At 38.3% G+C, this 217,794-nt stretch overlaps 1 protein-coding gene across 7 annotated transcripts; it reads left to right on the top strand.

The window, feature by feature from the left end:
- Positions 1–10,860: 10,860 nt before the first annotated feature.
- Positions 10,861–205,640, top strand: TJP1 (tight junction protein 1). 7 transcript variants are annotated; one of them, XM_059824097.1, is made up of 30 exons: positions 10,861–11,203; positions 14,125–14,275; positions 50,003–50,135; positions 160,677–160,733; positions 166,949–167,073; positions 167,291–167,393; positions 168,849–169,128; positions 169,715–169,818; positions 170,561–170,729; positions 171,092–171,236; positions 177,442–177,578; positions 179,996–180,101; positions 180,941–181,091; positions 181,634–181,742; positions 182,394–182,613; positions 183,035–183,219; positions 183,355–183,450; positions 183,895–183,977; positions 185,011–185,221; positions 185,764–185,864; positions 187,041–187,394; positions 187,815–188,066; positions 189,347–190,246; positions 190,586–190,680; positions 191,190–191,414; positions 196,576–196,748; positions 197,476–197,917; positions 199,100–199,317; positions 200,655–200,798; positions 204,050–205,640. In XM_059824097.1, exons 1-30 carry the CDS (start codon positions 10,861–10,863, stop codon positions 204,142–204,144), a joined length of 5,907 nt encoding a protein of 1,968 aa, XP_059680080.1. In that variant the 3' UTR covers positions 204,145–205,640. The 7 variants fall into 7 exon arrangements, with proteins under 7 accessions (XP_059680080.1, XP_059680083.1, XP_059680084.1 ...); XM_059824100.1 differs by lacking the exons at positions 10,861–11,203; positions 14,125–14,275 and adding exons at positions 41,615–41,661; positions 42,402–42,473; XM_059824101.1 differs by lacking the exons at positions 10,861–11,203; positions 14,125–14,275 and adding an exon at positions 42,307–42,473 and having other exon boundaries at positions 200,655–200,738.
- Positions 205,641–217,794: the final 12,154 nt, after the last annotated feature.

Raw genomic sequence — 217,794 nt, 5'->3', positions numbered from 1 at the left:
AAAATCAGGATCCAGACTGGAAGGTTCTGCAAGTTATCTTAAACAACTTGGTGTCTTACAAGGAAAGAAGAATTATTATGGCTAAGGCTAAAGAGGAGGCAGAATGAGTGCATGTTCAAGCCGCGCAAGCAGGATGGATAGAGGATCATTTTCCTGACAACCACCCTAATTGGGATCCCAACATCTGTGCTCAAAGTTTGTTATTAACTGAATACCAACGATTGATTTTGTATGGTATTCGGAATGCTATTCCAAAGTCAGAGAATTGGTCTAAATTGGATCAGGTCATCCAAGGAAAAAGTGAGGATCCCTGTTCTTTCTTTGAAAGACTAAGGGAGGCTGCAAGAAAATATACTGATTTGAATCCAGAAGATGAAACAGATGCTGTCTCGTTGGTCCACATTTTTATGGGACAATGTAGTGCAGACATAAAACGGGAACTACAGAAGTTAGAGGGGACAGATGCCCGCTCGTTGGATAAAATGTTAGAAAATGCCTGGAAAGGATGTAACAATAGAGAAAAGGTGGAAGAAGAAAAACAGAGAAAAGAGAAGCTTAAAGATAGAAAGATACTGGCAGCAGCCATCGCCCAGGAAACTGGTAGGGTCAGAGGGCAGGCCTATCAGGGCCTGAAGGAAAGAACGTTTCCCGGTGGAGCACAAAGGGCCGGAATACCATTGGAGAAAGACCAGTGTGCTTTCTGCAAGCAGAAAGGACGCTGGAAAAGGGAGTGTCCACAATTCAGCCGGCAGGGCCTTGAGGAAATGCCGAGGCAGGCTGTTAACGTGATGATGTTAGATTCAGATTGAAGGGGACCGGGGAAGAATCAGAACCCTCCACAACAGAACCTCTGGTTATAGTAAGGTTGGGGAATGAGAAAGTAAAATTTTTAGTAGGTATGGAGGCTACTTATTCAGTATTGAATACATGCAAAGGTAATTTGAGTAATCAAAGCACGTCAATTATTGGTGCCACAGGGCAGAAAGAAAATCGGCCATTTTTCCAGCCTTTGAAGTTTGGAATTGGGAAAAGGCTGTTAACGCATCAATTTCTCTATATACCAAATTGCCCTATGCCGCTATTAGGATGGGATATATTAAGTAATTTGAATGCATAAATTACTTTTGAAAAAGGGAAAATCCAAATCCATATTCTTGAAAATAAAGCTTTGGATGCCCAAGTTTTTATGTTACAGAAGGAAGACGAGTTACAGGAGATACCAGAAGAAGTTGAAAACACTGTAATACCTCTTGTATGGGCTTCAGGAACACCAGGATGATCCCAAGCGGCAGAACTGGTAATCATCCAGTTGAAACCAGACACCAGACCGGTAAGACAGAAGCAGTACCCAATTAAACTAGAAGCAAGAAAAAGATTAGAACCATTAATAGAACAATTAACAAATTTTGGGTTATGAAAAGAATGCCAATCAGAATACAACAACCCGATCTTGCCAGTTAAAAAGCTGCATTCAGAAGAATATAGATTGGTTCAGGACTTAAGGGATATAAATCAAATCATGCAGGACATCCACCTGGTAGTGACGAACTCGTATACTCTCTTGACCACCCTGAAGGAAACAGACAAATGCTTTACTGTATTGGATCTGAAAGATGCGTTCTTTTGTCTTCCACTAGCAGCTGAGAGTCAGGAACTTTTCGCTTTTGAATGGGAAAGCCTAAGACCGGTAGAAAAACTCAATTGTGCTGGACAGTATTACCACAAGGATTTAAGAATAGCCGTACAATCTTTGGATATCAAGTAGCGCAAGAATTAGAAGACTGGCAAAAGATGCATAAAAATATCACCTTGCTGCAGTGCATAGATGACATACTGCTAGCAGCAAGTAACAAGGAGGATTCCATACAAATGACAATAGACCTAAACTTTTGGGGGCTGGTGGAGTACAAGGTGTGCCAGAAAAAGGCACAGATCACCCAGCAGGAAGTAACATATTTGGGGTTCACAATTTCCCAGGGCCAGCATAATCTTGGAACTGAAAGGAAAGAGGCTATTTGTCAAATCCCAGAACCCAAATCGAAACGAGCTCAGAGCATGTCTCGGAATGGCCGCATGGTGTTGTCTATGGATAATGAATTTTGGACTCGCTGCCAAACCCCTGTATGAAGCTGTACAAGGGGAAGGAAACCTCCTTGTTCAGACGCAGGAGTGCAGTGATGTGTTTACAAAATTGAAACAGGCCTTAATGAGCGCTCCAGCTCTAGGCCTCTCAAATTTGGAAAAGCCATTTGAACTATTTGTATATGAAAGATTACATATTGCCTTAGGGGTATTGGTCCAGAGACTGGGATCATGGAAAAGACCCATGGGGTACTTTTCAAAACAATTAGACGTTGTTAGCAAAGGATGGCCAGCATGCCTCTGAGCAGTGGCAGCTACAGTACTACTGATCCAAGAGGCCTGAATATTGATGCTTGGCCAAAAGCTAACTGTATTTGTGCCCCGTGCATTTACAGCAGTTCTAGAACAAAAAGGAGGACACTGGTTGTCACCAAGCCGGATGCCGAAATATCAAGCCGTTCTTTTGGAACAAGACAATGTGGAGCTGAAAGTAACTACAATCCTGAATCCGGCGACCTTTCTAACTATTGATCCTGGTGGAGAAGAATTAACTCATGGCTGTTTGCAAATGATAAAACAGGTGTACTCCAGCAGAGCAGACCTGAAAGACGTGCCAATGGAAAATGCGGACTGGGACCTGTTCGTAGATGGTAGCAGCTTTATTCAGAACAGAACACGGAAAGCACGTTATGCAGTGGTAACCATTAAGGAAGTAATTGAGGCCAAAGCTCTGTCATCCAACACTTCGGGCCAGAAAGCAGAGCTCATAGCCTTGCTAAGAGCACTAGAACTTTCAAAAGGCAATACTATTAATATATGGACAAATACAAAATTTGCCTTTGGAGTGGTCCATGCTTATGGAGCCATTTGGAAAGAAAGGGGACTCCTAACATCTCAAGGACCCCCAGTCAAATATGGGCCAACGATCCAACAATTATTACAAGCAATTAATCTACCTCAACTAGTGGCAATTATGCATTGCAAGGCGCAACAATTTGGAAATAGCCTGGTGCATATACGAAACCATATGGCAGATAAAGCTGCAAAAGAAGCAGCTGAACGTCAAATATTGCTAGTTTGGCTGGAAAAGGTCCAGAGGTTGGGACCTAAGAGTCCACAGTATACACCAGAAGACAACCAATTTGGCTAATCTACTAAAGGCAAAGAAAAGCCAAGAAGGGTGGTGGGTGACTCCGTCACATCAAGTAATAGTTACACAGGAAATCATGTGTGAATTGGCTAATAGACAATACCAAGAAACTCACTGGGGAATTGAGACAGTGGTGGAAGCATTGAAAACACAAGTGCTAAGTGTATGAATGACTGGAATAGCCAAAAGCATAGTGAAGAAATGTGAATTATCCCTGAAGAACAATCCTCACTTACCCTGAGGACCTTTACCAGGGGTGACAAAGAGAGGAAACAGTCCAGGAGACTATTGGCAAATAGACTTTTCTGAAATACCGTGGCAAAATGGATACCAGTATCTTTTTGTAACGATAGGTACTTTTTCAGGCTGGCCGGAAGCTTTCCCTTGTTGCACCAACAAGGCAAAAGAAGTAACAAAAGTGTTACTTAAGGAAATAATACCGAGATTTGGGGTACCCATAGGACTATCTTCGGATAGGGGTCCACACTTCATAGCAGAATCCGTTCAAAGTTTAGCTGAAGCGTTAGGGGTAAAGTGGGATCTCTATACCCTATGGAGACATCAATCAAGTGGGAAAGTGGAAAGAATGAATCAAAGCCTAAAAAGACAGATAAGTAAAATTTGCCAAGAGGCTCAGATAAAGTGGCCGGATGCTTTACCCTTAGCTTTGCTACGAATACACATCCAGCCTAGAACCAAATAAAAGGTTAGTCCTTTTGAAATCATATACGGTAAACCTTATCAGGTGATAGAAACAGGAGTCAATTCTGAAATAGTAGGAAAACATTACCTGAAAGAGTATGTTATCTCTCTAGGAAAGGTTCTGTCCTCTCTCCACAGGTGTGTCTCTGTGAGTGCACCGCTATCCCAGGACGTGCCTGTGCATCAACACCAAACCGGAGACTGGGTGTATCTGAGGACGCGGTCAGACAAACTGTTGAAGGGGAAGTGGAAAGGACCTTTCCAGATTTTACACGCCACCTACACAGCTGTCAAGGTCGAAGGAGTCACTCTGTGCATACATCACAGCAGGATCAAGCCAGCCACATCACCAGAATGGACTGTCAAACAAGAAAGACCTTTACGCTTAAAATTAGCTCAGGAATCATGAAATTCTGCATTCTGTCTCTTGCAGTGATATCAGGAAGTGTAGAAGTCAATACAGACGGAAAGGCCAACGCAGACTTAGATGAAAACTTAATTCTAACTTTAATACAAGGGTTTGGTAAAATGTGGAATCTTACCAGTGTTACAGCATGTATCCCCATTCCTCATTCGGCTGGCCAGCCTATTCCCTGGGGCATCATACCGGTCAATATATCCTTACTTAGGGAATGGGAAAATATCACTGAGGCACTTAAAACGGCAGGTCTTACATATTACCTAGATTCTGAGGGCAATTGTAGGAAGAGGGAAGCTTCAGAACTCCCCACTGGAGGGGTCATTAGTTGGCATTTCAATTTTACGGAATGTAATAATAATGAGATAAGACTCCCGACTGGTGAGAAGTTATGTTGGGATTATAACCCAACAGCACAGATTATTACCACAAATACTACTAAAAATGTGACTACTGCCCCTGCATGTTTAGATCTTAAGAAAAAATTTAAAACTTGGACCAGACCTTTGGAAGGGTATTGGAATTATATAGGAAATATAGATTGGTGCTTTAATTGGGGCACAAAGCCTATTTATAACATTAGCAGAGCCAGTTGGAGGTGCCCCAATGTCTTAAGTCATAGTGAAATATCGATCCTAAATTCTACTTTTATGATAATGGAATATTGTAAAAAACAAAATTTTTCAAATGAAGATTGTAGACAAGAAATCCCGTCCCCAGGTTACACGACATGGGTCACGTCAGATGGATATTGGACTACCCGATTACAGCTTAGTACAGTAACTAGACAAGTAACTTTAGGATTATTGACCCTATGTCCTACATAGAAAAAGAGTCCAATTGAAGCCCGATATTGGGGACAAATTAAAAGAGATACTGAAACAGAAAAAGACCCTGATACTTGGATAGGGTCTTCCGCAGCAGTACAACTTGATTGGGGATTCCAAAGTTTCCTATTATCAGGACTAAGGACTTTAGAAAATCGAGTATTGATAGAAAATCTGAGTTGGCAAGGAGAAACTTTGTCAAGAGCCACTCAAAAAGGATTCCAGATTATTAATAAAAATGGGTCCAAGCTAATACTAAAATGACTTTACAAAATTGGCTAGTCTTAGACTTATTATTAGTTAAAGAACAAGGGTTGCGTGGATATCTTAAGTTAGACAAAGAGCACTGCTGTATCCACATCCCAAATATCACTGATAACCTGAAAGAACAATTAGATAAAGTGAGAAAAGTAGCAGAAGACAGCAGAGCAATCAGGGAGGCAGTGGAAAATAATTGGCTCAACAAAATCCTGTAAGGATTAGGTGGATGGTCTCTAAAAGGATGGTTAGCCACGTTGTTGGAGGGAATAATTTAGGTAGTTATAATTGTAGTTATTATAGGAATCTGCATAGGTTGTACTAAGAGAACCATTGAGAACAATATACGGAAGTAGTAAGAAAATCCAGCTACTTCCAAAGGGGGGATTGATACCAAAGACTTAAACAATTTAGTTAGTATACAAAGAACAGACCCCTTTGTACAGACAAATTAAGCAAGTTTGCGTGCCAAGAACAATATGCGTGCCAAGAAAGCAGGATGTTTCTCAGTATCAGTACTGTATATCCTGGCTCTGCTGACTAAGTTAATAAAGCGGAAGTTGCCAAACCATAAGTTGTGACCATAGGTGGGCAGACTGCGTTAAGGGCTATACCTCCAAACGACCACCAGAGACCCTTCCCCAATTCAGCACGCCTGTGCAGAGGCAGTTTCACAATGTATTAGTATATGTATTAGATTTCCTGGAAGTAGGCGAGCGCTTCTGGGAAATTGTATGACTATTCATTTTTTAATGTATATAATGAGCGTGCCTTTGTCCCTCGGTGTGCATGCTAGGAGGAGAAATGCCCCATGCACCTGGCGCTGCAATAAACCAGTGTCAGCTTTCTAAACTATCATTTGGTTTGGAGAGTTTTCTTGGTTATGATTTTCGGTAACACAATGATGAATTGCATCACTCATTCTCAAAATCCTGATCATGCTGTTTTGTGGAGAGCTTGGCAGGCACAAGTAGTTTGTAACAGGGAGGAGAAAAAACACATCAAGTTTGCTTTATGTTCCCAAGTATCCAATTTAGCATCTGTGGAGCTTGTTGGCTATTAAAACCACAGAAAAGCAACACTTAAACAATACCATTTACATAAATACGTGCTTTCAAATGACCTACGTGTAACATCACCAATGTCTTGGTCCTTCAAAGGATTATGCAAACAAAAAAGGAGGATAATAACCAGGTGCCTTAGAAAGACAGAGACATTGTCAGAGTATGGAAAATATGGACGGCACCCACTTGAATGCAGCCCCACAGCCTGTTCATTAGCATAGACTTCAGGTGGTCCACCCTACATACTGCTGAGGCACAGCTCTAAGGTCTTGTCAGCCCTAACACTCACCTATGGCTGGTTTATTGTACTTTCTCTCTGATCACTGTCCATTAAACACATCCACCTGTGAGAGTTGCCTGCAGCCACACTTTCTCCAAAAACCAGCTTGGATCCAGGCATTACAGTGGGAGTTGAGGTCTGCAGACAAGAGAGGAACATGGGAAAGACGAATAAAGAGTGGCAAAAGCAAGCTGGGCAGAGGAATTGAAACCAAAATACTGTCACATAAGCAATATTTCATACAGCGTGTGCCTTGCCGCCCCTATAACAGATCTCCCTCCAGCCCAAGCTATCCTTCCCTGCCACTTATGCACCTCCTGGTACACCTCCACCTCTGCAGGTTCACATAATCGGGTTCACCTTTTTTTCATAGTTTCCCCTAGGGCAATAGGATTACATGAACAAAGGCGGCATTTTTCTTGCCCTTCTGTAAGATCCATTGCACACACTTTAAAATAAGGAGTTTTAACATCCTGGTGTTGAGTCAAAGAACTGTCAGGGAGCCACAAGGGCCAGCTGCATCCTACAGGACAGAGAGCCCAATGCCATAGCAAGGCTGGCAGGACAGGGGCTGGCCAGCCAGGGCCCAGTCTCACAGTACTCAAACAAGGCAGGCAGGGCTGGGGATAGCAGTCAGGACCAACCAGGAGTCCAGACTGCCAGAAAAGTTCATGGTGATGAGGCAGGTCTAAGGTCAAGCCAGGAAAGCAATCCACAGGTCATGTCCCAGGATGGTAACTGGGGCCAGATACAGTGATTACCAGTCAGGTCCATGGTGATGTGGCAAAGTCAAACCAGGAAGCCAGCCCACAGGTCACAGTCCAGAGCAACAGGAGCCAGGGACAAGCACATCTCTGACGGCACTCAAGCAGGGAGTGATGGTCCAGGGCTGAGCTTAAATGGAATGCAGTTAAATCCCTCAGTTCCTTGACCGTGGGAAAACAATAGTTCTCCAGCACAAATCCTTTATTTCCACTGTGTATTTCCATGTATCCTTTTGTCTCAAATACTTCTTTGTCATCTTCAATTTCTCTAGTTTCCTCCCTTCATTGTACTTTACACCCACTTCTCTGTATTCAGTTTCTCAACACACACTTTCAAATTTTTGCCTTTACCCAATACTCAGATTTCGAAGGTGTGGATTTTCATTAGAATTCTGGCAATTACCAAATCAGAATTTTAGCATTTTATTCTCCAGTTTACACAGTTGGAAATAACTACACGGTATGTGAGAAAGTAGAGAGTCAAGTTTAGTATTTGTCCACAATTTGATACAACTCCTATGATATCACCCATTTTTCTTTGTGGTTTTAAGATTTTCTAAAAACATATTTGAGATTAAAAGGATATATTCTTTTGCCAACAAAAATAATGAGGATGTTTCTGGCTCAAAACATTGTACTCCTTTAGAAAAAAAACTGTAAATTATTCAGTGCATGGAACCCAAAGACACTCCTATACTGTATACTCACAAATTTCAAGCTGTCATTTATGTCTCCGATTACTGTGGCTGACTGCTGCGTGTAGTACAATTCACTGTCTATATTAACCAGTTCATATCATACCAACCTTTCTTTGCATTTTCCTTGCAGAGTACTCTTTTCTCTCCCGTGAATGCCCAGAATTTTCTAACAAACAGCTTTGTAGTTAATTCTTCTAGCCATTCTGCCCCAGCTAAACTTTTTAATGCTTTTTTAAAAACTAGTTTTGTTATTTAAGGTATATTGAGAATATCCCTCAGCAAACTGGTGCTTATGTACATTTTTGATTTGCACCAATTCTTCCTCAATTTTCTGAAGAGATGCGACTTGCCAACATCAATGTCTATCATTTATTATAGCAAGGTCACTCTTCTTCGAGGAGGGACTGTCATGGGCAGAACTGCCATGGACATGTATAAAAATAGGACATACTCTATAGCTTCCTTTAAAAATTCACTTCATTATTAATCTGACAGGTTACCTGTTCTTTTAACTTCTAAATTCACTACTGTGCAGAATTTATTACTTCATTTAGGATACTGATGAAAATAAACACAGATTTAGTGTTGAGGTTAAACTCTGAGAAATGTATTCAATTACATCCTTTGTATCTCATCTTTGGGCACTGTCTTATAAACACAAAACCTGTAACTTTGGGCTTGCTCTAGCATTTATTGAAGTAATGGAAAAACTTACTACCAGAAGTTGTAGTGGCTGAGAAGGCTGATTCATAAGATGCTGTCTAACATGTGGAGCGCCAGGCTTTATCAGGACCTTCTGGCTGCTGAGATATTGCGGTATTAAGTAGAACTTCTGAGAGAGAAACAACTTGGAGAGAAAAAAAGGCATGAGGTTTCATTGAGGATATGGAAAGAAGGGGGGGGGGCCAGTATTTGTACTACCCCTATGGAGGTTCAAAAATCAAAGGGAATCTTAAGAATTAGGCTTATAAAAGAGCCCTTACTTTTAGAGGTTGCTTAGAAGATGTGCCAGGCCTTTCAGATAGGTTGGCTACTTTCTCTGCCTACTGTGTATTACCCTTGTTTAGCTGTACTAGCTGACTAATAGGATAGCAGATGCCTTTCACCACGTATCTTCCCCCAAGTGGGTCATCTTTCATGTGGCGTGTGATGCCATGCAATGCATAGGTAGCTCTACCTGAGTAGATTCAATATTATTACAGAAGAAGCGTGAGAATCTTACTGCCATGGTCCATGGACCATTAATATGGCTTAATATGGCTTAAAATAACACATAATTCCACTTGTCCTTACTCCAGATAATGTGTCACATGTGAGGCTTGTTGTATCTACAAACAACCACAAGGTGACAGGCAATGCTTCCAAACAATTCTGTGAAGCCTGGCTAGTTAATTTTTTGGATTGTGATATACACAATAAAGTTCCTGGATTATTATATGGTCAGTGGTCAACTTTAATGCTGACTGATTAATACTTTAAATTTCAGAAACAGAAGCCTGACAGGAGAATACAGTGGTTGCATCTTAAGATCATTAAGGACTGAAAATATTATAAAACTTGTTTTCTTAAAAGCTTGGCAAAATATTTTTGTTTGCTGCACAATAGGTAAAGCACCCTTAAGAAAACTGCAGATAAGGCCACATGAATGAGGCCATGGATGCGTTATCAGTTGGAAGTAATGGAAATAGAAAAAATAGACTAAGAAACAGGAGGAGGAGGAGGCAGGGAGTACTCATAGCTTTTCTATACAGGGAATTTATGTTGACAGAGAGTATGAAAACAAGACCATAAAGTCCATGTATTAAGCAGCATTTGCATAAGGAAGGTTATGTAATGTGTGATCCTCAATGAATGATAATCAGTGGCAGAACACCTCCGCCAGGATTGCAGTAATCTCCACTGCTAAACCTGGTTCATGAAATGGATGGTATATGGCGTTTTATTTTGCTTGGGCACAACTTAAAGATCTAAACACGTAGAAATGTTGTTATTCTTGACAGTGACATATTTACCTTCACAAAAAAGTTTGTATTCTGAAACCTTTTTTTTTACCTTTTGCATATAGGATTACAATATATTTACAGAAACATGCTTTCTAAATGTATAATTCCATTGCATTGTAAAGCTAATATTTTATGAAAGAATTAGAAGTAGCGGGCATTTATACTGTTATTTGGGTACGGCCTCTGAGGAATACAAAATTAAAGTGTACAGAAGACACTTTCTGTCCTGTACCAGCTTGTACAGATTATTTCAGTTTTATCAGCTGCCTTCTTGAATAAATTATTTTTTGCAAAGTGTTACCTTTGAAGATCAGTTACTGAATTAAAAAGTAACAGTAACTAAGCAATTCTCAGTCTCATCATTACGGTTCAGAAGCTGTTAACAGTTGTAAAGGGCTAATTAGTGTAATGTAATCCTCTTAGGAAGCTGCAGGCACTGAGCTAGATTTCTTTATAATTTGTATGTAGGCCTTCTTTATTGCATTAGACTTACAATAATTACAGACAGCAGTATGTATTTGCATTCTATCCATCCACATTATGTTTACTTTGCATACTGAATACTGCACAATAATGCAGAAGTAGAATTTTCTGTTTTCCATTTAAATATCAAAATGCTTGGAAGAACAACCAAATCTTGGTTTTATAACTGTACAAAACCTACCAAAAGAGAAAATGAAAACAGGAATAAGTGGCTTTCTGAAATCCCAAGCAATCAGAGAGAGAAAATACTGGAAGAGCTGGACGTGAACAAAGTGCTGTCATATTTGGTTTACAAGAGAGTCTTTTCCTTGGAGGAATACAAAGACATTTGGTCCCAGGAGAGCTACAAGAAGAGAACTGAATATTTTTTAGCTAAACTCTCTTTAAAAGGCCCAAGTGCTTTCTCTGCTTTTTGTTCCATTTTGGAGGAGGTCTGTCCTAACTTGCTGACATGCTTTCTCCTTGGCTATGAAGGTAAGGTCACTGTCTGCTCTGAAATGCTTAAGTGTATATTGGTAAGGTCTTGGAATCCTTTGACACTAATAGTTATTTGCTATAATTAGTGTGTGTACTTTCTCTCTTGCACTAAACAAGAGAGAGTATTTGCTGTCTTTATGGTTCTTTGTTATAAAAGAGAAAATAACAGGAAGGAAAATTTATTAAACAAATATATGTTGTTGTTATACTTTGAACATTTTAATTGGTAGCAAAATACTGTATATTAATATTGTCGTTACTAATGAATAAGAGTCAGGATAGGGAAAAGGATTCCTAAGTACTACTGATAATGTTTAGCTCAGAAATGTAACACTGATCTTTTACTTTCCTTCCCATTTCTGAAATATTTAAAAATAGATTGAGAAGTTCTGTAGGCATAGTTCCTGAGTAATTGATCCCTTTCACATTTTTCTTGTAAGTCACATCATTTACTATACCTATCTGTAAACAACTGCATGAAAAAGATTGCATGACTAAGTATCAACAATACAATTGAAGTTAATCAAAATGTTATTTGGACATCAGGCACTATTCATACCTATTTGAGAAACAATGTTTTAATAGATGTTAGCAAAGATAATGTGAAAAAATATGTGCAGAGTGTTTACAATTATATCCTAGTGACCTATTTTTATTTTTTGTGTCTGTTATATTCCAAATTTGAGTCTTTCAAGTCAGCTAGAGTTTTTTTAGCAATGACTGCAGGGTTGTGCTCAAAGGTTATACACAGAATGTCCTTTTAGAATTTAATTAAAATAGTCATGTCTTTCACCAATCCGGTCAGTAACAGGTTTAAACACCTTAGTATTACAACTGTTTATAAATAAAACCCAGTACGTCTGAGTACTGGAAGAATTTTAATAAATTAAATAAGAAAAATTAAAATCTAAAACCATTTTGACCTTTAAAATAGCTGTAGTCTGTGTCCTCTCTTGAAAACCTGATTACTTTTAAAATTGACAGTTCCAATTACTTGAGAAGGCAACAGATATTTTAGAATAACCTATTTATGAACGGATGCCCATTTAGTATATCTTTTCAAGATCAATTTACAGTACAGTTTTATGGCAGTTAAAAGAAAAAGGGAGGAAGTTCACAAATGTTGTTGTGGATTTTAATATATGTAGAATGTACTTCATGGACAACCACATTATGAAAAGGCTACTTGGGGCCTCTTTATAATTTTTTTAAAAAAGCATACAAATAGAAATACAATGGCTTATAAATACATTATAAAGCCAGGTCTTTTGGAATATGCATTTTGGAATGAAGTTTGGGCTTCCTCTGAATTAACTGCAGAGGCAGTGCAAGGAGATTTTTATTCTATACCACCTAAACATTTCATGCAGGGGCCTGTCACAGAAGAGACTTAAATCTTCCAGTGGGTACAAGGTTTGGGGGGTAGTACTGTTATAAAGGGTGATGGCCTCAGCAGTTGGGTGCAAGTCAAGGACTCTGTCTCCCTGACAACATCATAGTAGATACTGAGAAAAAACCAGAAAGCCAATGCTGCACATTTCCAAAAGAGTAAAAGATACTGTTGGAACAGCGTCCCCAATCCATTCTGTCTGTCTGTGCCTTGTGTAGGCAGAAAAATGCCTCGGGCTGCCTTAGCTCATCCACTATTACACTCTTTCCTCCTTCCCCTCCCCCAGTAGCATACATCAAATATGCAAAGCTAGTTTTAGAATCTGTTATTGCTAACAATAATCTACTGGATAGCAGGAAAAGAAAAGCACATGCTACATATTCACATTAATTCATACACATAATCTGTTTAAATTCATGCATGCATTTGTTGCAGATTCAGTTAAATGGATTATGCATTATGGATTTTCATGCATTATGAATTTTTATAGATAGATTTCAATAAACCCTGTTACAAAGCACACAGAAAGGTATGATGAAAAAGAGCATTGTTTATTATTTCCATTAAAATAATTTTCTTCTCCACCCTGATCAAAAGCTGATTGATAGGACAAAGGAATCAAAATGGAAGAAATACTGTCTACATGCATGATGAGAAGTTGCTATGCCGGTGCTATGTGGCTTCAACACCCCAGCTAACATAGCAGTTGTGTGCCATCCTGTCCACTGTACTTGTTAAAGACACTCTTTATGGCAGGCTGACTGAGCACACAGAATAGAATCAATGCCCGTTATTGATCAACTGCATGTAGAGCAGGGGCCAATTTCTGTTTTCTGGACTTGCCTATGTTGGCAGATATGGGTATTGTGTTTCCATTGTCTTCATGCCCTACAGAAAGAACCATTTGACAGGTGCTGGAAATGTGGCATGGTTCCAAGAGGTCACTCAGTCTCTGGACTGATGTAGTTCACTACAAAAACTGTAAACTCTGCTAGTGAAATGTGGCCAGTGAATGATGTACTGTTGCTTGCACACAGTTGATTCAACACCACTTTGAGTTCTTTCGTCTCATTATTTCAAATAATTGTACCCACAGTAATTTAAGGGGTGTTATAGCAGTATTTATTCTTCAAGACACAAGTGACTTGATTCTTCTACTCTTCTCTTATAAAATACTCATTATAGTATAAAGCAAAGCTCCTAGTGACTCCATGGGGAGAAACATTTGGTTGTTACTTGTCCATATGATACAGTAGGAAATCAATTCTTCATTGGCCAAGCAGGAGTTTATATGGAGTAAGAATTTCAGGTTTATTTCCAAAATCCCTATAAATTGCCTGACCTGTACCTTTCAAGTCTATTGGAAATACAAACATGGAAACAACTTTATAAAAGGTCAAAAGAAATTATGTTTACCTAAACCAGCCACTTACCCAAATGCAACATCACAAACAGAATTACATCAAACTGTAGGTATTATTTTGAACTATGTATCAGCTATTAGAGAAATTTCTTTATTGTTATCCAGACCGTATGCATAGACGTTTCCCAGCGTTATCAGAGCAGACAAAACTGAGGGCTGTATCAGAGATGGAGCTGCATGAAACCTATCAGATGAGTGACCAAGAAGGAAGCCCTTCTGCTGAGGAACAACTGAATCAATCATTCAACAAATACAGGTTAAATTATCAGTGTCATGATGTCTTTAATGGTCACAATATTTCCTGTCACTTAGTTTCCATGTAAGTGAAGTACACCACTGATGCTTTCAAGAAGTTTTTCATTTGCATCTGATTTTACTTGGCATTTGTAAACTATGATTCTATTTTGTATAATGAACATCTTTTGATGCTGATGAATGCTGGGGGTCACCTCTGGTCTTTACTACAGGTATTCAGTAGTGATGTAATGCATCGATGACACTGCTAGTTTTCTGTGTTCAAGGACTAAGCACATATGTAGAAGTACATTTTACTCATAAACTTCCTTGGAATGTGAGAGACATCCTAAGTTAATATCACGGTTCCTGTTACTTTTATTTATTTTAAGAGGAATAGAAACTGAGGAAGACCTATGTAAGAACAGCATGTAACTTGATACATGCTCGGATACTGGAATTTAAATCCCTTCTTCAGAGACCTGAACATAAAAGAGGACACAAAGAAAACTTTGGAAAGTCCTAAAATGCTGCATTTTATGTAGATAGTATTCAGTTCAGGCATTTGCAGTTGTGTGTTTGGAATCATGTTTTGCTTAATTCAATAAGGAATCCAGCTGAGACTCGACTAGAGCTCTCAATAGCTCATTTACATATGTCCAGCTAAGACAGAAACTTATGTTCTGAGAAAAATGCTTGAAAAGTAGTTAAAAGCTGTACTGCTGTTTTGATGTGTGAGTAGCATATAAACAGTAAATTATGAAGCCTTAATATCTTTGCATGTCTAGGTCAGTTTTGTTAAGCTTCAGCTAGGGACTGAACTACACTAGCTTGTAGAAGTGTAGTAAAACTTAATGACTGTAAAGTTATTGAAAAAATTGTGGTCATACGAGGTTAAATTCATCTTGAGTTGCAGTGAAACATGAAATCGTAGTAGAATATAAAGACACGTGATGCAATAGAGTATGGGCCCAAATTGTACAGTATGGGCTGATCTATACCCACAGCTAATGAAATCCCAGTCAGAACTCCTTTCTCCATATACATTCACAAGAGTTCCAGGAGAGTTGCAGTCATTCATAATCTGAATATGTGCCATTTGGCTTTAAATAGATTAATTCTGTAGCACTGGTCCTGTAACATCACAAGACAATTCACTTACAAAACCAAACCAATTAAGAAGTGCCTGCAGCTAAAGAATCACATCAGGGAAATAGTAGACAAATATGAAAGCTTTCCTGAAGCTAGTCTATGCTGGAAATACTTGATAGCTCTAAAAGAATCAAACAGATATCATAAAACATGACAGTATCAGTATTTGGGGAGTCAGGTATTCTCACTATAAGAACGTTACATGATTCCACCTGATAAGCAAGCATATGGTGTATCAGCCCTGCATATACCCTGGAAGAAGAAAAAAAGATGCTGGGGCTATACTCTCCCCACAGTGTATCAGTGTTAAGTGTGGAAGTTGATGTAGCCCCAGAAGTCACACAGCAAGAAGGGAATAATTGCCTCTCTTGGAAACAGAGAACTCAATGAGAAGACAAACTGGTGTGCAACAGCACACAATTTACTTCAACATCAGTGTCCTGGGAAAAAAAAATATACCTTAACACTAGGTTAAAAAAGCACCAATCTTTCCATACCACCTATTGTATGCCAACACTCCTGTCCTCCATCCAAGAGAAAAATATAATAGGTAACTGGCTTAAGCTAGTGTCTTCTTAAGTGCCACACTTGTGTCAAACACCAGAAAGAAAATTTTACACAATCAACACGGTATTTGTGGAGAAGAGAGTCTCAAGTGCTTGTAACAATTTGTGAAAATGACAACCCCACTTTTGAAAAAAACAATATAGCTGGAAGCAAAGCAAATGTGCTACCCACACGTATCTTGCATAAATTCACACATGACAAACCACAGTTACAGGGACCCTATCAACAAGGCAACCAATCAGAGACAGAAAGTACCATCCATAAATACAGCAGTGCACAACTACAGGATGCATAAAGACAACTACAAATATGTAGCAGTAGTTAGAAAAGAAGAGATGAGCATAAAGAGAAAATGAAAAATAGCTTCACTGTCCTTTTCCCAATATTTGTAAATATACTCAACCATAGAGTATTTTTTCCAATGATGGAAAAATGTCAGACACATAGACACTCTAAGGACAAGGACTTCCTGTCTCTGAAGTAAATGACAAAATTCCAGACGATGTTAGTGGGAGCATCATGGTGAGCTAGAGTACTTTGATAATACAGATAATAATAGATGTTACACAATTACATAGCAATTGTAAAACTATGTTTTTGTATTAATGTTTATACAAGTTATCAGAGTCTTATCACTGCAGAATAGATGGTACATATGGTTACTTCACATGTCTGGGAAGAGCAAAATCACCTCAGTTCTAAACACTGAGATGATCCTGTTAGTTAAGAGTCAACCAGCTATAGTCATTACACAGTTCAGTCAGTAAAGCACCTTGGGCAAAAAGAAAACAAAATTAAAGATGCAATAGGTGTGTGGATTCGCACTCAATTTTTCATTTAAAGGTGAGATCCCTAATAAGGATAGCCTGCTCTACTTTCACAGTTTCCCCTCTTGAGACAGCTCCAGCATTTCTGATGAATACAATAAAAATGTGATCTTTAACACAAGTGACACATTTTTTCAAGCATCTTCTGTCCTCCCCGATCAAAATCACAGTATTCAAAAAGCCATGTCTGAGAAGCAGCTGGGTGCACAAGCCAGGGCATTGTTGTATTTAGATTTGCAAGGTTATCTATCAAGTTACATATTTATTAAAAGTAGAAGGATGCTTTCTACACCATAATAATAATAAACTCAAGCAGAAACTATGCAGCATTTGGCAGTTAATACTGAAAAATTAAGGTACCTGTCTCTGACCTGTTCAATTTGGCCACTAGATGGTACTCTATCACAGTTGTTAAAAAATTCTTTGCCTACCTATTTGAAATTATTGCTGTGAATGATTATTTAGAATTGTAACAGTATCATAACATTTAGTAGGGATGATTCATTTGCCCAGTTTTCCTGGACATGATACACACACATGCACACACAAATATAGAGGATACATATAAGAGGTTTAGAAGTATTTCTTGGTTTGATGCACTAATATCATTTAATGAGTCTATGTTCCTTACCAAAAAGTACAATTGTAACTATGATGTTTCAAAGGCATAGTGACAAATACTGCCTTTCCTTCATTGCATGTGGTAAACAAAATACTTTCTTGGAGTCTGTGCTCCCCAGATACGAACAAACAACATCCAAACACAACCCAGTGAAGAGTACAAGCACAAATTCAGAAATACGACAATTTTCACACTTCAGGAATTTGGAAATGATTCCTTGCTGACTTGGAAACATTCATACCCACTTTCCCATATGCGACCAACAAAATTAAGTGCACTGTAGTGTTAAATCAAGCTCATGAAGTCCAAACCAAATAAAAAACAATAGCCATTTAAATGTTCAGTTTTTATCTGTTTTACTAACTGCTGCTGGTCTACTCCCTCACTTCCAACAGTTTATATATGGTTCCTTTTTTTGCATGCGTGTATCAAACCAAAACATATTTCCATACACTTTCTACTCCTCTTTTACATAGTTTCCTCACTAAACTGCTGTATTGGGTCCTATCTTATTGGGCCAGGAGGCTGTGTACTGTTAAACTTCCTTTGCTCTGAACCACTTTTTTTATGCCCTGATGCATTCATTTGGCAAAGACTATTAGCGTCCTACCTACTACTAGAAGTTAGACTTCTGAAGTTTATTCTTTCTTACATGTGAGACTTTATGTATCTGATCACATGAAGTGGGATATGTAACATGGGGGTCAAATCACATGACAGGCAAAGGCCGTAGGGCTGGACTGCATATAGAAAAAATCCCTTTCAAGAGGACTTCAGTGCACGCAGAATCTTGGCACAAAACGCACAGTCCTCCACTGCTGGGAAATGCTAAATAATCCCCTCACTTCCTCACCAGTGTGTCAGGCACGGATGAACCAGAAGTCACAGGTCAGGTTGCTTAGCTCTAGCTGGTATGCAGGATCCCATTGCAAGAGGCAGAGCACAGTACAGTATTGCAAATTATTCTTATGCATGAAGTCTGAGCTAAGGGACCACACAGGTCTGTAACACCCTGTAGACCGGTCCCGAATACCACATTCCCCAGCACCAAAATCGTGCCCCCTCCCAAACCTTCGACCATGTGAGCATAGTGGTAGTACAGAGGGAAGTCACCAGTGGAATTCCACAGGGGACTGATTCTTAACAAACTCAAAAATTGTTTGGAAAAAGGTCTTAGGAGTGAGGTGGAAAAGTTTGCTGAGGATACATATTTACTCAATGTAGGAAGTGAGGGCTGGCTGAATGCATAGAACTGTAGATGGGCCTCAAGTCTAAGTGACAGGGTAACAAAATGGCAGAGGAAATTTAGCGTAGATAAATGTGAAATTATGTATGTGGGCAAAAGTATTCTTGGCTTTATGAATAAAGTGATGAGCTCTGAGCTGCCTGTTACCACTCAGAAGTGAAAGTTTGGGATTGTGACAGATAGATAGTTTCATAAAAACATCAACTCAGTGCATGGCAGCAGTCCAAAAATGCAAATGGAAGTGTAAGGAAAGGAAAAAAGAACAAAACAGAAAATATAATTATGCCAGTCTATAATGCCACAGTTTGCTCACACCTGGAATACTGTGTGCTGTTCTGGTTCTTGCACCTTGAAAATGTTACATTAGATATGGAAAAAGTTCAGAGAAAGGCAACGATGATCAAATGCATGAGACGGAATGGTTTCTATAGGAAAAATAATTGAGCAGGCTGGAACTCTTTGTTACAGAAAAGAAACAGCTTATGGAAGGAGATAAACGAAAAAAGAGAATTAAAGGATCAGATATGCAGTATGGGAAACTGGGCTGAAGTAGGGTACACTGAACATGACAGCACACATTGCTTCTATAAGGTGTCCAAGGAGCTGTTAGGTCCTGCCTAGTTGTGCTTTGTTCAGCGACTTAACAGGATAAGGAAACAGAAAATGGCTTCACAGTGAATTGGATCCCCCTTGTCAAGCTTTCCCCTCTTCCTGGTGTGGTGAAAAGCCAGGCCAGGCTGGCAGTGGCAGTAGGACATTGACAAGGAGGTCTTCCAAATTAGAGGGTCCTGAGATGCGCCACTGTTCATTCATTTTTTGTTAGTGAGTAATTTGCAAGGTGAATGAAATCAACCAACGACTGAGCAGGCAGTTCAGAGTAACTAGATGCTCCATCCAAAGACAAGAAATCAGGGCCACTGTACTTTTACAACATGTATCATGCAGCAGCTAGCACTTTACAGAAACCGCACTTCTAAATCCTAATAAATACAGTAAGTCCATGCTGTATCAGTGAGGATTATCACGTTGCTGTGATTCATTAACTTTTTAATCTTTAAACAAATGTGTAGGGAGTCTGAAATATACCAATTTCTAATGAGATGCTCTGAACAGGAAGCATCACCACTGAAATCTGTCTTCAGACATAATTGTAATTTTTTGCCTGTAAGCATCTTTATTCTACTGATGTAGTAACTCTCATGTAGAAATGTAAGTTCCAGTCAACCCTCAGTGTTGCCAATGCCATGCAGTGTTTTTAAAAAGCAGGATTGATTTTACCCCGTATTCTGTACACAACAATTCTGTATGTGCAAATTCATTCCCTTTATTCTGAAAGTAGGCTCACAGGCTTAAATGATACTACTCTCCCTCCTTCCCCCTCCCAAACTCCTATGTTTTGTCTGTGGGTGGATAGGTGTTTCTGTAAAATAGCAACTAGAAAGGAAAAAGAGGAGCCTAGTGCTCTCGTTTATTCTGCCTCACATTTTCCTTCTTCCAAGGATTATTTAGAGAAGTAGTTAGTCCTCAAAAGAGCTTCTAAGGACGTGCTGCATATGGAAACACAGAGCTCCTTCATGAATGGTCATGTTTTTCTCCACAACTGAATGTTTCAGAGTGGCATTGGAAGTAGAAAACAAATCCTACTCTCCTGATGAAATTTACGTGGGAAGAATCTATAAGAGAAAATTGTCATGGATTATGACCTCCTCATAAAGAGTATTCTATCCAAGAGAGGATGTATTGAGCCAATGCAATCAAGGATCAAGAAAAGCAGGAACAGCCATTTTTTGCCAGCAATTACTGAGACAAAACCTTGACTGGTTTCCTCCAAACATCTGCTACTTGGCATGCCCCAGTCATTGCCAGTATTACTGCTGTGAGGGTGCCATCCCTCATTTTGCATGTATTTTTAGTGCAAACATGTTTTGTAAATTGGGAGCTAATACAGCAGGTAATATGCATTTGGAAAAGGTTTTATTCACATGATGTCTTATCCCAAATGTTTATTGAGGTTCAAGAAGATTAGATTTTGATGAACCAATGGACTGCACTGTTGTGCTTCTTTATCACCTGATAGTTTTATGACATGCATCAACAATAAAAATTAGCATTGACATACCTAAGAATTGTTACCAGTTAGCTTGTGGCTTTTGGTATCACAGCAGTCATGTCAAGGTCAATTCATCCAGTAGCATTGGCTTATTTGACAGGAAGCTGCTCATCTCAGTTTGGAACCTGGAACAGATAAACCATGGCTATAGTCAGCAGTAGAAAGAAATGTAAAAGAGAAATGAAGGATGAGAAGAGAAAAGCAAGTAAAAATTTCACAAGATTTCACAAGTCATTTCGGAGATTTCCATTTTAGAAATGCCGTAAAAAGTACTTCTTAGGCTGTTATTGGAATTTCTTGCAACTGTCAGCACATTAAAAGTTATCAGATACTGTGGTTAATTGTACTGTAAGAACAGTACATCGTAATAAAGACAAAACTGTTTCTTTAGTAGCCTGCTCAGCTCAGGGTAATAACCTGCATTTTCATCTATATAAATTGTCACTTCTGTAAAAAAATGTAAAATATGACAAGTTCTAAGATATTATAAATAACTAAAAGGCACTTCTGACTAAAATAGCAGTTGCTTATGTAAGCTAACTACACTTATACAGAATTTTAATTTTTTTTCCACAAAACATACCAACTGCGGTAACCATTACCATAGCAATGCATTATGCATGCTTCTGGACACACTAACTTATGTCTCAAAATATCCAGAACCCAGTTATCCTCCCTGGATTCTGCTTGCAACAAAACCAGAAAAAGGATGAAGGTAGCTTTTGGCCTTGAAAACATTTTTTCTGATCTTTGAATTTCCCTAATTTCTGGCTTCTACAGTTAATTAGTGAAGTCTTAGACTACTCTTATTTTTTTGGCTAGGAATGCCTAAAAGGTTGTTCTTTGCATGAGAAAGAGTTGGAGTACAGCAGTAATCCAGCTAAATACCATACTCTGGGAGCTGTGGTGGGGCTACTATATGTGTATTAAGCTACCTCTTCACTATCCCGAGAGCCTTATTGCATTACATAGGCTTCCCAGGTACACTTTGCATTGTTATAGTAGCCCAAATACAGACAAGGCGATCGGGCCTTACAACTGCCTGTCCAACCATCCAGCCATCCAGCTAATATTCTCCTCTTAAGATGATTCTTCCCTTCTATAATAGTTTATTCTTATAAAAGTGAGGGGGTTTTGGTAAAGATTAATAAAATAGAAGTGTCAGTTTTGAGAAAGCATATGTGTGAGAGGAGGTGGACTTAGTAGTATACATACCTACTGTTACTGTGCTGGTCAGTCACTTGAAATATGCATATATTCTTGCCCTACCTTAATTTACATTTAAACCAGTCCTTGAGTAAAAGATCGTAACAAAATGACTGCATCTTAGTGAAAACTTTTCACAGAAGCATTCTGTCTGAAGACTTGGCTGTACTTAGAAAGATTACCTCTCTGTAAATTTACATTTTCTTTGCTACAGCTCCACCCCAACAGCACTGAATCATAAAATTGCCAGAAAAATATTTCTTCTAAGAGTGCTGTTGACATATACTCTGTTTGCACACTGAGGAAAAAAATTTATTAAACTGTATGTAATAACACCATTTAGACCTTTCTGTCATAGCAATACGTCCATAAAGACACACTTAGATTGTAAACACTTCTGGGTTGGAATACACATTTGTTAATCTCACCTGGGAACTCTGTGCACTGAAGTCATACAAATAACGCTAGTAACAATATTACCAAGAAACAGATACTCAGTTTATGAAAAAAAAAAAAATCATTGTTGTTGCTTTTGGTATCATTCACAGTGTATATTGTACAGTGTTTTGGAAACTTTTGTGTTGGATATTGCATGAATAGTCAACGTGAATATCTGCAAATCTGGGAATAAAGCAAAGCATTAAACTTAGAATATATACAAATATATTGACTCTGATGCCCATTCTTCACTAGACTTTTAAATCTAAGTGGAATGTTGAACACACATATACAAAATTACAGTACAGGCACTGCAATCTTCAGGATGTTTTACAAAGCCAAAAGAAAACTGACAAATGCAGACACAAGATTATGAATTGATATTAGAAGGGATCAAATAATTTGTAACCACTGTCCAATCCCAAGATTAATTTAATTATTTTTTCAGAAAGCTATACATTAGTCTACATTGGCGATGCAACACTTGTACAGAAACGGCCCAGATAAATTTTCATTAATAGATCAAAGAGATTATTGTCTTCTACTTACACATTCTTCTTTATGGTGCATATGTCACACCCATATAAATTATCTTAAATGCTTAGATTCAAGACAGTTTCTGAATAAAGTCTGCCCCATAGCTTAAGTTTTAATGGCAAATATGGATGAAGATTTTCACCTCCTGTCTAATCTCATTTATTGATATAAGTAAGGATTTGGGAAAAAAGTCCTAGGGTAATAACATTCAAGTTTTGGTGTTTTATTAAAGAATTTAGCATCAAAAGTACTGCTTGTATTTTAAAAGTCTTACTTTACTGGAGTAGCAACCATGATGGTTTTATTCATTGGCTTATTTGTTCATTTATGGACACCGTTATAACTGAGATGAATGGAATTGCCTGCAAGTTAATTTGGATATAGTTACCATGGGAGGAAAAAAAAAAGCACTTGCCAGTAATACAGAAAGTTCCGTAAGAACTGATGATTGGTGGTCTATAGCAGCCAAAGGAGCAAACAAAATATTAGGATGCAGAAAGAATCTATTGGAAAACTCTCCTCTGTAATACTGTTCCCTGTTCTTTTACTCTATCCCAGAAAAGAAGAAATAAAATATCAATAAGAATAAAACTAAAATTATTAGGCAATATATATTATTAGTCTAATAAGCAAAGATATCTTTCTGAGTTTGAAAAAAGGGACTGTTTGATTTAGACTAGAGAGTAGGAAAAGGCAAAATGTAAGTAGTAGAGGATATGAATTGAACTTCTAGAGAAGTTATATCAAGAATCCCTTTTTTCTTTTCGTCCTGAGACAAGAAAAAATGGAGTTTGAAAGAACAGAGAACAGCGCAATTAAATATTGTTTTTAATTCTTTTATCAAAATCATAAGTAATCTGTAGAATTCATTGCCACCAGACATGATCAAAATCATTAATTTAATGGGATTCAGAACTGGATTTTATTTTTGCATGGATAACATAGACTTCTATAATCTCACTAACAGGAATTTCCCTGCCATATCGTAAACCCACATCTAACAGAAGAGTGTTTAGAAGAAACGTTTCCTAGAAAGAATTTACTCTAAAATCCAAAGATAAGGCAGCTGTGGTAACACAGGGAGTACACCCTACAGGGTCTATAGGGCTGGTGTAGGAAAATAAAATCTACTCTGTGCCATCTGCATTGCTTTATAAGAAGACTAAAACCAAACAAAAAAGTAGATAAAAAATGACGGCATATGAATGACCATAGCCTACACCAGATTTGCCAAAATAACCCTGCAGCATCACCTGAAGAATTTCAGAATGCAGTGAATCCTCATCTACTGGTTCTGCCTTCTATCAAGATTTATGTTCCACTGTGCCAACTAGTCCCATGGCTTTCATAAGATACAATCAATCAGCTGTTCCAGGAACAGTTTGGTCCTTTACGTGCACTGGTTCCTATCTCTTATTTTCTTCTCAAGGCTACTTTCTCAACTCTAAATAAAAGGAGTAAAATAAAAATACTGATTGGAAGTTTCAGTAAGTTTCTTAAACTTATAATGTCCCTAGAAACGACTGATGTGATTTTGCATAGAAAATAAAAATACTTTGACTTTTTACCACATTATATTTTTAAATAATATAATAAGGTTTAAATTAGTTATTTAATGTTAAAAATTAATCACTTTTTGTCCTAGCATTACTGAATAATATTTTTTTATGATTTAAATACCACAGAGTATCTTAAATATGTTTTCTGATAGATCTGGGGCAGCAAATCCCTTCTGGACATTTATCTCTGAAATTACATTGAGAGGAATAAACAGCTGTCGGGAATATAAATGCTAACTCATCAGAATGCTGACTCAGTGCTGTAGAAATCAAAATATGTTCATACACTGCAGAGGTAACATGTCATGCACCAACTAGTCATATTTTATGTTGGACAACCATAAAACCAGTTGAACTAAAATGCTGGAACAATACTAGGGAATAGAAATCAAATTCTAAATAGGGAAAATGTCAAGGTCCTTGTAAAGACCTGCCATATGACTGAAAAATAGTAATCATCAAAGTCGGGATTTGTTAATCTGTCACCTTCAGTGGTAACAAACCTACTCTTTAACAAGGATTATCTCTTGAATCATCATGCGATTAAAAGCCCGCTTCTGCTTTCCTTGCAATTAACAGAATTTATTAATTTTGTGGAAGCAGGATTTAGCAATGAATGAACCGGACAATCATCCTGCAAGGCCATATTTATGCTAAGTGTCCTATTAGCGACATTGGTCCAATTTTGCCACGGAGTTGAATGCTAGTGACTTTTTGTACTAAGATTTCTTGAGGGTAGAAGTTTGTTGCAGGGAAAATTATTGTATTTTTCTAAAATACCTGATGTTCTGCCAAGAGATGTGAAAAGATTTTTTTTTTCAAGTAAGTTTTATTCTGGTAATAAATTCTCTTAGGAAAATAACTGCTATCTAGGCATTATTTCAGGACTTTTTATCCAGACTAAATTTGTCTTTGATACCTTGGGTCAACTATTTTGACTTCAGTTGAAGCTCTCGGCACTCTGTGAAAAAGATTTTGGTTCAGTCTGGAGTTTTGTCCAAGCAAGTAATGACCTGGACTAATAGCTCACTGTATGTTTTCTGGTGGAACAAATTACCTTACATTTAATGCATTTCTTGCTTAATATTCCAAAATTGTATATACATGTGAATGTATGTGTATATATTCCTAAAACCATTTCTACAGTTGCTGATTTTCCCTTTCATATTTCTTTACTGATCTGCATCTAACTCTTGTGCCAGACACATCCCCTGCAGAATTCAACCTATATCTTACAAAAGGACAAGTACCTAGTCCTCTGGATATATGCCCTGCCATAGGTCCTGCAGCAATATTGCTTTTCAAAAGTGTGACCCTGAGCATTACTCAGCAATGATGGCTGTCAAAGGGAAAGAGCAAAAGACAGCAAGAAAATTTCTTTTGAAATATGACATTAAATCTAAATATTCTTTCCAATGAAAAAAACCCCACCCCTCTGCCAAAAGAGAATCTAAAAGCAGAAAATCTTAAGCACTTCATAGAAGGAAATCTTTCTAAAGAGAAACAATTCTTCAAGAAGTCAAAATATTCATAAAGACACACTAAAGCATAGAAGCATACACTTCCATTTTTAATTTTGTAACCTCGAGCTTAATTCCTTTATTCTTTTCAACTCTTCAAGCAATCAGGAGTTCTCAAGCCAGAATCTTTCCAGGCAGCAGAATTTCTCTGCTGGGCTCCCTGATCCTGTGGCATCTTTGTCATGACTAAATTATCACGCAGTTTCACAAAGGAGCCCCAGGTTCTGCAAAATACAATCTAGAGGCATTGTTTTATTGCCCTAGGTAAAGTAGTCTCATTTTGTAAACTGAATGAAATTTGCCCTGTACTGGCATGTTAGGCCTTCTGGTTCCAAATCATCCAGCTGTTACTAATTTGTTATGTAGCTAGTATCATTTTGTGCTGTATGATCTATGAGCAGCCAACCTTTCCGTGTATTTTTATACATCAACATGCTTAATAATCTATAATATTATAAAATACTCATGCAGATATTATAGAACAAAACTGCAACTTGGATCTACTTAAGGCTTACCATAGCTTATTGCTTTTGGTTTGAGAAATTACTTAGTAGAGCATATTTCTGTATTTAGTCCTTGGACATATTTTGTTAAAAATCTGTGAAGCAACTTGTAGTTACTTTAAAATAACTACCATAATTTAAACTTTTGACTTTTGCTCAACATCTTTTGTCTCTTCATTTAAAAAAAAAAAGAAAGCTGTATCTCCCTCCACATTTTTTTTTCTTGCAATAATCTTACACAAGAAGAATAAAAGGAATTTTTTCTTATTATACTCCTAGATACAATACGTGTGATCTTGCCTCCTAAACCTCCTGGCTTATGAAAGATTTGGTGGTTTGGAAAGATGGTTATCTCACCCAGACTTTCACATCTGGCACCAAGATCAGCACAGATAGAAAGAATCTGAAGCAATTTAACCTCTTGCTCTAATTCCAACTTCTGTGAATAGCCTTTCTTCAGCTGTTCTGCTTCCAAATTAGCTTAGGATTTCTTACGTCGTGGTAGTTCTAATCCTTCTAGTTAGGGACACGTTATCCAGTGGCAGCCCCAGGACAAGATTTTCACCTTAGCTGCATACATTCTTTCTGCAGAATTCAGAGAAAATGATGGGTTTATGTTTATTTTGTATTAGCAACTTCATTTTCATTGATGTTGTAACTATAGATAGGATAGTGGATTATTTCTGAAATGGGATTTTTACCTTGAGTAGTCCTGCCAAATAAAACTTCATTTATCCAGACTTGGCCCATGGCTTCTGATTCTGTGGTTTAGCTTTCTTGTTTGTATTAACAGTAAGCTTTGGATTTGCTACTGATCTCGGCGGGACTTTGAAAGGCTCTTCTTCTCAGAACTCTGACTGGATTATGAAATTCTCTTCTATTTTTCCTCCTGACTTTCTCCTGCTCCTTTAGTCTTCATCTCTTGCAGTCATGAAACTATAGGAGTTCCATAAATTTTCCAGATGTCCTAAACTTTCTGTTGTGAACAATCTGTCCTGAATTTCACATTCTCTGTATCAAGTTTATTCCCTATCCCTTTGGTAATCTAGTCTCTCCTGGGAACATAGACCTTGGGGAATTTTACCCTGCACAAAAGCAGTTAATGACAGTGTCTAGTCTCAGCTTCTGGCACTTCTCTTTGGGACTCTGGAGTACGCAGTAATGAAGCCTGACTAAGTATGGTTAGAGCTATGTGATATTTCTGTATGATAAAAATAAAGATTGAGCATCGTTATTTGGGATCAGCTCCTCAAACAAATCTGGTGCCTTAGATCATTCCTTCTTTAAAAGTGACTTGTCTTTAAATCCAGTGAGTCTTTTAAAAAGAAAATGGGGTTGATTCTCACCTAAGGCCTGACACTAAATTTTTTGTGATAGCTCTCTTTATATCCAGCAAACAAAACTCCATTTTAGATCAATGTAAACTCTCTGAGTAATAGGAATTTTAAGAGTGCCAGTGCCGCAGGATAATAAAAACCTGGCACAGAGACATTGCTGTCATGGAGAAACGTTAGGTTGTTGCATTAACTAATAACAATAGATGAATTAATCAGTTTGCTTGTTTTTCTTTGCTGCCAGCCTGGTAGACTGTGATTAAGTTCTCTATCGCTGGCCAGGTTGAGGGGTTTATTTGTGTCTTATTTGCTTATATGCTTATTTTGCCAATACAATCCTCATTCTATTCTTAGGTCTCCATAGACATCTCCCTATAAGTGTTACACTTGTTATAAAGAACAGTGTCAGAACAGCCACAGTCTCCCTTGGGAGGCATTTGCTCATTCTTTTTATCTGGATCACTTAAAATCTTCAAAGACCAGCTGTACCTGGGTATTAATGCTCTTTCAGAACCTTATGTTTCCTTTCTGCATAAAACCCATATAAGGGGGATGCTTACATAAAAATCTTGCTGCAAATTATTTCCGCGTGCTCCTTCCGTGTGGGATAAAGGATAAGGAACAAGCAGGAACACATGATTTTAATCAACCTATAGAAGACATAAGAAATCCTATAGGATATTTAAACATGGGTAGATCTTTCCCTTGCCTTCCTCCAACCCTCCCCCAAAGTAATGGTAAATACTGCCTGCAAATAACTCCTGTCGATTCATCTACGTAGAAATACAGGCAGCTCTTTTAGAACAGGCGCAGCTGGTTTTTGTTTGACGTGTTCCTCAGTTACAGAATGTATATGTTATATATTATGCTATCGGTTGCTACACACAGCATACAGAAACATGATGATTACCTGATAAAGGAAAATAAGATTACATACACACCTATCCCACCCTGTGGCATTTTGAAACATACTCTACATACAACTTTTGCCCATTGGCTTGCTCTACTTTACACATGCAAATATGCCATCATTATTAGTAAAGACATAGAAAAATAAAAGCAACATGCAGCAGGCAGGTGAAAGAGGATAATTTAAATTCAATTTCAAAGTTGTCCGATTGCCTGGATTTGTTCATCCCTTTAATATTGTTCTCCTATTCTTTATGTGAATGTCCTTATACCTTTACCAACAGTTATTACTGAAACATAGGTGAAAGGATGTGTATTCCTTCTACAAACAAATGTGAAAAAAGGAACAATTAGCTTTATAAACCACCTGTAAACCTTGTTTGTATAAACAGAGCTCAATTATGTGTGTTGCCATTAATTATTCATAAGACTAAGGAAAATTGGCATGTGTAAGCCAGATGATGGAACTCCTCATTTCTCTGGGTTGACAAGGGTACATAAAAATAATTATATGTACCACAGTAACTAGCAGTGTCTGGTAAATACAATGAAATTATAAAATGAAGGAATAATATCTGGGGAGGGGTGAGTTTGTTTCTTCTGGTGCTTGGCTGTATGTCAAATGCACAGCACAATTTATGAGTAACTTCAGCGCTGCTGCTAAACAAATGGAAGACAGCATTGTCACTGTGTAGGTGATAGAAGATTAATTTAGTTGTTTCTAGAACAGTTCCAACAGACTGCAAAGAAAAAATTAGCTTATGATATTGGAGGGGGAAGTATCAGAAAAGGAAGCACATAAAAAGCTAGCAACAAACTCTATGAAAACGTCTCAAGATGTTTCAATGTTGAGCCTGCAGAAGAAGCTAAGATGAAATCTACAGGGCTTTTATATGGGTCATTTCCTCACTAGCCTTTTTCTATTTAATGTTAGTCAGAAAATATGTGAAGAACAAGAACGTGTGTTCAAGGTGTCTTGAAAAAAAATGGCATAAAATACTCTCTTCTTGTTCCATCTAGTGATGGCCAATTGAGTTCAAAGGGCAAATAGATGGTTGCTAGTATAATGCATGCTAATGAGATTCAGAGAAACACAGACTGAGACAAAAGGTGATAAGAGTATGTACTGTAGGTTAGAAGAAGTAGAATAATTTTTAAATAATTTTATATACCAGAGCAGAAATGTTTGTCATTGGTGCATGTTAGGTGTGTTAACAGATAAACGTTATTTGTAGAGTAGCATGACAATGCATTTGTAAAGAGAAAAGCAGTGTCTCTCAAACCGATGTTCTTTGTACTGTAAAAGACCTATGGCAAAGAAAATGCAAATTAAATCTTAAGATTTTATGAAGGTTCAGATAATTCTTGTAGCCAACTCCCCCAGAAATTCATCAGTCTCAAGGTTGGTGTTATTCACCATTACATTCCTTCAGAGAGGCTCGTATAAATTTGAAGATGACAGAAACGGGAATGAGATTCTATACATTATATTTAATTTAATCATATTCACTTGGATTCTTAGCTATGACCTTGAATTTGATTGTATTTGTAATAAAATTCACCAGTGAGAAGCTGAGCTTCTGGAGCATCAGATTTGTCACATGTCTGCATCAAGTAGGATGAAGAGTAACTGAGAAATGACATTGGAACTATCCTGATTTTAAATCCATCAAAAGAATAAAATTCCTTGCAGCCAGAATAGTATCGGGATGCTTATATAGAACTTTTCTTCCTTGCTACTGGACAACTCTATCCTGCTTCTATGCTGGGTGATTTTTCTTAGTGTGCTTTCCACCCATTGGGAATTGTTGGGATCAAAGCTGCGTAAACCAGTTGAAAGTTTTATTCTAGTAGAATAGACTACATTGTCAAAAATTACAGAAGTCAGTGGGAACTGAAGGTATTTAGTACATCACATGATCAGATAAAAGTGCAGCACAATGCTAAGACAGATATGCTTTCAGAAGTTGCAGTAGAAGATACCATTTAAAAATGACACAGATTACTTAGAAATGTGTTCACATGAAAATACAGGAAGGCAAGAGCAGAGACTATTTCTGTTCCATTCACAGTGTAGATACCACAGCAGTAACATTTCATAAATGCCCAAGACAGATGGTATGTATGTTCTTTGCACAATAAGATAACCAGAAACTTATCTATTGAAAGGAATGAATCCAATACAATGTGACCCACCTTAGTCTTAGGCTTCAGGTTCACAGGAAACCTTCCCTCTAAACAGCTGCAGAGCTTGTGATTTATTGCTGCTGTCACAAGGATGTGCACAGATCATCAGACTGAAAGTGTTTTGCAGTGACTACTTGCAAGTGTTGGTATTTTTGCTTTGTTCCTACAAACACTATGTCTTCTGTCTTCTACAGAGATCCGTGCATTTTCTTTTACTGTCAGCGTACTCCGGTACACATTCAAACTGACAGCACTGCAAAAGGGTATCTCCAGCCACTGCGAGGTCACTCACAATAAGTGGAACATCGTCACTTTTGGCTACTTGAGCAGATATGAATCTTGAGTTCATTATTTCCATTTGAGTATTCACTGCTATTTATTTGTTCTGGTGTTTGGTCACCGCTTTATTAATTTTGTTTGTCGCTAAGGTCCAGGCGAAGTTTTGGAGGAGGAGTATCACACTAGATTTGTGTGAGAAATCAGCTGATGTTCTTCAGAGAAATGCAGTGAGCTTCTGTAGGAGTTGTATCTTTCACTTGGGAGTAAGACCGATGAGTATGTGCTCTAGCTGCTTGGACAGTTGGCTTGAAGATAAGTGCAGTGGGTTTGTTAGTGCCCTTGCTCATTATCCATTAAGCAATGCTCTTTTTTGTGTGTTCTGGTTTTCAAATCTCAGTAGAGGTGCAGATGGTTCTGAGGAAGAGTTTGCACTACTGCAATAAAATGAACAGATTTGCAGAGATGTTTAGGGTGCCAGGAGAGATCTCTGTTTATGGCTGTTTTGGTTAATCTTCAAAATTTGTCCTTTGTACTTTATTGAGAAATTTTCACAGAACCAAGAAGTAGGGTTCTTTAACTAAAACAATAAAAAAACAGCTTTATTTTAATTTTTGTTGCATCCTCTCTTGCTGCTCCAAAGATTGGACAGCGAATGAATAGCTCCCAAAAAACCACAGTGCTGAGTAAGAACCAGACAGTTTTATAACTTCTTGGGTGCTCTTTGCACGCATATGGTAGGTAAATTGCTTGGTTGGCAAGAGAGCAAGTGAGCTCTCAAACCTGCTAGTGTGTAATGAGAAAAAAAGGTTGTAGGTTATACTGAGAAGAGTAATTACACTGTAACTGTTAACGTGGTGTATGCTGGCATCACAGCAGTGCAGATCACAGCATGACAGATCTCAGGACAGATACTATCCAGGCCAGCTCCAGGAAAACGGTCGTTAGAAATATTGCTTCCAAGACTCACCAAAATGCATGGACTAAACTGCACTACCAGACCCTCACATGGTATAAAATGATGACTTCAGTGTGACCTTGGTTTTTTATGCTAGCTGAGTACACCTGACCCTAACAGGGTCTTGCTTTTTCTTTGGATGCTCCAAGCAAAAATGTTAAATAATACGAGGCAAAAAAAGGGCAAGGACAGAGAGCGTATTAAAATATAACTTCATTTCCTGTCTTCTGCTGATTCATTTTTGGAACATGTTAGGAAGTAGAAATATGTCAGTATTAGAGAGTACTAATGCGATGACCAATTTTATGTTAGAGAAATAAAATATTGTACAACAGTATTGTACATACTTCTGTCACTTTAATGCCTAAAAACAAGCAAGAGAAGCTGAACTGAGCAGAAAAATGCTATATAAATGGCCATAACAGCAAAAGGTGATTGAAGTCTATTTACCTTACCAGGCAAAATCTTAGTAGTGCATTATTTACTTTACCTTATTCTTTTGCTTAAAACCAACCAGCCAACCAAAACACACCACATTCCACAACCCAAACTCAAAACTTTGTGTTAAGGGAAGAATTGCTAGGTTGTTTAATCCTCCCCTTTTTCCCTTTTGCTATTCATGTGTTTTCTCTGGGATGTAAGGCCTTACGCAATTTGATAGTGTAACATCAGGAATGCCAGAATGGCAGTTTTATTTTTATACTGGGGCAATTAAAAAAAAATTGGTCTACTCACAGCAAATTTGGAGCCAGATCATCTATGCCAAAAGTAGCAATAACTGCAGTGTATAAGAAAAGCTAGAACTGATTGTGTCTTCTCTGAAGCAGAGGACAGAAAATTGCTTATTTGTTACAAAAAATCTGGTTTGTAGCAAGATCGTTGATTTGCACATGAATTTTTATTGTTTATAAATAACTTACTGGAGTCTGGAAAAGTCTTGACACCCGTTAGTAAAAGAAGACAGAGGACTGTAAATTCCTTATGTAGTCAATGAAGTAAAAAAATACGTTTGCTATTCAAAAATACCTGTATCTGGAATGAACAGATCTGTTCTTTATTTTGTATTAGACGGTCTTGAAGGAAACTAAAGAGAAAAAATGTTTTATATACTTAATTTCCATATTCCTGAAAGAATGTGATCCAGTTGCTGGTTATTTTAATAACATATTTAAAGTTGTTTTATTAAAAATATTTTATATTCATTTGGACCAATATTTTCAAAGTTGAACAAGAATATGGGATACCCAGTCAGACATATAATGTATTGTCGGAAGTTCGGCACTCAGAAATTGAAACATTTTTTAAACTTTGACTCAAGAGTTCGTTTAAGCTGATTTTTCTCTCTCTCTCTCTCTCTCTTTTTGGTTTGTTGTTTTTTTGTTTTTTTTTTTTAATATACCCTCACACACACTTAATGGGAGGGCTTTATCTCCCTGGAATATAACAAATACTACTACCTCTGCTGTTTTCTTAAAATTAAAAATTCAGTGACTAAAAGACTGGATCTTGCAGACTCTTAACAGCATGAATAGATTCTGCTCTTGGAAAGAGTCATACTGCATTTTTGAAAATTTTGTACATGCAAACTATAACCCAGTACCATATTTTGAATCTAACCAAATGTCTCCAATAGGATAGGATACCATGTCACTAGGGTATGGCATGAGCAAATGAGTGATGAAAGCAAAAGCGATCATAGGAACCAGTCCTTCAACATGTTGTGTTCAAGATGATTCTTTCACCATGTGTAGTCCCAGATACTCACAAAAATAGTTCCCTGCAGCATCAAAGCTTTTGTTACTAGGTTTAGCTATCATCTTTGGTTAGCTTTTCATTTTTCAATTCCTACCTGCTAGGCTTACTGTGTGTATCTTAAGTTTTATGATCTATCAGAATGTTACAAGAGACAATTAGATAATAACTGTATAATCACTTGGGAAACAGATCTGCAATCTGCAGATGTAAGTTTCCCTACACTGGAATTACAGGAACATTTGATATATATTAGTATTGATAAATATTGAGTATTTATAGGCTTAAAACCATAAATTCAAATTTGATTCCTTCATCCACGTTGTAAAAGTCTTGTTTATCACTACTTTATCATTTATACTCTTTGTTTTCATTTTATCCTTTATTCAGACAGGACAATGAAATGAATAGCTTGTAGTCCTTTATTTTTTTTCTGTTTGTATTTAGTTCCATTTCTCTCTGTCCCAGACAAGAGTAATACTTCACTATTACTAGCCCTTCTTTGTTGAATTGTTTGATTAAAGTTCTGCAAAAAAAAACCCTGATTAAAATCAGGCTTAGTGTGATTTTTAAAACTTTGAATAATTAGCATAAACAATATCCCTGTAATGAGCTCCACTAACATTTTTGTGTTCTTTTCATAGCAGATTACTGTATACTTGCCTCTAATTATAGTAAATCCTATTACATTAATATTCATTGTACTGGTAATCTGATTAAAATAGTATAGCGTTTAACAGTCATATACATTGTAATGACAACAGCTTTCTTCCTGAAGGTGAAAAATGGTTTTCGTATTTGTAGTAAGTGTGCAAATATACAACTAGACATATAAAACAGTCTTCAGCTAGGATTCTGAACTATTTCAGTACATTCATGAAACATCCTGCTAGCCTTCAGGCTTTGTATCTCATGGATGTGGAAACGTCCCTATCAGGATTTAATCAAAGATATTAATGAAGGTAAATAAGCATCTGAATTACTACTAATTTATAAAATGAGGCATGCAGGAGAAACTCCTTAAATTTTAGTAATTCTCTCATTTTGATCTATTTATCCTGATGTGTACAGCTACCATGCACAGAACTCACTATTCAACTTAAAAAAAAATGTAAAGGAAATGTAAGGAAGTATTCTTTCTAGACAGTTGAGTACAGTCTTATGAATTGGTCCTCATTCCCAATTTTTCACAGTGGTTCTATAACACGTCTACCATAACAGTTCAGATATACATTTTTTTTCTCAGCCTCCAATATTCGATTTTTTTTTTTTTTCCAGAATTCCACACCCTTGCTTCAGGGAACCTTCATTATCCCCCGCTTTTCACAATCTTCCCTTCTCTTTTAAATATTGCGTGCTTGGAGGCTTCCCCACCAGGCATAACATCTAAAAATGAAAGCTATTAGCGACTCCACATCCCAGAATGATAGCAAGGTCTGATCACACCTCAGCTCAGAGTTACATACTCTCACAGTTCTAACAATACACAGTTAGCAAGACTAATTAATTAGATCTTTGTGTACTGAGATTGTGATGTGTGCAGATGGCAATTTATTTCTTAGAATCTTTTCTGGGAAGTGATGTTACTTACGCTTTTTTCTTTTGCATCTCACATTGAAATTGTATGCTTGGTGATTTCTTCCCTCCAGTAGTTTTCTACATGAATAAGCTGTATCAGAGAGCACTAATGGAATTCATGCATATGCTTTTTTTTTTTTCTACATTAAGCTTATTTTATCCTGTGAGAGGGTTATTCTTGTCAGGCATAACGTGACATTTGGATAATTCTGACTTAAGGTGTTTTTTCTTCTTTTTTTTTTTAGAGTAAAATCTTAGAATTAATTACAAGTTTGCAAGAAATGGGTAAATGTAGAATACTGGATAATGGCAGTACAGGTCCACTTTGTTCTAGCCCGAATTCTTCACTTTAATAGTATTTTTATTTTTGCAGTAACCTAAAATTTGACAGTAATTGTATAAAGCAGCTCCACACCAGACCTGGTGGAACAGCACTAACACTATTTGTACAGGAAGCCATTACTAAATGTCCCTGTTTCACTACAGTCAGGGCTATTTGCTTGCTTGCAAGTTTCTTGTAAATACTTCAATTGCTTAATCTAGCAAACCATTTCTTCTTGATAACCCATATTCAAATAAAAGTTATTTATTCTGTGAAGATCATCTTCTTCTGAGAAAACACGGTGAAAATTCTTTCCTTCCAAAGCAGAATTATTTACCTCTTTTTATTTCAGCACCTCAAATGAATGACCAGGATAAACCGTTTCAGAAAACGCAAGTTAGTTCTAAATGACTGTGTCAGTTTATTACTGTACCCACTTAGACCCATAGTTTTCTGTCACCAGTCAAGCTAGCCTGTCACGAAGACACGTCAAAGAAATGTGAAAACTTCCCTTTTTGTAGATGGCACACTAAAGCATGATGGGAAAATTCCTCCAAGTGTTTTTGTTTGGTTTTTATGATGGTACAGTACGCATCTTTGTAGATCTTCACATAACATGGAGTTTATGGAAGAAACAGTAACAGACCAGAAAAAGGCTCTGCATTATAGACAATAAATACATTAATGTGGGTATAGAAAAGCCCTAGCAGATCAGAAGACGACACAGAATTATGCATTGTAAATGCATAGATAGGAAACACATGAACACACACACACACTTTTTTCTTACTTTTGAGGACAGAGAAAATAACCCCTGGAGTCACTGCATCTGACATACTTGTAGATTCTAAGGAACTCTTTTGCCTTTGACAGGTATGATCCCTTTCTTTTTCTTTCTGGAAAGAAAATGGGAGCTGTATGAAGCTTACACATGACAGATTGAAATGGCAAGAAAGTCTGTCTCAGTAGTTTTCTTGACTGAAGGATCTGCATTTATGCTCTTAGTTAACATAAATCTTTATTAATATTATGATTACAATTGACTAACTGTACAAATTAGCAGAATAAAATATTACTAACAACTACTGCAGAAAAAGAACCCTCTAATAAACAGGAAGATTTAGATTAAATTAGAGTAGAGATGGAGATCAGTCATCTAATGTCACGTTTTAATGTCAGTGTTGTATTGCATCAGTCTCTGGAATGTTGCCACTTTACCAACTGAACTGTGTAATAAAAAGTTCTCAAATCATATTAAATACCACAGAAGCATAGAATGTGTATCAAGATTATTTTTTTTTACCAATCAGCAGAGTAAAAGTTAGCAAGGGGAACAGGTATATCCTAGGAATAAACAAAATGTTCATTCTTCAGCATACACAGTAGCACAGTATTGAGAACTCTACGGAGTGGACAAATGTAATGTTATGAAAAGTCCCTGTTATACACAGACTAAAGCTAAAGTTAAGACTATTCTATAATGCAAATAAAAGATGCTATTTAATATGACATAAAAAAGCAACAAGTTTATTTAATGTTTACTTTAGTTCTAATACAATTTTGACAACCTAAAACTGAATGCAATCGAAGGCTTAAAATGTGTCATTTAGGCCTAATCTGCCCTCAAAAGTTGCTGATGTGGCCATTACAGTACTAATAAAGATGCCATTTATTCTGGTAAGATCCTTTTTTTCTTTTTGCCAGACAGTTTAGTTTATACAGGTTTGCTGAACAAAATAATCTACGTCAGCAAAAAAGAGTATCTTTGCTTGTTCACCAGCACAGCTATGCCAGTTAGAGGTATGGTTTCCTTTTCCTCACATTATTGCAGAAAAACTACATTACCTGAATTAACTTAAGACTAGCCAAGACTTTTAAAAATCTATTTCTGTAACGCCCCCAAAGAATCTTTTGGGTCAGACCTAAATTTCTCCTCCTCCTGTGAGCTCAGTCAAGACTGATTGACGCAGGTGAGAGTTTGAAAAGGATAGCACCTAGTGACAACTGGCACTACAGGGATGTGTGATGGACTAATGATAAAGGAAAGCAAGATAAGGTTCTGCAATCCCTGTTCTAGCAACCGTCTTACTGAAATCAAACTGAAAATCAGCAGAAGTAGATAATGCTGTAAAATCTTGCTTTGCACGACCTGGAATCTCATATATATGCTAACGATATTAAGGCTGAAAAAAATAGAGGCACAACTTAGGATGAAAATAGCTTTACAGCACAATTACACTCCCTTATTCTTAGCTGTTGATGGGAGCTTCCAATGTACAAATGCCTCAGTGGCACCCTCTAAATTGCAGCCAGTCAGGCTCCCATTGCTGACAACAGCTTACTCTCCACCTAAAAACACCAAGGCATGGGCCAAGATCAGATCACACACACTGGCATTAAACTCCACCTTCTCAGGGTCCATCCATCTATCTTCTAGATACATCACTGTCCTAGTACAAACATACTATCATGAGTGGAGTTTGTGCCAACCACATGTCCATTCAAGTGCAGCAGTCATACATAGTATTGTAATTTGTAACTGAAAGAGCAGTCTGTTCTTCTGAGCCAGGAAGTGTATTGGAAGGTCATTGTGGGGACAGGCTTCAGAAGAGGCAGGGACATCGGGGACTGTAAGCAATAGATAGATTATAAAGTTTGTTCTGAGGTAAAGTCTGCAGTTAAGTTACCTAAGCAAATAAAATTAAGAAATTAGTATGGTTCTGCTTGGTTTCGTACTGAAAAAAACTATGAAACAACTGTATTAACCTGAAGTAATCTAACAGGTATTAAATTGTTTTTAAAATGCATGCTAGGTTCAAAAAAATATAAGCAGCTTTCAGCTTTCTGTAGTGAAGGAGAGTGTATCTTGTCAGACAGAATGAGTTTGCATGGAGAACAGCAAATATGATCAGACTGCCTCTCTCGCAGGGCTATCTACTGTATAAATTTTGGACTTAGCTCAGTTAATGGGTCGACACAGGCCTCAGAGCTAACAGTGGGATGTCCAGATGCTTACCCTAATCTCTAAGCTGCTGATTGACTCCTGTTAGAAATAGGCTGTTCATCTAAAAGGCAAGAAAGAGAGGATCTTTTTTAGTCTTTCAGCTACATAAAACATAGGTGCTTAAAGTAAGATGTTCTGAAAGGCAATATATAATGGAGCAGCACTAATAAGGAACAGGTATGAGAGAAACAGAAATAATACCAATTAAAATTAGAGCATAAAATTTCTTCATTAATATCCATTTTTTGCCTCTAATGCACATCAAGAAGTATGGAAGATGATACATAAAATGTACAAACCAAGTTAATTTGTTAGTACCAGATCGATAGAGTATAATAATTGAAAACTATAGAGCTAAATCTGGAATAACTGTAATTATTTTGTAAATTTAAATAGATTTAGGAATTCCTATTGAATTAAGAATAGGAATCACATTACAGACTATTGAAGAAGTTGAATAAAGATTTGAATATACAGCCAGGCTCCATCATAAGTCTTCATGCAAGGTATTGATGGCGCATTTCTTAACTCTTTAGTGTATAGATACTTAAAATAAATTTATGACCCAAACGTGCTACTGTAAAAATGAAAAGCAATGTTTTGGGACTCTCTAATACAGGGTCCTTTCACAAGGTAAAGAACTCTGAAAGCTTACCTGCTTTTTCCAGGTTTATCAGCTTTCAAATAAACTTTGCTTCCCTTGTATCCTAAGATTGTCTTATCTACGAAATTTCTACCACTACAACCAGATTAAGACTAGATTTTTCTTTCAGGAATTTTTATATAAGATAAGAATAACATGTATTTTTCTAACTGACAGGTGTAGCATTCAAATTGAAACATTCAAACTAATACAGTCTCATCACGCTTTTAGTCAGCATTTCCTACCATTTCAAGGTGTAAATGATTTTCCTAAGAGGACTGCACAAGTGTAAATGAATATTTCAATTACAATGTAGCTAGCATTCTACTAATGACGGTGAGAATAAAATCCAGCCCACGCTTACTCTCTAACTTGTGTGGGCAACAACTGTTTCTTCAGTCGGCTAATGATGACTAGATACACAGAAGGAGAAAGCAATGTGTTGGTGTTATGGTTTTTGTTCTTAAGGTAAAGTAAGACCTCCACAGTTTTTCAAACTGATTTGATGTTCTGTCTACAGAAGATATAGACCTTCCATTTAGTATACTGCTAGCGTTGTTTAAGTACAAAAATTAATTCCTCCTCCTTAACCTTCCTAATAATTTCAAGTTAACCATCCCTCATTGCTTTTAATGCTTGATCTCTCCAAGGCCAAAGAACCCATTAACAGCATCTTGAGAGCTGTAGATGTGCAGGCTCATATTGGGCATTGAGTTGGCATTTGAATTTTTAAATCATTTGTGACAGACTTCCAGGACATTCGTATACATCTCAGATTTCTTGGCTGAAAATGCAAAACCATCCATCTCATTAACTACAGTAATATGACTATTATGTTTCTAATTAAAATCTGTTGTGCTTATAAGTAATATATTTATCTTCTCTGCTTCCTGTGTAATGAACAGGCCTAAGTAGAATGTAGCCTACCACAGTCTTGAGGTATATATTACATACAAAAAGAAGAAAAAAACCAATCACTGAAATGCTCATCTCTGAGCCATAAAGCGACAGTGCTGTTCACAATATTTTCCCTAGCTGATAGTACCACCTGAGGACCTCAACTCTGGGTAAGTATTACAATTCATACTATTGACATTACAGCATCTTAATGAAAGGTTGTCACTGCAGCATGGATTTGTTCCTATCTGCGTTCTGAAAAATATCTACATACCTAAACAGGATTATCTCTAGCCAAAGTATTTCCTACCACTATCGATCAACATGTCAGCTAAGCGCTGCCCTTCACCCAGGGATGTTTGTGCTGAGGAGGGTTTTTGATCATATTGTACCACGTTTTAGAATCAGTTCCAAAAGCACCTGTCAAACGCCACAGCCTTCTGCCGCTCTCAGTGCGGAGCTTGAGGAGGAAGACACAGAACAGGTTGACGTTGTAATTACAATCGTGTCACACCTAAGGCTGCTCCACAGTTACGTGTTCAGCTACTTTTGCTAAAGTATCCAGAATGCGGGCACCCCTCTAAAAACATTTAATACTTTTAGCCTGACTTAATCACCATCTGATTTTCAAGCACGCTTTAGTTGCCTTCCTCAAATGGGGGAAAAAAATAAAAGGCGGGGGGGGGGGGGGGGGGAGTTGTCTTCTCTTCCCTGTGGCCTCACGCGGCTTTTTAGAGGCGACTCCCCGCGCCCGCGCTCGGGGTGGTGCAGGGGAGCGGGCAGTGCCGCGGCGGGAGCTGCTCTCCAGCCGCCCCGCGCGCCGCCCGTCCTGAGGGAGGCTTGGCGGGAGGCGCTGCGCCTGCTGCAGCGCTGTCCCGCCGGCTCGCCCGCCTCCGCACCCTCGCCTCGCCGTTGCTTTCACCTTCACCCTCAGCTCACCCTCACCTCACCTCACCTCACCCTCCTCCTGACCCTCCTGCTCACCGTCGCCCTCACCGCCTCCACAGGGCCGCCCCGGCAGGTGGTGAGGCGTTTGCCTCCGCAGCTTGGTTACCGCGGACCACAACCAACGTTGTTAGCTGGGGGGGGGGGGGAGATGATTAAAATAACGCGGGGATATTGTAGGCGCTAATGGAATTAGAGGCGAGGCCAGCGAGGTGGCGGGGAGAGGGCACGGCTGCGCGACAGCCGGGCTGCGGCATGGCGCCCCTCTGATGGCGGGAGGGCCGAGCAGCAGCTGCGCCACATGGGCGGGGGCGGGATACCCCAGGTAATTGGGGAGGGGAGCGGGACGGGAGCGCCCCGGGAGCGGGCAGAGATGACGGGGAACGGCCGCTTGCCCCGGGGGGAAGGGGAGGGGTGTGCCGGCCCGGCCTGTGGGGCGAGGGGGCAGAGGGGGAGGCCGAGGCCCCACCGAGGGCCTAGCGAGGGGAGGAGGCGGGCGCCAGGAGATAGCTCAGGTGAGGAGGAGGCAGAACGCGGGGCGAGCGGCCTGGGCAGGGGCAGGTGCGGGGAGCGCGGCAGGGTGCGGAGGAGGGGGAGCCCCGCAGCACGGTGGGGGCGAGGGAAGGCGCGGCAGCAGCTCGGGGGGAAGAGCGTGAGGTGCGGGGGGCTGAGAGAAAGGGAGTGCGACAGCGGGAGGAGGAGGAGAGGAGCGTGGGCCCGGGGGAGGGCAGAACGCGGCGGGAGGCGGAGGAGAGCGTCAGCTGGAGCAGGGATAGCGGGAGCACGGCGGGAGGCGGAGGAGGAGAGCGTCAGCTGGGGGCAGAGATAGAGGGAGTGCGGCAGGAGGAGGAGGAGAGCGTGAGCCGGGGGGGCAGAGAGAGAGGGAGCGCGGCAGGAGGAGGAGGGGAAGAAGCGCGACGCAGGGACGGCAGATGCCTGGAAATAAAAATTTGATGATTGCATGCAGCGGCTGGAGAGACTCTGTCGGTGGCGGCGGCGGGGACGAGGCAGGGACAGGGGGGGCGACGGCAAAATGAAGTATCAGAAATACCTGACTGTCTTGCAGATGGCCATAGGGGTGACCGCCTCCAACAGGGGCAGTCTGATGCCCTTAAAGAGGAAGCTGTGGTGAGTAGGCACAAACGGGGCCGGCGGCACTGCGGGCCGGGCCGGGCCGGGCCGGGCCGGGCGGGGGGCGCTGCGCCTGGCCGAGCGCGGGCCGCGGCGGGACGGGCGGGCGGGCGCGCGGCGGGGCTTCCCCTCAGACATGACGGCCGCGTGAGGGGCGCCGTGCCGAGACCCGGTCGGGGCCGGGGCGCCGGACGACAGCGGGCTCGCGGCTCCCGGCGGGCATCTCCGGGGCGCAAAGTTCCCGGCGAATTCACCGCCAGTCGAGTGGAAGCCGCCCGGAGGCGGCGGTGGTGCCGGAGGAGCTGTCCGCGCCGCGCCGCGCCTCGCTCGCCCGCCCTCGGCCCCGCCGGAGGACAGCCGGCTCGGCGCTTTCCGCGGCTGGAAGCATGGTTCCCGCTCGTAATGACTCACGGGTGCTATCGGAGGCTTTCAGGGAGACCCGCTGTCGGGCGCTTGCCAGAGCACGGCGACGGCAGCTTCAGCTGTGGGGCGGGGGAGTAGCTGAAGCGGGGTCTGCCGCCTGCGTGACGGCCGAAGTGTTGCCTCCGACCGTAGCGCATTCTCCTCCCCGCCCCGGGCTGTGCAGAAAGCCGGGGTCTGAACTTCCCAGCCCCTGCTGCTGCTGACAGGTGTGTTTAAAAACCGGGAGAAGGGCGATACAAGTCTAATAGGTTAGCCAGCGACAGAGGTACTACTGTTCGTAAATGGTCAGTTTTATTTAAATCCTGCTTTTCCTCTGACTTGCTTCCACTGTTTTTGCACTTGCTGATTGTGTGCTGAACTGATTTTTCTGGATGAATCAACAATATGTTATGAAAAATGTATTAAAGTATAATGGTGTAATGTGGGTGAGTAGGGCACGAACAAGCATATGGCACTGCAATACCCAGTCGCTCATGGACTTGTAAGAGCCCACTGTTAGCTTGATTGAAGCAGTGGGATGGATATGTGTCATCACCATCGGGAGAAATTATAATGGTAAAATCTGTGAACTTGTGAAGTCAGATTTTCTGGGAGGAAAATATCAAAACCGAGTTTGTACACTGAGAATTTCTTATCTAGAAAAGACCGAGAGTGATATTTAGGTGGTAATGGTCATACAGTTTTCTTTCACTGTACTTACATGTTCCTAGTGAAGGAAAGTAAAGTGTCACAGAAGGCATGACAGGTAATTTTATTTAAAAATAGGTAGTTCACAAATAGAAATATTTTCATGTCAGCAGCTGTAACAAAAATGGTCCTTACATGAATTGTAGAATGTGGGTTTTTTCTTTTTTCTTTTTTTTCCACATGTCAGCTAGTGTAGGCAGTGTCAATGAAATACATAATTTGAAGAAATATAACGTGGAACTAGTAAGCTTTCTGTCGTTAATTCCATATCTTGCTCTTCCTTGCAGATAAGAACACAATTTGGCAAATCTATTCATCCTAACTGTAATGTACAAAATCAAATGTAGTCTTAGATAAAAATATGTTGTCATACAGATAAGTTTTTATTACATTTAATCAAAGGTTTTTATAGTGTATTCAGTGGTTTGATTTTGATTATGTAAGTTACATGAAGTGTAACATACCTATTTTATTCTTCCCAAATGCCACTCTTGTCTGTGTGTAGCATTGTATGTATTGGTGTGTTACTTCTTTTAAGAAGTTTAATTATAGGTAATATATTGATAACAGTTGTTCTATTTCATATTTCCTGTGTCTTGGAAATGTTTTCTTTGCTGGCATGTTAAAGTGAAGCTATTTATATTTGCATACTTTAAAAGGAAGTCTGAAAGGACCCAATTCAACTCCTACTTTATGTCTTCAGTTGGCGTTAGATCAGCTCTGTATTGCCTGGTTTCCTGGTGAGATTCAGTGCTTTTTGAGATATAGCAAAACAACATAGTGGATCCCCACTAATACGTACTATTAGCATTGCATTTCATAACATTTGTAACTTGACATGATGTTGCTGCAATGCTGTGTGAAGATTGAGTTGACTAAGAGTGTTAAGGAAAAATAAGGTAACTTTTTTTTTTATTTTAGAAAGATGCATGAATTACTTTAGCATTTGAAAGCACGTCTCTGGGATATTATTAATAGGCTACATGATACTATGTACTCCCGTTTCCTTTGAAAACTTTAATAGCATTAGGCATTATCTGTATGGATGGAATTTATGCTTATGGATGAAATACCATTTTCTGATGCAGTTAGAGAAATGCTTAAGGATACTTTGTCATGTTGATTTTTTCTTATTTGTGCGTAGTCTATATCAAATAATGCATTAAGAAAATCTGAATATTAGAGAGAAGAGTATGTTGCTGTTAGTGAAATCAATGAAATATTAGTATATATTTCCAATACATAAAACAAAAGTGTTTTTCCAGTATTGTATCGCTGGAAATCTCAAAAATACGTAAAGAAAATGTATAAATCAAGTCAGTCTATAATCAGAGGATGCTTTTTCATCTCTCTTTATTTACTTATTTTTAAAAGCTTGTAACATTGTGTTTAGCCAATCAGATTTATAAATTCTTTAATGTATTAATACATATTGTAAGTGGAAGCAAAGACATAATTTAATAAAAAAGGGTTAAAATACTCATCTTTTTTGTTGGTGGAGATAATCCACCTGAATCCTGCTGAAAGAAAATGAAAAAGGTAACAGCAATGTTTTATTTTATAGAGCATCTGGCACTCCAATTTTCTCCCACTTCCCCCAAAATCTAAGTCCTATTCTGTGAGGCATGAAAGCAGAGATACAAATGAAAACAAAAAAGATGGACACCAATGTCTCATGACGGGTTAAAAATAAATTGGTATAAACTAGCTGGGAATAAAACAGACAACTGAACAAACAGAAGGAAGCTATGCCACAGGCTTCCAGTGGGAAGTGGTAGAGCCAGAAACTTGCTTGTGTTTAATGTGGAGGTTGATCATTTTATGATGAGGTTTACTTCGGGCAGTAGAGTTCCGGGCTCAGTGATGGAGGAAGTTGCTGGAGTCCTGAACTGCTGATTCAGACCCTTTCCTGTATTTGTGCAGTGTTGTACTCTAATATGTAGGAACCTAAATGAGATGAGTAGGATGTTTTTAATCATTTTGCTGGGGGGACAGTATTTGGATACAAAACCCCCCATCATAATGCTGCTAGTACAGGTAGGGTGCAGCAGGGACTGACATTTGCCAAGGTACTCAGGAAAAACTAACTCCTGACCTGGGAGTACCTTAAAACAGTAAATTGACATAAATATTTACTGAAATCCCAATATGTGCAACCTGAATGCTTTTACAATAGGGAAATGCTAAATCACATAATTAAAGTGAACTACACAAGTAGACCATAATTTCTTGTCACACTGAATATCATGTTTCTCTGCTGCAAGGAGAAGGAGCAGGCAAAAAAAAAAAAAAAAGGAACAGGATATTCTAGCAATTCTAATAATTCTTCTCACTAATATTCCCTTCTGTTTCTTACAGCATTTGTCTCTGCTGTGAAAGACTTTCCTCTGCATCTTTTTAAGAACAATCGGTAGTTGTCTGAGGCAATTTAGGTTACTGAAAAGAATGCAGATGCAATCACTACAGAATTTGAATTTTGACAGGATCCAATTCCGCTGTTTGGTGCTATTGTTAAAAGCATGTGTGCTATAGAAGTCTGGATGTTAAATGATAGCTTTTTCTTGTAAGATATGGCACAGGCACATTCATTTTCAAGCATAGGAGAAAACTTATTTGAAATCAGTGAGGAGTAACCAGCACGTCTGGAATTAAGTACCAATCTAGAAGCTTTGTTGACTCAGAGTCTTTGTGTTCAGGCTGGGGCTTGGATGTAGAAGTCCAGGCTTATAATGAAGGATGCCTGTTTTATCATTAGAACCATCCCTAGGGAGAAAAGTGCCATTGTTTGTTTATGTTCTAAGTAGAGTCATATTTAGAATAATCAAATAATGGAAAATGTCACTTTAGTATAGGAGAAAGAAAGCATCAATGATTGAACCTCTTGGGTGTCTCTACAGATTGCCAGAATGGATGTTTTCCATTTCTGATTACTGTTTACCGTTAATATTTGTTTGAAATGGGGATAACAACTTCAGTTTAGCCCATTGTTAAGGATTTATTCATGTTGAAATTAATTAATACCTTTTTTTTCTGATGAAGGCACGATACTGTGGTTAGAACTGAAGATACTTGCAGAGGTGCACAAGAATTCAGCATAGCAGCTGACTGCTCAGTGTTACTAGTCAAATTGTTTCAAATTTACCTTTTATTTTTTTTCCAAACAAATATTAATATTGATCAACTATAACTGTTAGGTCTTCCAGTCTGATGATTGGGAATAAGTTTCAGCTTTTCCACGCTTATGTTTGAGCCAGAAGGCATACTGAGCACATTCAGCTGAGTCCAGCTGATGTCCTCACTTTCTGTAGTATTGAGGAAGCTTGTCTTCTAATGGGAGGACATATAATTATGGAAAGTTTATACATCTCTCAACTGAGATCTGTGTGACTACTAGAGGTGGGAGCTTCTGAGAAGTTTGACTTACATGTTGTGAAACCATTTATAATAATAATTTGCTACAAGTACCTAAATGCTTTTTTAATAACATAGGCAGACAACTTGCGGTATGTGAAAAGTGTAATAATTATGTCACCATTATAAGTGGTGTTGAGGCTATATAGTTGTCAAAAACTTGTCCTCTCTGCATTAACTCTAGCATTAATACTACACTCGGAAAACAAATACAGAAAATGTGTCATTTCAAGACTTATTTTTTAAATATTCTGATGTTGTCTTTTATCAAATTGTTCAGAACTCTAATCGCTAAACAAGAAGAGAATTTTTTAGGTTCTTAAAAGATGTTCAATCTAACTGGTCTGTCTAGAAAATAACATGATATTAGTAATTTCAGACAAAATTTAACTACAAAAAACATGGTAGGTAGTATTGAAGGTTGTTCTAAATAGTAATTATGTGCAAGTAGAATATAAATACCTTTTTTATTAGTAAAAAACTGTTATGTTATATACATTCCATCTAATTATGTTATGATGCGTATTAAGTCGTTAGCCCTTGATATGATGCTGCACCTTGAAGTCACTGTTGTACGGTACTTTATTAGGCTAGCATGTTTGTCAGTGGGATACAGATACTGAAAGTTTAAGGTTTTTGCTTATTTTACAAACTAGAGAAATAATTTAGTCACGCTTATGTAATGTGATACATGATCAGGAACCAGTCAAGGTCAATGAAACTGTTGTAAGACTTGTGGATAATAAATAAGGGCCTTGGGCTCCAGGTGGGATTTACAAAATGGTTCAATTTTACTTGACTAAAATTTCCGAAAGTTAATGAATTGGGATGCCTTAGTTTAGGGTGTCTGTGATGAGCTCCATTAGAAAGGTGTTATGTTTCCAGAATATTAAATGCATTCTTTTAACAGAAGCCGCACATTTCAAACAAGGCATCTGGAATTGTTTACCCCCTTCAAAGATCTTGATGCTATACTCTACTTTTTAAAGCTCTAGACTGCCTTGAACATGTAATTCTTAGGCTTTGATTGAAGAGTACTTTGCCTTGAAGTAGTTGATGAGCTGCAGGCATTTTAAAAGGGCTCTTACAAATCTTTCTGCTTTAACTTGTGATAATTCCTCTATACCCCTGATGCGTGTACTACAGCCAGTGACTTAGCAAGTCATTTATTAATTTTATATTAAATAAGCAATACAAATAAAAGATGAAAGGAGATAATCAGATGTAGTAAATTTCATGAATAATGCATTTTTTTAAACTTAAGGTTCAGATCCCAGAACCATGGAATATTGCATTATAGTTTAAGTATTTATTTAAAAGGAATAAACTGTTTCTCTGATTACAATGAACATTTTGAGAGCACAAAGCAAGATTCAAAAGTGAGAAGGATTTTAAAAAGCTGTTTTTCAGATTTTTGAATAATTTAGTTTCAAGTCAACTCAAATGCTTTGGACCTTGTCTCATGAGTTTGGACTCACTGAAGCTGACACTCGTGTTTATCTTGCAACTTTATAGTCTTAACTTTTGAGTTGTATTCCTTGTGGAAATTTCTAGTACTTGAAAGAGTTCCTGTTGCAGTACTGCACGAGTGTTACTGGAAATGGATTCTTCAGAGTTTCATTGCTGCATCCAGCATTCTGAGAAGACGGGGTGAAATAGATCCAAGTCTGTCTCAGGTCTGTTATTGCTTCTCTTTGCTAAAACTGTAGGAGTAGCAGAGGCACTGGAGAAGCTGATATTTAATTTCTTTGCACTTGTCCCAAAGTTTCCTCATCAGCCATAGAGTCAAAACCCATGATACTGTAAATATGGATATCTTGCCTTGTATCCTTCCTTTGGTGTGCAATACAGTGCAAAGCTTCCAGATTCCCAGTAATGATAATTGATTGGATTTTTCTTTGGTTGGTTAAATAATACTTTATTTTCTTGTAAAGACACCTAGAAATTAATGATTTTATAAAGGATTGAAGAGAAGCTTTCAGTTATGGTACTTCTTCCCATAAAATTATATTTTGAAAGTTAAATGTGATTTTTAAAAGCATTTTTCTGAATCCCAGAAGCTAACAAGTAATAACCATAATTTATTCTTCAGCAGAATGAAATGAAGGTTGGAGGCAGCAAGTTCATTTTTTTTCAAGTGGCTTTATGAAGAGTAGAGCTCCCACACGGAAGGGCCTTCCAAACTTACCATTAGTTTAGTTCTTTGTTAAAACTACATAACTTTGATTAGCCCATTATTTTTACTCCTTCTTATTTCACATAAGGTTTTTCTTACTTTATTTTATTTTTTTATTAAGGCTTCTTGGTATCAGAAAACATTAAAAGACTTGAAACTTAAAGAAATGCACATTTATAGGTAAGACCCTAGAATAAGTGGTTTGAAATATAGTTCAAAATTAAAAGAAGCCCAATGCAGCTTACAGTTGTTTAAAAAATTTTCTATTAAGTATAAGGAGGAAGTCTAATGTACCAAGCATTTAACTCGCCAGAGGTGCCCGTGAAGATTTATTGACCAAAGTGATAAGTAATGATGTAGGCATCCCTCAAAGATTTTCTGGAGAGAGAATAAATACAGACTTTTGACTGCATTGAAACAATGGATCTGTCTGTGGGCTCCAACGGTTGCGTTTGACATGGGCTCAGGATATGTATGGTTACATACATTTGGATTAACTTTATCGGAGATGTTTGGAGAGCTCCGTAACAGAAGATACATTCATACAATAGAATTTTTTTTCCCGATACTTCTCACTTTTGTACAAAAATGCTGACTACAATATGTTTTTGACTAAATCTGCGAGCAGTGGTGGACTTGATGTGGGATAGATTTCTACATACTTTTGTGGTCTTATTTTGGCACTTACTGATTGAAAACTAAAGCGTGGAATGCCATTCCTTCTTTGTGTAGCATGGCAGTGTTTTTTCCTTTGTAAATTTTTTACTTGAAGCAAATGTATTCAATAAAAACATATTTTTTTGTCTCATATGTGGCTCTTGTTTTGCAGGGTAACTCCATCTTCAGAAAATCCCAATGGTGCTACCTGTAGTGTAAGTCAGGGAAAGCCGTCTTTAAGAAGAATAAAAGGGAGAATACACAGAAGCAAAAGTCTTGATAGCATTGATTTCTGTGAATTCACTGTAAGTACCATATCTTTTACATTTATTCTATACGAAGTTATGAGAATCCTGCTAATAAAGCAGTTGTCCCTGTTGCATTGGGTTTATTTCTTTGTTCAGAATTAGAAAAGGAACTGTACTTAATGACGTTGTAATTGCAGTTCTGTGCTGCCAAATGTTAAGAACAGTGATGTTGCTTGTATAATTAGTAATGCGTAACTGTGTTTCTGTTTTTCAGCAACCATTAGATATAAATTTTGATGTCAGGTTTTAATACTGCCGCCTGCATAAGATGAAGAAATTAACTGGAAGTGGAGTAAATATGAAAAATGAAATATGTTTTCAAATTCTGTTTTTATATTTAGGTTTTGGAAGTTGCATTTGAAGTAAGATGGATGATTTTTTTACAACCCCCCACAAAATTATTTTAGTTGTATATGGCTATAATAGAGTCCTAGAAAAAGAAATAAGTGTTCCTAAAAGATGTGTGTGCTTATAGCACTTAAAAGCTAGTATCACAGATAATATCTTACTTAAGCAGTACTGGTATATACTTATTTTCTTCTCTTTGGTTAGGGTGTAGATATGTTTGTTTTATAGCTTCAGAAAATTCAATGTGATCATGGTCTCAAAGAATTTGTATGGGTGATGCTTTCGAGATTTTGCTGTATTGAAAGACAAAACTGGAATAGCTTTTTACACAAATTTTCATTCAGGAGGAGTTGTTTATGTTCAAATAATGGAAGAAAAGAAATTGTTAATATGAAGGAGTATGGGAGATGGGGGTAGATTTCCTGCTATTTATACTGTTTATGAAATATTAGAATTAGTCCTAAACACAGTATGTTTTCAAAAATTCTTTACTGAAAAAATGTTAAAAGCTACACCTCTCAATTAACTGGGGGGAATTTGGCCAAAACAAATTATATTCTGATAAATTAATATGATGTAGTTTTGAAACACTGAAATAATGTCACAGAATATGTTAAATTATAAACCTGTTATTAAATACGAAGATGAAAGAGGTAGATAAGAAATAGCGTCCTGTCTTTAAAATGTATAAATCAATAATGATGTGGAGATATTGTCTGGCATTACATGGTAATATGAACAATATAACTAAAATGTTCAGATGCAATTTAGGGAAACATCTTTATCTAAAGCAAAACAATGGTTTGAGTATGTTGCGTCATTCGATGTGTTTTTTTACAGATGACGCCAATAGCATAATTGGTATTTTTTTTCTCAGGACAGTTTTGTTTCTAACTACAAAGTCTTGTAGTGCTATCTTTGGGACAAAGAGCTTGTTTGCTGTTTAAGGAAGTAATGAAATTAGTAGCAAGGATTTGTGATTTAGTGTATTGTATGGTGTCCAGATACTTCTAGTAGTGTAGGTACTGCAAAGCCGGGTCCCATAGCTGGGGGAGCGTGTGCAGTGAGCCTGTGCTCAGGTCCATGCTGTCAGTAACTGGCACTGCCTAATTCAAAGCTAGCTTTGGTGTGTCTGTGCAAACTGTTGTCACAGCAGTGATATTGGTGTAATCATTACCTTACTGAAGGTTAAAAATTCCCTTAGGGAATGAAATTACTGAAACAATAATTTTAGCTTGTGCTATATGGGTCTTCATCTGTGTGGTCCTATTAAGTAGTTCTATCTAAATCTATCTCTACTCTTGGGGCCTTCAAAGAAAAAGAGATTATAGCCAACGGTAAAAAGAATATCTTGCATGCCATAGAACCTTTGCAAAGAGATTTGATTCAGATAATAATGGGGCATATCTGTAGCATACAAATGTGTAGAGTATGTACATGTATATGTGTAAATTAATACATTAATAGCTAAGTATTGATAATTAGGATCAGGAAAGGAAGTTCACTTTTTATTCTGAGGTCTCATGTTGAAGGATGATACAAGTTTAAATAGCTAAGCACACAAATCAGAGTTATAAATGTGGATTTTCTTGCTGCTACATAATTTAGAATCACACTGAAATATTTCTTGATATTGTATAATGGTACTTTTACTGTTTTAAAACTGTGATTAAAAATAGATATAAAGAAATAGTTGAGGAAATTGGTATGCCTAAATCTTTCCAGAGTGCTCTCAGAACTGAATGTTTTTCACGTTAAGCATCTTTTTCTAGTAAGAAAGCTCAGGCACTGGCAGATAGAATAAAATTGAAAATAAAAGATTTAGTAGAGAGAAGTTCTTCTATGCAATGAGGGGAAAGAGCTTTTTAAAACTTTCTCTTTACAACTGTTTTATGCTGCAGTATATCCATTTTATGTACAACAAAGGTGAAAAGTTTCATATTAAAATATGTGGATAACTTAGATGCTGACAAACTCAAAGTAATTTGAGCATCCAGTGAACTGTTAGTTTTCTTCATCATGTAATGAGATTGAGATCCATTAATAATGCTGAATGTTACTGGATTTCACTTTAAAGTAGGTAATGCCTATGTGCATCCCAAACTGATTGTTTTTGTAAACCTTTTGTTCCCTATCGCTAAGCAAATTCTTACTGAGGACAAATCCTAACAGCAGAAAGACATAAAAAATAACTTATGCTTTCATTTCTCCAAGTGTAAAGAAATGTGTCCCCAGTGGGAAAGTTCTGGATTTCCATGCAGTATGCACATACAAAAATTCAGTACATGAAAATACTAGCTTTACTACTTCACTGTGATTTCAGCTATGGCAGGGGATAAGTTGCAGGAACCACATTAAGCTGGGAAGCTCATTAAAAAAACAGGGTTTTTTTATTCCTTGCAAGGGAGGGGATAACCAGCGAAGAGCCTGTCACATGTGTAAAATTTCAGCAGATGCCAAAGAGTGACTTGGAGGGAATACCACAGGCGCCATCAGAGGGCTGGCTGAGACGAGGTGATGCTGCCAAGTTTTTTGTTTACCACAGTTAATAAAATCTGAAGTTTGTGTTATTAATGGCTTTTAGTTATATCTGTGGCTCTTAATATGGATGATATACCTAAGAATGCTAGAGAGGTCTTTGCGTGTAAAACCTCATTATTGGATGGCTTGCTGCTGCAATGACTTACTGCGAGCCTCGGGGATTTGTGAGAGACTGTCAAATTGCACAACTCCTGGTTGGTGCATTGCATACCTGTGTTACCATCCCATAGCTGGCTCACACCATAGTATCCTTAACATCCTTTTAGGAGGTATAAATTCTCCTGGATTACAAGTGGTGGGAGTCTGCAGGGTTGCTGACAAAATCAGAGTTTTATTTCTTAGTGATACCTCTGCTGTCTTAAGTGGATGATACTGGGGTTTGTAATAGTGATGCCTCTCATTACCATTTTGCTAAGACAGCAAGTGAGAAGATAAAGTGGTGAAATAACATGAAGCCACATGGCGATAGTACATCAGCTCCCTTAAAACATGTATCCGTCTTCAACTTCTTTCATCCTTTTTCTTTTCTTTATCCTCTGCATGTATTAGTGCTACCGCTTAGTCAGATTAGAACCTGTTCCCACAAACTAAATAAAACCTGTTTTATTGCCCTTCAGTTCTTCTTTAAGGAGCATCATCATGCTATACTGACCCAGATATCAGCCCTTGAAATACTCAGCTTTAGTGGTATGTATAAAAAAAATAAATAATTTGTATTTGTTGCTGAATATTGGTAAATGGTTATCTGCAACCCAGAAATGTTGCAGAACTCCTACTCTACATTGCAGAAAACATGGGAGGAAAGAGAAAGAATAGGATTATCAGCTCTCAGAGAAAGATGTGGAATACATACTACCTTGTAGAATGAGCTTGTTGTACTGATGTTGATTACATCCATATTTTAACGTTCGTTACACTGCAAACTCTGGCTTTGCATAAGCTACCCTATATAGCAGAAGCACTTCTGAGACAATTCATCAGCAGGGATTTTGTTGTACTAGGCGTTGTGCAAACACAAAGTGTTTACTCTCAAGGACCTTACAATCTATTTATAACAATAGGTAAGATGTGACTAACCTTTGATTCTTTAGCTGCATATGGCTCTCAAGCTGTTCAAGTGCTGCACCACTGCTAGGGCTTCTGAAGGTCACTTTGCGATGCAGATGCATTTTGGGACTGCCCTACGTGATAGAGCACCGGGGCTGCTGGGGAGTGGTTGTCCTCATTGTGTGTAAACTGCCTTGGGAGTCTATATGTCAGCTCTGAGGTGTATGTGGTTGCTGACCATGTGACAGATCTTGTATGTGGCTCAGCATTCATTGACCACCCCTACAATGCATAGATGCAGAGAAATTGTTCCCTTCTTTCCCTGCAAGACAGTGATGATGTTTTGTGGGAGTGACAGAAAGGCAGACTTAGTTGAAAGTATTTATAAGGAGCTCATCTCATGAACTTTAACAGAGCTGGAATGTCAAAGATATCTTCTTTTTCATTTTTAGTATTGTAACTCTTTGATTGGACTTTTGAAATTACTAAAATCAGCTTCTCAAACTATATATTTAAAGGAATATGGACATAACACTTTCCAGTAAAATTAGCCCTTGTGGACGAAGGAGCTCTCCTTGGAAATCAGAGTACTACATTTATTTACAGTATGAACAGGTCCAGTGCTGCATATTTTCTGGAGGCAGCTGGTGCTAGCCTGCTCTCAATAAACAGGCACACAGCAAGTTTTTGGTTAACCTACGGTCATAGTGAAGCAGATAATTTCCAGTGTACTTCCACTTGCATTGGGGTAGAATTCCAAGGAATAATTTTGCAAAATGTTATAGAAATGCCGAGTCCTTTTTTTTTTTTTTCCCCCCACTTGTCCATTTTTTTCTAGTCTTACCTTTTCAGATGCATTGTATTGTCTCTTCTCACCATGTACCCACTGTGGGTACGAATTTGGCTAGAATTGCTGTGTACTACTGCTTTAGAGGTCAGTGGATGTCAGCATGCAAAATACAAAAGTAACACAGTAGGGTAGGAGATTATCCAAAAGAGGAGAAAAGAGAGACAACTAAGTACAAAGGGCAGTCTGAATAAAGCACTGTGGAATGCACGACAAGATGGAAGAGGCAACAAAAGAAGAGATAATCAGAAAGTGAGAATTAGCTAACGCATGATTGCTTTTTTTAGATAGGGGATGCACATGTTCACCTATAACATTAATTTTTAGTTCACTGTAGTAAGTATTATGCCATTGAATGGGTATGATATCTCGTATGCTTTCTTGCAGAGGAAATTTAGAAACCCTGTATTTCTCTCTGTGCTTGCCTGCTCTCATTAGCAGGATGGAGTGATTGACCTCGCATGCTCTCTGTGGGCATATGTGTGTGCCCAGCATGCTGTATGTGCAAGGAGGTGCATGTGCACCGGAGTGCTCTGAGAGCAGCTGTGAGTGAGTGTCTCTATGTTATTTTGCTGTGGCTGTTGTTACTAAGAGTTTCACCTGCTTTATAATTTATAATGAAGTTTCAAGGCTGTTTAGAGGCTTTAGTGATTAACTTCCATGGATGTTTGTGAAGACATCCTTATTTCACTTCCCCAATGTCTTTTGTAGATTTTTAAAACATACACCAGGCTGAGGAATCAATTTGTTGTTTGAAATGTCCTTATCAGTACATTGGGTAATTATTATTATCGTGCTGTAATTATCCCCACTCCCCCCAGTGAAAAAATGTAGTGATTAAACAGGATACTGTACTATACTGCTTAACTAGTTTGTAGAGTATATTGCTGAGCAAGGCAATCTAGTCTGTACTGAAGAGCATGGATTTATTGCAGTTTCTATTTTATTTAATGTAAGCCAAACTCATCTTCCCTTTGAATCTTATAAATGGCTTCTGAGGTGGTAGATATTATTCTGTAGTTTGAATTTATTTTTTTTTTTAAATAAAATTGTTCTGGTTTTATACTTTCATTTGTCTTGATTTTCCTGCTGAGTATTTTAATTTGAATATGTGTCTGCAAAACTAGTAAAATGATAAATGAGTAATAACACAACTGATACGTATCAGAGTTATTTCTTAGGATGGAGGCATAAGAACACTGACATTCCTTAAGAAGTCCTGCAGGTATTTTGATTGTCTCTGTAGATGTGGAAGGAAGAATTCATTAGCACAGCTGGAGTCTTGTGGATGCCCTTAATTTGTTACTGTTCAGAGAAGTGTGGTTGTTATGCAGCTGTTTCCGAGAAATAAATCCTCTGTAGTAGCTTAGACTTGCTTCACAATATTGTTGCTGTACTGTGACGCGTTTATAATAATAGTAATAATTTCATCTATTGATGGATAGATGAACACAGCACTGACCTTATACAGTAGACTCAGTTTGTTTTGCCTGAGATAGTTTAAATGATAAAAACATATTTGTTTTACTTAACCAATTAACACATTTTACAGGTAATGAAATGAAAGTGCTTTACATCTTTCTTTTGTATTTCATTAGTCGAGTACATAGAAGACAATGCAGAAAAATACATATTACTAGTTTTAACATATATAATTAGTCATTTCAAATGCAGAGGAAAAAAATATTTTTTTGTAAAAAGAAAAAAATATTTTAATTGGAACAACTTTTGAAATATAATACTGATGGAAAGAGAAAAAACTGCAGGCTTTTGATACAAGATGACAACTCCTCTGGGAAAGAAGAGTATATTTTCAGCACTGTTTATTCTTTCATCTTGCTTTTTATTTAAAAACAAATCCAAAGTTTTATATAAGAACTATCCTAAATGTCGAGGCAAATTATTAAGTCTCAAGGATAATACTAGGTGAAGCTTATGCAGCCCTAAAATTAACCTAAGGATGTTAACCATAAATGAACAAATAATTTAATTTGCTAAATTTAAAATTTAGATTTACCTTGATTTGTGTTTCTGAATTGATTTAGACTGATTGATTTATGTTTCTGAATAAATTCAGCACTCCAGTTTAAATCTACCAAGGATATTAACTCCATAATAGTCGTCATACCAGCGATTGGATTTACATTTAATTTTTATTAGAAATATACTTGTGAGTGAGTACATTTTTTAGGTTATTTTTATTTCTTCTCGGAATGGCATTATGAATTGGGGCAGATGGAGCTGTACTGAAATACTCTTTGGCGTTTATTGGAGTAATACCTGGTTGATTACTTCAACACCATCATACTTGGAGTATGATTGTGACTTGTCAGGTCTCTCATTTCTTAAGAAAATGTCAAAAGATACGTAGGCCATAGAGTAGTTTGTCTTTAAATTACATAACATCAGATCCCTTTTGTGTGATTTTTTTACGATGCTAGCGTAATGTATTCAGTCTCAATATTACAGTGCACATGCAGTTACCTTCCAGTGAACTGAAGCCCCAAGCAGGATGAAGGTCCAATTGTTTGTCCTTCAACTAGCCCAGGGATCCAGGGAAGCAGAAAGGTGATTGAGAATGACCACTGTCTCTCTTTTTGAGGTACCTCTGCGAACTCCCTTGAATGTCTTAGTTTCTGAAACTGGATTCTGTATGCATCCACATGATGATCCATGTTGTATTAAAGTAATTTGATGGGATGACTCAGGGAAAAGAATAACATTCATATAAGTATAGGTTTCTTTAGGTAAATGCTAATCTAATTTTTTTTTTCTGATAATCAATGTTTCTTGATTCTAGGTACCTTAACATTTTGTTAGGCATTACATATTTATGTAGTAAATAATTGTTTCTGTACAAAAGAATTCTTTGTGAGTGAATCTAAAATGCTTCTGAGTCTAAGTGCATTTATCTTTCATGCCAGAAATTCTTCACTGGTTTATTTCTAGAGTAGAAGTTCAGATTATATTGCTCAATCTATTTCCCTGTTACTGATAGATTTTATTTGTTTGACCTTTCTCCACTATTGTGCTCAGAGAGGCAGACTGGTTATATATGAGGAAACAAAGACTGCAACAATTTCTGTTGCAGGCTCTCAGCCTTGTGCTTAAAAATAGCAAAAAACAGGAGTGTCAGTATGAATGGCTTTTCAAATATATCACTAGAATGTATATGCTGAGAATTCTAGTAGCATGTCTGTTTTAATATTTTTTATTAGGTTGGGGTTTTGGGTGGTGTGGTTTGGGTTTTTTTTTTTTTTTGGCTTTTACCAATTTGGCCTTACCAGAACTGCTTCCCCTTGGAAACTAGAATTTGTGGGTGATTAATTCTAACTGTCTTGAAAATTTGGTTTTTATTATTAAAAAAAAAAAGTATGTGTTGGCTTTGTTAGCAAAAGCTGCTTGGGATTTTCTGTCATGAAATACATGTCTAAATGTGGGCACCATTGGCTAGTCTGCAAAGATATAATAATTTCATGGAAATGATGATGATAATGCAAGTACAGTCACCCTCAGAATGCAGTGTTTGGGGGCAGAAATTTTTTTTGGTACTTTTTCCATCGAAAAAATTGAAATGCTTCCCATGACCTTCAGGCACTTACTTTCTGTTACTGTCTCAGAAACGGGATCCCTTGGTCCGTGCCTGGCAATACTGCAGGAACCCTTCTGGTTAAGGATGGGAACATTAGTATTTCCCACCCACTTAAAACTTGTTTGTGCACTGAAATGAACGGAAAAATATTTTCTTCCTGAAATATGGGAGTTGAGCTATGTGAAAAATCAGAGTATCTTCATAATTTATGCATGAAGACAATAGCCACAGTTATAATTAAGGTCTTCCTTCAGGTTTTCAAGAGTTTTCAAGCAACGAGCCTTTCGTTAAGTGGGATTCTTTTCAAGTGCCCATCTGTTGGTATTCTCACCAAGCAGCATTTCAGTCAGATAGGCCAGCTTGATACGGAGGTACTTTTGGAGTTTTCCAGAGGAACAGGTACAGATTTATTTGTAAATGATGCAGACAGAATGTCTGCAAATGTTGCAGTCATACTCATTTTTGTTTTGATAAGCCCGAAGATGCACTTAGTCAAATACTAAAGGAGAAGCTGAGAGGCAAGCTGAGCAAGATCTTGAAATACATTTGGCCTCATTTGAAGGTCTTTGAAATTTTTTTCTGAAGTTACGATAGAAGAAATATTAATCAAAGTATTCCTTAACTGTGACTTAGATAATCCAGTCAGAATTGCTACCAGAGCACTCTCAAAGTGGGTGTTTCACAGCACTGGGTTGTATTTCTTTCTTTACACTTTGAAGAAGGTGTCTTTAGTTACACAGAGATGAGAAGATAATTTGAGTTCCTAAAGAGCTGCAGAATAGCTCTTTTTAAACTTGGCCATGCTCAAGGTTATCTGCCACTATCCAGATGCTGTTGTGCATCACGCACATTGCATTTAATATACAAAATTTTACTGGTTAAGGTCATTTTTTGTTAGCATGTTCTCTACATAAATTTTAGAGTTTTGTTGACTAAACCCTGCCTGTCATATTATACCATCTCTGCCAGTAGCAAGCATCTCCAAGAGCAGGGCCTGACCCTAAACAGGCAGTCCTTCAACAACAGTCGTAAAATGTCATCATCACCCTGTCAAGGTCTGCTTTTACCAAGTCTTTTTCTTTGCTCTCTAGAAGTCCCAGTGGGTGCTCAGGAACGTGTCATTTATCACTCAAGTAAAACAGGCCTCCTTTTAAACGTTCTTCACCATTCCACATAATTCTCCACCTAGCTCTTTCCCAATCTTTGTCATCTGAATGGCTGAGGAGTGTGCCCAGGCAGGGAACAAAGGTATCTGCCTTTAGCAGATGGTTTATTTTAAGAGGATGCGCCAGTACTAATATGGAAGAGTTGACAGGATACTTTCAGCAGTCAAAAATGATTTTGAAATATGGGCTGTAGCATAAGGTTTTGCTGCAGTCACTGGAAAAATATTAAAAAAAATGTTGTTAAAGTAATGGAAATGTAATTCTGTGCATTGAAAGTTGAAAATGAAGTACATTATACCCAACACCTAAGTCTTCAACCTAAATGCAGAATAAAATAAAAAATATTGATTGTAAGCACCTTGGAATTCAGACTGATGAATTTGCAAAAATGTCATAGCAAACTTCTAGGAGAATGTTGGGTTTTTTTAGTCCAAAGAAGTTTTTTATTTTTGAGGTCTGTGACTGTGAATGGAAAACAAATTCTTTATAATCTGTGCTTAGACTGAAAAAAAGAGTTAGAATGCATTAATGGAATAGGGCAGTTATCGTGGGCTGGCTCATCGTTCTTGCAGCAACAAAGACACTTTTAGTTTGCAGAGATTCTGGTTTCTTTTGGCACAGATGTCCTTTTTGTCCTCTGGCACAGTTTTCCTTGATTTTTCAAAGAAATATTGGCTGTTTGTTGCCCGTCTATATCTAAGAAGAGCAGCTTGCTTCTCCCACTGCTATAATATGCCTTTGCTTATTGCTCTGCAGTATTCCGTGAGGGAGCATACAGGACTGGATAACCTCTAAAGAGCAGCTGCCTTTGGATATTTGGCACTGTTATTAGCAATATACTATTGGGATCACAGGCTCCTGTAATAAATTTAGCAATCTTGGCTGCACTATCTTTATACTTATCTAGCACCCCTCAGAGCTGGAGAATTTGAAAAGTACATATCCTATTCTTACTGTGGTGAGTGCCACTGCATGAATAGGAAGCAAATAATAAGTGCTTGTATTTTTATGAAGATTTCACATTTAACTTTTGATATCTGCTGACTTCCTCCAGCTGTATACTGTGTTGCCTTTTATTGCCCTTGAGGACAGCCCAGGGGAAGGGGGCTGAAAGGTGGTTAAAGACAAAGAAGGGGAAAAATGAGCAAGGAGAAGATAAGTTCTTGGAGCTGCCCAAATGTTCAGAAACCAGAGAGTGCTTTCTGAACCTGCTCTGAAGGTAAGTTAGGAATAGACAATACTCAAGTCTGAGCGATATGCTTTTCAGTGAGGTTTCCTGTAGTTCTTCAGACAAAGGGAAAATAATGAAGTTACATACTCCAGTGTAACATGGAGATCATACAACATAACCTAACTACAAACACATTTTTTCCCTCTCTCAGGAAGCCAGCATGTCTTATTCTTTGACCTGACTGATGAATGTAGAGTAAGATGATTGTGGATTCACGTACATCTAAGTTGGATGCTGCCTGAAGTGCTCAGGCAGCACGTCAGCTGCAAATTTTTAGGCATATTTTTTATATGTGGACAGTAAAACACTGCTTTGCAAAATCAAGATTTGTTTGCTCTGACGAGATAGGGATGTGAGCTTCCAAATGAACAATCCCTCAACAGCTGCGTGAGAGCTTTTCACAATTTGCAACTGGATATGCAGTCTATGTTCTTTTATTCTTAAACATGTGATCCCTGTTAAACTTGGTTGGCCAAATTAACCAAGTTTGTCTTACTTGGTTGTCTACCAGTGTTTGCATAACCAGAGAAACACATGGCTTTTCCTTTCTCTATCTAGAACGTAACGTAGGGGTGGCCTAAATCAGGCTTTTTCATATTGTACCACCTTACTAAAAGATCTTTCCAGTAACTGCATGCAGTATTTCCTCTGTGTTCACTGGCAACAGTTTTGGGCAGTATAACAAAATAGCTTTGGATACCTGGATTATTACTACTGAATCAAGTACTCACAAAGCAATAGCAATCCAGGGATGCAAGCACCCAGAGCTGACCTGCCTTCATTTCTCCACTTCATAGCAATTCTTCTGTATGTTCATAGGCAAACTAGAATGAGTTCAGACATGTGATGCATTAATCCAAAAGTTTTGCAGCCAGTACTTTGTAATCTCGTATTTGCATTATTAATCTCCTCTGAAGTATCTGTTTCATGGATTCAGATCTGCTGCTGTGCATTCTATGAGGGAATCGTGTGGCTTTAACATGGGTGCACAAAGAAATACAGTTTGGGATGGAAAACAGACAATTTCTTAGAATAACTGCAAAACCAGGAAGATAATGGGTGAGCCACTGCAAACTTTTCCATTTAAGATAGTACTTAGAATGGTGCCTGCACTCTGTGGAGTGCTCACAAAAGTGGTAATGCACAATTTGCAGTGTTATACATCTTCTGCTGATACATACTGTCTTGTGAAGATATACGGGTATGGGCAGCAATTGCAAGTGTAAGTTATCAGCAAAGCATTAAAAGTAATTCCCTGCCAGCAGAAATCTTTCTCATACTTTCTGATTTTGCTGATAATCTGGGATTTTCAATATGGATATTGTGTTCTTTTCAGACCGTACCTTTAAAAAGGATCTTCAATAAATTGATGGGACTAACAAACACACTGTGCATGTTTGGGATGAGGCATTTGGTATCCTTGACTAGATCTTACTTCGTGACTTCCAAAAAGACCAGCTGAAGATCTGCAGTTATATTTTGACCCTTAATGATTTTCCTTACTCAGGGGCTGCAGTGTCTTTTACATTAACTTTTACACAGCTTGTCTTCTGTTTCTTGTTTTCATTTTCAGCTTTTGTGGTTCTTATTATTTATATTACTGTAGTACTTAGAGCACCCTGTTAGCATCAGAGTCCCACTGTACCAGATCTTCTACAAACATAGAAGAAGATTCCATTCTCTAAGCATCAAATATATTAAAAAGTGTTTAAAAAACACTAGTGCAGATATATCAATTAAAATGAATAAGGTACAGATGGCTTATCACCATAGTGATAGTTTGGGTTCCCCTAATTCTATCTGAAGCAAGGCACACCATGTAACTCTTTAAGTGTTTGCTCTTCTACCTCTTCACTTTCATGCAAACATCCTAAAATATTAAATATTCAGCAAATTAAGCTGGATTTGTCATGAAATCACTTTTTATCAGGGCCTGTAGTTGCTCTGGTGTTAAAACATGGACACCTGTACTGCCTCTTTGGTGGCTGCTCTAATTAAAAGTTAAAGTGTATGCTCAGTATCCCATCAATGGGGAAAACCCTGGATATTAGAATGGAGCTCATTGAAATGAGGGGTTGTTTGCAGACCAGAATGAGCAGGATAAATGTGGGATTGAACAAAACAAACGTGCTGTAGGGGAACACATGGGAGGAAACTCAACCAGTGCATTTGCACCCAAAGGACAGTCTGGAATGTTTGTTTAAAGGCCGTATGTTCTTAGTAGACATATCATTGAGGAAACACCTTGAGTGAAATAAAGTACATTTGAGAGGAAGAGGACCGAGAGTAATAGCGCTTTTCAAAAATACTTGCTTTTTGAAAAAAGAAAAATTCTGACAATATTAGTTGTCATTATTTTGTTTATGGTTCATAATGTGATACTAGAGGAGAGAGCATTCTATTTTAAGATTATTGCAGAATCCTAAGTCTCAGACAAACTAGTTCACTTGTAATGGTGCAGAGAAAGCAAACGAATTTCAGCAGAACATCTGAGAGCAGAAGTGGCCACCTCTTTAATGCAACTGTTTCTATTTTCTGGAGTGCAAAGAAGTGTTCTCAGACAGTTGCTTGCTGATGAGGAACAAGATGACCAAGAGAAGAATGAGGCCCATTAATTGACAGTTTTTATGCTCCCTGACTAATGAATGAGCCTGATCTTGGGTAGTGCTTTAGGATGCCACCTACCTAAAGATAATAATTGCATCTAAACATTAGCTGTGGAGATGTTCAACATTAGTAGTTGTTGTCATCTTAGCAACTATTGTTATTAGATATACTTGGGGAGGTGGGGGGGAATCATTCTTGTACCAGAAGAGTTTCTGGGGCCTTTCTGATTGAAGTGATGCTAAGGAACATAGAGAAAAATACCAACATGTATGTTGGAATTCTACCAAAGTTTACCCGGCATTGAAAGAAATGTGCTATATAAACTGTTTTGTAGGCTGAAGTCATAAGAGGGCAGTAATTACCTTGCTGCTTTCAAGTAGAAGCCTGAAGGAGGACAAAAATTCCAGTGCCTCCAGTCTAGTCAAGATTTCTCTGTGTGCGCCAACTTTCCTGCAGATGAATTAGATTATTTCTAATCGTACTGAGAAGGAAAAACAATCTATGCCTTACAGCATATATAGATGATAAAATTAATGCAGGGATGTACACCTAATTGAAGGGGCTTTTAACCAAATGGAATGGTATCTAAAAACTAACAAAATCTTCCTCTTTGTTAACACAATGCATTTTTTCATAGTCATTTTGGAAAAACACCAGTAGGGTGCATAGTTGGGCTGCACGGTGGTATGGTGTTGCCATTTACTGTAGTTTTAGCCCAACCTGTTTGCTGTATGTGGTGTGGGTGTTTTAAGTTCTTCCTGGGGAAGATTTTCATTGATCCCCTCCCTTGTAACTGTGGGAACAGCTTTAGAACTTGGTTATAGTATATACCAAAAGCTCAAATAAGAAAGGACCAAAAAATTGTCAGACCTGAAAAAATGTGAAAGAAACCCAAACCCTATGCCTTTTAAGTCACTTATGACTCACAGTTTTGACTGACTGAATTTGGCAGCATTTGTGGAAGCCCACAACAGTGGGTTTTGTCATTCTTTGTATTCAATAATTCAACGCAGATTTTAGTCTTTTTAAATTGTTAGAGTCCTTTTGAGATATTTTCAGGAGTGAGAGTTAGCTTTGAATTACTTGAAAAGTATTATTAAATAGATTATATAAAGAAAGTGTGATCTGCTTTGGAGGTTTTCTGTCCTTTAATCAGGGGCAGAAAGCCTGGGAGCAGGGCCAGAAGTAAGGAGTTGGCAGGGACTGTGCCTCCTATAGAAGAGGGAAGGGAATTAGGAGTCTAAACCTAAGCAGACAAGGGGATGGAGGAGACTAAGCCAAAAACAGGGTGTGCAGTTTTGAGGAGAAGGGGCAGAAGCAGTGGGAAGTAAGGCATACTGACAGCAGCCGTTTGACCAAACCAGACTGTACCATCTCTTTCACAGCTGGAGTCAATCTGCATGTGGTCTCAAAGTTGCAGTCACCTGCCCTTGTCCTGTCCTTAGGGACAGCACTCTGCAGAGCTGTGTCCCCACATCATCATCTTGCTTCTGCCCCCTCAATAGCAGGTCCCTTGGGACAGGGTGGCAGGTGCACAGCCCTACAACTGTAACCCTCAGAGTTGGTGCTGGGAAGAGCCTGTCGCAAGCCTCTGACAGACCCTCTGCACTACTCTGGGCCCTTTCCATAACGTAAGGGGGCTGGAAGAAATGAAGGATTTCAGCCTTGTTTTGAGTGAAGAAGAATCATCTAATCTAGCTGCTAGGACAAGTCAGCAGAAATAACTAAATACATCAAGATTTTAGGTGTTTGGTATGAGGGTGAATCAACTGCAAAGTGTGGCAGGGTCAAAGCACCTGAACCCCAGTAAACTGTGTTTTTAGTAAATTAGAGTAACTTAAAGAAATTAAAGGTTTAACAAATATTTTAGAGAAACTATTCTGAAACTCAAAGGATGGACAACCTTCTAAACCTGCTTTCTACTCTTTGATTAAACTAATTAAAATGCACTTGGATATAAGGTAAATTAATCTTTAAAGAAGATATTGAAGTATTATACAGTAATATTGTCTTGTGTCAAAGATGCTTTATAAAATCACGTTTTGTCAAAAAACTCCAAACGGTCATTTTTTTTTAAGAATATCAGAGCTCAGATGCTTCAGATAGTTCAAGATCTAAAGAGTAGTGTTAACAGGGTATCAAGAATAAGGTGGTATTAAACTCTTATAGACTGCTTCTCAGAGTTGTGTAGCTTTTCTCTAAAAACTAGCCACTGAAATCTAGTTAGAGGTAAAGCTGTTTGAATATTGGCACAGTAGTACCAGAAGTAATATAGCTGCAGTTATTTCAAGTGCAGGTGATCTCTCCTGGGCCCATCTCTTGATGTGAAGGTAAAGACTTTAAACACAATGCACAATTTTCTTCCTTTTGAAACATTTTTTTTTATTTATGCTGTAAATATGCTAGATTAATTTTCAGTAAACAATTCCTGCATGACCCAGAGGGACAGTTTCTGCGACTTGTTCACTCACAATTTGCTTAGCTATGATTTTCAGTTTATACAATTAATCAAACTAATGAACTTACAAAGCAAGTAAATAAAATTATGTTGTAATTAAGCCCTCTTGACTTTGCTTTTTGACCTTTTTGGATGTTTGAGTATTTTTTCTTCAAGAGGCATGTAAGAAAATCCTAGAGCTACTTTTGGAGAGCCATCCCAAGCTTACTGTCCTGCTAAGAACCACCAATATCACAGTCCATGAGGGATCATGTCAAGTAGGTTACAGCACTTATCACATCTGTTGTTGCTTTCACAAGCTCCTATTGAAGGCAGTCAAGCCATCCCCTATGATACCCATCCCCTATGATACAATAGGGGTGCATAGTGGTTTATACACTAGACTACACTTTCTTGTTTCTTTTTTCCTTCCTTTTTTTAACCATTCCACATTTCCAGACTATTCTTGTTACACTTTTAGTGACAAGAGGCACTTCAGAACTTTTGACAATTCCTTCACTGTGCAGCTTTGACGACTGGAATTAAGTGTCTAAATTAGGCTAGCCATCTTTTCACAATTGTGTGTAGAATAAATTTAAATGTGATGTAAATAGTATTGCTGTGTCAGTTTGAATGCAAGGAAGAGATGACGTTTTAAGCAGGGAAAGCAGCTAGAATTGATGAGACGAACTGTATCTTACCTGATACTACCTATAACTTTGCAGACTTATCTGCCTGTGTAAGACAGGTTGACATTAAATAAGGTATACAGACCTCACAAATACAGCTTAATGTTGAACCCTGTAAAAAAGTTTTTGAAGAAAATGCTTTTACCACAAATGAATGCCTATGTGCATGATAGGAAATTTATTGTCTCACAAATAATCTACTCACAGAAAAGAAGTCTCATCTGAGAAATGAATAGAATTTGTTAATATATGGTCAAGCACTTTTTATAAAAAACGTAGGAATATTTCCATGGGGAAGCCTACTGAAATTTTCTCAGTAAGGGCCACTTGCTTTTCTTCTCTTATACTGCTGCGTTTTCTCCCATTTTCCAAATCTTGTGCTAATTAGCCTCCTACCTGCTTTTTCCCCAATGCCAATTCTCACTGTCTCACACCATGTTCAGTTCTTAAATCCCCTTCCTTCTGTCTTGTGCTGGCTGAAATCCATCTCTCTGCATGCTAAATGTGTTAATTAATTATTCTCATACACTGGACTGATACATAAACTTGTTTTATCTTATCACACACATTGGTCATGTAGTTTCTTACAGAATATACGTACTCTCATATATGTTCTGTAGTAACACAGGAAAATTAACTTAAGAGGCCATATCTCCAAATATATACTTCTCCATCATCTGTAGAAACTGAAAGTATCAGTCAACCAGAAATGCATCATGAAGCAGTCCATCTCTGTTTGCATCTCTGTTTTCCTTGTCCATTTTCAATGTAGTCACGATTTTCTCTGAAAATGGAGGAGTGTGCAGGGAAGGGAAAGCTGTAATAGTGAGTAATGTAATAATACTGTAAGTTAGAGTACATTGCAGTACAGAACAGTAGAAAGAATTTGTACAGAATACTACATTGCATTTGGGGTTAAAATTTCTATGTAAGGGATCATTAGCAAATGACCACTTTGTCCCTAAGGAAAGGTACAATCTCTGCTAACTATTTAATACTCTATTTACATGGTCTTAATATCAGTGAGGGTAGCAAATGATAACAAACATACTGTTTACACTAGTACAACTTCCTGTCTGTGAGAAGGGCTAGAACCAGATACTGGAGAATTTTCAAGTAAGCGAAGGTATAAAAATCTTTCCCCTAAATAACTCCATGTTGCTTTTATTTCAGAAGAAATTAGCTTAGGCCTTAAGCCAAAGTTTTAATATCCTTTTCAAAACTGTTTACAATGTTTGTGTATTCTTGAGATGCAAATATCTCATCTCTGTTGTATAAACAGAGAAGAGACGAAGTTTCTGCCCTGAAAACTTCCTCTGGCAATGAGTTCCGTAGTTTAACCAAACTTTAAAAATGTTGTTCTTATGATTTCTTTTTTTAAACTGGTTTTAGGAAGTTCAGATATTAATTTATTTAATCTTCTTTCTGGTAATCTGAGACAAAAATCTAATCTTTGTAACCATTGTGAGAACATACCAGTGTGTCCAGTTGCAGTCCTTTCTCTTTCTTCATAGAAGAGATTTTTCTGTGCAATCTTGTATCTTTCCTCTGGTTCTCCTGTTCCCTTTTTAGAAGGAATGACCCATAAACATAAAATTCAGGTGAATTGAATCTATTGATTCCTTGAGGAAATTACAGTGTTTTCAGTGCTATTCTCCATCCAGTTCCCTGTGTATCTTAACATTGTGTTACCTTTTTTGGCATTATGATCAGATGTTTTTGCTGAGCTTTCTACTGTTAAATCAATGGTCACAAAATGTATTTGGTTTGATACAATTAATTTAGGTTTGCATTACTTGGTATTTTTGAGCATTAAGTTTTATTTGTCTTTACGTTGCCCGTTCAGCTTGATTGTTTAGGATTTCTGAAACTTCTTATGGCATTTTTGGTTCTGACTTGTCAGTTGGTTTATGTCATCTATATATGTTTTTTAGTTACTACTCATTACTGTTTCTAGGAAACTTAGTCAGAAGTATGAAGCAATTCACTGCCATAGTGTAAATCAACCATTTACTTTTATTCTTCACTTTATAGGCAGGTTTTGACCCAATATGATAATTTTATACTGGGCCAAAATGTGCATCACACATTAAGGGTGAGTACTCAGCAAGAGATCTAAAACATTTCTATGCTACCTCAGCACAAGAAGATACTTCTGTGAAAAGCCCAGGTTTTACAAGTTTTAATTATCTTGGCTAGCTTCGAGTATTTTTCATGTTTTAAAGGGTTCCATTGTATATTCATTCAGTATACCAAGGAACAATATATTACAATATTTTTTATTTTGTTAGCACCCAGCAAACCTGTAACCTGGTGAATGCACTTTACAAATGCAGATGCATCCAGAACCAAAGTGAGGCATCTTGCTCAATAAGGACCTTTCACCATCTCACTGGTTTTATTTCAGCTGCTTTACCACTTACCTCCTTGCTTCAACAGAAAGGAAACTGCAAATAATAATATAAATGTAGAGTGAAATGAAAAAAAAAAACATTAATTGAATGGAAATCCTTTAGTTCAATTTTGTCAATGCCTGCTTCTAATCTTACTTTGCTATTTTTGTCTTTTTATTGCCATATAGTGTTCAGACCTCATTAGTGCTATCTTGCTTCACTTTTAATAGCTTTTCTTTAAATCCATTAACACTCTAAATGGGATTACTCTTTCTGATGTCCAAGAATCAGAAGGGAATTCTCAGAAGTGGATTGTTACAATTTAAAAATCAGCGTATTTCTCCCACTAATGCAAAATTAGAATTCTTGGTAATCATACCTCCCTCACAGATGTGAACAGAGGTGTCTCTGTAGAAAAGGTCTGGCACGGAAGTTAGAGAGCAGAGAATTAAGCTCTTACGTACCCTCCCTTTTTCGTCCTTGTCCTTTGGAACATGCTTTTGTGGAGGTGTGTTCTCAGGCATTTGCAAAAGAGAATGCAGTAGGGTAACTGTATGGTTAACTAGATTTTCACAGATTTCTTAGGGTATGCCACATCTGCAGGCACAGCTCAGGACTTAAGGTGCGGAGGACTACCATTTGTTTTGGTGGGAGGAATGTAGTATAGCCACAGTAAAGGCTCTCTTACCCTGAGTACATTCCCAGGTTTGCTGGGGCTTTCAAGTAGATCTAACTTGAAACATCTGTTTATTCTGAATATATCTTTGATACAATCTTAAAAGTAATAAGATGGTCGGTTATTGTTTTAAATGGTTGGTTACAGGAAATCCTTGAAACACCCTACATTTTTAAAGATTCATGATTTAATTGGGCCAGTTGGCTTTGCTTTCATGAACTTTTTGCAATGTGACAAGCAGCAGATAGTAGGACTCAGAACGACCAGCGAATTTAGAAACACAAAGCTGCTGACTTGCAGTTACTGTTTACCAGCAGGAAGAGGTTTATCTCATTAATTTTCCCTTGAGGTATAAGCCCAGCCCACACACATACCAGAATATTTAAATATGTATAGAAACTATTTTCAAACCCTTTTGAATCAAGTTTTCTCCCACCCCAGCTGGCTTCATTTCTGCACCTTGGCCTCTGTTGGGTTCCCGTGTTGAACGTGTAATTCTTTCATTAGCGCTTCTTTAAAGAAAACTACAAAATCTGCTGACACAAAGAATTTTGTCAGTTGTATAAGTTAAGTCTTCTTTAAATGTCAAATTATGTTCCAGGTACATCATTCTTAGTATCACTTCAAGGCTTAAGTTCACATTATATGCTGGAATGCATCAGAAAGTTGTTTAGCATGAGTCATGAAGAAACGTGCAGACTATCTTGGAAAAAATTATTTATACCGTGTCTCTTTCTCAGATCTACAGTTCAGAATATGTTTTAAAGAAGGCTGAATTGTCTAAAACTGTTAACGAAAGAAAACCAGGGACCTAGAACTAGAAGATAGGAGTAATTTCTGTGACAAATAATTCAGAGGAACTTCTGAATATTCTCTGGAGAATTTTTAACCTCTGTCTTTTATCTCCATAGACTCTAAGATTTCTGAAAACAGTAGTGATTTCACCAAATAGATGTACTTATCTTGGCTTTTGAGCCAAACCTGCTGCCTCTAGATGGAGAGTTATGCAACTGACTAGTGAAATTAATTTTACTAATTCTTTCTTACAAAGAATGGAAGGTGCGATAATAATTCAGTCTGGAATCAAAGCATGCTCAGCGCTAAGCATGTAGGTAGCTCACTGAAGTATGAGGTACCTTCACATATAAATACCATCTTCTTTGGAATCATCTGTTTCAGAACATGGAGTGTTTTCTTTCCTCACATTGAATTCTGTTTAATGTTTAGGAGTAAAGATCTCTGTGATGTTTTGTAGAGAAGACAGAATGTGTAACATCACATGGTGATGGGAATATAATAGTTACATAATGAATCTTTCTACACTGATACATATTACCAATATTGTTAACATTAAAGTTTAATATTATGGATTTGTTATTCATATTTATACAACACTCCACAGACACTACAGGGGTACCTTCTTAGTACATTTAGAGAACTGAAAGGAAGGGTGGCTTTAAAAATAGTAGGATGGGAGCACAGCTGGGTTGGATGGTGACCAAGAATCTCAGAAGCCCTTTAGTGACTCACTGTCACAGCTGTCTCGGCACTCTGATTTCCAAGCAGCCGCTCTCCAGGACAGCCACACTGCTGACGCTGTGATGTATCAGAGCTGACTTGAGCTGCTTCAGAACTATATGTAGCTCAAGAGCCACACGTTAGTCCCTCTGGCATAGATTGTTCAAGTTTGTTATGTCTTATGGTTGTTGGATATGCTGTATGGTTTGGTATCCCACTATGTTATGTAGGTATTACAAGGCAAGAAGGGGTATCCCTGTGATAGTCCTTGTGAAAGAATTCATGTGAATATGAAATATAGATACATCACACTTTTCTGAAAAATCTCTTCATGTGTCACTTCGATTCTACAACAAAATCTGTCTTCTGAAGTTCGACTTCAATTCTTAATAGGCATAGAGCTTTTAGTGATGAGTGCTGGTTAACATGACTAACTACCTGTGCAATTTGTTGCCAAAAAATTTTTTTAAATTGGAATTTATTTTTTGTGCCTCTGCTACGTGTAAGGTATTAGGCCTTTACTGTTTTTTATTTTATATCATATTACACCTTTCTTCTTTCACTTTAACAGATAAATCAGTGTGAAAGCGTGAATCTCTTATTCCTTGTTCCTCCATTTAGTGCTTTGATTACATCATAGATTTTAGCATGTACAGAAGACACAAGCACTGAATGCTTTTCTGACTGTGAATGTCTTTTTGCCTACTGCCATCACAATTGCCTCACGTGCACTTTTTTAGTTGACGCTGATTCTTACTGACCTTAATCCCTCTTCTGAAGAGAAATGCCTGTCGAACCTTGTAATACTGTCAAAAAGCATGAAGTTCAGAGAATCATAGCCTAGTGATGGAAAAGTCCTGTTAGGTCATCCAGTCCATCTCTTTCCAGCACAAGATTCTCCACAGGGATACTCTCTAATGCTCTGCCTACTTGAGAATGGTCTGTAGTTCTTCATCTGGAAACCCAGAGATTGATCCATTGTGCGTATAGATGTCCCGTTGCAACATTTCTCCTCTGTATTTGCTTAAACTTTGACCTGGAGACCATTCAGGTAATAACCGATTGTCGATCCAGGGCATCTACATGAGCATGTGGCTGTGGTGTATCATATCCAAAAGGCATGAATGAATACTGGCAAAATAACAAAGTATTACCAGTGTCTAAAGGGACACATGACTGAGCAGACTAGCATCCTGTTTCTGCACTGACTAGCAATTCTTGCCAAGAAGCTGAGTATCGGTGACTATGTTTGTAAGTTTAATAGTATGGCAGCTGTCTTCTCAAGTATCTCAATATTACATTGGGTAAAATTTTGAGCTTAGCAAAGCTGTATATTTCTTTCAGGTTACCTGACCTATGAAGTAGTATGTAAAGCTGTACATCTTACAATAGAAAGTAATTTGTGATACTGGAGGATCTTAAGTAAATGATTATGGATTGATATTACTGAAAAGTTATCTTGCTGACAGTAGGCTCAAGTGAACTCTGTATATACATCTCAGAGTCTGTTTATTTAAAATAAATGTAATATATATCTATTAAAAGTTGAGAGATTCTCAGGAGGAATCCTGGTTCATTTTACATGGTCCTGGGGCGTAAGGCTTCTCATTTGCTACAGACCTTGTTGAGCAGAGGGTGGGTTTTGGAGCTTTTAATTTTGAAGGCTTTTATATGTATATTTGCAATGGTCTTACCTGAACTAATAAAGTGTTTCTCAAGGAATGGCCTGTAAGTCAGATACAGGGTTTGGAGTTCAGTATATTCTTTAGGGCTGTACGGAGCAATCTATCAGACCTCTCTGGCAGATTTCTAAACTGTACAGCCAGTCATTATATGTTTATTTTGTAAACTGTATGTTGTAACTGTATACTAGCCAGACATGTTGCAAGCTGTAAGGACAGTGGCTGCTTTGAATTACTATGCATGTAATTAATCCTTACAGTAGCTGTCTTTTCTAACGTAGGGAAAAGCTTTAGAGGGATATCTACAGTATAAGTTTTTTCTGTAGTGGTTTGATTTAACTGCTTAGTACAATATAGGAAAGCTACTGCTTTAAAAGCTTAGAATTTATGATAGAACATATAACGTTCGGTTTTTTATTGTGTTTAGCCTCAAGGTGTGCATTTTCATGTTACAAAAAATGCAAAATTTTAATATTTTTGTACTAGATACTCTAAAAGTGAAAATGAAAAGTTCATTAACTTAAAAGTTAGTTTAAATGTGACAAAGGGAAAAATAGACAGCTTTGAAACATTTTTTTTTTTTCCTCCAACCGTCTTCTGAGAAGACTGTGTCTGCCTCACTTTGTATCATCAAACTAATCTTTTGATGAGAACTACCTCTTATTAGGTCCTTCAGGACTGAATTCTTTGAGTTGCTGAACACTGATCAGCATAGCTCATAAACAGATTGTAAAAAGGTGATTCATACTGAAGATAAACTTTTAACTCTTTGTAAGGAAATGCTGGAGTAGAGACAACTATTGAAAATACCTCTTTTCGTAGATACATGGTGAAATCTATGTATGCAGTCCTTTTGTGAATTTTTGGGTGCATTGCTCTATGTGAAGTATCAGTTTTATGATTATATCAATATGACAGGTTCTACTCACAAAATCCTTAACAAAATTGATATTTGACATATAAAATTCCATACGGGGAAATGTCTCATGACATGCAGAGCTAAGAGCAGAATTGAGGCTAAGAGATGGTCTTGCAAATGTAAAGTGCTATATCATAAGTAGTATGGAAATCTAAGTAGATGCAGAAATCTGGGTTTTCTTAAAATATTAAGTTTATCTGTATCATTCTCATCAGCAGAAGACAAAGAAAAATTGGATGAAAAAATGTGCTTCAGTTTGAGCAGTCATCATTGTTACAGAAAATTTTCCTTTTTTCTCCCAGCTAGGATTTGAATTTACTGTCCATGTGAAAAATGGTAAAAATGTGTAGGGTTTTGAAACCTCAAGTCCTTATCTTATTATGTACTCTTAAAAGAGAGCAACGTAGTTATTTGAAACAAAAATGTCATGTAATTTATGAAGTTAATGGAAGGTAAAACTTTTGACATTCCTTAAATTTTAATCCCTCTGTAGTGCATGTGATTTCATGTGATCTCTCACCCTCTGAGAAACTGCTTCATTATCTTGCATAACAGTTTGGCAGATCTCCATCTTTGCTCTGCTGAATAAAGGAATAGTGTTTCTACAGAAACAAGTTTGAGAATTTACAAGATGGAGAAGGAGCCTCAGGTTTAAAATCTAGTTCTTAAATAACCACTTGTTAGAAGCCAAGCTTTTTACTGTAGTCCTGTTGCTATTAATATTAAAATAGAGTTATTTTTGTAGGAGCTGAATTCTACAAAAATTTTTTGCAAAATATTTAGAAGCTGTTTTCATTCCTAAAATAACAATCTGATACTATTTTCCTCTGTCTTTAGAATCAAAAATTTTAATTTTGGTTTAATTATATTTTGTAGTTTTCAATTGGTAACTTCATTCTGTTCTCTTTTCTAACTTCTGCCAGTATAAACAGGATCAGAAGCAGATACCTGGTATCATGACAATTTTATTCTGTTCTAGAGTTACAGGTTTCTTTTTTACCCAAAGAAAGATACTGTTCATATTTTATTACTTAGCTTCTGTTTCTACAGGGTTTTTTGTCCTGCACACAGTTAAATTTAGGACATGACATTTCTTGGGGAAAAATCTATATTTAAGACACACAAAAAATCTGGACCTATAAATTTCAGTTCAAAATATGTCTTTCACGTACAAAGAATTCCCAGAGAGTGACCAAAGTTCTGTGGTTTCTCTTTGTAGGGGAGGAAGGCTGCACAAACTGACTCTGTGTGTCTCTTTGCTATGCGAGCGATCTGAGCTCAGTGTCCAGGGTGAGAAGAAGCTACACAGATTCACTGTCCGCAGATCACATGTAGAAGGTTGCACTGGGCTGTTGTTGGACTGAGAGGTCTGACAACATGTGTTGGAAAAATTCTGGAAGACACAATTTGTATTCAGTTGCTACTGGGATATGCAGATAGCGCTCTATACTTTGCTTACTGTTTGTTTTTTCTTCTATAGGGACAGATTTAGCCAAATACGGTTCAGAAGTTCAATTAATGTCCCATTATTGATAATTGTAATTCTTAAATGCCAGATTTTAAAGGAAGTGTGTCCAGTTTAAGCAGCAACTCCAAACCTGTGCTGTGACTCCTGTTACTGTTGCGATCCAATCGTAACACTGGTAAAAAGAAGCTGCACATCCTTGAGGTCTGAAAAAAATAAGGCACTTGGCTAAAGATTGTGTATGGGTGCGTGCGTGGAAACTAAGTCACATGGATTGGCTTAAAATGCCATTGGAAAATACTTATTTTACTAGTAAACAAATCAATAGCGATCACTAAAGGTTTCATTAGATTAATAATTTACACTCATGTAATGCGATTGATTTAGTTATTGTAGATGCACTTGAAATCATTTCAGCTGCACTTATATAGTTTTAATTTAATGAATTAATGGATGAATCTAATTCCTCAGTGTTACTGAAATTGATTTAAATATGTCTACACTAAACTGGATATGAAAGTAGTTTCATTTAGAACACTACAGAAAAATAATTTACACGTACAGCTGTAGCTGATACTTCTGTGTACACTGTCTTTTGAAGTGGTGTAATGTCAATTCCAGTTATAATACTTCTTCAAACTTAGTGCATGAACAAAGGAGTGGACAGCTTCTTTCGTTCCACAGACATCCTACCCAAAACGTTATCAAATAGGTTTCAAAAATAATCAGAGACATTTCTACTCTGATTTGCTGTGTTCTGGTATAGAAATTCTGGCCAATTTGTGAGTGCTGCGCTGATGACAACAATCATTCACTAAGGAGTCAATCCATTCATCTGACATAACTGTATTCGCTATTGATCCAGTAAGTTTAGCCACCTGCATAGGCTTTTTGCTATCTATGAAGTAATCAACACAGAACGTTCTTCAATTATTGCTGCATTAGCTGCTGAATTGGAAATTCCACCTGGTTCTTGGGAATGGAAATGTAAATCCTGAGAGAAATTAGGAGATTTGTACCCCTAATTTAACACTTGATTCCTTTGTTCTGCTAGACTACCACAGTAAGTGAGTAGTTCTTACTATAAAATGGAGTAGAAATAAAAGCCACTGAACTTGAGCACAAGAAGGTAGGGAGGAGGTTTGTCTCTGTCACAGGAAATGGAGAAACAAGCCCCCTTAATATGTATGTGAGTAGTGTATTTCTTCGCTACAGCAAAGAGAAGAGCTTGCTTACAGTACTGTTGATGAACTGGTGGTGTCCTTAGGATACCAAGGAAATTTCTGTTAAGTAACAGTATCTAAACTTGCCAACATACAAGTGAGGTACTGGTGGTAAGACTGGTCTTTTAAACCAAGATAATTTGCCATTGGCTAAAAACAAAGTTTATAGATATGACAGAATGAGACCTGATGGAAAAACATGCCATTGGGACCCACAAAGGCTGTAAGCATTTTATGATATATGCCAAATCCATTTAGATTTTATTTTTAAAAAAAAGAGGGGACAAGTGGATGTAGCAGACTGATGTAATATTTGATTTACACTTTATGTAAAATAAGGGATTTGGATATGTTTAAGGGCATATACTGCCCACTTTAAACAAATAGTTCTGACTACAGTCACATTTAAAAGATAAGCGAAATTTGTCCTCTGAGAAAAGGGTCATGGCTGTAAACAATGAAACTAAAATTTAGCTTATGCATGTGTTACATATTAGTACAACTATAGAACCACCAAATGGAAATTTTAAAAGTTTCAAAAATTTTGTGTGTTTATTTTGTTTTGTATCTATTGAGTCCAAGTGTGGTTTTCCACTACAATATTTTTTCCCAAGTAAAATCACTAGGGAACAAGGTGCAGATAGTTTTGAAATGCACCCCATTTAGATGAGTTTGGGGTGAGGTATAAAGTGTGTTAAGCTAGTCAAGGAAGTAAACATACTCTGTCGTTTATTTTGAGCAGTGAAATATACCCCGTGGAAATGATTATTTTACATTCGTGGGAGAAGTTAGACTTGGTGCTTAGTGAGCTTTTCTACCTCTGTTTCTACTTTTGATCTACTTTTAATCATCCCACTTACATTTTATCACTAACGTACATGGATTGAAAAATTAAAATTCTTGCCAAAAGGCAAGATGCCACCCTTAAAAGTAGCTTCTGTTGGATCTGTCAGTTGATAACTAAGTAATGCATGATTTTTTTCTAGGTCATTTGAGCATATGAGGCAAAGATCTTGCTGATGGTGCGGCTGGTATCTTTTGTCCTATGACATTTTTATCAACTAAAAGATTTCCTTCTTAATTTGACTCAGGTTGAGTGAAATATTCAGGAAGTACAAGGCATGATATGTGTGTATGGCATATTGAGGAAAAAGATTTTTAAAAAAGCAAGAAGATAATCAAGGGCTAAGAAAATACTTTTTTGAAATGAGACAGTAGGGAGAAATACACTCTTAAATTAGATAGGTAATAAAATAATGTTCACAGCAATAACAATGAAACATTGAGAAGTGATTAAACAGAAAAACTGAAAGACCAACTTTTTGAAAAGCAGCCCTGATCATAACTGCATGGAGAAAAGACAAGGACTAACTTAAGAGAAAGCACGGAGAAAAAAGTGATCTTTCTCTATTGCACATTTGACTTTAGTTGAGCAGTGCAAAGTATCTCTTGAAAATATGCTAGAAAGTACTTCCTTGCAGCAAGCTTTTATCCATCTTAAATATACAAAACCAATACAAATCCCATTTTAAAACAATTATATAGAAGGCTGTCCTTAAGTAGAACCATTATGCAAACCAAGAAATACCACAGATTCCTGGCATTCTCATTCTGTTAGTACTGCAGTCGGTCATTCCAAGCTTTGTTAAGGAGCAAGAGGACCTGGGCAAGGCTGTATTTCAATCTGTGATGTACTTGCAAGACTTTTCTTCTCAAGAAAGCTGCGTGTCAAAAAATTTTTCCACCAGGAATGGCTCTTAGGACAGTGAAACAGTTGTTACCAGCCTGCCAAAACGAGTCCTGGTAAGGGAAAGTAAACAAATCCAGCGAAAGTAGAAAGGTGACTTTTTTGCTTTCCTTTTATTATTCCCACAGGGAAGGGTGGAGTCACAGGGAATAATAGTACATGTTTCCTTTAACATTTAGAGACAAGCTGATTCCACTAGCAGAGTGAATATCTCTGTGTTCCATTAATGTCTTGCAGTTTGTATTTCAGAGTGATTTCAGAAGTAGGAACTCAGTTACAAAAATTATTTTATAATCTTTAGCTCGTGATTGAGATTTTAAATTTTGTTGGAAGTTTTAAAGCAAATTATAAAAGTGATGTTGTGGCTTAATTGAATCACAGTTATGATCCCTAGACACCTTTGTAGAAATAAATAAGGCTTACTTGATTTCTTTGAAATGTAAAGGACCTGTCCACTTATTTATACAGCTGACACCAAAGACCAGCTTCCAGGATTAGCAGTTTCACATAACACTGCCAATTTTGTATTTTGGTTTTCATTGTAATTGCCTGTAGATAGTGTAATACCATCATGTCTACTGGCCTATGCCAAATTCCCTCTGGCTATCAGTGAGATTCTGTGGGTATCGTGGATCCAGATATTTGAATCTTTAGTGTAAAAATCAGTTTCAAAGATATGAAAATGCAAAGCACCAAATTAAACTCTCATAAATTTTGGTAGGACTTGAGGAGTCTTAGAGGAGAGTTTGTTCAGTATGACCTAGCGATATAGTCACAATTCCACAGGCAAGTGGGAAAAACATGTTGTGCTAATAATGGTAATTTTCTTTCAGTCTGCTCAAAATATGTCTGTAAGTTAGAAGAGGTCAAGCAAAATATTTTACTGGTGTCTCTGCTTTTTTCCTCATTACTTGAATCTCTTGATTTGAAGCCCTATTTCAGTTTGCAGATACCTCCCCACTGTTCTGAATTCACACAAAAGAATAGAGTTTTTTGCTACTCCCACAATGATGTTCTAGTATGAAGTATTATGCTTTCCAATCTTATATAGAAAGCATAATGTACATTCCTGTCATATAAAACATGGCAGGTTATATATGTTAGGTAAACATTTTAAACATTTTCTGAAATTATATGCCTTTCTCTCAGCATGCTTACTTCTAAACGTAAATGTAGGAGACAGGGCTTCTGTGCTCCTTACTTGATTTTTTTGGGAGCCACTTTTTACATTATACAGTTATTTCAGAGGAGATTTCAAAGTACCATGTGCGAAGAGTCCTACCACGCGCTGCAGTTAGCTGAAAGAAAAATTAGCTAATATCTGCAGCATTGTTTCAAAGTATTTTTCCTATGATTTCTCTTCCAATTGATTGCTCCTCTTGTGGAATTATTCTGTAGCTTTAATTGAGGAAGAATAAGAAATAATACCACTCTGTTCATGTAGTGGTTCATTTGCTGAACAGTTACAACATTTGGAGCCTTGCCAGTTGGTTTGCCACTGGAGGAAAAAGTTATGATCTAGACTGTAGCATACTTTCTGAAAGTGACTTACTGCCTACAAGTCAGTCATCTTTATCTTGAATAAAGATATCTGCAGAAGGTGAGTATACAATCTTCTCCTTCAGCCTAAGTATCACTAGTTCAGGAAAAACTACATCAAGATCTACGTCAGATACAGAAATTGAGAACGGAAGCTCTCTTGCTGTTTGTATGAAACCAATTTGTTGGGTCGATAGTAAAGTCTTTCTTTGGAGACTGAAAATTAGCTATATGTTAAGGAAAAACACTGCTGAAACTGAGTGGTACAGTGCCATCTAGCAATTTCCAGCTCAGCGGTGTTTACTGTTATTTGCAGTGGTAGCATTGAGAGGCCTCAGCTGTTGATAGCATCTAATTGTGCTAAGAGCTCTAATTGTATGTATATATAGTAAGAGGCAATTCCTGCCCTGAAGAATTTACACAGTAAAATATAAAAGATGGACAAATCCAAGGAAGGAAACATGCAAATAGTTGTGCACCAGGGCAAGGAGAGAACTAGGAATGGCATCCATCCAGGATGCCATGGGACTTCCAGGCCAGTGGTCTGTACACTAAATGAGAGTGCCTTAGGGAAAAAAAAAAGGGGAAAAAAAAAAAAAAGTTGAAGGAGTAAACCTGCTTTTTCTATTTTGACAGGGTCAATGCACAAAAATAGATTTTCCTAGCTATTTCTTTTAGACAGCTTGAAGTAGAATGTCTCTGGCCTTCCAAATGTACCCGCTAGATTTAATTCCTGATGATTCATGTGTATCCTATGGAATACATATTTCTATAATAAAAAAGCACTGTCCAGAGTGGACAGTGTTTGGATTTGAGCTTTTCTGGCACACTAGAAGAACCCTCCAGATAGCAGAATAACTGCTTCAGTGTTATATACAGTAGATAGGGATATAGTTTTATCCCTCACTACAAAACATTCCTGTTTTCAAATTGGTATCTGGTAGAGTCACTAATATTTTTGAAAGCAATTTTGATCAGAGCCTGTGGGAAATTACACAGTTTAAGTAATATTTGCTTGTTATATTCAGGATGCTGACTGAGTACCTTGCTTTTGTTCTATTCTTAAATAACTAGAAGTCAGATTTAAACTTATTTATATGTGGAGTGGCTTAAAAGATTTCATTAACAGTACAAAGAAGGTGGATATACTATGTCACATTCCATTTATTACTGCCCAGTGCAGCAATAGTGGTAGGAAAACTTCAAAATGTGAAAACTTCAGAATGTGAAGCAAATTCTGTTTTGACACTTATCTTTTACTTAATGCACTGTAATTGCCAGAGAAAATTAACTCTCTCCTTCCTTCAGAAATCTCTCTTCCTTAATGTATTTTCAGTAAATTTGTGTGGAATCATAAATTTGATACAAAATTTGTCATGTATGCCATCTTCATATGTTTTGACTCTTCTCATGCCTAGCATCTCAGTTTCTTCAAGACATATCTCTGGAGAATGTATAATCTCTTTATATTTTCAGGATTTCTCATTCATTATCCAGTAATATAGGCTTAAATTTCAATAGAGAAGGTCATATAATGAAACTATTAAATATATTTCAAATTTCTTCTACTGTAATTTTGCTGCTGGAAGCAGCAGAAAAAAAAGAGAATTTTGTAACTCTCCAAGTCCTTACAGATCATCAGCATATATGCTGCAGGTAAGCCGTAGTCCATCTGCCACAGAATGAGGGTATCGATCCCTTTTTGGCATCTTCATTTTGCCGCCTTCATTTTTGGAGAGGCAGCAGGTAGATGGATGTATCCCTCCCCTAATACTTCCGAGTCCTGCATGATGGTAAATGGTTTCTAAAACAGCATTTTGATAAATAAAACATGAAACGGTCTTGAAAGATGCTTGTCCAGAGTTCTTCGTTGTTTAAGTACAGGATTTGCTTTGAGAGACATTTTGACACATCTGGATGCACAGCATGTTAGCTGAAGGCAAACAGACATTGCAGTGATAAGGGACAGCTGGGTCCTGCTGGCTCAGCACACTGGAGGCTTGCACTAAAATGCTGACACTGCATCGTGACTGCAGTTCCCAGGTGATCACTCCATTGCCTGTGACATAAGAAATCAGCAGAAAGTTGGCTGAGAAATCATTTGTGCAAACTTAGAGAGAGAGAGAAAGCAAAAGACTGAAGCACAGCTGACTCTCGGGAGAAGAGGCAAATTGGTAAGTTTCTCCATTACAGAAGTTTTGGCCAGTTCATTCCATTCCTCAAATGAAGTTAGAGGTAAGTTCAGATTCAGGTGTATACATTCTGTCAATCACTATGCCCCGACGGCAAGAAATATGAAAAAATACGCAATAAATTTTATTTAAATTCACATAACCTGTATAAATGTGAAGGACATTCTTCATATTAGCACTCATTCCCTCTGTCCATTTTTATCTTTTTGCTGATTACAGACAGATCAGCAAAAGGAGGGGAAGGAATAAAATAATAGCTAATATTTATCATCTCAGTATGCAAACACCTTCAGTGGTTTTTTTCATGGGTAGAAAGAAAAATTTGGAACACTTGAGCAAGTCAAGTCTTACATAAATTTTTTTTGCTTTACCATGGGTTTTATAGTTTGGCAAGTAAAAGTTGAAATAAGTGCAGAAAGGAAGATATGTTCATAAATATTTTTTTTAGGTTAATGGCATATTACATTTAGTTAGAGCACTCAATTCCAGAGGGTTTTTATTTGTTTGGAATTCTAAGCATAGAGTTACGCCCTGGGACCTCATGCTTGTAAATAGTTTGCAAACCAACAGTAAATATGATTGAAAAGCATTAATTCCTGCATTAATTTCAAAAGGGCATATATGATTGCCCAGAATATCAACAAAAATGTTGTTAAAATGAGATATCATACTCTGAGCCAAACACTTTTCTCTGTTATATATCCGGACCAAAATAGGTAAAGTGTGTACAAATTTAAGTTTGCCTTTAGCATTTTTTAATGTTTAATCTAAATTAGATGCCTTATTTGCCGAAGTACTGCTTTGACAAATCAAAATGAAAAGCTCTAAAGTGCAGTTCTCTTTTGAAAACCTAAGAGTTTGCCAAAGGACGGCTGTTAGTGTGTGCTGCTTGCCACAGAGAGGTGCTACAATAGAGGGGAAAAAAAAATCACTATATCCATTGATTTGGCAAAGAAGTTAAAAAGGTATTGTCTTTTATTACACTGTGCTTTAGCAGGATAAATCTACAGTATATAATATCTCAAAATCAAAATTAGACCTCATTAAATAGTACATAGTTAAAAAAACCTAAAAACCAGTGACAGTATACTGTTTCTTTTGTGATTTGTTTGTAGAAATGGCGCTGAATGGTCTACATCCTATATTATTATTAAGTATATGATATAGTGCTATGTAAATGAGATTATTCAGCCATAGAAATCTCCATATCTGTCAGTATTTGGAAGTTATAAACAGAGGTACTTGGGAGGAAAAGAGGAAAAACCTTTTAAACTATTTTGAAATATATTTGCTTAGAAAATATTCTTGTAGATGCAGAACAGGAGAGTTAATTATTCTGCTTGGAATTCTTGAATATTTATTTTAAGGCTTAAATTTAAAATGTAAAAGGCAGACATTTCTGTTGTTACATGGATTTTAACTTGGCTTTAGTCATCACCACAAGCACAGATGACAGGCGCAGAGAGGGCTGCAGGATTTTAGCAAAGGATAAAAGGCAATTCAGAACAGGAGGGGAATGAGTTAAACTGTGTTTAGATAAGTTGGATATATTCAAGTTGGCAGTTCCCGGTGGAATTAATCCTAGACTACTTGTGGAAGAAGCTGAAGCAATCTCTGAAGCATTAGCAGTTATCTTTGAAAACCTATGGGGGATGAGGGGGAGAGGTCCCAGTGGTCTGGAGATGTACGTAATAACAGTATGTCTCTAAACAGGAGAAAAAGAAGAGCTAAGGAATCGTAGACAAAGGAGCTTCACTAGTATCAGGGAGATACTAGACCAAATTTTTTAACAACCAGTTTATAGCACCTTGAGGTAGTAAAAACATTGAATGTACCTTTGTGATGTACAAATTATATCAAGCCAAGTTCTTTACTTTTTTCAGTAGTTAAGTAGCCTGGTAGATGAGAGAAAGTCTAAGTGGTGTTATGTAACTGACTTTAGCAAGGCTTTGAACACAACTCCATATAAGGTTCTGATTAGCAATCTAATGAGGTAAAAATAGAAATTCACTGTAAAACTGTTCAAAACAACGTGCTTGGTATACTACTGGCAGTGGTTTGCTGTCAGAAAGGGTAGCCAGTTCAGATGGGATTCAGCAAGTGTTCATCCTTCCATCCCTATAAGGACAGTTTTCATGCATGGTTCGTATGAGGGAGCAGAGAGTATGCTTATAAAACATCTGGATGATAACCTGAAACTGCTTCTAAATCCTTTGAGGGGCAGGTTGGAATTTGGAATGATCTTGATTAATTGAAGAAATGGTCTGAGATCAATAAGACACAGTTCAGTAAATTCAAAAGCAGATGAAGAAGAAATCAGATGCAAAACATAAAATGAGGAATAACTGGTTGGCAGCAATAATGCAAAGGATGAATGGGGAATTGTGGAGGGCCGCAAACTGACTATGTCAACACTGTGATGCTGTTTAAAAAAAAAAGCAAACATTGTTCTGAAATATATTCATAGGATTGTAAATATCAGATGTGTTAGTGAGACTCCTCTGAGGCCAGGAGTCATTTATTCACTTTTTGGCTGTGCCCTTAGGAAGAAAACAGATAACTTAGCATACAGAAGACAGCAACAAATATGGTATGTTTAGAAAAATTTGCCAAATGGAGTTTGCTAATCCTAGAAAAGGGAAGAACAGAATAAACATCAGTTTTCAAATAGGTAAAAAGTTGTTGAAACTTGAACAGCAGTCACTGTTCCCCAGGACCACTGACTGTAGGATCAGAGATATAAAGTGCTTTGCAGCAGAAGTGACAGACACAGGTCAGCGTAAAATCTATCAATTCATCATTTTGTCTTAAATCCCCTTCCTATCACATTTAAACGAAGTCATGAACTGTGGTTTGTGCTGAGGTACACGTGCAGAGACTGTGTTTTGGAGATTTTTGGAAACAAGTCTGAAAAACACCTGTAGGAGATTTAGTTGTATTTTATCTTGACTCACTGGGAGAGAATGGGCTAAATCATTCAGAACATTTTAATGAGATAAGGGCTGGATTTTGCTCTACAGCCTTACCTGATTTTTACAGTACAGTCTTGCCAGATCATTTGCTGTGATCTAGTAAGGGTTGTGTGGCCCCAGCAAAGATGATGATGATGGGGAGGGCAGCACCTCCAGAACAGTTCCTTTGACTCACAGCTTGCTCATAACGACTCCTTGGGGAAAAAGGAATGGACCTTGGCCTGTGTGAATTGTCCTTCAGGCTGTCAATCAAGCCCTACTGGGCTAGATGATCTCTTGACGTCTCTTACATCCTCTAATTCTGTGATTCTCTGATTATTTAAATGTCATTTTCTGTGGGCAGACTTACAGGCTAAAACAGCAAGTTCTTTTTCGACTTTTCACTTTATGGTTCATTGACTAAAAGAACCATTCTGGTCTGTTGGTTTACTGTGGGTGATAAACATGTAGCTAGTCAGCACTTGGTAGGGAAAAAGAATATTTCTTCAGCACTCAGCTTAAAATAATTTTTCATTTGTGTGTTCATATGTTTCTCTAAAACAAAATATATTTTTAAACTTGGAGTTTAGAAAATAAATAAAATTACGTTTAAATATTGATACAGTTGATGAGATAAAAGTATGTGAAATATGAATCTCTATGGTAAGCTAGTTAAGTGTCCTACATGTTTCCCATATTATTAAAAAAACCCAAACATTGCGTCTTAAGGCAAATTGTGACTGTATCCGATTTTTAATGATTGACTTAAAATAATGTCTAAAAATCAGTGTTTTTGCTAAAAACACTTAACAGGCTGTTACATACAGAAAGGTGTCACTTACGAGCTGTATTCTGTAATCATCCTGAATGTTCAGTTTCTCTCATGCTAGTGCAGTACTAGAAGGACTAGTTACTCAGCTGGTGTATCTTGGTGAAGGTCTCCCTACATCAAAGCAGATGCACAGATTTAGACTGCTTGAGAATCTTTAGCGCGACCTGCAATAGGTACCTTGAGTTCCTGCCGTAAGCTTTTGCTAACAGCTAAACACATTTTAATTCCTCAGGACCAATCTACATGGGTTAGCTGCATTCCTGTATGCTCAGAATCCAAGCAGATGTATAGATGAGATGTACAGGGCAAGCTTGTCTTTTGGTTGCTGGTTTTTTGAGTATACTGGACTGAAATATGTGAGTTGAACTCCCTCATGTGAATGATGCGAGTACCATGAATTCCTTGTCTAGTTATATTATGGAAGTATTTCTTGTTACCATAGCAGTCAGCAGGCATTTCAAGTAAGGAGTAGAAATCTTTTCCTAAAAGTGACATTAAAGCATTTTTCATCACCTACTGTTTTACAGTAAACAAGATGATAGGATGTTTGTATTCAAACTTCCAGCCTCGAGTATTTTGAGGAGAGGGAGAACATCATTAGAGGTCACAGGTTGAGAAGCTGGGTGATGCTCTTAGTGAATGACTGCATTAGAGTACATGGAAATACTGCGTCTCTCTGGGACAGTGTGCTTTCCTCAGTCATGTACTATTTAAAGTAAAATGGCTTTTAGTTTAGTGTAGGCAGAGCAATTAGGATTCCCCTAGTGGGAGGTATATAATTATTTTGAAAGTAAGAAGCATCATCAAGAAGTTTCTTAACATGCTCAGCTAGTTTTCTCAGTGCTGAGAGAATTTTCCAGTTTTTGTTGTGTATTCTTTAATACGATGTATTTCTGGTTCCTGTCTCAGTTGTTCTTCTAAGGGGCCAAAAATCCTACAGACATGGAGACAACGTCTTACAAGATAATACTAAAAGCATTTGATAATAGTAGCTAAGAAGCTATGTAGCTAGAGAATATAATAATAGAAATATCTTAATTTATGCATGTGGGGGTGTGGGGAATCCCTTTCCCTTTCACTGACATCTTAAGGTTTGGTTCAAAGTTGAGTTCCAGCAGTGGGAGAAATTTGTTGTTAGTGAATTGTTAAGGTGTTTGTTTAGTTATTAATGAAAAAAAGATCATGATAAGCAAAAACATTTCCTGGAAAAAGGTGGAATAGAAAAAAAAAAAAGGAAGTTCGGTGGACTTCCTCTCTCAAATGATGTACTTGAAGTGCTGGTGTAGAAGATAGTTGCCTGATACATGTTGTTTCTGGAGTATTACATATTTCTCAATTTAAATAGTAAGGGTGAAACGGTGCCGAAGGATACAGAGTCTTGGAAACAGCAACACACAAAGATCCCAGAGCTGAAATTAATCCTCGTACTCAGGCCAGCGTGAGGTTTGACGTATGCCCTCATGACAGATGTCCAGCCCATCAGCGAGGGCAGTACCTAGAAGTCCCTCCTCATATCTGACCCCTGCTTCATGGCCTGGCCGTCTCTGCACGATGTTCCACCGCCTGCTCTACTGTGGGTTAGTAAGAGCCAGGGTGGATCTGCAGTGCCGCAGGTCAGTGGTCTGTCACGGGTGGCTCCGTTTCCTGTCCTTTTGTCCTGCTGTGGTTCCAGCAGCGCGACGAATGAGCCCTGCTGTGACTTCTAGTGGCACTTTGAAGTACAGGCTCAGGGATGTGTTTCTGTGCCAGAGAACAGAGCAATTTTGTGCAAATTCTTGAGCAAATCCTATGCAGCTGACTAGTAAACCATAACCGCATTCTGGATCACTCTAAAAACCAGATTAGTAGTCTTTGTTATTGTCTGTGGTTACAAGCGGAGCTGCCACATCAGCTGAGGAAGCAACTGTTTCCTGGGCTGGAGTCTGTTGATCCTCATATTCGTGTAATATTGTGCCACCGCCAATGAATGTAGCAGTACTTCTGAACTGTAAACAACCACGAACATGAATGTCCTAGAGGAAGAAAAGAAGATATATTCATGATTTCCTACTGCATTTGCAGAGCTAGAAAGTGGTTTGCAGTAATAAGACACAAGCTTCTAAGACACTAAAAAGATACGTCTGTGGTGTTAATAAAACCTGCATAGCTACTTCTGTTGATTGCACTGAAAAATCTCAGAGAGAACTAATCTAAGTAGCAGGATATCCCTGTGGTAAGGACTCACTTAAATAAAGCAGCCTAATTCTATTTTATATTCATTTCACCTGGGCAGATATCTCTGATTACTCTGTCCCATGCTATGCTTTCCTTCATGTCTTTGTACTTGTTTTCTGTTGTGAGACTGCAGATTGGCCCTTCTTTGCCGATGTTAGCAGCAAATTCGGAATCCGTCCTTTTACAAAAATCAGTTGAGCCAGCTCCTGTTCTCTGCAGTGGTTGTGTAACTTGAGATACTGTGTTATCTGCTAGACAAGAATAGCTGGGAGGGGGCTTGGTTTGCTTAGGTGGGTCCGAGTAACAAAGAAAGGAGCTAGTGGCCAAGCTGGGAAAGAATATGACTGGGTAGAAATAAGGAGGAAGGTTATATTCTGTAGAAGAAATTTGGAAGATGACAGAGCCACATGTCTGGAATGCTAAAGTGGAGAGAAAATCAAGTAGGCACCTTTCTAGTGACCACAAGCCCACAGCTGTCAGAAGCACACTGCATACTCCCCTATTGCTTCCCCTTGGTGACAGATGTCCTACTTTTGCAATTCAAAAATCTGGTCATGCTAACTTATGAATTATACAAGGAAAAAACACAAAAATCACTTCACCCATCACTGAAAACAAACTACCTCTAGGCTGCAACATAGTCACTGTTTAATGGTGCGGGACAACTGTATAGAGCACTTAGGACTTCAGGAAAATGTTAAGCATAAGGTAGCTATTCATTTTTTTAAAATGACCAGGCTGCTAACTCTCTAACATTGCATGCATGGAAACACAGACACGTATGCATTGCTTTTTCATGGCCACACATTTTCAAGGCATTTTATCCTTTATCTGATTGAAAACAGTACCTTAATGCTCTATCCTGTGTTGACCTGGGGAAAAAACTGACTGACTAGATCATTGCTGTGAGCATTTCTAGTAACACCTGCACCTTCTCCCTGCTGACCTTTTATACAAATAGATAGCCAAGCTCATCCTGGGCAGTTTAAAGGAAACATTGAACTATTTTTCCAACAGCTCTGGTTGCAAAAATGTATTTGCTTTGATTTATGAAAATTTAAAATCTTTTGGGCATAGGGGATCAAACTTTGTGCATACTTAGTAGCATTTTTTTTGCATTATTTATGTCTTCAACTGCAGACAATAGCAGCAGCATTTATACTCGGGAAATAAATTGTGCAGTTAAACATTGCCTGAGTTAGTTGTCTGCAGAATAAACTTTCCCCGCTCTGAAGGAGGTAAGAATACTGTAACAAAAGTTCTGAGAAAATATTTGAACAGAGAAAAGTACATAGGAGTGGCAGACCAATCCTGGAAAATAATGCAGTACTGTTTTCTAGCCATATGCCAAAAAAATTGGCAAATATTTGGGTATTGTGGCTTGAACTTTGGTGGGAATGGTATTTTAATATAATTGCCTTTTCCACTTACATAAAAAGTAGCAAATACTCAATGTTATGAAAGGTAGAGATGGATCTAACCCTCCCACTTCACTGAACAAAGTGAAAAGCATTAGACCTCCTTTACTTCTTTTCATTCTGGATAACAAATATCAATTCACATGTTTGGGAATAATTAATCCATCATTTTTTTTCTGTCATACACAAACATTTTTATTATTAGTTTAAATATCCCAGTATAGAAGTAGCTGAAAATTTAGATGAGCTCTTCCCCTTCTCCTTTCCTCCTCCTTCTCTTTCTTCATGGCATAATTCCACATTCACATCTCCACATCCCACACAGTTGCACAGACATATGTGGCTTTCTGGATTGTAAAAATCTGAAGGCTTTGGTGGCTTTGCAATAGGCCAACATTTTTGGAAATGCTCAGTTGTTACACTCGGTTTCCATTTTCTATGTAAGTACTGTAAAATTACTGTTTTGCTCCTTCCTCCAAATTCTCTTGAGATAAAATGCTGTACAAGGTTTCCTGCAATCCTAGTAGTAATTTCTTTGCACAGGTCCTGGTGGAAGAAGGAACAGTTTGCAGATGACATTTACAGGATGAGGCGATGGTACATGCTTAGGACTAAACGGAGTTGTCAAACACTAATTGATTCACATGTCAACCTCTTGCTATGCATGTAAGGTGGATATGGAGACTTAGAGCTTGCAACTTGTCTAGGACAAAGTTTGTTTCCAGTGTTTGGATATTCTCGCTAATTGTCTTCCTGCATTGTACATACTGTAAGAGACTAAGAGACCAGCAAGATACTTGTTTTTAGAGGTTTAAGTTTTGATACGCATTTGAAGATGGATAACATTAGATATCTTGGTCATTGCTTCTGTCAAAGTAAATGTGTCCATATAATGCAATGGAATATATAACTGTAAGTGCTGTCATTGCAAACTGTCTTTTGGAATTTCTGGTAAAGATTTGATTAGGACAGCCAGAGTTGAGATTCCTTTCTGAGTAGATGCTGTACTTGAATGACCTTAGAGGAGAAAAAAAAAATCCTGTCTTGAAATGTTCTCAATGTATGAACAGGAAATGCATACTTTTCACTCTAATTCCTTCAATGAACTTAATATAAAAATAACCTGCCACTGCTGTAAGGTTAATGGTGCAGGGAATTTTTGCTGGAGCTGGGCTGACTTTGACAATTCTCTTTCATCCTCTTTCTCCCAGGCCACGTGGTGTTTCTCATAGCAGAGTGGGCTCAGACTGTGTTTAGAAATGCAAAGCTGTGTGGATGCATATGTGCATGTGAAAGCAGGAATGTTTACTTTCCAAGTAATTGAAATGCATGAGAGAATAAATGTGCATTTTTTAGTATCTAGTTGCATCTGCTATAGCAAGTTGATCCTTAGGACTTAAGTAACAAATATGCTTCTTGGGAAAATAGGAAGTATAATTGTCCTACACATCTCCAGCCCCTGTCTTTGTTCAAAACCATACTGACTGTCCCTCAAAGGTTCCTCCAGAGTGCTCTCAACTTCTTTGGTTATTGTTGCAGTGCCACACAGTAACTAAGAAGTCACCCAGAAGCTGTTCAAACCACCTTCAGAAAGGCCCTAAATCCAGCGTTTTGTATATATTACAGTCAGCAAATTAAAAAAAAAAACAAAAAAAAACAAAAAAAAAAAAAAAAAAACAGGTTCTGCTATATTATCATTTACATATCTGCAAAATGCTTTCTCAATGCTTTGGCATGTATGGCATGAAGAAAGACGAGCTGTTGCACTTTTTCTTTCTTGAACGTTTCTTTATGCAGACTTCTCCTACTGTAGGATTACAAGTTGGCAGAATAATGCCTGACAGGAATTGATAAAAGAATTGCAACATGAATCCCTGCAGGGCACATTGGGGCAAGTTTGTTATAGGAACAGCCTTCCTCTGTTTATATGAACAAAAGCTGGGTTTGACAGTTTCACTGATCAGCAGCTTTGGGAGTGTGTGAACTCACTGTTATTCTGTGTGGCTTTTTCTACAGTTTTCTCTATGGTAGCAACAATCTCTCTTTCAAACTGTTCTCTTTCAGAGTGTTCTCACCCTGATTCTCACTGCTGTGCAGTACTTTCCAATGCAAAGCTTATAGAGAGAGTATCATTGATCAAATGAAACTTAATTTGCCTTGTACATTGATTTATAAACGAGAGCAAGTGAAGAACGTGAATATTGGGGGAAAAGCATGTAGTGATTGTAGCTTCCACTGAGATTCATTTCCACAATTATTAGGTAACGTTCCATTTAATGAATTTGTGATCTGACTGAAAGCAGGTTATACCCATGTTAGTGCTGATACAGATACAATTCCATTGGTAACTTCTGTTAGGGCTAAATTTCAGCACACTGTCATCATCATCCTTGTGTAGGGAAAGTGATCCATTTCAGTCATATAGTTCCTCAAAATTCAACCAGGCTGATGAATCTGTACATGCTATTTCATGTTGAAAGAATGCATTTTATTTTCCAGAGATTTTGGTCTAGGATTCTGCAGAGACGCAATATAGCACCTCTATTTAAAAGTGACATTGCATTTATTGTGCTTGTGGTATTCATGGGAGTCACATGCAAATAAGAGAAGAATAATTTTTACACCATGCTTCCCTTCTGCTGAGCCCACCTCAGAAGTCCTGTTCCATAGCAGTGCTCCATGAAGCTCCCACATCTCAGAGGACAAGAGCACAGCATCTCCTCAGCTTGGGTCTGCTCTGCGCTCTCTAGCCAGTGGTAGAATTCACATCATGGTTTCCAACCCAGAGTAGATGGAAGTGTTTTCTCTCTGAGAGTTAAATTATTGTGCAGTCTTGGAGTATGTTGACTCATGACACAGGAATATAGCAATGGAAGATCTCATGATGATTTTACACTGGGTTAATTCTACTGGCATCAGTGCAGTCATTTTTGATGTACATCAACATTGACCATGCTTTGACTGAGGCCCAGTGGGAAGGTGGACCGAGTTATGAATTTTACACTGCCAATGACATAATTGGAAAGATTCTGGTTCTTCATCCATTTTGCAGAATTACTCAAATCATTCTTACCTAAACTCAGAGTAGAAACACTTTTTGATACATGGTATCTCAAGTGACTGTGTAAATAAGAATGTAGAGAGGAGCAGGATTTTTTCTTTGATACTTTGATTTTAAAAACATCTGAAAGATTCTTTGAACATACAGGTACTCTGTCATTGCATATTTCCTGTTAGTCATTTTGCAGTTGTGCTGTAGCACTGGATCAAAAGAAATATAATAGCAATTGTAGGTGATTTTTTTTCCCTTTTCTTCCTTTTGCTTTCTTTTCCTTTTCATTCCTTTCTCCTCAATTTAGGGTGTGACTGTACAGAAAATTATCCCCTCTGACAGATGGAGAACAGAATTCTGTGACAACAAAAAATTGCAAGGCTGCCGTAGCTATCCCTGATTTGTATTCTAAAAATAATAGTTTTCCTAACTGTGTGCTGGGAAAATTCGCATCAAAATTAATGGGAAGTGCAACAGCATTTTCCATGGTAGTATGGTCAAACTTCAAGTCCAAATTAAAAAGGACTTTAATCTATCATTCAGCTTCTCGTTATTTGCTTTTCCTGCTACACCCACTTCCGCCACTTGGAATTATGATTAAACAAAGAAGCAGCAGAATCAGTTGTGGCCAGAGATTCTTGTGTGCCCCTTATTTTGCCTTGACTTCCTCTCATTTGTTCCTGGCAGTCTCTGTGAGAACAATTGTAATAGCAGTGGCTTCAGGTTACCATTTCTTGGAAAAATTTCTGCTGCTTCTAAACATCTGTTGCAAGAGCAAAATATGTGAAGTCAGTCTAGCTTCTATTCTGCAAGTGCTGTGATTTTGAACAGCTTGACTGTGCTGAGAGGGAGGAAGAGGTGCAGCCAGGGAATTGACAGTTCAATTTACAAGATTCAGTTCACAAGCTTTATCTCCTGAAGATGGGTGACCAATGGGTCCAAGTGAATGTTTAGACTCCATTTCTGCACATTTCTTTTCATGTTCATTATACAGTCATCTACAACATGCACATCATCTTTTATAATAAAGCTATAAATTCACTTCTCCAACAGGTCTTTGTGGAAGAAGAGTTTTATTCTTTTCCTAGTACCTGTTGTAAAATTAGTTTGAATCAGTAATACAGTCATAAATGACATTTGTAATTTTCAGGTAACTTCTGCAGGGCTACGAAGTACATGTTAGATAGTCCTTCCATCCATCTACTCCAGTCTCGGTTCACTCCCCAGACTGCAGAACTGGAGAGAGACGGAGGAGACAACAGAGGACTGTTCCATTGAGCCAGTGTTGTCCTGCCTCTGGATCTACAGGCACAATCCAATCCAAAGTGTTTTTCAGACTCAGAAGCAATTTCTTACAAAGGACAGGAAATTGCACACATCAGGAGAGCTGTGTGCTCAAAAGAAAGAAGTGCACTTTGTAAAATGGTAGAGGGTGCAAACAGCAGACGCTATTATATAACAGTAGTCCCTAGACAAAGTTTTCATTAACAATAACAAGTTAATGCCTTCTGAAGGTTCACTTAACTTCACTGGGGGAAAAATAGCTTTGGTCTTTGTTGAAAAGCCATTTAAATTTAGTGTCATAGCGTTGTCACTGATTTATCCTCCAAGGACTAAATGGCAGGAAGGCTAAAAACTAGAACCTAATTCATGGTGGTTGTGAGACTGATATGCATTTGTTACATCATCAGGTGAGCAAGCAGTTCAGTATGAAATTAGCCTTTTTGTGTACAGAAACAGATGTATTTGCAAACGCTAGTTTAGGAAGCTATTTTGAAAATGTGATTAAAAGGTGAAGAGGAAATCATACCCTTTTATGAATGGTCTGCTTTGACAATTTCGTATCTCTAAAGTCTTTCTTCTTTTCTGCTGAGCTAATTAGGATTTCATCTAACCTAGTGTCATCATTTAACTTATAGGATATTCATTCTCTTTAGAGAATTATGCTATTGAAGCGTGTTCTAATCAGCCGGTATTAGTCCTATTGTGTTGAGTATTAGCAGTAGAATGTGTGTGGGGTTTGGGGCGTGTGAAAAGGAGTTAGACTTTAAATGCCAAACCAGACCAAGAGCTATTCTTCTGGTACACACAACCAGGGATTTATCAACACGGTGGTTTTTCAGATTGTGCATATGACTCTTTTATACTTAACTATAAATAGAAAAGACATGCAAGCACTGGGGTAACCTTAGTATGTTTTCAATACATGTTTAAGTTATCTGCTATTTGCTTAGGGACTTCAAATTCCTCATTATATGTGCAAAGAAAATGAATGATTAGTTTTGTAAGTCACACAAATTATACAATGTAGTTCAAAATCAGGTTTTAAGGTATTTACTCAATTACTTATAAATCATACAAGTTCTGACAAGTCTATGAAAAATATTGCGGGGACATAGTTTCTAAAAGATTCAGACAATATTCTTTAATTTATGACTTAAAAATTGATAATGTATACTTCATTTAGCATTACTTAGGTGCATCTAAAAGTGTTAATGTATGAAGGTTACTGTGGACCTGGTTAAAGCTGCATCAGTTAGAACTCAAGTTTATATTAGTTTCAAAACCTATCCATTTGTACTGAAATATTCCTTTTTTTTTGCCTAAAATCATATGTTTTGGAAAGGCTAAGCAAGACTTTGGGGATTTGTTTACTTATTTGATTTGAGGGGATTATGCATTCTTTTATTTGAAGAATACTTAAACTAAATCACAAGCTGAAATATCACCTGTAAATAATCCTTTCCAAATGAGAGTGCCTAAGAAATTGGCTTTGAACTGCCTGATCTGTGAGCACGTGGAATCTGACTTCTGAGTGTTTGCAGCAGAGTTGTTTGCTTTATTTTGCTGAGCTCATTATTGTGCACCTAGGAAAGGATGTCCTTTATACGCACGTATCCTAATTAACTTTGCAGTGAGCTGGCTGGCCAGCCAAGGTCAAGGTTAATGTGGGGAGCTCTTACAACTGTGTAAGATCATTCATCCAGAATTCTGAGCAAATATAAGAGAGAATCCTTTCCTGCAGCCTGACTGTATTCGTAACACATGCAGTTAAATTAATTTTCCGTAAAGAATAATGGTATTTATACAATAAGATACTGCAACAAAATCCCTAACAATATAGCAGAATTGAAAGAGAGACTGTACTTTAATTCTAAATATCTGCAAAAGGCAATAGGATTTGATCATGCTGGTATTTAGACAGGTGTTATTACTGCACAAGTCTCCCCAGATACAGAACAGTAAGGCGATTTCTGCTCAGAGATCCTGCAACTTAAGTAAAAGATGAGAGGCAAGCGATGATACAGAAGGGGCAGCATGGGGAAACAAGGAGACAGCATTGCTCAGTATGAGAGGAATGCTCTCAACACACCTTGTGTCTAATGCCTGCCAAGTTTTTGTAGGCAAAGAAGTTAAGAGTTTTATTGCAGGGAGCTATTTTCAAGAATGAAGAAGGTACAAAAATGCTGATGTGAAAACTTAATGAGCCTTAATAGAGGCTGACATTTTTGCCAAGTCAGAGATGAGAGCTGCTATTTCAGTGTTTAAAGAGATCTGATTGATAGATAGATTGAGGAGGTGTTCATGTAAGGGAAGGATGTGAAGACTGGGGGAATAAAGGCAAACTTTTTACTAGTCCTTTACTTAGGGCATATTGCATATTTTTCATACAATACTGTGACAGTCTCTAGTTGTCATTCTTCTATAAAGTTTTTCTTGCTAGACATACATGTTTAAATACATAGGAAAAATAAAAATGCTATTTTGTATTTTTTTGAAAATGCTTTATAGTACTTTTAATTGAACAGGAAAAAACCTCAATAACTAGAAAAACAAATGGTGTCAGTTCAGGATTCAGTTAAACCTGTCATTTATAAAGCACTCTCACTTACAAAGACTGCTTTGAGTAGCTTGTGATAGCAGAGCTACTCAGATCATAGCATAGATGAAAGAGGTTATTCCACTGGGAGTATCAAATTTAAACTAGTCACCACTGGTTTGGCTTTTGAAATATGACAAGAGAATCAATGATTGCTGCTGTTAAAAGTCTGAGGAAGCCTTCGGCTTACTAACAGTCTAGATATTAACAATTTTGAAGTCTTTTCATACCAAGGGACTATTAAGATGAAACAGTAGCTTTCAATTAAGTACCATCATTCCCTCAATTTATCCTGAAGGAGAGAAGTAATTAGGCCTATTTATCTGAGAGAAATGAAAGATCAAATTACAGGGAATGCCCCTAAACTAACCCTGTGACTAAGTTGAGTTTACCAGAGACTTCACCTTTTTCAGCATTTTAGCTCCCATTATTTTCAAGCATGTTCCCTCTTGTTGTTTAAATGCCAAACCGTGAACTAAATTTGTGTATTTTTCCGTTAGCAAAGTCAATGATCCCATGTTTCAGAAATCATACATCCTCTTTTTCTTCTATAAAGGTGGATACAATATTGTAGCAAAGATTTTGAATTGTAAGTGTTACATAGAATAAAGGCAGCAACTTTTTTTTGTTAGTAGGGTGATATTCCTCTGACTCTTCAGTTTCAGCTACATCCTTATTCTTTTCCTGCTTACTCCAGGTAAAAGTAGCACTTTGCTCTGACAGCCAAATCCATGAAACAGCAAAAATGAGGATTTCAGGAATGTAATGTATTAATTCCCAACTAGTAGAGTGTCATTATAGTTGTCTTTTTAGCACATTGCTACCTTGTACCTTGCCACAGGTGATGCATTGAATCGAAGAATTTTGCATGCATTGTGTGTAGGCCTTGCTAGCACCTTTGGGCAAGCTTTAGGATCTATAGCAGCTCCTAGCAATATGATTCAGGGGCAACTCTGCTGCAGTTAGTGCTAATGAGCACCAATGAGAAGGAAAGCGAAAGAAATTCTAAGGCCTTGAAAGTCATTAATACTGAAAAAACCTTGTAAAATGATTTTTTTTAAAAGAGGGTTTCTGATTTCTCTACTGGCTATTTTTATACCCGTTGTTAAGTTTACTAAGTAACTAATTTCATTGATCTTTAAGAATAAAATTCACAAAGCCATTTAAAGAAACTGCTCTGATAGCTTTTCCACATTTCCCTGATGAATATTTCATACTTTCATTAGATTTCTTCTGCTTCTATTTCTAGTTAGGGCATGCAACTCATTCCATATTTAAAGACCATTCAGTAGCATAGCTTCAAGCCAAGCAGTGGCCCTGTTTGAGACGAAATAGCTTTGTTGAAAGCTAACTCCGTCTTTACTGTATGGTATCAGGCTTTAAAGGAAGATCATCTAAATGTGAGGAAGTATAACCTAGGTGAAGGTGTTCAGAGTAAAAAACTGAAATTTTTTTTCTGATTTGTCACCTTCTGTGCAACTTGTCCAAATGGTTTGATCTCTCTCTAATTTTCTTGTTGTCCTTCCTTTTTAGATGGTAGGCTGTTTGGGGCAAGCTTGATTCTTACTATGTTATTAGACGTTTCAATAGTGATAGCTTTATTGGTCCAAGTGTCACATGAGGGATAGGTGTGTTTTAGTATCTGCAGTGATGGCCCTCCCCCTTAATGGCAGAATAAGATGGTAATTGTAAAAGGTGTTGTGTTTTACATGTTATATGCAGTAATTTACACACGTGTGCATGGGGACAAAATGGACTTGCTTTTTCATTTGTGTGAGGAAAAGCACAAGGGAGGAGAATCTGGAGATCGAGCTGTAGAAGGGAAAATGCAAGTTAATACTCTTTTGGATACGTAGAAAATATTCCTATCCGGGGGTCCTGATGTGGCTTCCTGCTTGTTCTTCCAGCAATTCACATTACATGATTTTGGTATAGAATTAGTGCCTAGCTATCCCGGTTAAATTAAGCAGACCTCAGTTACATTATATTTCCATATTCTGACGTTAATATACAGTCACATCTCACCTATCAGTTATCTTACATTACTGATGAGTTAATCAGTCACATACACTAAGAAGCTTTCTTTTTAGCATCATAAGAGAATTTAAGGAATTGTTAACTTTATGCAACTTCTGTGTAAATTCTTGTATTCTTCCATATTGGACTGTACGGCTGCTGGAAGTCAAGAATAATATTGAACACTATATATGTGCCTGTGTAACATTCTTCTGAAGCCTGCTCAAGTAACATCTGTAGTGACTCTTCGGGCATCTGTGCAAGTATATAGATACGTATGTAGCTATTTTAGTGTATTAATTGGAAATGCTAATAATCAGTGAGAATTCAGTTCCACACCATGGAATTAAGAAAGTGCTCGATTACTAAAGAGAAAGTTCCAACTTACGTAAACTTATTTTATGCAGTGTGACTGCAAGTCTCACACATTTCTTTTTTGTTAAATCATGACATTTGGAATTAAATGATCTGAGAGGGAGAGAACATTTTCAGCATATAAGAAACTGTTGTCTTAGTGTGTTTCAGACTCTTCCATTTAATGTGCTCTTCAATTTCTTTAGAGGATTTTGTCATTGACTTTAATTGATATATTTTCACAAACACTGTAATTTAACATCATATTTAATGTTTTTCAAGTGCTTGGAAAATATAAACTGTTGTATCAGTGTAGATGTCTTACTGAGGACAATGAAATAAACATTATATTATGATTAATATTTATTGTAGAAATGCTCTCTTGCCAGCAATTGAACCTAAGAACCTAATCTGGAACTCAAGAGAGCTGTAGAGCTCTGGTCCTTATCAGAAGGTAGGTTTTGCAGGCAGTGCTCTAGTTAGTTTCCAGAGCTTTTATAATCATACACAAAACTGTCACTTGCCTGCAGTCCCTGGAGAACTCCTCCGAGGCCAACCTTTGTAACTGTATTAACAGCCTGTGCCTCTCACGGAAGTTTCTGAGGTTCATAGTAAAAAGTAATGCTGACTTCCTTCAATACAGATATTAAAAATTTATTTAGCCTAGAGATATCAAGTGGAAATTGAAGATGCTAAAAAACAGGTCCAGCTTGACATCAGACAGACTTAGTTTAAGGGAAAACTGTAACTTGACATCTGTATAGGAAGATATTGTAACAGGCTATTTTGAACTTGCTCCTAGAGTCTTGGATTGAGATCCTCCAAACATTTATCATATTTAGTACTCAATAACAAAAGTCACAGATTTGGTTTTAGCATAATTACATGCAAAAATTGACTGTCCTTAGAATGAGACGTTTACTATGCATAGAAAACCTTGGAAAGAGCAGGCTTTTGGGAAAAGGGAGATGACATCAGCTGTTAAGAACTGCTGAGGAAGTGTTTAATGTATGTTTGATATCAGCAGACCACAGTTCCCCTTGGCAGGTATTCTCATGAAAAATGCTTATCTCTTTTCTGTTCCTGGAGTGGAGTAAATAAACACAGATAAACTAAAATGGGCTCTTGGACAGGTTAAGACGTGTCTTAGAGAACGGTTTGAAAACAAATCCTCTTCATCAGAAAGCTTTCTAATTTGTTGCAGAAAGTGACTGTGCAGAAGAGTTAATTGTTTCTTAGATAGTCATTTGTTTTGGTGACATTTCCTCTTTTTTTAGCAGGAAAAGCAGCTAAAACACAGTCCTAGAAAGGAGTGAGCTTTGTTTATATATTTGTAAGCCTTTTTATGTGTTCTGTCTTGAGACTGCATAATCAGTAAGACAAAGTTATATTATGACCACAGAACAATTTTTGTTCACAAATTAAACAGCAAGTGTGAAAAGCATGGAAATCAAGAGAAAAAGAGAGTAAAAATTGCAAACTAGATGCTTATTTGTGCATCAGTACTGAAGGAGGGTCATACGTGGTGCTAGAACATGTATTGCATCCTGTGGCTGCTGCTTTCCGTATTTGCTAAGCCACAGTGTGGTGGCATGGAGCCAAGTATGTCAGTTTTTCACCACCTCAGTGTTTCTCAATCAGTAGGGAATCCCCAGTTTACATACTAAGAAAGATCTCACCTTCCTTTTCAATTAATGCCAAAGATGTGGAGTTGGAGCTGAACAGAATATGATGTTCTTTAACGTTGTAGGTCCTCAAGGCTTTCAGTGTATACATACATGCTAGCTCATTTAATGCTTCTGTGAATTTTACCCAGAATGAATGTTTCATTTTGTGGCAATAATTACATAATGTTATAAAAATCCATCATTTAAACCCTAAGCTGTCAACTGCATGATTTTCATACAAATTCAGAAGTTAGTTTGTTATGTGGCGTACAAAGACAGTTTTGTTTTAGACACAGTATGTCCTCTTTGGAGACTATAGTCTGCCAAGAAATGAAATGAAAAGAAAGATACACGTGGTGCTGAGGAGGTGAGTAGGAGTGCTATAAAATGTGTAACTTTGTTGTGCTTAAGATTTTTAACACAATCAAAAATAAGTCTTTACTTTCTGTGTAAGGCAACAACAGATTATGCATTTCATTATTGCAAATCCAGATTCTGTGGCAAGCTAAAATTTATACACATCAAAACATACAAAGATGTCTGTCCTGGCGTTCTTCAAAGCCAGACAAAAAAGTGTTTTGTATGGGAGTCCGGGTGTGGCATTTCGGCAGAAGTTCCAGAGTCAAATCCATCCCATGGTCATATGCAGAAACGCCTTGGTCTAGTCAAGGGAACGGTCCGCCCAGATCCATGAAGCACTACACTGTGCTCCAAGAAGCCGTGTTCTCTGTTTGAAACAATATGCACAAGGCCAGTTGCTAAATAGAATGCAAATCCTTTTTAACAGTGACTTACATGATCCCTGGGAGTTTGAGTCCACAATTTAATGACCATTTATCTAAATGTCATTTGCATACAATTCAAAAGTTAGTTTATTATGCAGCATAAAAACATAGCTTTGTTTTGGAAACTGTATGGCCTTTTAGCTAGAGAGGACAGGCTGCCAGGAACTGGCATGGGAAACCAGAGAAAACTGGTGAAGTTTACCAGGGGGAACTGGAAAGTGGTGATAAGACTATTACCTCCTGTCAAAACCCATTTAATATGCTGTGTCACTGTCAAGTCACGGTAATGATTTTGAGCCAGTTTAGAAACAGCTTTCTTCTAAATCTATGTGGCAGGCTGGAACCAGAAGGAAGTGAACATTTTCAAGAGGAATTACAATGAATGTGTGTATCTATATATATGATTTTAAAAAGATCACTTTAGTGACTAAATATCTAGAACCATATTAGAACAAAAGTTGCATTGATGGAAACTTTTTGATGGGAATAAAATTTAAAATCTGATTAGTGAATTGATTCCTTAAGTTGCCTGAATGTAATTTACTTCACTGCTTTAGACACCTTGGATTAAGGCCAAGCTGCAAATGGAATTGGTGTTGATAAGTCTTCTTACCATCAATAGCATCATCTCCAGTTGGGAAGTGATAGTTATAGCACTAATATAAACAGTAAAACTGATCACACCACAACTTTGGATCCTGTCCTGGTCTTACTGAATTCTAGGGCAACACTCCTGTTGGCTTCAGTAGCAGCAGGAACAGGTCCAACTGAATTATCTGACAAGAAGATTTTTCCTTAACTCTGTACTGGCTGAGCTATGTAGGCAAATTGTTAAAAACTCTGATACATAATCCAGAAGTCTTCACAGCTGAACAATGCTGATTTACGCACTGTCTCCTGGCGATAAGGATTTGTTAGCAAGAGGATATTCACTCCTTCAGCTCTATCACAAAAAATTATGCATGTTTCATGCAAGGTTTTGTCCTCAATTTTCTCTTTTCCTAATAGTCTTTGAAATTTATAACCTTAAGACCACACCTAATGTTGCATTACTCTTTTATTTATTCAAATAATAGAGACATTAAGTTAACTTTTTTTTTTACAGACTATTTATAGTTTTTCAAAAGAGTACTTAGAAGGGATATTTTTAAACTACAGAAACTATGTGTTGCCATTAGCAGAGTTTCAGGCAAAAATACCATGTTTTTGCCCTTTTCATGTCAAGACTATGAATGCAAGATGTTTTATGTATCTTTGGAGCCTGTAACAACATAAAAATGCCTGTAAATGATACGTCCTAGATTTCTAGTGTATATATTGCTTACATTTCATACCACTGTTTCTTACTTGTAGTAAAATTTGCTTGTTTGGATGTCATGGACCACTCTGTGGAGAATGCTGTACATTAGCACATGCCAGGAATTCATGTCCCTGTGCAAGAGTATGGGAGGCAAGTGAGCTATGCTGCTTCCAGATGATAGGAAATACTGTGTTTATAGTGGCTGCGTGCTGCACCTTCCTGGCTGGTGCTGTGGAGAGGTATTTAAGGGTGTGGGTCACAAGTTTATGGCTCTTGCTCCCTGGCCCAGCAAAGGACCTGCGCACACAGATAGGCAGAAATTATTTTTGGCTTTAGTTAGAACAGATTGCATACGGGGACCTATTTTGGCTAGCATACAGATAAACTTAATGTTGACTTTCCAAAGTATGTGTGCCTCCCAGTTGAAGCTGGATTTTACTTTTACATTTAAAGGTAGTAATGTCAGACTTTTGATGAGGAACTTTTTGTCTGTCATTTGATGCTATACAGTACAAAACTGATTCCACATTATCTGTATACAGATAAAGTAATTCTCTGATACCAGTTAAAATACAGGTTCTCATTCTATGTATCTTTCATTATTTCTTAGCACTGTATTACATCCTTTGCAGCAGAAACAAGTGAAACCTGTGGTAGGGTTCCTGAATAGGAGAATTCTTCTGTCCTTCAGTTTTGTTTGCATTCATATATGTATGTGTAGGTTTTTACTTCAATTTGTCTCAGTTTTTGAAAAGAGCTGAAAAAGGTGTTTGTGGGGGTTTTTTGTTGTTGTTGTTATTGACCCTAGGAGAGTGTATAAAACCAAAATATTCTCCAAAATTTGGCAGCTAAAAAAAAAAGCTTCTCCTTGAGCAGCAGAAATTCTGATCTGTGATTTTCTTTGAGTTAGTACCTGAATGCCCTACACCTCTTACTGCCATATCTTTCCTCATAAAGATAGCCTCTAAATTGTTCGCTGTTCACAGCCACCTTGTTCTCAGTACTCTTCAGCGTTTCTATCTATTGTCTGTTGGGTAGAGATAGCGGGTAGACAAGATGATAAAATAAGTTTGTTTTCCTAGGAAACCTAGAAAAATGATGAACAGACACTTTCTTGTTTTGAACAAGAAGACTGATTAATATCATCGACATTGCCAATCCCATTTGGCACTAGTTGTTGTTTAAATGTCATCAACAAAGCATATTGTCAACGAGCGTGTGAGAGGAAGCAGTGTAGTCATGTTGTCATCATTTCACTGGAGGCTGTTAGTAGTCAGGAGATACATTGTCAGACCTTGCTTTTACTTCATCTGGAAAGATCAGTTTGGCATGATAATCAATTAACATTGTGTATTTCCAGTGGCCTTCCAGGCTGCAATTCTGTTCTCTTTGTCATTAAAATAGGTGAATGACTTTTTAATTTAAGTTATAAAGAATTGTGTGAAGATGTTCCTTAGTAAACTGAGAGTTGGCAGTGGCAGTCAAAAGTGTATTTTAAGATGAAAGAAAAAAGGTTGACTGTACTTAAATAAGAGAAGAAATAGCCCTTTAGTACTGTTTACCTTTTTTAATTTCCATTAATTTTCTTCCTATAACTTGCTGCTACTAAGCACAAGACCTTTTTAATATTAAAAATACAATTTTTACATGAATGGAAAGGATGTGATGTAAACAATTAATAGGTTTAAGGAATTATAAAAACAAAATTCCGCTTTGAGCTGTTTATCAGAATTAAGTTATGTTTGTGGTACTGTTGATATCTGGTATTTATTTTGCTCAAGCTAAAAAAAAAATCCTGTAAGCTTTTTGCTAGAGGGTATTTCTTAAATATTACTGTTACCATGGATAATGCAAGTTGACAGAATCTATAGTTGAGGGGCAGGTCATATGGGGTCTGCGTTCAAGGGTTATATTTTGGCAGGCAGAGGACAGGTTGGAAACACTTCAGCAGAATGATAAAGTTTTACTGCTTTCAGATACAGGGTCGTGCCAGGCATGTACACAAACCATCGATATATCCCGGCTAGGTGGGTGTCTTTGAAGTATAGTGTAAAAAAATGGTCATCGTAAAGGCAAGCTGTATTTGAAATAAGATCAGATATTAGAGCAAAAACTTCTCCAGAAGCATTCTTTGAGGAATGTGTGTGTGTGTGTGTCTCTGTGTGAATGGAGGAAAATTCTGCATGGCGAAGGTGACTGATGGCAGTGTTTAATTTCAAGACCCTACACAAATGATTTCTAGGCTCTGTGAACTGTTCTTGATGTCTGATAGAATGGAATAATGTTCACACATGGTTTAACTACATTTCCAGTCTGGCAAATCTATATTAGAAATTCTTCTGTTGGTCTGCATCTGAACATTGTTCTGCATCTGTTTTTGAACTTTTGTATGGGTGGGATGCTGGACTGTAGCCAAGGACACCTGGTTTTCCTTTTTTAATCATGGAATTAGCTCTAGTATAAGGAATTAAAAACTGTACCCTCCAGTGAAGTTGGGAGCCTATCAGGGAAAGTGTAGTGGAGAGGTTTGTGTATTGTATTGCCAGCTGTCAAAGGTAGAAGCTCTTTGCTGCTTTCCTCTGTTGAAAGCAGGGATTTGGTCTACAGGGACTGCACAGTCCATCTGTTCAGAGCAGCATGAGCAAGATGCTACCATTATCAAATGCCCTAGTCCAGGCTGAAGTCATTTAGATACCTATGAACTGAACTTTCCATTCCTGATTTCCAAACTGCCTTTCCTAAAACAGCACAGGCCTTCTCCACCCTGCTTCTCATCCTCAGAGTTCAGTTCATTGCTTAAATTTGCCCTTTGTTCTGCTTAGGTGATCTTAGAGACGACTGCAACACAACAAGGCAAGCTGAGTTCTAAAATTAGTTGAAAGTAACTGGGTGGAGAAGTTCAGAATAGGGGAGCATAACACAAGAAGAGGGTGACTATCAAGTATAATAAGGGATGGAAAAGAAAGGGGAAAACAATTAGGAATATGTTGATTTAAGGGAGAAAGTGCGAAGAGGAAAGCCAAAACTGACAGTGGAGCATCCTGCCAAATTTTTTCCTGCTGAAGAAGGCAGCCCCCAGACAACATGGAGCCAGTAATTACTCAGCTGCTAAATGGGGGGTAAAGTCCATGTTTAGAAGGCTGAAGGAGAGAGCTCTACCTTCAAAATAATTTGGAAGCAATGTTGTAAGTAATGTACCTGTGACTAAAAAATGTATCATAGAGCATAATATCAACATACCTAGAAAACAGGGATTTCAGTTAGGATGGACTGGGAACACAGGTGGATTTCTTAGTTTACTCAAGTGAAAAATACCCCAATGCATAGTACTGGCATAGGATCACAGTTTGCAAGGAGTATTATATTCTCCTACTCACTGTATCTATGATATAGACCCCTTGGGAGAGGTTGTAAATACAAGCACAGCTTTGTGGACTGGAATTTCTGGGGGTACATTGTAGCAGTGGTACTGATGTTACAGATCTTTAAACAGATTTCCTTTATTTTCTTGAGTGAGAAGACCCTATACTTGTAGAGTTTCTCATGTCTGACTGATTTTAAGATCTGCAGTAGATAGTGTATTATGCCTGCTCTTAAATAAAACATCAGCTAAATCTTTGTGCAGTCTAATTGGAGAGAGGTTGGGGAAAGATTGCTGATTATTCTTTAATATCCTAATAAAACCTTTTTGGCATAACTGTGGCTTCTAGTTTCACTCAATTAAGTGAACAAGTCCTGAGCATGCACAAAGACCTGTATTAAACTTGCAGATAGACCTGAGGAGAAATTAAAGGCAATGAAATGAGACTAGCTACTGCCAACAAGGAATTAAAATTGAAATATAATAAAACCCACAACCTGACAGACTTTTTTTTTTTTAATCAGGCATCCTAAATGGAGTAGTAGCTGCCTCTTCTTTTTCTTTCCCTCCTGCCTCTTCTTGCAGTATTTTGGTGCAGTATTTTGTGCGGATCACATGCCAGGCGCTTATGTGCATTCTGCACTTGCTCAGATTCTTCATCTCCCAGGGAACACGGAACAATGTCGGTCCTGAATATCTGGAGGTGGTGGTGAGGAGCTGGGAGGAGCAGGCAGGGGCTGGCGGCATTCCTCGGGGAGGAGGAGGCTGTTGTCTCTGCACATGCCCTTCTGCTGGTAAAAGGTACCACACCAGGGCCTGGCTTGGCAGATGCTCACTGAGGGGACATTGCACAGCGAGTTGCCCCTGTGAAATGACCAGTGTTTGTGCAGATGCTGACCTGTCACGAGCGCCTGCAGGGACTTGTTGATGCTCACCATTGTCTGTGATATGTAGAAATTCTGTATTCAGTTTTCCACCATTTCAAGAACATCAAGTCTCGCAGCTCCTGTCTTCCCACACCTGTAGTAGCTCTTTGAATTTGGTGCCCCACTTTTGCATTTCTTCAATTAATGTTACTGATTGCTCACTTCTGTTCTGCAGCAAAGTGGGTATGCTCACACTCCTGGGCAGAATGGGTGACCCTTCAGATGTTGAAGTGCCTGCAAAGAAAAAAAAATAATTATCCATTAATGAGGCTGGGGGAAATGGACACAATGAATTTCTGCTATGCTATTTCTGTACCTTAGTGCTTGCAAGGTTTATAATTTCTGATCTGCGGTCTCTCCCATCTGTGAGTTTATCTGTCTGGGAGTAGCAGGTGACAAATAGAAAGTTTACAGCTGAGAACACCCAGGCAAATTTTCTTTATTAAAGTTTAATAACTTTAAATGGATGTGGAGTTTTACATGGCCCTGGCCTAGTGAGGCTGGAGAAGGGCAAGGTGATTCCTAACAGACCATATGTTACCATCTTGGGTTTCATGATTGTGTCTAGGGTAAAGAGCACATAAGAGACCATTTTACTGTCCCTGAATAAATGAGATGCTGTTCTGTGTCCAGAAGGCAGTTTCTTTAGCCTTTCCAAAGGAGATTTTAAGTACTGTGATAGTGGAACAGTAAAGTAAGCGACAGAAACAACGATGTGCAAGAACAATGTTTCCCTTATCATCTAACCTAATCAGTCAGCTAAAATTCCAGTTGTATAACTAAATCTCAAGCATTAAGTTTATAGGGAGACTTGGGAAAGTAGGGGAAGGCCCAGAGAAATACTGATCAGAGGTTGTTATCAGTGCTTGTTTGACTAATAACTATAAAGTGATCTCTTCAGTGGCAAGGAGTTCAGTCCCTCCCAGAAGAACAAAAATGATCTGGTAGGAATTTTGTCATTGCAGATATCTGGATGAATTTTGTGTGCTGAAGGGGAGCTTAGCACAGCAGCCTGCAGATCCTTAAGACATTTCCCAGGGGAAAAGGATTGACAAGGACAACACTGATGTCTGATAGCTTTTGACTGTTGGATGTTGATAAACATTAATCATTGATTTTTTCATGGAAGCTTCTTCAAAGTTTTACTTTTATATACAACTCATAAGATGCAAATCCATGACTATAGTGGTTTTATAAGTTTTGTAATGCTTTATTTTTCATATAGCATGTAACATAATAGCATATAACTCATATAGCGTGTAACATAAAACGAATCCTAAAGGATTTGTTATACTGCGAAATTTTTGGTGTTTGTCTCATGCAAATGTTTTCCCTCTTAGGGAAACTGTGAAAAGCATAAAAGTGGAAACAGAGGAGGTGCAGAGAGTGCTCTGTAAAAGGGAGAAGGCTACTGAGCAAATCCTTTTCTTAGAGACAATACTGCATTGCCACAATTCATTAAATGCCAAAGTGCAGGGGAGCCAGGATTCTTCCTAGCTATGAATTTAGCCACCTAGCAGGAAATTGCTGTCTCTTTGTGCTAAAACTGGCATCAGCAATAACAAATATAATAGGAAGTGCTAATTAGTTTCTAGCATTGTGTCCTTTTTTTCTTTCATTTTTGAAGTGTGGTTGGGAATGAGGAGAGGGAGCATAGGGCATCCCATCAATCTGGTGATGAACACGTCTTCAGAATGTTGTCCCTGAATGTTCAGGGAAAATTTGTTGCTCGGGGTTTGCTTGGGACAGAAACACCACTGCCACTCTTGCATCACAGGAACCTTCCCAAGATTCTCTTTCTCCTGTTCCCCCAATAAAACAAGGCTTCTGGTGAAGAGCATCACTGGGGAAACCGGCTTCAGTGCTCAGAGCGAACAAGTCATCAGGAGAAGGCATGGAGCCTTGTGGTAGCGTTGCTTCATCTCTTTGATGCAGACCTCTGCTACAACTCAGTGCCGTATACATACCATGAACAAGCTGGCCTGAGTTGGTGCTATAATAATTCCCTTGCTGCCACGGTCCAAATTATAGTGTCTGAAGAATTCCTTCCAGATATTCATCAAAATGTGAGCGTGTTCTTGCCACTAGCAGCAAATCCAGGTCACACCCTCAGTGTGGCCAAGAAAGAGTTAGTCAACAGTCTGAAGCCAGAAAGTACATGCTGAAGTCTGGAGTAGTGTGAGGAAAAGACTGAACACTAGACAGGAGGATATGAAGTGTCATTCAGCATCTTGGCGGAAAGGGGTAGGACATGGCTTATAGGACAGAGGAATAGGAAGCTGTGGGATTGCCCCTGGATTGTCTGAACTTGATGTTCTTTATTCACAGCTGTGTGGCAGCCACAATGACATGTCAGTGTGGAGAGTTGAGGGGCGGCTGCAGTGAATATAGACCAAGACCTGGTGAACTGAAGCTGTGTTTGCCTTGTGAGATAATGTATGGATAGAAAAGTAAAAAGGGGAAGAAGTGAAGTGGAGACTGTGGAAACCTGGCAGTATCAACATGTCTTCATACTGAAAGCACTGCAGGGTGGGAACTTGTTTACCCATAAATCCACTGAGACTAACTTACATGTAAGTGCCACGGATCCCTGGTATTGAAATTTGGTAGAAGAAGCAACCTTTCCAGGATTTCTTTCTTTTCTCTAGGCAAATTGTTTTGCTAGTCTTTCCTCAGTCCACCTACTACACTGCCATCCTTCACGTAATCCAGTTACTTCCCCACTTCTCTCTGACCTTTTTTTGCCGTTAGAAGAATTCAGTTGATTAATAATTGCACATTTGGGGAGAAAACGGGAATAATGTCTTGATCTTGAACTCCTGCTTGCATATCTATATTAGTAAGTCATGGATAAATAGAAGTTGAGTACTTCAATTAAGTATTCTTCCCTTTCCTACCACCTTCTGTTTCCCTTCAGGTTTTAATCTCTGTGGGTTAGAAAATGCCAGCAGACTATGGGGATTGCCAGAAACAAATAATAATTAAAATTGCTTGCTATAAAAAGCAGCATACACTCTGAGCTGAAAGCATTAGAACACTTTCCAAGAATTCCAGCATATTAAATTCTGCTGTGACATTTGACTTATAGCATGGTAATTTTTTTTTCTACTTCAGCACAGTGCAATGACAGTAAGTGCCAGTTTTGTAAATAAGTTCCCACACAAATTCTTCATGACATCACGTGTGGGAGTTCACATATTCAAAACGGAATGTTCCCCTCTTCTTCATGTTTCTTTACAAACCTGTCTCCATCATTTAAACCAATGTCAAATTTTCTTTAAAGACAGCTGTCTACCTGCCTAAGCTACTAGATCTGCACTTGGTTACCTATATTAATGTTCAGAAGTGCTGTATTCTTAATTGACCTCATTGATAAGCAGATTAAAAAAAAAAACACCTTTTGTAGTATTCAACAGCGTAATCCAGTTGCTGTAGTCGATTGGACTGGCTAACTCAGGGTGCTTTGGTGGCAACTGCAACCTCAGAACTGGCTTAACTAGTTACATAGGGATTCCCCAACTGACATGTTGACGTAAAAGCAGCACAGCTACCTTCATCACCAGGCTCTGGCTGAGGTTCAGATCACAGGTGGAAAGAAGAAAGCAAGACTTCAGCTCAGGTCTGTTCTCTTGAGTCTGTACTCTTGTCAGATCCTGTGAAACTCCACTAAGGTCCTTACCAATGTAGTTAATTTAAGTTGTGCTGATCTGTTTCTGAATGATGCTGGAGACTAAACTTCAGGGGCAAAATGGGTAATTTAAATCCACCTTCCCCACCGTCACTGATGTGTTGAGACTAAACCTATACTGTAGCTATGAATTTATTTTTATATGCCCAGGGCTCTATAAGCAAAATCTGCCTCACTGAACTAACGTAAGAGCAACTCTTCTTAGTTTATCACTCATGTCAGCACAAGAAATCTATCCCTTTTTAGTGATCTGTGTTTGGTTAATGAGCACTTCTTCTATATTTGTAAAAAATTGTTGATACTTTGATACTAGCTTCACAAAAGGAGAGCTGTGTTGAACCGAAGACATTCCATCTATTAAGTGGTTCCCTTGCAGTGCTGCAGCCTCATCAGGGATTGCATTCCACTCTGAAACTGCCCGTCTTGTTCACAGAGCCCAGGCTCTGGCCAAGCTGGAATTTTTTGGCACTCGCATGAGAGCACATTTCCAGAACAACATCAAACATTCTGATATCTGACTGTTGCTTTTGCACCAATGCACAGCGGAGATGTGTCAGACTTGTTAAAGGGAACATATTGCCAATTTGGATTTGAATTATAATTTGATTATTGTTTACTGTCTTAGTGGTGTCAGACACTCACATTCAGCTTCTGTGTTGTAGTTCTTCTGTCTGTTCCACCTGCACTCTGAAGCAGTTCTGTTATGGTTGCTCAGAAAAATGTTTTAATAAGTTTCCTCTGAGATGGAAGTACAATATTCCTGTTACTGAGATTGATCTGGGCTATAGCTGGAAGGAGTGGGGGGCACTGCATTTGTCTCTGTCTGCCTAGGATACCGACACCTGAAACATTAGCACCTGAATTTCCTTGTTAGGAGTCTAAAGAAAAAATTACATTATGAAGCTTTCCATTGAAATGAAATATGTTTAGAAGCAAACAGAAAACGTTTAAAGGAAATAGGTATTCATGTGTCTTGAATGCTTAGTTGTGGTGCCAGTGGGAACCTTTTTTTCTTTTTTGTTACTTTTTGGTGCAGAGAATTCTGCAGAACACATTGAATACTTCAAGGTTAAAAGCTGGTGGAATCTCATTATTCACCCCATATTCTCTTAGCATCAAAAGGCATACAATTTTTGTATTCTTTGGTATTTTTCAACCCATGTTTCCTGTTACTAATTTTTTAAAAAGTTATTTTATTACATCTTGTCATAAGAAAAGACAAAAATAAAGTGTATGTCTATTTAGCCCAATGGAAAGAGAATGGAAAACTAAGACAGAAGGGTCATTCTCAGCAATTAGACACCTCTTTCTCCAGTAACAAAGTAATTGCCAATTATACAAGTGAATTCAGATCAACAGTAACAGTATTTTCAGAGCCTTGACCACACCACAAAATAACCTTTTATTTTCTGTGGGCATGTCCTTCGTAATTCTGTTGCATTTCAGATTACCATGTTTAATGGAAGTTCTGACTTTTTCATGTGCTAGCTAACACATCAGTGTTTGTTCTGCTTTTCTACTTTTTCTGGATGCATACATGCTCTATATAAAATGAAAATAAGGAGACATGCTAATGTTTCTTTTGTATTGTCTGTTCAGCTTTGAATACTGCACAGTGCGCTATAAGGTGCTGTGACATATCAATTACTTATAAATGACTTATGCGGTTCTGGTATTACAGTAGGAGTCATGTGGAAAATGCCATGACCATCTGCAGAGTGGAAATCTGGAAACACTGTAATATCATATACAGCATCCGTTCATTCCACATGGCAGTGAAATCAGTCTGAAGAACAGCACTGTTTGGCTATAAAATGATTGAGGCTGACAGTACAAATAGATTGTAAGAGTGTCTCCTGTGTATGTCTAAAAGTGTCTGTACAGTACCAGATCAGTATTTTATATGAGCTGTTTCACATGTAGAAACATTAAAAATATTATTTTATTATTCTAAGGAAAATAACAGGGTAGTCACAAACAAAGCAGAAGTTACAGTGGACTGGGTAGCAGCTGATTTTTTTCTAAGACCACAGCACCATCACAAGCAGCAGACATGCAGAAGGTTGTGGAAGCCTGGCATTCACAGTGCAGTGCCCTGTTGCCAGCCTCGTCCTCCAGCACTTTTCCAGTGCCTTTGCCTCTGTGCAGGTTTGGCTTACATAAAGTTTTTTTTTTTTTCAGGTTACAAGTGTAATTTTCATAGCCCTTTTTTCTTCTGACAGTCAGTCAGTCAAAGAAATACATTGTCTTATTTGAGGGGTAAGGGTTGATTGTATTTTTCACTTAGGTCAACTGTGAATCTAGTTTCCTCCCATCCTCCTGCATGCTGCAGTGACATGGAGAATTTCAGAGGACTTGCAAGAGTCCAGGAGCGAATTCCCATGATATGCTTGATGTTAGGAGGCCCACGTTTTTCCCACTGCAGCTCCCATCATAGGAGGTCCACTGAGGACATCACAAAGTATGCTTGTAGCATTCTGCTAATTTAAACAAGGAAGTGCCGTAACTGTAGGCATGGACAGAATTCAGGCAATACAGATATGACTTAAACTCATGTTTGCCTTCCCCTGGGCTGCACCTTCCAGAAGAAATCAAGTGCAGTAGCTGCTCAAGGAAATACGGACAAATAAGAACTTAATTTTAGTTAACTCGGGGTCACCTGATGAGCAGGGGTCTGGAATGAAAGGACAGCTTTGAAATTCCTTGATTCTGCTCCTGCACTTGGTGAACAAACTCCACTGATTGTTCCACAGAGCTATGGTAATGCTCTTCTTGTTATTACATTGCATGAATAACCAGCTGCTGCCTCTTATCTTTATTTCCAGCTACTAACTCCTTTAAAAGGCAACTAAAAATGAGGTAAATAACATCCTGATAATTTTCTTCTTTCAAATAATTGCTGTGGTTGCTACAAACTGGGAAGAGGGATGTTGGCAACAGACAGGAGGCCTCACTCAGAGCGATATGAGGAAAGATACGTAGATACGGGGCAGTGTTGTAACTCCATGACTCTTAACTTGTTTCTATGAGGACCTTACTGTATGTAAGGTGCTAGTAGCTGTGTGTAAGGAATGACAGAACCCATTCCTTTGAAAAAGCACAGGGACCCCTGGTTTAGAATAGAATTTATTTTTAAATGGAGGCCTTCCTAAAATATCTTTGTTTTGCTCTGGGATTATTGCCAAAAATATGTTTTTGTGACATTTCATAAAAGTACCTGCATCCTTAGATAACATTATTTTTGTTGTTGCTCAAAACTATTTACAAAAAGAAACAGAAAGAAAGAGGTATAAACTCTATCAAAGTATGTACAGGCAGTTTCCTAGCAAGACAAAAAGAAAATGACGGAGATGGTGAAAGAAAAGCTGGATTTGAAATGCAGCAAAAATTACTATCGTGCAAAATTCCATTCCAGCATGTGAGTTTGCTACAGTGGGGAAATGTGATTGAAATGCTCATCTTCAGGTTCAGGTGAAGAGAATTTTAAAGGTATCACATAAAGTTAGGAAGCGATTCAGTAGGTTAAAGGCAGTCAAGAGTTCAAGATTGCTGAAGCAGCACAAATGAGAGAGAAACTCCTGTCTGGGGATCAGGGAAACATCAGAGAGAACAAGGCTGAAAATAGATTGAGCAGAGGAGGACATCCGTGTCTAAAATCAAAGTTGCAAAGGAAAGAATGTCAATGAAGTATTATCAAGACATTTCAAATTCTGTTTGGAAATAGATAAGAAAACTATGAATGTAGCAAAGAAATGTTTAGTGTAATAAATCACATTCATATAACATATCCATCACAAGATCTTGAAGTGGTTTACAAAGGCACTTATATATTTTACTTTTACTTTATAGGTGATCAAACTGAGCAAATTAAGTGACTTGAGCAGTTACACAGAAAGTCAATAGCACAGCCAAACTACTGATCAAGAGCCACTACATACAGCAGTCTAAATGTAAAGGTGCTAGAATATGCTCTTTCATGTAAGGTAGCTGTTCATTTCACAGCTGACGTTTCTGGGTAACTAAACCACAAAAATGCTAGACTGCTGTATTATCACCCCTGTGTTACCTGAGTTAAAAGCGTCACAAAACTATTTCTAAGCATTGGAAACTGATGTCAAATGTTTATCAAGACAGCTTGCAATTTCTCTTTGCATTTTGTCTGCATTTCACAGCATATTATAAGTGGCATGTCAGTAAAAAATAGATTCAGTCTTGCCAGCCAGCAACAGAAAGCAAAGAAGGAAGCGGCAGTAGTTGGCTCCCAGCAATGTTCTCTTGGGAACAAGTCTGAACTGAGGCAGCTTTAGGGCTCTTTAGTTAAATTAGAGTTTTCCTTCAGTCCTCTACATGATGGAGTTGTTCTTTTAAGGACACCACCATTTTGCAAACCTCTAAAAAAATGAAATGCGCTCTTAGGAAACAAGCATCTTGTTGCACTGCCGAGGTTATAGTAGATACCAGTTCACAATACACAGAGAAAATACCTCTCGGTACCGTACGGAAGAGAGCAGAAACATTCCCTGAAAGACTTGAGGAAAACTGTCTCTGGCTGGTAAGTTTTTATCTTTAAGGCACAAAAGTCTTGGGGGACGTGACAAAGAGCCACAGATAACTTATGAGGAACAAAAGACAGTTGTGGCCTGGGGTTCCGAGGCAGAGCTGGAATGCTGCTGTGCGTGTCAGTCCTCTCTGCTGCCCACTATTTCATAGCACTACAGGGGGCTGAGTTTTAGAGACTGTTTACATGATTATTTCAGTTGTTTGAGGCTTTTTCCAGAAAACTTGTCTTGTGCCCATATTTTGTTGTAAGTTATCTCCCACTTTTATTGCTGTACTGGATTCAGTTTGATCTGTGGATTAAGTTTACATAAATGAAAGTAGACCTAGGTACATTCCAGTCCCCAAAACAACTGTTTCCCACCTTCCAGGCCCTCATTTTAGCATCATCTTTTTGCTGATTCTCCTGTGTTCCCTAGTCATTATATCTCTGAGATGTGCAGTGGCTTCTTTGTAATCATCATCATGACACCGAAATGGCTTAACAATGCTTTCTCCATGTGGCTTGTCACAACTGGAAAATGCTGCTGATAGTCCTGGATGAACTGGATGAGAGGATGAAGGGGTGATTATAGAAATTATTAAGTTTGGCATCATGTTTTATTGCCTCCCAGTAGAGTGCTACAGTCTCAAACATGGTGTACTGAAGAGATCAACAGATCTCTGAGCAGGAGGATGTGGACTTATTTGGAAAGGCTCCAACATGGAGTGGCCACAGCAAAAGGAAGAAAAAGTGGTTTAATCACAGGATAATCATGCCATGGTGACTCACTGATCATGGGTGGATTGCTGCGCTTGCATATCCAGAATCCACCAGGAGCTGTAAGTGTGGACAGGCTTTGGCAAGAAACTGAAAAGCGTACAAGTGTCTGTGCAAACAGAGAGTCCTTTTTTCTGTAACTATCAAAAGAGTTGTCTCCTTGGATGCCTGAGCATGAGGATGGCAGTACTCTCACTGTTTTGCTCAAAGCTGTAAGCAACCTTCAGTAATGTGGACAGTCAGAAAATATGCCAGACTTATGTGGTGGCCCTTAAGGAAAATTACTCACTGGAGCCATTTATACCAGCTTGTATTTGCAAGGGGAAAAAAAAAGATATTTTGATCTAGCATTACAGATCTTAAATCCATAAAAGCAAAAATACTGAAAGTGTTTATGTTTGCATATTGAATGGTGCTTGAAGGAGATAAAAGATCAGCAACAATTTACTGAAAAATCTAAGTATAGGTAAGGTGGAGGTAAAAGCAATTGCGTCTTGGTTGATAATTTTCTAGCTTCTCTCTTTCGGTTCCTGGCTCCAGCAGTAATTTTACTGAGTTTTGTATGTAAATGGTTTTGTTTTCACATTAGCTTTTAAAGACAGGAGAAATTCTCATATAGGTGCGTGCAGAGCTGACCTGCTTTTTTATAACTCTTACAGTATCTCTTTGAGAAAGGAATAAGGAAAAAAAAAAAGTAAAAGCACACTGTTTGCCAAATGGCAGTAATGTCTCCTATCAGACAGTAGAAAGGGGGGAAAAAGGTATAATAAAGCTCACTGCTATTACTTAAGAAGCTTGAAAAAGTGACCGCCACTGGAGGTGGGAAGTACTTTAGGAAGCTAGTTAGGGAGGTTGGAAATGTGTGGAACATAAAATCAATATTCTGTTGTAAAAACAAGCTAATACAGAGGTAAAAACTCTGAGAAATTCTAATTTTGCTAGGAAGAAGCAGTAAGCATAGGACTGTGGAATAATTCAGGTTAGAAGGGACCTAACGAGGGCTCCAAGCTCCTCTCAGAGCAGGGTCAGCTATGAGGCCAGACCAGGTTGCTTGGGGTTGTAGCCAGTGTAAGCTTGAAAACCTCCAAGGGTAGAGATTGCACAACTGTAATGCTAAAGAGAAATTGAGGTGATAGTATGAAGAAATTAAAAATCAGTTTGTACTTTGCAGTGTAATGTAGTTTTCAAAAAAGCCCAGACTGTCTGCACTGTATCTGCAAAAACTTTATACTGTGGAAGAAAGTGGCAGCAGGTGGCCTTTTCTGGTAAGAACAACCTGTCAAATTCCCGGACTTTGCCGGTAATTAATAAGCTATAATAAGCTACCTTGCCAAAGTAACAAGCACTTTAAGACACTCAATCAGGAGAGAAAAAATGAAATGAAAAATATTAACAATTGAATGTGCAAGTTGCATGAGTTTTTATGAATGGCTACAAATATTTGGCTTAATTTTGTCTTTTTCAATTACAGTTTTACAGCAGTACTGTGTATTTATGTAACACCAGTTAATTTCTAAAGCACGTAAAAAGCTTCTTCAAGTTATTAATTTGGCCATATAGCCCCCCGTGATGTTTTACTGATGTACAGAGAAGTTGAGTGATTAACCCAGGGTCACTGAGCGTGCCTGTGGCAGCTGGGTGGTAAACCCCAGGTGTTTGTGCTGTTTGTGCCTCAGCGGTCCTCCTCCGTGGGGAAGAGGTGACAATACTAAGGTCATACAAGAGAATTCTCTGTGAACAAGGAATACTTCCTTCTAAAAAGGTCCCAGAAAATGCTTGAAAAAGTACTGTTGAAAAGCAGTATGCTTCATGCTATGTATTTCACACTTTTTTTCTTCACATATATAACATAGCAAAAATGAAGAGCCTAGTGAATGATCTCCATATAGAAACCCAAAAGCTAGAAAAGAAAAATGAAAAAGACTGGCCTTTGAGGCCATTTACAGAGCTGGAGGGATGTGAGGCTAGTGCAGTCCAGAATTTAACATCTGTATCCTGCTGCTGCTAAAATATGGGTGTAGTCACAGTTGTTTGCCCTTTCATTGCAAAGTGGAGGTTAATAAACATCCCTGACAATAGAAGCAGGTATGATTTAATCACAGCTGTTACCACAGACAGGACTGTGCCAGTTATGTTTGCATTGCATTTATATTTACAGAAACAAGTTTGTTCAGAAGAAAATTATCTATCTGTGAATCTGTGCTTACATCAAAGTATGTCTATTAAATACGTCTTCCATATAGCAGAGAATAGAAATGGAAAGATAACATCACAAATTAAATATTTGTTTAAAATATTGAAATAAATGTTAAAAATAGGAAAAAAAAGGTCTATTTCTGGAGCATCATCTTATTAAATATGTTTTCATAATCAGTACCGACTTTCCCAGAGGGGAGAAAGGACAGAGGACGGTTTCCACTATGACTATCAGATTGCTTATGAAGGTTACTACAATATTTGTCTTGCCCATTCCATGCTTTGCTATGCAGTCAGAAACAGATTTCAGTGTTTTCAAGAGCTGTTCAAGCATAATTAGAGGCTCAAAATGAGTTGAAATCTCAGCTGGTGGCCTAGCAATTTGTTTTCGTGCTGCAAGTCATTCAAGATTTATATATGCGTAACTGTTTGGTGGAGTAAGGGGATATTCTCAATCCAAGTACTCTGTTATACCTGTATTTTTATGCAAGATATAGTGCACTCAGTGTCCAGCTGTGTGCTGTCTTCTGCCCCTTAACGTGGCAGAATCTTAGTAGCTGCTGTGCTTCTGTCTCTCAGAGGCAAAGACTGCAACATAATAGTAATAATGTTATATAATGGTGCATTGTTTCATTTGTAATACGTTGCAGGGTTATTTCTAAAAATATTAGCAATGCAGGGAGCCAGGCTCCTCTGGAGTCTGAAGAAGGTTTCCATGGCAGAAGCTCTGCCTGGGGGAAGAGGGCTGTGGCGTGCAGATGGAGCATGGCTAAGTGAGCGGAGCAGGTCAGAGCGGGTGCGCGGGGAAGGTGCCTCCGGAGGAAGTGCACTGACTCACTGCGTCCTCTGACCAGCTCTTTCGGGAGGGTTTTGGTGGAGTCCTTTGGCAGAGGTGGAAGCTGCCTTTTCCCCAGTCAACGCAGACTGTGGGTGAACACCAGAACTGTCACCCTCTGTCTTCCCGATGACTGCCCCCGACAGTGCAGCAGGACTGTTTAAGGGGGTACAGCCCACGGCTGGCTGCACACACTGGATAAGCAAAGAAATTACTCCCAAACAACTTCAGATGCGTGACTTTTGAAAGCATCTGTTTCCTTATATTCAAAGAGCCTTTTAATAAAGGAGTGCGTATGTTGGCTGAATTAATTTCAGTTTCAAATACAAGAACCATCTCTCTAAAAACAGAGAACATACTGGTGCTATAGAATACTATTTTTCATACTGTCTACAAGAATAATATGAATAGTGGTAAAGCAGATTGTACCGAGGTGTACTCCTCATGGAGACGGTTCCTTTCTCTGTCCCCGACCACCACACAGTAGTGTATTGGTGGAGCACTGGCCATCTTCACTGCTGACACATGACACAGATTTTGGAATGGGAGTTGGAGGAGGGTCATGTAAGCTCTGTATTTGCCTTTTCAGTGCAGGCAGGAAGACAGAAAATAATTGTTTTAATTAAAAATCAAGAAGTTGTTTATCTGCTTATATAACACATACATTTGGGAGACCTCAGTCAACTTATCCTTGAGACCACTGGGATTATTTTTGCAGTGGCATGGAGAAGGCTATGATGTATATATCCTTCAGTTACACAAGCTGATCTGTTAACTTAGAAGCAAAATACTAATTTTTAAATGAAATATGATACATAATGAAATTTTAATTTAAAAAGTTGTAATTCAAATAACAATGTTCACATGCTCACCATCCAGCTCGAGTCATGACATTAGATCACATTTTGATAAGATCTCATTAGTTGTGTTGTAGCATTATCAAGTACTAACACCATGACATGTTCAGAAGACACATTCACCTTACTGCTCTTCTGCCTCTCACTGCAGGTTGTACAAGATGGGGCTTGCAGTGCTGGAGGGAGGCAGCACTGTTCACACCCTTGTCTCTGGGCCTTTCATGACCATGCATGGGTAAAGCTGACCCTGCATATACATGAGCAAAGATTTTGTAAAGCTCAGAATTTATTTGTTGTTTTTAATATAACGAGGGCAACAACTGCTATATTATCCCATGCCTTTGCAGGTATAATAAACATCGTACGTGATTTGTAATCCCTGTTGAATATGCTTATGTAGGTAGAGATCATTTCACTGATTTTCCCAAATGATTACCCCTCTAATTTATTTCTGTGCCAAGAATAATGTGTGAGTTAACAGCTCATCATGCAGCCCTGGCTGGGGAACAGAAGAGTTACGGCAACTACTCTGGTGTTCATGAGGGAAAAAGGCCCCCACCTCCCCTTCTCCCCTCTTCTGTGTAAATCTCTATCAACCCCCATTGCTGCCTCCAGATTACAGGGCTTTTAAAGAGAAACAATTAATTATCTTCATAATCAATTTGTCAGGGCCATTAAGGCCTACTAGTGCAGCCAGGGCCCTGACACAATTATAGAAATGGAAAGAAGTAGGCTGGAAAGAAAAATCAGTCTGTACTGGAAGACAAGTGTATAAAAAAGGTGTTTCTTCTAATAAAATGTTTTTGGATGCTTTTTGTGCTGACTTAGGGGCTAGGCTTGCTCTATTTTTTGCATGGTCTTGGCATATATTGTTCAGAAAACAAAGAGATGCCCAGTTGTGAAAACAGAATACGGCTACCCTGATACAAACATTTAGAAGTAGTATGAAATCTCTTTGTCCAGCAGTGCATGTCTGAAAAGCAGCAGTGCATGTATTTGATGTTCTGAGAAATGTCACTAAGACATATAGCCAGGAAATAGTCATAGGGCTTATTTCAACCTCCGCACTTATAATTGGGTCTTTGGGAGACAAAAAAAATGTCTGTTTTGAGGGTTGCCCCTTCTAATGAGGAGCTTTTGACAAGTATGGGAAAATGAGTCTAAATAAAGTATCTGTGGAAGACCTGCTTCAAAACACTTGTTACATTTATCATAAGAAGCTGTATAAATCACTTCAGTATCAAGCATCTTGTTGTCAATCATAATATTTACTCATCTTAAAAGAGTACAAGAAGTAAGAGTGTTACATGACTCATGAAAGTTCTCACACTTAGCAAAATTGGCATCTCCAGTTTTGAAAAGGCTTTCAGAAAGACTTGCTAGTTAGGGAGCAAGATTTATGGGGAGAAGCTATATCTTTTATTAGACCAAAGCACAGCATTGGAAATAATGGACAAGCTTTTAGGCAAAGGGATGGAGGGACTGAAAACAGCCACGCTGACTGGGCTTCGCAGTGAAGCTTGCTTTAATGCTTGCCCCTGCTTTACTTGCTCAGAAAACAAGAGGCATTTCAGTCCCTAGGCTCTTGCGTTAGCACTTTTCATGAGTATTAAAATCTCACACATTTAAAAAAAGATACGGCAGTTACAGTTTTTCAGCTTGCACACTGGATTGAACTGACAGATGTGTAAAGAAAAGGTTTAGCTAATGAAATTGATATAATGTGCACTTTTTTGTGAAGCCTATGCTACCTAAAAACATAGAAGTGCAAGATGTGAGAAACACTCATCCAAGTGTGGTAAATACAGCATCTACCCTGTTAGCTTTACACTGTAAATATTTTAGCTTTGAATCTCTCTGTACTGTCTGTATACGTTTAGCAAGATTAAAGCATCATTCTGATTACAGCCTCTTAGCATCACTGTAATATAGGTTGTGGCATGTGGTCCTATACAACAAGGAAGGTTTCTCTGGTAATGCAGCAGAGTCAGGAAGATTTCTGATTGCCTATTTCTCAGATTTAAAGTTGGATTTTAAGTAAAGATACACCCTTAGTCACATATGTTTATCTTCTCAAATGCTAATGTTTTCTGAGTAAGCAAATGCACAAGCAGTTTTAACCAGCAGCACTCAGCTAAGATCAGAATCGAGCCCCCCCCCTTCCTGGAGACAGATGCCACCTGTGAGTTTCTCTGAAGAACTTCTGGTTTGGCAAATGTAAATCAGTTTACAGATCTGTTTGCAGTATAAATGCCTAGAGAGCTGGACTGAATCTAATCAACTGAGAGAAATAAGTGAATTTTGGACTCTGTATCAGTATAAGCAGTGTGATGACTCATAAAAAACCCTCTCATGTAGTACTTCACATCTTTTTGAACTTCTTGTTTACTGTGTTAAATATATCCAGTATTACTCTGTGATCAAAACTTGATTTTGTAGATCTTCAACTAAAATAGTATTTAGTTATTTCTAAAAAATGTCTTATTGAAAATGTATTACAGGTTGCAGTTAATGGGACCAAGTGTAAAAAGCATGCATGTTTTCTGAGGGCTTTTGAGCAATTCAGTGACAACTGGTTTCACTGAGTCTATATACAGACAATACTAGATAAATCTCCAAACTAAAAAAATGCGCATCTAAGGAGTTCTTGCACATGCATGGTAGCATATCTTATAGGACCACTTGAAAATGTAATGCCGTTATCCAACGAGTGAAGCAAGCAATCTTAGCTCAGATGAGGTATGGGTGCCTTACCTCTGTAAGGCAGAGGATGCCTTTTGTCCACAAGTTTGGAAATCTGCAACTGAGGAGGTCTACGTGCTTGAAGTGTAGGTAAATTATATGTAAGTGTAGATGCATGATCATGTTCTCTTTGCCAGTAAACCCAGTTTAAAAAGTCCCCATCTTTGGCCACTTATTTCTGCTTCTGTGCTACAAGGATAATTTTTTAACCAGTATCACTTTAGTTATCTTCATACAGAGTTAGCTTGATGCAGCTGTGGAGGTGGTGACATGGTGCAAGAGCAGAAATGAGTGGTCAAGTAACATTAGAAGAATGTGGGACTTCCATCACGTTAGTGTATATTGGCCACTGATTTCATGTGCTGTGACATACCAAAGCCCAAAAGCCAACCCGTGACATGTTTTTTCTTTCCTCACAACAACATGTCAGAAAATAATGCAATATCCTCCCACACTAAGCACTTTCTGTTCTGTGTATATTGCCATCTTGAAACCATTACATAAAATGAAAACTTTTTAACTTCTTTTAAAAACTTTTCATGAGTTTTATTTGTAGAATTAAAAAGATTAATATTAACCACACTATAACAGTTACAGATTAAATATTCCACCAGGGCATACTGCAAAACCACATGTTGTCCCTGGGAGCTAAATTTTGCTATTGATTGCAGCCACAGCTAAAATAGAATATGTAATATCATGGATAACCAAATGTCTCCTTAGTTGCTACAAACGAAAAGTGACTGAAATGACTCTTGAAGTGACTCTTAACTTTAAGGTGGGAAGTATGGGATACTCAATAAATTTGGCTGTTGATCAGTAAGATCTGTTGAGGGTGGAGGCTGAATTATTGAAACATGGAGTTAAAACTCCTAAAACTATGTTCTACTGTAGTATTTAATAGCAAAAAAATGACACATTCATGTCTCAGGCTTAATATATTTTTTAATGATAATGGTTTTGAAAGGGAGCCCCCACAAAACCATTGCAGACCAGTGGTGAGACCACTGTGCAGTACAATCATCCAATAATATATAGTTAAGAAAGTTGCAGGGAGTACAAATAAGAAAACTTGAGTTTCTTCCACTGACACAAACAGTGATCTTCTTAAAGTGCTTTTCTTTTAACTGTTTTTAGTACCTGGAGGTAGAAACAAAAGCAAATACTAAGGTGGAAAGGGTTCATAACCCTATGGGCGTGACCATCAGGAGCTTAATCCCCTTACTTACCTCCTCTAAACCTTACTGAAGTCACTCTTATAAAGCAGGTGCTACTAGGACAGAGCTACCAACTAAGGTAAAGATTACACTGGAATTACTGGGTGTAATCTGGTGTTCCTACTTCTAAGTACATCGTTAGTCCCTTGACTTGACGAATTTGTGCATGTGAATTTTAAAAGAATAGATGGAGTTTTGTACCAGTTGTCATAAGAAAGGCTAGAGGATAAAAATAAATCTTGACATTCTAAAACTCAAAAGCTGAGTAGCAATAAAACCGGATTATAGTCTATAAATGTCAGTAATTTAAGTTTCTACATTTTTGCAGTTATGCAATGAAGTCTTTCTTATCTGAACAATTAAGAAGCAAACAAGCTCACACTTTTGCACTATTATCTATAAACTTTGTTAGCAGTATAACAATTTCCAGTATATGTTTTTGTGTTGAATATAGCAATTTTCAGTACATATTTTCATGTTCTACATGCATGCCCTTCTCATTAACAAAAATGAGTCATGATAATTTCCTGTGGTACTCATTGCAACTGCGATATTTGTGCTCAAGAAACTGGAGAAGTGATCTTGCGTTTCAAAACTAGCTGGGTTGGAAGAACACACCTCTGCAACCCCCTTCCCTCCCCAGCTTCATTAGTCCTTACACCCCTGGATTTCTGTTTGGGTTTCAGAGAACAGTTTTGTCACTTTGTATCTTGTGCAAGGGTTCCTGGAAAATGTCTGCTTTTGAATACAGAGTTGTTTGCCAGCAAGGTGATCAGATCGATCAGTTTTATTAAGCTGTCCCTGGGCCGCCTTTCCAAAATACTTACCGTTTGTAAGTAATGAAGATCTTTATCCTGATGGGCATTCCTTCTACACTTTTACTTATCAAAGCTACCTTTGTAGTTAATCTTTGGTACATGTTGCCTGTTGTCTGGGCAAGCATTTTTAAGAATGAACTGCTAGTCATGCTCTCTGAAAGCAAGATACGAAAAATAAGAACTCTAGATTAGTGGAGCGTGTGGTACTTGTCTGTGGTGTAACTGTTTATTGGACTGAAACCACATCAGCAGTGAATGTATGCCTGCTTAAGTTTCACAGCTGTCTTTCATTATTTTTACTGTCCCCTCTCTACCAAGTAAACCTGGAGAAAGTAGAACAATTCAGAACATCTGACATTTTGACATCCACTGGCTACTTAGTGAAGCGTTGCGTAAAATCAGCCTTGATCAGCTGCAGTGCATTTAAATGTACAGTCCAGTTCACAAAACGTCTGTCTGAGATGGGAAGTAGAATAGTTTCACATAACATTTCTGTAATAAATCAGCTCTGCTCATGAACCAAGATTAAAACTCATGGATAACATTCTCTTCAACAGTGGTCTTGGATTTTGTCGCTACACATAATTATACAGATGACAAAGGTTCTCTAAGACCTGGTCCAAACCAAGGAGACAAGAGTTTCTTTTTACAAAGATACCCCAAAATAATAACCAAAGACACTACTCTTTAGCTCTACAGTGCTAATTCTTCATTTACTTAATAAGCATTTCAGGGCTGAAAATAATCTTGCTTTGCCACTGCAACCTACTTTTAATTCTATTTGTACAAAAATTGGAGTGATATTCTGACTGAACAGTAAAACCTTGCACTGTGTTAAACCTAACGCTTTTTTTAAGCTGTTAAACAAGAAATAACAGTAAGTTTAGGACAGCTGGAGTTTAAGACAGGCTGACTGGTAAAGCAGGTTGGTTTATTCCCATTCAGGGCATATCCAGCCTCTGGTGTGTACTTGAGGTGTATGCTTTAATCTGTCAATAAGAGGTAAAGTACAGATGTTTGGGATTTTGTCTTTGTCCAACAGTTCCAATATGTGAGAGGCGACGAGTTATTGGAAGACTCTGTGCACTGTACATTGAGCAATTATCTGCAGTCCTTTTAGAAGAGGCACCTGCAGTGGTACACAGCCTTTTAAAGAGGAAGTAGATATAGGAAGGAAGCTTTAACTGCATGGAAGTGGGAGGAAGATAAGAATCATTACTAGGCATCATTGCTACATTAATTTTTTTTCCCTAGGGACTTGATTTAGCAAGACACTGAAATTCTGTGTAATTTTAAGGACATGAATTTCCCACAGCTTTTTTTAAACCACTTTCTTATTTGTTGAGGTGGAAACGGATACTTTCTTGTGTTGTGGTTTATGTGGTGAATTCTGATTTTCTCTTCCCCTTTTTTCTTCTTTCCTGAAACGCTGAAATTTGGAGGCAATTGCAAATACAGAACGTACAGTATCAACTAAACCGCTTGACATCATTGATAATATATAAGCATATTTATAGCTAAGTATCCCAAGGCTGCCTCACAGGGCAGCAAAACCATCTGATACCTCTGAAAGGTCTTGTATGAACTGTTCTCTTTCTGAGCCACACACACCACAAAACCCACAGGAAGTTGTCTCTGTAGTGGCTGCGGTCCTGCAGTTTCCTTCTTCCCCACCTTTAAGTGGTCAAAACATTTCTTAAAAAGTTAAGTCAACACAAAGTAGAGAATAGACTTCCTGTTCTTGCAGTGTAACAGACAGAGATGCCTTCAGTTAGAAAGAAGGATTCACACATCTGATTGTCCTTCTGTGTCCTTTGAATCAATTTAGGGTTACGGTTTGAACTATACTGATTAAATAGTAGTTTTATTTTTAGGTTTCCTACCAAGAAAATATAGTTGTACTTTTTTTAGACATCTCCCAGCAGCAGTTATTTAAAGGATGAGTAAAGCATTTGCTTGTCTTCAGCTCTTGACTTTTAATACAATTTTCTCTCTAAAGATGAGGATGCTATCCTGTTTTCAGGGCTTAAAAGGGCAATATCAGGAATATGATTTAAAATTCTGATCCTTCAGCTTGATATATCTCTGTATCTGACTGAATGTACTATATATATAGGGCACATAAATGCATAAACTCTGACATGTATATATCTCTCACTATATATCGATATGTGTATCTCTATACATAGACATTTGCTGTTTCCTTAAAGCCTTTTTAAAGGGAATACGTGAATACACTGGAATCCCAACAGTCTTAAAAAAATATAACTTGCTCATTTCAGAGATTAATTTTGTAATACTTTATTAAGAATTAAAAAAAAAATAGGAGTATCATTCAAGGTTTCTTTCACTTAATATTTTAGGTTGATTCAACCAACATTTGACCAACATTTGGTTTCGGCATTGTCAGTACTGTTGATGGTAGCTTTGCTTGTGAGCAATTTATTAATGAAGAGATGAAAAGGTTCTCCTGAAGGAATAATTTGAAAGGGCAGGAGCATGGTCCTGCTATTGCTTTGTTTAAAAACAAGCAAAAACATTTGTTAAAATATTTTGTATCTACCAACAAATATATGCATTTTACCCATGCTAATAGAATAAGATGGCATTTCTAGGTCCTCTAACTCACATCAAGAGTAGAGATGGAGTTTTAAACAACTGTTGGAAGGAAGGAGAAGGGAGGTGGGGAGGGAGGGAGGGAGGGAAAGGAAGGAACAAAGAAAAAAACAGGAAAAAAGGAAAAAGAGAATGAAAGAATAGAAGGAAAGAAAGAAAGAAAGGCATCCCATTCGTCTCTGTGGGCCAAAGGAGTTACATATGTCCTCTCCCAGACTGACGAGAGATCATCTGTGATCATTTTATGTCCACTGCCAGGTGTTTCAAACCCCTAGACAGAAGTCCTTCCTTGCTAAATAGTCTCCTTCCTTGTCAAATTCAGTGTATGGATTGATGGCATTTTCTCATCCAGTGTAAGACGATGCAAAAATGGAACCTCCATCTTTGCTGGAACTTTCTTTGCTTAATATTTTTCTTTCACCTTTTGATTTGTTCCCCATCTTTCTCCCAAACCCGAATAACTGCTTTTCTTTGCCATGGTCCTTCTCCCTTATTTTACGGATCCATCTCCACCTCTCTGGGTTTGCCTGCCTGTGGTCCTCTCTCATTCCCCTGCCATATGCCTCATCTTGTTTTATGGTCTTCAATCTTTGTTCCCAGACTATCCTCCTCCCCAACCTGCAGGCATTGCCCACCCTCCCCAGAACTATTCTTATTCAAGGGGGGTCAGATGAAGGGGAGGCATTATTTTACCCTACTCTTCATCAGGTCACCCTCCCCTGAGTTTCTTTCCCTGTGTCTCCACACACCTGGAAATCATCCCCCTCCTTCCTGTTGTGCTCTCAGCCTTTTCCTTCCTGCCTCCTCTGGTGAATACTCATAGACTCTGGCAACGAGGCATGCGGGCATACAAAAACATCACATTCCACCTTCTGCATGTGTAGATAGATTTTTAAAAATAAATCTGAGGCTTAGATACGTCTAGCAATTAACAAATAAAAGATCTGCAGTAGTGTTTTCATGGCAGGGGCCAGCAGAGGAGCTTTGGCAGAAGGCCGTGCTGCAACGTAGGAGAACTCCCACAGGGACGAGCCCCTCCTGAGCTCAGCACAGCCGCTGGGCCTCAGCGGGGAAAGCGGAGTGAAGCCACGGCATTCAGGTACTCCGGGAGCAGTCAGGTGCCAGAAAGTCGGCGATGGTGCTGACAAAAGCTAGAGGTTGCTGGAGCTTTGAGGCTGCACTAGCGTGTACTAGGGCGAGGGCTGGCACCGTTTGCTCCGAGGGAGGAGGTCCCAGTGGGCTTACTCTGCCCTGCAGTGCCGTGTTCTCCGCACCATGGTGGAGGAGTTGGCCCTTCCCCCCTGATTTCGGGCTGCTGCCTTGGGAATTTGCTTCAGCTATTTCCTGGAATATGAATTTGTTTATTTTCAAAGGAGAACAAACGTAAAACTCATACAGTAGCTTTGGGTAGGGCGTTTCTTTGTACAGCAGTGATTTGGATCATTGAATTATTGCCTCTTTTTAAGTACTTATGAAGATTGTGTGGAGCATGAAAGCATCTGGTAGCACATGAAAAGTACAACTGCAAGAAAGTTGTGGCCCTGATACCATGCCTTCTACTGTCATCCGTGCCTCGTGAAATGTTTGCAGAGCGAGTGCAAAATACTCCAATTTTGGTCTGGGATTTTTTCTCACCTACTCTCCTTTCACTGGAAGCTGATGTATCTGATTAGTCATGGAACTTTAAAGAGTAAATTAAACAACCAAAGAAACTACGGACCACAGTGATGTGGCTAATACACAGAGCGTACCATCTTTTCACTGAGGTTTGAAGCACTTTAGCGGGTGATACTTTTGGAAGTGGTTTGATTAGCTTATGAATTGGTCCTACAAAACTTGGGAGCATGCGCTCACCTTTCTGCGGCATGAGCCGTCCCGTTGCAGTAAAGCGAGAGCGTGCTGGAGTCACGACTCCAGCTCCATTTTCAGATGGAGCCTCATCCTGCATGGGTTAGGCACCCACCTCCCAAAGTAAGAAAACATCTTTAAAAAGCCTTTTTCTGCATGGAAAAAAAATGCTTGCGGTGTTTCTCTTAGTGCTTAAATAAATACTGACTGTAAAAGACGCTAAACCCCCTCCGCCTAAAATGCTCGAAAAAGTTTATTTTTTAAAGCCCCAGGCAGCAGTTCACGGTGCTATAGGAAACGCTAAGGCTGTGTAGTCACCACCCTAAACCGAATCGAATCTCCCAAGTTGTTTTCTTTTTGTCTTTATTGCTTTTATCTCAAGAACAAGATGTACAATTAGGAACTTGAAAACTAATGTCCCGCCCCTTCAAACAATAGACAAACACAAACGCAGGTTTGAGCCCTCGCTGATGGACATCCCGGTTCCGCAGTCAGCTGCACGGCGGCGAGAATCTACTCGCGCGCAGCCTCGCAGGACCGAGCGCAAGTGGAGCGCAGCGTCAGCCCTGCGCGGCCGCCCGCGCGGAGCCGCCCTGGCGCTTGTACAGGAGCAACGGCGCGGGCGTCCACGCCTTCCCCGCACCAGCCGCCGCCCAGCGTCAGTACGTGCCTCTCCGCGCGGCGGCGCTCGGTGCGGGCGGCTGCGCCGGGCTGTTGCGGGCCCGGCCCGCTCCGCTCCCTGCGTTTCAAACCGCCCCGCGCGCTCCCATAGGCTGCGGTGGGCCGGCAGCCGCTCGGCCGCCGCCGCCGGGGCCCGCCGCTCCGACCATCGCGCGGGGGAGCCCGGCGGCGGACGAGGCCGGCGGGCGCCCCCGCGCCGCGCGGCGGCTGGCGGGGGCGGCGGGGCCAGTCTCGGCCGCTCCGCCACCGTCGCTCCGCCGCCGTCCGGGGGGCCCGGGACCGGCGGCGGGGCGGGGGCGTGGGGGGGGGCGGGGCGCCCCCCCCGCGTGCGGGATGGGCCGTGCCGGCAGTCAGACATGTCAGTGGCTGCGCGGGGGGAAAGGCACGCGGCGGCGGCTGGGCGAGGGGGAGGCGCGCGGCGCGGCCGCTGAGGGGACGGGCGGGCAGAGGGCAGCGGGGCCGCTCCCGCCCTCCGCGCCCCGGCGGCGGCACCCCGGGCGGGCTCGGCGGGCCCCGGCGGTGGGGTGCCAGGCGCCGCTGGCCGCGGGCGAGAGACCGGACTTTTATCAAACTTGAGCCTCCGCTCCCGCTCCCCTTCCCCTTCCTTCCTTCCTCCTCCCCCGTCCCCGCCCCTTCCCCTCCGCCCTCCTCTTCCTCCTCCCCCCCGCGCCCTGGGATGTTTATTCGGGCAGCTGCGTGAGGCGCGGGTGGCAGCGGGGAGTTTCTCTCCCCCGGCCTGAGTAGTTGCAGGCGCGCACACACTCGCCCTACTCCGGGGGAGAGAAGGAAACAAAATGTCTGCCAGGGCCGCGGCGGCTTCCACGAAGGTAAGGCTCAGCCCCGGGGCGGCGGCGCTCCCTCCGCGCTCTAATCCCCGCCGTCCCCCCGGCGCGGTTTTGGCGGCGCCGCCGCCTTGCAGCCGCTGGCCGTGCCGGGAAGCCTGTGCCCCGCCGAGCCCCTGCCCCGGCGGCCGCCGCCTCCCTCGCCCGTCCCGGGGGCGCGGGCAGCCGGGGGGCCGCTCGGCCTGAGGGGGTGGGCGAGGCGGGCCGGGGCCGCCCAGCCGCCTTCCCTGGGCGCTCGGCGAGTCTCCCGCGTGCCGGCCGCGCCGAGCGAGCGCGCAGGTGGCCCGTAGCCCGCCCCCCTCCCCGGGCTCCGGGGCCGCTGCCCCGCCGGCCGCCTCCCGCGGCGCTCCTCGCCCGCCCGCCTACCTGTTGGACGTGCGGCGGCGCCTGGCTGGCGGGCGAGGAGCGCCGCGGGCGCCGGGCCCCGGCGGCGGAACGGGTCCGCGCCGACCCCGGGCGCGCTCCCACGTGCCGCGCCCCGCGGGGACTGCCCGGGCAGGGGCGGCCCGGCCCCCCGCGAGAAGCCCCCGGTGGCGGCCGGAGCGCGCTCTCGCCGGCTGCGGGCAGAGGCGTTCGGGCGCGCGCTCCGTGCGCGCTGGGGCAGGCCGTGCCCTTTTGTTCCAGGCTGAAGAGTCGGGTAGCTATTAGGGAAGGTTTAACCGGGAGAGTCCTGTACTGCAGGATTCTTCTGTAGCCGCTGAATCAGTCGGGGATGATTATTGCTGACATAGGGTAAACAGATGCGGGGCGGCAGCAAGCCTTCAGAAACTTGTGCCGGTCCGCCACCTGATCCGTAGGTGTTTATGGTGCAGGTGCACGTTGCGGGGTGTGTACTCTGACCTCCCCTAGCACTGCCGCGGCGGTGAGTAATGCTGAACGTCCCCGAGGGAAAGAGGTGGAGTTAGGAACGCTCAACAGGTTACTTTTTCCTTCGTGTAAAATTAAAGGTTTGCTTTGAAACTAGTTTGAATTTGAATTTCGAACTAATTTTTAGCTGTGACTCCTGAGTAGCTGCCCCGGCTAGAGCGTGACGAGTTCCCATTGTGTGTTAGCTGGTGTTGCTGGAGCTCGGCTTAGTGGTGTTTGCTCTCCAGTGAAACTATGTGGTTTCGGTCTGATGTCACTTACTGGTATGCACTTAATCAGAAGTGATATTCTGCAGGCCGAAGCAAAATGCACACCTTATTGCGTTACTACTGGAAAACTTCAGACTACTTGAAATACTAAGTTACTGGTAAACTTACTAGTTGTAAGATACTGTTAGCTGTGGTGATTTTAACAACTCGGAAGTCTTCGTTTTAGTTTCAAGGTGTATTCAAGGCAACTTAAGCTTCCAGAATGCAATTAAAAAAACGTAAATGCCAGTGTTGACCTACTGAGTTGCATCCCCCTTTCTAAGTATGCTTTCAGAGATCTTTTATTACATTTGAGCATACATGTGCACATGTTTCAACAATAAATGTATATGACTGGAGAAGTAATTTATTTTGTGTAATATTTCAGACTGGTGGTATCACCTAGCTACTGAGACAGATAAAGCATACTTTTTTTTTCCCTCCTGTTCAAATGCATTTATATTAACGACAAAAAAGATTTGAAGATAAATGTTGGTTTTGCTCCTAAAAAGAATGGTGTTGTGTTAGAATTCTGCACATGAGGAATTGTGAGAAATTGCATCAGCTTAAATGTTGCAGGTTTTCTCTTGTATAAAATCGGGGTTCAAGGTTTCTGCTTCCAGTTGAAAATAGTTTCTTAAAATACAACTGTTTTTTGAAGCTGTAGAAAAATACTGCCTTCCACATGTGCATGCACTGTCTTAAAAAATAATTCATTTTTTTAAAAATAGAGGGGTATCACCCATTTTGAGTGTAGGCTGGTGTACAGACTGGTATAAAATTGGAAGTTGTATCTTACCATAGCAGTTATTTGAAACATCTTCCAGATCATGGTCATATCAAATTGGCCCTTCGAGCATGTATCAGCCAAACTAATTATACTGAAAGGTATGTTTATTTAAGAATGTTGCAAAATACGGTCTCTCTTGGGTTTAATGCTCCACTGGTATACTTTAAGGTTTTATAAGAATCATGTATTTGAAGTAGCATATCTCTTTCTCAGGAAAAAAATTATTTTTTTAAGTCCTGTAACATTTTTGCTAAATTCTTACAGTCTGTAATAGCATTTTATCAAAGTTATTTCTTACCTTTTTGATCTTGATCGCAGAAATTTCTTTAGAGACTAGAATCTTATGCATACAGTTCATATGAATTTCCTTGTCAAAACAAATGCTTTCAGTAGATGGGTAATGTTACTTCTACTTCAGCCGTTAGTTCCTGGGATACTGTTCATGTAGTTTTAATAGTTGTAGATGGGTGGATTATAAATATTTTAGAAATACTAGAATATTGGAGGACTTCTGTGTTCAAGTTTCAGTTACCTCTCTGGACATGGTATCTGGTTTCTCATTTTTTGGGGTTGCAATGCATTAAGAAAACCTCTGTGAATGGTTTTCTCTTAATAGTTGCTTAACATACTTTTTAGCCTTGTGGGCCTTGTGTCCATGTCCACATTTATCTTGGCACACTCGACCTGAAGAGAACTAAAAAAAAATTTTTATTAGCTGAATAATTCTTATTTGTACATGTGGACATCTTGGCTGGTGTGATTGATTGTGTTATGCCTTATGATCAACAGTCTTTATACTACCCTCCACTGCCCTTCAGTTCTGGTTCCTTAACTTTTTCCCTGCTATGCTGTAAAAGAATGTGTTTTTATTAAGGTTTTAAATACTTGCTGTAGCTGTTGGCAGTATACAATGGAAGACGGTGAGAGAAATGAAATCTTGCTTACAGTCTAATGTAGCGGTGGCTGTGATGGCAAAATGTAAGGGGCCTAATCTCTTCTGCTGTCTTTTTGAACAATACTAATGGATGCTGTGGGAATGACTGTGTCAGGGTATTAGTAATGAGATGTAAAGCTTTCCACCTTTAAGCTGAGGGTTCAAATATAGTCCACATTGGTTAAAAAAAAAAAAAAAGCTTAAGTAGTAAATGTGGGGATGGAATTTCTTGAATCCTTGAGCCATTTTGAATGCTGAACCTGAGTTCTTGAGACTTCCTTCTAGTTTTAAATACATGCGTAAAGGGTATTTCCCAGTCTTTCACCTCAGTCCTGCAATGAATTGGATTTTGGTTGTTCTAACTGTCTTTCGAGCTCCAGGCACATATCTATTATCTACCACTTCAGAAGTTGAGAACTTGATCACGTTGACAGTTCAAGACTTGCTGATTGCAAGGACTCTTTGGTTTCCTCTGCTAGAGGGAATGACCTATAGCTTTCATAAATGTGGGTTAGCATTCTACCCCAAATCCTACTTGGAGACACCACTGTATTTGTTTCTTGTGGAGAATACATGCACAAGCTTTTAAAGTGTTTTTTAATGTGCTGTGATCTATGAGATAGCTAAGTTTGGAACAGTATTTTATTTTTCCCATTTAAGTTTATATGAACACTATAATGTTAGATGAGTTCTCAGGCAAATGCATATGGGGAAGTAACACCAAGTATGGAAATAAGCTGTGGATTTGGTTTAACATCAGAACCTACCTTCTACTTGGGGGGAAAAATATCCTGTAAAATGACTGCATTAATTTTGATAGTGTTCCTGGAAGTTGTATTTGGACCTTAGGAAATACTTATTTTGATGTTCTGTTTTCAAAGAAGAAATTACCTAGATAACTTATATTTTGGGTTTGGATTTTCTTAGATTCTTTGACTGTTACAGTTATAACTATAGGCAACCTCAGCTACCAAATAATAGTTTAGGTGCATTTTTCAGTGTGAATTTTGTTGTAATGTGAGAAGAGCCATGAGCTCCACATTCTGTAGGTCATTATGAAGTATGTTCTGGAGTTTGCTTCTGGTTCAACATGCACAAAGATTACTGCAATGTAAACAGAGCTTGAAATCTGACTGTGCCTGGGAGCTGGTTCCACCTTATAGAATGGAAAATCGGTAAGACCTTATCAGTGACCAGCTAGCTAATCTTTGTTTCAAGGAAAACATCTAGAAATGGGTTATTGTATGTCATAGGTATTTTAAGGCGCACACTGTACTACTACTTACATACTATGAGAATAATATTGGGCTTCTGTCTATGCAGAAAAAGGCTCAAAACACGGTATTTTGAATTGGTGCTTGAAGTAAAGAGTGGTCATTAAGCTTGAGTCTATGTCCATGTTGATGCTACAATGTGCCGTAGTGGTCAAAACTTTCTGGTATGAGGACTCGTGAAAATACTTGATAACAAGTCCTCAGCATAAGATACTGAGTTGAAAAAGGAACTGTAACTAGTGACCTATTCAAGCTGTGAATTGTGCTAAATACTTCGGGTTTATTACTTGAAATGCTATGCAAAACTATTGTCTATCTCGGGTCAAAGCAGTCACCCAAAAACTTTGTATCAATGTCAGTGAAGTTCTGACCAAGGACCCAACTGCTCACCTGTTTTGTTATGGTCTGTGCCAATAAGCTTGCAGTATGAAATAGGACCCTCTCTTCTGTTTTGTTCTCTTACCCTCTGTAACTAGAGGAAAGGTGATGTCTTGTGTATATCGGGCGGTTGGGGGGAAATCAGATTACAGTCACAGTGTGGGGAGACGGAAGCCACATGTGTGTCTGTGTCAGAATTAATAGCCTCAATGTTCGGTTTATTAATGCTGTGTCAAATTCTAAGTGTCTATTTGAGTTAAGGGTTAGTATTTGAAGCAAACGCTTCTTGTTAAGTCCATAGGATGTCTGAAGTTATGTAATATGTACAGCAAACTACCCTCTGGTTAAGAAAGACATTGGTCATTTGTATCCCCTGCATTTTTCCTAGTTATCATGGTATAAACGCAACAAAAATTAGTATCAAACTATGCTCAGTGTTTTATCAGGCAAATACATTGCTAATGACTTCTTCACTGAATGTACTGATTAAGCAAACAGCCGTAGGGAAGTCTTCAAATGAATTCCATGATTCTGTGCAGTGTATTTATGCTGAGTCCGAAAAGTCCTGAAATGAAAACATTGTCTTATAGTTATGCTATTACAGGGACAGATTTTTCCAATATGCGCTCTACACTCATAAATGGTAGGGGTGCCCTTGTTTCAAGGGGCTGTGATGTGCTTCACTGATGGATCTGGGAAAATGGAGGAACATGTTCATCTGAATGCCGTAAGGTCCAGTGGGGGTCCTTTAGATCCTGCAGAGTAACAAGTGCTACTGAGGCCACAGGTGTGGTGACTTGTCCAGGGACAATGGTGTCTGCTTGGTTATCCATGGGTTTTTCCTGCTGTGGTATATCCTTAGATAATTCCTTAAGCCCCAAGCCCTGTGGGCTGTTTGAGCTATGTAGATGGGCTACTGCAGGGTTGGAGAACTGCCCCAGTGTGTGCAGGACTGAGCACTTTGCTCACGCTTGCTATTCCTAACTCTGTAGGATCTTCAGTAGCTCTTCAGAGTTGTTTCTTGCCTTTGCACATAAGGGTTTATTTAGATACTTGGAAACATCAAATATATTGTAGGTGCTAAAAACTTAAATATCGGCTTTGTGTTAAAATAGTATTTATTTTCTCAAGGGTATTTAGTAATCTCTAATAGGATTCTTTTTTCCTAATCCATTATAAACAGATGTTCTACCCTTTTGTGGTGGGGGAGGGCAGCCTAAATTCAGTAAGATGATACAGTAGGGAGTGTTGCGTTGGAGAAGTTCATGTTCTTATGAGAAGTGGGCAAGCATGCTATGACCCTTTTTGGCCTCCATAACTCACTGTAAGGTGTTTTGTTAGTTTTCCACAGCAGAGGAAGCAATAACAGAACTTCATACTGCTCTGATAGTCTTTTCATCTTCCCACCCCACCCCCACATATGCAAAGTACTGATGTGCTAGAAAAAGAAATTGAGCAAAAGTAGGCAGTTTCTTTGATTTGTAGTTCCAAGCCTTTTCCCAGTAAGTACTGTGCTGAAGGGTAGTCCAGGCGGTGATTAGTTTTCCACGTGTGATCCTTTGGGATTGTATGGGCTGTTCCTTGCCCAGTTTGAATGGGGTCCAGTAACTGTCTTTCCCTCTGCCCCAGTAGGTCAGCAGTCATTGAACAGTTGGCCCCCATTTATGTGTCCAGCTTTGAATTTTTCTTGTAAATATTAAATGGCCCTGTTTCCACTACTTACACTCTAGTCTGGTGACTGTTTCTTATTCTATGTCCTATCTGGATACATCATAAACAAGGTGCATAGAGATAGTGTCTTTTAGACTTGTTAATATGCTTTAGACCATATGGTCAAGCTTTTGGACACAGCTCTTCAGGAAGAGTTGATGTGGCTGAAAGAACATCCATTGCCCTTTCCTTACAAACCTTGTTATCTTTCTTTTGACCACAGCTGCTACTACAGTGTCACTGTTGCTACAGCATTAATTGCTTCGTTTTTATTCATTATGAGGTTGGATAATACAAAAATTGTCAAGAAGTAACTTGTGGCTGAAGAGACACTGCTCAGTTTTTCAAGTAGAGTTAGTTAAAAGGAAGTAATAATCTTAAATTATAACTGGAAGCAGTAACATAATGAAACAGGACAGATAGTGAAATTTGAACCACGATGTCAGTTTTTGTATTACTTAAATTGTGAAAAGTGGTGACGTGAGTTTGCAGAAGGACTGACCTGGCACACATTGCTATAAAATGATATTAAAAAAAAATAAATTTAAAAGTCTGAAAAAGTAAAAAAAAAAAAAAAAAACCAAAACCACAACAACCCAAAACCAAAAAAAACCCCTAAACAAACAAAAAAACCCCCACCAAAGGTGGAATATTTACACAGTTGCTTTCCACTTCATTGAAAATACAATAGGCTTAAACTATGCCATCTAAAGGTTCGTTGTTTCTAATAGAAAGTAACAATTGGAATTACTGTAACTGTAAAACTCCAGAAGTAACTTTAAAAGGTGCTACTTGAGAATGTGGTATCAAATAATTAGTCAGTTGTAACTAATACGGGATCAGCATAGTACCTGGGGCTAAGTATGCCAAGTATTGTTTATCTGAACAAATTCCAAGACTCATAATAAATCTGTAATTCATGTTCATTTTGGATGGCTGGCTTCCCCAGAATTAAGTCTGGGAGAAGGCCAGATCATGTTAACCCTCTCAGCACAGGATGCTTGTTTAAAAACTTTGTATCACTCGACCCAGCATTGTTCCTACATGTTATTTGGAAAAATACTCCTTTGCCCCGAATGCCCCCACATGAAGTAGTTTTCCAGCATAGTGTTAGGTAGAAAAGGTACAGGCTTTTCCTGTAAATCTGGACGCCCTGAAGTAGTATTTCCAGTGGGTATTAAGATCTTGAAGCCAAGCTTGAAGGCATGGCCTTCTGACAAAAGAACTTGTGTTTCCTTCAAAATTGAAATTAAGTTGTGGAGGGTGATTGGCCATCGCATATGGGATAAACCCCTCTGTTAATAAACCAGCTATGTAGAAATGGAAATTTCTGGAGCATAATCTCTTATGAGAGAACTAATGGGCTTGCATTTTGTTTGGGTTTTGCCCCCTATGGATAAGGTAGACTGGATTAATGCTCCTAAAACAGGGAGCCTTTAGCTAGGGAATACGGGAAAGGTCTACAGGTTTATAAGAAGCACATTAATGGCTTGAACCAAGAACATCTTTCATCTGAATTGGATACAGTGCTGTAGAAGCACTCTGTAGTATGCCAGCTTATTTTTTTTCCGATCTTGCTCATGTAGTTTATTGTAGTTTGTTTATTGTTGGTAGTTAAATGGTAAATGCCCCCTAGAGCTGCCCAGGAAACGGCTGAGTTTCAAATTAGGGGATCTATCAGTAAAATTGTTTGAATACCCTGTCAGTATGCAACTTTGAATACTTAGTCTATTATATTCATCTTGCAGCTGCTGACCCCCGTATTATACGTTTCTTCCGTGCAGTAGCACCAGTTAGACTGAAAAGTAAGTTATCACTTATCTGTAAGGTGGTAAGTGGGCCATGAAATGTCATGATCTTGGGGGCGGTTAGGAAGCTTCTTGACCATATACCATTAGCTTTATCAGAATTTTAAGTTTTTGTTTATGTTGCAATCAGCAGCAGATCTTATGTAAAGATAGTATAAACTGATGCACTGTTACCTTCCAAAGTGAATGGCAGAGGCACTGTATCACTGCAAAGTTGTTGCTGTGTCTGTCCCCCTGGCCCTCCCCCCCTACTTCTTCTGATCTTATGTGTCTTGGCAGAATATTGTCTTTGCCACTTACTATTTTTTAGGCATCTCCAAAACTGAAAACATCTGCATCAGTGTGTCCTCCTTCATGGAGGTGCCAAGAGTGATGGCATCAGATGAAGTTGGTCTTTACAAGCAAGGAGTATTCAGAAATTAATTAATAGCCGACATGTTCCAGGCAACTACAAGAGAGATGGTCACTTAATTCTTAAGAGGGGGAACCTGGAATAGCCAGGTCTGTGCAATACCTTGAGTTGTTTGAATTCCATCATCTTCTGAATGAAAGGTTGGCATCTGGTTTCTCAAATGAACTTTCACTGGGGGGAGGCCAAAGGTCTGTCTTTGGTTATGTTTTAATTGTATTTGCCTACCTTTCCTGGATTTTTGTGCAAGCTTCTGTTGGCTAAGCCAAAAGTGAGAACTATGATGGGAGGAAAGGAACTACAGAAAGAAAACAGTTAAGGAGGAAAATACTTGTTGATATTTGAGGGAGAAGAGAATGAAAGAGGGAGCCAAAGGCAAGCAGACAGTTTTTAATCCTGAGTCAGCTACCTATTCTTCCTTTTCTTTCTTGTCTCTGCCCTTCCCAGCAAAGAAACAAAAACCTTAGCACAAAAGCTGAGGTGTCTGGGCTCTCCAAATAATTATTGTGAAACCTTGTGTTGTATGACTAAGCCTTACTCACAGAATTGTCTCATCAAGACTAACTGCATAGTTGTATTTAAAGATTACTATTTAAAAAAATGAAGAATATAGTATCAGACCTAACCTCTGATAGAGCCATAATGAAAATGTAGATGTTTTGCTCAAGTTGTGGGAGTATTATTACTTGAGCTGTCATGTGAGCTCATTTGCTTATTGCTCATTTCTGCAAGAGAGAGCTGAAGGCAGTGGGGAGAAGAAAAGAATCATAAAAGCTCTTTTAAATGCTAAAGCAAATAAAGAATAGTTTGAAGGGCACTAGGATTCCACACATAAATTCTAGATGATAAGACTTTCCGTAGCAAGCTGGAAATATTTCAAAACCTGTAACAATGCAAACTTCAGATGGGAAATTACCAGAAGCCGTAAACAAAACATGCTAAAATGCATCTACTGCTTATCCTTTCTTGTATTACATGTGGAAGTAATGAAGATAATCACACACACTAATTTGGGTGTTCCTCTTCAATTATAGTATTTATCTGAACATATTCCCAGATAATTTGGAAAGGGCAGGATCTTGAGTATGAGGATAGTTTGGCAAGCTACATCCTCTTAAATGCATGTCTATACCTCTGGTAAGTCTTGTGTAGATAGCAAACAAAGCAAGCATCATCTGAAAGTCTTGGATCTTGCTGGCTTAGCTGTTCATGTAGATAGGACCTGAATTACAGGTGGAGTAAAACGAAGAGCTCACCTTTCTGAGAACACTGTGCTATTTTCAGGGGGAGGAGGTGCTGACCTGAATGGTCCCAGTTGTGTAAAGAGTGATAGTTTGAATTAATTCAAAAGTTAGTAACAATTCCTGTGAAATGGCAAACTCTTCTTATAAATTACATGTTCTGGCTTAAGGGAAGTCCTCCTCTTCTCAAGCTAAAACAGTCTATTTAAGGAAGGGTGTAGTTCAGAATTACTTGCTTTTACAACATGCCTTTCTCTTCCAGCTGAGAGGGAACACCACTGCTGTGGTCTAAAGGTGTAACCCCTCCCACCCCCAAAACTCACTGTGAATACTGGCAGTATTTTTTATGTTAAGGGTATGATTTTTATTTGTCAGCTTCCTCAAATGTCCTGGGTTTCTGCCCTCTTGATACTGGGGAGGAGCTGGGGTGGGGGCTGTTGCATGCTGAGGGGAGCTGCAAATAGGATTGAAAATTAATGTTGGTTCCTCCCCACCCCAAAAGAGAAGTTAGAAAATGGCTCTCTAACCAATACGAATTGCAGTTCCCTTTGGGAGAGGGGAGTCAGTGTTGCAAGAAAGTTCTCTCCAATAATGCACTAGTCCCAGTTTCCCTGCTGGTGCACTATTCCCAGGAACCCATTTTGTTTTTTATCAGGTGGGTTTTTTCCAGTTAATCTCATATTTCAGATGGGAAATCTATGTAATCAATACATGCCTTGTTCCAAATGAAATTTTGTAATTTTTGTCTGACTTCAGAGCTGCCTGTTAAGAGGAATTTTGGGGTTGGAAGTTGAGTACATGCATTAAGTGTATGTTTGGATTTTAAGTTTTGAAGAACTCTCTTTGCCTTTGAGAGGTGATTAATTTGAATTAAACCAATGCTGACTAAAAAGGTTTTCTTACTTGTGTTATCTGCAATCGGTAAATGCCTCTTTATCTTGGGAAGATGTGTAAACAGTAGTAAGAAGCCAGTGGTTGAGAGTTGCTGAGATCATTGCTCCTTCAAAATGACTGGTGGTGTTGCTTTTTTTTTCTTTCTTCTTCCAGCATTCTGAGGATACCTTTTAAGTCAGTTGGATTATTGATAGGATTATCTTTTTGGCTGTAAACTTAGTTTGGTTGACAACAATGTGAGATTTATGTCCTATACTTCAAATTGTGCTAGCATCTTAAGTTTAAAATGCCAACAGGCAGGAGATACCTTGTAAACTTGAATGTGATATTTCTGCATTTTGCTAGCCTGAACTTCTGATTACATTGACTATCTGCCTTAAAAAATAATAAATCAAACATGCCTTAAGTAGTTACTGATATTAAAAATACTTTAAACAAAAACAGTCAGAAGTGTTGGATGGGCTTTTCCCCTTCTTCTCTACGAATTAAATTTGAGAATTTTTGCAATGTTCTTTGTATTTGTCCTTGTTTTTACTCCTTTCTGTGGGAATAAAGAATGGTTGAAGTCACCTAGAGTGAAGTAGTAGAAATAGATTTGTTAGTGGTAGAGTAAGCAGACAGTGGTAGCAAAAGGGCTACACAGGACCGGGTGAAGTAAGCTGTGTGGTGAGCTGTAAATACAGATACCTGTTCCGTGAGCCTTGTGATCACATTGGTGTGCTATATGCTGTGTTGTATGACAAGAGAGAAGCACATGAATCAAATAGTGAGTTGATACAGTTTGAATCTTACTACAATCCTGATTAGGCTGCTGGCAACTAAATGCTAAGTTTTTAATCTTAATGAGGTAGGTGGACTGAGGGGTCCAATTTTTCTTTTCTATTTCTAGAATAGAAATCATTGAATAAAGTCCGTGACTGGCCTTGTTTTGCTAGGAGTAAATTGCTTGAGATGTTTATAGTTGGCAGTAATTTCTCTTTTAGAAAGTACTATTTTTCAGATGGAACTGGACGCTTAGTATGAAACTAGATTTACTTGCTCTACCTTTTAAATTCCAGAACAGGACCTTTTAATTTTCTCAATAGTTTCAGTGTTTCTGCACTTAAAAACTGGTTTTATAGAAAATAACTTTAAACATTTTGGAATACTTGTTAGAGAAATAAAAAAACCCTTCACAGCTATTTATACATCATAAAATACTATAGTAAGTGTTACGAAACTTAGTAAGTAGTTTTCCCTCTATCAGAAAAGCAGACTTTCCCATGTTTTAATGTTCTGTTATTTTTTATTTGTATATTAGTCCGTATTTCCTGGATATAATTACAGTGTAGAGGTTACTATGTAGCTGACCAAAACATAATACCTAAAATCTGTCTTCAGTGCCCTAGCCCTTCAAGCAATGTAATTATGTTGCTTCCAAGCGATAAGCCAAGGCAATTTACAGATTACTGGAATGCTTGAAAACACTGACCTTTCAGGTCACTCTGAGCACTCCTATTATGCAGAGATTGCTGTGGCACTGTTGTAATGTGCTAGCCTGTCACATGCTGACTAACTTGCAGAAAGCTTTGATGCAGCTGTTTTAAAAATGCTTTTGCTGACTGATAGGCACTTAGGCTACTGTCTGTGAACAAAGCTGGCTCTCATTCCATGCTTTTAGCCCCCATTTTCTGTAACAACACTTCTTCCCTGCTGACTACACACACAGTTCTTATCTGGGCCCAATTGTTGACTTGTCTCCATTTAAATTGTATTTGTGTTAATTTTCACTTCAAAAATAGTCGTGTGTGCGAGAGATTTGGTTTGTGTGGTTCATTCAGAGCTGCTGCAAACAAGCAGCCTTGGAAAGCTGATGTGGTGGCTTTAAAGAGTGGGTGGATTGGGCGGAGAGAGTGTGTGACTGGGCAAAGCAGGGGAGGGAAGGGATTAAAAAACAATGGTCCTTTATTGATGATGACCAATACAGTGGAAAGTAGTTTCCTGAAATGTAGCATATATCATATAGAAGTTTGAGATCTAATGTCTGTTCTTGAATTGGTACAAAGAATAGGAAGAAGCTGATAAGTAAATGGTTCTTTGGAGTATGTGATGCTTAATGGGCATCATACACGGTAACTATAATGCCAATGCCTTCTTCAGTGTTAGGAGCAGGACTAAAACATGAATAAAAATTAAACTGACTTGATTTTTTTGTATAATCTCTTTAATTTTATTAATAGTTGTTAGATCAGGTAGTGCCTGATTTGCAAGGGTCATAGGAAGAGGAAATATAAGACCAAAAGTATAAAATCGTTAATTCCAGTAGCCTGAGTAGAATGTTAGGAGGATAAACTGTTTCTTGCTTTCTCAAGACACTTACAGAGAATCCATATTCTCACTGAAAATAAGGTGCTGGATGTTTGTGGGAAGTGGATGTCTAATCCAAATAAGCCTGTAAGATAAGAAGCATAATAGCCCGTTACCTATGAAGGGCAAAGTTAACCAATTCACAATTTAACCTTTGACTGTGGGGAATGTATTTATATTTAATGTAATCTATTGGTCACTTGTACCTCAGATTCTAAGCCTGTTTGAGTTCAATGTGTTTGGCTCAAAAACTAAGCATCTCTCTTCTATTCTGTTGAGAGGTGGAAAACAAAGTAGTAACATTTGATTGATGCGCTGTATGTGTATCATGCATTAATTTTTATATCTCTCTAAGACTGAGCTTCTGTTGTGCAGCATGGCATCATTGTCCCCTTGTTTGGGGGGAGTGTGACTACAGGTTTTCACCTGTGTTTACTGCATTTCCAGTAACTGCAAAATATGCACCACCTGTGCCTAAAATATGTTGAAGCAGTGGTGCATATTCAGGGATAAGCAGCTGGTGTATTTAAAATTGCTTTTGCTTCTTGGCTAAATAGTATACAGTGACAGTGCACTAAAATACAAATTTGAAGTTGTAAAAGAATGCAATACATTTTTCCTGCTACAGCAATACAGTGAAGAGAACAGAATGAGTAATGAATTTACAGCAGGAAACTAACTGAACAGTGTAATTCCATAACGAGTATTTTCCGACTCTTCTGGGTAAAGAAGGCTGCACTCTTTGTAGTGATTGGTAGGGCAAGAAAGTTTGTTCTTTATATCTATTGAAATTATCTTTTTGTAGTTGCACCTTAACTTCCATAGAGGAAAAATTTTCTGTGGCTTGGTTCAGCATTTGTTAATCTAGATCAACTTAAATGGCACAGTGAGACAAAAAAGATGCATTACTACACCTGTTGATAACATTACAGTATCTTTTAGAGGATTAAATTTCAGAAGGAATGACTTCTGAAGGTGAATCTACAAAAATTAGTGGCAAAGATGCAACTAAATCAATACGTTGATAGAAGAAGTTATAACTTAAGGTATTGTAAGAGTACTTAATTTTCTTATATAAATTATTAGAACTTGCATGACTATGAAGGTATGAATATTAAATAAGTCAAGCTTTAAGCACTCTTTTACAGTAAGTTCTCTTTTGTGGTTCAATTCTGGTTTTACTGAAAAAAGACTGTACTACAACTGTCTTTGCTGGAAGCACTGTTCCATTTCTCACCTCTTATTTCTGTCCAACTTTTTCACTCAGTTTTTTATCCTCACCTATTAAATTTTCAGGATTTTTTTTTTCCAAAGAATACTCTGGATTACATGGTTTCACCATGGCCTTCTGATAGTATTTTCCATTGGACTGACTCATCAGAGAGATTTGTCTGGTATACTGAAGCTGAACTGTTGAGGTTTCTTACTCATTTAGGAAAGATGTTCCTTAAAACAAGGAGGTTCGTGGGTGATTAAGTTGCTTCTTTCTGCCCCCAGCATCTGGTTCTTGTTGATATGTAACTTGATAGTTTTTTTGGGGCAACGGTTGAATGAACTGTAGCTGTAACCTAGGATAAACAGGTCATTGGCCAAAATTATACAGGCATTTCAGCTGTTAACCAAGAGCTTATCCAGTTTCTTCTCCAGCTGGTTGGATAGACAGCTAGAATGTCATTCATGCTTTTTCATTTCAAAAAATGTGCTGAGTAAATGAAAAAGACATCTGCCCATTAAACACAGATGGGAAATACTTGCTAAGAGGTGGGTTTGACAGATAGCATGTCTGAGTAGTTATATATAGACTTCTATTTTTAGTCTTTGTTGTCAGAGTTCCTCTTCTGAAATACTGTGTGCTTGTCATCATCTTCACCATAGCTAGCAATCAAGGATTATTCTTTACGAAATGATGATTACCTAGGGAGAAAGAGCAGCTTCTCACAAGCCTGTCTCCCCTAAGCATGTAGTGTCTCTGCTTGTGTTGCTTATTGCATAGTTGATTCTTATTTCAAAGTTGAGTTGGAGCTATGACATCCACTACTACTTTATGGACATGTTTTATGTAGTGATTAGTTTAGGATTCTTCACTTCATGTGTCTTATCTGGGCAAAATCAGAACAATGTGCTTGAACATGATTAATTCTTTTTGTTTGCATGTTTAGAAAAGGTATCAAACTGACTGCTATGGAAAATAATTTCAGTGATGTGTTTCTGTATTGGGTACATAAGCTGAGTATGAAGGCCTGTGCAGATAGGGAGACTGCCAGTAGTTTAACTGTAGTGACAATTCTCCTAAAAATGCCATGACATTGTCTTGCTATTCAACCTGCCAACAGAAAGCTTTCAGTGTTACTTACGCTGCCGATATGTCTAGATTTTCCTTGTCGAACATTCTTGATGGGTATGAAACTGCTGCCTCTATTTACTGGGTTTTATGTGTAGCTTACTTTAATAACTCAGTAATTTGGGGTTTTTTTCTGGTGAGTGCTTGCAGGGTGTGCAAACCTTCTTCCTCTTCTCAATTTTGAAAACAACTCTACGAAGGTAACTGAAGCTCATTTAATTATGAGCATTACTTCTGGTCTTGTTGGATGATTTTTCTTGGACTGATATAAATGGCTTATGCTAAATGTTCTTTTAATGTGCTGGAGTAGACTAATTTTTTTTTGGGGGGGGCAGCCCCTTAAATGTGTTATGGAAGAAATGCAAAGCGAGACCACTAAAAAGCAAAAATGCTTTGTAATTCAGTCAGCTGTATCAGACTTGTTTAGGCTGACTTCCAAGTGCAAACTTCAGATACTACAATTGTGTGTGTTGTGATGCTTATCACTTGCTTACATGAGAAGCTCAGATTTCATCTTGGAAAAAGTTTGTACCCAGCTCTAGTAGCAGCAGAAAAAACTAATCTTGACAATGTGGTTGTATTTTTAGCCTAAAAATAAAGAAAATGTAAGTAAATCTAAAATACTGCTTTTGAAAAGTATTTCAAAGTAATACTAATGTTTGCATTTAATTATACTGATGCAATGATGTATACTATGTAGGTATGTGGGACTGTAGGTTTTTTGAAATAATTATATTAAGCTATCCTGTACCTAATGCTTTGCAACAGCCTTCCCTCCAGTTTGGAGGAGGAAGGTAAACCCTGCAGAAACTTGGCACTTGCGTGAAGTGTTGCAGTGCCATTGGTCTCTAATTAAGTATATTAAGTATATGCATCAATCTGCACTATTGAGACGTGCATGTGTTGTCTTTTGATCTTTTGAGAGTGAATGTGGCTTCAGAGCACTGACTCCTAAGTTGACAGTGCACTGTCAAGGAAAAATGGCATCTGTATGATGATAATGTACGTGCAAACTGATCGTTGGTATGTGCTTATGGAACCTTAATATGTTCAATTTATGATGTATTTGTCAGGGTTGGGCAGCTAAAATACATCCTTAGTTTGCTGGGTAGTTCTAAGGTAAAACAGAGGTGGAATGGGAAAAGAGCTTTTAAGTACACTTTTTCTATAATTGCCTTGTAACAAAGTTCTTTAAAGCAAAGTCATGCAGCAATCCTAAAACTACATTGCTGATTTATCCAAGGCCCAAAAAAGACCACGTGTTGTCACAAAAATGACCTTCTGGGTCCTTGACTTGCAGATAACCAATAACACACTTGATGTTTGGGCTGCTGGTGATGAGGAACATCCAAAGACAAGAGTGTGGTACAAAACCCAAAAATTCAGTGAAGTTCTGCTCTTGAAAGAACTTAAGTTTAGCCATGAAATTAAATGATGTTTTGATGTGTACCTTCCCCTTCAGGAGTCAAGGGGCTGGCTCAAGTAGGGCAAGAGCACTTCTGCTGTTGATTAGTTGTTTTCTGTGGAACAGATTGGAGCTAATATATGGCAATGTGAACAAATATATGCAGAGGGGAAAATGCAGCTAAGTGGGATTTCTGTTATCTATCTTCCTTGCTTCTTTTTGAACTTTGTCACTCTTTGAGTGAATTTGTTCTCTTTTGTCAATTAAAGCCTTAACTTGCTTTAGAATGTGAAGCTTAAAAAGGCAAGGTAACAGATGGGGGAAGACTTAAACTTCTACACCAGTAGTTTACCCGGTCTGTAACCTTTTGTTATTTTCTTAGAATATATTACATTTAGAATGTAGAAGTTCAATGGAGCTGCTCTCTGTAGCGCAAGGAGTGCTGGACTAATAAAGGGGTGAGGTAAAGGTAAAGGTTGTGTAAACTTGAGTGAATTTTCAGTTTGCAAACTGGAGTGTGAGGTTTTGACTCTTTTAGTTTTTAACTTAAAGTACAATTGGAACAATTTTCAAGAAGGGAGAAGCTTGCCCTTGCTTAAGGGCTTTGGGTTTGTGAAGTCTCTAAGTATTTTAAATATGATTCCAGGTAGTTAGAAGATGCAGTTCTGGTAGAAGCACAATGTATATTTTAAAAAATAACCCTGATCATTTCTGCCCACATAGTTTTCTTGCCTATTTGGGAATGTGCATTCCAGAGTGGTGATGAATGGACATGATGCAGTTTTGGTCAAGAATATAATCCTGTATCCTTGATATACTTGACATTGTGGGAAGAGAATTTAGAGTCATGTGGTTAAAGCTGCTGGTGAGGCAGTTTGTTCCACTTAAATGAGGTTTTTTTAATTGCTGGATTTAAATAAAAGTAGCTTTGTGACCATTTTTAAGGTTAACCATGGGCTTTCTGGGTGTGGCTTTTTTCCTTTGGAACTGTGCTTTTAGTTATACTTTGGCTTTTTTATCACCTTAAATGCTCAATTGGGGAAGTAGAAGGTGAAGTTTGAACTGCAAAAGAAAGGCCTTGAAGCTATTTGAGCTGAAAGATGATAATTTTTGGCAATTCTTTACTTACAAAGCTTTCCAAATTTGCATGCTAAGTGTATTATGCATAAAATTCAGTGTTAGTTTACCTACAATGGTCAGAATAATTGAAAGTCTACAAAATGGCTCTTCAAAACCAATGAAGTGCGCTGTATTGCTTGGTATGCATAAAGGCAACATGCTCCTAGGAAGTTCTGATCTGGTTGACAATTAAAGCTCTTGAACATGTTAGTTAATTCCCTTGTCCCTTCCTCCACTTTGATGCGCAAACAGGAAAGAAATATCCTAGCTGTATGTCTGTAGGGTGGGATGGGAAAAGGCATGATGGTTATGTAAATCTGAATACCTACAGAGTTTAATTTGAAGCCTGTGTAAAGCCTCTTGTCCAGTAATTACTCTGTCATTTTGTTCTAGCGACTAGCCAATGTCTCTCTACCCTGGCTTCAGAAGGGAAGAGAAGGAGACTGGGTGTTGTCTCCTGAGTCAGTGAGTGAGAAATCGCTAGGGTAATTAATTCTTCAGCCTGGGATTTGTGGGAATTCATAGTTAGTTGGAGTGGGGGTAGGGATGCAGTCTGCAAAAGAGAAAATCCAAACCCAAAAAACGCAGAATATGCTGTTTTAAAAGAGGCTTGCTTTTCTTAGCTTAAGTTTAATATATGGTGATTTGAATCCAACTTTTCTTAAGAGGTCTGCAAATTGGAAAAGGTAGTGAAAGGTAATGGTGGAATTGCTGCCAGTAGGAAGTCAGAGGAGGTTTGTAATCAGGGCAGCTGTTGGTGCTGGGCGGTATCTCAGGCCTGCTTTTACTGCCTCTTGTCCAGTCTTGGCTCCCCAATGGAGTTGGTTTTGTTGCTGCTTTTTAAGATGAGGAGTTATGATGGGAGTAAAAAGATGTTTCTGGCTTGTTTTGGGTGGCAGGGGCATCCCTGTTGCTGCTGCGTGTCCTTTTAAGGGAAGGGAAAGAAAAGTGCGGAAATGTCTTGCTGGTTCTTACTTTCTTGCTGATTTTTCTGGAGCTGCTGTTATTTTCTCTTGTGTTTGTTAGTGTCTATGGCTCCTGAAGAGAAGGAAGCAGACCCCTTACAAAAAGCGAAAGGATAATAAATTGGAAGGTAGAAAAATATGCGTGTGTGTTCCATAAAATGTAAGTCTTACTTTGGTAACAATGAATCTTCTTTTGCCTTCTGAAAAGAAACATCCATATCTTTAAAATACCTAATAGTATAGCCAGGATTAAGCTTAAAAAAAAAAAATAATCCCGCTCTATAACTGGCTGTGAATAAGCAATTTTTTGTTATCCACTAAAGCAGCTAGGGTTACGAAAGTAATTGCATGTATGTTGTTATATGGGTGATGTTTCTACATTCATAGTCAATAAATAACCCACCAGAATAGACTTCTGTTCTTATTTTGTTAGCTTCTCTTCCTGCCTGTGCCTTTTCCACCTCAAGAAAGTCATCACCAATGCCAGACTGATTCCTTGATTCAGTTCAGAGTAGCTTTGTAAATAAAGGAGATGCTCTGCCCTGAGGATGAGAAGAGCCTTAAGCTTAGGCTTTTGCTGCTCCTTAACCCTTTTTATTGTCAGGCAGCAGCCTGAGGTGCTGTTTTAACGATTACACTCCTGACAGGAGAGTTTGCTTAAAGTCCTCTGGCTGCTACGCCTTGTCTCTGTTGGACATGTGCTCAGCTGGTTCACACAATTACTGAAATAACCCATCCTTTTTCTTAGACCCCATTCACCCCTTTGCACCACTCTTTTGAAGCTGAACTGTCACAATCACTTCGATTTTTCTTATTAGTAGTGAATAATTTAAATCAATTTATATTACATAGACACTAAACAAGGGTGGAAAGGACTAAAAACGAAGCAGTTACTGTAGGAATATGCTCCTTTGGGATGTGGGAGTTCATCTGTAGGTCTGAGGGCTACTGAATGCAATGTAATGGCTTGTTAAAAAAGGAAAGGACTCTTGTCTCCTTCTCCTGCACTATATTGTTCAGAATTGAAATACTGGTAGTATTGACTAATATTTCTTAATTTTTTTTCTCATTCTACGTCTTCAACTTACAACATTACCTGGTTTTGAGTTGTGTTGGTGCTGTATTACTCACTTTTGTAACTGGATGTAAGGACAACTGTAGCATGCTAATTTTTTTTCTTCATCACTTAATGTGTTAGCTTCAGAAAGAAAGGTTTTCAGGAGGAAGAGAGACTCATGTTGTGCATATAAATAGGGAGACAAATGTTAAGTAGTTTCAAAGGTACTAGACTGTGGCTGTTTAAACAGATGCCTCTTCAAGGTATGTGTTTTGGAAAACTAGGTAAATGAGTACTTCATTTTGTGATGAAGTAATACAAAACCAGACATTGTTAATAGGATGGGGATAGTCCTTTTTGCTGAGGAAGAATGACGTGTTTTCCACTTCCCATACCTGCCTGATAAGAAAGTTCAAGAATGTTTTCCTTGCTGATAGCTGAATTACCCTTTTGGACACATAACATTAATCACTACTGTTGTGTTTGTTACCTTGTCCTCGCATCCAAATCTCATGTCCACCTCTGACTAGCAGAGCATTGCAATGCTGCTCTAATTCTTACTCCTTTTCTCCCATTGACGACGTGTACTTTTTTCCTTCCTCTCTCAACTTACAAGCACTGCACTTAAACCCAAAAAACCAAACAAAACAAACAACTCGAACCCTGTTGTGTTCCCTTTCACACACTTTTTTCAACCAAACTATTTGTTACTATTGACTCCTTACTCCAAAGTCACTAACAACTTTATAAAGAAGTTACTCTTTTTCAAAGAGCTGTAATATTTAACATTTTTTGCTATCTCCTCCTCTTTAAACTCCTGCATATCTCTATCCTTGGCTTCTAACTTCCTTTGAATGTGTAAAGTTAATGGGAGCTTAGAGTTGTAATGTGTTCTGCAGATGCTTTAGCAGCCATGTGACTGCTAAAATTGAATCTTCTTATCTGACAGTTACCCAAATTGGGGGGGAGACATGCCATCTGTGTGTGTGGTTGTTCAGGACACTTAGCCCAAAATTTCTTACTAAGAGTGCTTGGTTGAGATTCAGAGGAAGAAATTTTGTACCTATTTAAAAAAAAAAAACAAACCTGTCTTACTACACAAAGTGACGTATTTCTTCATACTGAAATTCAGGGGGGAAAATACCAGGAAAAAACCCCTGCAGAATTCTACAGCTACAACTGCTTCTATAAGGCAAAAGGCAGTATGTGTTTGTTTGGAGTACCTGCATTTCAAATCTTAATTTCAGAAGAATTTGGTAAATTAACCATAAAATGTATTGCTTTGTTGTGGCTGTGTGGGCTTTAAAAAACAAAACAAACAACCAACCCCAAACATGTCAGGGAGAAATTAACCTCTGTGTGCTCTTCTTGCTTGAAGATAGCAAGGCCATAATTCTGCATCTGTAACTTGAAGTGTCACGCAAGGCTCTTAAACGTGTATTTGGTCTGATTGATATTTGAAAGCTTTGAGTAGTATCTCGGGGAAAAACAACCCTGCTCTGTCTTAGTGGGATACTGTTGCTTATCCTGAGGCTCTTGTCTGACAGATCTTCAGGTATAACAATCTAAAATTGACACGGTGCAGTGCTCAGTAACTAGGTTATGATTTTCTGGATTAGAAACAAGGTCAGAAGCATTCTGGCTTGAAGTGAGGTGTTTGAATGCTTTGATAGCTGCTCTGATGTCTAACTTCATGTTGGTAATTTTTTGGTGGACTTTTCTTATACTTGTGTGTGTTTTGGCTTTGTATCTTAATTAAAAAGCAATGATCAGGTACATAAGCCTGATTGTAGGTTTCTTATATAAAACTAATATAGTAGGATTTTTGTTTCTGTGGTACTGATACTGTGCTCTTCTCCTCCTCCCCCAAGGGAAAAAACAAACTGGAAGAACTCCAACTAATGTTCTTAACTGAGTGATAAAACAGTAACATTGAGCTGCGTGTAAGAGCAGGGATGGAGGCCGTGTCTGCAGTTGGATGACTGGATTTGGTTTCAGGAAAGTGCTGGAAATGTGACTTAACATGGTATCACAGAGTAATTAAAGTTGGAAGGGACTCTAGAGATCAGCCAGTCCAACCCTCTGTTCACAGCAGTTCTCACTAAATCTGTTTTATAGAATAATTGCAGGAACAGCAAGGTCAGAAGGGAGCTCTGGAGATCATGTAGTCCAGCCCCATGCTCAAAGCAGGGTCAGCTACAGCAGGTTGCCCAGGATGTTTTGCAGTTGTTTTGAATATCTCCAAGGGTGGAGATTCCACAGCCTCCCTAGGCAGCCTGCACCACCATTTGACCACCCTGTGGTTTTAAAACAAACCAACAAAGCAGGTAATATCTGATTGGAATTTCGTGTTCCAAGTTGTGTCAGTTGCTGTGAAACTGTTGTCACAGCTGTGTACACTTAATGAGCTTCACTTGTATACTTCAGTATAGCTTATTTTACTTTGATGTGAGTCTGTAGTTTGAGCTTTTCTATTAACAGGGCTGGCTTACAAACTGTGCCACTGGCAGCAACTGTCAGTGGAGTTGAGATGAACTGATGCAGGTAGAAACAACCACATACATAAGCATTAACACTTCCACAAGCATAATATGAGGGATAGCGGCATTTTGAGGATGGAAACTAGTAGCAGGGCAGCATGTGCTGCTTAAGCAGTTACTTGTGCTAAAAGAAGTGCTTTTCAAGTTGCATCCTGAGATTTCAAGAATTAAAATATCACATGGAGTTTCTTGAAGATCTTGGTTTTGAAATGATTTGAAAAAAAAAAATCAGATCTGAGCTAAAGTTGATATTTAAAGAGGAGATAAATACTGTCAACTACTCATTAAAAATATACTGTAATTTTGGACTCTTGATGTCCTAATTATACTGACCTAGGTCAGTATGGTAGAGAAATGACTTAAAATAAAAACAAAAGCAAAGTGCAAGCTATCCGTGCTTTTCTTTGGCAACATCACTTAAGGGGGGGAGAAACATGGCTTACCACTTCGCTTTTTAGCCGTTCTGTTCTGTTGTGATTTTTAGTTCCGTTTTGCTAGCATACTGGCCTGGAGTAGTGATCTGTGAAACGCTGCTTGCTAGCGCTTTGGAGTTTGTGATCATACGTGATTTCACTGCCAGCTGGAAAGCAAAATGGAAAGAAGCAAAACAGCCAAGGATCCCAAATTTTATAAAGCACAGTTTTCCCACGCCTTAGAGATCATGAAGCTAGTAAGCTTTGCTTAGCTGCTGGCTGATACTGTTAACGGGGTGTTTGAGTAGTACTCTTCATCTGAAGTAACTTGACCTGAGATCATTTGAGGTGTATCTGCATTTTGGTCTTACATTCTGGTTTGTTTTGCTTTCTTATTCTTGAGGGTCAGCCTTCTGCCATTCAGGGATAATGGTATTCACTAGGCCTGTATTATAAACACTTCTATAAATACTCAGACTTAACTGGATCTGTAATCCAGTATTTATTTCACTAAAATGCAATATCCCCCCAAATTTCTGCATACTGTTCTTGTTAAGGGCTCTCTTTGGAAGGAGGGTCTACTGTTCTGTGTATTGAGCAGCAGCAACAACAAAAAGGTTTTATGACCTTGGGTGATCAGAGAGCTGTCTGTGATGTGTGAGGCTTGGACTTGAGAGGCCATTCTGGAAAAGTGAGTCATGCTAAAGAAGAACTTGACCATTACATGGGATGAGTTAAATACTGAGCTATTTTTTCTTAGTTTGGGGAGAACAGTGCCCAGAAGTCAGAACAAAAATGTCTTGCACAAAAACTATCAGAAGGGACATTTTTAGATACATACAGTATCTATGTGTTCAAAATATAGCAAGTAATCTTAAGAATTTTAGAGCAGGAAGCCGTGGAAATTGTATTTAGTAAAGTAGTATCCCATGGAGTGTCATGTGGTTGTGGAAGCATGGGGAGAATTGAGTGCAATGGCAAAACAGCCTAGCTATTGTTTAAAAAAAAAAAATAAAAATAAATTAAGTTTAGTTCTAGTTTTTCTTATCAGGGTTGCTATTCGTGATGTAAAGATGACTTCTGTTGTCCAGGCAGGAGGTATGTACAATTGTCCTAGAGACTTTCTACTTCTAGATTGATCTAAGTAAAAATAAGTTCATTTTATTAATGTGCAGTGTTGAGAATTCTGTATGTCTTTAACTTGGATTGCATGTTGTCATCTGAAGATCAGCTTTAATAATGGTGTCTTTCTTAATACAGGCTTTTCATGAGGTGGCCTGTTGAATATAGACAAGTGTTTGGGAGGAGTGGAACTCCTAACTAGAGCTTGGGACCCATGCAATGTATGAAATAGGCAAAAAAAAAAAAAAAAGAAAATTGTGATGCACACTGTTTTACTTCTAGGTGTTGTTTAGTACATCTGCTTGAGAGAATAAGGTTAGTATTTTGGTTTCCAAAATAGATGGTCCATGTCACTTCCATGGATGTACATTCAGACAGAAGGTGAGACTAAAGACTGGCTTCTCAGCTTCAGTGATGAATGAGAATTTTTTTTTATACAGATCTCACAAGAGAATGCTTTAGTGGGTGTTTTCTCTTCCACTTAGCATTGCTGTGTAAAAGAGATTATCAAATCGCATCAGGTGCATGTTGTTTGTCTCTGCAGCAGTCCCTGAGCTGCTCTGTCTGGTTTCTCCTGAGTCTTTTCTCAATAGAGCCAGGGAAACAGACTTTCCTCTTTGCAAAGAGTGATGATCAAGTTAAAAACAAGGATATAGGCTGCTTGCTAAGTCTAGTACAGAGATGCCACAGTTCTGAGTGCAAACAGCCAGCTTTAGCAGTGTGCAATTTGCTGTGATTATCCTGCTTTGGAGTACCCTCCTCTTTGACTGGATACACTTGCTCTAGTAGTTGGTTTCCAGTGTTTCAAATACATCAAAGATCTCTAAGGTGCTCTGTAGAGGAGATGTAGTGCATTGTGTAAGTTGTATAAAGACTATGTAAGACAAAGTTCTCAATTCAATTCATAAGTCAGTCTCATAATAGGATTCTGTCCTCATTGCACTAATTTCAGGGGATCAACTGTTAAAAAACTGTTTGTTTTTTTTTTAGTCAGCTGAAGGCTTTTGTGATAAGACAGTTGGAGGGAATCTGTTGGAATTTAAGGTGCCTGTAGTTTAACTAGGCAAGGACAAAGGTGAGTGTGTGTAGGAAGTCTTCCTGGTCAGTGTTGGAAACAGCACACTGCTCCAACTGAGTCCTGAAAGATGCTGCGTGTAGGGAAATGACCTCTTCATTCCCTGCTCTGGGCTGGCTGAGGAAGATTCCGTTTTCTTTCCTGAACTTCCTCAGGAAGCTGTTTGTTTTGGATATTGACTTTGATTTTTTTTTTTTAAGTGAATAATGAATATCACCCCCTAGATACCCAACAAACCTGCAGAAATTCTTGTAACAGTTGCAAATGCTAATTGTTACGATAAGCACTTTAAATTCTTGTTCCCACAAGTGCAATCAAAATGTATTGATTCTGCATTTAACCTTTAAAACTTTGAAGTTCAGTAGCATCCTACTGCTGAAGTGGACTTCCCCAAGAATAAGTGAGAATTAATTTTAGAAGCCAAATAGAAATATGGCAAGATAAGGAGTATGAATGTCTGGTGTGTCCTTCTGAAGAGACTGACTTTAAATATAAACTTATTTCCTTCTTTTGACACAGCCCCTTACCAGTTTTTCTTTCTCTGCTCTTTTTTCATGTCTTCAATAAGATAACTATTTCTCGAGGTTGTTATGATTTTTATCAGGACAATTAAGAATGTTTTTAGATGTCAGCATTTTATTGGAATTAAGGTGTACACAAAAGCTACAACATGAGGCTGCAAGCTTGGAGCAAAGATAGTGTTCTTTATATGGTTGAGTCTGTGATCTGGTCATTCCATTTCTTGTAGTTTGCCTGCTGTGGTTGAAAGAGGGACTTGGATCTGTCACGGATAGCTTTCTATTCTCTGCAAAACACAATAGAGGAAACAATATGCCCCCTGAGGTAGCAGAAGTAGTTGCTTTATTTTATTGTCTGCAGGACAGCTGTCAATGCTGATCTGCAAAACCAGGTTTGCAAAGATACTAAAAGTACTTTATTGCTTCCCATGGTAGGTTACACTTGTGTTGGCCAGAGGAAAATATGATAATCTGTCTGTTCTAAGGTAGATACCTAAATAGGATTTTCTGTGCAAATGTAATAATCTTGTGGTCCTTAGTGAGAAATGTGTTGAAATGTATAACAGTAGATATTTAACACTTAACTGTTTATTTATAGGAAATTAGTGTTGAATTTTACTAAGAAATAAGGTGATTGAAAACTCCTTTGACCTCATGTGTCAGAACTTGATCATAACTGAGCAAACAATTACTTCAAATCTAACTTGTCATTCTTGACACTCTTAAGAAAAGCAGTTCAGTTAAAACAAGAAAGATAATTCTTCTAGTAGATCCCCCTAGACTTGCAAAGAAACATTGGGAAACTATTCTGGCTTTGATTTCAAGACTATGTAGGAGCTTTGGCCTTAGTCCGAGCTCTTCCTCTAGGTGTAGAAGTATAAAGTAGTGTTACCCTGCAAGAAGCTTTACCTCAGGATCCTTGCATTATTTTAGGTATAAAATACTAATTTGTGGGGCTGTTGTGTGAATCTTCCCAAATGTGAAGTTGAACTGTCTTCTCAAGCCCGTGGGTGGCTCCAGTGCTGCTGCTGGTAACAGCTTTTCCAACTGCAGCAGAGGTAAACTGAGCAATGCTATTTGCAAACATGACAGCGTTGCTCAAACTGGTAGCCAGCAAGGCTTTTTTTTCCCTTCACAATGTTTGAAGGAAAAATCTTGATGCATTATTACAGAATTAATCCTTTGGGGAAAGTCAATCTTACATTTGTGCACATGGGCCCAGATGCACGTGTGAAGATAAGAGTTGTATGAGAAAAGGCATGCTTTTAAAAAAGAAAAATGAAAGCCTTTGAGAAGCAGGAGAGAAATGTGGTGAGAAGGGGAACAAAAAAAAGTTTGTTGTTTGAAGGACCCTTGTAGCCCATGAAGGGAGCTTTCTGTGAAAGATGTTTATATCTCGGGGCAATTTCAAAGATGAAAAAGTTGAACAAGATTTGATACTTTGAAGATTAAGATTCTGATCAAGTAAATTGCATTACTTCCATATTGATGAACTGCGACTTCATGTATGACTTGACCCTTTAAATAATAATTTTAAAAACACCCCACAAACACATCCCCTTGCCATATACAGAGCCAGGAATGCTACTAATTGTCTGTATTAAAAGTGTTTGAGATGAGCTTAAGGAAACTCTTCATTTTAATAAAGTATAAGTCTAAAATACATTTTTTTTTTCCAACACTGAGGTTATATTACCATCATTCTTTCTATTCTTTTTATTCTTAATACATGTAACCGTAGGTAATACAGACATAGTATCTGGAGTTTGCAAAGTTCAAATGCTGTCGGTTGTCCACTTGCATTTCAAAGATACTTAATGGTCTCTGTTAAGTTACTGTATCCTAGACTGTAGCATCTTAGTATTCTCATATATTCCTAGTTTCTGGGGTATTAGGCTGTATGTATTTCTCAGTTCCTGCTGAGTCACCTTGATTTCCCCTAAATCAGTGGTGGGTGACATGATTTGGGGCACTAAACTTGGCACTGGCAGTCAGCAGGGCTGGCGTCATCACTGCAGACCTACACTGTCTGCCCCCACCGGTTAACTACAAGGAGTGTTTGCCATTTCTAGAGACTTGAGAATTAAGTCCTTACAAGATTCCTGAAATTCAAATGTTGCATGAAAAATAGAGCACTTGGTGAGTATGGTCTAAGAGCAGCATCACAACAGGGACCTCAGCTGATGGTAGCACAGGCTAGTTCTTCTGCCTCAGTTATCAGTGCTTAGTAGGGTGAGTACCTTCACAGGTCTTCAGCAGACTTCTCAGTCTGTTGGGATTGAATGCAATTCTTTACAGACGAAAAACTAACTCGCATAAGCAGTTTGTGCCAAAGCCAACAACTCACCTCAGGCTGCCTTTGAACTGTTTTCACTGTTCTTGATTGGACTGTTTGGGCATGCAGAAATGGTGAAAATAACATATTACTTGGTTTGCTATCTAACTAATGGGTATTTGATGTTTCCAAGTGTTGTGAATTTGAAATGAATGTATTAGTAAAATCTAGGGGAGGTGATAGCAATAGATGTGTGGAGGAGATAGTGTGAGCAAGAAACCGGAGAAGAATAAGCAAAGAAAGTGGAAAGACTGAGCTTCTACAGCAAGGGAAAAAGGCATTAAAAATAGCAGCCCCAGTCAGTAGATTGAGCAGTGAGCACCCTGTCCAGTTTTAGAAAGGCTGGTGAGTTTATTTGGGTGTTTTTTTCAGGGTTTGTCTTGGTTTTTTTGTCACTTCCATTTTTCTTAGTCATTGCTTAGCTGTTTTTGTTACTTTATCCTGCTCTGACTCTGGGATTGCCAGTTCTCCCAGATCCAGTGGGAGCAGTGCTCAGCTGGTTAAACTGGGTTTTATCAAGTCTTTGCCATACCCAGAACCAGTTGGTGTGTTTGCACCGTGCCCTGTGTACTGAGCTCCAACACTGAGGCACAAGAACTTGGAGCCATTGAAACCTGGTACCTCGTTAGCCAAGTAGCTCAAACTGTGCTGTGCAAAAGTGCCTCCCACTGCCGATGGAGTGTTGTACCTGCATGGCGTTGCCAGGACAAATGCAATAAATGAGCCAGTCAGGTTAATTTCTTTGTTGATAATTGCAGGTAGAAATGAGGCAGTCCATTTCAATGAAAATGTGTTGCACCTTTTTCTGAACAGGAGCTACTTAAAGCTTTTTCTTTTAGAAGTTTACTTGCAGAAATAATTCTTCACTTGTTGATGAGATGTTTAGTGCGAGAAGCTCTTGCCAAAACTAAGACAGAATGAGAGCATCAGAAATAGGGAAGAAAATCAGTATTCATTAACCGTTTAGCAAGCAAAATGTTCTGTTTTCTTTCAAAGATGGCTTTGTGTAAATTGTTACTGTTTTAATATCTATTTGGTCTACTTTTAAAAAGCTGGAGGGAAATAGTCTAATTTTGGGGTAGAGCTGAATCAATTTGTAATGCAAAGGAGTAACATTCAGTACTGAATGGCGGGGAAATAAAGCTGTTGGAATGAAATATATCCCAATTAAGTTGCACCAACACTTTCAGGAGAAGTGAACCCTGAAAGATAAATGAACAATAATGTAGCACATCCTAACTGTTCAAATTGGAACACAAAATGTGGAGGGGAATAAACCCCACAGCTTTTTGGGGTCATGAGAAGAACTCACTTTTTAAACCTAGTTGCAGATTCTGATGTTACGAAATTGGATAAAGTTTTTAGAGGTATTGATTGTGAGAGTAAACACTCCTGCTGCTGTTCTCTATTATAATACAGGACTGGATTAAAAGTTAGGAGTACTTTTTGTTGTAGTGGCTGAGTTACTGTAACTGAAACAAAGAAAGAGTAGATTGTCAAAAAACAACACTCCCATATTGCAGAGATGTCATTGTTCTGATTCTATTCTTTAGTTAGTGGATTGCTTGCTTATGAGAGGGAAGGGTATGGAGCAAAACACTGTGCACTCCCTTTGGAAAGGTAGAAAATGTAGCAGCAGGGTAGCAGGAGACTTCATGTTGTTTACTATGTATTTCCTGCTGCCTTTCTGCCTGTTTTCAAGCCTTTGGCTCTGCTAGTTTTTCCTCCCTCATGCCATCTTCCCCTTTCCAAATGTTTGCTTGTTTGTGGCACATAAATTAGTGCAAGTGTCTGCTCTTTTAAGCAGAAATGCAGGTATGTAAATATTGTCATAATGTTACTGTTTAATCTAGTTCCCTTGGAGAAGACCTTGTTTATTTCTGCAGTGCTACTGTTTGCCAAAGAAATTAGCCTATGCTAAACTGTGGAGCCTGTCAAATGTGACTTGTATGCATAATACAGTAGCACAGGTACTGTAATCTATAGCTGGGCATTCATGAATTAGTGGTAATCTGCATACAGATAGAACAAGCAAAAGGAGAATGTTCACAAGAGTATGAAGTATCTAAGTTAGAATATAAATACAACTGATCACAGAGGAAAACTGAAAGTGGGCCTTGGACCAGCTTCATTTACTCTACACTGAATGAGCAACCAAGAGAGCCTACATCACAAATGCTTCTTGTAGTCCTTCCCTTTAAACTTGTTTATAATGTCAAGTTCTGAAATATATAATGATTAGAAATGTATTTTGCCTAATATTCCCCCTGCCCCCCTCCCTAGGAGCACAGGAAGTTCAGATGTGACATAAAAAGACAGGAAATGTGTAACAAATGAGCCAGCCCTTCTTCTCTGTAGCTATTCAATATGAATATTAATGTTAATTCTGAGTTTAAGTTTTTTATTTGTGGTTTTATACAGTAGCTCAGACTTCACTGTCAATAGCTGTACTAATCTTTGGGGTTTTTTCTCCTTAGAGCACAACAATGGAAGAAACAGCTATATGGGAACAACACACAGTGACTCTTCACAGGGTAAGTTCATACAATTGGCTGTGTGTGCCTAACGCAGGATACTGGTAGCTTCTGAAAACAATAGGAAAAAGCCAGATGTCAGGAAGTGAAAAAGGAAACTGTCATATTCCTTTGTTTAAATTTAGAAGTGTTGTAAAAGCTCCGTTTGATAGTACCTCTATTTGTTTGTTGGGCTTCAGAGATAAGCTTGCCCACAAATAACCATGCCAGAAACTAAGCTTTAGATTACTTCTGCATATAACTGAAAGTACTTAGAAATCTATGTGTTCATTAACAATTGTGCTGTAACTACACTTAAATGTTTTAAAACTTTATTTGCAGGGGCATAAACCAATGTAGTTAACGTATAAATAAATGTGTTCAAAACTGCATTATTTGCTTGCCACTTTCTTAAATTAGTGACTGAAAACAGTGATTTTGGGTGGTCAGAATGTGCACCTTACACAAAGGAATGTGTATTAGGAATCGGTGAATAGAAAGACAGCTTTACATTTAGACTGACTCTTATTTGAGTTACTCCTAAATGAAATTGATTTCTGATGTAGCTATAGTGAAGCTGTACAAGAGAGGCAATAAGGAATGAGTTGCTTAGGGAAAGTCAGAACAAGGTGGGATGCCATTTCTGGCAGCAGCTTATGTGACCATGGAGTCATGGCCCAAATAGCTGTATTCATTCCAACAAAAGGGGGATAGATGCACAAGAGTTGTCTCAAGGACAAGTTATATCATTTGCTTTCATTTCTTCAGCATAGAATCAAGGCATTTTAGAATTGTAGCATTGATCAGATGAATGGACCTTTGTGACTAAAAATGTGTACGAATAGATCAGCTGGTCAGACAAAATGTTAATTCTCTGTACAAACCTATTATCTGTTGATTCTAATGAGTTTGATGTTGATTCAAAATAACCATTTTAGTACCTGCCCACTTAAGAGAAGAGCAGTTATACTCACTGACCAGAAGGCTGTCTAACAAAGTACCCTGTCTCTTAACTGCAACCACATGTTGAAAGAAAAGTATAAATGTAAAAAGTGTAGTGATACTTATCTAGGCTACTCTTCAAGCTTCCAACAATTTTTAGGTCAACAAGTTTTTGAGCAAAAAGTGTTATTTCTATACGTAACTGCACTTTGTTTTCTTCTTGACGCTGTCCAGTCATCCCTGGAACCTGTGTAAAGTTAATTTTTTTTTTACTCATTATTGATTAAATCAGTACTGTCTTATATTCAAAAACAAAAAATGCTATAGCAGTACAATGTTGGCTAGTAGACTTGGTGATAGCTTAGTTTCTCTTGAAGGGGATATTTTCCTGGTTAATTGGAGCAGTAACTTCAGTGAAACCTGAAAATGACGAGTTCAGTCAGTACGCAAAGGAGTAGTGAAATGCTGTGATATGGTGTTACTTTGAACAAATTTTGAAATAATAGGTAGAAACTAGAAATCGTGTCTTCTGACTATGCCGCAAGTGCGACTGAAGTCTTTGTATAGTATAGAAGAGAAAGTGTCATTTGATTATAATTTTGATTATGATATTTTATGTGCCAAACTTCTGCCAACCGTACTAGTTTAACTGTTTTGTTAGCTGAGTATCTCTCATTTAGATCTTGAAGGCTGATGGCATGTACTGTTAATAACTTTGATAGCATAAACTTAGCCAGTTAAAACCACAGAAACAATGTTTTCCATCTGCCAGATAACGAAACCAAAACTCTTATGCTAGTATTAAGCAAACTGGTCCTTAGAATTTATCCTTAGCACTGGGAAGAGCATTTAGGAGAGTGACTGTGTATTTGCTTGTGGGATTTTTGATTTTGCTTTTTGTTTGTGACATTTTTGTAGTGTTAGATTATCAGGTAAATGAGGTTACTTCAGTGTAGTCGGAAGGGGTGAAATGCATCCAGATCTTAGTTATTCTCAAAGAAATCCAGAAGTTGATACAATTGGAATAGATTCTAAATGCCACTCTGAATGGTGGTGTAATATTTTCTGTGCGAGTTATCTGCTCCACTTGGCTGAACTACAGAACAGCTAGAGACCATCTACTGTCAGCCACACAAAAAAACATTTTGAAGATCTGAACTTGCTTTCTCTAGTGAGGCACACAAAAAAGTCCCTCTGATTTTTGGCTTAGCTGAGGGCAGTAAGCTGGCTGTGAATGATGGAATTAATGACATCTAATGTGCTGAATTTCTGTGGGGTAAATGCCAGTCAGGCTTCAGGTTACTGGCTTCCTGTTTTACTGGTACGCCTGCAAAGCTCTTGGGATTCACTAGACTTTTTTTCTATGTTCTGTCAGTATTTGCCCTCAGAAATGAGGCTAGACAACTCATTGGAAGAACCTGATCCAGAATAAATTTGTTTAAAAACTTACTAAGTCCCCCTGAGAGAGGCAGAGAAGTCCAGAGTTGGTGTCAGCCTAGATCAGCTCTTATCTCTTCAGAAGTACCTGCTTAATGGCAAGCAGATCTGTTGTCCCTCCAAGTGCCCCAAAGAAACTATGTAACTGTGGTTTCTTTTTCTGTTTTAATTATTTTTTATTAATGGTATTTGATCAAAACTAGTTAATGAGTAAGGACCACTGCCATCTATTCTAATGAGCAGCCTTAACAATAGGGGGGAAATGCAAGTACCTTGTTAGGTGGCATGTGTGTTAGCAAAGATACATAGAATAGTCTTGACTACAGTTATTCCTGTTTTGAGACTCATTTTTTTTGTCCTGTTGGTAGTTCCAGCACTGACAATTTTACTTTGTTTTAAGCTTGTACTGTTCTCTGCTGTAACTAACTCCATTGCTCCTGTGTATGGTAGAGTAGGATTTCTTTAACTCTTCAGCCAAAACTGTAAAAACAAAAAGCAGTTTTCATAGTAATCATCAAATTTTAGGAAAGTAGATATCACTTGTATGCAGTTTTCTTTCTGAAGAAAAAAACAAGCCACATTAGCAGGTATTATACAAGGTATTCTATCTGTGTAGTCTGATTTGCTTTTTTTAACACGTCAGTATCTGAGGTATTAAACATTTTTAAAATGTTTCTGCATTGTTATAGGGGGCGGTTACTGATTTATAAACCAATTAATGGCAGTTCAGAAGTGTTGTTACATACGTTGAAGAGAGACATGTTTTATTTTTTGAACATGTTTTGATCCTGTAACGGCCCTTTAAAAAGGGGATAGTATGGTATATAAACTTGGGATGATGAGCCTTACAAAAGAGAAGGGAATGCTTTACATAGAGAGTTCTTGTTGAAGAATGCAGCTTTGATAACTTCTTTTGAAGGGTTTCTTTCTATGACCTTTACTTTTCAGAGATGTCATTACCAATTAGGGACAGACTATCCTTAATCCCAGTAGTTGTAGTATACATGTGTCAGTTCAGGCACTTTGATATGGTTCAAATATCAGATTTGGTTTTTATCCGTCTGCTTCAGGTATCTTATACGCTTTGTTTCAGATCCTCTTAAGCAGTCTGACTGTGCTGTGACTTAACACAGTAGTTGGTGAATTCCAGCACTACTGCCAAAAGACTTACTAGAAACTTTTTTGGGGGAGGAGAGGCTTGAACTTCTAACCAAGAGTTTTTGTTCCCTTTCTTTACTACCCTTGCAACTTCCTGGGCTGCTACTTAGCTCTTAAGAGATCGAGCCAGTCTCAAGTTCAGTTAAAGCTTACCAGGTAGCTACGGTTTTATCTTTTATTGAGAGATCTTCTGGTTTTATATACTTAACTGTGAAAGAATTTAAGGAGGAACAATGCATTTCATATAGTAACTGGGTTTCTTCATACTTGGAACTCAAGTGTGTGTTTATGTTAAATGTCTCTCCTTCCCACAAAGAACAGAAACCAGGTATGTACATACCTTTCTGCTTCTCCCATGCTGCCTTACTGTAGGAGAGCAAAGTAGTACGGTTCTTTTTTCTTGTGTTGTCACTACAACATCTGGCAGGTGAATTTGTGATGTGACAGGTTTTTTTAAATGCAATTTTAGTTAAGGTACATGTTTATACCTTGTATAATCTGTAGTCATCAACATCTTGCTATTTCCAGACATGACTAGGAGCTAGGTTCAGTTTTCTGAGGGTAGTTCTGTTTATCTCTTAAGGTATTGGTAGGCAGCAGGATAAAAAGAAAAGTAATAGGTTCAGGTTTACTGAAAGGCTTCTTATTTGAGCTCTTAAATTTTCAAAAATATGTGGAGTCTGATTTGAACTTTCTAATTTGGAGTATCTGTTAAGAATTTGATTTATGTTATTAGAAAGCCTTTATGTGACTTGTGGTCTTTTTGATTGCTGTCTGTATATGAGACTGCATTCTATCAGGGCTTCTTGAAAAGAAGAAAAAGTATGAAACTAGTCATGTTGATATTGGTGATTTGATTTGCAAATCTACTCTAAAGAAATTGAACAGCAAGCAGCAAGGTGAGGTTTATAGTGAGTTTCTGCATCTCTGCTGGCCTTAGCCTGATGATTGTATTTCTTTTCATGAGAGGAGAACTATGAGAATTTTTTTGGTTTTGGTGTAAGGAAAGATAGAGAACATAATTTAAATGAAGTTTGACATAAATGTCTTTGTTATTAGCTCTCTCTTCCCTTTCCTTCTCCACCCAAGTATAGTGCAAACTGAATTTGGTTTGTTAAGAGTAATGGAAAACTGAAAGAAGAAGCAGTGGCATGAGAAAGGGGAAATATTACTGTTTTGAAAGGAGGTTTTGTTACATATTTTCATACATTGTCTATGTCAACTATTTAAAAAAAAAAAAACCTTAGCTCTGGTCATAAGTAGTCCTTATGATCTTTTAGACTACTGTCCTGCATGGCACAGGGTTTCACTTAGTAAACCTTGAATCCCAGCCATGATTTCTGGTTGATCTGGCTGGAGTGTATCTTGAAAAGTTGTCCAGCCTTCCTTTAACGAAGTAAAATGAATGTAAAAGAAGCAGTATAAGGTGTACCCCTCCTCACGCCCCTACACTTGTTAGACCAACTGGCAACAGTATTTGTTAACTGTTGAAATGAATTTCTGAACAGTGAATCTCCAAATCTTTGTTTTAATACTGTATGGTCCTATTCACTGCTTCCAGGCTAAATCTGGACCATCTTTTTATGACCTCTGTTTTGGGGGGAAATGGGAAACAGGTTTTTTTAGAGCAGTAATTACTGTCTGAAAAGCTGAATGTCATGCATCTTGCAGCCAGATGCAGACTGCCATGTTGCTTCTGCTGTCACTGTAAGGTTATGAAACTCAATGCTAAAGCTGGGTCATGTTTCTTAAAGTCTGAAAAAGAAAGGGATAAGTCTACCAGCATGGAGTGTATGCTGTGTGAAATGGAGAGAAGGAATTGACTGAAACCTGATCTTTTCTATCCAGTGACTGTATTTTGCGTAGTCGACAATTTCAAGATAAATTCTTGAGCCAAGTACAGCATTTAAACGGTGATACCCTTCTGACAATGTTTTCTGGGCCATGATGGAAGAGCTAAATAGTTTCCATATCGGTTATATTTACAAAGTTTATTTCCCACCCTCACTGCTACCAGGCAGAAATGTAAGCATCACGGTTGTATTTTGAAATATCTAACAGAAATAACTTTTCAGAGGCATTGACCTTGCTGTAGTGGCAGGTCACCCTAGAGGGAAAAGATTGAAGCAAGTTACTTTTGTTAAGATGGATGCAGATGATTTGCAAGTGCTGACAAGGTTTTGATGTATTTAATAGTACAAGTGGTCTTGGTATTATTCCTAAGAACTGAGCCTGCAGTCATACTACTGCGTGCTGTGATCCTGTCAGTTCCTAAGCTAAGCGAGGTCAAGCTGGGTAAATACCATAATGTGAAACCTCAAAGAAAGTGTGGCAGGAAGCGATACGGGTTTGAATCAGTATCTCAACACAGTGGTATGGTATATTGTGCTTACTGAAGATTGAGGTCTCACTGATGACCACCTGAGGCCTAGGCCATAATAATGCAAATGGGAACTCCAATATTTTGCTCTTGGGAGAGATTGGGTAGTTAGTCTGAAACTCTGCCTTCTAAAACTGTTTTTAATTTTTTTAATCTCTCTCCTGTTCTTGTATTGCATAGCATTGTTTGGTTCATTGATCCTTCTTTCTTCCAAACAGTTGTATTCATCCCATATGACCTTTTTGTGTTTGACACAGCAATGTGAATTGTGACTACATAAATATTGGAAAGTAAAAATATTTGTCTTGTTACATTATAGGCTCCTGGATTTGGATTTGGTATTGCAATATCTGGGGGAAGAGATAATCCTCACTTTCAGAGTGGTGAGACATCAATAGTTATTTCTGATGTGCTGAAAGGAGGCCCAGCAGAAGGACTGCTACAGTAAGTGCCAAACTATACCTGGATTCTGATTTGGGTGGCGGTCGTCTTTGTCAGTGGTAGCTTAACCTCCTAATTGTTTTGCTCTCAAGATACCTATCTGTAAGTGTTGGTATAGTAGGTTTATAATACAGGTAGTTTGTTCAGGGACACCTATTCCCCAATATTTTCCCCTTGTCATAAAGTATTTATACTGTGCATTGTGGTGCTTTTCATTTAGAGAAAATGACCGCGTTGCAATGGTTAATGGAGTTTCAATGGATAATGTCGAGCATGCATTTGCTGTTCAGCAGCTGAGGAAAAGTGGGAAGAATGCCAAAATTGTAAGTGAATGTCTTGAAGATTTAAGCTTACTTCTGTAGTTCTGTAGTTATTAAGTGAAATGTTGTAATGTCTGCTGTGACATACATGCATGATGCAAGGTACTTGAATAATACCTGTGTGATGCTTCAGGTTTAAGTGGTGATCATGACACATTTATCATGTGGTTCACTAAATTTTTTTTTTAAAATGTGAATGATGATGTTTGGGTAGTGTGGCACTGGATACTTCAGACTCCTCTTCTTTATGGTAAAGTTCTTGGTTTGCAAAAGCTCAATTCTTAGCTTTGTTTAATATTTCTTTGCTTTCTTGAGTGCAATTTTATGAAGTTTTTCAAAGGCTGTTGTATGCTAAAGGACTTTACCCGCTTTTCGGGCACTAACGTTGTTCTTTTTAGGCTCAGTAAACAGTTTGCCAAAATGAAGTATAATTACCTTAATTCCTATAATTTTGTAGGCTTATTCAAAGTGGTTGGCTTTTGAACTTTGCAAAACAGAACAGGTCATCACTAAAGGGTAGTAATCCGGCTTTCTGTAGAAGTTTGAGATTTATATTACAAAAAATAGAGCACAAATGCACAATGTTTAGCAATTTCTTAATTCAGGAAAACAGACTTCTAGGGCTTGCAGAAAAGCTTTTGTGCTGACAGATTTCTAGTGTTCGTGTGTGCTTTAATACAGGTGCAAAAAATTGTGTCATGTTTTGCGTTTGTAGGTTTAACAACTCTTTAAAGCTTGCACAAAACAAAATGTGTGGCAAACTGTGCAGGGCTTTCAGTATTTTAAGTATTTGGTTTGTAGATTTATGTAGAAAAAAGCAATTAGTGAAAACTTTATGGTATAACTTCGTTGAGTTCTGTAACACATAGCAGATAAACCACTAAACAGGGTTGGGGCTTATTCTGGAAACAGCTGTCTATGTTAGTGCAAACCAATTTTGAACTTTCAGTGGGAATGTTTCCCTTCCTTTGTGGCTTGCATAAACATTGCTTTGGAAGATTGGGAGGCTTCAAAGTTGAGGAGAATTTCTGTCAATAACACACTGAGTATACAGTAGATTACATGTCAGCAAAAGAAGTTTTTTAGCAGTGCCAGTAACTGATTTGCAGGTTTAAGCAAAGCGAGAGGGCATTCAAATATGCAGCTCTGAAGACAAGAGTATCGTGTTATGCTACAGTGACTGTTACTCTTATCCTTTTGCCACTTTTGCAGAAGCAAAAAAGGACTAAAACAACTGTAAAAACAAACATACCCCTCCCCTTAAAAATGGGTTTCTAGTAATCTGTATTGATGAATCTCCTGTATTAATTGGGTAGAATTTTATAATGAGGATGCAAGAATTCAGAGCATTCACATATACATCTGTATGTTTTCTTTTGGGATTAGCTTGGCTTCTGACATTTAGTAACACCGTTAGCATTATACAGCCAGAGGCTGATATCTAACGTTTGGTTGTAGACTATCCGAAGGATGAAGAAAATTCAGATTCCAGTGGCTCGACCAGAACCTGAACCAGTGTCTGAAAATGAGGACGACAGCTATGATGAAGAGATACGTGATCCAAGAAGCAGCCGTGGTGGTCCAAGTGCCAACAGAAGGCATGAGAAAAGCTGGGTGAGAGATCGAAGTGCTAGCAGAGAGAGAAGCTTATCACCGAGATCAGACAGAAGGTCGGTTACTTCCAGTCAACCTGCAAAACCTACCAAAGTAACACTGGTGAAATCGAGGAAGAATGAAGGTAACTTGTATGTAATTCTCTTGCTAAGACTTGTGCTGGTTTTTTGAAGGCCAACTGCTTCAGTCAATGTTGTGTTAAGGGCTTCATGGACTGTATGAACAGTGCTGTTAACAGTTTGTTTGCCCATTTTACCAATAGCTAGCTGAAAACTTAAAAACTGCTGTTGTATTTCTGGTGGTATTTTTCATATTCCAGAATACATGTGCTTAATAAAGGGTAAAGTGTTGTAGTGTAAACAAATCCCTGCTGTGCACCTGACACCTGTTAGTCAGTGTCTACATACCTTCTATATACTTTAGTTGAGTCTTCAGTGTCATTCTCTGAAAGAGAAAATTGTAGGTAGCATCTAAATTAAGCTATTGAACAACAGCTATGATTACAGGCAGATCTAGAAAAAAAATTGATGTAATGGTAAATCCATAGCATAATTCCACTACAGCCCTTCATGTGCCAAGTTCACTCTCCTCTTTGTTTCCAGTGTAAATGTTGTGTAAAGCAGTGTTGTAAATCTTAAGATACCTCCCTCCCTTTTTTTACTGTAGCTTCATCAGTGGTTTTTTCTTGTTTTTGTTGCTATGATATAAAGAGTATGGTCTACGGTTGGCAAGCCACATATTTGTGAAAGAAATATCCCAGGATAGCCTGGCAGCAAGAGATGGCAATATTCAGGAAGGAGATGTTGTACTGAAGGTATAGTAAATGGTGGTGGTATTTGTTCAAAGGGAGAACTCATTGATATAACTGTACCTAGAATTAGCTATCTCTTAATAGCATAATTATTGTTAGTAGAACATGTATCTCTTTTTTTATTAAATTATTTCAAAGATCAATAAATTTAAGTATAAAGCAACCTCTTTCAGGAAAGGAAAATTATAAAGCGTTTTTGGTATTATTCCCCAGGCCTTATTCAGACAAATAGTGCCCACTGTAAATGCATGATAGAAAACATTTGGGGTTGTATGAAACTTTGGCCCTATGTGCTTATTTATACAATAGAATGTTGTGGAATTGTGCTGTTGAGCAACACTAGAACTTGCCTTCAGGTTAAATTTTGATTTTGGTAGAAATCAATATACCCAGGGATTTTTTAATTAATACTAACAATTTTTATTTCAAGATAATGCTGTAAATATATTGGTGCAGAAAAACATGCGATTCCTTACTCTGAGTATAGCAGTGCTGGTTCAAAAACCATAATTAATATTTTTAGTTCTGTATCAGTAGTAGAGGCTTTGTCCTTAGAAGATGAAAACAATTTTCTGTATTATGTTATAGTTTGGATGAACCCAATAGTCTTCTACTGTATTGTGGTAATTTGTCAAATACCTCTAGTTATTTCTAAATATCACCAGAGAGAAAACCACTATCTTTACTGGAGATTCACTGTCGTCTTCAGTAAGTTTATATCTGCTCTTTTCTTACTCTGTTCCAGATAAATGGCACGGTGACAGAAAATATGTCCTTAGCAGATGCAAAAACACTAATAGAAAGGTCAAAAGGCAAGTTGAAGATGGTTGTTCAAAGAGATGAACGAGCTACACTGTTGAATGTCCCTGATCTTTCTGACAGTATTCATTCTGCTAATGCTTCAGAAAGAGATGGTGAGTATAAATAAACTTGATTTCCAAAGGGAGAGAAGAATTCCCTGTGTGGTGAAGATGTGAAATACCTAAGTGGGATGAGAGGATGGGGAGGAGAAGAGTTAGGCATAAGGTTGTCATGTGGGTAAATTATTGTTTGAATGTGATTTGAAATCCACACCTTCAAAAACACTGTAGAAAAGATACAGTTCCTATTCTTGCAATTGTTCTTCCAGGAATATTAAGTTCAGTTGTTTTGAAATAATAAACACAGATTTAACATCTTCATAAAAATTCTCTGCAAAAGCTTATTTCCATTTGAGCAGGTCACACCACCATTTTAATTACAATCATTTCATGAAAAAACAACTTTTATTTAACAGACATTTCAGAAATTCAGTCGCTGGCATCAGATCATTCCAACCGATCACATGACAGGCCCCGCCGCAGTCGTTCACGATCTCCTGACCAGAGGTCAGAGCCTTCAGACCATTCCAGACATTCTCCACAGCAGCCCAGCAACGGCAGGTGATGGCAGCATTGTATTATTTTTCAATCAACTATTTAATGTGACATATAAGTTGTAGGAGTGCTTGGATTTAAACAGTGTGACAAATGTGATGCAGAACTATGGCAGAAATAATATGATGGCTTTCTCTCAAGATGCAGCTGATAATGATCCAAATTTGCTTAGACTTCAGGAGAAACTGAACCTATTGAACCTTTGACTTCCATGTTATCCCTTTTTTAAACATCATCTTAGAGCATGGTTGTATGGATGATAATGTAAGTTTGATAATGACGTGTGTTATCGAAGCATGTGCAATTGTATTTAGTTTCAGAAAGCAGTTAGCTGCAAAGATATTTGAGATGACTGGTAGCACAGTTCCTATTGAATGTCCAGCCTGGGTAAACTTGTTGAAATCTTGCTTTATTTAGGCATAGGCTTTTTATTTTCCTCACTGGCCTTTTTTAAAAGTTATCTTACATTTCTGAATACATTTAATTGCTATGAAATAAGGTGTATTGCACAGCAGATTTAGCTTTTGGAATGTAGTTTTTAATATTTTAACTTGGTAGTGGGACATACATGATAATTCTGAAGTTAGGTAAGTCTCATTTTATATGGATTCAGAGAGAAGTAGTTTATGGTTTGGAATTTCTTTTTCTGCCATGTGAAACTTTAGCCTTGAATAACATAAACCTGTCCTGTTTCACTTTTCCTCAGTTTGTTGGAAATAGACATTTTAATTTATTGAAATAGAATTTCAATGTTCGATTTTAGATTCTACTAAATATTGGTAAAAGAAAAGTTTACCTTCTGAGTGCTCATAGATGATGGAGCAAAAGTTAGAAGTGATCTGTTGCAAATTCCAAATTCAGAGCCTGTATTTGAAGATTTTTAGATGCTGTCAAAAATTCTGAAAAACAAATTGCAGATGGCTGTTCCATAAACCTAAGATATGCCTGAGTGGTTATCAATAACATTTTGTTTGCCCAAGGGGAAAATAACACTTAAGCTTTCAAGGTTTTTAGTCTTTTAAGGGTTAATAAAACTGCAAGACAGATCTTACCTGCATGTCCACCTGGTTGAGGTTATGGATTACAGACATTTTTGCTTCTCTTCCATGTATGTTGTTTGGAGGGACCACAGGGCATGAAAGTTTTTGTTTTCAAGTAGGAACCCCATATTAGTGGGAAAAACTTAAAAGCAGGGTCCCAGATGCAGGGATTTGATTGTGAAGGTTGTGGTCTCTGTCAGATTTAAAACCTTTATTTCTTGACATGCATTTCTAATGCAGTGTGAAAAGGGCTTGTGGAGGGATGAAAAAAATCCATCAAAACTGAAACTATGACTGACTTACCCTAGTGTTAGTGCTTTCCTGTCCTACTACAGTGGTTTAGGTAGATGGTCACTTCCTCCCTATGGATTACACTGTCAGAAGAATTAAATCCTTCCTGAGAAGGAACTTTGAAGTTATCTCAACTCTAAATGCATCCGCTATATCTACTTTATGAACAAGAGCTACCTTGGTGTGGATTGACTTCCTGTTGGACATGTCCCTTTCAAGATCAGAAAATTCACATAACGAAAAACATGGTAAAAGCAACTTCTCTTTGTAGAAGAGAACTCTGTGCAAGTTCAAACCTGTTGTAAGATCAAGTTAGTTGCAACGGCTTCATTTTTTTTAAAATTTGGTGAAAAATCTGGAGGGGAAGAAAAAGCCTGAGAACAGCAAGTTGAGGAAGAAAAGGTGCAAGAAGTCTTCAAACAGCTTAAGGAGGACATTGAAAATGTATTGAAGATAATGAGTCTTTCTTTGGACCCTGTTCAGCCACTTGTTTGTATGCTAATGAACAGAAATTCAGGGGGATTCCTCTTAGTTCTTTCTTACAAGCTTTTCATACAGACTTTTAGGTGTGCACTAGACTACAGAAGTCTGCCGACAGACTTGCTTCAGTATTGCTTTGGGGTCTGGCAGGCTTTTCAATGTTGTCCATCTTTCAGTATGTATACCAGTGTGCCTGCGGTTTTCCTGGACGTAGAATTTCCATAACAATTGCTATTTGAACATTCTGTCAAAGCATTAAATAGCACTTGTAGTTTTCTTTAGTCCAGAGGAAGTTCACAGGTGTCTCTTGAACAGCCTTTCTAAACCTCAGATTTGAGAACATGTTCTTCTTAATTTACTAATAAAAAAGACTAATTATGCTTGTATGGTTTTTTCACTTTTGGAGGATTGCAAATTATCCAGAGTCAGTCTTGAAAAGAATCCAGAGATTGAGTCTTACAAATCTCCAGCTACAGATAAATACTCATAGCCCTGGAGACTTGGAAAACTTATAGCCAGCTGATACTGAATTAGGTAGTAAGTGTACTAATGTCCTGGCTTTGAGGAGGAGCTCTCTGAGCAGATCGTGCTTTAAAGGTTAAGTATAGTTTTAAAAGGTAGGCAGAACAACAACTGTTTAGGCAGAGGGAAAAATGCATCTTAAATACAGAATGTCAGGTAACATAAGGCAGCTTTGTATAATCTGTTAAGAGCTGTGCTGAAAAAGCTAGAATGAGCAAAAGAGGTCTCTGCACCCTAAGTTGGAGAGTAGTTAGGGGGAAGTATCATATATACTCTTTCTTACCTATCTGGTCTTACTGCTGGCAGTAACAAGTTGTTGAGCTAGAGAAGCTTTTGGTGTGACCCATCCTGAAAAGTGGCATTTACAGCCAGGTGCTGGCAAGCCTGCCAAATTACATCTCTGGGCTGCCCTTTACCAATTGAAAGCACTCCCACTTGGGAACTCTCTCTCCTATGCTGCCTTCCTCACCTGGGTACTGGAATAGCCAAAACATTTTCTGATATGTTTAACACTTCAGCCTCAGCAAGAAATCCCTGTAGAGGTCATCATTATTTCTGGAAGGATGAGGCTGACTTCTGTAATACAGTTGTCAATTTATATGTAGCATGAGAGATTTGTTGTTCTGTCCATTTCCAAAACAAGTTGAAAAACTGGAATATAGGACAAAAGTTAACCCTATTTTGAATGTACTTAACCTCTTGGCTCTTACTGTCTTCTAGTGCTGAACAGTTTGAGATGTGCTGAAATCACATTTGGAAAGAATCTGCATGCTCATTTTTCAAAACTTTTTCTGTGCAAACAAACATTCTACCTGTGTTGTAGACAATCTTTTTTGTTCTGAAGTAATAGCCACAGTTGATGGCACTAGTGTGTAGCTGACTGCATTTTGTGACTGAAGGTTATTTAAAAATGCTTCTGTTACACATACTTTAAAAAAAAAAAAAGCGGGGGGGAGGGTGGGAAGTGAGGTAAAGGGGGCCCTGACGCAGCACAGATGTTAAACAATAGTGTCACAGTGCACACAGTGAACAACACTTCTGTCTCTTGGGAAGTGTCAGTTTTTACTGAGCTGTCAGTTTTTTACAAGTTTCCATCACCTAGAACCGGTGACAGCATCAAGTTGTTTCCTGTATCATCTTGCAATATGAAATCTTCAGTGCTTACTGGACAATTTAGGCAAAATCAAGAAAGATTTTACTCTCCTGCTGTTCTGTTTTTTCCTTTTTGTTCTGTCACAATTGTGTTTCTATGAGCTTTTTCTCATTTAAACTTTGTCATACATAGAGTAGAACTGACCTTTTGCAGGCATTTTAGTTGGCAGGGTATATTTGCCTACATGCATAGCCGTAACCCAGTCTAGAACCATATATTGCTTCAAATATTTACCTGGCTCTCAGTGTCTGTGTTTTAGTTACTATTCTTGAGAGCTGTTTTCTTCGATAGTTATGCTGTTTTATGATATATGCAGATATAAAAGCAGCATAAAATTACAGTTTTGGACTATGTAGAGAAGAAATGTAAAAGGAACTTTCTCCTCGTGTAGTAACTGCAATACTTCTGGCCTTATATTTAAAGCAAACCAGAGATACTACTGTTTTGGAATAATGCTTCCATTAAGTGTTAGGAGATGCTTGGAAATGGGTAGAGAGGGCTTACGGAAAACTTACTGTAATACCTCATTAACTAGTGCTCATAACCCAAAAATCTTTGGATGGGGGGGAGTTAGTTGTAGTTTACAGTACTAATAAGGATTTTTTTGTGGTTGTTTATAAGACACTTAGTATGCATTTAAACAGCTAAATGTATGTGTCTGTTTTCAATGAGCCAGGAACAACTTTCAAGGGAATTGAGGAGTCAGTCATGTTTTAGTCTAGTGCTGAAGGTAAAATGCATAAGCTAAAAGCTTATGCACTTAATTTTATGTACAATTGGAAATCTGGAAGAGGAATAGGAAAACTTTATTGGTGAAGTTTGGGAACAAAGAAGGATAAATGCTTACTTTTCATTTTGCTAGATGTAATGGTTTTAGCGTCATATTAATCAACTCTGGAAGCCCCCAAAAAGGGGTTTATCTCAATAAAAAAAGACACAAATAAGAATTTTAAAAATTAGGCTGCTGTACTTGTTTTTCACAATGACTTATAACAGATGTTTTTTTACAATGCAAGGGTACCTGTGTCTTCCCAGGTTGTTGTGATGATTGCAGTATTATTCTGTATTCTGGTTTTTTAGCTGCCTTCAGGCACACAGTTTTAAAACTGGCAGAAGAAAGTACTGAGAAGTCTTAGTATGTCTTTGTTTGTGATGTTTCAAACCTCACATTGCTTCAGAAAGCACATTCTGCTTGTATTTAGGTGTTTACTATTTCCTTTATTCTTTCTCATGCATCTTGGATGAGTAGATTTGCTGGGATGCATTTTCCTAAGTTACACTTCCAAGTCTTGAAGTAGCCGTGCTGATTAAAATAAACAGTCTTTACTCTGTATAATGGATTTTTTTGATACATTTGTACTTTACAGAAAGTGATACTCATTATTGCCTAGTAGCACCATCTAGCTGTTGGTAGTGAAAAACGTTCATTTCCCGTCCCCCCCCCCCCCCCATTACAGACCTCTCCTTTATGAGAGGAGATGGACTTGCACCTACTGACCAAGCTGTTGTTATTTTTGAAAGAGTACCTTTTTTCACCCCCTTGGCAATTAAGTCTGATATTATATCAAAAGCTGTGATTTGATTGTGCCTGTCTTCTTTCAAATACTTTTTATATCCTTGCTTATTTGCCAACTCTCAGGAATTGAATAGATATTTTGAGTATGTCGTTACTTTTTTTAAGACTATACATGCTCTGGAATTAAGACTGTCTCTTTGGTACATTGATCTACTTCTGTTTTTCCAGCTGATGATTAACGTTCATCTGCTCCAACCATATTAAATTATTCACTATTCAACAGATAGCAGTGTAACAGTTAACATTTCAACTTACAGCATATGTTCTGTTCGGTTCTGCTGTGGTACAGCTGGTAGCTGTACCTCTAAATAACAATATAAAAATACCTGACCTTTTGAGCTAAAGGAGTAGAAATTAAGTTCTTCTGAGCTTTAGTTGCTCTCATAATTTAAAGAACAACAGAGATTTTTTTCTTTTTTAATTTGTCATAGATGCCTTTTGTTTTACACTGTAAGTATATATAGGAAATGCATAAGAAGCAGCGAGCTGTCTTTTTACTAAAATACATGGATGACTGAGTGTATGAGAAGCACTCCTGTCTTGTAGTAGCTGTGGATTGAAGGCCTCATCCTCTCTGAAGACTGAGAAATCAGGGGCATGTTTGTGTTCTACCTTCTCTCTTTGTAAAGCCGTACCAAGAGCCACATTGGCAGCAGTTGTGTTCCAGGGTAGCTGCCACACAAAGGAGCAGATAAATTAGCTTGATCACAGCAAAGCGTAAGAATTAAGTCTAAAAATCCATGATTTCTACAGGGAGGGGTGATAAAAAGACCATCGTAACTGCTCTTCTCCCCTTCTTCCCTTTGCTTCTCAATTTCTTATATAGCTCTCAGTATACAGTGTGTGTAGGACTTCGTGCCTGAAGCAGAGAGCAGTCTGTTTCACCATGTCCGTCCTCTTTCTAAATAGCCATATCTAGAGAAGTCCTTTATTAACATGAAGTTAGGGACAAAATGCTCAGATTTAGAAATTGTAAAAAATACTAAGGATGTGATAGTCTAAGAACAAAACCTTGTTAAACAGTAATTGGTAATTCCTTGCCTGCCAAACCTGAACTCCGTGAATGAAGGGATTTATTCTTTAGTCTTAGTAGACTAAGGTTGTAGAACCAATTCTATATGCAGAGTGGAATCTGTTTTTCTAATATAGTCTTCGAAGCAGAGAAGATGAGAGAATAACTAAACCAGGAGCCGTCTCTACACCTGTAAAGAATGCAGATGATATTTCTAAAACTATAGAAGAGGTGGCAGTCGAAAGAGCTGAAAAACAAACTCCTCCACTCCCAGGTAAAAACATAAAAATATTTTAATTATGCATGTTGTTGAGAATGGATAACCAGTAAAAACTTTATGCCGTTGCATGTTTGTGGAATGACTTCTAAAGTATTAAAACAGACCAAGTCCTAATTATTTTTATTTCTGAATGCTAACAGTCTGTTATGGTTATAACACCATTTATATCTTCGCATTTTGGTCCTGAAAACCTAAGCTGTGGGGTCTGCCCATTATATAGGGGTTAAACTTCAGTGTTTAGAGGTGTGTTTATAGGTGATGGTCATAAAGAGTTTTGTCCTGATTTCTCAAGCAAGGTTAAAATCCATTGTTTCTTTTCTGAGAGTCAAGCAGTAGACTGGTTCTTAGGGGTTACTGTTGCAGACCATATTTAAACAAGGGTGTAATTAAGCCTGTTTAGAACGACTGTTCCCAAGACACAACTCAAAACTCTGAAATGCTTTGTTACTGTAGCACTTAGTCATGGATCCAGAAGACATTTTAACAAGTGCAGTACAACTAGTAAAACTAGAACAAAATCTCATTCTTTTTTCCCAAAAGGCAAGAATAAGCTAAATGGCAGCAGATAAAAGCTAGTTGGTATGAAAAACAAAAAAAGTTATGGTAACAGGACAGTGTTCTGGGCAGGCTGACTTACAAGATTTTTGTTTACAGAATGAGGTGCTTTAGTGAAATTGTAAGTGGAGAAAAGAGGAGCTGTGCAGATGGTTTAGAGGGAGCTGTTCTTGAAAGGCTGGCTAGAATGAGGAGAAAGCACATCAAACTTGAAAATATTTGAAGACTTAAGGGATGAGCAGTGACACTTCTGCATGTAGTATTCAGTAGCTCAGTGAGGAATTGGAAGAGTTATGATGTTGATAGACTCTGAAAGATCTTGAAAATGAGAACAGTAGGTTTTCTGATGCAGCAGCCATTATCAAAAAGATTGTCATGGGAGGTGACCTTCTGCAGTGGTGTTATGAAAAGGTGCAAGTGAAGTAAGTTTATATTTGCCAAGATAGAAAAAGGATGTAGTAGTGAGATTAGAAAGATGAATTCTGTGTTTCTGTAAGATACTGAAGATTAATAACTGGCATAATACAAAGCCAGCCAGGATAGGAGACCCTTGAGATGGTTCCTAATCAAAAGTAATGTACTAATAATTGGTTTGGGGGACTGGCAAGCAAGTAATAAGTACTGTGGGGATTTTGTTGGTTGGTGGGGAAGAAGAAATGTTCTGTTCTTGGGTGAATTGGAAGAGGCACGTGGAAATATTTAGTTTAGATGGGAGGAGATGTAGGCCAGTACATAGAGATAATATTTAAATTTGTGTCTGCAGATAAAATTAACTTGCCATAATATATAGTCTGAGAGAAAAAAGTGAAATAAAGGGCATAATCCTTTAACAGCCCTACAGAAGGCTCTAGGGAAATGAGGATCTTTCAAAGACCGTAATGAAAATGTGGTTATAAAAGTAGTTGGCACATTCTGTGATAGTTTGCTGCTTAGACTAAGGGCAAGATGACTGTCATGGTTGATTGTGTCAAAGGAAGGTGGAAGGAGAGTATTTGTTCAGAGGGATCATTAGAGGCTTAGGCTAGGAAAGGGTCATTAAAGACTTAAAGGAAAATGCCATGTTATTTTATGGTAAGGACAAAAGTTACATTAGAAAAAGCATTATGTACCAAATCGTTGTCTGAAATTCCCAATTTCAAACTAGTCTGTTCAGTGATTTGAAAGGAAGAGAGCACAGTCGTTGGGACGATTAAGGATATTAGACTAGTTCAAAGCCAGCCTACTTTGGAATCAACTTCTTTCAAGTGTGCAGATGTAAGCCTTAAATACAAATTCTTCTAACGTGACCAGCCATGTAGTGGAGAAGAGCCTATATTAGTGTTCATTACTGAGGGAAGACTGCACTGAGCCATAGTAAGCCACAGAGCTTATCTTTAAGAACCACCAACTGGACCAAAGTAAGCATTGAAATCTGCTGACCTCCAGGCATACAGCAGTAGTTTGAGTGTTTGTGGTGTTTTCATTTCAAAAATTGAATTCCGGAAAGAAGAGAGCCAATGGAAAATGAACAAGTTACGTCAGATAAATCAAGGTGAGAAACAGCAGGTCTTGCTGAGAGTGGTCTTGCGAGCACGAAGCCTTCTGTTATTGTAGTTTTACGGTGTTCAGAGTACTTAATAAAGCACAAAGGAAGTTTTGAGATTTTTAGTGAAGTAACAATTAGGCCAGTAATCATGCTTCTTTGAATGGCATGCTGAGAGTGTCTTCTGTTGTTGAAAGTTTCTATAATTTCACTTTTAAATGGGTTTAAGTGGGGTAGAGGCTACTGAGGAAGTCATTAAGCTCTTCACTTAAGCTTTACTTTCTCATCTTTAAATGACCAAATGGACATTTGAAATCTTTGGATATTTTAATAGAACCAAAGCCAGTGTATGCACAAGGAGGTCAGCCAGATGTGGATTTACCAGTCAGTCCATCTGATGGTCCTTTACCCAATTCAACCCATGAAGATGGAATGCTTCGGTAATGTAACTCCAAACTCAGTTTGAATCTGCCTGGTCCTTGAGCAAACTAAGGTTTTATCCAAGGTGATGAATAACCTGTATAAATGGTCTGATGTAAAGTCCAATATGCTGTCATGACACTTCTGATCAGAAATACTAGGATGAAGACTTTAGTTATTCCTGAGCCTTGCTGGCACTTACATTGTGTAATATACAATTTTAAAGTCTATCAGTTTGCTATGGAAATGAGCAGTTAAAATGATCAACTGGTGAAAACAATTTGTGGTGTTTGTTTCCCTAGGCACCCCCACCCCTTCTGCCCTGTCCCCATCTCCAGAGAGAGGAGAGATACTATAGCATATTCTTTTCCTTTCATAATAACAGGAGAGCAGTGAATAAAGGTCACTGCAGAAATCTGCAAAGTCATGACATAGAAATATATCTACTTCAACTGGGATCTCCTTTATGGACATTAGTGTACATGAGAATACATTCTAGTTTGGTTTCCTCTCAAATTCATCGTCATCTCTTTAGAGCCAAAATAGATCTATATGCCAGCACAGTTCTTCAAAAGGAGGAACATTTCTAGAAGAGAGTGTCAAAGTGCCTCACTTAAATCACTGTATGAGTGTAAGACAGACAAACCCCACTAAACAAGTAAATACAGGTGGGTTTTTTAACTGCTGCTAATGAGTGTGTTGTAATGCTGCAGTTGATAAGCAGCTAATGGTATGCATAGCATAATATCCTCTAATTGAAATGATAGGCAAATGAGTTCTTTGCATGTGTTCAGTCTCAGATTTACCAGGATATTTTATGCTATTACACCTCTAAGTGGAATATTTTCTGAATCTCTAGGCCAAGCATGAAACTGGTAAAATTCAGAAAAGGAGATAGCGTGGGCTTGAGACTAGCAGGCGGCAATGATGTTGGCATATTTGTAGCTGGTGTTCTGGAAGACAGCCCTGCAGCAAAAGAAGGATTAGAGGAAGGGGACCAGATTCTCAGGGTATGTCAAAAACAATAAGAGTACAAATGTTTTGTTGTACCAAAGTAGGTTTTCTTTTTGTGGTATTGTATATATTGCCTTTGTAGTTCAAACAGCTTTTTTCTGTATGTACTTGCTAGATGACTTAGTAGCAGTAAAGTCTGTTACTGTACTGTTTCTAGGAAGGTTAGTAAGTTTTACATCCAATTTCTTAGACTAATTCAGTTGATAAGGTTGTTTGGTTTTTTAACTGTTGGGTCACTAAATTGTCAGAGGGATCTATATGCTACTGATGTTTATAGGTGCTCCATAATACTGATCTAAAGCATATGAAATTAACAGCTACCTATTATTCTGGAAGCTATGCTTTTATCAAGAAATAAAGTGGGACTATTTAGAGGTACAAGAGACATCTTGAGACACATGCATTTGGCATGTATGTATGAGTCTGAATTAAAAAAAAAAATCTCAACCATGCAATGGGAAAATCTAAGTCAACTTATTGCTAAATCTCTGTTACAATGTCATATGCTAAATCAAACTGATTACTTCATTGATACCAGGTAAATAACGTAGACTTCACAAATATCATCCGAGAAGAAGCTGTCCTTTTTTTGCTTGATCTTCCTAAAGGTGAAGAAGTAACCATTTTGGCACAGAAGAAAAAAGATGGTAAATATTTGTATATTGGGAGCAATGTAGTAGACTGCTTGGAACAACATTAAAAAATATAGTGAATGATGACTAACTTCTGGCTTGCAGGAAATCGACACCTTACAAAAACTATTAAGTTCTTTTGACTTCGGGATAGGTTACTACTACAAAGGGACTAGAGGGTGATATTGTAACTGTGCACATACCCCTGCCTCCCCAAACAGACAAAACCCCAAAACAAAACAACCCAATAAACCCACCAAAAAAACCCCTAGCATCTGACAAAAGTATTGGCATTAAACCTTGGAGGAGCAGGACAGTCTGTGGTAGTTATGCCGTTGAAAATGAGTGATTACACCGATATGCGTGCACACACAAACTTCTTTCCCAGTAAGATTCGTGCCTTTTAGGGGAACTGAGTTAAGCTTGCACTAACACCAAATCTTTGACCACGAAAGTTGAATTTATGTTGGTAGAGTTTGCTATTAATAGTTATGCTGCTTAAAATAGAGCAGGTCTGAGACATTAAGTCTTCTTGAAGTAATATTGTATATTTAAAACAAGGGCAATTAAGATGAGGACCTGCTTTGAGTAATTCTTGTGAGCATTAGGACATCACTTGAACTTATGTAACACTTTATATTTTGGGGTTTCTTTTTCTTTTTTCAGTTTATCGTCGCATTGTGGAGTCTGATGTAGGGGATTCTTTCTATATCAGAACTCATTTTGAATATGAAAAGGAATCTCCTTATGGACTAAGTTTCAACAAAGGAGAGGTGTTCCGGGTGGTGGACACTTTGTACAATGGCAAACTGGGTTCATGGCTGGCAATTCGAATTGGCAAGAATCATAAGGAAGTTGAAAGAGGTATCATACCTAACAAAAACAGGTACGATCTTACAATACTGAAATTGCTGTTTTTAAACTACAATTTTAAATTCTGCATCTGTATAATGAATGATTGGACTTGTCTGCAGGAAGCTAGTTTATAGAACTGGTTCAGTCAGAAAAAGTGTTAAAACAAATTGAAGTTAAATATTTGATCTGTGGATTTGCTTTTGACTCTTGTACAGTGCACAAAAAACCTTAAACCTTTCTTTTCAATACAAGAGACAAGGCTATATAAAGCTTTAGAAATGTGGTATCAGCCTCACTAGTTCAATCTTGTACTTTCTAATAAGAAACAATGAAAGCTTGATTCAGCAAGTGGTAGTGGTGGTTTTTAGAATTAAAAGCTTGCTGATCAAGCATTACTTCAGAAGCTGATTTTGACTTCCTTGTTAACTGGTTGGGATTTGTTGTCATCTTAGAGCTGAGCAACTAGCTAGCGTACAATACACACTTCCAAAGACAGCAGGAGGAGATCGAGCAGATTTTTGGAGATTCCGAGGTTTGCGTAGCTCAAAAAGAAATCTACGAAAAAGCAGAGAAGATCTTTCTGCCCAACCTGTTCAGACAAAGTTTCCTGCCTATGAAAGAGTTGTTCTTCGGGAAGGTATGGCTTTATTCTTACTGTTGCAGGTTAACAGGTTTGTGTGGGTTGCCTTGTATTAGCATATGTATTTAAGAGTATCTTGTATTTGTTTTAAACAGTCAGTATATTTTGACTCTTTTTTCCCTTCAATTCTAGCTGGGTTTCTCAGACCTGTAACCATTTTTGGTCCAATAGCTGATGTTGCGCGGGAGAAACTTGCTAGAGAAGAACCAGATATCTTTCAAATTGCAAGTAAGTGTGAGATCAGGTTTTTCTGCAGTTAATGAAATAGCTTTCTTTTGCTAGATTGTTTGTTTCTATATTACTGCTTCAGCTGTTAACATGTTTAACAAAATGTTGACAATGTAAAGGAACAGACTTAAGTGTAAGCTCTTTCACTGTTTGGTTGCTGATAATTCTCTGAAGGTAAAAGTAATATTAGTTCTATTCATGGCCTTCTCAAATTTCATTTTAATTCAGTACCTTAGTATCCTATTTCTAAGTGCTTTTGTAAAGATGTAGTGATTTTTATGGCCAAATTGGTGGGTAGATTTTTGTGTATTATTTTGAAGCAGGAGGAGTGCCTTCAATCTGAATTGACAATTTGAGCTATGAAATGGTTTGTTTTATCTTAACGAGGGAATGTAGAATATGTTGTAAACTTACAGAAGATTTTTACTGTGTCCTTTTTACCAGAAAGTGAACCAAGAGATGCTGGTACTGACCAACGTAGTTCTGGCATTATTCGTCTTCACACTATAAAACAGATAATTGATAGAGTAAGTCTTTTATTATCACTGTACTTTTAACGCAAGAAGAGTAAAACTGGTATAATCAAGTAAAGTGTTAGGTGTTTTAAACATAGAAGGATAACTAATGAGTGTGTTTGCTTTAAAAATTAAGTTTCTCATCTTTCTGTTAGTTGATTAAAAAATAACCCCACTACCTCTTTACTTTCTCTATATTAATAATTGCAGCCTAGAAGTAATTCTAGGCTTTGTTCCAGGGAGTGTTGTCCTCTCTCCATTAAGGCTGTTTCAAGCTGTTTCCTTTTTGACTTCAAGCCATGGTGTGACATTACAGCTGGAAATTGTTACTTTATTTATGGGGTTGTTAGTCTTCCCCCACCCCAATTTACAAATTAATAACTTAACATCATTTTGTTGTGCAAGGATTAGGCGAAAGAGTCCTTCAGTCTCGCTTCCTTAGTATTCTTAAAACTTCTAACATTAGTTCATGATACGAGATCCTTCTCCTCACCTTTTTATTTCCTTACTTAAAAATAAACTGCAAGCCTTTCAGGTGCCCAATAAGGGGTGGGGGGAAGCTCTTCTAGCAGCATAGTGCTGTGTGCTTGAGAAACCTTGCACTGGGTGAAAGCTGGTCAAGTTCTTGCATTGAGTGATTTTTTTTTTTTTAATTTTTTTTGGAAGGAAGGTGGAGGTGTGTAATGAGACTAGGTCTTGTGTTTCCATCTTTCCTTTTTTTCCTATTAGCAGAATACTAATAGGGAACTGCTTATTTTTAGTGCCTGCTTACTTTGAGGAGTTTTTTTTTTAATGGGGAGTTAAATATTAAAAAGCTCATAGTTACGCAGTCAGTCCTATAGGTCAAAATGTATATGCCTCTGTAGCCTGCTACTAGAAGTGGCTTGATTTCTATTATTCAATAGGAAAAGAATTTAAATCAATACTTTGAAACAATGAACTCTGGAAAGGTAATACAAAATAAATTTGTGGAGGCTGTTTAAAAAAAATGAATTCAGTATGTAAGTGATTAACTTTCTTACCTCTGTCCTTTTTATCACAACAGGACAAACATGCTTTATTAGATGTCACTCCTAATGCAGTGGACCGTCTGAATTATGCCCAGTGGTATCCTATTGTAGTGTTCCTAAATCCTGATTCTAAGCAGGGTGTAAAGACTATGAGAATGAGGTTGTGCCCAGAATCACGAAAAAGTGCCAGAAAGCTGTATGAAAGAGCTCACAAGCTACGCAAGAACAACCACCACCTCTTTACAAGTAAGTAATTAGGTATACTGGATTATTATTTCTGAGAGGGAGGGGGAGATGAGATGAGAGTAACTTCATCCTCCAGACTTTTCTGCAAATGAACCAAGTCAAGCAGTTGTTGACTTATTCAGGCTCCCCCATTCAATAACCAATAGTTCATTGATGTGTGAATTGTTTGCACACAACTGCACAAGTATAAAGTGATATGAAACATCAAAATGACACTTCTAATAGATCTGGTGGGTTTGCAGGATCATCAGCCAAAATCAAACACTTGAAGAAACAGGAAGATGATGTAATTAACTTTTTTCAGTCTGGCTAAACTGAAGCCTCATTTTATTCGAAGCTACTGTTACCTCAGTATTTCCTATGGGATAAAACGTCCCAAACCACACCAGGCCTTAAGGTTGCCTTGCATACTAATACCTACATTACAATTTACATCTCACTGTTTTAACCTACCAGTTTATGTTGCTTTTATTACTGGTGGTGCGGATCCTTCTCATAGTTCTGCAGAAGCCATAAGTCAAACTAACGTGCTGTAATTCCAGCTACTATTAACTTGAATTCAATGAATGAAGGATGGTATGGAGCTCTAAAGGAAGCAATTCAGCAACAACAGAACCAGCTAGTGTGGGTTTCGGAAGGAAAGGTAAGAAATAATGTGTTTGGGGAGAAATGACAAACCTGTATTTATGAGAGGTTTTTTATTCTTTCATTCTTACTGGTATTGCAGATATGGGCAGATACTTGTGCAATGAAGTTTGTTTTCCTGTTTTCCTCCTCATCTTAACCATCATTTGAAGATCTAAAGCAGTAATGCGTCATGGCTGTGTGAACAGCTCAAAACTGATTTGTCACTGTATTGGTGCAGTTACTCTGTTAATGAGGGCTGTACAGTTGTCCTTGTGCATGTAGCAGTGTGGTAAGTGAGAGCATTTGCCCATTGTCACTGTTAGCTGGAGGATATATTATTGCTTTGAAGACTCTGTGGGATTGGATGCTTCTTCGTGAAAGAACTGGGTGTTCTGCTGCATTGATACTAGAGGCTGGGATTGCCTGATGATTAATTACTTTTTGTTCATATAAAAGCAAGTAGCATATTTATGTTCTTTCTGACCTTTGAGAACTGTGTTCTCTCAGTTGTGAACACAGATACAAAATCATAAGTTAGTTTTGTATGTTCCCCCTAAACTCCGCTTGCCTTCTCAAGCTGCATGTTACACTATGCCCATTAGATCCATCCTCCTGAAGAATTAATACCAAGTGAAGTGCCAACTACAAGTAAGCAAATGATGAATCAGTTATTGCTACATGTTTCTTAATATTTGGATTGTCTATTTCTGTTCAGATTGAGCTCCTTTCACTTCCTTATATCTACCTTCGAGTTAATTCCAATATCGTAATATTACTTTAAAGTGCAGCTTTGTATCTTTCCAAACACTGTGATTTCCCTGGACACTATGCACTATCCTCTCCCTTACACTGACAGTCATCTGACCCCTTAGTAGAATGATTCAAAGAGCTAGACTGTAGAAAAGGCTTTTAGGTGTAAGCTTAACATCTTCAATGATTGAAACCTGATTTCTCCTCCCCTGTGATACTCAAATTGTTGAATTCTCATTCTGTTGCTGTGCTGCCGGATTTGGAATATAACTAACTTTTTCAACTACCAGACTTACTGTTGTGGTTCAGAACAAGATAGATGCATTCAATTTGTTCACTACTTAATTATTCACCAAAAAAATTCCTAGCTTTACATAGCAAGAAAAGGGCATTCTTTAGAAAGTATTTCAATAAACGTATACTCTAATTTTGTTTGACACAGGCAGATGGTGCTACAAGCGATGACCTTGATTTACACGATGACCGCCTTTCTTACCTCTCAGCTCCTGGTAGTGAATATTCTATGTACAGCACAGACAGTAGACACACATCTGATTATGAAGACACAGATACAGAAGGGGGTGCTTATACTGATCAAGAACTGGATGAAACTCTGAATGATGAGGTTGGGACTCCTCCTGAATCTGCTATTACACGTTCTTCAGAACCCGTTAGAGAGGATTCTTCTGGAATGCATCATGAAACTCAGACTTACCCTACTTATGCATCTCAAGCTCAGCCACAGCCAAATATCAGAATAGATTCTTCAGGATTTAAAACTACTACTTCTCAACCGGTAAGAAAGTAACTTTATACACTGACCACTATACATGTACTTCAGGTTGCAAGTTCTCTTGAACAAGAAATCTGTGTTTCTAGTCTGCTTACCAGTATTGTGAGTGCATACAAGAATCTTGTCAACAGCAACAATAATATATTATAATGAATTGGAGAATCAGCTTGCCCTACCCGTTTTAGTGACTCGTTCTGACGGGAGGGGGATTGAAGTACCATTCTACTTTGATTAAATATTTTGGGTTTTTTAATCTTCAACATAATGAATTTCTGGAAGTGCTAGTGCATGATACTTTCAGTACATTTCATTCTACATCTAGCTGTGTTGATCAAAGCATCGTTTAAATTATTTTAATATAAATCAAAAAGTCATACAGTGATTCAATAGCAGTATATTTAAAATATTTTAAACACTTCACAGAAAGCAGAAGCCTCACCTGCAGTCCCTTACCTTTCCCCGTCGCCTGAATCAAACCCTGCAACCTCATCAACCTCTACAGTAAATGCTAATGTAAACCTAGCTAATGTCAGACTGGAGGAGCCTACTGCTGCTCCTTACAACTCTTACCAACCACAAGCGGGCCCCTTAAGAACATCAAGTACTGAGGGAGCTCATATAGTCCTAAGAGACCAAGAGCCATCATCCTTATCGCCGCATATAGATCCAGCAAAGGTACCTGTGCCACATTGTTGTGCTGATTTCCTGCTATACGTCAAGCTAGCACATGATCTCTTTGTTTTGCCCTTATTTGGAGAATTCCTTCTAATTTTTTTCCTGTAAGACATCATGCAGGTTACAAAAAACAGTGCATCTGATTTGCTAAGCATCATCTAATGTTTTGTGTGCATGGCTTCAAACTATATACTTTTCACTTCTCAAAAAGATGACATTTTTAAAAAAGGCTGCATTCTGTGTTTTGATTTTACTTCATGTTAATTTTTTTAGCTTGTTAATGTTTTGCTGTTTATTAATGAGGCCTTGAGAAAAATCTGCAATTCCTTAAAATCACACTAGATCTTTGTATACTTTAAATCATGCCAAATCCTTGATCATGAAGATTAATCCAGTTTGTTGGGTCACTTTATAGACTTCCTCAGCAATGTTAGAGTTAACTTAAATATATAATTGACTGACTTCCACTTCTCCCACCCCCTGCAAAAAAGTGTGTGGGCCCCCTCCCCAACACCAAACCCCAAAGACGAGACTGTTACCTGTGTCTTTCCCTTTGTTACCTGTGTCTTTCCCTTTGTTACCTGTGTCTTTCCCTTTGTTACCTGTGTCTTTCCCTTTGTTACCTGTGTCTTTCCCTTTGTTACCTGTGTCTTTCCCTTTGTTACCTGTGTCTTTCCCTTTGTTACCTGTGTCTTTCCCTTTGTTACCTGTGTCTTTCCCTTTGTTACCTGTGTCTTTCCCTTTGTTACCTGTGTCTTTCCCTTTGTTACCTGTGTCTTTCCCTTTGTTACCTGTGTCTTTCCCTTTGTTACCTGTGTCTTTCCCTTTGTTACCTGTGTCTTTCCCTTTGTTACCTGTGTCTTTCCCTTTGTTACCTGTGTCTTTCCCTTTGTTACCTGTGTCTTTCCCTTTGTTACCTGTGTCTTTCCCTTTGTTACCTGTGTCTTTCCCTTTGTTACCTGTGTCTTTCCCTTTGTTACCTGTGTCTTTCCCTTTGTTACCTGTGTCTTTCCCTTTGTTACCTGTGTCTTTCCCTTTGTTACCTGTGTCTTTCCCTTTTTAATCTACTTCATTCTTTTACTTAAAAATAGGACTGGAAGGGATCTCTTGAATCACCAAGTTCAGCTTCGTGTGACTGCAAACTACTGCATCAAATTATTCCACTTTTAAACAAAATTAAAGCTAATATTTAAAACTTAGCTTTGATTAAAATATTACATTTCAAATGCAGCTGCAGTTACTCTTCATTTTAACTGAAAAGTATGCCTCTCTCCTAACAGGTTTACCGAAAGGATCCGTATATTAACGAAGAAGTGCCCAGGCAAAGCTATGTTTTAAAACAGCCGGCAATTAATCACCCAGTACAGAGACAGGAAAGAGACCCAAATCTGATCTATGAATCCCAGGCTCAGTATGCAGAAAAACAACCGAGTAGGGACTATGAACAGTCATCATATAGGTATGATTCTACAAACTATGTAGATCAATTTTCTCGTGGTTATGATCCTCGCCTACATTATGATGACCGTGTACCTCCCTATGAGGAGCACTGGGCATATTATGATGAAAAACAGCCCTACAACCAAACAAGAACAGCTTATGAAAACCAGCCTCCTAGGGATCTTGATTCCAGACAAAATATAGAAGAGAGCGCAGAACGCAGCTATTATCCAGCACAACCTCGTTTTGAGGAACCCCCTCCAATGAGCTTTGATGGCAGACCTCGCTATGAGCATGCACCCAAAAACTTCAGCTTACCACAAGTGCGATATGAAGATCAACATACTGTTGGATATGATGCGCATGGTAGATACAAACAAGAAGCTCAGCCATACCAGTCAGCCATATCTCGATCTCCTGAACCGAAGCAGTACTTTGATCCACATACAAGGGGCTATGAACAAGGTCCTCCTCAAGCTTATAATGCTAAAGCTGGACAATACGAGCCTTCTCATAGCACTTCAGGTGTTTCTCTTCCTCCTCCCCCTTCATCACAAACCAAAACAGAAGTTTTGCCTTCTAACAGTAAACCACTGCCTACACCGCCATCTCTAGCAGAGGAAGAAGAAGATCCAGCCATGAAACCACAGTCTGTGCGAAGTAGGGTTAAGATATTTGAAAGAAGAAGATCACCATCTTTGGAAAAAATGAAGGACCCAAGTGATACATCAGCTGTCAAGGTAAGTCATTTAAGTTTTCTAATTCCTGGTTTTTGCTAATGAGACTACATAGCAAGAAGTAAAATCTTGTCTTGGAAAGAAAGCTTTACTGCTTGTGGAATAGCCTCTTAACAACCTAACTTGGAGCACGTTTTAAAAGCAGAAGCTGAAAACTTGCGTGAAAACACTGAAGGGGATCTTGCCATGCTGAGAACTCCTCCAGTTCATCTTCTACTAGTATTTCATTCTGGTTTTCCTTTTCGGGGAAGGGGGGGGGCAGTGTTAGTTTTCTTACTCATGAAGTGCTGTAGCTTTCTAAATGTTAGAATCTAAGAGAAAATGCTGTGCTTTTCTTTACAGCCTCCAGAACTAGCACCTAAGCCCACACTCACAACTGTGAGTGGTGCAAAATCAACTTCTCAAAGCCAGTATGAACACGACAAAACAACTTACAGGTAGATGCACAACTGATGAATTATATTTATTTTTCAGTATGAGATTAGAATATTCAGAAAACATGTCTTAAGTGGTTCAAATTGGAAACTGCAGAGTGGAGAGTCGGAGTGTCAGTATGATTTCTGTGTCAATAATAAGGCAGGGCATAAAGTCAGTTCTCATGGGCATGGTTGCTGGGAAGTGGGGGAAGGATACAACATGTTTTTTCAGCGTTTTTGAGGAAGAAACTTAGTCAATATCTCCATCTTACTTTTTTCTGTATTTAACTGAGATAATTAGAATGTAAAACAAAAGGGAAAAGGTAAGGTAAAAGGGAAGTAAGGATTTTCTTCCTTTGTCACAGCTATGTAATTTCCATGCAATATAGGTTAAAAAGGCAAGGTGTGCAATTATAAGAACTACATTTCAGTTGCTTTATTACTAGCGAAGTTATAAAATAGAAGTTTAATACAGGTATTTACGCTTGTTCAACTGTGCAAGGCAACTGTATATTATTATTCTTGGTTAGGGCCCCAGAACCACAGAGACCTCAAGTGAAGCCACCTGAAGATATAGTGCGTTCAAATCATTATGATCCTGAAGAAGATGAAGAGTATTATCGAAAGCAGCTCTCATACTTTGATCGCAGGAGTTTTGAAAATAAGCCATCTGCGCAGGTTCCTGCCAGCCATCATCCTGAGCCCACTAAACCAATACATCCGCAGAATCAGCTGAATTTCACCAGTTATTCTAAGTAAGTTTGGGGGATTTCTCTTTATTTATTTGAAAAAGGAGGGAGGCATACAGGACTAAAACAGGTATTCTGCCTCTGTCAATGGAATTCTAGGGGTTCATGGTATCTAAATGAAATTATTTTGTATTCACAAAGTCAGTTTTTCTGTTTAGATGTAGCTTTAGTTTGAAAACATGTAACTGATAACTTGTTGTTTCGGTAAATGACATAAATAATTTTTGTAGGTTTCAGTACCTTCAACATGTTACTACTTTTGTTTACCACTTACTAACAGAACATAACAAAGTGTTTCCTTAGTCTAATACCGAGTCCTTAAACATCTTTCAAAGAAAAGGTTTGGTTTATTCCAGTTCTGCGTGCATTTATTCTGCAGACAGGCTTGTACATGTTAGTAATGTTTGACATTAGGAAACTGAGCCTTTGGGGAATATTGTTGAGGCCAGAATTTAATCTGTTGATGGAAACATCTGTTTCCTGTATTGTTCTGCTTCCTTGGTTTGGAACATTTTGATACAGAAATTGTGTGAAAGCTCATACACAGATTTAGCTCAGGTAAAGAACTGGCTATCTTGGAGAATACTTACACAAACTTTGCGAATACTCTCGGCAGTTACCTAAATTTACAAAATTTGTTTTGATTCAAACCATAACAATGTGTTTGTAGCTGTTACTGTGAAAAGCTATCTTGGCTTGCTGCACGCAGGCTGAAAATTGGGCATTTTTGAAGGCTTTTGGTGGCCTTCCTGCTTGATATCTGGACCATTCAGGTCAAGCTTGAAAATCTGGCAACCTTAATGTAAATGAGATCTTTAGAGTGAAATAATAAACTAGCTTGCTGAAGTTTTATAGTGTTAAGTGTATGTGCAAGCTGTCTTTCATGTACTTGGTACACTGTGTTCCAGTGCTTGCCTTAAAGGATTTGAGCTAGGACTCGGGAATCCTGTTCTTATTTGTACAATATTGTCTATCATTTCCAATGTCTTTCTCTGTGAACTGAGAAGATTGGAATCTTTCCAAAAGGTTGATAGGTTTTAAAGGATTCCCTTTTTTCTGATCAAGAAGTCTGCACATGGTAACTATTTCTTACTTCACTTTTTTTATATGCTAAGGAAGGAATGTGTATAGTAATCTGTAACCACTTCTGATTCTCACTCAAGTATGTTCTTTAATCTTCCTTTTCACTTGCTCTGTGTTTTCTGATGGAAATAGGGGAGCGTATCTGCCCTGCTCTCTGGGCATCATAGGAAGAAACCTAAAAAAAAAATTCTTGGCTGGCCTCATAATGCATTGCAGAGGCTTTCAGGATTATGTTCCCACATACAAAAAACCAATGTTACCCATAGATCATCCATTTTCGTCTGTAGGCATGGACTGTTTAGCCATCATAAATGCAAGTAGTGTTTTGGGAGAAATGTTGTAAGCTTTCAAGTAATTGTGAAGACTCAAATTCTTCGGATGGACAGCGTTGTAAGCTTTTGGAGTACATTTGTCATCATTTGCAGTGTTGTCACACACGCTGAAAAACATGAGAAATACACAAACTATTGATTTTTTGCTGCAGAACAGCTAATTGAGAGATTGGTCCTTACTTCTACCTACCACTTCTGTCTGCCATGACACTTCCATTCATTGGCTGCTCAGTTCTGGTTTTGTTTTGATTGTGAGTTAGTGTATAACTTCAGGGCTTGTACTTATGGGAAGGTGATATCTTACTGCCACACAGGAATAAGGCAATACTGGTTTTAAGGTTGATAGTTTCATACATTGGGGGACGAAAATGTGTTATGTTTTTTTTTATGAAAGAATGTAACCCTTAACAGGAAGGAATAGACATGGGAAAGAAAATTTACCCAGGGTAGTCCAGTGCAAATAGACAAAGACTAAAATATTAGTGGGAGTAAGTGGGAAGAAATAAACAAGAACACTACTGCCTCTAGAAGCATACTGCAATGTCCTTGCGTGGAAACACAAAACAATTGCTGTCTTGAACGCATTCATATTTAGGACCCTCCTTTCACCAGCTTCCAGTTTGCACCCTGTTACTTGCTCGTTATTAATCTTTTTTTCCAGTGAACTTACATGGCAGTTGCTATTCTGTAAATAAACTCTTCTAAAAATAAACAGGACTAAATTTGGATGATACATGACCTGTTGATTATGCAATCTCTTGCTCCTGCATAATCCATATAATGTATTCTGGATACAGAGGACAGATTTTATTTATTCATGAGCAACAGCTTCAACTTTTCAATTTTAAATATTAATGTTAAACATTAATTAAAGTTCTTTGCCACTGCTTAAGTATTGTGAAAGTATGTATTTTTCCCATTACGTGTGTACAAATTTGTTTACTCTTTTAATTTGTTGGAATTTTATTTGCATCATTTAGGAAATTTATGCCATTACTAAAGCTGCTTTGTATGTCATATTTGCATGTTACAGTTGTCAGTAACTGTAGAATAAGGGATAGTTTCTCTTGATGTGAGAAAGTAATAAAACTTGTAAATGGACATGTTTCGGTGGATCTAGTTGGAGCAATTTATGAGGCTACCACCCCTGTGACTGAGGGTAGTGGATTTGTTCCTGCTTGGTTCAATGTAGTTACTTGCATTAGCTTGACATGCTGCAGAATGAGGTAGCTTATCTAAATTTTCTATTGAGTAGGGTTAAGAGTACTCACATGATCAGTTACAGCCTCATCTGAGGAGGCAGTAAGGAATAGCGTCCTGTGTAAACTGCTCTAGCTGAGGTCTTACATGTCTGTTAGAGCTGGAGCTTTTTGAATGGAAACTGAAGATCAGCAATGCAGTTTGATAAGTTTTCTATTGTACACCGAGGCTTATAACCTCTTGCCCACTGGTTTGTTCTAGTGGTTCATTTCTGCTTTATTTCAGATTAAAGTAGCAGTTTTGTAACCAAAATGAAGTGGGGAAACAGCTTAGAAAACAGCACATCAATAATTAGAGGAGCTTCATTTATACACTCAAAAGTTGTAAGCAAGCATTTTGTTGTGGACCACTTTCATTGCATTAGGTTCTGAACAATGTGGTTGAGATTGTGGCTGACCCTTGGTCAGGAGCCTATGATAGAACAGTGTGCTTCATATTAAGCACAACTTTGTGCTGGTTGTGTTTGTGTTGTCACAGCTCTCCTTTCTGTTCCCTCCATCAAAATGTACTACCCTTTCCCATTTTTTAATTCCTCAGAAAACGGGCAAGCAGTTCTTGACTTAGGTGTGGAGTGTGGGTTTTTCTGGTGGGCTTTTGCAGTGCTGCCCTCCCCTGGTTGTTTACTGCACTGGGAAGCATTGATTTCAGGTGGGCAGTTTTCTGAGAAAGCAGCTACTACCCACCTGGAATAAAGACAGCAGTGAGTGAGTGTGCAGTAATAACTTCTGTTGTTGGATGAATGGCTTTATATAAAATCAGTGGGAATGGAAGCTTATATAGCAGATGTAAAATGATCTTTTTTTGCAACACTGATTTTAGAGATACATTCATACAGATGCTGTTTAGCTCACCAAGCATCACATTCATGTGGTCATCAAGCAGACTTTCAAAAGTTGATCAGCCCTTTTCTTAGTTTCATAATGTATTCCTCTGAAGCAGTAAGACTGTTGGTGTCTAAAATTGTTGCCTGTTACATTTTTATGAGCATACAGAAAGGGAAAGCTGTCCTAATGCGAAACGTATTTCCTTGCGACATACAAGCAAGATCAGTGTTAAAAATCAAGGGGAAGTCATCAGTATGCTTATGGTTTTCTGTCTTACCCAGTATTCATAAACAGTGGTTCTAAGATGTCCTTTTAGGAATTGCTGAACACAATCAGAAGCATTTTATGGTGTGGGATCTGCTGTTGGATGAGCTGATAGTGCTATAGAAACATTTGCTATGAATGTACCTTCAGTACATGATCTGCAAAACAAAACCATCATAATTCTGTGTATATTAAGGCTGAAGAAATTAATGCAAATTGGACCATAAGTGAGAGATTGTTAGAATATGGGATTTACATTTTGTTCACTTTTTCAATTTATTGAGTAACTTTGTTCATAGAGATTGTAACATGGCTTAGTGTAATCTCGTTCTTACTTTCAATATCTGTCAATTTGAGATCCTGACCACCTTCTAATTCACTGGCAAAATCTCATGTTAAATATAGTAGGTGATCATTGTACATATGCATACGGTAAAGGTCTTATCAGAAACATCACTGTTAAAAGTGGTGCCACCAACCTTTTAATATGAAAACTGCTAGGACTAACATAAAAAGTGTGACGAAATAATATGCTCAAGATAGAATGACTATTTTCTTTCATTCTTCTATTGCTGTTTGCTTTGCCATCACCTAGATTTCTTGGCTCTTACACTAGCTATGACTACTTGAAAAGGAACATCAAGTGGTAAGACTGTTATTGATGTGAGGATGTTTTCAGGTGTCCTCTCACTGTTACATTTCATCACAGGCATTATGTGCACTTAAAATTTTAAACACACAAATTTTGAAAGTGCAATATATTGTAGTCCAAAATTACAGGTATTTGTGAAATCAGTTATTTCCTGAAATAAACTTTTGGAGAAATATTTCTAGTATAAGAAAAATGTTTTGAAAATAAGATTTTAAAGTTATCTACACTATGCACATAAAGCTAGTGAAGCTTCAGCTGATTACATTTCTAATTAAGATGGCATTGTTCAAATACTAGGTGTATTTAGAAAAGTTGTACTAGAATCCATTGTCCTTTTGGCTAATTATGCTTTTCAAAAACAACTCGCTCCCCCCCCCAAAAAAAGTGGATTTATATTTTTATTTTGAAGACCTGCTAAATTAGAGAATGCTTTTTCATTGAAATTACCCCAATGAAATTGAAGAATTAAGATCTTGTAGGCAATTATGCAAATACACCTGAAATGTCATCTGCCTTTTGTTTGCCATGGTTTGTGTTACTAATCTTCTAAAGATTCAATGTTGTCTTATTCTCTTGTGCTTATTAATAAATGTTTTTATACTTGAGACAGGATATTAAAGAAAATAGTGTTTTAATGTTTATAGGAAGAGATGGAAATCAGGTGATCATAGAAGAAAAAAATAGCCATGAATGCAGGAGCTCAGAGCCCTGAGGAAACCACATGTTGTGGGTTTTTTCTTTTATTTTAACAGGGGGAAACCAACTGAAACTGAATCAATGGATAGGCCTGTTGGTGAAAAACGCTATGAGTCAATCCCTCAAGTTACAACTCCTCCTGCTCCTTCAGTCCAGTATACACAACCTCAGTCAATTAATAGTCCTGTCCTGTCTCTCCCAGCACATCACAAGCCTGCACTTTCCGAAGGTGAGCAGCTGGAAAGCTAACCTGTCTTAGGTGGTAACAAGTATCACTTGTCAGGTGCTTGTGTGGTTGCTTCAGTGTGTCTACACTGGTATCTATGTTGTTCTCTAACTGAAACTTGGAATAATTATTAGTGAAAATAGCTTTTTACTATTGTGAGATGGAGTTTTGTGAAATGATTTGGTGATCCTGTCTGAAACTTCCAGGTGTTAATAGTCACTATAGCTGTCTCTTCCACATTTAGTGGTCTCAGCAAAGATGAAGTAAAATTTTCAGTACTTAAAAAAATGTACCTCTCTATGCTTTGGACCAGAATCCTTTAGGCATAAGTAATAGTTGTAGGCTTCTGAAAACAAAGAAAAAGTTGTTGTTTTCACTTTCACATTGAGAGGATTGCCCAGTCCAACTGAATTTTCCAGTTTGTGCAAGTGCATGATAGTATTTCAATACTGGTTTTCTATTTTTTGTCATGGTATAAATCAGTCTAACCTTTTTATTGAAAGGTCATATCATTGTATCTAACGTATTTGTTTCATGGAACATTAGATAACTTGCCTGAACATGAAAATATAATAGGAGGACAGATGATGTAAGAGAGCTAAGCTGAACCTATACCTATTTTATATAGTAGATCAATAATTAATTAAAATGTATTCTTATGCCTTAGTGTATGTAATTAGAAATTTCTGATTATTACTGACAAGTTCTGGTATCTTTATTTGTGTTGCAGTTAACTCTGTGTCTGACCCTCCTCCACTTCAGAATAAGCCGGCAATTTTCAGATCCTCTAGAGAGGACACTGTGCAGTCCTCTTTTTATCCTCAGAAAAGCTTCCCTGACAAAGGCCCTGTTAACGGAACTGAACAGATTCAGAAAACAGTCACTCCTTCTTACAACCGCTTTACAACAAAACCTTACACTAGTGCTGCAAGGCCCTTTGAGCGCAAGTTTGAAAGTCCTAAATTCAACCATAATCTCTTGCCAAATGAAGCTCAACATAAACCAGAGTTGCCATCAAAATCTCCAAATTCTCCTCAACCAGTTTTGAAAGCACACAGCTCATCGCAGCCTCCTGAGTTTGATAGTGGAATGGATACCTTTGCTGTACAGGTCGACAAGCCTAAATATCAACCAAATAATGTTAATGCTGTGCCTAAAGCCATTCCTGTAAGGTAAGCTGCTGCTTTTTACTTTCTATTAGTACATCTATAAGAGTTCATCTGTGAAAGCTGTGAAAAATACAGCTTTTTTTGCTGTGCTTCCAATTTCTGTTGATGTTATAGTTGAAACGTTGATACTCTGATTCTAAAATTCTGCCAAAGGGCACTGAAGAGCATTCAGATAGATACTTAAAGTATGTCCTATGTTACTGTATCATCTTGCATTCTGTTATTAGAAAGTGGCACGGCTTTTATTTCCCATTTCTCAAACTATAATTATAAATCTGGTAGGTAGTAATCATTTGTTCTCTCATTTTGTTTCTAGAAGATGAAACTAGTTTCTAAGGATAGCTGTTGCACCAGATTGTATTCATTTTGTGTGCTTAGAGAGAGATCTCATGGTACATGTGCGTAAGGGGTATTTTAAAAATACTTGTATAAAGAGAAAGTAACTTTAGCAGTTTCATATTGGTTCTCTTTACTATGAGAAAAAACAACTGCTTAAAAGCATCTTGTGCTTGCCTAATATGCTTTAACTATAAGAACTACGTCAAGAGCAACAGATAGTATTATCTTAAGCTATTTGACTTGTTAAATTTTTTTCACTAGTATTTGCAGAACAGTGATTTATTGTCCTTTGATTTCAAAATAATAATGCATGAACCAGACTTGAAATCTTGCTTGATGTTTCAGTACCTCAGAAATGTAACAGAGGAATGAATCCTATTTGTTCTTAAGCACCTGAGAAATGTTTTTATAACTATAGTTTTGTAGACTGCTAGATAATTTTGAAATTACTGGTTCTTTGAGTGACATTCCTTAGAAATTAATCTGAAATCTAGTCAAACTAGCCATTTGATAATGTTACATGTTTCTCTTCAGTTAGATCCTGGCAACCTGGAAAAAATTGTGTGCCGGGCTTTTTTTACAGGCTTTAACTGCTTTCTGAAAATTTCCAGAGTTTGTGGGTTTTGGGGTTGTTTTGTGCAAATGTTCTCTTCTCATGGCAGAATGTGAACTACTTGCATCTTAGTTGTCCCACACAATCAAGTGTGGGACACATTTAATGTTTTCCTGAAATCAGTGCTAGCTTACTCTAGGCTGTGCCCTGCTAAAATGTTAGAGGAAAGTATGCCACTGGCTTTCAGGAAGAAAATATTGATAAAACTGCTAGGCTTTCTGTCTTATATTCAGCCCTTCAGCACTCGAGGATGAGGAGGAGGAAGACGGACACACTGTTGTAGCCACAGCAAGAGGTGTGTTTAACAGCAATGGTGGTGTATTGAGCTCCATAGAGACTGGAGTTAGTATTATTATACCACAAGGAGCCATTCCAGAGGGAATAGAGCAAGAAATATATTTCAAAGTCTGCAGAGACAACAGTATACTTCCACCTTTGGACAAAGAGAAAGGTAAGAGCTGGCACTGTACATTGTTCTGTTATTTTGTACAATTCTTGTCTAATAACAGCAAAATAGAATATGAAAATACCTTAATATGCTTCAATATATAACATACATTTCTGTATGAAGAGACAGAGCATACATCTCAAAGAAATGTAAGGGAAGCAATATTCTGCTTAATATTGAAAGTTGCAAGCAAGATGGAGGCCCTGAATTATAAGTGGAGAATATTTAATCTGTAGACTTGAGAATATTTAATTTGTAGAGTTAAGTACTGATTTAAAACTTACCTAGTGCGTTAAAGAAAAGTTCTAAATTGTTTTTTTAAGAATCTTTGAAATTGTAGATTCCCTCATAAAGTACAGGGATTTATTCTAAACATTCTTATTAGAAATATTTCTTCAATCTCACAGCTAGGACCAAAAGAATTATAAAGCGCATGATTTAAACTAATTTGACTTGAGTTAAATATTTGCAATTTACTTCAACATTTGAAAATACTCAGCATTTCCATTTTTTTCAATTTCCCTAAAGAAAGCAGCTTCATGGTTTAAAAAAACATTTGAACTTTCATATAAATAAAAGTGTATTCCTGACTGTCTTATTAATAAGGGTTGAATAGTGTATCTTAGTTGAGCAGTTTTTTCATAGTAAGTCTGTCTTTCATACCACTAGTCCAGTGGTATGCATTTTCTGACCTGTCAGATTCCCAGTTTCCTCAAGTCGGGAAACTAAATGGGTTAATTTCATAAATCTGTAATTAAAGCATTACTTTCAATGTGCAATTACTTTGAAGCTTTATAAATCAAACATGGCATGTTCTTCAACTGAATAATCTTATGTTAACATTTGGAGTTTTAAACTAAAAATAGACCCTATGTGTTTGTATGCTTTATCTCTTGACTGTTAGGATAAGGGTCATAGACTCTTGAGCTGCTGAAGGCTTTATTCAGCCCAGCGTGCCACAAATCCATAGAAGCAGAACATTGCAGCTATAGCACAAAGAGAAGTATGAACAAGGCTGCTTACAGATTTGGGGATTTGATTCTTTTGATGCACCAGCTTAGAAATTAGTGGCAGAAACAAATCCTAACATGATTTAATTACCAGACTTGTTTAGCCTTTTTCATTTTGAGATTGTGGTATGTTCCACTGAAAAGTCACTTGAGTGCTCTGAAAGACTATGAGAAACAATCTTGCGAAGTGCTGTTCTTTACTGACAGGTCGAAACAGTCATATTTTTGTCTGAAACTAAGTTGCTGAGTAGTTCTGCAATGTAATTATGTAATACTTTGAACCTGTTTCAAGAAGAATCAGTAACAGATTTTTCTTTCTCTTAACTATAGGTGAAACACTTCTTAGCCCCTTGGTAATGTGTGGGCCTCATGGACTAAAATTCCTGAAGCCAGTGGAGCTGCGTCTGCCACATTGTGCGTCTATGACCCCTGATGGTTGGTCTTTTGCTCTAAAATCCTCCGACTCCTCGTCGGGTATGCTGTCCTCCCTCTGTCCTTTTGGGGCTTTTGGGTGCTATCGTATAATTTAAGTTAATTTGGCTAAAGGTGATGCTGTGTAATATAAAGAACTCAATCATTGTATTTGTGTCAAACTCTCCCATTTCACTTTCATTACAAATGTCTTTCTTACATTTACTCATGGTGCAAATTCATAGCTAAAACCATGATAGTGGAAAAAGATTAATATCTCTAGTCTATTAAATATTATCGTATTTTTCTATTCTGTCTTCTTTCTTGAGGACTGCTACAGCTGAATACACTTGAAATGATAGTCGCACTAAAATTGAGAGGAAATGATTATGTACCTCTGATTGGCCTTTGTAACATAACTGGTGTTTGTTGCTTAATTAACCATATAGGACTGGCAAATCTTAACAATTTGCATGCTCATAAATCATGATTTAACGCTTGTTAACTGTTTCCATGTGTGCAAGTTGATGCTGACAATTGGGTCATTAAGAAAACTGTAGTGTTCAGTAAAAGCATTTACAATTCATTCTAATGTAGCTGGATTTTCGACAAGACTTTTCTTGCTTGCCTCTGCCTATTTCTCCTCTACCACCTTTTACCCAGAAGTTTCTGGTTGATAGTAAAAGTTGCAACTGGGTTGCAGTTTTATTTACCTGTTCATTTTTACCTCACTGTGGCTTTCTGGGGTGAGGGGGAGAATGTATTGGCTGAAATAGTCAGTGAGGAGAAAATTCTGGACAAGTTTCAAGCAATTTCATGAAATGGCTGTGAGGTTACAGAGATTTAAAAGAAATGTTTGCACACTGGAGGAAAAAGTCTTAAGGTTTTATTCAGCTACCTTCAAAATTGATGGTGGAAGATTCAAACTATTAGTATGTACATATGATCTAAGTAATGACCGAATGATGTACTTCTGTATACAGCATTTAAACCACCATGTATGCATATCTTCCGTCACTAATGTATCTATCACTGTCAACACCAAAGCACTGATGCTTTGAAAGATTAAAGCATCGATCCCCTTGATGGGAATCCAATAACCAAGAGGTATTAATGGCAATAATTTTTAGTTGTTTTTTATAAGCTATTACATGCATGTGTTGCATGCATCTACTTAACAATGTGTGTATACATGGCAGTGGTAAAATGGACTCATAAATGATAGGGTCCCAAAAGATACGAAAACTATGTACAAAAATGACACACTTCCTTTGTAACTAATAGCACCTGTTCATGAACTTACTTGAAGTGAAGGGAGAAGACTCAAATGATCTAAAAAATAACTGAAGTTACTAAGACACTTCTCTCCCGTTCCAAAGTGGGATGTGTGTGTGCGCATGTGTGGGTGAGAGCAAGAGTGTGTCTATTTAAACCCTAACACTTTCTGTACTGTAAATATAACACCACATTCTGTTAATCTGAAATGGGATGTATATCATAACATTGCTCTTTCGAGACAAACTTTAAAATTGGGCAATTCTGTCTTATGATATGTAAGTAGACCATACTGTGTCTTAAATAAATAACTGTTTTCTCTCTTTCTAAATTAGTTGGTTATGGGACTCTGATTTTTGAGGTGGCTTTATAAGAAGTTATACAATCCTGGGTCTTTTCTCTCTTCAGTCGTCTGCTCTACCTCATATTTTCTCAATGTATCCATGTTCTGTCCTAAAAGTGACATTCATTTGCACTTACTAACATTCTTTCTGCTACATTTAAGCATTATATATTGATATTTTACTGTTAAACCCCTTCAAAAGCTTGAATGATTCTGGTATTAAAACTGACTGGGGGGAAAAAAAGTTGCCTTTTATGGCCACACTGATTAGAATGTATTAGTAAAAAATACTGAAGGATCTCTTTTCAAAGCAGTTGTATGTAAGTATGGGAAAAACACCCTCAACAGCTAGAGGTTGCACTGGCTACAGTCTAATCCTTGCTATGTGTTTAGGAGGGAAGGTTGGGAAAAGTCTGCCATTGTCTCATGTGCAAGACTAGGACCTGGTTGTCCTACAGTCCTGTTTTACCCTTCTAACATATTTGATCATGTGAGTTTTTTGAATGGAATTCCCTGCACTGATAAAATGAAAAATCCTTTAGCATTATTGAGCTGCTTGATTGAAATAAGTAGTCTAGGCTGGTTGCAAACTTATTGGCATTCTCTAACTATACGCAGGCCACTTCTATTCTTTGTCCCTACATCAGATGTTGCCATCACTCAGTGCATTGTGTACTTCATTTGTTTTCATGAGTTCTTCAAGAAAGTTATGTGGGATTTACATCAGTCTCACTTAATACAGACGTCTCAGGTGTTTGCAGTCTGTGTGACTGGGTTCTCTAACTTGTTGCACGTTGCTCAAGGCAGATCTGGTTTGGCCAAACTAATTCATGTCGTTTATTCAGAAGGCTTAAGATGCACTTCAGTGCCTTTTTCACTGTTCCACTGTAGTGGGATGATGATGCTTCTTGTGTAGTGGCAGCATTTAGTGGTGGTTTTAGGTGGCTAAATGAGGAGTACTTTCTCCAGTTGAAAGAGACAATTGACTGTGCAGATGAAATGTAACCTTTGTCTGGTGAGATGCCAGCTGATGACTTTCCTTTGTAATAGAAGATTACACAGGACCTTTGACCATAAGTAGTTAAGATCTGTTGTAAAGGTTTTAAAATATGTACTGGTTAACTAGAATCCCTTTTAGCATGTCAGTATTTCAGGCTTTTAAACAAGTATACTGGATGTAGCTGCGAAATGACTACTATCTTGTCTACAACAATTTTCCTAATAGAAAATAAAACTACCAGTGTGTCATAGTGCTTAGTTACAACATAACTTCTGATTTGACTCATCTGTGTTCAGAACTGTTCCAAGAAAATTCAAATGCATCCTACCCACATTAGCTTTTAATAAGTCACATGTTTTCTGGCAAGTTAAGAAAGAGCCAGTGAATACCTGATTCATTGCTAACACTTCTCAAATGGAAAGCACTATGTTGGTGCTGTAGAGTAGAATGACTTATGTTTAATTCCTGAGTGCCACAATATCTGTTTTGAATAACTGATCTATCCTACGTTATATGAAAACAAAGGGTTAATTTTTTATTAGTAACACACAAACTGCAGGTTTTTAAAACAACAACAGAAATAAAACAGATGTTGATACAGAACTTAAAAGCTCCTGTCCAAAAGCTTGGTTGTTTCAAGATGTACACTGTTTGACAGCAGATACTAAACACCAGCATTGTGTTTTCCTCCCACAGGTGACCCCAAAACCTGGCAGAACAAGTCTCTTCCTGGGGATCCAAACTATCTTGTTGGAGCAAACTGTGTCTCAGTCCTAATTGACCACTTCTAAATATTAAGTTAGCTGACTGAGTAAATAATGTGAAACTGAGATGGACCTTACATATAAACTGAACCACTCTATCAAGTATTAACTGTTCTATAAGTGATAATGGATCTTAGTGTTTAAGCATCTTGCTTTAACTAACAATGGTTTAGCAAGTACACTCTTTGAACCATGGTCACAATACATGCCACAAGCAGGGAGTGTACAGTGGGAACAAGGTAGGGTTTTTCCAGGTTCTGTATGCTTTGGTTTGTTGTTCTTTTGTGGTTTTTTTGTTTGTTTCTTTTTTTTTTTCAAAGGACACTAATAGTATTTCATTGTTTAAAATCCGAAAGTACCAATGGAACTATATTCAGAGGAACTGAATTTGGTTCATACTCCACTGGCGCAAACACAGAATTTGGCCTGCATTTTTATGACTGTGTGTTTGTAACTCACAAGACTACATTTTGGTCTCTAGTTTTTAAATGACTTCTGGCGTACATGTCCAATGAAATGGCAATCAATTTGGGGTAGCACAGTTTAGATGTTTTCCTCTGCTCAGAGGCTAATACAAACACATCTACTTACTGTATATGGAAACACTGTCATGAGAACGGGGGGGGAGGGGGAAAAGCATGTGGGATGACTATGGTTCAGTTGCCTCTGTGGATTTGTAAATTAACCACGTTATTACAGACCTATTAACCAGCAGGGATGCCTTACCCTCATGTTTTTAATAGTCTTAGCTCTCATAGTTCTCTGTATTAAGTTTGTATGGCTTTTGTGCTTACCTAGATAATATATCATGAGAGACTGGGGAAAGAGGGGAAAAAAACCAACCAAACAAAAAAACCCAACTTGTGAGTTTGGTTTAGAGAATGAATATTGTTTGTGTTCATCAGCCAGAAGAGAACCAGAAGAAAATGATGGTATGTTTTCTGCTATGCATTTGAAAATTTACAGATGTTATAGACTGCTTGTATATAATGCGTGCATACCACTTTTGTTCTTGGTTTGTAAATTAACTTTTATAAGCTTTACCTTTTTATATATATAAATATATATAAAAACAAACAAAGTTTCTTAAGGATATCTTTGTATTCTCATACCTTGTGAGCCTTGAACTTTGACATCTGCAGCAATAAAGCACCATTTCTACAATATACGAACAAGGACATTTTTTAAAAATGCACAAAGTTGTTACCTTTTTAAGTGCTGCGTTTAAAGAATATAACTCGGAATTCTCTACTTTGATTAAATTCTTGAAAAGTATCCCTACTGTAATTTGTCATAAGGATGCTGTACTATGTGCCCTGAAATGTATTTTTTTACTAATAGACAATTTATTACGGCACAATGGCACTACTACTGTTTAGATAATATACCACTGCATTCTGTTAATGAGTTATTAGCTCTTCAGGTGTGGCTGATTTTTTTCTCTGCAGTTATTAAAATTACACGTTTCTAAATACACAGAATAAAACTGTTTTTAAAATAATAAAGGAGATTGTAGTACCTTATTGTTTCTGAAATGCATTTATGTGAACATGACAAAATCAATTTTCATTTTTTTTCCCCCTATGTAAGTAGACAGCTGGATTCTGCTGTATGTTCATACACGAAGCAGAGCTCTTTTGTGGAGTCAGTTGGAGTTATCTGTAGCAGGGCTTCTAAAATGATTAACTCCAGTGTGGATCCATTGGAAATACTTAATACAAGTAGGAGTGGTAGACTTGGCCCTTGAATCACGATGTTGGTGCTAGTTTACTTATGCCTACTCTTCCAAATATTTGGTAGTGTTCTAGCATGTAGATTTACACATAGTCTAGTTACCCAATTTTAAAGATATTCCTACAGAATCCCATTATCAGGGCTGTTTGGAGTACTCAGTGGCTAACTAGTAAGGTACTATTATTCTGTAAGACAAAATAAACTGTAGAAGTTATTTTTACATAATGCTGGGAAACAGTGTATAACCCTGATGTTTCCTTTCTGTACTTTTACTGCCCAGTTAGTTTGTTTCTCAGGCATGACTTGCCCTAGAAGATGCATTCACTACTATTACTACTAGTCCTCATGGCTTATCTCAACTCTAAGAGCAGGCAGAAAATTTGAATAGGAAAAAACCTGTTTGTGTCAGGATGGCATTTTTCATTTGTCTTGGTGATAATATATTGGTGGTATTTCTTTGAATCAGCAGAAAGGAAGGTTTCAAAATGGCATGCAAAGCATCTTGGAGAAAATTCTAATGCTAAAATTTCGAAGTGCTCTTTTTAGTTCAGATCTTAGTAAGAAGTATGTAAAACACTATGAAAGCAGTCAGTCAGTCGGACTTGAGGAACCCTGGGGTTAGACTGCATTGACTGTTTGCAGTGGTGTCATTTGTGTCTTGGACATCCTGAGTCTAGCATGCTGTAAGGTGTAACTGTCCTGAGTTGCGTTTACTATAGTGATCCAAATAATCTTTCTGCTCCTCTTTTAAAGAGTTGCAACATCATGTCTTTCTATCAAAATGAAGAAAAGTGACAGCTTTTGCTCTGCTGTCATTTCATAAATGAAATAAGAAAGTTGATGCTGTTCAAAAATGTGGCAATTCTCTACTGCTTAGCAGCCTGTCACTGTAATTGGCTTTTGCTGTCTACCTGTAGGAATGTTTATTTGAAGTGGCTTATTTAAACCATATGCATGTTTTTCTTGTTAAATCCCACTGCTTTTGGGTTAAAACATGGCCATTGAGAATAACTGCTAAAATAACACACTTTCTTATTTTAAAGTACCAGTTTTTGAAATCTTTATCCTTGCAAGAGATTACATTCCTGATGTATTTTATATAGGCTAGGCTCTTCAGGAGGTAAGTTCACATGATTTTCATTTACTATAGTTCTCTATTCACTATTTAATGTGAACTTAAACTGCATCTCCCAATTCTTCCTGTTTGTCTCAGCAATGTACTGGCCAGCTTTAGCTCTGCAAATCGTACAGAAGTTTTAATAATGTGAATCTCAAGTCTTGTGCTCGTTTCTAAACAAATGGCTTCAATGGTGGAAACAGGTACTCAGTGGATACAGAATTACTGTTCATCTCTCTGACTTAGGTTCTTAGTAAAAATCTTTTTTTATTATTTTTTTCAAGAAAAGTATTAATGAGTATTCAACTACACATACACAAACAAGTTATGGTTGTAAAAGTACTTTTCTGTTCCTGCCAGTGTGTGTTAGGTGAAGCAAATCAGCAATATTTAGGGTCTGGTTGAAGATACTCTGCTGTAATGTAACTTGGACCAGATGACAGAAATCAAAGCCATACAGGTTTGGAGAATAAAAGATGTTAAGCATGTCTGAAAAATGTTTTAGTATCTAAGTCACTTGTGAGGCTTCTACAAATACTTTCCTCACTGAGTGCTAGTGGTGGTCTTATGTACGGGGTTCTCTGACAACTAGCTCCATCCATTGGGAAGATCAAATGAAAGGGTGAAATTGTTTTTCATTATATCCAAGTGAACTGTGCATTATGACCTGGTGAGCAGGCATCTGAGAATAAATACGCTTAATATTAGTGAAAGTATATGAAGCTGGTTCTTTGTGCATGCACATGTAGACATGAATGTTACTTATTAGATTTTTCTGTTAGCTTGAATACCGTGGACTACTTAGCTCTATGGCAAACAGTTGTCATTCCGGTGGCACTAAAATAATTATGCTATCACTGAATTTGGCTTGAAATCCATTTTTTCACAAAGATTAAAGGATGTTTTGGTGGGAAGCAGTGGTGCTGTCCTGGTTACCTTAATTAAACTTGAAATGGTTTTACAGGTCATTTCAAATTGCTGTGAAATGCAGTGACTTTACGTAGTAACAGTTCTTACTGTGTAAGGAGCAGAGAACAGGTCCAAAACAGAACCTCTGTATCTACAAGTGTAATTGTCCTTATTTTGTTACTGCAGGAGTAATAAAGGAGACTAAATGTGAAGAAAGAGAAACAGTTTTGTGTGCTGCTGTGTGACTAGAATTGCCACCATGTAAACTTGGGGAGGAGAGCAGAAAGCACAATTATGCTTAGAACGATAAGAACAAACTTTAGCCTAAACTTTGTCATTTGTTAATTCACTAATGCTGATTCTGAAATTGCTCTGATCTGGCCTGTGACAATGTATATGAAGTTTCCCATTGAAGTTTATTGTGCAGCACTAACTGCCTATTGTTTCTCATCTTCGGCATTGACAAAGTGACAATGGAAGAGTGGAGACGAATGCAAAACGTATGACCGTTTCCTTGGCCCGGAGAGGCTGCCAGTAAGGCAGGTTTGGTATCTGTCACTATTGCTGGTTGCTGACAATTGAATAACTATGGTTTGTGTTACATAATTGGACCTCGCCAGATCATCTATTCTGTGTATCTCATGACAGTAGTAAAAGATGTTACACTTTCGTAAGAGGAAATTGGACGCCTGACTACAAGCAGCGTACCTATACTGGGTTTTGTGTTTACATCTTGGTTTTTTGATTTTGTGGTTTTGCACTGTGGCATGCTCTCTGTGAAGAACTTTGTAAATCAGGAGTACCTCAATCTCCAGTAGCTTCATCTGGTTTTGGATTATAAATGCCAGTGTTTAGTACCACTACAGACCATTATCAAACCAGAAGTGTTATGTGTTTTCATTGTCTGCAACAGCTTGCTCTATTTTGTGGTGTTCTCTTGCGTTTCTGACCTGATGTCCTGTATATCTTGTTCTGACTTTATTTGGAGGGCGGGAGGGGGCAGTCAGATGGATGGATGACAGACATGAGGAATGGGACTTCTGTTCACCTGGGGACAATTGAAATAAAAGAACTGTGAGTAGTGGGGAGAGTCTCAGAGATTTAACAGTTTCTGTAAAACATTAATGCTGCTGCCATTCTCTGTGTTCAGGAGTCTGTTACTTTTCTCAGCATGACAAAATTTGTTGAGCATTGTTGCTACTCTGAAGGTAGTGCAAGTATGTGATGGCAGGCAGGAGCTCTTATAAGTAAAGGCTGGGGAGAGAGCAGTTGGGCAAATACACAAACCAGTGGGATCACTTTAGCTTTACTTGTGTTGTTTGAATAGACTTGAAAAACCTGCATAAAACCTGAAAATAAGTTCTCTTCAATACAGTTGAACACCATATATCTGTGTGCATAATGTATCTGTTGCAGCAAATCATTCCCACTAGAGAAACCTGCAGTTCTCCACTTGTTGTCCTAATGCTAACTACTGCCATGTTCTAAGGGTCCTTTTTGTTGACTTTAATGGCAATTAGCTAGACAACTGGTAAAAAAGATTCCTAAGGAAATGCACCGTAGTCTATTAGTGACTACTGATATAATTTATCTTTTTTCTTGGGTGTTGAGTGCATATTAAATTTTCTTTAAAAAACAATTGAAAAAAAAAGGATGTTTAAATATTCAGCTAATATAACTTGTCTTCGCAGTATTCTGCAGTAGTTGTCCATTTTATACAAACGTTGCTGAGAACAGTAGATGTGATAGGCTGTAAAAACACTATATATCAATTACAGCCTGTTAAGATGAGTGCAAGTTTAAAACATGTTGGTTAATGTATCAGTTTCTAAATTATATTAAAAACAAGCAATGTCTTTCCAGAAAAATTATTACTTACTTCCACCCTTCTTCCTTTCAACTTTAGGGCTTAGACTTTTGGGAAAGATCTAAGTGAGAAACAGGCGGTAGAATTTAAGGAAAATGAGATCCAGCGTTCAGTTTGGTAGGTGCTTTTCTATCTTGGCATTGGATTACCACTGGTGATACTTAGTGCATGCTATACATTTGATTCAACACTAATGTCTACATACATTTAAAAGCCTTCCCAAAGACTTAAAAGATTTTGAGGTAATCTTGCCAGAGTGGAAACCTGGCATTGAGAATTCTTCTTTGCAGAAAGAAGACAACTTCTTTGCTAGAAGGAGCATTTGTAGTACAGAGCTTGATAGTGAAGTTACAGTATGGATGATGTAACAGTGAAGTTGGCTGCAGTGATTTCCTTCCTAAGTATACTTACTACTTGTCCTTACTGAATTGATGACCGAATATTTCAAGTTCAACACACTGCAGAATAAAGGTAAGGTAGAATTAACTGAACTGGCGATAAAGGAATTTACATATTTGATTACCAAAGTAGCATGTTGGTAAAGTAGTAAATCAGGGAAGTCAACTTAGTGACCTGGAAAAAGTTGCCCTAGTTTTAAGATTTGTATTAACTTTTCAGTTTGTCTTTGCTAAAAGCTGTGGAAAGGTACAAGGTGTATGCAGATGCAAACCTTACTATATGGTATATAACACCACAAAATTAGCTACATGAATGATAACCTGCTGCCCTTGTAGAACAGTCGGAGACTGTGCCAGAAGCCTTTTCCCTGAACATCACTGGCAATCCCACTGGTGCTGCCAGTATTGGCACCACTTTTTTATTTCTACCAGCAACACACTGAAGTTTTTTATAGCACTTCAGATGTCTGCTGAGAATGGAGGAGTGATGAGAGCAGGCTTATGTGTCTTGGAGTTACATTTTATGTACAGGCTTGCTTTCTTTTAATCGAAGTCTTCATGGTTCTAGGCAGCCTTGTAAAGGTAATTCAGACATAAACTATTGCAGTAATAACTGTGCAGCTGTCTGTCTCCCCAAAATAAGAAAGCTTACTTACCTGATCTGGTGTTCCTAGTCCCACATCCCTCTGTGGTACGCTGCTGGTAAAGAAGCCTGTGGGTTTTTAGTTCTCAAGAGACTAGAGACTTTTGTTTTCTGGTTTGGTGGCATATAAATGTAATTCCCACTGTTTAATGGGTATTGATGGCATGGAGTTGTGGCCTGTGATAGCTGTCCAGTTTTAAACCATGCCAGTAAGAGGGGAGAGCCGTTTTTCACAAAATAAGCAGGAAACTATCACAAAGCAGAAAAAGAGTTTCCTGAGAGACCATAAATACAGCTGATTCGGCTGCAGTGTTCTATTTAACAACACCCCCAGCCCCATGCCCAAAAAACCCCGCCACCACTAGCAAAACTCCCCGATTATGCAGGTTTTTGACAAATTTCTGTACAGGATGTAAAACTTTCTAGTCCGTAGTGAATGTGAGGGAGACTAGCATCAGTCTGTGAACAAGGAGTTTGGACTTCGCCTCTCTGCAGCATGAGACTAGGTGATGAGTGAGCACAGAGGTAGGACTTCACACTTCCTTATTACATTTTATTTAATAAGTACAGCTCTGACACACCCAAATTTTTGACATGTTTTGTGTTTCTTCTTTGTTTTGATTGGATAGTAAGACGTTTGCTGATGACCTTGCTACTCTCGTCTGTAGGCAGTAGCTTTTTAAAGTATAGCAATGGCAGTTAGAGAGTTGTGAGGCCAACATACTTTGTACTACTTTGTGTGTGGATTTCGAGGCATGACCTTTGTTTTTTTAATATGAAAAATACAAAGTAACTAGCTGTGACTTCCTAGTGATGAAGCCATATCTATAGAATACACCATACTGCCATGCAAAAATACCTGCATGGTATTGTGTTTAGGTCAAAATGTGTCAGAAATGGGAATAGAGGAGTGTAAGTTCTTGTGTGTATTGGTGCTCCATTTGAATCCTCTTTTAAGAGAAAGTAGAATTTGTTCTAGTGTGGGCAGCTATGGGCAACTAGTGGCAGAAGCTGTCAAGGAGGACCACTCTGAAAACCCCTTGAGGAAACAGAAAATGGATCTGAATGTAAATAAATGAAGTTCATGGGAATTAACCTTCAGATGTAAAACCTAGCAAACTATTTTACCTGTCAGGTGTATTCTGTAAGTCTGGTTTTGTGTACATACACACCTGCTCCCACAGTGAAGTCTGAGCTTTGCTGATAGCAATGGAAGTGAGTTTCCATACGGAAGTCTTGTTCACCTCCCATAGGATCCATTGGACAGTCTGAGATGGTCAGAATGCACATCTGCCACAGAAGTTGGTAAGCTTTGATCTTTCACTGGATTTTCATAGAAATTAGGCACAGTTCTACCATGTGGTCTTGAGGGTTGTTTATTGTGTCATCATAATGTGTAATTGGGCTACTCTTGGTAAACAAGAAAAACAAAGGTAATCACCTGTCTTTGGAACAAAAACCTCTCTTAAAATAAGAGGTTTGCTTTTTCCTGTAGTGAAAGGGAAAAAGACTATATAATTTAAAATATTTAAATTAAAAATTAGTAATTTGGATCAGCAATTTGTGTTACACTCCCTTTGTCAGGCAAAGGCTTCTCACTGTGCAGTGAGAGCTCTCCTGCAGAACTCCTACACGGTGCTTGCGTAACACAAACCAGTCCATACAAAATCACGCCTAATGTCTGACAGCCATCTTCTCAGTCCTTCTGACAGGGTTCTCAGACGTTGGCCCAGGCTGCCCAGGGAGGTGGTGGGATCACCATCCCTGGAGGTACTTAAAAGAAAGACGCGTGCATGAGGCGCTTAGGGGGACATGGTTTAGTGGTGGACTTAGCAGGGTTAGGTTTACGGTTGGACTTGATCTTAAAGGTCTTTTCCGACCTAAACCATTCTAGGATTCTATGGCTTAGAAGGCGTGTCGCCGGCCAGCGTTACTGCTCTGGCAGCAGCTGAGCAGTCGCAGCCGTCGTCTTAGGAGCTGGTGCGTGTGTGGAGGGACGAGCCAGCCGCTAGGGGGCGGGGCCTGCCTGGGAGCCGGCACGCTGCTGCGGCGCGGGGCGGTGTCCTGAAAGGCAACGCCTTCCGATGGAGGGCCAAGGGGCGCCCCCTACGTGCTGCCTGCCTTCCTCCTCCAGCCGTTCTCCAGCAGCCTTCACATCGGGCTGTAGCGGCGTCGAGTAAATACTCAAACTCACTCACAAACAGTGCGTTGTCTAACTGATCTTTTCAAATTCATATGCCCATTGTTAGAATGCTGCAGTCCGGCCCAAATGTTCATTCTCTAAGCCTCGGGAATCTTAGAGGCCCGGTGTCAAGCACTGACCAGCCAAACCTGGGACTTACCGTAAGGGCAGCTGGGCACACTTGTGTGCCGGTTGTGCTGGGCGCTGTGTGCACGGAGTGCACGTGCACCACACTGCACTTCTGCAGAGATCGAGTCCCTAAAGCACGTGTCTGCGGACAGCTAGTGCTTTGCTCGGACACGGACACAGAGTCATACTTCAGAGCACTGAGCTCCAGGTAATTGCTTTCCTGTTTTATGAGGAAAACGGCACAAACACAGAACTTGGAATGTTTTAGCTGTGATTTAAAACTAGTGCTATAGTTCCTAAACAAGAAGCATGTTTTTATAAAAGGTAGCTAAGAGGAAGATACGTGTGCCATTAATTCAGTCATCAAAAAGCTTAGCTTGGCCTTCAGTTGTGTGGCATTAGGGAGCCCGGAGCTGCTTGTACAGCTAAAGGTTGTCCGTGTTTGCTTTAGTTGTAAAGGACAGTTGCACTGGCAGAAATGGTCCTTTATCATGTTCCTTCCACAAAGGGGGTTGGCTTAATTTTTTGAGACTTGCTGCCTCTTTCAGAAAACAGTGGTTGCTTGAAGGCTGCTTTTATGGTTGCAAAACAGATGTTCTTACTTAGTCAGCTGTGAAAGCAAAGGAAGAGAGTGGAATAGGAACCTAAAATCCACTGTGGTGAGTTGCATTTCTGCCATCTCACTCGGCTTTGGCTGAGTGTTTTCCGCCTTTGTCGTTTATGCAGGACTGTGGGTTTTCTTTATGGACTAATAAACTGACAGGGGAAATGGCCAAAGGATACTCTAATATAATTTAGCCGGCAAGAGATTATGAACTTTTATAGACTTTTGTAGTCTACAGTTAATTCATTTTTCATGTTCTCTTTGCATGAACTGTTATCTCTTCTGAACAAAATTGGAAACAAGCCTTAGGAAATAATTTAGTGTAGAACAGAGTAATTTCCTAAAGAACAGGCTATGTAGACTGTACTGCTAGGTTTTTTACTATCTCAGTGCTTTTTTCAGAACAGTATGATGTCTGTATGACTATTTTTTTTAATAGTCTAAATGGTGTAATATGGATCAAATTGTAAAATTAGAAGGATTTTTGTTTTGCAAAGTTGTTTTTCCTTCAGGAGAAGAAGACCTTTTGACATTTGTGCCATGGGAATACGTGCTGGAAAATTATTTATTTTGTTCTACAGAAATCAAGGTGTGCTTTATAAGGTCCCCACTGTAGTGCTGTGAGAAGATATAAGTATTTTGGCTGAAATTACATTCAAACTAATCCTCTATCTGGAACATCAGTTACAAAACTCTTGTTATGAATATGGAGTTAAGAAAATAAAATTTTTGTTAAAGGCCTTCTCAGCGTTTGAGACTTGAGCATTTTAATGGATGATTCATTATTAGGGCCTTTTTAACGCCTCATTTTTTTAATTGTTTTAAGAAAATAGTGATTTGGAGTGTAGATAACAATTTTCCTATTAACAAAATACAACTTAAATCTCAAATATTCTGTAAATACCTTCATGTAGCCTCATAGGCAGTGAAAAAGTCTATGTGTAATTTTAATAGATCTTAATGTCCTTTTTCTGAAGAAAGAATGTTTTGACCCAGGAAGATCAGATCTGCTTATCTCCTAGTAACTGGTTTTCTGTCAAAATGTACTAATCTTGGGTGACAAGATCAGGTAATATTTCTTGCAGCAGTCACAGCTGAGTAAGAAATCACTTTCTGTTAAGCAAAAAATTGACATTCCAAAAATGTTTCTGCTCTTGACTAGAATGAAAAGATATTTTAAGTGTTTACTGAAGCAATGAAATTCAGGGGTCCATCTGTGCATCATTTTATTCTTAAGGAATGTTAAGTTCTAAAAATATTTGGAAAAGGATGCTGAGGTTCTGGTGCAGAGTTATGTAAGGATAAATATAACTATGGAGAATAGTATTTGCTTATGGTATGTACAGAATTCCAGAATTTTATTCCCCTATGTTTATGGGCATGGCATTGGCTAAATAGTTTTGTCAGTATGTTTACTTTGCATTAAGAAAACCCATATTGTGACCAGTGAATAAGTAGAAAGAGAGACCCAAAAGAAGGTGTCATAGGGAATTTATTTTATTCTGCATGTCTTGATAAATAATGAACATAGAAGGTCAGTCTTCCTAGTAAAATGACTAGTTTGTGGACAAGTTTTCTGACGTGAATCACTTTACATGTGAGTAAAGGTAAGTAAGTAGAAGAAAAAATAATTTCACAGTAGAGATACTTTTTGAGAACCTTCTCAATGTTATGAGGCATTTTATAACTGTATATGTATTTAGAAAATAAATGACTGAGGGAGTCTTATACACTCATAATCATGTATCTGTGGATGCTAAACTTGTAGCTAATTATTACTAATTTGGGGATAAGAGAGTCATGCCATGGCTGAATGTCTTTATTGATCAAAAGAACCAGTAAGATTTTTCTGCATCTTTGAACTTCGTCACTTGCATTGTCTGCAGTGTTGCCACTTGGCCATTTAGCTGTCTTGGAACCATCTTTCCTTGTAGTCATTGCCTTTTATCCTTTTTTTCTGTATGCTTTTTTGCTTGTTTGCCCACTAATGTGTGGTCTGCTTAATAACACTGTTGTTCAGACTCAAATTAGTACTAGCTTGTTGCCACTCAGCAGCTGCATCCAGGTGTATGTCACTAAAATCTCATGGTTATAAACTGTTTAAAAAGCTGCTGTGCATTTTTTTAAATACATCAAGAATTCCTGGATGTTGAGGAGTGATTGGGACCTATAGAGATTCTTATTCTTTTAAGAAATTTCTGTCTGTAGAGTAAGTGCAAGCTTCTTGGCCACTGTGAGCAATCTCATTGTTACAGTCCCAGCTTTTACCAAGTGATAAATGACTGCTTTTTCCTCCCTATGATTTTTGTAGGAAATATTACTCCTCACATCATGCTGAATTTTTTTAATGTTCATGTGCCTTTGAAATTGTCGGAGATTTCCCAGCTTTTCCCACACAAAATGTAATATGTATAAATCTAGGCTTGTTTCGACTTTGTAATGTTTTGGTCCATTGCAAAAAGTGAAAAGTTTTGGTGTACTTTAAAGACTTTTTTCCTGATCTACATTTCCAGTGTGTGTTTTAATGGTGTGCTGTACTCAATTTTGAGTACAGTGGTTTTGCTCATGTCTCCTCCTGGAATGTTTACTGGTTCATATTTTACTAAACTGTCTTAGAAACAGTTTCTATACCAGACAGCAAGAGGATATTATGAGTATTCTTTAACTTTGTGCATAAATGGGATGAATTCAGTGCCTACCCTATAAGAAAATCTCAGAAGAGCATAAAAATGAGAAATCTCAAAATAGTCTGAGTGTCACATGTGGTAGCTGCTCGGGGTTTTCTTCAGTGCCAGTTCAAATATACTTCAAGAAATCTTTTCAATATATTTGGGGAAAAGTAAAAGCATGTTGAAAAGAGGTAGAGCAAAAGCGTATCTGGCACAGTCATAACTTTTCTGGAACAGTAGTCCTGCTCCTCTGTGGTGGAGCTAAATGCATAGCTAATTGAGTTAAGTGCAGAATTGAAACTGTGTTAATTTTCAATACCAGTAATGAAAGTCACAATACATACCTTTAATCTACATCTGAAAACATTTTTTTCTAGTGCACATCATTTGTTATTCTAATGTATAAATGATGTTTTCCTCAGTACTAACAGGGCAAATTACCATGGTAAGAAAAAGTTGCGCTGTGGGTATGTGGCTGTGTCTATCATGCCTCATGAAATGACTTGCTTTTCTTCACTTTCTTGTGCTTTAATATGGCATAAGAAGACCTTCCTGCTATGCTGTGTGTTGCCATCAGACCACCTTCTGAAGGCCTCAGCAGGAAACACTCCTGATTCACTGAGCTGAACATGAGCTAGCAGTGTGCCCTTGCAGCAAAGAAGGCTGTAATGGTCTGAGATTTGGGCTGCATTAGGCAAACTGTTGCCAGCTGGACAAACTACCAGAAGGGAGGGTCCAAAGAAGATGGAGCCAGGCTCTCTCCAGTGGCATGACAAGAGAGGCAGTGGGCACAAAATGAAACACAGGACCTTCCCTCTGAATATCACGAAACACTTCTTTACTGTGAGGTTGCCCAGGGAGGTTGCGGACTCTCCATCCTTGGAGGTGGATGGATTCAAAAGCCACCTGGATGCAGTTGTGGTCAACTGGCTCTAGGTGGCCTGGCTTGGGCGGGGGTTGGGGGGTTGGACAAGGTGACCTCTGAAGGTCCCTTCCAACTTCAGCCATCCTGTGATTCTTCTGACCAGATAGTATGACATTCATGCTAGACCCAGTGAAGCTGTTCCCTCATTTTTAAGAGTCTGTGTGAGTTTTAATTAATGGACTAGTATGGCCTGCTAACTTTGGACACAACCAGATTTTCCCTAAGAAGTGTGATGACAAAAATACTGTACTTCATAGAGACTCCTTTCCTACTGTGAGACACCAAGGTGGCTTAAAAATTGGTGAAGGAAATAGCTCAGTTGCTGTTACTCCTACTCTGGTCTGTCACGCTCTCTTCTTTATGGAAGAACATTGAAAGCAAACAAACATAACAGCTAGTTCCAGCTCAAAATCCCTGTTAGTGCGTTACACATTTTTGCTGTTAATTGAACAAAATGTACTTGTATCTGTCCATAGCTCTGCTCTAATCTAACTGAACTG

Source organism: Gavia stellata, chromosome 13 (assembly GCF_030936135.1).
Source record: "Gavia stellata isolate bGavSte3 chromosome 13, bGavSte3.hap2, whole genome shotgun sequence".
Lineage (NCBI taxonomy): Eukaryota > Metazoa > Chordata > Aves > Gaviiformes > Gaviidae > Gavia > Gavia stellata.
This window is presented reverse-complemented; position numbering and strand designations above follow the sequence as displayed.

Coding starts and splice junctions, on each gene's coding strand:
- TJP1 (XM_059824097.1), top strand. CDS start 10,861: ATGCTTGGAAGAACAACCAAATCTTGGTTTTATAACTGTACAAAACCT. Junction 183,451..183,894: donor AGATATCTTTCAAATTGCAA/GTAAGTGTGAGA, acceptor CCTTTTTACCAG/AAAGTGAACCAAGAGATGCT. Junction 191,415..196,575: donor AATTTCACCAGTTATTCTAA/GTAAGTTTGGGG, acceptor TTATTTTAACAG/GGGGAAACCAACTGAAACTG.